General features: G+C 38.6%; 3 protein-coding genes, 1 long non-coding RNA gene and 2 pseudogenes across 14 annotated transcripts; 3 read left to right on the plus strand and 3 right to left on the minus strand.

The window, feature by feature from the left end:
* Positions 1-67,322: 67,322 nt before the first annotated feature.
* On the minus strand, positions 67,323-193,921 carry C1GalTA (Glycoprotein-N-acetylgalactosamine 3-beta-galactosyltransferase 1). 9 transcript variants are annotated; one of them, XM_067765646.1, is made up of 7 exons: positions 193,768-193,915; positions 185,517-185,791; positions 119,532-119,756; positions 84,510-85,020; positions 84,333-84,429; positions 68,008-68,292; positions 67,323-67,683 (listed from the first exon to the last, which is right to left on the minus strand). In XM_067765646.1, the coding sequence occupies exons 3-7, from the start codon at positions 119,575-119,577 to the stop codon at positions 67,465-67,467; spliced, it is 1,158 nt and encodes a 385-aa protein (XP_067621747.1). In that variant the 5' UTR covers positions 119,578-119,756; positions 185,517-185,791; positions 193,768-193,915; the 3' UTR covers positions 67,323-67,464. The 9 variants fall into 9 exon arrangements, with proteins under 9 accessions (XP_067621747.1, XP_067621751.1, XP_067621746.1 ...); XM_067765650.1 differs by having other exon boundaries at positions 185,517-185,663; positions 193,768-193,913; XM_067765645.1 differs by having other exon boundaries at positions 185,517-185,859; positions 193,768-193,910.
* On the minus strand, positions 88,648-89,885 carry LOC137239065 (jerky protein homolog-like; annotated as a pseudogene).
* Positions 193,922-207,864: 13,943 nt separating the features above from the next.
* On the plus strand, positions 207,865-209,916 carry LOC137241536 (uncharacterized). Its single transcript, XM_067769126.1, has 7 exons — positions 207,865-207,898; positions 207,950-208,106; positions 209,155-209,309; positions 209,369-209,496; positions 209,553-209,693; positions 209,745-209,845; positions 209,907-209,916. Exons 1-7 carry the CDS (start codon positions 207,865-207,867, stop codon positions 209,914-209,916), a joined length of 726 nt encoding a protein of 241 aa, XP_067625227.1.
* Positions 209,915-210,937, plus strand: LOC137242185 (uncharacterized). Its single transcript, XR_010950113.1, has 4 exons — positions 209,915-210,167; positions 210,226-210,395; positions 210,467-210,619; positions 210,688-210,937. It is a non-coding gene; the product is annotated as an uncharacterized lncRNA (long non-coding RNA).
* A 22,252-nt stretch (positions 210,938-233,189) lies between these two features.
* LOC137242186 (gamma-tubulin complex component 4 homolog) lies at positions 233,190-235,539 on the plus strand. 3 transcript variants are annotated; one of them, XM_067769554.1, is made up of 2 exons: positions 233,190-233,270; positions 233,338-235,539. In XM_067769554.1, exon 2 carries the CDS (start codon positions 233,360-233,362, stop codon positions 235,373-235,375), a length of 2,016 nt encoding a protein of 671 aa, XP_067625655.1. In that variant the 5' UTR covers positions 233,190-233,270; positions 233,338-233,359; the 3' UTR covers positions 235,376-235,539. The 3 variants fall into 3 exon arrangements, with proteins under 3 accessions (XP_067625655.1, XP_067625654.1, XP_067625656.1); XM_067769553.1 differs by having other exon boundaries at positions 233,196-233,270; positions 233,323-235,539; XM_067769555.1 differs by having other exon boundaries at positions 233,208-233,270; positions 233,352-235,539.
* A 20,980-nt stretch (positions 235,540-256,519) lies between these two features.
* On the minus strand, positions 256,520-257,089 carry LOC137242187 (uncharacterized; annotated as a pseudogene).
* Positions 257,090-266,020: the final 8,931 nt, after the last annotated feature.

A 266,020-nucleotide genomic window follows, 5' to 3' on the forward strand; every position in this document is an offset into this window, starting at 1 on the left:
TAATGTAGAAAACTGCTTTTATTATTCAATAAGCCGTCTGTGTGAAAACAGTATAACACAGCCCTCGTGGCACTTCACCTGTCAAAAGCTTTTGACACAGTGAAGCACGGCACAGATGTCCCAGACATAGAAACTTCACGCCTTCCCCTTTGTCTGAAAGGATGGACTAAAAAATAATCTGAATGGACGGCAAGCGTCGGTTCAATTTAGGAACCAAACTTTAAAACCTAGGAGAACTAAACACGAGGTGCCGCTGGGTGGTGTATCCCACTTTTGTTTGATTTCTACATATCAAAGCTCCCTTCAGTACCAAAACGAGTTACAGTCACATCCTGGGCTGACGACTACACGATAATAGCAACAGACCCCAGCCCAATAGACGAATTTGTTTCTAAATTAAAAGTTTTGTCCCGTCTTTGTGTTTTTATACTCAGCTGAGCAGAGCTTATAAGCATAACGGTACGCCGCAGCAGCATAAACTAATCGAGATAGATATAGGATTCTATATATCAAAATGATCTGGGCGAAAAACGAAATTCATTTAGCCCATGTACGTCCGTCCGTAAACACGATAAAAAAAAATAAATGTAAGGCGCGATAACCTCCGAAGAGATCTAAGGCCGAGCTTCTCGTCCAATTTGCGTCGTGCTCCTCTTGATTTTCCCTACAAATTGGCCGGACGGGACCTACATGTTTTATGCCGACTCCGAACGGCATCTGCAAGGCAGATGAGTTTTCACTGAGAGCTTTTCATGGCAGAAATACACCCGGAGCGCTTGCCAAACACTGCCGAGGGGCGACGCCGCTTAGAAAGATTTTCTTCTAATTAAAAAACTTTATTTCTAAAATTTTGATGTTACTTTGGCCGCGGTGCGAACCCAAGGCATACGGTGTGGTAGGCGGAGCACGCTACCATCACACCACAGTGACCGCCACGATAACTTGAGTAAATTTTGAGGTATCGTAATGAAATTTGGTACGTAAGTTCCTGGGCGGTCATTTCAGATCGCTATTTAAAATTAATGAAATCGGACTATAACCACGCCCACTTTTTCAATATCGAAAATTTCGAAAAACCTAGAAAGTGCGATAATTCTGCCCCTATTACGGTACACAACTCAACTTAGTTGGGTTGTAATTAAAACAACTCAACTTTCAGACAACTCAACTCCTGTTTGGTATTACGAATTACAACTTATTTCAGTTGAAGTTGAATTGGTGCTGCCAACCTAAGAAAGTGAAGATTTGACAGATAAATCTGATTAATTTGTGGCGAAAATTTAAGCATTTGCAAAAGTGATTTTGTTATTACAGATATTATATGATATGAAATCTATTTAGTAATGACAAAAATGTTGGTGATTAACATGTCGCGAATACGGAAAACATTCGCGTGATCATTCCAATCCCTTGGAACTACCAAGCACCAAGTAAGAAAATGTTTAAGTAACAAATGAAGTGCTTAAAATGAGGTTATTTTGCAGATTTGAAAGGAAGCATTTTACTCATTACTAAACAAAATTAAGGAAGGCTGTACCCCTATTTAAAATTATGCGCCATATTCAGATTCCTTGCTGATGCAGCTATCGAAAATGCTGTGGAAATGATTTTGGCGTTGGACTGGTTGTAGATATTATTGAGGAGCATATTTTTGCGAAGTGGATTAAAACCCAAACAGTAAAAATTGTATTTTACTCTAAAACAGGATTCCCAGGAGTAGTGATTAGTATCAATGGGACTGACGAATGGAACTGCGGCCAGCCTCGTCCAACTTCGGAATGTCGCTCCATAATCTCAAAAAGTTATTCAATGTAATCCTTCGTTTAAACGTTGTTTTTTCGATAAATGTGTACAAAATTGTTGATTATTGTTTAATTAAAAAAGGTTTAACTACCGGCTTTAAATTGTTTTTGTTTATTTTTTTGTAACGTTTTATGAGCCCGTGCACCATCTAACTCTTATCAAAGGTGGAATCAAAAGACGCGTTTCGATCTCCGTTTTTAGGATTTGAAAGTGGAAATTAAAAATTGTATTTCTGTCGCAAAATATTAAAAAAAAACACAAAATGGCCCGCGAGGGTCCGAAATAGGAGGCCAGATCCACAGTTTTTTTGCACAGAACATCTTTCCGTGTTTGCAGCCTTTGCTGGCGGTTGGTAAAACTAATCCTGGGTGGGTCCAACACCTTTCTGCATTAGTGTTTACAAAAAATCTGGCAAAATACAACAACCGCATGACAATTTGAACCGAAATGATATGACAGAAATAAAATTTTTAATTTTTGTTTTCGGATTCTAAAATTGGAGGTCGAAACGTGTCTTTTGATACCAACTTTGAAAATTTTTGTTAAAAATTAGGTGGTGAACCGCCTTCTAAAACGTTACATTTTTTTCAAAACAACTGCAAAATTGTATGAGACAACTGTTAGTAATCAGTTGTAAGATTTTGACGTCTTTGACAACTACACCAACACAAGGTTGTAAACGGTAATGCCGCAAAAAGTTGTTCAACTAGACAACTCAACCGACATTTTTTTTGACAGATTGAGTTGTAATCGGTAATACCAAATTGCGAAAATTCAACCCAACCAGAGTTGAATTGTAAACGGTAATAGGGGCATTCATTACCAAAGACGTATAAAGCGATGAAACTTGGTAGGTGGATTGAGCTTATGACGCAGAATAGAAAATTAGTAAAATTTTGGACAATGGGCGTTGCTTACCCCTGATCGAAATACTCGCAATCAGATCAATCACGTTGTGATAGATGGACGGCATGCCTCTAGTGTTTTAGACGTGTGCACGATCCGAGGACCTAACATCGACTCGGACCATTATCTCGTCGCAGCCAAAATACGCACCCGCCTCAGCGCGGTTAAAACCAAGGAACAAAAAACAAGAAAGCTAGACGTCGAAAGGCTGCAATCGCAACTCGACTCTTACACCTGCTTGCTGAGAGCACAAAACAACCCGCCGAGATACAGGAGCAGTGGCAGAATATCCCTAAAGCACATCGTACCACCGCCGAAAAAAAAATTGTTACCGGCTACCACGGAAAAACAAATGGCAACACCATCAGCTCAGTCAAAACTGGGAAGGACCTCTTAGAGCCGTTGGAAACTAAATGAGGTATCAGACAGGATGACCCCCTATCGTGCGATTTCTTTAGCTTGATGGTGGAAAAAATTATACTAGCTGCAGACTTTAGTCGCTCTGGAACAATATTCTATAAAGGCGTGAATTACTGGCGTATGCTGGTGGCATTGATATCATCGGCTTGATCATCGCGCCGTTCGTTCTGCTTACTCCAAACTGGAAAAAGAAGCAGAAAATATGGGTTTCATGCTGAATGAGGCCAAAACGAAATACCTGCTGTCATCGAGCAAAGAGTCACCGTACTCGCGCCTTGGAAACCATGCTACTGTTGGCAGCCATAATTTGGAAATAGTAAAAGACTTCGTTTATTTGGGAACCACCATTACCACAAGCAACAAAATCAGCTCTTAAATCCAGCGAAGAATCACTCTTGCCAATAAATGCTACTTTATTTATTTATTTATTTATTTATTACAGCGTAAGCCTAGTTTGAACAATATTTATTAAATCACATTGTAGAACTTATCTTATAGGTAAGGTTTTACAATGTTCATATATAGCCTGCTAAATACATAAATTTCTTCACAATTTTTTATTTATTAGGCAATTCATTAAGGTTTTTAAATCCTTTATGGAAAAGGTTTTGTTTGTCCACTTCAGTTCTATAGAGTGGCAGTTTAAAATCATTTTTTCTACGGGTATTAAAATTATGGGTTTCGTTAATATACATGAACCAATAAACAGATCCCGCATTAAAAAATGAGAGAGCAAAAAAATCATAGTTGGCTGGGAAATAAATTTCTCAGCGTGACGTCACGCTTTTGACAACATGTTTTATTGCTGACGTAGTGTTCAGACTTTATTCCAACCGGAGTATTTTGCTCCGCTCTTACCTCCTACTACATTTTTTATCTTAAAGGTTTATTTGGGTCGAGTTGAAAACTGAATAATATTACTACCTAATATCTTTTGGTTGAAGTTTTCAATGCATATGTACGTATGAAAAGCTGATTGTTTACAAGTGGCGATTGGACGAAATGATTGTTCGTGTCTTAAGACATGTTTGTTCACATTTTTCGTATGGAATCAGAATAGAAGGAGTAAAATGCAAGCAAAAAATGTGTCCGGACGCGATCTGTAAATCCTGCCTAAATTCAACATACTGCTCTTCTTGAAGTTTTAATGATAATGAAGTACGTTGAGTCAGTGAGGTCAGCTAACCCTGTTTTGCGATAAAAGTCGCCAATTGGGAGCACCAAGCGAGGTCAAAGCTTCTTTCAACTGTCTTTCCAAACTCAGTGAAGGTATTCTCTTTCCTATGTTTACAAACTGCCGCAGCGTATTCGTTCATCCGCATAACATGACCTAGGTAGCGAAGCTTTCTGTTTTTATTGGCTGCACTATCGTCATATCTTCGAAAAGCTCAAATAGCTCATCATTATACCTCCTCGATACTCGCCGTCGACATCACGAATAGGACTATAAATCCTCCGGAGAACTTTTCTCTCGAATACTCCAAGAGCCATCTCATCTTCTCTCGACACCTTTCATCATTCCGAGCCATACATCTAGGCCGACATTGTTTTTGCTTTTAATGCTGCTTCCCAAATAGACGAAATCCTTCACAGTCTCTAATTTTGAATCCGTTAACAGTGACGTGGCTACACAGGCCACGATGATAGCAAGTACTTCGTCTTGTCCACATTTACTGCAAGACCCACTTTTTTGGTTCTTTATCTTATACCAGATCATCGCCTCCATGTTTGAACAGCCCGGCGGGTATCCCGTCATTACTTGGCACCTTGTGATTTTTTAGCCGTAATATTGCTATTTTCACCGTCAAAGTTGGATGCCGGAGCGTGTTTTTCATCATCGGCAATCGGGGTATCGGGTTCGTCTTCCCCCACACTCTGTAGTCAGTTACTAGGCCGCCATTATCATTCCTACAGAAATCTGCCCCGTTCTTGAAACCTTCTGTCATTAAGAGAGTATGAAAAATGAATGATAAACCAAAAATAATAATATTTTTCGCGATATATAGCCGGGGAGATAGAGCCCACTTTTCTTCCAGAATGTTGTGTGCTAATGGGATCATTATGTGGTAATCCTACACGTTTTACGCCGACTCCATGTGCATCTGATAACGCAGATAACTTTTTTGCTGAGAAACTTTTCGTGACGAAAACACAATCGAAGGGATTACCAAGCCACCAAATCAATTTGATGTTAGTTGTTCGCCCGCTTTCAAAAAGGAAAAAAAATATACTCCAAAAATTTTATTTTTACTCCGCCGTAGTCGTTTACTCAGGTAACAGTTTTTGATACTCCGAACACTGGTAGCGAAATATGAGAGAAATGTAATAAATCGAAAAACTTCAAAAGCGCTACGTCATCAAACTTTTTTTTCAAATTCGATTACAAATGCAACAATTCCGGAATGCGAGATCTTTGCTGATTTGTTTATGGTTAATATATACAACATTTTTTGTTAAGTATTCAGGTACGAAAGGGAAATGTCGTATATTGAAGATCATTTTCATAGTATAATAAAAAATAATTTGTTTGACACTTAACCATTTTATTTTTATTAGCATGTCGCTTATCGAAGCATCTGACTTTTCCCGTAACACAAATCTCATACACCTATTTTGCAATATCTGAAGTCTATCTATTTTTGTATCTGGTATAATGAATAAGACTGATGGGCAATACTTAAAATGAGATTCAATCAATACAATACAATACAATACAATATCCTTAAACTCTCTATTTATAAATTTACAGGTTCTTTGCATAAAACCGACTTGTTTAGCTATCTTTCCTACAGTGTATCGAATATGTTCATCAAATTTGAGTTTGTTGTCAATTACAATCCCAAGATATTTTATTGATTTTATTTGCTCTAACATTTCATCTTTCACCCTGAGCTGAATACTCGCATCTTCGCTTTCGATTTTTCGGCTAATAACCATATATTTTGTTTTACTCACGTTAAGTTTAAGTCTGTTACCACATAGCCATTTATATAAACTATCTAAGTCACACTGCATTTTTGTCAATGCAGTTGTTAAATTACTTTCACTTATTCTAAGCAGAGCATCATCCGCAAACAGTTTTATGTTACAGTACTTTACAGCTTTAACAATATCATTAATATAAATCAAAAATCATAAAGGAGCTTTGGACTAGGTAGGCAATTGAAAAGTAAAGTCCTCTCTCGGCAAACGAAAATCATACTCTACAAGTCACTTATCGTACCCGTCCTGCTATATGGTGCAGAAGCACGGAACAGGACAACATCAGGTGAAGCGGCTCTGGGAGTGTTCGAGAGATAAGTTCTTCGAAAGATTTATGGACCTCTACGCGTTGGCGATGGCGAGTACCGAAGAATATTTAACTATGAGCTATACGAGCTATACGCAGACATCAACATAGTGCAGCGAATTAAAACGCAGCGGCCGTGCTGGCTACGCCATGTTATGCGAATGAAAGATGACGCTCCGGCCATGAAAGTGTTTCTATCGGAACCCGCCTATGGACGCAGAGGTAGAGGGCGGCCCACATTCCGTTGGAAGGACCAGGTGGAAAACGATTTAAACTCCCTTGGTGTGACCAATTGGCGCGGGTTGGCAGAGCGAAGGAGCGACTGGCGCGCCTTGTTGGACGGCCATAACCGTTTAAACGGTTAAGCGCCAGTTAAGTAAGTAAGTAATATAAATAAATTATGTCAACATTCAACTCCAACATTTGTCTCCAAAGCTCTCAGCTGAGTATGTAATGCTCGGTTACACCCAAACTTATCCTTCCACTCTTGCCTTGAAGACACATACCTCAAAGCCGCAAAACCTCATGTTGTTTACCGGTATCACAAAACGATTGGCCTCTTGCCCATTTGGTACGCATCGCTCATTTGGTCGCCTGGCAACACACACTGGAAAGGGCTGGAGGCCTGCCAAAATACTGCACTCATATCTGCCGCGGGATGTCTTCTTCTGACCTTTGAGCACCACCTACATAAACAAACAAAAGATCTCAATATAAAGGAGCATAATGAACTGCCGAGTGAACAGTTTTTGCTGAATTGTTACAAATCGCTGGCACATCCCAACAAAGAACTACTTGATATAGCCCAGCCTCTTAGAGATATAATGAACCACCTCCGTCAGTACTACGATGAGGTCACGAACTTACCGCTTCAGCCAATCGATCCAGTCGGTAAACACCGTCACAAGGTGGTGTCCTGTGAGCCCATTATCAATACTCATTATCCAGTTCTTGCAGAAATGAAATCAAATTATCCAGGGAGGCACGAGCGGCTCTGACTGAGATTTGCTCTGGGTATAACAACAGGTTAAACCAACCATCCTTTCAATTATGATGTGGAACGTGCGCCTCTAACAGCAGCATGCCTAGGGACCAACCTTGTTAAAACTGCTAGTTTCTTTGGACTCCCGTGAGAGGATTTTGATGATGTATTGAATGGGGTGAACCACTCTTTACACGAAAACGATAACAAAGCCCTGATTTGTTCCGAGTCAAAAGAGTGTTACTGCGTCCTTAACCATGTAAAGGCAACCTGGGAGACGCTGACCAGCGCATATTTTCCTTGCTTATGGTGTTCGTGCCCGCACGGAATTTAAAAGAGGAAATAGGTATACCTACCAAATCATTTTCGGGAAGGGTTTGTCGGTCGTACTTCTCCTGGCCAGCTCATCACCTTTACAGCTGCGTTTAATATATCTGTGTTCGGGAACCCATATAAGGCTAAGACTGAAGTGCTGGGTCATTTCATTGAGACATCTGCCGCATTAGTTGATCGACTTTGTGTAGTCGACACATGAGTCCAAGCAAGGCCGTAGAGAGAAAATCTGGGCCCAGGACTAAACAATTTACGGGCCCCTATAAAAAAACCACTAATACATTTGATTAATTTGAATTAATGAAGTCTCATTCAATAATCATTATTGATGGATTACATCAAATAAAATTTTTACCACATCAACTAAATGATTTTTGGACTAAGAGCTGAAAATAAAATTAATACAGAATATTTACTATTAATACTTTTTCATTGTAACGTAGAAATAAGATTCTCTTTTAACAGCCACATATTGTTTCAAATAATGTTTTCTAGTTATTTGGTATCATTTTATAACATTTCTGATAAATAGAATGATGATTATAAATTTGAATTATTCAATATAGAATGTTAGGATATTGTCACGGATATTAGCATCACTAAGCTATACCATCACTAAGGTGATGCTAAGGCCATACCAAGCAGTATTTACGTTAATAATCAAATCAAGTATACACATATATAAGGCAGCCCAGAGAGATGTCACACACAGATGCATTTACTTATACGCCTATGTGCGCGCGAGAGACTGTAAACTACAAACATTCACATCAATAATTCAATCTTTATGTATCTACATAAACGAATAAATAATTGCGTCTACACATATGTACCATGTACGAATACGAGCAGCGGAGAGTCAATGCGCAAACACATGCATATATCTGAGAAGTTTGAGAGCTACTGGACTAGTAGATTCTGGAAGCTCCTAAAAGATGTATAAAATTGTGCAATTTTAGTTATAGCTGAGAAGTTTGAGAGCTCATGGACAATGCTAGTACATTCTGGAAAAATGCGAACGAGGAAACCAAAGGGTATAAAAGGCAACAGATGAAGAGGCGCTGTAATTCAGTTTGAGTTGAGCTATCAATCAGTTTGCTTAAGCACGCGATCTGGCGGCCAATAGTAGAGTTTCATTTGATTTTTAGCCAGCGAGCCATTTGGTTATTAAGCCAGCGAGTAGCAAAGTATAAGTGTTATTGTGAAGTGCTTTAATAAAGGCCATTTTTCCATCATTCAATATTGGAGTTATTTATTCAACAGTTTAGTGATTCGAACTTAGCAGAGGATTGCAAATAAGAGAAATTGCAAGTAAAATTCGTTACAATTGGTGTCAGAAGAGGAATTGTTGAATAAATTCCAGAAGACAACAAGGATATGGCAAAGTTCAGTGAATTAAAGATCCAGCAACTGAAAAAGGAGTTGGAGAGCCGTGGATTGAATACAAGCGGCGTTAAACTCGAACTTCAGGCACGGCTACGAGAGGCAATGGAAGCAGAAGGAATTGATGTGGAAGAGTATGTCTTTCACCTTGATGGCGAGGAGACAACAAAAATTGAAGAAAAAACGAAACATCGCAGACGGTTACCAGCACAGATTTGAACATGATTTTGGCTGCAATATCTGCTCAAACATCGACAGTGGCTTCTCAACTGGAATCGCAAAAGACAGATATAACATCTCAACTGGCATCTCAACTAGAAGAACAGAAAACGTATATGTCATCTCCACTAGAAGAACAGAAAACGTATATGTTATCACAGATGGAATCCCAAGAGACACGAAAACATCGAAAATTGAAGCACAAGAAACGCGAATGTCAGAAATGTCGACATAGATTACATCCAAGATGGAAACGCAATTGGAAGAACAGAAGACATATATGTCATCCCAACTGGAATCGCAGGAGACACGCATAACATCAAAGATGGAAGAACAAGAGGAGCGCTTATCATTGCAGGTGGCACAAATGTCTTCACAGTTAGAAGCACAGGAAGCAAGGGTAACATCAAAGCTGGAAGCGCAGGATGCAAAAATCGCTCAATTTCAGGCAGAAGTCGATGATTTGAAGGGTCGTATGGAGCAGTTACAATTAAATCGTCCAGCAGTTTCAGCGAGTAATCCAAAGGTAAAAACACCATCCTTTGACGGTTCTGTTCCTTTCCAGGTCTTTAAGCTACAGTTTGAGAAGACCGCAGCAGTGAACAACTGGAATGTGGAAGATAAAGTTGCCGCACTCTTCGTAGCATTGAAAGGACCAGCTGCCGAAATCTTACAGACTATTCCAGAGTACGTACGGAACAGTTATGACGCATTGATGGCTGCTGTAGAACGGCGATACGGAAGCGAACACAGGAAACAGATATTTCAAATAGAATTGCAAAACCGCTACCAAAAAGCTAACGAGACCTTGCAGGAGTTTGCTTCTGACATTGAAAGATTGGCTCATCTTGCAAATGCGGATGCACCCGTGGAATACACGGAAAGAGTGAAGATTCAGAGCTTTATAAATGGCATACGAGATGTGGAAACGAAGCGGGCTACATATGCGAATCGAAAACTAACGTTTGCTGAAACGGTATCGCATGCACTGACTCAGGAAACAGCCTCACTTTTGAGTAATCCAGCGTACAAAGCACGCCGTGTGGAAGTAGAAAGGCCAGAGTGGGTAGAAACAATTTTGGAATCACTGAAGGGATCTCAACAGAAGAATGCCGGAGTTATTAAATGTTTCAGGTGCGGCAACCCAGGTCACATTGCACGTCATTGCGATCTTGGTCCTAATAGTTCCAACAATGTCGGTGGCCATAAACGCAAAGCTGGAGGAGATGAGCAAGAGCGAGTAAGAGATAGAGAGCTAGATCCAGCTATTGAATGCCCTGTGATATCTGTGTCGCAAATTGGTAGAAAATCGAGCAGTCTTACCGTCAGAGGGAATGTGGATGGCAAAGAACGAGTACTGACTGTAGATACGGGCGCATCTCATTCCTTGATCCGATCTGACTTGGTCAACAGGAGAGTAAAACCGTTACCTGGAGCAAAGTTGCGTACGGTCACTGGCGAGTATAACCAAGTTCAGGGGAAGTGATATGTGAAGTATTGATTGGGAAGGTCATGGTTCTACACAAATTTGTTGTGGCGGAGATTGTTGATGAAGTTATATTGGGAGTGGATTTCTTGGTTGACCATGACATCAAGATCGATTTGCAGAGAAGGGTGATGCGTTATGAGAACCAAGATGTGCCACTTAACTTTAGTTTGGAAAAAGGGTTCAGCAGTAATCGGGTACTGGTAGAGAATACTCGACGAAGGCCACGAAATTCAGAGGTAAAGGTTGATAGATCGAATGGGCCAAATAAATCAGAATCAAAAGTACCTGCGAGAGAAACACTGGCATTGACAAAACCTAAAAGACGCAGGAAAACGAAGCAACGAATTTCCGAGAAAGAATGCGAGGGTAGTTTCAAGCCGGAGCGCACTACTGTTGTAAAATGTGGGAACGATACCGATTATGCAAAGAAAATTCGTCCAGCGCAAGCTCTGCGAAGTGGTTCATTGACCAAACAACAGAGTGTGAAGGAACGGCCCAGGGTAATGAGTAGTAAGATGAAACACTGGCATGACAAGAACTTTAATTCGGAAGGTTTCCTGGTGGGAGATTTGGTACTGTTAAACAGCCCTCTCCGGCGGAAAGGTGTTCCAGCTAAATTTCGGTGCAGTTGGGAAGGCCCGTACAAAGTTGTGAAGAAGATCAGTGATACCATCTACCGCATACAAACCACTGGGAAACCACGGGTTAGAAGAGTGGTACATTTGGAGATGCTAGCGGCAGTTAGATCGGGAGATTTGTCTGATCGGGACGATCAGACTTAGGTGGAGGGCAGTGCCACGGATATTAGCATCACTAAGCTATACCATCACTAAGGCGATGCTAAGGCCATACCAAGCAGTATTTACGTTAATAATCAAATCAAGTATACACATATATAAGGCAGCCCAGAGAGATGTCACACACAGATGCATTTACTTATACGCCTATGTGCGCGCGAGAGACTGTAAACTACAAACATTCACATCAATAATTCAATCTTTATGTATCTACATAAACGAATAAATAATTGCGTCTACACATATGTACCATGTACGAATACGAGCAGCGGAGAGTCAATGCGCAAACACATGCATATATCTGAGAAGTTTGAGAGTTACTGGACTAGTATATTCTGGAAGCGCCTAAAAGATGTATAAAATTGTGAAATTTTAGTTATAGCTGAGAAGTTTGAGAGCTCATGGACAATGCTAGTACATTCTGGAAAAATGCGAACGAGGAAACCAAAGGGTATAAAAGGCAACAGATGAAGAGGCGCTGTAATTCAGTTTGAGTTGAACTATCAATCAGTTTGCTTAAGCACGCGATCTGGCGGCCAATAGTAGAGTTTCATTTGAGTTATTAATCAGTTTGGTTATTAAGCCAGCGAGTAGCAAAGTATAAGTGTTATTGTGAAGTACTTTAATAAAGGCCATTTTTCCATCATTCAATATTGGAGTTATTTATTCAACAGTTTAGTGATTCGAACTTAGCAGAGGATTGCAAATAAGAGGAATTGCAAGTAAAATTCGTTACAATATCAATGAGTGGATCTTCTTGCTTTTTTCCCTGCAAAATTTTCCATATAAAGTTTAAGCGTAAACGTCCATAGATGTAAAAAAAAAAACAGCTAACATCAAAATTTACCTGTCTTGCCAAAACGGATTCAACACAAAGCGTGGCAATTCCTGACACTCGCTCTTGAGATGAACACGATCTATGAAAGTTTTTGATTCTTACAAGGACACTGAAAGAACTTAGTGCAGAACAGTGACAGGTATAGTGCAAAAGATGCGTAAAGCAACACAAATGTTGGGGAAAATTGTATACAGATTTTGAACATATGTAGATGGCATTTAGCAATTCCAATGGTGACCTTTTCAAAATTTGCTTCGTAAATGAGCTTCAAGTGAACTATTTCGCATTCTAAGATTTGAGAAACGTCCGTCTTGTATTTTTCTGGAAATTTTGCTGCGCTCGCCCGAACCGTAATTTCATCCAGGTCTTCAAATTACCACAAAAAAGAAAACTTCTCGGTCAAATTTCTCATAGCTGCAAATCGGTCAGTAATCAGGGCCGCAGAGAGCCGAGCCGGGCCCCTGGGACAGTTCGCGTTTACGGGCCCCCCTAAAAAATAAACTCAATCCAATAAAAAAATAACATAACATTCATAAATTTTTCAATTCACATTGTCAGTTTTATTTCGTATAAAATAAGATTTACTGGAGCACTTACATAAATGGAATGTTAGATTTCATTGTTTGATTTGCTTATATTCACTTTTTCTAAATATGTACATTTTAAGAGCTTGAATCAGCCAAGGAAAATCTTCCGTGCTTTTTGGTCTGCGAATATGGAAATTACCGATTCAAAACTAATGCTGCATGCAAGGCTGGACTCCAACGCCAATGTTCCAAGGCTTGTCAAGCGATTTTGGCTCATAGTAGAATGTAAAAAATTTTTCACGCGAGACAATAGACTAAAAGAATGCTCCCCTTCAGCCACACTGGCTGGAAGTGTGCAAAATATTCTTCTATGCAGATGTTAGGAAATAATACTTCCATCTTCAAGTCATGAAATTTGTTCAGTAGTTGAAATGGTGGCAGCGAATCACATCCCAAATTTGCTAAGTGGATGGCTTTGAGATGAATGTTTTCATCTATTAGATCCGTAGAAATATCGATGCCACAAATCGTGCATAATGCCGCTGCCTTTTCTCTGAGCCCTTCTTCCGTCAGATCCTGATACTTTCACAAAAAACTAAATTTAATCGCAATGTCTTTTACGGCCTCGAAACGTCTTGTCATGTTACCAATCCAGCAGCCCAAAAGAACGCAAAAAACTTGCTATTTGAATTGAGTTTCGGAATCACACTCAGGTGATTCGCCAGGTAATTCATCGAACTGGCGCTTTCTTATCTTTCTTCTTTTCTCTGCGAAGGTATTCACAACTCCTATACTCCCTGTCAGAATTACAGTCAACACTTTGAGCCAAGTGGAGGCTAAGAGGATACACTCAAATTTCCCTATATATGCTTCAATACCTTTCAAATCCGTTACTGTTTCTGAACTCAGATTCAAAAGCTTGATTTGATTCAATATTTGGGGAATGCGAGTTGCTAAAGGTTTCACACTATCCACACGATCATACCATCATGTTTGTGACATGCTGTGCAAGGAGAAATGAGTTTTTTCCTTGAGAATTTCTCATCTCTGAGGGCCTGCGCTAAAGATATTATAAAATTTCTGCATAATACCAAAAAATGTGATGACTTCTGCCCAACATTCAGCAGCTTGCACTCCACATAAATTTAAACTATGACAAGCACAAAGTGCAAATATTGCCGTGGAGTTATCTCTCAGGATATGAATCTGCGCTCCGTTGTAATGACCGCTCATATTACTGCCATTATTACACCCTTGCCCACGGCAGTCATCCAGTGGAATATCGTGCTTTTTTAGAGTGCTGCAAATCAGCTCAGCGATAGCTTCTCCTGTTTCTGCGTTACAATCGACAAACTCTAAGAAGGGTTCTAGGATTTTCCATTTTCCGGAGTCCCTGTCTAATAAAACATAACGCAATATAAAAACAGTCTACTCAATATGCGCCGATTCAGGGGTTGCATCCACAATTACTGTGTAATACTTGACGGACTTTCTCTCGCTTTCTATCTTTCTAATTACTTGACTTGCACAGATTTCTAAGAACTCATTTTGTATTCCATCAGACAAATAATGTGCTTGGAGACGATTCTTTTTCGTTTGAGATTCCCTCACCTTCACCAAATGTTCATGCAATAGGGGGTCATAATTGCTGATCAGTTCCAAAATACCAAGAAAGTTTCCATTTTTTGGATTTCCGATCAATGAATTATCCCCTCTAAATGCCAATCCTCTTTGTCCAAGAAATAAAACAACATAAAGAATTCTGCGAAGTATCTCTCTCCAGCGAGCTGCTTCATTTTTAAGGGTTTCCGCTAAGAGAAAATCCACTGACCTTGCATTTCGAATTCTGATTTCATATTGGCGCCACTCTATACAGCAAGTTTTATGATTTTGACTATTTTCGTGTTCAGGAATTTTGTCGTGTAACCTCTTCCAGCCTATTTCTTTGGAATAACCTGAAGAGCAACAAAATATGTATGTATCTATGAAATCCTAGTTAGAGTACTTTCAATACTGCTTTGCCCTTGTCGGGCCCCCAAAAACCTTCCGGGCCCCAGGGTAATTGCCAATCAGTGTGACTGATCGACATTGTCGGTTCGTCAATATGACTGCCAAAATATTTACATTACACTATATCTATAATTAGGTCAAAGTAATAATATGCTGATTTGGCATACAGGCATTAGGAATGTAGATACTTTTAGTTTGTAAGTGGTAGTGTAACTACATATGTTTATGTAAGTTAAGAAATTTTGTATAAAAGGAAGTGCATTTCTCCAATAAAGTCAATAATGTTCAAACGCTAAACATCGGCGTTCAGTTATTTTATTTTAAACATTTCAGCGTAGTAAGTCCTAAAAATCCGGATGATTGAGTCAAAACTGCGTTAAGGCAGCAGTAAAGGATTCTCCGTATATAATGGTGAGGAACGCATAAAAACCGTGAGAGTCGCTTAGATTATGTTAATGGGGAGTAAAACTCACTCCGCCGCCTACATTGCAAGCATTCAAAACGGCATCTCACCAAGAATTGGGGGCTAATGGAGCACAGTAATCTGAACGCAGCTGCGAATCCATATTTTTTTATTTTTAGGGCTAACCACGCATTACAAAACTGAATTGAATTTATTTATTTTGCGTTATTCTGAGAATATGATTCATCGCCAGTCACTCCGAAGCCAGTTTCTTTTTTCGCAGAACCAGTTTAGTATGGGGAGAAGAATTTTTGTACTAAGAAGCTGGTTTTATTCTAGCCAGGGACCATTTAAGTATTGTACCTCAAGTGATGGCGGATCAACAATATTATAGTTTTCATGTTTATACTGTCCTTCAATTCCGTGAAAATTTCTGGAACAATTTTAAATGTATTCAGAGGGGCTATCCTGACGACATTCCTATTAATGCGTTCAGTGGCCTTTCGTGGTCGTCCACTTTGATAACGTTTGAATAAAGTCCCCTGTTCAATATATTTCGTCTAGAATCTCCTTATAGATAATTCATTATAATATTCTCCGCAGACGGTATCCATATTTTGCGTAATTTGTTCTTATTAGACAATTATATTATTTTTTTCTTCAAGGATAAAATTATTACTTATATAAAATATAGTTGATTTTACGAAAACTGCTAGGGTTTTTCTAATTTTCTCGCCTTAAAATACCACATAATGAGTTAAGGAATTGTCGATATTAGCCACAATAACTAAAACGTTTCGTTACGCAGCTGTAGTGACTGTAGAAACGCCGTAACAGGGAAAACAGTTTCCTCGGCTTTTTTACCGTAAGTGTATGTCTCAGGGTTGACTTTACTGACCAGAGCGCAGTAAAAAGTTAAACTTAAATTAAACCTGCAGAGTTGCGTTCAAATCTTTCAAACGGGCCGTTTAAATCTTTCTTTGGCATATAATCACCGCCTTTCTTAGTTAATCAAATAAGTATGTACTATTTCTTAATATTAAATAAAGTTAGTTTTTAATTTGGTATTTCTAGCTTAGAATGACTTAGAGATGAATATACCTATACCGCGTATATAAGGGTATACATATATATATGCATATGTTAAAATCTACTAGATTCTGACCACTTTTTTTTGCCTGCTGTTTAGTTCTAAGTTGAATCATAGTGAAATTGAAATATGAAATTCTTTTCGAAAAAATAGTTATCAAAAATCAGCGAGAATTTCGGGACACTTACACGGTCAAAAACTTTAGTTTATTTTTTTAAACCTAGTTAAGTTTGCTGCTGATTTTAAGCTTTTTTATACTACTTTTAAAACCACTAAATAGTTTTAACCAATTTCTAAAATATCTTGGTTTTAATTTTGGTCCAGGCACTTGAAAAATATAATTTTTGATGAAAAGTTTAAAATTAAAACCAATAAGTTTTACCCGTACCGCGTTTTTAAACTTTTTTGGTCTATGTTATAAACTACGAGGATAAACCCAATTTTAAATTTATTTGGCTTTAAATTTTAGTCCAGACATTTTCTGGAATTAAAATCAAACCAAAATATTTCACTTCAAAACCAGTCAGATGAGCTAATTTCGTTTTAAAATTTTCAAATGCAGGAAACCAAAAAAAGGTAGGTCATATATGTATGTATGTATGTAGACTAAAAAGTTTAAGATTTGAACCAAAATTTTTAATCTTGTAAGGTCCGTGCACATTCGACTTTTACGTAATTTGTTTTTGCTTGCCTCCCTTTAAAATATGCACGTTGAAAGTTGTTTGTCACAATGAACAAAAAAGAAAAACTGACTGGATTTTTTGTCATGCCAAATTAACTACAAATTTAAAATGATTGAGACCCTGCCAGTATTTGCTAACGTACAAGTCACTTATTCAATACGACATTTATAAGAAACGATCGCCGGATATTCTTGTCAGCTTTCGAGAAGAACAAAGCATAACGTCATTTGAATACGAAAGCGATTCAGTATTTAAGAACTATTTCGATAGGACTGCAAGTTACTTAAGCGATATGACGAAAAGTGGTGAGGAAGATAATATTTTTGTATCGAAAAATACTAATTTCATAGGATACATATATGTATAAGGCAATCTTTCGAAAGAAATGGACAGACACCAAGGACGGCATGTAATAGCCAGAGAGTGAAACCATCGCCAATATCTGGCTAAAGGGGGGTTAGCAGAAAGAGCTACAGTGGAGTAAAGTGTTCCAATAAAGCGTAGAACCTCGTGCCCCAATAATAACGGTGCGAAAGTGTGTTTCTGCGGAATAATATAATATAGTACAGAAGTATGCAAAACGCATCAAACTAGTTACTTTTTTGGCTGCATACGATAAAATTATCTGAAAAATGCTAGAAGGGAACAGAGCCTTTGAGACGTGTGTGTTCAAAGTTACCTGCTGACGCAACGTAAGCGCCAAAACGACGCAAGAACTGCATGTGTTCCGGCCTTTATAACTTGTACTTTGTTAAACTAAAATTCATCACAAAACTGCATAGGTATCTACTGAAAAAAATTGTGAAAATTCAAATTGAACTTGTTTCTATTGTTAACAAAAATAATGAGATAAGAAATAAGCTCTTAATAACAAAAGCAATTTTTTTTCTAGGTATAGCGCAGTGTCCACCTCATAAGAAAACGCTCAAAATATATGTACAGTGATACATATTTGTTTAAACGCACTCTTAATTTTAACTTTACCACTTTGGCTTTCTTTTGTTTATGCATAACAACAAATTCTAGCCCATATTCTTTTTTCATCTAACGGAAATTCGAATTGACTAAACAGCCTGTTTTCGTTGTTGTTGTTGTACTCTTATCATCACATATTCAAAAATACTACTACGAATAGGTGAGTTAACACGAGCTTTGTTAATTTTTACCCAACAATAGCTGACTTGACACTTGTACCGATTTTTGACTAAAGTCAATAATCGCCGCATCAGCAATAATAGCCAAAATCTAGTAAACAGGAAATAATTGCAAAACTCTTTAACTATTGCTTCTGCTACATGAAATATAAAACATTCTTAAGTAAACAATTTAATATTAAGCATTTTTGTTAAGTGAGCAATTTATAACTATAAAAACCAACTACTTGTAATCACTAGTTTAAGTTTATACTTGACTTCAATAAATGCGGGCATGCTGTCCTACTAAAAACATATATATTATTTTTTGTTACCTTAATCCGAGGTAACATAACTGGCGCCCGAGCCAAAAGTCGCGTAAAAATCCTGAAAGTAAAAAGTAATGATACGTGAATATATAAAACCCGAGTCAAAAGTCGCGTAAAAATCCTGAAAAGAACAAGTAAGGATTCGCGTCGAGCAAAAGGAAAAAGTCCTATATAAATAAGGACTCGCGGTAGTGGTACTCGCGATTAGAGTAACGGCCCCCCAGTAGTGGAACACGAACCGGTGGTACCACGTACCAGCCCGATCTATAAGAAACACACAAAAATATCGAAGTGTCAGTGATAGTGACTGATTTTTTAAAAATTAAATACCTCCCTAAAACCAGTGGAACAAATATTGTGGAATATTTTTACGATACCACCGCCAGTGAACTGCCAAACGCAAAGTTAACATATCCAGAGCGGCATAAAAGAAGTAGAATAAAACAACAATCCGTGCGCAAAACGGCAACACATTTGGATTGCTAACATTTTTCACAACAACAACAACATTTTCATACCTAAATCAGTTTCGTCATTTGCAACATTTACGCCAAATAAAAGGAGCGAAGGTGAGCAAGGAAAGCATAATTTTTTTATCATACCTAAACTTAGCATAAGCTTATACAGCTAGTTTAAAAAAGAAATATATATATATATAATAGGAAAGAAAAACATATTTAACTAGAAAGAAGGATTAATAAATAAAAAGTATTAGTAATCATTAATATCGAAATGGCAAACCCTAATAACTTAATTCGTCCTCAAGTCCTTTCCCAAAATCCTACCGCCCCTCAGGCATCAAATGATAGACAACAATTAAGCATAGATGACCTAAGGGACCTAATAACTAATATTGCAACAGATGTTTTGCAACAACAAGGACCAAGTGTAGTACAGGCCACTCTCAATCCCAAAGCATTTCTCAGTTCGGCAATAGACCACACAATTGAAGATAGGCATCGGGGTAACTTGGGAGATTTAGATAAGATTCCGGACGTGGTTAAGTGCCTAACAGATTTTTCCGGTCGCCCTGGTGAGTTCAATTCATGGAAAAAAGTGTAGATCGGATATTAAGTATTGACGAACCGCTAAAGGGAACTTCGAAGTATTACATGCGTGATTAGGAATAAAATAACGGGAAATGCTAATCCGCATTGGAATCGTATAATACGCCAGTGGATTGGTCAGCAATTACCAAATGCCTAGCAATGCATTATGCAGATAAAAGAGATATCTCCACTTTGGAATATCAATTAACCACTCTAGTGCAGGGTAACAGGAGCATTGCCGACTTCTACCAACAGGTTTACAAATACCTTTCGTTAATTCTCAATAAATTAGGATGTATGGAAATGAGTGACGAATCTCTGCGCATGATGACGCAATCATATAGAGATAAGGCACTTGACACTTCCATTAGGGGTCTAAATGGGGACACACCACGATTACTGGGCATCCGAGAACCCGCTGACCTTCCACAGGCCCTTCACCTATGTATGAAATTAGAAAATCAAAACTATTGAACAAATCATGCACAAAATGTTAAAAAAGGATATCCAAATTCTGGAAAGTATCCCTCCCAACAGCAAAGACTGCTGCCACAACTAGCTCACGAGCCACAAACCAATCAACCAAGATGGAGGGCCAACCCACAGTTCTCCAACCAAATTCAGCTTTTTATACTCAGTTGAGCAGAGCTCACAGAGTATATTAAGTTTGATTGGATAACGGTTGGTTGTACATATATAAAGGAATCGAGATAGATATAGACTTCCATATATCAAAATAATCAGGATCGAAAAAAAATTTGATTGAGCCATGTCCGTCCGTCCGTCCGTCCGTTAACACGATAACTTGAGTAACTTTTGAGGTATCTTGATGAAATTTGGTATGTAGGTTCCTGAGCACTCATCTCAGATCGCTATTTAAAATGAACGATATCGGACTATAACCACGCCCACTTTTTCGATATCGAAAATTTCGAAAAACAGAAAAAATGCGATAATTCATTACAAAAGACCGATAAAGCGACGAAACTTGGTAGATAAGTTGAACTTATGACGCAAAATAGAAAATTAGTAATATTTTGAACAATGGGCGTGGCGCCGCCCACTTTTAAAAGAAGGTAATTTAAAATTTTGCAAGCTGTAATTTGGCAGTCGTTGAAGATATCATGATGAAATTTGGCAGGAACGTTACTCTTATTACTATATGTGCGCTTAATAAAAATTAGCAAAATCGGAGAAGGACCACGCCCACTTTTAAAAAAAAAATTTTTTTCAAGTAAAATTTTAACAAAAAATTTAATATCTTTACAGTATATAAGTAAATTATGTCAAGATTCAACTCCTGTAATGATATGGTGCAACAAAGTAAAAAAATAAAAGAAAATTTAAAAAAGGGCGTGGCTCCGCCCTTTTTCATTTAATTTGTCTAGGATACTTTTAACGCCATAAGTCGAACAAAAATTAACCAATCCTTTTGAAATTTGGTAGGGCCATAGATTTTATGGCGTTAACTGTTTTCTGTGAAAATGGGCGAAATCGGTTGATGTCACGCCCAGTTTTTATACACAGTCGTCCGTCTGTCCTTCCGCATGGCCGTTAACACGATAACTTGCTCACGTACTCAGTTCACGTACTTATCTGAACTCACTTTATCTTGGTATGAAAAATGAACGAAATCCGACTATGACCACGCCCACTTTTTCGATATCGAAAATTACGAAAAATGAAAAAAGTGGCATAATTCTATACCAAATACGAAAAAAGGGATGAAATATGTTAAGGTAATTGGATTGTTTTATTGACGCGAAATATAACTTTAGAAAAAACTTTATAAAATGGTTGTGACACCTACCATATTAAGTAGAAGAAAATGAAAAAGTTCTGCAGGGCGAAATAAAAAACCCTTAAAATCTTGGCAGGTATTACATATATAAATAAATTAGCGGTATCCAACAGATGATGTTCTGGGTCACCCTGGTCCACATTTTGGTCGATATCTGGAAAACGCCTTCACATATACAACTACCACCATTCCCTTTTAAAACTCTCATTAATACCTTTAATTTGATACCCATATCGTACAAACTCATTCTAGAGTCACCCCTGGTCCACCTTTATGGCGATATTTCGAAAAGGCGAACACCTATAGAACGAAGGCCCACTCCCTTTTAAAAATACTCATTAACACCTTTCATTTGATACCCATATCGCACAAACAAAGTCTAGAGTCACCCCTGGTCCAGAAAGGCCCACTCCCTCTTAAAGTACTCATTAACTCCTTTCGTTTGATACCCATATTGCACAAACGAATTCTAGAGTCACCCCTGGCCCACCTTTATGGCGATATCTCGAAACGGCGTCCACCTATGGAACTAAGGATTACTCCCTTTTAAAATAATCATTAACACCTTTCATTTGATACCCATATCGTACAAACGCATTCTAGAGTCACACCTGGTCCATCTTTATGGCGATATCTTGAAAAGGCGTCCACCTATAGAAGTAAGGCCAACTCCCTCTTAAAATACTCATTAACTCCTTTCGTTTGATACCCATATTGCACAAACGAATTCTAGAGTCACCCCTGGTCCACCTTTATGGCGATATCTCGAAAAGGGGTCCACCTATAGAACTAAGCCCCACGCCCCTTTAAAATAATCATTAACACCTTTCATTTGATACCCATATCATAGTAACAAATTCTAAAATCACCCCTGGTCCACCGTTATGGCGATATATCGAAAAGGCGAACACCTATAAAACGAAGGCACACTCCCTTTTAAAAATACTCATTAACACCTTTCATTTGATACCCATATCGTACAAACAAAGTCTAGAGTCACCCCTGGTCCACCTTTATTGCGATACCTCGAAAATGCTTCCACCTATAGAACTAAGGCCAACTCCCTCTTAAAATACTCATTAACTCCTTTCGTTTGATACCCATATTGCACAAACGAATTCTAGAGTCACCCCTGGCCCACCTTTATGGCGATATCTCGAAACGGCGTCCACCTATAGAACTAAGGCACACTCCCTTTTAAAATACTCATTAACACCTTTCTTTTGATGCCCATATTGTGCAAACAAATTCTAGGGTCACCCCTGGTCCACCTTTATGGCGATATCTCGAAACGGCGTCCACCTATGGAACTAAGGATTACTCCCTTTTAAAATGCTCATTAACACCTTTCATTTGATACCCATATCGTACAAACGCATTCTAGAGTCACCCCTGGTCCATCTTTACGGCGATATTTCGAAAAGGGGAACACCTATAGAACGAAGGCCCACTCCCTTTTAAAAATACTCATTAACACCTTTCATTTGATACCCATATCGCACAAACAAAGTCTAGAGTCACCCCTGGTCCAGAAAGGCCCACTCCCTCTTAAAGTACTCATCAACTCCTTTCGTTTGATACCCATATTGCACAAACGAATTCTAGAGTCACCCCTGGCCCACCTTTATGGCGATATCTCGAAACGGCGTCCACCTATGGAACTAAGGATTACTCCCTTTTAAAATGCTCATTAACACCTTTCATTTGATACCCATATCGTACAAACGCATTCTAGAGTCACCCCTGGTCCATCTTTACGGCGATATCTCGAAAAGGCGTCCATCTATAGAACTTAGGTCCACGCCCTTTTAAAATACTCATTAATACCTTTCATTTGATACCCATATCGTACAAACGCATTCTAGAATCAACCCTGGTCCACCTTTATGGCTATATCCCTAAATGGCGTCCACCTATAGAACTATGGCCCACTCCCTCATAAAATATTCTTTAATGCCTTTCATTTGATACACATGTCATACAAACACATTCCAGGGTTTCCCTCGGTTCATTTTCCTACATGGTTATTTTCCCTTATGTTGTCACCATAGCTCTCAACTGAGTATGTAATGTTCGGTTACACCCGAACTTAACCTTCCTTACTTGTTTAGCTTAATTAGCTCTTCGCTCCCATACATTGAAGTAAAGACGGAGAGCGGAAGTATCCTAAAATTTCTGCTGGACACAGGGTCCAGCAAAAATTACGTAAAACCGAATTTAGCAAGGAAGCGAATTCAAAACAAAAAACCTTTTCATGCAAAATCAATTGTAGGAGATGTTAAGATAACGGAACACACTTATGTGAATCTCTTTGACATAGGAGGAAAAATTAAATTCTACCTAATGCCCTTATTAAAATCATTCCATGCCATTCTGGGAAACGACACACTTAGGGCACTAGGAGCAGTAATATATACCGCAGAAAACAAAATGGTTTTAAAAAATGGCCGTATGGTCAGACTTAAGCAGCAGGCTTCGCACAGCTTCAACGCAATAAATATAAAAGAGGAGGGCTTATCTCCCAAAAAAAAAATATTATGAAGGATATTGTGAATACATATCCCAATTTTTCTCCGAACCCGCGAAAAGCTTACTTACACTACAAAGATTATGGGACAGATCAGAACACAAACTGACTCTCCTGTATATTCAAAATTTTATCCGTACCCAGCATCGCTAAAAGGCGAGACAGAATCACAAGTAAAGAAATTACTAAATGATGGTATCATAAGGCCATCCCGATCCCCGTATAATTCACCCGTATGGGTCGTACCTAAAAAACCAGACTCAGAAGATAATAGAAAATATCGCATGGTCATAGACTATAGAAAATTGAATTCAGTTACAATGGCCGATAAATACCCTATAACCGAAATATCGGAAGTAATTTCAAACCTTGGAGAAAGTAAATTTTTCTCCGTTTTAGACTTGAAAATCGGATTTCACCAGATTCCTTTAAAGGAATCTGATATCGAAAAAACCGCATTCTCAATAAAAGGTGGCAAATACGAATTTACTCGTTTCCCGTTCGGCCTTAAAAACGCTCCCTCTATTTTCCAACGAGCTTTAGACGACATACTTCGCGAGCATATAGCAAAGTACTGTTACGTCTATATCGATGATATATTCATCTTCAGTAGAACTGAGGATGAACACCTCAATCACATTAGGAAAATATTTGCAACCCTAGAAGAGGCCAACATGAAAGTCCAGTTGGACAAGTGTAAATTTTTTAAGAAAGAAGTCGAGTTCCTGGGATATGTTATATCTCCAAATGGTATTAGAACAAATCCCGCGAAGGTCGAAGCAATTACAAATTTTCCGCAACCCACAACTTTAAAAGAGCTTCGTAGATTCATAAAAGACTGCACAAAGTTAGCAAAACCCCTAACATCTCTTCTAAGAGGGGAAGAAGGTAGAATATCCAAAAATAAATTTTCGAAAGTCAATATAATTTTGAATGAAGACGCCATAAGAGCCTTCAACAATATAAAACTTTCGCTTACTTCCGAGGATATCGTACTTGCATATCCCGATTGAAATAAAAGCTTTCAGCTAGTAACAGACGCCTCCAAATTTGCTCTCGGAGCCGTTCTGTCCCAAGATTCTAAGCCATTGGCTTTCATTTCAAGAACCTTAAGTAAGGCAGAGGAACATTATGCAGCTAACGAAAAAGAAATGTTAGCCATAATCTGGGCCTTAAACTCATTTAGAAATTTTTTGTATGGACCGGCCAAGGTTGACATTTTTACCGACCACCAGCCGCTCACATACGCACTTAGCAATAAAAATAACAACTCAAAAATGAGAAGATGGAAGGCAGCTCTCGGTGAATACTCTTACGAGGTGTTTTATAAGCCAGGCAAACAAAATGTAGTGGCCGACGCCCTATCAAGAATACCCCATAATGAAACACAGGTTCACACATTGTCTATGGCAACAAATTCAGATGACAGTTCATATCATAATCTAATATATAGTGTCGAAGTGCCTATTAACGCTTTCAAAAATCAAATATTTCTTAAAAACGACGAAGTTTCCTCTTACCAATTTAAAATAATATTTCCAACATACCATCAGCATATAATTAAAGAACCAGAATTCTCCCATCAAACGCTTATCTCAATCATCAAGAGATACCTCAACCCATCAGTAATAAACTGCATTAAAACGCAGGAACCCGGAATGGGAAAAATACAGGAATTATACCCAATACATTTCAGCAAATATCGCATCAGGTTTACACAGGTAGAGGTCCAGAACATTACAGATGAAAAAGAGCAAGAGGAAATTATTATTAGAACACATAATAGAGGAATAGTAAAGAAAATAAAACACAAATTTTGGAAAGGTATTACTTTCCTGGAATGACAAATAAAATTAAAAAAATTATCAAATCATGCGTTACATGCAAAGAAAATAAATACGAGCGTAGTCCGCCAAAACCTCAAATACAAGCTACACCTATTCCACAATTTCCAGGCCAAATAGTCCATATAGACATATTAATAATGGGTAAACAACTAATTCTAACAGCTGTGGATAAATTTTCCAAATATGCAGTAGCAAAGGTTAATCGCTCCAAAGCAACCGAAGACATAAGCTAACCAACAAGGGATATCCTCTTTGCTTTAGTACCAGAAGCAATAGTAACGGACAATGAGAGATCCTTCAACTCAAAATCTATAAACTTCATGATTAACAACGAATTCGGTACAGAAATATATCGAACACCTCCATATACTAGTTGTTCGAACGGGCAAGTCGAACGCTTTCACTCCCCCTACAGGAAATAATGCGCTGTCTACAAGTGGATAAAAGCCACCGATCCTTCAGCAAATTATTAGAAAAATTCGTTAAAGATTATAATTACTCGGTGCATTCTACGACAGGAAAAAACCAATTGAAATATTTTTTGGGAGAAGAATTAGTAGCGACCCCGACCTTCTAGAGAAAGATAGGCAGGAGAAACTACAGAAAAAACAATAGCAGGATCTTTGCTATCACAATAAAGATAGACAAACCCCGAAAACCTTTTCAGAAGGAGACGTTATATTCGTAAAAATAAATAAGAGATTAGGAAATAAGTTATCAGCAAGGTATGAGAAAGAAATTGTAGCAGAGAACCTTAACACAACCATTAAAACAAAGTCAGGCAGGATAGTTCACGAGAAAAACATTAGAAAATGCTAAACCAATTACCCTCACTTCCACAGGAAAATGCTATTAACGACAATCTTCCTCTGGACACTCGTGCTTGGTGTCAAAAGCCAAAAAATTAGTGTGCAGGACCTAACGAACAACAACGGATATGTACCAATCAAGACAGGAGAATTAAAGACGATTAACCATTACGACAAGGTACTACATTTTATCAACTTAACCACATACGAAAACACGATGTTACGTATTACGGACAACATAAAAATTCTAAAGACAACTTCCTTTGAAGACACGCAAGTTTTGGAGTCCATCAACGAAAATTTGCTCCTAAGAGCAAAAATAGATAGGTTGCGCCCACACACAAAAACCAAACGAGGACTAATTAACGTACTGGGTAAAGGCTTGAAATTCATAGCAGGTTCTATGGACAGTGACGACGAACGGGAAATCAAAAACGCACTAGATCAGGTACACAATAATGAACGAACAATCACGGACAATGCAATCAACTTAACGTGCTTTAATAGTTTCTTGACACAACAGACAGACAATATTACAACCCATATAAATAGGCTACAAGCTCTTATAAGCGACTACATAGGTACATTTCGACATTCCGCGTTAAACAAAATACAAACATTAGAAGACGAAGTTCAGTTCATCGAACATATGTACAGGATTAGCAATGACATAACACTCTTAAGAAATCACATAAACGATATGGAACAGATCATATTTTCTAGTAAACTAGCGACGTAGTGACTCAAACTGAACTAGATCTAACCAAGGACTACGACAGTTGTAGGAATATTAAGGTCGCCGTCATCTTTCAAGAGAATATTATTATACTCACCCTACTCATCCCACAATTTAACCACAAACATCCTATCCAAAATAAGATTCGAACCCCTTCCCAACGCCTCAAACAAGGCAATTGTACTAAGCGAGTATGAAGTACTCGTAGATGATAAAAATTATATATAAAGTTCAGACGTAAAAAATAACTTTGAGAAAAATTTGATGAAGAAAAATCACGAATGTCTTATTAACATTTTAGAATTCAGGGAAGCTCAATGTAAATTTAAATATTTAACGAAACCCGCACTTGTAGAAGTTGAACCAGGAATATTAATACTAAAACACTTTAATGGAAATATATCTCACGATTGCAGTAAACTAAAATTTATGCAAAAAGGCACATTCCTTATAAAATTTGAAAACTGTAAAATTTTAATATACAACACAACCTACAGCAATCTAAACCTAAGAAGTTACGATACATTTGTTCTACCGAACCTAATAACTAATATCAAAGATAGTAACGAAACAAGTCTAAATCTAAAACTTGAGACTTTATATGTAAGCCATCTAGAGCATAAGAGCGACATCCAGTTGCCAGTAAAAGATAATATAACAAAACATGTAATTAGCATAAGTACTAATATAATAATTATTACCATTATCGTTATAGCCACTCTAATTTTCTACAATAAAAATAAAAAAAGTTCCACGTAACTACGGAACGTGTAACAGACGTACCTAAAAACTCATATTTACAAGTTACTATATAATTTCTTTTTGTAAAATTTGTGCCGATTGAGGGCAATCGACTTAAAAGGGGAAGAGTTAACACGAGCTTTGTTAATTTTTACCCAACCATAGCTGACTTGACACTTGTACCGATTTTTGACTAAAGTCAATAATCGCCGCATCAGCAATAACAGGAAATTGCGTTCCAATTAGTTAACACGAGCTTTATTAATTTTTACGCAATTATAATAATTGCTGATTTAACACATGCACCGATTTTGACCAAAGTCAATAATCGTTGCATCAACAGTAATAGCCAAAATCTAGTAAATCTAATCTAATATATATTATAAATGGGAAAGTTTGGATGTTAAGATGTTTGGATGTTTGGATGTTTGGATGTTTGGATGTTTAGATGTTTGGATGTTTGGATGTTTGGATGTTTGGATGTTTGGATGTTTGGATGTTTGTCCAGACGTTTGTCTTTGTGACTCAATAACGCAAGAACGGCTGCACCGATTTGGATGAAATTTTGCACACATATAGCCAATAGTCTAGAAGGATCTACTAGCTATATATTTTTCAAAAGGGGCGTGGTCCCCGCCCCCTAGGAACAGTTATAATTTAATTATTATATTTTTTCGTCTTTGCGACTGAATCACGCCAGAATGGCTACACGGATTTTGATGAAATTTGGGACACAGACAGTAGTCTACTAGCGAAATTTTTTTCGAACATTGAAAGAGGGGTGGGGGTCCCACGACCCTTCGAGAAATTATTTTTCATAATTTTTACACATTATAACTTTACCAATATCACAGACTCAAGTGGTCAAATAAGTCGAGGGCTTACAAAGTAAGCAGTGACACCCTCCGACCGCCCCCCTTTATCTCCCCCTCTGGTGTAAAATCCATAAATTGTTATAACTCAATCTAAATTTTCTCCTAAATCAATAGTTTTTGGTATCTGGTACATACAGAACGAGATCTAGACAATTTTGGAGGAACGATCAGTGGTCCTCTCCTCTACTCCCGCCATCCGCCCTCCATCAATTGTTTTTATTAGCACGCTTTTATTAGCTTTACCTGTATGTTTCTATCTAAATTTTTATTCGCTCCAATGCGCCTGCTGCCTTATTAACATGGTTTTATAATTAGCTTCACCTTATTTGTAATCCCGTAAGGGTCATATCGAGACCCTTCCGGGATCATTTCTGGATGGTTTTCGGGATCGGTCCGAGATTACGCCGGGGTAATTTCGGGACTTTTTCGGGACTATTTCGGGATCATTTTGGGACCATTCCGGGTTAATTTCTGTATAGTTTACGGGATCCGTCCGGGATCCCGTCGGGGTTATTTTGGAACATTTTCGGGACTATTTCGCGATCATTTGGGGACCCTTCCGGCATCATTTCTGGATGGTTTTCGGGATCCGTGCGGGATCTCGTCGTGGTCATATGGGGACTTTTTCGGGATCATTTGAGGGCTCTTCCGACATCATTTCTGGATGGTTTTCGGGATCCGTCCGGGATATCGTCGGGGTCATTTGGGGACTTTTTCGGGATCATTTGGGGGCTCTTCCGGCATCATTTCTGGATGGATTTCGTGATCTGTCCGGGATCTCGTCGGGGTCATTTGGGGACTTTTTCGGGATCATTTTGGGGCTCATCCGGCATCATTTCTGGATGGTTTTCGGGATCCGTCCGGGATCCCGTCGGGGTCATTTCGGGACTTTTTCGCGACTAATACGGGATCATTTGGGAACTCTTTCGGCATCATTTCTGGATGGTTTTCGGGATCCGTCCGGGATCCCGTCGGGGTCATTTCGGGACTTTTTCGCGGCTAATACGGGATCATTTGGGAACCCTTTCGGCATCATTTCTGGATGGTTTTCGGGATCCGTCCGGGATCCCATTAGGGTAATTTCGGGACTATTAGGGGATCATTTGGGAACCTTTCCGGCATCATTTCTGGATAATTTTCGGGATCCGTCCGGGATGCCGACGATGTCATTTCGGGACTATTTCGGGATCATTTGGGATACCTACCGGCATCATTTCTGGATGGTTTTTGGGATTCGTCCGGGATCCCGTCGTGGTCCTTTCGGGACTCTTTTTCGACTAATACGGGATCATTTGCGGACCCTTTCGGCATCATTTCTGGATAGTTGTCGGGATCCCGTCACGGTCATTTCGGGACTATTAGGGGATCATTTGAGGACCTTTCCGGCATCATTTCTGTATTGTTTTCGGAATCCTTTCGGGATCCCGTCAGGGTCATTTTGGGACTTTTTTGGGCTAATACGGGATCATTTGGGGATACTCTAGGGGTCGTTTCGTGACTTTTTCTGTTTTATTTCGGGATCATTTGGGGACCCTTCCGGCTTAATTTCTTGATGGTTTGCCGGATCCATCAGGGTCATTTCGGGACCATTTTGGGATCATTTGGGGACCCTTCCGAGATCATTTCTGGATCCGTCCTGGATGCCGTAGGAGCCATTTCGGGATTTTTTGTTACTTTTCCGGGATAGTTTTTGGACCCTTCCGGGATCATTTCTGGATCTGTGCGGGATCCCATCTGGGTCATTTCCGGACTATTTCGGGATCATTTTGGGATCCTTCCGGAATCATTTCTGTATGGTTTTCGCGATCCGTCGTTGATTCCCTCGGAGCCATTTCGGAACCTTTTCTGGAGTATGTCGGGGTCATTTGGGGACTTTTTCGGGATCATTTGGGGCTCTTCCGGCATCATTTCTGGATGGTTTTCGGGATCCGTGCGGGATTTCGTCGGGGTCATTTGGGGACTTTTTCGGGATCATTTGGGGGCTCTTCCGGCATCATTTCTGGATGGTTTTCGGGATCCGTCCGGGATATCGTCGGGGTCATTTGGGGACTTTTTCGGGATCATTTGGGGGCTCTTCCGGCATCATTTCTGGATGGTTTTCGGGATCCGTCCGGGATCCCATCAGGGTAATTTCGGGACTATTAGGGGATCATTTGTGGACCTTTCCGGCATCATTTCTGGATAATTTACGGTATCCATCCGGTATGCCGACGAGGTCATTTCGGGATTATTTCGGGATCATTTGGGATACCTACCGGCATCATTTCTGGATGGTTTTTGGGATTCGTCCGGGATCCCGTCGGGGTAATTTCGGGACTTTTTCTCGACTAATACGGGATCATTTGCGGACCCTTTCGGCATAATTTCTGGATAGTTGTCGGGATCCGTTCGGGATCCCGTCACGGTCATTTCGGAACTATTAGGGGATCATTTGAGGACCTTTCCGGCATATTTTCTGGATAGTTTTTGGAATCCTTTCGGGATCCCGTCAGGGTCATTTCGGGGCTTTTTCGGGATCATTTAAGGATGGCTTTCAGGATTCGTCCGGGAACCCGTCAGGGTAATTTCTGGACTTTTCCGAAACTATTTCGGGATCATTTTGGGACCTTCCCAAGATCATTTCTGGATGGATTTCGGGATTTGTCCGGGATGCCCTCAGGTTCATTTTGGGAATATTAGGTGAACATTTGAGGACCGTTCCGGCATCACTTCTGGATGGTTTTCGGTATCCGTTCAGATTCCCGTCGGAATAATTGCGAGACTTTTTCGGGATCATTGGGGTCCCTTCCAAAATCATTTCTGGATGGTTTTTGGGATTCGTCCGGCATCCCGTCGGGGTCATTTCGGGACTTTTTCTCGACTAATACGGGATCATTTGCGGGCCTGTTCGGTATCATTTCTGGATAGTTGTCGGGATCCGTTCGGGATCCCGTCAGGGTCTTTTCGGAACTATTGGGAGATCATTTGAGGACCTTTCCGGCATCATTTCTGGTTAGTTTTCGGGATCCTTTCCGGGTCCCATCAGGGTCATTTCGGGACTTTTTTGGCATCATTTAAGATTGGTTTTCAGGATTCGTCCGGTATCCGTCAGGGTAATTTCTGGACTTTTCCCAGACTATTTCGGGATAATTTTGGGACCCTCCCAAGATCATTTCTGGATGGATTTCGGGATCTGTCCGGGATGCCGTCAGGGTCATTTTGGGACTATTAGGTGATCATTTGAGGACTTTTTCGGCATCACTTCTGGATGGTTTTCGGTATCCGCTCAGGATCCCGTCGGAATTATTGCGGGACTTTTTCGGGATCATTTGGTGTCCCTTCCGGCATCATTTCTGGCTGGTTTTTGGGATTCGTCCGGCATCCCGTCGGGTTCATTTCGGGACTTTTTCTCGACTAATACGGGATCATTTGCGGGCCCTTTCGGCATCATTTCTAGATAGTTGTCGGGATCCGTTCGGGACATTTCCGGCATCATTTCTGGATAGTTTTCGGGATCCTTTCGGGGTCCAGTCAGGGTCATTTCGGGACTTTTTCGGGATCATTTAGAGATGGCTTTCAGGATTCGTCCGGGAACCCGTCAGGGTAATTTCTGAACTTTTCCGAGACTATTTCGGGATAATGTTGGGACCTTCCCAAGATCATTTCTGGATGGATTTTGGGATCAGTCCGGGATGCCGTCAGGGTCATTTTGGTATTAGGTGATCATTTGAGGACCTTTCCGGCATCACTTCTGGATGGTTATCGGTATCCGATCAGGATTCCCTCGGAATCATTGCGGGACTTTTTCGGGATCATTTGGGGTCCCTCCCAAGATCATTTCTTGATGGATTTCGGGATCTGTCCGGGAACCCGTCAGGGTCATTTAGGGGTGCGTTCGAGATCCCGTCAGGGTCATTTCGGGACTTCTTCGGGAATATATCGGGATCATTTCTGGATGGTTTATGGGATCCGTCCATGACCCCTTAAGGGTCATTTCGGGACTATTAGGTGATCATTTGAGGACCTTTGCGGCATCACTTCTGGATGATTTTCGGTATCCGTTCGGGATCCCGTCGGAATCAATGCGGGAATTTTACGGACTCATTTGGGATTCCTTCCGGCATCATTTCTGGATGGTTTTCGGGATTTGTCCGGGATCCCGTCGGGGTTATTTCGGGACCTTTTCGGGGCTAATACGGGATCATTTGGGGATCCTCTAGGGGTCGTTTCGTGACTTTTTCTGTATTATTTCGGGATCGTTTTGGGACCCTTTCGGCATAATTTCTTGATGGTTTGCCGGATCCATCAGGGTCATTTCGGGACCATTTTGGGATCATTTGGGGACCCTTCCGAGATCATTTCTGGATCCGTCCGGGATGCCGTAGGAGCCATTTCGGGATTTTTTGTTACTTTTCCGGGATAGTTTTTGCACCCTTCCGGGATCATTTCTGGATCTGTGCGGGATCCCATCTGGGTCAATTCCGGACTATTTCGGGATCATTTTGGAATCCTTCCGGAATCATTTCTGTATGGTTTTCGCGATCCACCGTGGATCCCCTCGGAGCCATTTCGGAACTTTTTCTGGAGTTAGTCGGGATAATTTAGGGACCCTTCCTGGATATTTTCTGGATGGTTTCTGAGATCCGTCCGGGAGCCCGTCAGGGTAATTTCGGAACTTTTTCGGAACTATTCGGGATCAATTTGGTACCCTTCAGGCATCATTTCTGTGTGGTTATCTGGATAAGTCTAGAATCGTGTCGTTGTCATTTCGGGTTTTTTTGGGACTACTTCGGGAACTTTTGGAAACACTTCCGAGGCGTTTCTGGATGGTTTTCGGGATCCGTCCGCGATAGCGTCGGGGTCATTTCGTGGCTTTTTCTGGATAATTTCGTTATCATTTTGGGATTCTATCAGGTTATCAGCTCAAAAATTTCTTTTTTTTACTCAATTACAAAAATAAAATGCATTAGACAGAAAAAAAAATTTTAAACAGATAACTTTATAAGCAGGCTAACGTGAATAGCCCACATATTTCATTTTCTCCTTGCGGACGGGGCCGCGGGTAAAGGCTAGTAGGAAATAATTGCAAAGCACTTTAACTATTGCGTCTGCTATATGAAATAAAAACATTCTTAAGTAAACAATTTAATATTAAGCATTTTTGTTAAGTGAGCAATTTATAACTATAAAAACCAACTACTTGTAATCACTAGTTTAAGTTTATACTTGATTTCAATAAATGCGGGCATGCTGTCCTACTAAAAACATATATATTTTTTTTTTGTTACCTTAATCCGAGGTAACATAAGTGGTGCATATTCGTTTAAACGCAGCAACTTTATTTTTAAATATTTATTCATTTATTAATTTTTTACCAATTAATTGGTCTTCCATTTTTATTAATAACTTCATATATGATGAATTTCATATCAAAGGCTGAAAAAAACGTACATTTTGAACCCGACCCCCTCAGAATTTGATGAAATTTTGCATGGGGTTACATCTTACCCACCAAACACAACCTCATCTTTAGAAATTGCATTTTCGAAAAATTGTGGGCGTGGCAAGGTATCGAAATATCCGAAAATATTAGAAAAATGACGATAATAGGTACTTTTAAAGTGTGATTACTACGGAATGGCTTTACCGATTTCAAAGATCTTCATACCATTAGAAAGGTATTGAAATAAGCTTTCAAAAAAATACACTGTAAAAATTTTTAGTACACTGAAAAAAAATTTTTTTTTAAATAAGATTTAAAACTGAAAAAACACTTCAAAGATCAAGCGATTTTGAAAAATAAAATTTTATTTTAGAAAGGTCTATTTAATGTATATAACATATCTGAAAACTAAAATGGGTTTTTTTTTTTTAATTTTTTTAAGTAAATGCATCTCTTGGTTACTTTCTCATATTTGGATATCACGCGTAAATTAATCAACCAATTTGAAAAATTTTTATACCGTTAGAAAGGTATTAAAATCACCTTTGAAAACATATACTGTAAAGATTCTTTATTACACTGAAAGAAAAAAAATTTTTTTTTTTTCAAAATTTTTTTTTTTCAAACTGGGAAAACACTTCAAAGACCAAGCGATTAAAAAAAAAATTTTTTTTAGAAAGGTAGATTTAATATATATAACATATCTGAAAACTAGAAGGGTGTTTTTTTCTTTTTTTTTACATTTATTTAAGTAAATGCATCTCTTGGTTACTTTCTGATATTTTGATATCACGCGTAAACTAATCAAGGTATTAAAACCACCTTTGAAAAAATATACTGTAAAAAATTTTTATTCCAGTGGGGTGCACCCCAGCTAACATCAAAACAACGGCTCGAATACTTCACGTACAAGGAAAAGCTCGGCGGCTCAATGTACTTGAGAACATGGAGATATACAAGTTAAAAACATTTGACGACAGGATAATAAACGAACAAACCAACACTATCTCTGACGAAATATTTGAACCATTAAAACTAGTTCACAAAAAACAGCACAAGCCAGAAGGTACAGCAACCAAACACGTAACAATGAACAAGCAAAAACGAAAAATTTACCAAACGGCAAAAATCACCGATTTCTACCTACCTCAACCTACCGCTTAGCTAACAAGCGGTATGTCTAGATACCTACAAAAACAACCCTTGGAAAAGGTAACAATTCGGACGTATCAATACCGCGCACGCACACACGCATATTAACGTTACCTACCACGGACACATAGATTGACATTACCTGCCACAGCACCCATGGACTATAAAAAACAACACAACGGATAGACACAGACCAGAACGAAACTAGGCATTGATATGGAATCAACTTATAAATATAGATGTGTGCAGCTATCAAGAAAATGTTCCTCTCAACTTCGAAACATTAGCTTAAACGAAGCAGCGCTGATATCTGAGCATTTTCCAGCAGTCTCCGACATTCATCGTTGCCGTATTTGCGAAAGTTGTCGCTTTAAACTTAAGGATGCTATCAAGATTGCTGATAATCAGCGTTCTACTGAAACGGAAAGTGAAGAGGCACAAGAAATCTTGACTAGCGGTGGATTGTATCAAGAATATAAGGAAGTTCCAACATGCAGCAGCTATACTAAATCACTCGAACGCAACGAACTCGTCGACAATATAAATAAACATGTTATTCCTCATCTTGGAAGCCATCCATCGCCAATGAAGCGAAAATATTTAGAAAGGGATTCATACTGCAAAAAAAAACACAGCAAATTGCGCAAAGTATTTCGGATTCACTTGGAGGTGGTTCACTGCCAACTTTATCAGAAGACCTAAAGAAGATCAAAGCTTACTACGAACAAATTTTGGAGAACATGAAATATCAAATCGAAAACTGCTCAAATAATTTGGATAAGCAAAAAATATTATCTCTATTACCAAACATCATTTGGGGGCTCTTCCGGCATCATTTCTGGATGGTTTTCGGGATCCGTCCGGGATCCCATCAGGGTAATTTCGGGACTATTAGGGGATCATTTGTGGACCTTTCCGGCATCATTTCTGGATAATTTACGGTATCCATCCGGTATGCCGACGAGGTCATTTCGGGATTATTTCGGGATCATTTGGGATACCTACCGGCATCATTTCTGGATGGTTTTTGGGATTCGTCCGGGATCCCGTCGGGGTCATTTCGGGACTTTTTCTCGACTAATACGGGATCATTTGCGGACCCTTTCGGCATAATTTCTGGATAGTTGTCGGGATCCGTTCGGGATCCCGTCACGGTCATTTCGGAACTATTAGGGGATCATTTGAGGACCTTTCCGGCATATTTTCTGGATAGTTTTTGGAATCCTTTCGGGATCCCGTCAGGGTCATTTCGGGGCTTTTTCGGGATCATTTAAGGATGGCTTTCAGGATTCGTCCGGGAACCCGTCAGGGTAATTTCTGGACTTTTCCGAAACTATTTCGGGATCATTTTGGGACCTTCCCAAGATCATTTCTGGATGGATTTCGGGATTTGTCCGGGATGCCCTCAGGTTCATTTTGGGACTATTAGGTGAACATTTGAGGACCGTTCCGGCATCACTTCTGGATGGTTTTCGGTATCCGTTCAGATTCCCGTCGGAATAATTGCGAGACTTTTTCGGGATCATTGGGGTCCCTTCCAAAATCATTTCTGGATGGTTTTTGGGATTCGTCCGGCATCCCGTCGGGGTCATTTCGGGACTTTTTCTCGACTAATACGGGATCATTTGCGGGCCTGTTCGGTATCATTTCTGGATAGTTGTCGGGATCCGTTCGGGATCCCGTCAGGGTCTTTTCGGAACTATTGGGAGATCATTTGAGGACCTTTCCGGCATCATTTCTGGTTAGTTTTCGGGATCCTTTCCGGGTCCCATCAGGGTCATTTCGGGACTTTTTTGGCATCATTTAAGATTGGTTTTCAGGATTCGTCCGGTATCCGTCAGGGTAATTTCTGGACTTTTCCCAGACTATTTCGGGATAATTTTGGGACCCTCCCAAGATCATTTCTGGATGGATTTCGGGATCTGTCCGGGATGCCGTCAGGGTCATTTTGGGACTATTAGGTGATCATTTGAGGACTTTTTCGGCATCACTTCTGGATGGTTTTCGGTATCCGCTCAGGATCCCGTCGGAATTATTGCGGGACTTTTTCGGGATCATTTGGTGTCCCTTCCGGCATCATTTCTGGCTGGTTTTTGGGATTCGTCCGGCATCCCGTCGGGTTCATTTCGGGACTTTTTCTCGACTAATACGGGATCATTTGCGGGCCCTTTCGGCATCATTTCTAGATAGTTGTCGGGATCCGTTCGGGATCCCGTCAGGGTCTTTTCGGAACTATTAGGTGTTCATCTGAGGACATTTCCGGCATCATTTCTGGATAGTTTTCGGGATCCTTTCGGGGTCCAGTCAGGGTCATTTCGGGACTTTTTCGGGATCATTTAGAGATGGCTTTCAGGATTCGTCCGGGAACCCGTCAGGGTAATTTCTGAACTTTTCCGAGACTATTTCGGGATAATTTTGGGACCTTCCCAAGATCATTTCTGGATGGATTTTGGGATCAGTCCGGGATGCCGTCAGGGTCATTTTGGTATTAGGTGATCATTTGAGGACCTTTCCGGCATCACTTCTGGATGGTTATCGGTATCCGATCAGGATTCCCTCGGAATCATTGCGGGACTTTTTCGGGATCATTTGGGGTCCCTCCCAAGATCATTTCTTGATGGATTTCGGGATCTGTCCGGGAACCCGTCAGGGTCATTTAGGGGTGCGTTCGAGATCCCGTCAGGGTCATTTCGGGACTTCTTCGGGAATATATCGGGATCATTTCTGGATGGTTTATGGGATCCGTCCATGACCCCTTAAGGGTCATTTCGGGACTATTAGGTGATCATTTGAGGACCTTTGCGGCATCACTTCTGGATGATTTTCGGTATCCGTTCGGGATCCCGTCGGAATCAATGCGGGAATTTTACGGACTCATTTGGGATTCCTTCCGGCATCATTTCTGGATGGTTTTCGGGATTTGTCCGGGATCCCGTCGGGGTTATTTCGGGACCTTTTCGGGGCTAATACGGGATCATTTGGGGATCCTCTAGGGGTCGTTTCGTGACTTTTTCTGTATTATTTCGGGATCGTTTTGGGACCCTTTCGGCATAATTTCTTGATGGTTTGCCGGATCCATCAGGGTCATTTTGGGACCATTTTGGGATCATTTGGGGACCCTTCCGAGATCATTTCTGGATCCGTCCGGGATGCCGTAGGAGCCATTTCGGGATTTTTTGTTACTTTTCCGGGATAGTTTTTGCACCCTTCCGGGATCATTTCTGGATCTGTGCGGGATCCCATCTGGGTCAATTCCGGACTATTTCGGGATCATTTTGGAATCCTTCCGGAATCATTTCTGTATGGTTTTCGCGATCCACCGTGGATCCCCTCGGAGCCATTTCGGAACTTTTTCTGGAGTTAGTCGGGATAATTTAGGGACCCTTCCTGGATATTTTCTGGATGGTTTCTGAGATCCGTCCGGGAGCCCGTCAGGGTAATTTCGGAACTTTTTCGGAACTATTCGGGATCAATTTGGTACCCTTCAGGCATCATTTCTGTGTGGTTATCTGGATAAGTCTAGAATCGTGTCGTTGTCATTTCGGGTTTTTTTGGGACTACTTCGGGAACTTTTGGAAACACTTCCGAGGCGTTTCTGGATGGTTTTCGGGATCCGTCCGCGATAGCGTCGGGGTCATTTCGTGGCTTTTTCTGGATAATTTCGTTATCATTTTGGGATCCTATCAGGTTATCAGCTCAAAAATTTCTTTTTTTTACTCAATTACAAAAATAAAATGCATTAGACAGAAAAAAAAATTTTAAACAGATAACTTTATAAGCAGGCTAACGTGAATAGCCCACATATTTCATTTTCTCCTTGCGGACGGGGCCGCGGGTAAAGGCTAGTAGGAAATAATTGCAAAGCACTTTAACTATTGCGTCTGCTATATGAAATAAAAACATTCTTAAGTAAACAATTTAATATTAAGCATTTTTGTTAAGTGAGCAATTTATAACTATAAAAACCAACTACTTGTAATCACTAGTTTAAGTTTATACTTGATTTCAATAAATGCGGGCATGCTGTCCTACTAAAAACATATATATTTTTTTTTTGTTACCTTAATCCGAGGTAACATAAGTGGTGCATATTCGTTTAAACGCAGCAACTTTATTTTTAAATATTTATTCATTTATTAATTTTTTACCAATTAATTGGTCTTCCATTTTTATTAATAACTTCATATATGATGAATTTCATATCAAAGGCTGAAAAAAACGTACATTTTGAACCCGACCCCCTCAGAATTTGATGAAATTTTGCATGGGGTTACATCTTACCCACCAAACACAACCTCATCTTTAGAAATTGCATTTTCGAAAAATTGTGGGCGTGGCAAGGTATCGAAATATCCGAAAATATTAGAAAAATGACGATAATAGGTACTTTTAAAGTGTGATTACTACGGAATGGCTTTACCGATTTCAAAGATCTTCATACCATTAGAAAGGTATTGAAATAAGCTTTCAAAAAAATACACTGTAAAAATTTTTAGTACACTGAAAAAAAATTTTTTTTTAAATAAGATTTAAAACTGAAAAAACACTTCAAAGATCAAGCGATTTTGAAAAATAAAATTTTATTTTAGAAAGGTCTATTTAATGTATATAACATATCTGAAAACTAAAATGGGGTTTTTTTTTTTAATTTTTTTAAGTAAATGCATCTCTTGGTTACTTTCTCATATTTGGATATCACGCGTAAATTAATCAACCAATTTGAAAAATTTTTATACCGTTAGAAAGGTATTAAAATCACCTTTGAAAACATATACTGTAAAGATTCTTTATTACACTGAAAGAAAAAAAATTTTTTTTTTTTTCAAAATTTTTTTTTTTCAAACTGGGAAAACACTTCAAAGACCAAGCGATTAAAAAAAAAATTTTTTTTAGAAAGGTAGATTTAATATATATAACATATCTGAAAACTAGAAGGGTGTTTTTTTCTTTTTTTTTACATTTATTTAAGTAAATGCATCTCTTGGTTACTTTCTGATATTTTGATATCACGCGTAAACTAATCAAGGTATTAAAACCACCTTTGAAAAAATATACTGTAAAAAATTTTTATTCCAGTGGGGTGCACCCCAGCTAACATCAAAACAACGGCTCGAATACTTCACGTACAAGGAAAAGCTCGGCGGCTCAATGTACTTGAGAACATGGAGATATACAAGTTAAAAACATTTGACGACAGGATAATAAACGAACAAACCAACACTATCTCTGACGAAATATTTGAACCATTAAAACTAGTTCACAAAAAACAGCACAAGCCAGAAGGTACAGCAACCAAACACGTAACAATGAACAAGCAAAAACGAAAAATTTACCAAACGGCAAAAATCACCGATTTCTACCTACCTCAACCTACCGCTTAGCTAACAAGCGGTATGTCTAGATACCTACAAAAACAACCCTTGGAAAAGGTAACAATTCGGACGTATCAATACCGCGCACGCACACACGCATATTAACGTTACCTACCAGGGACACATAGATTGACATTACCTGCCACAGCACCCATGGACTATAAAAAACAACACAAGGGATAGACACAGACCAGAACGAAACTAGGCATTGATATGGAATCAACTTATAAATATAGATGTGTGCAGCTATCAAGAAAATGTTCCTCTCAACTTCGAAACATTAGCTTAAACGAAGCAGCGCTGATATCTGAGCATTTTCCAGCAGTCTCCGACATTCATCGTTGCCGTATTTGCGAAAGTTGTCGCTTTAAACTTAAGGATGCTATCAAGATTGCTGATAATCAGCGTTCTACTGAAACGGAAAGTGAAGAGGCACAAGAAATCTTGACTAGCGGTGGATTGTATCAAGAATATAAGGAAGTTCCAACATGCAGCAGCTATACTAAATCACTCGAACGCAACGAACTCGTCGACAATATAAATAAACATGTTATTCCTCATCTTGGAAGCCATCCATCGCCAATGAAGCGAAAATATTTAGAAAGGGATTCATACTGCAAAAAAAAACACAGCAAATTGCGCAAAGTATTTCGGATTCACTTGGAGGTGGTTCACTGCCAACTTTATCAGAAGACCTAAAGAAGATCAAAGCTTACTACGAACAAATTTTGGAGAACATGAAATATCAAATCGAAAACTGCTCAAATAATTTGGATAAGCAAAAAATATTATCTCTATTACCAAACACCATGACATCTAAGGGAATTGATAAAAATTAGCAAAGATAATAAAACAAAGTTTTCGGACGTCAAACGCTCTAGCATGGACAGGCGTAGTTTACCTGAACAAACTAGTAAGTAAGCAAATATTCCGAAAGTCAGCAGTATGAGCTGCGCAAAGTTGTATATTAAATCTAAATAAATAAAAATAAAAAATTAACTTATCAAGTGTATGTCTATTTATTGTGCGTGTCTGAAAAATTTGATAATACGATTCTTGTTCGAATCTATTAGAATACTTAGTCATAGTATCTGTATCTGTATAACTTCCAAAGTATAGCTAGGTACCAGTTTTGCCACACAATAATAGCAAAATAAAAAAAAAGTTAACAAGAGATGGTTTTACTTATAAATTTTTTTAAAAGAAAAAAAAACACCATTCTAGTTTTTATATTAAATCGACCCTTCTAAAAAAATTTTTTTAAATCGCTTGGTCTTTGAAGTGTTTTCCCAGTTTGAAAAAAATAATTTAGAAAAAAATTTTAAAAATTTTTTTCTTTCAGTGTAATATAGAATCTTTACAGTATATGTTTTCAAAGGTGATTTTAATACCTTTCTAACGGTATAAAATTTTTTCAAATTGGTTGATTAATTTACGCGTGATATCCAAATATGAGAAAGTAACCAAGAGATGCATTTACTTAAAAAAATTAAAAAAAAAAAACAAGTAAGGAAGGCTAAGTTCGGGTGTACCGAACATTACATACTAGTTGAGAGCTGTGGAGACAAAGTAAGGGAAAATCACCATGTTGTAAAAAGAACCTAGGGTAACCCTGGAATGTGTTTGTATGACATGTGTATCAAATGGAAGGTACTAAAGAGTATTTTAAGAAGAAATGGGCCATAGTTCTATAGATGGACGCCATTTAGGGATATCGCCATAAAGGTGGACCAGGGGTGACTCTAGAATTTATTTTGTACGATATGGGTATCAAATGAAAGGTATTAATGAGTATTTTAAAAGGGCGTGGGCCTAGGTTCTATAGATGGACGCCTTTTCGAGATATCTCCATAAAGATGGACCAGGGGTGACTCTAGAATTTGTTTGTACGATATGAGAATCAAATGAAAGGTGTTAATGAGTATTTTAAGAAGGAGTGGGCCTTAGTTCTATAGGTGGACGCCTTTTCGAGATATCCCCATAAAGGTGGACCAGGGGTGACTCTAAAATTTGTTTGTACTATATGGGTATCAAATGAAAGGTGTTAATGAGTATTTTAAAAGGGAGTGGGCCTTAGTTCTATAGGTGGACGCCTTTTCGGAATATCGTTATAAAAGTGGATCAGGATTGACTCTAGAATGCGTTTGTACAATATGGGTATCAAACGAAAGGTGTTAAGAAGTGTTTTAAAAGGGAGTGGGCCTTAGTTCTATGGGTGGACGCCTTTTCGGGATATCGCCATAAACGTGGACCAGGGGTGACTAGAATTCGTTTGTACAATATGGGTATCAGTTGGGAAGGCCCGTACAAAGTTGTGAAGAAGATCAGTGATACCATCTACCGCATACAAACCACGGGTTAGAAGAGTGGTACATTTGGAGATGCTAGCGGCAGTTAGATCGGGAGATTTGTCTGATCGGGACGATCAGACTTAGGTGGAGGGCAGTGTCACGGATATTAGCATCACTAAGCTATACCATCACTAAGGCGATGCTAAGGCCATACCAAGCAGTATTTACGTTAATAATCAAATCAAGTATACACATACAATAAGGCAGCCCAGAGAGATGTCACACACAGATGCATTTACTTATACGCCTATGTGCGCGCGAGAGACTGTAAACTACAAACATTCACATCAATAATTCAATCTTTATGTATCTACATAAACGAATAAATAATTGCGTCTACACATATGTACCATGTACGAATACGAGCAGCGGAGAGTCAATGCGCAAACACATGCATATATCTGAGAAGTTTGAGAGCTACTGGACTAGTAGATTCTGGAAGCGCCTAAAAGATGTATAAAATTGTGAAATTTTAGTTATAGCTGAGAAGTTTGAGAGCTCATGGACAATGCTAGTACATTCTGGAAAAATACGAACGAGGAAACCAAAGGGTATAAAAGGCAACAGATGAAGAGGCGCTGTAATTCAGTTTGAGTTGATCTATCAATCAGTTTGCTTAAGCACGCGATCTGGCGGCCAATAGTAGAGTTTCATTTGAGTTATTAATCAGTTTGGTTATTAAGCCAGCGAGTAGCAAAGTATAAGTGTTATTGTGAAGTACTTTAATAAAGGCCATTTTTCCATCATTCAATATTGGAGTTATTTATTCAACAGTTTTGTGATTCGAACTTAGCAGAGGATTGCAAATAAGAGGAATTGCAAGTAAAATTCGTTACAATATCAATGAGTGAATCTTCTTGCTTTTTTCCCTGCAAAATTTTCCATATAAAGTTTAAGCGTAAACGTCCATAGATGTAAAAAAAAACAGCTAATATCAAAATTTAACTGTCTTGCCAAAACGGATTCAACACAAAGCGTGGCAAGTCCTGACACTCGCTCTTGAGATGAACACGATCTATGAAAGTTTTTGATTCTTACAAGGACACTGAAAGAACTTAGTGCAGAACAGTGACAGGTATAGTGCAAAAGATGCGTAAAGCAACACAAATGTTGGGGAAAATTGTATACAGATTTTGAACATATGTAGATGGCATTTAGCAATTCCAATGGTGACCTTTTCAAAATTTGCTTCGTAAATGAGCTTCAAGTGAACTATTTCGCATTCTAAGATTTGAGAAACGTCCGTCTTGTATTTTTCTGGAAATTTTGCTGCGCTCGCCCGAACCGTAATTTCATCCAGGTCTTCAAATTACCACAAAAATGAAAACTTCTCGGTCAAATTTCTCATAGCTGCAAATCGGTCAGTAACCAGGGCCGCAGAGAGCCGAGCCGGGCCCCTGGGACAGTTCGCGTTTACGGGCCCCCCTAAAAAATAAACTCAATCCAATAAAAAAATAACATAACATTCATAAATTTTTCAATTCACATTGTCAGTTTTATTTCGTATAAAATAAGATTTACTGGAGCACTTACATAAATGGAATGTTAGATTTCATTGTTTGATTTGCTTACATTCACTTTTTCTAAATATGTACATTTTAAGAGCTTGAATCAGCCAAGGAAAATCTTCCGTGCTTTTTGGTCTGCGAATATGGAAATTACCGATTCAAAACTAATGCTGCGAGCAAGGCTGGACTCCAACGCCAATGTTCCAAGGCTTGTCAAGCGATTTTGGCTCATAGTAGAATGTAAAAAATTTTTCACGCGAGACAATAGACTAAAAGAATGCTCCCCTTCAGCCACACTGACTGGAAGTGTGCAAAATATTCTTCTATGCAGATGTTAGGAAATAATGCTTCCATCTTCAAGTCATGAAATTTGTTCAGAAGGTGAAATGGTGGCAGCGAATCACATCCCAAATTTGCTAAGTGGATGGCTTTGAGATGAATGTTTTCATCTATTAGATCCGTAGAAATATCGATGCCACAAATCGTGCATAATGCCGCTGCCTTTTCTCTGAGCCCTTCTTCCGTCAGATCCTGATACTTTCACAAAAAACTAAATTTAATCGCAATGTCTTTTACGGCCTCGAAACGTCTTGTCATGTTACCAATCCAGCAGCCCAAAAGAACGCAAAAAACTTGCTATTTGAATTGAGTTTCGGAATCACACTCAGGTGATTCGCCAGGTAATTCATCGAACTGGCGCTTTCTTATCTTTCTTCTTTTCTCTGCGAAGGTATTCACAACTCCTATACTCCCTGCCAGAATTACAGTCAACACTTTGAGCCAAATGGAGGCTAAGAGGATACACTCAAATTTCCCTATATATGCTTCAATACCTTTCAAATCCGTTACTGTTTCTGAACTCAGATTCAAAAGCTTGATTTGATTCAATATTTGGGGAATGCGAGTTGCTAAAGGTTTCACACTATCCACACGAGCATACCATCATGTTTGTGACATGCTGTGCAAGGAGAAATGAGTTTTTTCCTTGAGAATTTCTCATCTCTGAGGGCTTGCGCTAAAGATATTATAAAATTTCTGCATAATACCAAAAAATGTGATGACTTCTGCCCAACATTCAGCAGCTTGCACTCCACATAAATTTAAACTATGACAAGCACAAAGTGCAAATATTGCCGTGGAGTTATCTCTCAGGATATGAATCTGCGCTCCGTTGTAATGACCGCTCATATTACTGCCATTATCACACTCTTGCCCACGGCAGTCGTCCAGTGGAATATCGTGTTTTTTAGAGTGCTGCAAATCAGCTCAGCGATAGCTTCTCCTGTTTTTGCGTTACAATCGACAAACTCTAAGAAGGGTTCTAGGATTTTCCATTTTCCGGAGTCCCTGTCTAATAAAACATAACGCAATATAAAAACAGTCTACTCAATATGCGCCGAATCAGGGGTTGCATCCACAATTACTGTGTAATACTTGACGGACTTTCTCTCGCTTTCTATCTTTCTAATTACTTGACTTGCACAGATTTCTAAGAACTCATTTTGTATTCCATCAGACAAATAATGTGCTTGGAGGCGATTCTTTTTCATTTGAGATTCCCTCACCTTCACCAAATGTTCATGCAATAGGGGGTCATAATTGCTGATCAGTTCCAAAATACCAAGAAAGTTTCCATTTTTTGGATTTCCGATCAATGAATTATCCCCTATAAATGCCAATCCTCTTTGTCCAAGAAATAAAACAACATAAAGAATTCTGCGAAGTATCTCTCTCCAGCGAGCTGCTTCATTTTTAAGGGTTTCCGCTAAGAGAAAATCCACTGACCTTGCATTTCGAATTCTGATTTCATATTGGCGCCACTCTATACAGCAAGTTTTATGATTTTGACTATTTTCGTGTTCAGGAATTTTGTCGTGTAACCTCTTCCAGCCTATTTCTTTGGAATAACCTGAAGAGCAACAAAATATGTATGTATCTACGAAATCCTAGTTAGAGTACTTTCAATACTGCTTTGCCCTTGCCGGGCCCCCAAAAACCTTCCGGGCGCCAGGGCAATTGCCGTTCTTGAATTGTAAAATTTGTTGCTTTCGAATTGAAATGGAGGTAGCGCAAAATGAACGTAGTCTGTTCAACGTGACTAGCATCAGGCGTAGCATGAACGATAATAGCAAAATACTTGGCTTTCTTGCGTTGATCTAATATTGTTTTCCTTACTGTTTTCCACAAATTTACAAACAGCGTTTTGAGCCAACTGCCAAATGAAAGATTTATTCTTAAATTTTAAGGAAAAGGACTTTTCAGAATGCTTTTCGCACGTAACTGTAATATTAAAACTCGTTGGTTTTCATATTAGGCTTTAAAACTTGCAAATGGGACAAATAAAGATTCGGCTGAATTAAAAAAAATGTCTCTCTAAATCGCGAGTCCCCTCAGGAACCCCGGCCCGGGGGGAATCCCCCCCCCCCCCCCCCCCAATTCCACCTTACCTCTCGTCGGGCCTGAGTCCAAGACCTTTAGCAGGCGCGCCTTTCCGAGAAAATTATTAGCCTTTTCTCATCTTTAGTCACAGGTGCGAAATAATTTACAGTACCGCTACAATGGTTTGGAAGGATAAAGAGATATTTACTCCCAAACAAAGGTATTGCAAAAAAATTACTCTAGTCGATGTGCTTTAGCGCGGATAGGGTGTGGGAGGATGAAAAATTTTAACTTCATTTTCTTTTTGTGCGGTTCCGTCTATAGGTTTTTCAGGTTCAGGTAGAGACCACCGATTACCAGTACTGCCCCTTAATACGATAGTTCCACGCTAGTTAAAAAATAGTGGAATTCGCAGCAGGATATATTTTCAGAGAAGGTTTCAAAGGTAATTCTGCGCTTTTTTTATCAACTCTATTTTCTGTTAGCTGAAGTCCGCGCTAGTCTAGATTTGAGCGTATCATGACCTGATTGAGCTATCTCTACGCTTCTTGGTTTTTTGAGCTATAATGACTGCTGCAATGTCGTCTGCGTATCCGACCAAGAATGAATTGTCGGGCATTTCAAGATTGGAAATTTCATTGTAACTAACGTTCCACAGGTCCGGACGCAGAATTTATGCGGAAACTGTTTCACATGTGATTTTCGTGATCCGCAGGCCCTCTGTAGTTTTTCATATTGGATGCGTTGATTGAGATAGCTTCTGAGGACGCGCTTAAGATAGACGGCATATCATCTACCTATCTCACACTGATAAAAGGGTTTCTCACTCCAAAGGATGCAAGTATGACAACAAGATGTGCTAATACCTACGCAAGTAAGGTCATTTTCGCTTATGCAAGAATGCATTTTCCAGGCCTAAACCCATGTGACCTAGGTGATGGTCCCCCAGTAGCATCTGCATAACGTTTTAGAGTGAGCCAAAAAGTTTTGCATCTGTGTCAAGCATGCATAACGGCCGGAAGCTTGGCTTTATCTCTGCCATTTCTTTGTCCACCAGTAAACGAATTTTTAAAACCTTCATGTTTGAGTGTAATATAGTATTTATTTCTGTTCAGCTACTGTACTAAAAACATGAAACACATTTATTTATACATGCATTTTTTTATTCTTGATATTCATTTTATTTTTAATTTCGCTAAATAATTATGTACAACAGGTTTTTATATTTGTGTTCTAGGTATTGTGTACATATTTTGTGCTTGTCTTTCATGCTTATTTAATCCTTACCAAAAAAAGTAAAAATTGTTTACAATTGTTTTTTTTTTTTTTTTCAACTTAAATAAGTAATACGTATTGTTTTTTTAAAGTAATGACAGTATTAAATAGTCTTATTCAAAACTAAATTTTTATGTTAAACGAATAGTTCGCGAGCGGAAACTACAATTACGGTCATAAAAAAACCCGACGACAATGTGTTCCCTGCAACATCGTTTATACGGTCATTACAACTATGTAACGAAACTTTTTAGTTATTGTTATTAAAATCGACAATTCCTTAACTCATTAGGTGGTATCTTAAGGCGATAAAGCTAGAAAGTTCCTAGCAGTTTGCGTAAAATCAAAAATTTTTCATAAAAGTAAGAATTTTATCCTTGAAGAAGAAAATTAATATAATTGTTTACGAAGGACAAATCACGCAAAATATGGAAATAGTAGGCGGAGTACATTACAATAAATTATTCTTAAAAAGATTTTTGACGAAATATATTAAATAGGTGACTTTATCCTCTCATTTTCAAAGTGGACGACCACGAAAGACCAATGTAGGCGTTGATAGGAATATCGTCATAATGGCTCTTCTGAATACATTTAAAACTGCTCCAGAAACTTCCGTGGAATTGAAGGATAATATAAGCATGACAACTACGATAGCAACGGCACTGTTTCTCTTGAGAAAAACGAATTTGATGGCCCATGGCTAAACAAAAAACCAACTTTCCACCACAAAAAAGCGATCCGGCGTGCTAATAACTGGTATTATAGAAACATAAATTGGACCGGGAACGATTCGCCATGATTCATATTCTTATGAGTGCATAATAAGTTTTAATCAGTTAAGATTCGCGATGCGTTGTAGCATTACCAGAATACGCTTACATACAATGTATTTTTTATGCATATACAAGTATTGACCACACACTTAGCGACCGAAATAAATTATTTTGAACCCAGCTTGAATTCAACATCATACAAACATGCCGACACACAAGGCACATATCTCCATTATTGTTAGCGTGTCACATTGACTAACACACTTATCGATCAGTGTGACTGATCGACATTGTCGGTTCGTCAATATGACTGCCAAAATATTTAAATTACACTATATCTATAATTAGGTCAAAGTAATAATATGCTGATTTGGCATACAGGCATTAGGAATGTAGATACTTTTAGTTTGTAAGTGTTAGTGTAACTACATATGTTTATGTAAGTTAAGAAATTTTGTATAAAAGGAAGTGCATTTCTTCAATAAAGTCAATAATGTTCAAACGCTATACATCGGCGTTCAGTTATTTTATTTTAAACATTTCAGCGTAGTAAGTCCTAAAAATCCGGATGATTGAGTCAAAACTGCGTTAAGGCAGCAGTAAAGGATTCTCCGTATATAATGGTGAGGAACGCATAAAAACCGTGAGAGTCGCTTAGATTATGTTAATGGGAAGTAAAACTCACTCCGCCGCCTACATTGCAAGCATTCAAAACGGCATCTCACCAGGAATTGGGGGCTAATGGAGCACAGTAATCTGAACGCAGCTGCGAATCCATATTTTTGTATTTTTGGGGCTAACCACGCATTACAAAACTGAATTGAATTTATTTATTTTGCGTTATTCTGAGAATATGATTCATCGCCAGTCACTCCGAAGCCAGTTTCTTTTTTCGCAGAACCAGTTTAGTATGGGGAGAAGAATTTTTGTACTAAGAAGCTGGTTTTATTCTAGCCAGGGACCATTTAATTATTGTACCTCAAGTGACGGCAGACCAACAATATTATAGTTTTCATGTTTATACTGTCCTTCAATTCCGTGAAAAATTCTGGAACAATTTTAAATGTATTCAGAGGGGCTATCCTGACGACATTCCTATTAACGCGTTCAGTGGCCTTTCGTGGTCGTCCACTTTGATAACGTGTGAATAAAGTCCCCTGTTCAATATATTTCGTCTAGAATCTCCTTATAGATAATTCATTATAATATTCTCCGCAGACGCTTTCCATATTTTGCGTAATTTGTTCTTATTAGACAATTATATTATTTTTTTCTTCAAGGATAAAATTATTACTTATATAAAATATAGTTGATTTTACGAAAACTGCTAGGGTTTTTCTAATTTTCTCGCCTTAAAATACCACATAATGAGTTAAGGAATTGTCGATATTAGCCACAATAACTAAAACGTTTCGTTACGCAGCTGTAGTGACTGTAGAAACGCCGTAACAGGGAAAACAGTTTCCTCGGCTTTTTTACCGTAAGTGTATGTCTCAGGGTTGACTTTACTGACCAGAGCGCAGTAAAAAGTTAAACTTAAATTAAACCTGCAGAGTTGCGTTCAAATCTTTCAAACGCGCCGTTTAAATCTTTCTTTGGCATATAATCACCGCCTTTCTTAGTTAATCAAATAAGTATGTACTATTTCTTAATATTAAATAAAGTTAGTTTTTAATTTGGTATTTCTAGCTTAGAATGACTTAGAGATGAATATACCTATACCGCGTATATAAGGGTATACATATATATATGCATATGTTAAAATCTACTAGATTCTGACCACTTTTTTTTGCCTGCTGTTTAGTTCTAAGTTGAATCATAGTGAAATTGAAATATGAAATTCTTTTCGAAAAAATAGTTATCAAAAATCAGCGAGAATTTCGGGACACTTACACGGTCAAAAACTTTAGTTTATTTTTTTAAACCTAGTTAAGTTTGCTGCTGATTTTAAGCTTTTTTATACTACTTTTAAAACCACTAAATAGTTTTAACCAATTTCTAAAATATCTTGGTTTTAATTTTGGTCCAGGCACTTGAAAAATATAATTTTTGATGAAAAGTTTAAAATTAAAACCAATAAGTTTTACCCGTACCGCGTTTTTAAACTTTTTTGGTCTATGTTATAAACTACGAGGATAAACCCAATTTTAAATTTATTTGGCTTTAAATTTTAGTCCAGACATTTGAAAAATAGACATTTTCTGGAATTAAAATCAAACCAAAATATTTCACTTCAAAACCAGTCAGATGAGCTAATTTCGTTTTAAAATTTTCAAATGCAGGAAACCAAAAAAAGGTAGGTCATATATGTATGTATGTATGTAGACCAAAAAGTTTAAGATTTGAACCAAAATTTTTAATCTTGTAAGGTCCGTGCACATTCGACTTTTACGTAATTTGTTTTTGCTTGCCTCCCTTTAAAATATGCACGTTGAAAGTTGTTTGTCACAATGAACAAAAAAGAAAAACTGACTGGATTTTTTGTCATGCCAAATTAACTACAAATTTAAAATGATTGAGACCCTGCCAGTATTTGCTATCGTACAAGTCACTTATTCAATACGACATTTATAAGAAACGATCGCCGGATATTCTTGTCAGCTTTCGAGAAGAACAAAGCATAACGTCATTTGAATACGAAAGCGATTCAGTATTTAAGAACTATTTCGATAGGACTGCAAGTTACTTAAGCGATATGACGAAAAGTGGTGAGGAAGATAATATTTTTGTATCGAAAAATACTAATTTCATAGGATACATATATGTATAAGGCAATCTTTCGAAAGAAATGGACAGACACCAAGGACGGCATGTAATAGCCAGAGAGTGAAACCATCGCCAATATCTGGCTAAAGGGGGGTTAGCAGAAAGAGCTACAGTGGAGTAAAGTGTTCCAATAAAGCGTAGAACCTCGTGCCCCAATAATAACGGTGCGAAAGTGTGTTTCTGCGGAATAATATAATATAGTACAGAAGTATGCAAAACGCATCAAACTAGTTACTTTTTTGGCTGCAGACGATAAAATTATCTGAAAAATGCTAGAAGGGAACAGAGCCTTTGAGACGTGTGTGTTCAAAGTTACCTGCTGACGCAACGTAAGCGCCAAAACGACGCAAGAACTGCATGTGTTCCGGCCTTTATAACTTGTACTTTGTTAAACTAAAATTCATCACAAAACTGCATAGGTATCTACTGAAAAAAATTGTGAAAATTCAAATTGAACTTGTTTCTATTGTTAACAAAAATAATGAGATAAGAAATAAGCTCTTAATAACAAAAGCAATTTTTTTTCTAGGTATAGCGCAGTGTCCACCTCATAAGAAAACGCTCAAAATATATGTACAGTGATACATATTTGTTTAAACGCACTCTTAATTTTAACTTTACCACTTTGGCTTTCTTTTGTTTATGCATAACAACAAATTCTAGCCCATATTCTTTTTTCATCTAACGGAAATTCGAATTGACTAAACAGCCTGTTTTCGTTGTTGTTGTTGTACTCTTATCATCACATATTCAAAAATACTACTACGAATAGGTGAGTTAACACGAGCTTTGTTAATTTTTACCCAACAATAGCTGACTTGACACTTGTACCGATTTTTGACTAAAGTCAATAATCGCCGCATCAGCAATAATAGCCAAAATCTAGTAAACAGGAAATAATTGCAAAACTCTTTAACTATTGCTTCTGCTACATGAAATATAAAACATTCTTAAGTAAACAATTTAATATTAAGCATTTTTGTTAAGTGAGCAATTTATAACTATAAAAACCAACTACTTGTAATCACTAGTTTAAGTTTATACTTGACTTCAATAAATGCGGGCATGCTGTCCTACTAAAAACATATATATTATTTTTTGTTACCTTAATCCGAGGTAACATAACTGGCGCCCGAGCCAAAAGTCGCGTAAAAATCCTGAAAGTAAAAAGTAATGATACGTGAATATATAAAACCCGAGTCAAAAGTCGCGTAAAAATCCTGAAAAGAACAAGTAAGGATTCGCGTCGAGCAAAAGGAAAAAGTCCTATATAAATAAGGACTCGCGGTAGTGGTACTCGCGATTAGAGTAACGGCCCCCCAGTAGTGGAACACGAACCGGTGGTACCACGTACCAGCCCGATCTATAAGAAACCCACAAAAATATCGAAGTGTCAGTGATAGTGACTGATTTTTTAAAAATTAAATACCTCCCTAAAACCAGTGGAACAAATATTGTGGAATATTTTTACGATACCACCGCCAGTGAACTGCCAAACGCAAAGTTAACATATCCAGAGCGGCATAAAAGAAGTAGAATAAAACAACAATCCGTGCGCAAAACGGCAACACATTTGGATTGCTAACATTTTTCACAACAACAACAACATTTTCATACCTAAATCAGTTTCGTCATTTGCAACATTTACGCCAAATAAAAGGAGCGAAGGTGAGCAAGGAAAGCATAATTTTTTTATCATACCTAAACTTAGCATAAGCTTATATAGCTAGTTTAAAAAAGAAATATATATATATATAATAGGAAAGAAAAACATATTTAACTAGAAAGAAGGATTAATAAATAAAAAGTATTAGTAATCATTAATATCGAAATGGCAAACCCTAATAACTTAATTCGTCCTCAAGTCCTTTCCCAAAATCCTACCGCCCCTCAGGCATCAAATGATAGACAACAATTAAGCATAGATGACCTAAGGGACCTAATAACTAATATTGCAACAGATGTTTTGCAACAACAAGGACCAAGTGTAGTACAGGCCACTCTCAATCCCAAAGCATTTCTCAGTTCGGCAATAGACCACACAATTGAAGATAGGCATCGGGGTAACTTGGGAGATTTAGATAAGATTCCGGACGTGGTTAAGTGCCTAAAAGATTTTACCGGTCGCCCTGGTGAGTTCAATTCATGGAAAAAAGTGTAGATCGGATATTAAGTATTGACGAACCGCTAAAGGGAACTTCGAAGTATTACATGCGTGATTAGGAATAAAATAACGGGAAATGCTAATCCGCATTGGAATCGTATAATACGCCAGTGGATTGGTCAGCAATTACCAAATGCCTAGCATGCATTATGCAGATAAAAGAGATATCTCCACTTTGGAATATCAATTAACCACTCTAGTGCAGGGTAACAGGAGCATTGCCGACTTCTACCAACAGGTTTACAAATACCTTTCGTTAATTCTCAATAAATTAGGATGTATGGAAATGAGTGACGAATCTCTGCGCATGATGACGCAATCATATAGAGATAAGGCACTTGACACTTCCATTAGGGGTCTAAATGGGGACACACCACGATTACTGGGCATCCGAGAACCCGCTGACCTTCCACAGGCCCTTCACCTATGTATGAAATTAGAAAATCAAAACTATTGAACAAATCATGCACAAAATGTTAAAAAAGGATATCCAAATTCTGGAAAGTATCCCTCCCAACAGCAAAGACTGCTGCCACAACTAGCTCACGAGCCACAAACCAATCAACCAAGATGGAGGGCCAACCCAAAGTTCTCCAACCAAATTCAGCTTTTTTAGCTTAATTAGCTCTTCGCTCCCATACATTGAAGTAAAGACGGAGAGCGGAAGTATCCTAAAATTTCTGCTGGACACAGGGTCCAGCAAAAATTACGTAAAACCGAATTTAGCAAGGAAGCGAATTCAAAACAAAAAACCTTTTCATGCAAAATCAATTGTAGGAGATGTTAAGATAACGGAACACACTTATGTGAATCTCTTTGACATAGGAGGAAAAATTAAATTCTACCTAATGCCCTTATTAAAGTCATTCCATGCCATTCTGGGAAACGACACACTTAGGGCACTAGGAGCAGTAATATATACCGCAGAAAACAAAATGGTTTTAAAAAATGGCCGTATGGTCAGACTTAAGCAGCAGGCTTCGCACAGCTTCAACGCAATAAATATAAAAGAGGAGGGCTTATCTCCCAAAAAAAAATATTATGAAGGATATTGTGAATACATATCCCAATTTTTCTCCGAACCCGCGAAAAGCTTACTTACACTACAAAGATTATGGGACAGATCAGAACACAAACTGACTCTCCTGTATATTCAAAATTTTATCCGTACCCAGCATCGCTAAAAGGCGAGACAGAATTACATGTAAAGAAATTACTAAATGATGGTATCATAAGGCCATCCCGATCCCCGTATAATTCACCCGTATGGGTCGTACCTAAAAAACCAGACTCAGAAGATAATAGAAAATATCGCATGGTCATAGACTATAGAAAATTGAATTCAGTTACAATGGCCGATAAATACCCTATAACCGAAATATCGGAAGTAATTTCAAACCTTGGAAAAAGTAAATTTTTCTCCGTTTTCGACTTGAAAATCGGATTTCACCAGATTCCTTTAAAGGAATCTGATATCGAAAAAACCGCATTCTCAATAAAAGGTGGCAAATACGAATTTACTCGTTTCCCGTTCGGCCTTAAAAACGCTCCCTCTATTTTCCAACGAGCTTTAGACGACATACTTCGCGAGCATATAGCAAAGTACTGTTACGTCTATATCGATGATATATTCATCTTCAGTAGAACTGAGGATGAACACCTCAATCACATTAGGAAAATATTTGCAACCCTAGAAGAGGCCAACATGAAAGTCCAGTTGGACAAGTGTAAATTTTTTAAGAAAGAAGTCGAGTTCCTGGGATATGTTATATCTCCAAATGGTGTTAGAACAAATCCCGCGAAGGTCGAAGCAATTACAAATTTTCCGCAACCCACAACTTTAAAAGAGCTTCGAAGTTTCCTTGGCATGTCAGGATATTATCGTAGATTCATAAAAGACTGCACAAAGTTAGCAAAACCCCTAACATCTCTTCTAAGAGGGGAAGAAGGTAGAATATCCAAAAATAAATTTTCGAAAGTCAATATAATTTTGAATGAAGACGCCATAAGAGCCTTCAACAATATAAAACTTTCGCTTACTTCCGAGGATATCGTACTTGCATATCCCGATTGAAATAAAAGCTTTCAGCTAGTAACAGACGCCTCCAAATTTGCTCTCGGAGCCGTTCTGTCCCAAGATTCTAAGCCATTGGCTTTCATTTCAAGAACCTTAAGTAAGACAGAGGAACATTATGCAGCTAACGAAAAAGAAATGTTAGCCATAATCTGGGCCTTAAACTCATTTAGAAATTTTTTGTATGGACCGGCCAAGGTTGACATTTTTACCGACCACCAGCCGCTCACATACGCACTTAGCAATAAAAATAACAACTCAAAAATGAGAAGATGGAAGGCAGCTCTCGATGAATACTCTTACGAGGTGTTTTATAAGCCAGGCAAACAAAATGTAGTGGCCGACGCCCTATCAAGAATACCCCATAATGAAACACAGGTTCACACATTGTCTATGGCAACAAATTCAGATGACAGTTCATATCATAATCTAATATATAGTGTCGAAGTGCCTATTAACGCTTTCAAAAATCAAATATTTCTTAAAAACGACGAAGTTTCCTCTTACCAATTTAAAATAATATTTCCAACATACCATCAGCATATAATTAAAGAACCAGAATTCTCCCATCAAACGCTTATATCAATCATCAAGAGATACCTCAACCCATCAGTAATAAACTGCATTAAAACGCAGGAACCCGTAATGGGAAAAATACAGGAATTATACCCAATACATTTCAGCAAATATCGCATCAGGTTTACACAGGTACAGGTCCAGAACATTACAGATGAAAAAGAGCAAGAGGAAATTATTATTAGAACACATAATAGAGGAATAGTAAAGAAAATAAAACACAAATTTTGGAAAGGTATTACTTTCCTGGAATGACAAATAAAATTAAAAAAAATTATCAAATCATGCGTTACATGCAAAGAAAATAAATACGAGCGTAGTCCGCCAAAACCTCAAATGCAAGCTACACCTATTCCACAATTTCCAGGCCAAATAGTCCATATAGACATATTAATAATGGGTAAACAACTAATTCTAACAGCTGTGGATAAATTTTCCAAATATGCAGTAGCAAAGGTTAATCGCTCCAAAGCAACCGAAGACATAAGCTAACCAACAAGGGATATCCTCTTTGCCTTAGTACCAGAAGCAATAGTAACGGACAATGAGAGATCCTTCAACTCAAAATCTATAAACTTCATGATTAACAACGAATTCGGTACAGAAATATATCGAACACCTCCATATACTAGTTGTTCGAACGGGCAAGTCGAACGCTTTCACTCCCCCTACAGGAAATAATGCGCTGTCTACAAGTGGATAAAAGCCACCGATCCTTGAGCAAATTATTAGAAAAATTCGTTAAAGATTATAATTACTCGGTGCATTCTACGACAGGAAAAAACCAATTGAAATATTTTTTGGGAGAAGAATTAGTAGCGACCCCGACCTTCTAGAGAAAGATAGGCAGGAGAAACTACAGAAAAAACAATAGCAGGATCTTTGCTATCACAATAAAAATAGACAAACCCCGAAAACCTTTTCAGAAGGAGACGTTATATTCGTAAAAATAAATAAGAGATTAGGAAATAAGTTATCAGCAAGGTATGAGAAAGAAATTGTAGCAGAGAACCTTAACACAACCATTAAAACAAAGTCAGGCAGGATAGTTCACGAGAAAAACATTAGAAAATGCTAAACCAATTACCCTCACTTCCACAGGAAAATGCTATTAACGACAATCTTCCTCTGGACACTCGTGCTTGGTGTCAAAAGCCAAAAAATTAGTGTGCAGGACCTAACGAACAACAACGGATATGTACCAATCAAGACAGGAGAATTAAAGACGATTAACCATTACGACAAGGTACTACATTTTATCAACTTAACCACATACGAAAACACGATGTTACGTATTACGGACAACATAAAAATTCTAAAGACAACTTCCTTTGAAGACACGCAAGTTTTGGAGTCCATCAACGAAAATTTGCTCCTAAGAGCAAAAATAGATAGGTTGCGCCCACACACAAAAACCAAACGAGGACTAATTAACGTACTGGGTAAAGGCTTGAAATTCATAGCAGGTTCTATGGACAGTGACGACGAACGGGAAATCAAAAACGCACTAGATCAGGTACACAATAATGAACGAACAATCACGGACAATGCAATCAACTTAACGTGCTTTAACAGTTTCTTGACACAACAGACAGACAATATTACAACCCATATAAATAGGCTACAAGCTCTTATAAGCGACTACATAGGTACATTTCGACATTCCACGTTAAACAAAATACAAACATTAGAAGACGAAGTTCAGTTCATCGAACATATGTACAGGATTAGCAATGACATAACACTCTTAAGAAATCACATAAACGATATGGAACAGATCATATTTTCTAGTAAACTAGCGACGTAGTGACTCAAACTGAACTAGATCTAACCAAGGACTACGACAGTTGTAGGAATATTAAGGTCGCCGTCATCTTTCAAGAGAATATTATTATACTCACCCTACTCATCCCACAATTTAACCACAAACATCCTATCCAAAATAAGATTCGAACCCCTTCCCAACGCCTCAAACAAGGCAATTGTACTAAGCGATTATGAAGTACTCGTATATGATAAAAATTATATATAAAGTTCAGACGTAAAAAATAACTTTGAGAAAAATTTGATGAAGAAAAATGACGAATGTCTTATTAACATTTTAGAATTCAGGGAAGCTCAATGTAAATTTAAATATTTAACGAAACCCGCACTTGTAGAAGTTGAACCAGGAATATTAATACTAAAACACTTTAATGGAAATATATCTCACGATTGCAGTAAACTAAAATTTATGCAAAAAGGCACATTCCTTATAAAATTTGAAAACTGTAAAATTTTAATATACAACACAACCTACAGCAATCTAAACCTAAGAAGTTACGATACATTTGTTCTACCGAACCTAATAACTAATATCAAAGATAGTAACGAAACAAGTCTAAATCTAAAACTTGAGACTTTATATGTAAGCCATCTAGAGCATAAGAGCGACATCCAGTTGCCAGTAAAAGATAATATAACAAAACATGTAATTAGCATAAGTACTAATATAATAATTATTACCATTATCGTTATAGCCACTCTAATTTTCTACAATAAAAATAAAAAAAGTTCCACGTAACTACGGAACGTGTAACAGACGTACCTAAAAACTCATATTTACAAGTTACTATATAATTTCTTTTTGTAAAATTTGTGCCGATTGAGGGCAATCGACTTAAAAGGGGAAGAGTTAACACGAGCTTTGTTAATTTTTACCCAACCATAGCTGACTTGACACTTGTACCGATTTTTGACTAAAGTCAATAATCGCCGCATCAGCAATAACAGGAAATTGCGTTCCAATTAGTTAACACGAGCTTTATTAATTTTTACGCAATTATAATAATTGCTGATTTAACACATGCACCGATTTTGACCAAAGTCAATAATCGTTGCATCAACAGTAATAGCCAAAATCTAGTAAATAGGAAATAATTGCAAAGCACTTTAACTATTGCGTCTGCTATATGAAATAAAAACATTCTTAAGTAAACAATTTAATATTAAGCATTTTTGTTAAGTGAGCAATTTATAACTATAAAAACCAACTACTTGTAATCACTAGTTTAAGTTTATACTTGATTTCAATAAATGCGGGCATGCTGTCCTACTAAAAACATATATATTTTTTTTTGTTACCTTAATCCGAGGTAACATAACTGGTGCATATTCGTTTAAACGCAGCAACTTTATTTTTAAATATTTATTCATTTATTAATTTTTTACCAATTAATTGGTCTTCCATTTTTATTAATAACTTCATATATGATGAATTTCATATCAAAGGCTGAAAAAAACGTACATTTTGAACCCGACCCCCTCAGAATTTTATGAAATTTTGCATGGGGTTACATCTTACCCACCAAACACAACCTCATTTTTAGAAATTGCATTTTCGAAAAATTGTGGGCGTGGCAAGGTATCGAAATATCCGAAAATATTAGAAAAATGACGATAATAGGTACTTTTAAAGTGTGATTACTACGGAATGGCTTTACCGATTTCAAAGATCTTCATACCATTAGAAAGGTATTGAAATAAGCTTTCAAAAAAATACACTGTAAAAATTTTTAGTACACTGAAAAAAAATTTTTTTTTTAAATAAGATTTAAAACTGAAAAAACACTTCAAAGATCAAGCGATTTTGAAAAATAAAATTTTATTTTAGAAAGGTCTATTTAATGTATATAACATATCTGAAAACTAAAATGGGGTTTTTTTTTTTTAATTTTTTTAAGTAAATGCATCTCTTGGTTACTTTCTCATATTTGGATATCACGCGTAAATTAATCAACCAATTTGAAAAATTTTTATACCGTTAGAAAGGTATTAAAATCACCTTTGAAAACATATACTGTAAAGATTCTATATTACACTGAAAGAAAAAAAATTTTTATTTTTTTCAAAATTTTTTTTTTTCAAACTGGGAAAACACTTCAAAGACCAAGCGATTAAAAAAAAAATTTTTTTTAGAAAGGTAGATTTAATATATATAACATATCTGAAAACTAGAAGGGTGTTTTTTTCTTTTTTTTTACATTTATTTAAGTAAATGCATCTCTTGGTTACTTTCTGATATTTTGATATCACGCGTAAACTAATCAAGGTATTAAAACCACCTTTGAAAAAATATACTGTAAAAAATTTTTATTCCAGTGGGGTGCACCCCAGCTAACATCAAAACAACGGCTCGAATACTTCACGTACAAGGAAAAGCTCGGCGGCTCAATGTACTTGAGAACATGGAGATATACAAGTTAAAAACATTTGACGACAGGATAATAAACGAACAAACCAACACTATCTCTGACGAAATATTTGAACCCTTAAAACTAGTTTACAAAAAACAGCACAAGCCAGAAGGTACAGCAACCAAACACGTAACAATGAACAAGCAAAAACGAAAAATTTACCAAACGGCAAAAATCACCGATTTCTACCTACCTCAACCTACCGCTTAGCTAACAAGCGGTATGTCTAGATACCTACAAAAACAACCCTTGGAAAAGGTAACAATTCGGACGTATCAATACCGCGCACACACACACGCATATTAACGTTACCTACCAGGGACACATAGATTGACATTACCTGCCACAGCACCCATGGACTATAAAAAACAACACAACGGATAGACACAGACCAGAACGAAACTAGGCATTGATATGGAATCAACTTATAAATACAGATGTGTGCAGCTATCAAGAAAATGTTCCTCTCAACTTCGAAACATTAGCTTAAACGAAGCAGCGCTGATATCTGAGCATTTTCCAGCAGTCTCCGACATTCATCGTTGCCGTATTTGCGAAAGTTGTCGCTTTAAACTTAAGGATGCTATCAAGATTGCTGATAATCAGCGTTCTACTGAAACGGAAAGTGAAGAGGCACAAGAAATCTTGACTATCGGTGGATTGTATCAAGAATATAAGGAAGTTCAAACATGCAGCAGCTATACTAAATCACTCGAACGCAACGAAATCGTCGACAATATAAATAAGCATGTTATTCCTCATCTTGGAAACCATCCATCGCCAATGAAGCGAAAATATTTAGACAGGGATTCATACTGCAAAAAAAAACACAGCAAATTGCGCAAAGTATTTCGGATTCACTTGGAGGTGGTTCACTGTCAACTTTATCAGAAGACCTAAAGAAGATCAAAGCTTACTACGAACAAATTTTGGAGAACATGAAATATCAAATCGAAAACTGCTCAAATAATTTGGATAAGCAAAAAATATTATCTCTATTACCAAACACCATGACATCTAAGGAAATTAAAGACATTTTTGGGCATGATTTATCTTACGAATTGATAAAAATTAGCAAAGATAATAAAACAAAGTTTTCGGACGTCAAACGCTCTAGCATGGACACGCGTAGTTTACCTGAACAAACTAGTAAGTAAGGAAATATTCCGAAAGTCAGCAGTATGAGCTGCGCAAAGTTGTATATTAAATCTAAATAAATAAAAATAAAAAATTAACTTTATCAAGTGTATGTCTATTTATTGTGCGTGTCTGAAAAATTTGATAATACGATTCTTGTTCGAATCTATTAGAATACTTAGTCATAGTATCTGTATCTGTATAACTTCCAAAGTATAGCTAGGTACCATTTTTGCCACACAATAATAGCAAAATAAAAAAAAAGTTAACAAGAGATGGTTTTACTTATAAATTTTTTTAAAAGAAAAAAAAAACACCATTCTAGTTTTTATATTAAATCGACCCTTCTAAAAAAAATTTTTTTTAAATCGCTTGGTCTTTGAAGTGTTTTCCCAGTTTAAAAAAAATAATTTAGTAAATATAGAATCTTTACGGTATATGTTTTCAAAGGTGATTTTAATACCTTTCTAACGGTATAAAATTTTTTCAAATTGGTTGATTAATTTACGCGTGATATCCAAATATGAGAAAGTAACCAAGAGATGCATTTACTTAAAAAAATTAAAAAAAAAAACAAGTAAGGAAGGCTAAGTTCGGGTGTAACCGAACATTACATACTCAGTTGAGAGCTGTGGAGACAAAGTAAGGGAAAATCACCATGTTGTAAAAAGAACCTAGGGTAACCCTGGAATGTGTTTGTATGACATGTGTATCAAATGGAAGGTACTAAAGAGTATTTTAAGAGGAAGTGTGCCATAGTTCTATAGATGGACGCCATTTAGGGATATCGCCATAAAGGTGGACCAGGGGTGACTCTAGAATTTATTTTGTACGATATGGGTATCAAATGAAAGGTATTAATGAGTATTTTAAAAGGGCGTGGGCCTAGGTTCTATATGTGGAAGCCTTTTCGAGATATCGCCATAAACGTGGACCAAGGGTGACTCTAGAGTGTGTTTGTACGATATGGGTATCAAATTAAAGGTATTAATGAGGGTTTTAAAAGGGAGAGTAGTTGTATATGTGAAGGCGTTTTCGAGATATCGACCAAAATGTGGACCAGGGTGATCCAGAACATCATCTGTCGGGTACCGCTAATTTATTTATATATGTAATACCACGAACAGTATTCCTTCCAAGGTTCCAAGGGCTTTTGATTTCGCCCTGCAAAACTTTTTCATTTTCTTCTACTTAATATGGTAGGTGTCACACCCATTTTACCAAGTTTTTTTCTAAAGTTATATTTTGCGTCAATAGACCAATACAATTACCATGTTTCATCCCTTTTTTCGTATTTGGTATATAATTATGGCATTTTTTTCATTTTTCGTAATTTTCGATATCGAAAAAGTGGGTGTGGTCATAGTCGGATTTCGGCCATTTTTACACCAATACAAAGTGAGTTCAGATAAGTACGTGAACTGAGTTTAGTAAAGATATATCAATTTTTGCTCAAACTATCGTGTTAACGGCCGAGCGGAAGGACAGACGGTCGACTGTGTATAAAAACTGGGCGTGGCTTCAACCGATTTCGCCCTTTTTCACAGAAAACAGTTATCGTCCTAGAATCTAAGCCTCTACCAAATTGCACAAGGATTGGTAAATTTTTGTTCGACTTATGGCATTAAAAGTATCCTAGACAAATTAAATGAAAAAGGACGGAGCCACGCCCATTTTGATATTTTCTTTTATTTTTGTATTTTGTTGCAACATATCATTACTGGAGTTGAATGTTGACATAATTTACTTATATACTGTAAAGATATTAACTTTTCATTTAAAATTTGAATTAAAAAAAATTTTTTTTTAAAAAGTGGGCGTGGTCGTTCTCCGATTTTGCTAATTTTTATTAAGCAGACACATAGTAATAAGAGTAACGTCCCTGCCAAATTTCATCATGATATCTTCAACGACTGCCAAATTACAGCTTGCAAAACTTCTAAATTACCTTCTTTTAAAAGTGGGCGGTGCCACGCCCATTGTCCACAATTTTACTAGTTTTCTATTCTGCTTCATAAGTACAACTCACCTACCAAGGTGCATCGCTTAATCCGTATTTGTAATGAATTATCGCACTTTTTCGATTTTTCGAAATTTTCGATATCGAAAAAGGGGGCGTGGTTATTGTCCGATATTGTTCATTTTAAATAGCGATCTGAGATGAGTGCCCAGGAACCTACATACCAAATTTCATCAAGATACCTCAAAATTTACTCAAGTTATCGTGTTAACGGACAGACGGACGGACATGGCTCAATCGAATTTTTTTTCGATACTGATGATTTTGATATATGGAAGTCTATATCTATCTCGATTCCTTTATACCTGTACAACCAACCGTTATCCAATCAAAGTTAATATACTCTGTGAGCTCTGCTCAACTGAGTATAAAAAAAACCCCATTTTAGTTTTCAGATATGTTATATATATTAAATAGACCTTTCAAAAAAAAAAGTTTTTTTTTCAAAATCGCTGGATCTTTGAAGTGTTTTTTCAGTTTTAAATTTTATTTAAAAAAAATTTTTTTTCAGTGTACTAAAAATTTGTACAGTGTATTTTTTTGAAATCTTATTTCAATACCTTTCTAATGGTATGAAGATCTTTGAAATCGGTAAAGCCATTCCGTAGTAATCACACTTTAAAAGTACCTATTATCGTCATTTTTCTAACATTTTCGGATATTTCGATACCTTTCCACTCCCACAATTTTTCGAAAATGCATTTCTAAAAATGAGGTTGTGTTTGCGTGGGTAAGATGTAACCCCATGCAAAATTTCATCAAATTCTGAGGGCGTCGGGTTCAACGCATATTGGATTTGATATGAAATTCATCATATTCAACTGGGTATCAAATTGGCTAAATTTTGCAGCAGAATACTGCTTAAATCTTTCCAAGCTTCTTTAATAGCCAAATTCAACTCTAATTTACTTCTGTAAAGGTGTCCGTGGACTTTTTGTCCATAAATTTTGCTCTACAAACCGGCTTCGAATCGGTGCTGCATGCAGGTCACTTCATATGTGGAATGTTGTGTTCTGCAAGCCATTTGAAAGACCCCTTAGAAGCATGGATGTCAGCGTTATCCTGTTGAAGAATGTTGTCTTCATCCATTTTATCATCTGACAATCAAACGAGAGCATCGTCGAAGAACTCCTTATAAACTTTGGAGCTCATTTTAGGAGATGTGAGGCATTTTTTGCTTTTCCTCTCGATGAAAATGCCGCCTTAATGTATAACATATAGCTGAATCAGTTGCGAGAATAGTGGACACGCATAGAATTAGTGTAGAGGGGAAACATAGACACATATTTCAGTTACATCTGAGTATAATGCGTATTGAAATTTAGTAGTACCTACAAATTTTATGCGCAGCAATTTCAGAGGTATATTTAAAATTTGACGCTTAGCCGTCCATGTAAAGTTTAAGCGTAAACGTCCATAGATGTAAAATAACACAGCTATTGTGTGAAAAATAGTAGCAGCCAAGTAATTTTGACATTTTCCTTAACTCTCTGTTCTATATGAAGAGGCACCACCCCTGCAGGAAGACACGAAAGTCAGATTAAGAGATGTATTAAAAGAAATTTTGTTAAAATTGTCATATTCGAATTGAAAATGTACTTCAGTTAATGAGAATACGCTCAACAAGAGAAAAATATTACTTGTGCTCAAATATATTTGCAAATTCCATTCAAAAAAACTCATAAATACAGTCACTGTTCTCTGGTATTTAACCGACTGTGTTCTTACAGGGTCGTTGCTCAAGAAATAATGAGACGCACTTATATTTTTTAGCGAAACCAGGGCTCCCCTGTGCACGCTTGCTAAAAAAGACTTTGAATAAAGTAGCAGAAGGCGTACGAGTTTTCTTGAAAATTGGATAGTACTTGACAAACTAACTCAAGAGACTGAAAAAAATCGGAAGTGATTAGGGCCGAACTGGAACTCTAATGGGTCTGCCTTCATTTTTACATTTTGAGAGGCTAATGTCGTAAAACGGGGAACACACTTCTTTACACGATCGTTTACTAGTATTCTAAAGTATTCTGATGTGAATTTTACGATACTACTATTTCGACTAGCCGATAAGCAAGAGGTCTAATATTTGTGTATTTACTAATGTATTGAAAATGGTTAGTTGATTATAAATGGAACCTTTATACATATTTACGTATAATTCCAATCATTTTTGGCTTCCTAGTTTTTAAAATGGATATTTAGGAAGGGTATTACGTACATATATATATACAGTCAGCCCAATTCACAAAGGCCCTAACCTTATTATCACCATAATTCAATTACCAAAGTTTTGTTCTGTAATAAAAGCTTTGGCACTCCCAAATTTAAAAATCAGGACGGGTGGCTTTTAGGAAGTACGGGGAAAAATTCAATCCCCTTCAGCAAAACTTGTAGTAAAAAACAACCGTTAGTCCTGTATTAGTATTGATATCAATTTTGTAAATGCCAACGCGTTTTGGGGAAAAACATTCATTTTTTACTAAATATTTTGAGAAATGTTAAAATGTTATTTTGCTTTGGTCATTCTTTCAGAATTTGTTTGAAGAACGCCGATCTTCAGAATTTCATTCAAAAATACACTATATCAAAAGTTGTTTTAAAAACTCCCTGCATGAGCATAAATTCAATACATTTTGACATAACATAGGGCATTTATGAAAAAAAAAAACATTCTGAGATAAGGCGTTCTTCAACCTAATTCCTATATATTGCGATTTCGAACCGGCAGCCAATTTAGGATACTTCACTCAGCAGTCACAGTAGCACTAAGGAATTATGTAGTTTAGTTCGTATCGGGCAGTTGTAAATTGTTTGCCTCCTGTTTTTACTTACATTTGCGAAGAAACAACGCAGTTAATGGATGTCAATTCGATTTGGGGGCAAGATGACTGCAATTGTCAAAAGTTTTGTCAACCGAACAAACCTCTTGTGATTGAATCATGATTATCACTACGTTGTTACTCATAACAACAAAAAAAAAACACAAAATACTTATGTATCTTATACAACTTGGAATTATGAAGAATTTTCTTTGCTTTGTACAATTTTTACTTAGTACAATACTATTGCTAATACAGCTCTAATAAATTCAATGTAAACTTCATGAGCGGATTTGCATGGCAAACACTCGCGCAACTCTAAACTAAATTTATTTTAAAACAGAAGCTTCTTAAATAGGTAGGTAGGAAACGAAAATATTTACAAAACATATACAAATGCATACTTAAAAACTAATATACAACTAAGTTTTCTTTTGGGTTGGTTCCACCTTTGGTTGCTCGCTCGGTTTTTCAATTGGTGGGGGCATTGTTTCGCCAACTTTGAGTCGTTCTGGCAACGCTTCGGGAGCATTAACTACACCATATGGACGCAGGTGATAGATCAAATAATCCATGACATACATTTGATTTGGCGATATGTAGTGGAACGAAATAGCTGTATCCGCACAGCAATCTAAGCCCTTTTTAAAGAAAAGTTAAAAAGAATTGTTTTTATACTAATAGAGGGCACCTTTATGTATGTAAGTAGATTAGAAAGTAAATACAAAAAAACTAGTTGAGACCCAAGTATACATACATACGGATGTATGATTGTATTCTTGACCCGTTATTCATAAAAAATAAAACAGGCTTAGAGCCGTTTTTCTCAAGGTTTATCCGTGCGATTAACAATTTTTTTGTTTTTTTGTGAACAAAATTTGTGTTCATAGGCCAGATACATTTTAAAGTTCGAATTAGAAAGAGCTTGTATAATTAGAAATGTGTCTGTTTTCGGTTTTTCTTACCTCATCGGTTTCATAGTATATATATTTCCAATACCAAAAGCCCTTATCCGTATGAGATGGTATTAAATGATGTTCTGGTACGAATGGAAAGAAGCGCCCACGCGCGTGCTGATCCCGTGAATCGCCAGCCATAACTCCTACATTCGCCATGCATTTTCCCAATTCTGCATCTTCTGCCCCTGTGCCATCTTGCTTGCAGAGTTTTGCATCCGGTATTGCCTTTTCAACGAAACGGCGTACAGCTTCTTTGCTAAGTACATACCCCGCACCGCCAGACATATAACCCTAGAAAAGAAACGAAAAAAATAAGTGTAGGAATAGAAACAAACTGGTAAGCATTACAGATTAGGAATTGTACGAATATAATACGAAACGAAATCATGTAGCATGCATGCGCTTTGTGTTGCACTCGGTTATTTAAATAGAGAACAAGGGCCGTACTCGTCGTAATTACTTCACTATGACTACAGCAGAGACGCAAGTTTTCAGCAATGTATAAACGAAATAATAGACATTACTTGGCCTGATATACCTCTGCTGGGATTTGGGCCGAGCTCCTCTTCCAATTTACGTTGGGATACTTCTAAGTTTTTCCCACGAATTATCGGAACGGGACCTTCATATTTTATGACACCTGCGAACGGCATCTACAAGGCAAATAAATTTTCAGTGAGAGGAAGAATACACTAGCCGAGAGCTCCAAACTTTCGAAATGTTAGTGACAGCTGTAATGTGGTGAAATAAGTTCGGTTAGGTTGAACTGGCCGGTCAATAAAATAAATTTTTGTGGTATCAGAACTTTTTGACAACGGAATGAGAACCCCAATTACGTAACAGGACTTTTGTTATGAAATAACAGAATTTCTGCTGCTTTCTTTCCTGGTATCCTCTTGCATCCATGCATTGCAGCGTATGATTTCTTCGTCTTCTCTCCCACATGCAGTTTCCACTACAGTTTACTATTCATTATAACTACTGAAACTTATCGAAACCAGTATAATAACAGTATCATCAAATATTTTCCACCTACAAAGTAAATCAACTTTATGATGAGTTCACCATCTATGCTTTCAAAAAATCGTTTTTTGCCTGCCATGTAAAAATTTGTTTATGTCGATTAGCACGGCAATCTAGTTATCATCATCTTCAGTTAGTCATTTATCTATAAGTTATCGAAATTTTCGTTTTCTCCATGCTAACTGGAGCTTGGGGTCTCAGTTAAGTCCAAGCAAAAAGTGTAAACAAGAGTCAGCTGTTTGGCTAGTTTTCGTGTATACACAATCGATTTGTTCTACAAAATATTTACAACTATGCTGTTGTGTTTGTAGCAGTACTTCGCCCCATCCCGTAGGTGCGACCGATCACAAATTGTCATCAATATCCTCTAACGGGAGTCCAAGGAAACTTGCTGTTTCAACAGGGGTGGACCATAATGAGAGGGGTGTTAGAGGCGTTGGTTCCACATTACAATTGAAGAGATGTTTGGTGTCATGTGGGGACACATTGCCAACAGGGCATACATTTTGCATGTCGGGAGTGATTCTGTATAGGTATGTAAGAGTTTAACCTGTAACAGTATTCAGATCGAAGTTGAGCTAGAGTAACTCGCGTTTCCCTGGGGAGTGTGCGTTCCTCTTCTGCAAGTTTTGGGTATTGTTTTTTGAGTACTGGATTCACAGGGCAATTCCTGGCATAAAGGTCCGACGACTGTTTGCGGAGTTCACTGAGGACCTGCTTGGCTTCATACGGCTGAGTTCTCAGGTGCCGTATTTCCTCATAATGCTTACGGAGATGACTCCTTAAGCCCCTGGGGGGTGTTGGCTCATCAATCAGATGCCTGTTGGGATGCCCAGGTTTCTGGATATTCAACAGGAACTGTTTGGTTAGCATCTCATTTCTCTCCCTGATGGGGAGTATCCTCGCCTCATTTTTTAGATGGTGTTCTGGGGACATAAGAAGACAGCCCGTGGCGGTTCTGAGAGCAGTATTTTGGCAGGCCTGTAGCTTCTTCCAGTGAGTAGTTCTTAGGCTTGGCAACCATATTAGGGACGCGTAGCATGCAACCGGCTGGTCAATTGATTTGTAAGTGGTAATGAGCGTTTCTTTGCCTTTTCCCCAAGTACTGCCAGCAAGAGATTTGAGGATTTTATTACGGCTCTGGATCTTCGGTACAATTTCGGCTGCATGCTCACCAAAATGTAGATCCTGATCAAACGTCACACCCAAGATTTTGGGGTGTAGGACAGTCGGTAGCGTAGTGCCATCAACGTGGATGTTCAAAATGGTCGACACTTGCGACGTCAGGTTTCGCGAGGCTAAAAAACTGGAGAGATCAGGGAGGTAGCCGTTTATTCTGTGCAGTCATCGGCGTAGGAAACGATAGTAACTCCCTCTGGTAGCGAAGGTAGCTTTGATATGTAGAAGTTAAACAAAAGTGGGGATAGGACACCACCCTGTGGCACCACTTGTTTAATTCTCCTTGGTTTTGATGTTTCGTTTGTAAATTGCACCGATGCCTGCCGACCACCCAGATAATTTGCAGTCCACCTTTTAAGACATGGGGGAAGGATATACCCTTCCAGGTCTTGCAGTAACCGCCGATGGTTGACGGTATCAAAACCTTTTGATAGATCTAGCGCAACGAGTACTATTCTATGGTGGGGGTTTTGATTTAAACCGCAATTTGTCTGGGTGCCAATGGCATTTAGCGCGGTGGTGGGGCTACGAAGTTTTCTAAAGCCATGCTGATGACAGGCTAGCTGCAAATTTGCTTTGAAGTAGGCGAGCAAAATGGCTTCAAGCGTCTTGGCTACTGGCAATAGGAAAGATATTGGGCGATATGACTCTCCTATGTTAGCTGGTTTCCAAGGCTTTAGTAGCGGGACCACCTTGGCCATTTTTCATTTTTCGGGAATGACAAAGGAGGAAAGAGACAGGTTGAAAACATGTGCTAAATATTTGAAACCATCTTTCCCTAGGCTTTTAAGCATCGGCATGGCTATGCCGTATGGGCCCACCGCTTTGGATGGTTTAGCATGACCGATGGTATCCTCCACATCTTTGGCGGTGATGGTAATTGGAGACGCGCCAAATTTATATTTATGTGCGTGTCTGTTGGCCCTCCGTCTAACTTTATCGACCGTAGAATGCATTATATATTGTCGGCAAAAAGCGCTCACGCATTTTTTCGCATCCGACGGCACTTTATCGCCAAATGCGATGGAAATTTTGTCATTGTGCTTAGACGGATTCGATAGGGACTTTACGGTGGAACAAAGCTTACATACACCGGCATTTCGCCCGCTTGGGTTCATCCACAAGCAATCTGATGCGTTGGTTTGTATCCTTTATTTGGGAGTAGCCGGGCTCGACCTGTCTTATAAGGTCACGTTCTCTCGCTAAATTTGCGGCCTCCGCCGGAAAGTGAGGCCGAATTTCGGGAATTTTACCGGCGGGAATAAAGCGAGCCGAGGTGGATTCAATGACCTTACGTAAAGCACGCTCCCCTTGGCGATCATCAGTCGGGATAGGGAGGGCAGCAAAGCGGTTGTCTGTAAATGGTTTGTATTCATCCCACTTTCCTTTTTTAAAGTTTATAAAAGTGCGTTTTTTGTGAAGATGAAGCCAGCGGTACGCTCGAGTGAAATAACTATAGGCAGGTTGTCGGATGCCAATGTTACCATCGGCTGCCAGTTGACGCAGTTTACGAGTCCTGCGCTTACGATTGAATATTAATTGCGTAAGTGGTGCGTTGTTGTTGTTGTTGTTGTTGTTGTTGTAGCAGTGCTTCGCCCCATCCAATAGATACGACCGGTCACACATTGTCATCAATATCCTCTAAAGGGAGTCCAAGGAAACTTGCTGTTTCAACAGGGGTGGACCATAATGAGAGGGGTGTTGGAGGCGTTGGTTCCACATTACAATTGAAGAGATGGTTGGTGTCATGTGGGGACACATTGCAAGCAGGGCATACATTTTGTATGTCAGAGTTGATTCTGTATATGTAAGAGTGTAACCTGTTACAGTATCCAGATCGAAGTTGAGCTAAAGTGACTCGCGTTTCCCTGGGGAGTGTGCCTTCCTCTTCTGAAAGTTTTGGGTATTGTTTTTTGAGTACTGGCATAAATTGCGGCTGCATGCTCACCAAAATGCAGATCCTGATCAAACGTCACATCCAAGATTTTGGGGTGTAGGACACTCGGTATCGTAGTGTCATCGACGTGGATGTTCAAAATGGTCGATACTTGGGACGTCCATGTTGTAAATAAGGTTGCGGGGGATTTAGTCGATGATAATGCCAGGTTTCGCGAGGCGAAAAAACTGGAGAGATCAGGGAGGTAGCCGTTTATTCTGTTGCAAAGCTCATCGATCTGTGGGCCTGGGCCTGTGGCCATTATTGTGCAGTCATCGGCGTAGGAAACGATAGTAACTCCTTCTGGTGGCGAAGGTAGCTTTGATATGTAGAAGTTAAACAAAAGTGGGGATAGGACACCACAATGTGGCACCACATGTTTAATTCTTCTTGGTTTTGATGTTTCGTTTCTAAATTGCACCGATGCCTGCCGACCACCCAGATAATTTGCGGTCCACTTTTAAGACATGGGGGAAGGGTAGACCCTTCCAGGTCTTGCAGTAACATGCCGTGGTTGACCATATCAAAAGCGTTTGATAGGTCTAGCGCAACGAGTACTGTTCTATGGTGGGGGTTTTGATTTAAACCGCAATTATCTGAGTGCTAATGGCATTTAGCGCTTTGGTGGTGCTATGAAGTTTTCTAAAGCCATGCTGATGACACGCTACTGCAAATTTGCTTTGAAGTAGGGGAGCAAAATGGCTTCAAGCGTCTTGGCTACTGGCAATAGGAAAGATATTGGGCGATACGACTCTCCTATGTTAGCTGGTTTCCAAGGCTTTAGTAGCGGGACCACCTTGGCCATTTTCTATTTTTCGGGAATGACAAAGGTGGAAAGAGACAGGTTAAAGACATGTGATAAATATTTGAAACCATCTTTCCCTAGGCTTTTAATCATCGGCATGGCTATGCCATATGGGCCCACTGCTTTGGATGGTTTAGCATGACCGATGGCATCCTCAACATCTTTGGCGGTGATGGTAATTGGAGACGCGCTCAATTTATGTTTATGTGCGTGTCTGTTGGCTCTCCGTCTAACTTTTTCGACCGTAGAATGCATTATATATTGTCGGCAAAAAGCGCTCGCTCATTTTTTCGCATCCGACGACACTATTTACTAAATTTTGTCATTGTGCTTTGACGGATTCGATAGGGACTTTACAGTGGACCAAAGCTTACCTACACCGGCAGAGAGGTTGCAACCGCTTTTGCGATCCTCCCATTTCGCCCGCTTGTGTTCATCCACAAGCAATGTGATGCGTTGGTTTATATCCCTTATTTGGGGGTCGCCGGGATCGAGCTGTCTTATAAGGTCACGTTCTCTCGCTAAATTTGCGGCCTCCGCCGAAAAGTGAGGCTGAATTTCGGGAATTCTACCGGAATAAAGCGAGCCGAGGTGGTTTAATGACCTTGCGGAAAGCACGCTCCCCCTGGCGAGCATCAGTCGGGATAGGGAGGGCAGTAAAGCGGTTGTCTGTAAAGGATTTGTATTCATCCCACTTTCCTTTTTTAAAGTTTATGAAAGTGCGTTTTTTGTGATGATGAAGTCGGCGGTACGCTCGAGCGAAATAAGTGTAGGTAGGTGGTCGGATGCCAATGTTACCATCGGCTGCCAGTTGACGCAGTTTACGAGTCCTGCGCTCACGATTGTTATATCCGGCGAGCAATCTTCAAAAATGGTAAGAATAATGATGCTTCAAACTATAGTTCAATATCTAAGTTATCTATTATTTCGAAACTTTTCGAAGGGATTGTCAAAGAAAAAATGTATTTCGCAGTGAAACACTGTATTCTGCCTAATCAGCATGGTTTTGTTTGTTGTTTATCGGCATACAGTCCCGAATTTAGCAGTGTTCAGTGAATATTGCTTGGATGCGTTCTCATCTAGCCATCAAGTGGACTGTATCTACACGGATTTCTCCATGGCATTCGACAAGGTATCTCACAATTTGTTGCTACGAAAGTTAGCTTCGCTTAGATTTCACTCCACGTTCCTCAGTTGGTTGTGTTCCTAACTGATGAATAGATGCTGTAAGGTATCAATCGAAGGTAACCTCGAAGTTTTTTACTGCCACCTCTGGCGTACCCCAAGGGAGTATCCTAGGTCCTCTTCTCTTCATTTTGTTTATTAATGACATTGGCAAATGTTTCACCTCGTCAGAGTTCTTACTCTATGCTGATGACCTAAAAGTCTATTCTACAATTATAACGTCTGAAGATCCACTGTGTCAACAAGAAGACGTAAATAGATTAGCACTCTGGTGCCGTGACTCGCATCTATTTCTTGATCTTAACAAGTGCTATGATATGACGTTCGCTAAAATTCACAATGCTTTACGAACGGCATACAGTATATCAGGTGCTCCTCTTCAATTCCTACTCGAGATCAAGGACCTTGGGGTCATCTTCGAACCCTCGTTCTCATTCAATAACCATATTAATTACATTATCTCTAGTGCGTATGCCTCTCTCGGTTTCCTAAGGCGTAATAGCATACATTTTTCAGATCCATATACCCTGAAATTACTTTACTCATCGTTTGTACCCTCCAAACTTGAATATGCGGTCTTTATTTGGAGCCCGTACCATAAGTTTGTAATTGACAGAATTGAACGAATACAAAAGCTTTTTCTCAAATTTTGTCTTAGATCTTTACAATTCTCCGATCTATAGGATACGTATCCAATATTAATTATTGTAAATATTCTGAAATCTTAAATACAACTAACTTTATTTTTTCAATTTGAAATTACAAGCAAAAAGTAATTTGATCAAATTATAAAATTATTAAAAGAGAATAACAAGTTAAAAACCAACAGGTATCGCTACAGTATTCCCCCGCCAGACTTTCAATAAATAAAATGTTTGAAAGTCGAAATGTTTGATTAACTTTCTTGCAGACTTCTAAATTTTTCTACTGTAATGAAAGCAGGCTTCAATCTGTCAATAGAGATATTCAAACTTCGATCTCCAACCAATATAGTATAGAACTTGGGAAAACGTTTTTTAATTTCAAATGGTGGTGTGAGTGATGAGCGTATTTTATCCACAAGAATAAACGCATGCGTCACATCATTTAATTTTCCATTAACAAACGGTTTTGTAGTCGATTAAATCAATGAGAGGTTGTTGATGTTCAATAGCGCGAGGAATAAATCTTCTATAAAAGTTTATCATATTTAAAAATCTTTTTAGCTCCATAGCAACTGTAGGAAGTGGATAATTTTTGATTACATCATTTTTTTTTTGGACAGGGACGAATCCCTTCCGATGAGATGAGATGCCCTAAAAAAATGAGTTCACCTTTTCCAAACTCACACTTAGATGGATTAAGTGTTAACTGAAATTTTTGAAGTCGTTCAAAAACTTGTTGAAGATGGTTGGTATGTTCAGAAGGTGATTCAGATGCGATGCAGATATCATGAAGATATGAAAATGTGAAGTCTAAATCTCTCAAAACTTCGTTCATAAATCGCTGGAAAGTTTGAGCAGCATTACAGAGACCGAATGTCATATGCGTAAACTCAAAAAGACCAAACGGAGTAATTATCGCTGTCTTCGGAATATCTTGCTCACGGATGGGTATTTGATTATATGCTCTATTCAAATCTATTTTGCTAAAAATATACTTGCCGTACATTATGTTGCTGAAATCCTGGATATGGGGAAGTGGATACTAATCTGGAACAGTTTGTGCATTAAGTGCACGGTAATCTCCGCAAGGACGCCATGTACCATTAGATTTACGAACCATATGCAAGAGTGATGCATAAGAACTTTTTGATGGTCTGCAAATGCCAACATTTGCAACGCTTTGAGCTTTTCATACGTGAGTCTTCGAGGTTTGGCAGTTACAGGTGCTCCGCGAGTTTCAATCACATGCGTTGTTGAAAACTCAACTGGTAGCGCAGCAATCTTATTGAGTTGAGTAATATCAGAAAATTTCGATAAAAGAACGGAATACCAGCACGATGAATCAAATCATTTTATAGATATTGTTCCAATGCCACAAGCATGAAGACATCTTGTTTTTAATTCGGTGATATTGTCAATCAAAAGAGAATTTTTGACATCAATTAGTAAACCAAAATAATTGAGAAAGTCTGCACCAATGATGTTGTGATTGGTTTGTGCGATGACAAATTTCCACTGGAAAGACCGTCCCAAACCCAAGTCAATTGATAAATAAGCGGTTCCAAAAGTAGAAATAGCTGTGTTATTCGCTGCGTAAAGTTGAGATGAGGATGTTTTTGAATGTGAGATCTGAAACGAAGAGGCACTGACTACGGAAACGTCTGCTCCAGTAAATTAAAAACTTTCGTTCCGAGGATCGATCTTTAACGAAGAGGCGAATAGATGAAATGAGATGATTATTGTTGTTGACTAAATGTTGTGTTTTTTCATCTTTTGCGATGTTTGAGCTGAAAGAGCACGGTGCTTTGCATTGTGTTGCACTTTCCCCGAATTTGTTGTGATACCAGCAAACTTTAGATTCAGCTTCCTGAGAAAATGATTTGGATTGTCTTCGAGTGTTAGGCTGAGCATGATCGCTGTTGAACATCTTTTCCAAACGAGTTAACGAATTTTCAATTTTTGCCATGCGTTCGGATAAGGATCTGCAGTTGTCTCAAATGGCACTGATGTTCGAAGAGGAAGATGGAAAATCGATTTCCGCTTTTTCATTCTTCTTAATGTTGTCATTAATTTCGTCGGCTACAAGAGCAAAATGGACATCATTGGACTGCTCTTAGCAACGCCAGCGATGACCGCACGCGCAGCAGTTGGCAGACGCTACAACCAGAATACCTTGATTAATTGTTGGTCTCTTGTTACGTTTGTACGTTGCAGCTGGGTTAGCATGTGGCTGGGTTTGTTATCTCCGAGCTGAATACCTGATACCGATTGCTCATCATATGCTTGATCATATAACCGCTCATCCAAATTGATGATTGTCACGTGAAACGTTTCATCATCTTGGTGTGATGATGGCAAAGAATTGATTCCTTGAAGCATAAAAAATTATTCTAAGCAAAGAAACCATGATTCCACGTTATTGAGTTCATAGCCTTGTAATTTTGGAACGAGAACGCGAGTTGCGAATTTGCTTGCTTGATGTGAATCTGCATTCACAACGTTGTTTGTATCAGAAAATTCCTCTTCTGATAAATAAGCGGTTCCAAAAGTAGAAATAGCTGTGTTATTCGCTGCGTAAAGTTGAGATGAGGATGTTTTTGAATGTGAGATCTGAAACGAAGAGGCACTGACTACGGAAACGTCTGCTCCAGTAAATTAAAAACTTTCGTTCCGAGGATCGATCTTTAACGAAGAGGCGAATAGATGAAATGAGATGATTATTGTTGTTGACTAAATGTTGTGTTTTTTCATCTTTTGCGATGTTTGAGCTGAAAGAGCACGGTGCTTTGCATTGTGTTGCACTTTCCCCGAATTTGTTGTGATACCAGCAAACTTTAGATTCAGCTTCCTGAGAAAATGATTTGGATTGTCTTCGAGTGTTAGGCTGAGCATGATCGCTGTTGAACATCTTTTCCAAACGAGTTAACGAATTTTCAATTTTTGCCATGCGTTCGGATAAGGATCTGCAGTTGTCTCAAATGGCACTGATGTTCGAAGAGGAAGATGGAAAATCGATTTCCGCTTTTTCATTCTTCTTAATGTTGTCATTAATTTCGTCGGCTACAAGAGCAAAATGGACATCATTGGACTGCTCTTAGCAACGCCAGCGATGACCGCACGCGCAGCAGTTGGCAGACGCTACAACCAGAATACCTTGATTAATTGTTGGTCTCTTGTTACGTTTGTACGTTGCAGCTGGGTTAGCATGTGGCTGGGTTTGTTATCTCCGAGCTGAATACCTGATACTGATTGCTCATCATATGCTTGATCATATAACCGCTCATCCAAATTGATGATTGTCACGTGAAACGTTTCATCATCTTGGTGTGATGATGGCAAAGAATTGATTCCTTGAAGCATAAAAAATTATTCTAAGCAAAGAAACCATGATTCCACGTTATTGAGTTCATAGCCTTGTAATTTTGGAACGAGAACGCGAGTTGCGAATTTGCTTGCTTGATGTGAATCTGCATTCACAACGTTGTTTGTATCAGAAAATTCCTCTTCTGGATCTGCATTCTGATCTCTTGGAGCATTCAGTGTTCGTGCAACGCTGCGAGTCATTGGAGGAGATGTGAACATCACATTGAACAAAGGAAAACGGAGATTAAATAATTAAAAGTTGATGACAATTCTCTTAAGGATCTTTGAATTGCCCAATGTTCCATTTCGTGTGACATTAGCCACTTGATTTTTGCGGGGACCGTGACAATTTCATAAAAGTCTAGTTACCAGATTGAAAAATGTTAAAGTTTTTTGTGATTTTGATGGATTTGAATATTATATATTTTAGTTGTTTTTTTTTTTTCTAAATAAACGCGAAAAAATGAGCTGTGCGCATTGGAAATGCGCAAATACAAAATACCAATGCAAAAAAAAAGGTATTTCGTTTTTCAAGTTACCAAAAATTCCGTTTATAAAACAACAATGGCTCGAAGCATGCGAAGTAAGGGAAGAAACCCTTCCCAAATGTCCTTACGATTGCTTCGAACATTTTGCTCCCACGGACATAAGTAATAGTGGGAATAAAATTGTTCTTTTAAAAAGTGCAGTACCGCGAAATGAACGGTAAGGAAAACATTCCTTTATGGTTTGAAATGTTAAGTACTAAATACTCAAGACTCAAGACGTCAAGACTGTGGCGAAGTTTCGAACAGGAAGAATATTTAGATGAGTATATTGAATTTATGGAAGGGTGTCTTTGATCAGTTTCAATTATATACATATACATGTTTTAACCTTTGCATTATTATTTCAAAGCAAAACAAGACAACAACATGCGATGCAACAAATGGGATCTCATGGAAGGTTAAGCGGAAATATAATACCTCTATCAGCACACAAACAGGATATGATAACATTTTTATATACTACAAGTGCATTGCTTTGTCCGTTTTTTAGAAATCTCGTGTTATTTTGACCCTAGATATGATGTCACAGTCATAAGAGCCGCTTATTTTGAAAGTGGCATAATTAATTTCAGGTCGTTTAAGTTCAGGGGTAATTGATTGTATCTCTGCTCGCTTCCTGTTTGTTAGAGTCCAATACCCAAAAGATGCAATTCTTATTATTAGCTTATAATAGTAGAACGATCTATATATGCATTCTTTCAGAAATAACAATGCATTTAAGACCATGAGTTGGAAATGATTTATACTACTTTCAAAATAAACGGCTCATATATGAACTTGCCTCTAAAAATATGAAATGTATATATATATACTTATTTATAGCGAGCTCCGCAGCAAATGCAAGTCCACTATGAATGTAGAGAAAAGTCTTGAAAACAATTCAAAATGTCCGCGCTAAAACTTGGAGCAGATCTCATCAGCAATATGCATGCATTCTGCAGGTCCTCGCTGTTATCCACTTTTAAGAAAGAAAGAACTACATCAACTTTGCGCAGGTGGGCATCGAAGTTATGTGTAGAACTGGGGTTGCAACTGCAAATACTATCGCATATGAAGTTATGTGATATACCATCCGAAGAAAAGCTGTGTGTTTTGTCATTTGACGAGATGAAAGTCCGGGAAGAATGGGCTTTTGATCGAAAAAATGACGTAATTTTGCCCCCATCGCGAAAGGTTCAGGTCGCTATGGTGCGGTCTTTACGTGCAAGTGCATATTTTATAATTTTGATATGAACATGGCAGCAAGTACTCTTTTTAATCTAATTATACATGAGCTGCACGTAATTGTTAAACGTTTTTTTTTTAGGGAGAACCTTTTTTCGTCTTCGCCATTTAAATTTACATCTAAAAGAAACTAAAATTTACTATGGAAATAACAAAATGAGAAAAATCACAACTTGATGGTATCTTTGTCAAGTATTTAATTTATTGAATAAAAAGGTCATAAAGACGCACAAACGAGTACATAGATTTTTTTTTTTCAAATTTAGGGTCAGGCTGCCATGAAAGTAAGTATACAAAACATATTTATGATTCATTTTCCGTTTTTTTTTTCTAAGTAAAATTACATGTTTCACAGCATTTTCAATTTATATATATCCGGATAAATCGTGCTAAAGCATATTATTATTGTCTCAGATGACCATTGCGTTTTCATACTTAAGGAAATTTCCATCCCGAAAATCCACAATTTTGCCTTAAATAGTAACGGTATGACAACGCTTCTGGCAAAACAACAAGCATTATGAAACTTCAAAAGTCCCCAAATACGTCAAAAATTTTTGAGTGGAACTACCTTCTTTTTTGTATCATGGAATTGCCGAGGAAAGTTGTGTAGCAGGATAAAGCGTTCGGGGTCACCAATTATAGGATACGTATCCAATATTAATTATTGTAAATATTCTGAAATCTTAAATCCAACTAACTTTATTTTTTCAATTTGAAATTACAAGCAAAAAGTAATTTGATCAAATTATAAAATTATTAAAAGAGAATAACAAGTTAAAAACCAACAGGTATCGCTACAGATCCAATCCCTTCCTATACCTCCCGTCTGCTGCTTATTAATTTACACTCCCTAGAAATTAGAAGGACGACGCTTTCTTTGTCTCTGATTTATGGAATTATTACTGGTGACATTGACTGTCCATCCTTGCTGCGCTCTATTAATTTTCTTATACTAACTAGGTCTCTAAGGTTTTATTATCCATTTATCCAACTATGCGCGAAATGCTCCTATATTGCGTGCTCTGCGCGAGTTCAATGAGATATCTAATTCAATTACGCTTGGTTTTTCTTTTTCTAAATTTTTTTCTAATTTTCCTTAACTTACTTAACTCTGTTTTGTAGTAATATTGTTAATTTGTTTTAGTCAGTAAGAACCGCTGTTGTTTTTGACTTTTCGAAAATAAATAAATAAATAAATAAACTGTGACAGTTTCCTACCATACGTGTGGGGGCGTCTCCGTTTATTGAGCAGAACGTCGTTTCTCATTCTATTTGATCCGCCAACATCTCACCCCTACTGTCTGCCTGCAAATTTGAATGCCATAGATCGCGATGGGCATTGAAATCGCCTAAGAAAATGCGATTATTGCCAGTGAGTAAGGCGCTGATATTAGGGCGGTATCCACTGGGGCAACAGGTGGCAGGAGGGATGTAGATGTTGACGAATTCTAGGTTTGCATCGCCTGACCGGACAGATAAGCCTTAACGTTCTAAGACATTGTCCCTGCGGCCGATGTCGGGATCAAATATATGATATTGCACTAAGTGGTGTATGATAAACGCGAAACCGCCTCGATTTCCGCTCTCACGATCTTTTCTGTGGACATTATACCCATAACAGGTTTGCAGAGTAGATCTTGCTGTGAGTTGAGTTTCTTGAATCGCAGCAATGCGGATGTTGTGCCGCCTCATAAAATCGTCTATCTCCGTGATCTTCCCAGTTAATTCATTGCATTTTAACTGCAGAACTCTGAACTGCAACGGGGGAGACGTCGCCACTCTGAGAGTAAGTGACAGGTGACTACGCCTGGGTTGTCAAAGGCAAGGATGCAACTGCTGTTGTAGCCCTGATACTAGACGTCCTTGGGTAAGCATTGGGGTACCCAGTGTATTTGGGTTTGCAACCTGGCAACATGGCGCAATGAAACCCGTCAGGGGGTTGCCGTCGCGGAGACCAAAACATCTAGTAAAGTGGCACCGTCCAAGACAGGAGCTGTATTGGACGGATGTCTCAAACATATATATTCTGTGCTGGCAAACGGTGCAAAAGGTGGTAGGGACTAAGAGTCTGTTTCCCTAACCTACACGATTGCTCGGCATTGCTACCGACTCTACTACGAAGATTGTGGTTATGCGTGGGAGCGGCCGTATGAGTTGGTGGCGCCTTGGGGCGCGAGCAGCAGCGGGTACTTGTTGTGGCTTGCTGAGCAGGGGGGCTGCTGGAAGGTAGTGGGGGGCGCTAAGGCGTAGACTACGGAACGCCCTTGGGCGTGAACAGCAAGGAGCCACAAAATATTTATAAAAGTTACGAGGACGTCGGGTTTTGGGATCTAACCCAGAACAACCTGTTCGATGCAACCATCCCTTACACGAGACACACTCACAAGAGTATGAGCGTCCTAAAAAGATTATTTTCCGGCAGACGCAGCAAAGCCATTTCTCAGTACCGGGGTCAGGAGACGGACCCGGATTGGGTTCGATACCTTCCCGGAGAAAGAGAATATGGAGCAGTCCCGCTACAAGGAGCTGCTGGGAGGATGAAAATTTGTGGGAGGGACGCAACAAATTATTTGGGGTTACACTGAAATAACAGTCCTTGGTCTGGATAAATCCCGAGTCGCTCCGGTACATAGAACCGACTGCCTTGGGAAGAGATTTAACCGGTGGTTGTTGACCCTGAGTTGGTGAAAATGAAGATGTCAAATGAAGCTATCTGATAGATTGCTATCCTCCAGGTAAAGTCTATCTAACTGGAGATGGTAAAAACGGTCCTCAACCCTATGCAACCTCTACTTGTCCTATAGCCATCATCCCTAAGCTACACGCCCCTTTTTACCCAGCGTATACTTCTACACAAGTGTATTGTGACGAATATTAGCATCACTAAGCTGCTACTAAATAAATGCACAACAACAATAAAACAGCCACTCTTATGTAGAAGGCAACAAAGAGATATCTCACATACATACAAATATGTAGTCATCAGCAGAAGTAGTTCCTCACACATACACACGCATATGGCTATATACATGTACATATATAGCTGGTAACTAACCACGCATGAGATACAACTGTTCGCGAAATTACGAGACCTTAGGAGAAATGGGTGAACGGGGAAACCGAGAGTATAAAAGCACCGCAAGCTGAGTAATACCTAATCAGTTTGATTTAAAGACGCTATTGTGAAGTGAAGTATAATTGTACTACGCCCAAAGTAGTATATTGAAGACCAATTGCAATACTGAATATTGGAGTTATTTATTCGACAGTTCAGCGATACGAACGTTAGAAGAAGGTGCATAATAACCAGAAGAATAAGAAGGTCCCTAAATTCGTTACAGTGTTATAAGATCAATCATAAAACGTTAGCACGTGATGGCATAAAGGAAACGTGATAGAATATAGACTTCCTTATATCAAAATTATCACCATATAAAAAAATTTGGTATACCGGCTTATCTGAACCTGAAAATGCGATAATTCATTACCAAAGACCGATAAAGTGACACGAAATGGAAATTTTGAGAATAGGCGTGACACCGCCCCCTTCAGAAGAAGAAAATTTAAAAGTTGGTCAAGCCGCAAATCAGTATAGGCAAACTACTATTATTTTGATAATGAGATCTATAATTTTATAGCTAAATAAAAGTATTTGGGTCAGTCGTTATGTGCCTCACTTTACACCACGTACGTGCTCTGGAAAATGGCGTATGTTGTAACGGTGACGGATTGTATCTTGATATTTCTCTTAAATGTGTCCCTAAGAACATATCTATGTGAGAGCACACGGTGGGTATATACTGTTCTGTTTCGCCCGAATTTTACTTCCTCACTTCCTTTTTTTCATAACTCGTACCGGACGGTAGTGCAAAGTTAAGCAGAGGTTGTATATTACTGTCACATCGTAGGACAATAAAATTCGGTATGCAACGAAAAGTTGTCGGTCCCGTAGCACAGTACTTGTACACTCCACTAAAGAGTGGTAAAGCCACAAAAATAAGATTTTTTAGGAAGTATCTGAATGGCAAGCTAAAGATTATGTTGTCTACTATAAATAAAGCCAGTGCAATTACCATTGGATTTGGATCTTCACTTCACTGAAAAATACTTCCCCAGAAGGGTGGAGTATGGGAATGATTTTCGGAATAGATATGATGTTTTCATCAACTTAGTATATAAATTTTTTAATAATGAAGAAATTTTGCAAGTATAAAGCTATTATCGATCCCGCATCGTACACAACGGTACAGTTTTTTGGTTTTTCGAAAAATCTCATTTATTTAAGGAAGAATTTCTTTTGGCGAAACCTCATTACCGTTTTGAAAAAAGTTTATTAAGTGGTGATAGTTGGATCGGTTATTTGCTTAACTGGAACCGCACGCGCGATTCCAGGTGGCAATCTTTATTATTAGCTTGCTTACCTGTTTGACGAATGGTTTAAATTTGCAACCAAAGTATATAGGCGTCTCTGGCGAATAAGGGTATAACATGTATCGCATATTTTCCATAACAGCGTACCTATACACATATTTTTTAAATTATGCTTATGTTATTTAAGTAACGTTATGTTATGTTAGTCTATAACATGCTTAACTTACGTATCATCGTCCGCCTTATAAAACCAGTCCGCATCGTCCAAGTGATGTTCATAAATATATTTAAATGCTTCCTTTGTTTTTGCCCACAAATTGTTGCGGCCCTCTTGTACCGGCAAAGCTATTGTTCCCAGCTCTTCATCCAACTCCGAACTCATAAACAACAACTTATTACAACGCCTTCCCCAGGTACGCTTAACGTGACGCGCCTTCTTTTTATGATTACTTGGATTTGTCATGACCCAACATAGAACACGCACTTCATTGCTTAATCTTATAGCTACACTGTTGTTTTCGTATGCGTGATGATGACTTCCAACATCTGATTCTGGTCCCTCTTCGCCCAGCATATCGTGGCTATTGTGCGCATCGTTGGCATCGCCATGTACGTGGCCCGCATATGGTAAGTATTCAGGATGGGAAGGTGTCGATATCACAAAGAGCTCTGCAAGGCAAAATCCTACCACCAAACCCACTATGAGTGATACTAATGATCGTCGATTTGAACGTGGCCCTGTTGAAACCAGAAAGGAGGTAGAATCGTACGACATTAGAATGTGTGAAGAACTTTCTAATTTTTTCCTTAATAAGAATTATTTTCTTTAAATTCCTATGTAAAACTTGTGCTAAATATACGAATTGAGTTTTAAAATTACACAATGATATATGTATGTATTTAATAATGCTATTTGCTGCTTTAGAAAATTTAGCATTTGGCATTTTACGTCAACTGCCAAATTCACAATAAAACTTTTGGAAAGAATTCAACTGTTTTGAGGTGTAACATTTAGGAAATAATTGCGTAAATTCGAATGCGAGAATAACACTTGTATCTACATTAGATCACTCGACTGTGCAAAATAATAATTTTCGTGCTCCCCGTGTACTTACAAATTATAATCTGCTTCAACCCATTTAGTCTGGTATTCGTTTTAAAGTCTTAAGGTTTTATTTATTTCCATGGTTCCCAATACAATAAAATTTGATTAAAACATACTAGCTCATACGACGAGTTTGATTCGCCAATTAAGCAAGTAAGTCATATGACGTATAGTATACCTATATACTTGATTTTTTAAGCAAAATGTGACTTACTTCAGAAATTCGGGTCTGATTAAATGCTCACTTTGTATGCATGAGTGCCATTATTACACCAAGATCATCTAACCAGCAGTTAAGTACGGTTAAAAAAGCTGGTCTGTAAGGATCTCACATAGAGTGAATGTGACCAACTGTAATCTGTGAAACTCAAAACCCATAACAAGAAGTAGAATTTTTTTTAGAAACTGATGCCACTTGGCAATTAGCAGACCTTTCTTGGTTCTCCTTTTCTTGCTGCATTAGATATGAGAGGAACAGCAGTATTTGATGCAGTTTTAATCTGGCGAGCACATGACACAAAAACAGTGTTGACAGTCCCAAGGAAGTTCGTAATTTGGGTCGAAGACTAACCCAATTTAGTTTACCTAGAAGGCATTTCGTTGATCCGAAAACTCGACGGATCTGCTTAATACTGAATGAGCACAATATACAATATACAGCAAACCTTGGTTTGGAATCTTCGAAGTACACGTACATATATGTTATCAACCACTGGTTTCACACCACCCTTGTGTCAACCTGTGCCTCTTTAATCCTCAACACGTCATGGGGATAGGTAGTCTGACGGTGGATTTAAGACAGTTCACAAAAAGTTTTGTCTGCCAATTTTATGCTGGTATTATTCAGCAACACAAGCACAACTCATTCCTACTTAGCTATTCCCTATAATCCCTCGTTTGCTTCACCCAATTCGTACTTTTCCTAGTTTGCGGTTTCGCTTGAGCACTAGATGTCATCACAGAAGTTTTTCTATGAGAATCTCCGTATTCTGCTATTTTTACGTTTACAGGCGTTCAAAAGATCGCTATATTCGCATCGCCACATCTCGCATTCCACAAGCCTTGCTTACTTCAAATTATCCCTCATTTTATTTCTCCTCCTAAGAGGGCAATATTTAAACCCATTTATTAATGTCTTTGTTGCTATGTTGCCGGATGCGGAAAACTCGTATACAATGGTGGTCTCCAATTACCCAAGACTCGCATCAAAAATGACTAGAATTTGATCCAGACTTTTCCCTACTCCAATGTATTGAGGGTCATGCTAAAATGGGTATATGGGTAGTTTGAGAATGTTGTATCAAGGATAATCGCACAGTAGAAGGTTTATTAATGTAAAGTTTTTGCAGTTATAATTTGTTTCATCTGAAAAGAAAATTTACCCAGCAAGCCCAAGTATGTACTAGCTTTTAATAGGATGCTTTGATGATTTTGATTCTATAACCAACCAAAGTTTTTGATGAAATTAAACAAACTTTGAATCTCTATCTCATACAACCTTACAAGATCATCCAGGAGGGATTGGCCCAAGGAAGCTTAGGAGAATTTTAATATATCTGAGCATTTAGTTGACCTTACAACTACTTCTGTGGTTATAATGCGGAATACCCATATTTTAAGCATCCAAATGATATAATAAAGTTACGGGTGTCATCTATAGATATTGATGCAAATTCAAATATCCTCGCCTGTTTCGAAGATTTTGTCTATAAACTGTGAGAAGCCTTAAAGGCCGGAATGTTAAATTTTGTTTTGCAAGGAAACTCCTTACCAGAGTTTAAATTATTATATTGGTATTTGACTTCACGGCGAGATGAAGGTGACAGATATAGGGAAAGATAGATATCGGACATTACAGCTTTTCCTTTAAATTACTGTTTACGAAATATTTTGAAAATAACAGGTGTACTACATGTAGTACGCTCGGCATATCTGGGTTAAAGAATCATTTATTGATGCGAATACAGCGAGCGAACTTTATCACAAGCCCAATAGTAATTTTTGGCTATTCTTATATGTCTGCAGATTAAAATAACCAAAACTTTTGCTTCTATATCTTTTAAACATGTGTCCAGCTGTTTTAACAAAAACTCGTTTTTATTTATCTTTCATGAAAAGCAAACAGCAGGCATTATTCAAGGTAGAAAAGGTACATTCAAAACCTCTTTACGAATCATAGGACCAACTGTTCAAACTATCTGGTAGGAATGACCGATTCTTGCAAAAAGTGTATGCACATATATGTACACTAGGCCGGGTCCATTTGTGGGGAGGCAAAAAACTCGCCCATTGCTCTGTGAAAATCATATTCTAGGGATCAAAATAAGAAACTTTGCCGAAGGAACCATACCTCTAAAACGAATTCTGAAGTCCCCCCCTTTGGAAATTTATTTAGTCAGAACATATGTAAATGAAAAAATGAATAATAGAAAAGAAATTAAAAAAAATTATTAGAAATTAGCGTTTTTACAACCCCCTTTTAAAACCAGGGCATCACTGTGATGCATTTGCATGTCGTAAACATAGTTGTGTGGGTTTTTTATTCAACCGTTTTAAAAAATGAAGGTATCACTGTGGCACAATTGCAGATCGTAAAATTGCTTGTGTTGTTTTTTTTAAGCCACCACAAGACACAGCAGGTAGAATTGAAATTGCCCCTACCCAAAAGTTCGACCCAAAGGGGGGACATCAGAATTCTTTTAGAGGTATGTTTCCTTCGGCAAAGTTTCTTATTTTGATCCCTAGAACACGATTTTCACAGAGCAATGAGTGATTTTTAAATCGACCCGCCCTAATGTACACTTACGTTAAAAAAAAGCAGACGAAAATTTTTTCCTGTTACGGCATTTCTGCGGTCATTACAGCTATGTAGATAAACTTTTTAGTTTTTGTTGTAAACATTGATAACTCGCTTATTGGGACGGGCATTTGTCAAATGTCAATTTTCCTAAAAGTAACTACAGCGCACGCTCGATAACTTGAACTAATTCAAACCAAGGCAGTTCACGTTAACAAAAGTGTTCACGTTTTGGAATGCCCAAAAAGACTAAGTAAATATATTTTTTCACATTTGAATTCACATTTTATTCTTGGTTTCGTTACATATTAATTGAAAATTAAGTCATACGATGGTTTTATTTACAAAACTCAGTCATCTTTTTTTGTATCTTCTGTTTTTCTAAAACTTGAAGCACAGCTTTCTCCCTTAACCGTCTTAGCACACTCATATCATTTTGATCGACGTCTTCATGACCAGCCCATTACAACGCCTTGCTAAAAATTTCAACTGCTTCAGTCGGCTTAATTTCCTCCAGTTGGTCTGATACGCTGTCATCATCGGATTCGTCCTCTTGTTGATGATTGTCATCTGCATTGCCCTCCTCGATATCTTCGCTCCACTCATGTAATGTGAATTCAATCTGAAATTTTTAATAAAAAAAGTTTTTTGAATAAACCACATACATATCTTTGAGCATACAATCTGCGAACACGAACGAACCTCAGGATTTAAACTACTAAGGAGATCGACGGTGTTTCTCATCAAGGTGCGAAGTTCAGCTTCGCATTTTTCTTTTAAAACCGCCAGCCAACGGAACATTATCTTCGGGATCATCATTATTTACCGCAAAATTTAAAATACTGTTCCAGCACTTAGCTAATGTTGCTTCACCAACACGAAACCAAGCCGCATCCAAAAGATTTATAGCTGTTTTTAAGTTAATTTTTTTCAACGACTCGAGCAAATCAGATTTTGGCGCTGCTATTGAAGCTAGAAGGCTGTTTCTGTAATGCAATTTAGTGATTTTTATTGCATTCTGATCCATCGGTTGAATGAGGGGGGTAACGTTTGGTGGCATAAACATTGCCGAAATTTGCCCATTCTCCGTTGTCAGTTCAGCTTCATTTGGGTGAGAAGGAGCGTTGTCGATTAGGAAAAGAGCTTTAATTGGTAAGGCTTTCTCCTTTAAAAACGATGTAACATTAAAAACAACCAGTTAACCTTAAAAATCGGACAAAACTTAAAAGGAATATTCACCTGTGAAACAAATGACTCATGAAACCATTGCTTGAAAATAGCCGACGTCATCCAGGCGGATTTCGAGCTCTTACAGTCGGTGGGACACTGAAAGTTTTTAAATCAGTATGGATTTTTGGTCCTTTCCAATTACCAAAAGCTTGTGGGATCCAGTGGCTTTTGAACAGCATAAAAACGCGATTCGCTGCTTCTCGGACTTTACCCCTGGGACTCTCTTGACCAAACTTGACGCGTACGGTTTCTCTGGCAAAAGTCTCCAAAATAACCCCGACTCATCAGCATTATATAACTGATCGTTGCACATATCCAATTCGGCCATTTTAGCTTTAAGTTTTTCTTTAAACGGACCCACTAGCTGAGGTTGCGAAAACCGTTTTTCGCCTGATATTTTAAGAAGACGAATACCGTACCTCTTCTTGAATCCTTGGAGCCCTCAATCACTAGCGAAGAAGTTTGCTACATTTTATTTAAATTTTGCATGCAGTGTTTTTGCCTTTTCTTTCAACATTAGAGCACTTACTGACCAGTTTTTATCTCGCATTCGGATAAACCAACGATAAAGAGCTCTCTCCATTTTGGGCAACTCTGAAGAACGCAGTGTTTTTCTATTTCCAGGTCCACAATACGTGTTGTTTAGGCATTTTAAAATCATTTGCTTTTTCGCTTTAATGTTACAAATTGTTGATATAGCAACATTATGTTTCTTTGCTAAAATCGTCACTGATGAGCCTTTTTTAAAAAGCCGAGAATTTCAGCCTTTTGTTTTAATGTCAAGTACACGGGTTTTTTAGAACTCATTTTCACCAGAAAACATAAGACGAAACACTCTTTGCAAAACCAAAACAGCGACTGAAATATTTTACTCCTTACATGCAATTACGAATAAAATGCCTATTTTGTAATTAGGGGATTCCCCAATTTCAGAATTACTTGAGATCAATGTAAACTACATTCAAATAATTGTAACGTTATTATTGTTCATGTTATAGAGCTTTTTGGATTTGTTCACGTTTTAGAGTAGTCAATGCACAAAAATGTCTGTTCACGTTTTGGGGTGTTCACGCTTTAGAGCGTTCACGTTATCGAGCGTGCGCTGTATATTTCATAAAAGTAATAGTGTCATCCTTAAAGAAAAAATTTACATAATTGTCTACAAACGTACAATCGCGTGGAATATGGATAGCGTAGGCGGAGTACGTTTTGAATGCAAACCGAAACATTTGGTACGATGAATAATGCCGCGTTGCAACCGAGAGAAAAGACGTTGCCTACAGATCTACGTTAAAATCGAACGCAACAAGAAGAGTGTATGAGCACTGCCGCTAGTTGAAAACTGAACCGAGACCACTTTACAGCAAGAAAAATCAGAAGCAGCAAGGCGTGAGTGCGGGGAGCTTGAGCTACTAGCTCTATGAATGTATGTTAGATTATGAAGGACCACTTCTCTGCCCTTCTAAATGGACAGAGCCCACAATCGATGGTGACGGAATTATTGTCCCCAAATCCGAATTTGACGAAGTCAAATTAGCAATAACCAGATTGAAAAACAACAAAGCCGCGGTCGCGAATGGATTGTCCGCGGAGCTATTCAAATACGGCGACGAAGAGTCGGTAGAGCTCATGTATCAGCTTCATTGTAAAATATGGTAGCACGAGTTTATGCTTGACATTAAGAATCTAAGTGTTCTTTTTCCAGTTAAAGAGAAGAGTGATCCTACAAACTGCGCCAACTATCGCGGAATCAGCTTTCTTAGTAGCGCACATCAGGTCCTGTCAAGTATATTTTGCGATAGGTTGAAGCCATCCATGAATCGATTGATTGGAACTTATCAATGCGGCTTCAGACCTGTCTACCATCGACCCGATTTTCACAATGCGCCAAGTGTTGGAAAAATCCGCGGAAAAAGAAGTGACACACATTACCTCTTCGTCGATTTTGAAGCCGTGTTCGACTGCACTAGAAGGAGCTGTCCATACGCGCTTTGTCGGAATTGGGTTTCCCCGCAAAATGTCGTCGAGCAACATCTTCAGCTTATTAATTAAAAGAACCTCTCCGAGCCGTTGGAAAGTAAGGGGGTTTCAGACATGGTAGCCGCCTATCGTGTGATTTCTTTAATGTGATGCTGGAGAAGATAATACAAGCTGTATAATTTAACCGCTCTGGATGAAGTACCTACTGGCATCAAGCAAAGAGTCAGCGCATTTGCTCCTTGTCAACCACGCCACTGTTGGCAGCTACCATTTCAAAAGACTTTAATTATTTGAGAGCCAGCATTATCCCAAACAGCAACACAGCCTTAAAATCCAGCGACGAATCAATATTGCGAATAATGCTACTTTGCATAAGGTAGGAAATCGAAAAGCAAAGTCGTCTCTCGACAAGTCATTTACCCTACCCGTCCTGCTTGATTAATTATGAGCTGTACGAGCTGTACGCAGACATCAGCATAGTTCAGTGAATTAAAGCACAGGAACTACGCTGGCTGAGCCATGTTATGCTAATAAAGGATGATACTCGGACTAAGAAAGTAACTTTATCGGAGCCCACAGAGAAAGAGGACCTCTCTCCTGAAGAGGGACCAGGTGGAAGCGATTTAAATTCCCCTGGTGCTTCCAACTGGCACCAGTTAGGATATCGAAGAAGCGTTGAAACGGCTAAGCGCCAATAAAGTAAGTAAGTAAGTGCATGTTGCCATTAACCTCTTTAATAATGTTCTGTATTATTTTAGATAAATTGTTATTTGGCGCAAAGGGGTGGAAATGGTAGAAGATGTGCCGATGAGTTTACATTTAATGAATGCAGCCGTGCCAATCTTTTTGGGAGAAATAGAAGGGAACAGGAGTAGCAAACCATCACTCAAGCGAAACGAAAAGGTATTTTACAAAGAAATACATTGCCGTAAGCCGCCTACACTCGGAGTGTTTGCCCAGTCACTCCCGAGGAGTGAGCCCGATTAGAAACACTTTTTTCGAAATGTTTGATGTTTCTTTGTCCGGGAATCGAACCAAGGATCTTCGGTGTGGTGGCGAGCCGACTCGCGAAAAAAAGCAAAAAATTATTTCGGAAAACTTGCCAAAAATAGTGCGATTAATAGTCGATACACATTTTGACTCTTTCGAAAAGGTCACAGTCTGGAGGATCTCAGAGAACTTGCGGAAAACATTCCAAAATTTAAGGTATTAAATATTAGTCGATTCAGTTTGCGTTCCCAAAACGGCAATTGGATTTTAAAAAAATCAAGCATACCAAATATAGTAAATTTGTAAATCTTTCACATTTACACAGGGTCAAAAGGTTCGGATATCCTTGAACCATCGTTTCATGCCCCCGGTATGATTTAAAGCCAGTTTCTTCTGTAATCTGATATTCTTGCTCTGACTACCCATTTTATATACTAAGAATGATAAACGATTGCAATCTCCACGCCTTCTAAAGCGTTCCCGGAATGACTCACTACTTTAAACGGCATCCAGGTATAGCACTTAAGCCGATTTTATTATCCGTTAGTAAACAAATCACCGTAATTGAAATACGATCGATCACTGATACATATGCCAAAATATATTTCAGGGAGGCCTCCTAATGGAATTCGCGCCTTTAGTGTAAAAACTTTTGATATGTTTTTTCCGCTTTTCCGAAATCACATCTACACCACGTCGTTTCTATAAACATTTTGTTATAAGCTTATTATAAGAGCTTAATATATGTAGATAAGTTAACGGTAGTAGTTACTCAAATTTGATTTCTTTTGGCGTGTGTTTTTACGGTGCTTTTAAGTTCGTTGCCGAAATATTGTTTTAAGCATTTTTCTTAGGATAAAATTTGAAAAGAAATTAATTTAGTAAAATTCTTAAATTTGTTGTTGAATACCAGGTGTTTAAGTAGTAGCTGGCATACATTAAATAAAATAATTAAAAAAAAGTAAGTTAAACGGTTTTATTGAAAACAATACTTACACTAAGTAATAATAATACTAAAGCTACAAAATAATTAGGTAAGTCCTGGGTACTAGTCCTCACACTCCTAATCAATCTAGGGGGTTGATCATACAATTAAATAAAAGCCGTTTAATTTTGAATTTTTTTACAGCTGAGCAGAGCTCACAGAGTATATTAACTTTGTTCGCATAACGGTAATCCGTAACGGCATAAACTAATCGAGGTAGATATAGACTTCTATATATCAAAATGATCTGGGTGAAAAAAGAAATTCATTTGGCCATTTCCGTCCGTCTGTACGTCCGTCTGTAAACACGATAACTTGAGTAAATTTTGAGGTATCTTGATGAAATTTGGTACATAGGTTCCTGGGCGCTCATCTCGGATCGCTATTTAAAATGAACGAAATCTGACTACAACCACGCCCACTTTTTCGATATCGAATATGTCTAAAAACCGAAAAAGTGCGATAATTCATTACCAAAGACGGGTAAAGCGATGAAACTTGGTAGGTGCGTTGAACTTATGACGCAAAATAGAAAATTAGTAAATTTTTAGACAATGAGCGTGGCACCGCCCCCTTTTAAAAGAAGGTAATTTAAAAGTTTTGCAAGCTGTAATTTCGCAGTCGTTGAAGATATCATGATGAAATTTGGCAGGCACGTGCGCATATGTGCTCTAAATAAAAATTAGCAAAATCGGAAGACGAACACGCCCACTTTTAAAACAAAAATTTTTTAAAGTCAAATTTTAACAAAAAATTTAAAATCTTTACAGTATAAAAGTAAATTATGCCAACATTCAACTCCAGTAATGATATGGTGCAACCAAGTAAAAAATAAAACAAAATTTCAAAATGGGCGTGGCTCCTCCCTTTTTCATTTAATTCATCCAGAATACTTTTAAGGCCATAAGTCGAACTAAAATTTACCAATCCTTGTGAAATTTGGTGTGTGCATAGATTCTATGACGATAATTGTTTCCTGTGAAAATAGGCGAAATCGGTTGAAGCCACGCCCAGTTTTTATACACAGTCGACCGTCTGTCCTTCCGCTCGGCCGTTAACACGATAACTTCAGCAAAAATCTATATATCTTAACTAAACTTAGTTCACGTACTTATCTGAACTCACTTTATCTTGGTATAAAATATGGCCGAAATCCGACTATGACCACGCCTACTTTTGCGATATCGAAAATTACGAAAAATGAAAAAAATGCCATAATTATGTACCAAATATGAAAAAAGAGATGAAACATGGTAATTGGATTGGTTTATTGACGCAAAATATAACTTTAGAAAAAACTTTGTAAAATGGGTGTGACACCTGCCATATTAAGTAGAAGAAAATGAAAAAGTTCTGCAGGGCGAAATCAAAAGCTGCCTTTTAAATAATCATTAGCACCTTTCATTTGTAACCCATGTCGTATAACACACATTCTAGAGTCACCCCTGGTCCACCTTAATGGCGATATCCTGAAATTGCGTCCATATAAAACTATGGCGCACTCCCTTTTAAAATACTCTTTAATAACTTCCATTTGAAACCAATGTCATACAAACACATTCCAGGGTTACCCTAGGTTCATTTTGCTAAATGGTTATTTTCCCTTATTTTGTCTCCAAAGCTCTCAGCTGAGTATGTAATGTTCAGTTACACCCGAACTTAGCCTTCCTTACTTGTTTTATTATTTTTTGTTTTCAAGTTTTTAGTCTTTATTTTATTTCCTATTATTTCTCATTTTACTTAGTTCATTTAGTGGCTCATTGTAACAAGGATTATTTCCTGACAATTTGTTACCATCTAAGTCTTCAATACATAATCCTTCCAAAGACTTTACACGACTCGGCGCCACGTATGCTTGTCCCTCCTCGAACTCCATAATATTTTGATGTCACTTACCGGACTGTATGTAATATTTGTTCCAAATATGAGCCAAATCGGACCAGAAATACGATTTTTTGAAGTATTTCGATCCATGCGCCACCTATCGGAGTTTTTTTAATCTTATTATTGCATTGTCATCGGGCTCTGAACTATATTCCAAGTTTCAAGCTTGTAGCTTATCGGGAAGTTACTTAAATTTCAAGTTAATTCAATTGTGTAAAATATTAGCATTGCCGCTCAAAATTTTTAGACTCAGCGTGCTTTTCACACAGAGTATATTAACTTTGATTCGATAACGGTTGGTTGTACAACTATAAAGGAATCGAGATAGATATAGACTTCCATATATCAAAATCATCAGTGTTGAAAAAATATTTGATTGAGCCATGTCCGTCCGTCGACGATAACTTGAGTAAATATGGAGATATCTTCATCAAATTTGGTACACGAGCTCACCTGGACCCAGAATAGATTGGTATTGAAAATGAAATCGAAATCGGATGATAACCACGCCCACTTTTTATATATATAACATTTTGGAAAACACAAAAAACCTGCGTATTTAGTAAATAATACAGCTAGAAAGTTGAAATTTGACGTGTGGACTGATATTAAGACTCTTCATACAAATTTTAAGAAAATTTTTAAATGAGCGTGGTACAGCCCACTTGTGATAAAATCAATTTTAGAAATATTATTAATCATAAATCAAAAATGGTTAAACCTATCGTAACAAAATTCAGCACAGAGGTTGCCTTTACTATAAGGAATTCTGTGAAGAAAGATTAACGCAATTGGTTAAGGACCACGCCCACACAAAAGATTTGTTAGCGTGTTAACTTCTAGACTTCTAGCAAAAGGCGTGTATTCTTGGTTACAAGTTAAACGGAAGTGGTAAAACTTTATTCATAGTAATGTTGGCTGTGTTTACATGTGACATCTGACAAAAAATAGGTACATGTTGAGAAAGCGTATTTTACACATTCAATATTTAAGTTTTCTTTCAACACCTTCCCTAAATTAAATATTACATTTCATTCAAGCGCAATTCAAGTTTTAAACAATATATAATAAGTACGTTTTACCATACATCGAAATCAATTTAGGCAACGTTGTACAATCTAAAAAATATATAAAGGATTTTGCTTATGCTAAGATGAAAAATTACATTAATCCAAATTCATTTGAAAATTGTTTTAGTTTTGGAGCAAACAATGCTTTTGTAAATATATCGGCTAGCATTTTGTCCGTTCCAATGTATTGTAGAGTTATTTGCCCATCTTTAAGTTTTTCATGGATAAACTTTGATTTGATATCGACATGTTTTGTCCTGCTTGAATACGAGTTGTTTTCAGCTATGTGTATAGCGCTTTTGTTGTCGCAAAACAAGGTCATTGTTTTAGAAGCTCTGTGCACTAACTCCATTTCCAAACGCTTAAGCCAGATTGACTCTTGAACCGCAGCCACCATTGACATTAATTCAGCCTCAGTGGTTGACAAAGCTATCGTACGCTGCCTTTTGGTAGCCCAAGAAATTGCTGCATTCTGAAATATAAAAACATACCCAGTTGTTGAGCGGTGGTTACTTACGTCATTTGCCCAGTCGGCGTCGCAAAAACCAATTATGTTATCCGAACTCCTTTTGTATACTAAGCCCTTGTTGAGAGTTCCTTTGAGGTAGCGTAGTACCCTCTTTACTGCAGTCCAGTGAGCCTTCCCTGGATTTGTACTGTATCGACTAAGCAAGTTAACGGCGTAGCATATATCAGGTCGGGTGACTTGAGCTGCAAACAGCAGACATCCAATGGCTTGCATGTATGGCACACTAGCCATCTCCTTTTTGTCGTCGACATTAGTTGGCCACATCTCCTCGGATAGCTTTTGGTTGACGTCGAGGGGTGTGCTTACCGGATTACACTCGTCCATGCCGAAGCGTCGAATTACATCGGCAATATAGCGGGACTGGTCGATCTTCATTACTCCTTCTTTCACATTTTGAGTAATACGGATACCCATGAAGGTTTTAGAAAGCGTATCTCTAAGTTTGTTAAGCAGTTCTGTATCGTTAGCGAAGAGGATGGCATCATCCACGTAGACTGCAACAAACAGCATTTTGTTGTCAGAAATGAGAAAGTACACGCATTGGTCGCCATTACTGCGCTGCAAACCGAAATTTACTAGAGTTGAATTCAGCTTTATGTTCCAAACGCGACTGGACTGCTTCAGACCATATAGCGATTTTTGCAGCTTGCACACACGACCTGAACCATCATCAAAGCCAGTCGGCTGAGTCATGAATATCTCTTTCTCAAGATCGCCATTCAAAAAGGCAGTTACAGCATACATCTGATAGACAGTCAGACCATATTTGACTGCTAAGGCGAGTAAAAACCTAATCGAGGTATATCGCGCAACTGGCGCGAAAGTCTCGTCGTAATCAACGCCCTGCTTTTGGTTGAAACCTTTAACCACAAGCCTGGCTTTATGGCGCACAGGGTTTCCATCGTCATTTACTTTTGTCTTAAATACCCATTTTGATGGGATAGCTTTCTTACCAACAGGTAGCTCGGACAACTTCCAGGTGCCGTTGATCTTATGTGATTCCATTTCCTCACGCATTGCTGCTTGCCAAAGATCACGCTCTTGGCTTGCCATCGCTTCCTCCAGAGTGTTTGGATCTGATGTTACATACCCAGTAGCGCAGAAGTTAAAAATTTGGTCGTGGTACATTCTCTAATCGCTCGGAACGCCGGATTTGTTCATAGTCCTCAGCGGTAATATCAGTTGATAAAAATTCAACAGTGGAGCCGCCATCATTTTGTGATTGGTTGCTGTCGTCCATAGTTGCTCGGCTATCGTATTCTGTTGGCAATTCTTCTACATTTCCCATCCCTGAATTGGCAATCGGAGTTGTTTCAGGAAGCCATAAATTAACAATATTTGAGTTTCCAACTGCAGTATGTGGACTATTATTAGTGTAATTTTCAAGAAAGACCACATCACAACTGATTATAATTTTTTTGTTACAGGGTCGTACAGCCGGTATGCCTTTGACTCAGTACTGTAGCCACCCAAAATACATTATCGTGATTTAGCTTGTAACTTACTGCGCTTTTCTTTGGCTATGTGAGCCATTGCCTTACAGCCAAAAATCTTGACGTGCTTCAAGTTTGGTCTCTGACCGGACCACAATTCTACTGGACTAGCATCGTTGCCCCTGCACGGCGTACGGTTCAACAGATACGCTGCAGTTACGGCAGCCTCAGCCCAGAATCTGTCTTCCAAATTTGCATCGAGGAGCATGCATCTGACTCTTTCAGTGATAGTTCGATTGAGCCTTTCGGCAACGCCATTCTGTTCCGGTGTGTAGGGTGTTCTTTTTTGGTGGACAATGCCATTTTCTGTAAGGAATTTACTAAATTTTTCGTTAACATACTCAAGCCCGTTGTCTGTCCGAAGGACTTTTATAGTTTTCGAGCATTGATTTTCAGCTAAACTTTTGAACTTAACAAATTCTCTGAAAGCTTCGGCTTTCGACTTAATTGGGGTAGCAAACACTTTCCTGGAATAGTCATCTACAAACGTTAACAAATAGCGCGCACCAGAGAATGAAGACACGTTTAGTGGTCCCATTACGTTCCTGTGTATTAGCTCTAACAGCTGTGTAGCACGCCTCCCTTTTTCGTTGTGCGATGTTCGCGTCTGTTTGCCTTTTATGCAGACCACACATTTGCTGCCTTCACCCGACGAAATTTTGATACCATCAGAAGCATTTTGGATAGCTGTGACACTTTCGCGGCAAACATGTCCCAATCGCCTATGCCAAAGGTCGTAGTTTTTCACGGTCACTGCTATATTATTGCTTGGTGCGCAGTTCAGACGGTACAAACCATTTGTTTTGTTTGAACTTGCAATCAACTGTTTATTTTGGTCGAATATTTCACATCCATTACCTTTAAACCTAACCTCTTTCCCGTTGTCTGTCAACTGGCTCACTGATAAAAAATTTGCACACAGGCTAGGAACATATTCAGCATTATTTATGGTTGCCTTCGTATTCTGATTTTTAACAGGTAAAGAAATCTGCACATCGCCTGTGCATTCAACAGCAATTTTGCTATTATTCGCTACAACAACACTCTAGTTTTTTACACTTTTCTGATTTGTCATCAATTCTTTACTTTTTACCATATGTTGAGAACATCCGGAGTCTACTACCAGTCTTCATTATTGCGAATATTCGCATAAAGCGATGAAGCAAATAAAACTTAACTTTTTTGAGTGTTTTGTTTTGATCTTTCGTCCCTTGCTGTTTTCTTACGGCAGTTTCGGCTTATGTGTCCTAATTGTTTACACGAATGACAGCGAATTTTTGCAAATGTTTTCGATTTGGTGTACAAGGCATTTTCAACACCTTGCTTTGCATCAAATTTAGCATCTTGCAGAAGCAAATTTTTCACAGCGTCTACAGTCACCGTTTTCTTTGAGTTTTCAACGGCAAGTACTAGTGCTTGAAACTCATTAGGCAGGCCAGCTAGCATAAGTGATGCAGTTAGCTCGTCATCGATTTTCAGACCTGCGTTTCTAACCTTAAAAGCAGTCATAATCATTGAATTTACATACTCTTGCATAGATTCACAATCCGACAGCTTGAGTTGTACCAACTGTTTTAAGAGTGCAACCTTTCGCGTCAAACCTTTGTCTTCATAGGCTTCCATGAGTGCATCCCACGCGTCTTTTGCTGTATGTTTATCGGCAAAATGTCCAAAATTATTTGGTTCGACCAACATCGTGATTTCAGCCAATGCTTTTTCATTAGCATCACGATCGGCGTCTGTTGCACTCCCAGGCAAACCTTTTTCGACCATTTTCCAGTGGCCCTTGATCACCAAATATGATTTCGCCTGGCTTTTCCAGACGTCAAAGTTCTCACGACCTCGAAGTCGCTCTACGGACACAGAAAATACGTTCGACATCATTTTTTTCTCGAATTAAAATAACGCGCCAGAACTTTTTCAACCGAATAAATCGAAGGATGGCTTAGAATCAACTTGCGTAGCAAAGGCCCATAGCCTGTTAGCGTGGTAACTGCTCTGGCAGAGACTTCTAGCAAAAGGCGTGTATTCTTGGTTACAAGTTAACCGGAAGTGGTAAAACTTTATTCATAGTAATGTTGGCTGTGTTTACATGTGACATCTGACAAAAAATAGGTACATGTTGAGAAAGCGTATTTTACACGTTCAATATTTAAGTTTTCTTTCAACAAGATTTTTAAAAGGGTCGTGGACGAATAAAATAAGCTATATCTTAGCGGAAAAGAGCTTTATATCAATGGTATTTCATTTCCGAAGTGGATTTATAACAAAAAATAGGAAAAACTTCAAACCATAAAAAATGGTTGGGTGACTAAGCAGTTTTCTATGTTTCGGGAGCCATAACTCGAAGAAAAAGTAACGGATCATAACAAAATATTTTCTCTATTTTTGTTGTTATATCGGCCTACTGATTTTAAGATCGCGGGTTCGAATCGAGTTCAAGGCCTAACAATAATTTTTTATCATTATTATTGTTATGATAAATTTTTTCTTAATTGAAAATTTTTTTTTTTTTTTTTTTTTTTTAAATTAGAATAGAAGAAAGAAGAAATTTTAGGCAACTGCCAAAGCTCGTTGTATAGATCCATTTCGGGAACTGCTAAATTCCTTCATCGGCAACGTTTAGGCGCCGCTGCTATAACCATTCAGCCACCACAGCGATTTTTTCTTAATTGAAAATATGAAAAACATGAAGACAAACAAAAAACTTTATCATAACAATAATAATGATAAAAAATTATTGTTAGGCCTTGAGCTCGATTCGAACCCCCGATCTTAAAATCAGTAGGCCGATATAACAACAAAAATTGTTAATACATCCCAGAGCACGGGGATAAAAGTGTCAATAAAATATGACACTATGGCAGCATTGCCAACAAACAAGTCCAATTTTCACAGCTATTCTGCAACAGATGTCGCAGTGGTGTGAATATCAATTGGCACGAACCAGAATAGAAGTAGGATTAATGAAGACAAACAAAAAACCGCTGTGGTGGCTGAATGGTTATAGCAGCGGCGCCTAAACGTTGCCGATGAAGGAATTTAGCAGTTCCCGAAATGGATCTATACAACGAGCTTTGGCAGTTGTCTAAAATGTTTTCTTTCTTCTATTCTAATTTAAAAAAAAAAAAATTTTTTCAATTAAGAAAAAATTTATCATAACAATAATAATGATAAAAAATTATTGTTAGGCCTTGAGCTCGATTCGAACCCGCGATCTTAAAATATTTTCTCTATAGCAGGAAATATTTCTAGAAAAAAAGGACGAGATCGGTTAAAGACCACGCCCACTTTTATAAAAAAGATTTATAAAAGGATCGTAGACGAAAATTACAAGCTATATCTTAGCGAAAAAGAGCTTTGTATCAATAGAATTTTACTTTCTAAATTGAAATATAACATTAAATTGGAAAACACTAAAATTTGTATAAATGGGCGTGGCACCGCCCCTTTTATGACTAAGCAATTTACTATGTTTCGGGAGCCATAACTCGAAGAAAAAATAACGGATCATAACAAAATATATTCTCTATAGCAGGAAATATTTCTAGAAAAAATGGACGAGATCGGTTAAAGACCACGCCCACTTTTATATAAAAGATTTATAAAAGGGTCGTAGACGAAAATTACAAGCTATATCTTAGCGAAAAAGAGCTTTGTATCAATAGAATTTTACTTTCTAAATTGAATTATAACATTAAATTGGAAAACACTAAAATTTTTGAAAATGGGTAGGGCGCCGCCCCTTTTATGACTAAGCAATTTTCTATGTTTAGGGAGCCATAACTCGAAGAAAAAATAACGGATCATAACAAAATATATTCTCTATAGCAGGAAATATTTCTAGAAAAAATGGACGAGATCGGTTAAAGACCACGCCCACTTTTATAAAAAAGATTTATAAAAGGATCGTAGACGAAAATTACAAGCTATATCTTAGCGAAAAAGAGCTTTGTATCAATAGAATTTTACTTTCTAAATTGAAATATAACATTAAATTGGAAAACACTAAAATTTGTATAAATGGGCGTGGCACCGCCCCTTTTATGACTAAGCAATTTACTATGTTTCGGGAGCCATAACTCGAAGAAAAAATAACGGATCATAACAAAATATATTCTCTATAGCAGGAAATATTTCTAGAAAAAATGGACGAGATCGGTTAAAGACCACGCCCACTTTTATATAAAAGATTTATAAAAGGGTCGTAGACGAAAATTACAAGCTATATCTTAGCGAAAAAGAGCTTTGTATCAATAGAATTTTACTTTCTAAATTGAATTATAACATTAAATTGGAAAACACTAAAATTTTTGAAAATGGGTAGGGCGCCGCCCCTTTTATGACTAAGCAATTTTCTATGTTTAGGGAGCCATAACTCGAAGAAAAATTAGCATATCTTAATGAAATTGTGTACACATATTTTCCTTATAGCAGAAAATATTTCTAGTAAAAATGGACGGGATCGGTTAAAGACCACGGCAACTTAGATATAAAACAAGTTTAACAAGTAAGGAAGGTTAAGTTCGGGTGTAACCGAACATTACATACTCAGTTGAGAGCTATGGAGACAAAATAAGGGAAAATCACCATGTAGGAAAATGAACCTAGGGCCCTGGAATGTGTTTGTATGACATATGTATCAAATGAAAGGTATTAAAGAGTATTTTATGAGGGAGTGGGCCATAGTTCTATAGGTGGACGCCTTTTCGAGATATCGGCATACAGGTGGACCACGGGTGACTCTAGAATGTGTTTGTACAATATGGGTATCAAACGAAAGGTGTTAAAGAGTATTTTAAAAGGGAGTGGGCCCTAGTTCTTTAGGTGGACGCCTTTTCGAGATATCGCCATAAAGGTGGACCATGGGTGACTCTAGAATGTGCTTGTACAATATGGGTATCAAACGAAAGGTGTTAAAGAGTATTTTAAAAGGGAGTGGGCCCTAGTTCTTTAGGTGGACGCCTTTTCGAGATATCGCCATAAATGTGGACCAGGGGTGACTCTAGAATATGTTTGTACGATATGGGTATCAAATTAAAGGTATTAATGAGGATTTTAAAAGGGAGTGGTGGTAGTTGTATATGTGAAGGCGTTTTCCAGATATCGACCAAAATGTGGACCAGGGTGACCCATAACATCATCTGTTGGATACCACTAATTTATTTATATATATAATACCACGAACAGTATTCCTGCCAATATTTCAAGGGTTTTTTATTTCGCCCTGCAGAACTTTTTCATTTCATTCTACTTAATATGGTAGGTGTCACACCCATTTTACTAAGTTTTTTTCTAAAGTTATATTTTGCGTCAATAAACCAATCCAAATACCATGTTTCATCCCATTTTTCGTATTTGGTATAGAATTATGGCATTTTTTTCATTTTTCGTAATTTTCGATATCGAAAAAGTGGGCGTGGTCATAGTCGTATTTCGGCCATTTTTTATACCAATACAAAGTGAGTTCAGATAAGTACGTGAACTGAGTTCAGTAAAGATATATTGATTTTTGCTCAAGTTATCGTGTTAACGGCCGAGCGGAAGGACAGACGGTCGACTGTGTATAAAAACTGGGCGTGGCTTCAACCGATTTTGCCCTTTTTCACAGAAATAAGTTATTGTCCCAGAATCTAAGCACCTAGCAAATTTCACAAGAATTGGTGAATTTTTGTTCGACTTATGGCATTAAAACGATCCTAGACAAATTAAATGAAAAAGGGCGGAGCCACGCCCATTTTGAAATTTTCTTTTATTTTTGCATTTTGTTGCACCATATAATTACTGGAGTTTAATGTTGACATAATTTACTTATATACTGTAAATATATTAAATTTTTTGTTAAAATTTGACTTTAAAAAATTTTTTTTTTAAAAGTGGGCGTGGTCGTTCTCCGATTTTGCTAATTTTTATTAAGCATACATATAGTAATAGGAGTAACGTTCCTGCCAAATTTCATCATGATAGCTTCAACGACTGCCAAATTACAGCTTGCAAAATTTTCAAATTACCTTCTTTTAAAAGTGGGCGGTGCCACGCCCATTGTCCAAAATTTTACTAGTTATCAGTTCAACTCAACTACCAAGTTTCATCGCCTTATCCGTCTTTGGTAATGAATTATCGCACTTTTTCGGTTTTTCAAAATTTTCGATATCGAAAAAGTGGGCGTGGTTATAGTCCGATATTGTTCATTTTAAATAGCGATCTGAGATGAGTGCTCAGGAACCTACGTACCAAATTTCATCAAGATACCTCAAAATTTACTCAAGTTTTCGTGTTAACGGACAGACGTCATGGGTCAATTAAATTTTTTTTCGATCCAGGTGATTTTGATATATGGAAGTCTATATCTATCTCGATTCCTTTATACCTGTACAACCAACCGATATCCAATCAAAGTTAATATACTCTGTGAGCTCTGCTCAACTGAGTATAAAAAGGGTCATACACTAGAATAATAAGCTATATCTTAGCAAAAAATAGCTTTAAATCAATGATATTTCACTTATCAAGTTTTATTGTAAGAGGAAATGGGGAGTCATTTTTTTTTAAACGGGCGGTGCCACGTGTTATGTAGAAAAGTAATTTATCTGAAATGAAATGTGCAATTGAAGCTCACGATGAATATATAATGTTCGGTTGCACCCGAACTTAGACACCTTTACTTGTTTATTTTGTAGTGCAAATCACAAAATATGTACAAAATTGTGTACATATATACACTAAATTGTTCAAAAGGCTAAAAAGTTTCAATATATCAATTCTTAAAACATTTCTTCAATTGTTATATCATCACAATACTCAAGAGCAATTAAACTTAACTCTCAAAATCCAGCACAAAAACTTCACTGAGCACTGGTTGATATTTATTTCAATTGTTATTGTCATTAAACTGGCATTCAAATACTCTCCACCAATTTTTTTTTACGATACGTGAATTATTACCGGAGTTACAGGGCCAGAATCGTAGTGAATTTTTAAAATTTTGAATCGATGTTGCTGGCGACCAAAATCTTAGTTTAAATACAATATTTGAACGAGTTCGCTTCATTAATATCTGATCTAGGTCGAGACAAAAAAAATTCAGCAACTGCTCGAGTCTTAATTCAGAAAAGGTTGAGACCACGAAGAAGTACTTCAGGCTGGACCTGTGGAGAATTTCATGATGTTCAACTTCGAACTGAGCGCGAAACTCGAGCAAGATATGGGAAGTGAGATATTTGCGAAGTACTAAAATTTGGCGACACTGAGTCTCGAAAATTTCAAGACGCGCACAAGTGACTTATCATGACTTTCAATGCCATGAACATAATGTAAAAATAAGTAAGGACGGGACTGTTATGCCGAAGACTTCATACCTTTCATGAATGGGGCTGAACAATAATCTTATCCCATTCGTAATATCCAAATAATCGGTTGTACAAGATATAAAATATATAAAGAACAGATGTACATACCTAAGCGATTTTTAAGATAAATATAAAATAAATAAAAATAAAATTAAAAATTGTATCGCTTCCTTTATATAAATGGACAAAAATCAGCGAAAAATGCCTCCTTATATAAAGACATATTCTTGCTAAACTTTGATTTTTAAATTTTGACATAGAAATTGCAAAAATATTTATGAGAAGTAAAAGTATAAAAGTGGAGCGCACATTACTTGGATTGGAAAGTTGGTAGGAAAGGAGATATTATTAGTCAATCAATTGCGCTCCATCTTTATATGTTTACTTCTCATAAATATTTTTGCAATTTCTATATAAAAATTTAAAAATCAAAGTTTAGCAAGAATATGTCTATATATAAGGAGATATTTTTCGCTGATTTTGTCCACTTATATAAAGGATGTGCTTAAATTTTTTTTATTTTATTTTTAGTTTCTCCTTTTCTTACATTTTCTCGGTATCTTAGCCTGTCTGTTAAGTTTTACGCTTGTAGCTCAATGAGAACTTACATAAAAATCAATCCCAAAATTCCCTCCGTTCCGTTTGATTTTTTTAAATATCTCAGTCCGTGCGCCCCTAGCGAAACTTTTTTATTGTGTCATCGGCTGTCATCGACCTCTGAATTAAGCTCTAAATTTTCAGCCTCTAGAAGTTAAGTGACTTCAGTTTCAAATTTCCAAATTATTATATAATTTTTTCGATCCGTGCGCCACTAAGGGAATATTTTTCTCTTTTTGTTCCTTTGTCACGGTGTCTTAACCTCTTTTACTTAAAAAACGATCTCAAAACACAAAATTTCCAAATTCTTATCTAAATATTTCGATCCCTGCGCCACCTAACGGAATTTTGTCTCCTTTTCTTAAATATTCCCGGCGTCTTATCCTATCTGTGAAGTTTTACAGTTGTAGCTCAATGAGAACTTACATAAAAATCAATCCCAAATTCCCTCCGTTTCGTACGATTTTTCTAAATATATCATCCCGTGCACCACCTGGCGAATCTTTTTGTATCGTGTCATCGAGTTCTGAATTAAGTTTGAAATTTCAAGTCTCTAGCTCATCGAGAAGTTACTTAAAAGCTGGTTTGAAAATTTTCAAATTCTTATCTATTTATTTCGATCCGTGCGCCACCTAACGGATTGTTTTCCTTTTGTTGCATTGTCACGGTGTTCTAACCTATGTGTAAAATTTCACGTTTGTAGATCAATGAGAAGTTAATTAAATATCGATTGCAAGATTTGTATGAAAAGCGTAGGTACTTTGTGTGAAGATGCAAAGTTTCACGTTTTTATGGTCTGCATGTAAAAACTATGACTTATTTCAACAATATATGACGTAAGCGTAAGTATTTGATGCGTGCCCGTTGAACGAAATATTGACAATCTATTGATAATCGCTAGGAAATTAGCGACATTCCATCAACTTAGCAGCACTTTAGCAATACTACTGTTATTATTTGGCCGCTCAAACACACCCATATTAGTTGTGCATTAAATTTAAAATATACAACTCAAAAGCTGAACTACCAGCGCTACCGCCATCAGCTCAGTGTCATCATTGCCAGTAGCGCCAATAACACCAAACTCGTGCCTGGCACACAAAAGTCGTTTCACTCAATAGCGCAAGTGAAATGTACTACGCACTCACTACTAAGTAACGTCAAATATTCGATTGGAGTCATTTCGACAATGAGCTACCATTGAGCTGGCACCGCCATTGGCGCTGGCGCCATGCAATTTACATCACTAAAATTGCACGAATGTCCAGGCTCATGACTTTGTTAATCCAGATGGTGAAAACGAAGACTCAAAGGAATGCAACCTTGCAAACAACAGCCGTCATTTTCAAAGTGTAAAAATTCTGTGATACAACGAACGCAAACGCCGTTAGGCTGTTATCGGTAAGTGTTGCGTACTTTTCTGCGCACTTGATTTTGTTTTACAGATTTTTGGCGATAGAATTTTAGCTAAGCGAAAGTAGAATTTTATTTTAAAACAGATTTAACCCACAGATGAGAGATCTGCAATAAGTAGTTGTAAACTGAACGCGGCATAGGCAAAGTTAAGTTATTTAACACTGTTTGACATAATTTTATATGTGCTCTCTGTCAAAAATGCTTCAACTAACTTAGTCACATTTTATTTCGATTATGAATATGCCCCAATATATTCGGATTATGATATAATAAAATTAAAGAAAAAAATAAAATTAAAGAAAAAAAACTTTTTTAAAAATAAGCTTTTATTATTGGTTAATAAAATTAACTAAAAAGTAAGTTGATGCATTAAAAGAAATGGATAGAATGAGAAACGTTACAAATAACTAAGAAAAGATTACGTAACTAATTTAAACAAAATTTTACCCTACTAAAAATTTAAAAAAATTCATATTTAAATTAAATTTAAGAAAAAGGCTTTTCTAAGAACAAGATTCTATTACTTGTTAATAAAACGAACTAAAAAGTAAAAAATGAAATTAAAGAAAAAAAACTTTTTTAAAAATAAGCTTTTATTATTGGTTAATAAAATTAGCTAAAAAGTAAACAATAAATTGACTCTAAAGAAATTTAACACTTTATAAGTTCATTGTAAGCTTTAACGATAATTAAGCTTTTTCGTCTGCGACAAAAGAATTCTATATTGTACATAATTATATATTTTTAACATTAAAACTTTACACCTAAATTATTAAACCTTACAGTTTATATCACAGTCCTAATTGTTCTAATAAAAGCGTGTTACATTGCGATAGCAAGAAAAGGAGATCCTAAATGTTCTTAATTATACCATCAAAATTCAACACGTTTTTTATTAGAACAATTAGAACTGTGATATAAACTGTAAGGTTTAATAATTTAGGTGTAAAGTTTTAATGTTAAAAATATATAATTATGTACAATATAGAATTCTTTTTCGCAGACGAAAAAGCCTAATTATCGTTAAAGCTTACAATGAACTTATAAAGTGTTATATTTCTTTAGAGTCAATTTATTGTTTACTTTTTAGTTAATTTTATTAACCAATAATAAAAGCTTAATTTAAAAAAAGCTTTTTTTCTTTAATTTTATTAACACTCTTTTATTAATTGAACCTGTATGTAAGTTTGTACATATGTAACTCTCCTTATAAAATTCTCGTGGCCCAATTTTCGTTACCATACTCCTCCGAAACAGCTGGATCGATTCTCATGAAATTTTGTATACCTATTGGATATGACAATCGGCTAAAGTCTTTTTTATTATTATTGCCTATGGTGTCGAGACCCATATTAGGGACCCCGGAATTTTTTTATGTAATTGTACAAAATGGATATCAAATAAAGATGCTGATGACATAAAAGTAAACTATTTGGTTTATTTAAAGCCGTTTAACAGATATAATCAAAACTACGGATAAGAGGTACCCTGAAATTAATGTTTATCTTCTTCCTATATATAAAAATGACATAAAATTTGTATGCCCTTCTAACTTAAGAGCCGCAACGAGGGGAGTGCAGCCAGTTGCATTATCACGTATTATCAACCAGAGAATGAAATAGACATCGCTTCGAGCTCCTAGGCCTCTAGAGCCTGAAAAATTATCAACTGGGGGCAATTTTACATATGTAGATATTTAAAATTTTTTTTAACGAACGAATAACTATCAAACGCATATAAAAGCGTATCAATCATTATCAAACGATTAGCGTTTTAAAAAATTAAAAATTTTTAGTTGGGGGGGCTAACTTCACATAGATATTTTAAAAAATTTCGTTTTTCTAACAAACGAATAACTATCAAACGAATATCGAAGTGTATCAATCATTATCAAACGACTATCAAACGATTAGCGTTTTAAAACATTAAAAATTTTTAGTTGGGGGTGCTAACTTCACATAGATATTTTAAAAAATTTCGTTTTTCTAACAAACGAATAACTATCAAACGAATATCGAAGTGTATCAATCATTATCAAACGACTATCAAACGATTAGCGTTTTAAAAAATTAAAAATTTTTAGTTGGGGGGGGGGGAGGCTAACTTCACATAAATATTTTTAAAAATTTCGTTTTTCTAACAAACGAATAACTATCAAACGAATATCGAAGTGTATCAATCATTATCAAACGATTAGCGTTTTAAAAAATTAAAAATTTTTAGTTGGGGGGGCTAACTTCACATAGATATTTTAAAAAATTTCGTTTTTCTAACAAACGAATAACTATCAAACGAATATCGAAGTGTATCAATCTTTATCAAACGACTATCAAACGATTAGCGTTTTAAAAAATTAAAAATTTTTAGTTGGGGGGGGGGGGGGGCTAACTTCACATAGGTATTTTAAAAAAATTCGTTTTTCTGACAAACGAATAACTATCAAACGAATATCGAAGTTTATCAATCATTATCAAACGACTATCAAACGATTAGCGTTTTAAAAAATTAAAAATTTTTAGTTGGGGGGCTAACTTCACATAGATATTTTAAAAAATTTCGTTTTTCTAACAAACGAATAACTATCAAACGAATATTGAAGTGTATCAATCATAATCAAACGACTATCAAACGATTAGCGTTTTAAAAAATTTAAAATTTTTAGTTGGGGGGGCTAACTTCACATAGATATTTTAAAAAATTTCGTTTTTCTAACAAACGAATAACTATCAAACGAATATCGAAGTGTATCAATCATTATCAAACGACTATCAAACGATTAGCGTTTTAAAAAAATTTAAAATTTTTAGTTGGGGGTGCTAACTTCACATAGATATTTTAAAAAATTTCGTTTTTCTAACAAACGAATAACTATCAAACGAATATCGAAGTGTATCAATCATTATCAAACGACTATCAAACGATTAGCGTTTTAAAAAATTAAAAGATTTTAGTTGGGGGGGCTAACTTCACATAGATATTTTAAAAAATTTCGTTTTTCTAACAAACGAATAACTATCAAACGAATATCGAAGTGTATCAATCATTATCAAACGACTATCAAACGATTAGCGGTTCAAAAAATTAAAAATTTTTAGTTGGGGGGGCTAACTTCACATATGTAGATATTAAAAATTTTTTTTTTCTAACAAACGAATAACTATCAAACGAAAATATAAACGTATAAATCATTATCAAACGACTATCAAACGATTAGCATTTTAAAAAATTAAAAATTTTTAGTTGGGGGGGGGGGGCTAACTACACACCGCTCTCGATCTCTACCTCTTACTCGCTCTTGCTCATCTCCTCCAGCTTTGCGTTTACGGCCACCCACATTGTAGGAACTATTAGGACCAAGGTCGCATTGACGTGTAATGTGACCGGACTTCCCGCATTTGAAGCATTTGATAACTTTTTCACTCACCTTTTGCGATCCTTTCAGCGCCTCCAATATTGCGTCTACCCACTCTGGCCTTTCTACTTCCACACGGCGTGCTTTGAATGTGGGCTTACTCAAAAGTGACGCTGTTTCCTGAGTCAGCGCATGGGATACCGTTTCTGCGAATGTGGGTTTTGGGTTTGCATATGTCGCTCGCTTCGTTTCTACGTCCCGTATGCCGTTTATTAAACTCTGGATTTTTACCCTCTCGGTGTACTCCACGGGTGCGTCCGCATTTGCCAAATGAGCCAACTTTTCAACATCCGAAGCAAACTCTTGCAAAGTCTCATTAGCATTTTGGTAACGGTTTTGCAATTCTATTTGATACATCTGTTTCCTGTGTTCGCTTCCGTACCTTCGTTCTACAGCAGCCATCAATGCGTCATAACTGTTCCGTTCGTACTCTGGAATAGTCTGTAAGATTTCCGCGGCAGGCCCTTTCAGTGCCACGAATAGAGCTGCAACTTTATCTTCAGCATTCCAGTGGTTCACTGCTGCGGTATTCTCAAACTGTTGCTGAAAGACCTGAAAAGGAACAGAACCATCAAAGGATGGTGTTTTTACCTTTGGATTACCCGCTGAAATAGCTGGGCGATTTAATTGTAATTCCTGGATCCTATCTTTCAAAGCATCCATCTCTGCCTCTATTTTATCCTGTCGACCCCTGAAGCCTTCATGAAACTGGGTTAGTTTTTCTTCCATATGCGCTTCCAGTTTCGATGATATACGGACTTCCTGCTCTTCTAGTTGTGTCGAGATCTGAGATGATATCTGTGCTGAAATTTGTGCCGACATTTCGGAAATACGCGTTTCCTATGCTTCAATCTTAGATGTTATGCGTGTTTCTTGCGATTCCAGTTGAGATGACATTTGTGACGACATTTATGAAATGCGTGCCTCCTGTGCTTCCATCTTGGATGTTAAACGTTTCTCCTGCGATTCCAGCTGAGATGCCACTGTCGATGTTTGAGCAGTTATTGCAGCCAATATCATGTTCAAGTCTGTGCTCGTAACTGTCTGCGATGTTTCGTTTTTCTCTTCAATTTTTGTTGTTGTTTCGTCCCCATCAGGATAAAAGACAAACTCGTCGACATCAATTCCTTGCGACTCCATTACCTCTCGTAGCCGTGCTTGAAGTTCGATCTTATTGCCAGTTGTATTTAATCCACGGTTCTCCAACTCCTTTTTCAGTTGCTGGATTTTCAATTCACTGAAATTTGCCATGTCCTTGTTGTCTTCTGGAATTTATTCAACAATTCCTCTTCTGACACCAATTGTAACGAATTTACTTGCAAATCCTCTTATTTGCAACCCTCTGCTAAGTTCAAATCACTAAACTGTTGAATAAATAACTCCTATATTTAATAACGCAAAATGGCCTTTATTAAAGTACTTCACAATAACACTCAAACTTTGCAACGAATAGCTTGCTTAGTAACCAAACTGATTGATAGCTCAAATGAAACTCCTCTTCGCCTCTACTGTCGCGCCTTTTATACTTTTTGATTTCTCATTGCATACTTCCAGGCTTTTCTATTCCAGAACTTACTAGTTAGTTTCAGTTACAAAATCGCCAGCCACAACTACGTTTATAACTTCTCATTTGAGTAATACTTGCACAAATTATTGCCCTCTCTTGTGACAACTCAGATAAGATATATGCATGCGTTTGTGCATTGGTTCTCCGCTGCTCGTATACGTACATATGTGTAGACGCAATTATTGATTCGTTTATGTAGATACATAATGATTGAATTATTGATGTGAATTCACGTCACTGCTTAGCATCGATCTGGAGATGGCAGCACACCTTAGTTTTGCTAATATTCGTAACACTGCTCTCCACCTAAGTCTGATCGTCCCGATCTAAACGCTGCTAGCATCGCCAAATGTACCACTCTTGAAGAGTCCATCAGAGTTTTAACTGAAGAAAAAACCCTAATCAGCCCTTCATTATCATTATCGGCAAGGATATAAAGAATGTGAATGAGATATTTATCTATTTCGACGGTATAAAATTTACTTTTAAAAGTGTAGTAAGAGCTACTGACATATGTTTTAAAATATTTCATGTTTTTAATTTCGAATACCCAAAATCATGCGAAACATTTTGGACCTTCATAGAAATGTGTTATTTTGAAATGCCTGTAAAGTCAAATTTTCCGAAAGTAAACATTTTATGTAATGCAATTATGGGTGATGGTGGTGTGATGGTAGCGTGCTCCGCCTATCACACCGTATGCCCTGGGTTCAACTCCCGGGCAAAGCAACATCAAAATTTTAGAAATAAGATTTTTCAATTAGAAGAAAATTTTTCTAAGCGGGGTCGCCCCTCGGCAGTGTCTGGCAAGCGCTCCGATTGTATTTCTGCCATGAAAAGCTCTCAGTGAAAACTCATCTGCCTTGCAGATGCCGTTCGGAGTCGGAATAAAACATGTAGGTCCCGTCCGGCCAATTTGTAGGGAAAAATCAAGAGGAGCACGACGCAAATTGGAAGAGAAGCTCGGCCTTAGATCTCTTCGGAGGTTATCGCGCCTTACATTTATTTATTTTTTTTAATTAAAATTAATAAATAATGTAATAAAAATAAATACACATACAAATAATAACATAGTCGAAAACGCAGTTTTTTTATTTATATTCTACAAAAAATATTAATAATAATTAATAAAAAATTAATTGAATTCAATATATACAAATACAAATAATAACATAGTTGAAAACGCAGCCTTTTTATTTATATTCTACAAAAAATATTAATAATAATTAATAAAAAATTTATTGAATTCAATAAAATATTAATAGGCGTATCGAACTTTTTATTAAAAATTTATTAAATTTAATAACAGAAATGAATTAAATTCAATAAAATATTAATAGGTGTAGCGAACTTTTTATTAAACATTTATTAAATTTAATAAAAAAAATTATTAAATTCAATAAAATATTAATAGGTGTAGCGAACTTTTTATTGAATAAATTGTACGTCCTGCCAATAAATACGTAATAGAATTCAAAAAATAAATTTAATAAATAGTTTTATTAAATTTAATCATCGATGTGTATTGTGACAATTAAATAAGTTATTAGCCCATTTTTAATAAAATTTTAATGCTGATGCTCGGCATTGCTACCGACTCTACTACGGAGATTGTAGTTATGAGTAGAATCGGCCGTATTAGCTGGTGGCGCCACGAGGCCCGAGTAGCAGCGGGTACTTGCTGTGGCTTACTGAGCAGCGGGGCAGCTAGAAGGTAGTGGGGGCGCTAAGGCGCATACTACGTGACGCCCTTGGGCGTAAACAGCAAGGAGCCACAAAAGATTTCTAAAAGTTACGAGGACTTCGGGTTTTGGGGTATAGAACAGAACTTCCTGTCCGCTGCAACCATCCCTTGCAGGTAACACACTGACAAGACCGTCCTAAAAGATTATTTTCCGGTAAACGCAGCAAAACCATTTCTCTAGACCGGGGCAGGTACAGGTCTCGGATTGGGTTCGATACCCTCCCGAAGCAGGAGAACATTGCGCAGTCCCGCTGCAAGGATCTGCTGGGAGGAAGACAATTTGTGGAAGGTACGCAACAAATTAAATGGGGTTACATTGAAATTACAGCCCTTGGTCGGGAAAATCTTGAGTCGCTCCAGTTCATAGAACCGGCTGCCTTGGGAAGCGAGATGGTTTGTAATTATTTTTTACATTGAAATGAAAGCACTTTCGCCAGCGATTAAAAAAAAAATATAAGGAAGTAAGTAAGCACATAACTGTTTTCGATCACTTCTAAACCAAAAGAGATATAAAAAACGGCATATGCAGAAATGTATAGAGCCCACATTAGTGATAATAAAATATGCAATAAAAAAAATTAAAAAAAAAAAACACATAACTGTTTTCGTTAGCGCAGCAACTAAATGTATTTTGAATGGCAAAAAATAAAAATTTGAGTTTTCCGTTTGCGTTCGTTGTGTGCTCGGGCCTTAAGGGTTATCCAACTTGAATGAAATTTTGCAAAGCTCATTTTTAGATCATAATTTATCATATTCCGCCCAGCAAACTCAATATTTACATAAAAAAGTATATATAGCGAACGTCTTAATGCTCAACTGAGCAGAGTGATTAATATTCATACTAAGGCCCGGTTTTTCAATACGTGTTTTAACTACAGTCAAAGTTGTCTATTGAGTAACCCGGCCACTTTGGCCGCAAAGTGGCAACTCTGGTCAAGTTTAACTGGAGTTTGAAATCGCACTGAAAAACCAGCAAAAGCTATAAAAATGTACGTATAAAATATGTATTTGTATATTGAAAACTATAATGACAGCGCGCGATTTCCATTTTTATACTCAGCTGAGCAGAGCTCACAGACTATATTAACTTTGTTCGCATAACGTTAATCCGTAACGGCATAAACTAATCGAGATAGATATAGACTTATATATATCAAAATGATCTGGGCGAAAAAAGAAATTCATTTCTACATGTCCGTCCGTCTGTCCGTCCGTCCGTAAACACGATAACTTGAGCAAATTTTGAGGTATCTTGATGAAATTTGGTATGTGGGTTCCTGGGCGCTTATATCAGACCGCTATTTAAAATGAACGAAATCGGACTATAACCACGCCCACTTTTTCGATATCAAAAAATTTCGAAAAACCGAAAAAGTGCGATAATTCATTACCAAAGACGGGTAAAGCGATGAAACTTGGTAGGTGGGTTGACCTTATAACGTAGAATAGAAAATTAGTAAAATTTTGGACAACGGGCGTGGCGTTAAAAGAAGGTAATTTAAAAGTTTTGCAAGCTGTAATTTGGCAGACGTTGAAAATATCATGATGAAATTTGGCAGGAAGGTTACTACCATTACTATATATGTGCTCAATAAAAATTAACAAAATCGGATGACGAATACGCCCACTTTTAAATAAAAAATTTAAGTCAAATTTTAACAAAAAATTGAATATTTTTACAGTGTATAAGTAAATTATGTCAACATTCAACCCCAGTAATGATATGGTGCAACAAAATTGTTTTCTGTGAAAATGGGCGAAATCGGATGAAGCCACTCCCAGTTTTTATACACAGTCAACCGTCTGTCCTTCCGCTCGGCCGTTAACACGATAACTTGAGCAGAAATCGATATATCTTTACTAAACTTAGTTCACGTACTTATCTGAACTCACTTTATCTTGGTATAAAAAATGGCCGAAATCCGACTATGACCACGCCCACTTTTTCGATCTCGTAAATTACGAAAAATAAAAAAATGCCATAATTCTATACCAAATATGAAAAAAGAGAGAAACATGATAATTGGATTGGTTTATTGACGCAAAATATAACTTAAGAAAGAACTTTGTAAAACGGGTGTGACACCTACCATATTAAGTAGAAGAAAATGAAAAAGTTCTGCAGGGCGAAATAAAAAGCCCTTGGAATCTTGGCAGGAATACTGTTCGTGATACGACATATATTAATAAATTAGCGGTACCCGACAGATGTTTTTCTGGGTCACCGTAGTCCACATTTTGGTCGATATCTCGAAAATGCCTGCACATATACAACTAAGGGCCACTCCCTTTTAAAACCCTCATTAATACCTTTAATTTGATACCCATATCATACAAACGCATTGTAGTCACCCCTGGTCCACCTTTTTGGCGATATCTCAAAAAGGCGTCCACCTATAGAACTAAGGCCCACTCCCTTTTAAAATACTCATTAACGTCTTTCATTTGATACCCATATCGTACAAACAAATTCTAGAGTCACCCCTGGTCCACCTTAATGGCGATATCTCGAAAAGGCGTCCACCTAAAGAATTAAGGCCCACTCCCTTTCAAAATACTCATTAACACCTTTCATTTTATACCCATATCGTACAAACAAATTCTAGAGTCACCCCTGGTCCACCTTTATGGCGATATCTCGAAAAGGCGTCCACCTATAGAACTAAGGCCCACTCTCTTTTAAAATACTCATTAACACCTTTCATTTGATACCCATATCGTACAAACAAATTCTAGAGTCACCCCTGGTCCACCTTTATGGCGATATCTCGAAAACGCGTCCACCTATAAAACTAAGGCCCACTCCCTTTTAAATAATCATTAACACCTTTCATTTGATGCCCATATCGTACAAACAAATTCTAGAGTCACCCCTGGTCCACCTTTATTGCGATATCTCGAAAAGGCGTCCACCTATAGAACTAAGGCCCACTCCCTTTTAAAATACTCATTAACACCTTTCATTTGATACCCATATCGTACAAACACATTCTAGAGTCACCCCTGGTCCACCTTTATGGCGATATCTCGAAAAGGCGTCCACCTATAGAACTAAGGCCCACCCTTTTAAATAATCATTAACACCTTTCATTTGATGCCCATATCGTACAAACAAATTCTAGAGTCACCCCTGGTCCACCCTTATGGCGATATCTCGAAAAGGCGTCCACCTATAGAACTAAGGCCCACTCCCTTTTAGATAATCATTAACACCTTTCATTTGATACCCATATCGTACAAACAAATTCTAGAGTCACCCCTGGTCCACCTTTATGGCGATATCTCGAAAAGGCGTCCACCTATAGAACTAAGGCCCACTCCCTTTTAAAATACTCATTAACACCTTTCATTTGATACCCATATCGTACAAACACATTCTAGAGTCACCCCTGGTCCACCTTTATGGCGATATCTCGAAAAGGCGTCCACCTATAGAACTAAGGCCCACTCCCTTTTAAAATACCCATTAACACCTTTCATTTGATGCCCATATCGTACAAACAAATTCTAGAGTCACCCCTGGTCCACCTTTATGGCGATATCCTGAAATGGCGTCCACCTATAGAACTACGGCCCACTCCCTTTTAATATGCTCTTTAATACCTTCCATTTGATACACATGTCATACAAACACATTCCAGGGTTACCCTAGGTTCATTTTGCTAAATGATGATTTTCCCTTATTTTGTCTCCAAAGCTCTCAGCTGAGTATGTAATGTTCGGTTACACCCGAACTTAGCCTTCTTTACTTGTTTTAAATACATTTGTTAATGAATTGCACGAGGTAAGAAAACACACAAACATGTATGTCAATATTGATTGATTTCGCAAGATATTTGCAATATTGATTGAAAAAGGTATATTTGTTTTTGTTGTACTCGAACTGTACTCTTTAAGAATAGCTTCAAAAGTGAGGTTATGTTATTAATTGGTTTTTGTAGTTTTGAAATAATTTTAGTGTCTTTAGCTTGTGTTCTTTTTTGTTATTTAAAATATTTGAATTTCAGCTAAAGTTTTAGCTGGGTTCACACCGATCCTACCGTTGGAACTAATATCTTATTATTAGTCAAAGTTTTAAGATTCTAAAGTGTTAATATCAGCTGCCACTTTCTGCCTGTAAGACAGCAAGACCCTGCGACCCTCAAACCCGTGCATCAGGCAGCTGGCAGAAAAACACGAGCGGGAAAAATGGGAGGAACTTCTAAAGAATTTTAACCTCTCTGCCGGTGTAGGTAAAATTTGGTCAACCGTAAGGCTCCTCGCAAACCCGACAAAGCACAATGACAAAATATCCATCGCTTTCGGCAAGAATGTGCTATCGGGCGCGAAGAAAACACCAGCGCTTCCTGACGGCAGTATGTAAAGCATTCTTTGCTCAACACATCTACATAGACGGCAGGATATAAGGCATACACATGAGCAGAATCAGAAACAACCCCGATATTCGTAACGTATATCCTGCATGCGATGTGTCCCGTCATGACAACAACCACATTTTTAATTGCAATGTGGAACCAACGCCTCTAACACCCCTATCTCTTTTGTCCAACACTGTTGAAACAGCAAGTTTCCTCGGACTCCCGTAAGAGGATATTGATAACAATTTGTACGTGGTCGCCCTAATGGATGGGGCGATGCATGCTACAACAAGAGACAAAACAACGCCAGATCGGATCTCTGAACTTATAAAAGACACAAAAATTATCTAGAATGTGGTAAGGGAGGCAGCCTCGCATTCATGAAAAATCAATTTGTGAAGTACAATTTATTTAATTCCACCATCAGACGCAGGGACAACACTTGAAATGTCAAGACATGGTTGTCTGGTCAGGTGATATTGACATATACATCGCCCTTCCAAACGAACTAGCAAAACATATATGTAGATGATACAACACTCAGCACAGTAAACGTTTACTGGCATCTTAAGTTGTTATTGAATTTTTAAAATTCATACGAAAACGATAAAGATATTAGCTTATTAAGATTTAGTTTAGCTGCCGACACTAATATATAGTTTTGATGTTTTTATAGATCCGATACCAGGCGTGTGCTTCTTTATATCTAATATTGTAAATTATTGTTTAAATATTAAACTTACCATCAGTCAATACTGAACGTCCAAGTAGTAGGCCATTTACAGTCATTTTTGTACGTTGTATGTCCTAAGCTAAAGTACTTAAATTATTACTGATGCATCCACTTAACCTAAACATCTAGCTCCTAGATTTATCACGATGAGCTGTACTAATTATGGACTTGTAGATTCTTTGGTTGATTTGAAGATGATGTGAAGAAATCGTTATTTCCAACGGGCTTACATTTTCTGTAAATTACACAACAAAAAGTATATGTACAAAAAAAAATATGTATATTGATGCATATATTTATAAATAACTTATGTAACATTTAAACTCAAGAATACCACTAAAATTATTTTCTTGAGTGTAAATCGCCGGGAAAACACAGAAGTTTGTCAGCCTTATATAGCACGAATTACCTTTATGCAATTGTTTTGTCGTAAAGTCTTGAATGAAGTAAAGGAAAGAGAAGATGAAGATACAGCAGACGGAAATACATAGTAAGGAAGGAAGAAGAAAAAGCAGTTGAAGACTTTGCCCTGCCCAATAATTAGGAGCCTGGCTTCCCCTCGTCTACTTTATCCATCTTTCTTCTTAGTTCTTGTCCATCCCTGAATACATTTATCTCTCTGCCACTACTAACTCTCGCTCCCAAAACGGTTCGCACTCCCACACGAACTCTCACTCCGACTACCACCCGCACCCGTTTCCTATTCCCACTCCAACTCTCAATCCGACCCCCCCCCCCCCTCCCACCCTTAAAGGGCCATCTTATCTTCTCTCGACATCGTCCATAACTCTGAGCCATACATCAGGAGAGGTATAGCGAGAGACATATAGAACGTGTGTTTTGTTTGTCAAAAAAAGGACTTGAATTTTCAGTTGCCTTGTGAGTCCAAAGTAACACCAGCTGTCAAGAGTTATTCTCATTTTGGTTTCGAATCTGGCATTTTCTTAGCTGTTAATGTTGGCCCTCAGATAATTTTTTATTATATCAATATAATCAGCACAGTTACGCCAGCAATTCTACGCTTTTATAATAGATTGTACCAAAGTGGTTTAGATCTGCTGCTAGATATTATTTTACAAATCAAATATGTGTACATATTTCAGTTTTTTTGTTATCTGTGACTTGTCTGTGGAGATGCCCATATTCATATGAACACAAATAACACAGATCAACAAAAAAAATTTTATATATTCGGATTCTATGTTCAATTCTATAAAAAAAATGCAATTACGAATCAAAAATATTTGGTTTTGTAGAAGTCATAGCGAATTGAAAATTTTGCATTTTTGCACCAGGCTAATGTAGGTCCTTTCGCGCTATTTCGGTCAGTAAGAGGACGGCGGGTAGCTACCTGATGCAGCGATGCATCGAAAAAAGATCTACTTAAAGCACAACATACTCATCTTAAAAAAAAAAAAAATGTACACATGATTTTAGGTAGATTTGGCAATTCGTTAAGTACATATTAAGAAACTCATCGAAACTTTTCCTGACGGATTGGCAGGCCTAGATTTTGTAAGTAAAATTTTTTTAAGAAGCTGTAGTTTCTTGGGTCACTCGTTGTGGGCGACACTATGTTTTTGCATATCACAGAGGAATGATGTCTTCGAGAAGTTGTAAACGAGCGGCTAATTCGTTTTGCTATATATGTGGCGAATGTATTAAAAGAAGACAAAAAAGTTTGATTTAACTAAAAACCCAAGGATTTGCGAGACCTACCTAGCCTACTGTTAAAAACCAGGACAAAAAATGGGCTCCACATGTTTCATGTAACTCTTGCAGAAGCATTCTGGAGCGTAAGTTTATTTATATATATTATTTATAGTTTGGTACCAGGGTGAGAAAAGATCCATGAAGTTCGCAGTGCCGAGGATTTGGAGGGAACCGAGTAATCATGACACTGATTGCTATTTTTGTGTAGTGAAACCACTGAAAAGGAAACGTTTAAGGAAAACAATATATCCGGAACTACCATCGACATCCGATCCAGTACCACATTCGGAACAAAATCCTGTACCTGATCCACCTGTGTTGGAAAAGCAACTATTCCCTCAAGGCAGCTTTCAAACACCGAGTTCATCTGCATCCATACATTCCGAATTTGTACCTCAATTTGAACCAGGAATACCACATCTCATCAACTCTGAAGATCTCAATGACTTAGTAAGAGACTTAAATCTATCAAAAGACAAGCATGAAGAATTTTCTTGTTTCTACAGTAAGGAAGATGGACTCTGTTTTTGCTATGACGTGAAAGGTTTATTTGAAGCAATTGGTATTCCTTGTAATACAAATGAATGGCGCCTCTTTATCGACAGCTCAACAAAAGGTCTAAAAGCAGTTCTACCAAAGACTCTCTAAATATAAGATGGTACATTGTAGAGTTCTAAAGCTTTGTGGAAATTGTGGGACGGCTGTACGAGGAATTCACCATACCTTTTGCTATGCTGTCCGCCTCAACATAGCTGAATTTTTAAGGCTGTATAACTCTGTAATTTATTTTGCCTTTGGAAAAATTACCTATTTGAAAATAAGCTGGCTGAAAAATATTGGCATAACAGCTTAGGTTAAATCAACAAATGAAAATCTCAGCCAAGCGATTTGTAAAAAAAAGCTAAGTTGTCTATTTGTTACTTTCTCGATATAGGGTGTGTTCGAGCTGCAGCAGTGTTACTTTTTATGACAGCGTATAACGTTCTTCAGCGACATTTGAGCAGATGTGGCAATTTCGCGCGTTCGTTGAACAAAATGTTGACAATCTATTGATCATCTCTAGGAAATTAGCGACATTCCATCAACTAAGCAGCACTTTAGCAATACTACTGTTATTATTTGGCTGCTCAAACACACCCATATTAATTGTCCATTAAATCTAAAATATAAAACTCAAAAATGACTCTGCTTGTTTTGTCCGAAACATTTATTTAGTTCAAAGTCACAGCCAATAATAGCCAAAGCTATAATAATTTACACGGGTCATCAATTCTTTCTCCGATTCAAAAGCTGAACATCCAGCGCTACCGTCATCAGCTCAGTGTCATCATTGCCAGTAGCGCCAATAACACCAAACTCGTGCCTGACACACAAAAGACGTTTCACTCAATAGCGCAAGTGAAATGTATTACGCACTCACTACTAAGTAGCGTCAAAAATTCGCTTTGAGTTATTGCGTCAATGAGTTACCATTGAGCTGGCACCGCATTGGCGCTGGCGGCATGCAATTTACATCACTAAAATTGCGCGAATGCCCAGGCTCATGACTTTTTTAATCCAGATGGTGAAAACGAAGCAGGAGCAAAACGTATGGTGTATTCCTGGTGCAGCCGTCCCACTTTGTGGAGAATGAACGACTCTACAATGCTCCCTCTTATTAATCTACTCTCTTTGGTTCTACTACACAATGGGAACAAATTTCCATCTATTCCACTGACACATTTCATACATCTCAAAGAAAAGTATGACAGTATTAAAATGCTATTAACTGCAATCAAATATACGGCATACAAGTGGGAAGTTATTGGAGACTTCAAGATGGTTTGTTTTTTTACTCGAATGCAAGGTGGATATACCAAACACTCCTGTTATCTTTGACTATGGGATAGCAGAAATGATGCCGCCCACTATCGCCAAAAATATTGGCCTGAACGTACTGAGTATGGAGTGGGAAGATTTAATATTAAACATGAAGCAATTGTCGATCCTAAAAATATATTGATGCCGCCATTGCATATTAAATTGGGCCTTATTAAACAATTTGTGAAGGCTCTTAATATTGAGTCTAAAGCTTTCAAATATTTGCAGACTTTTTTCCAAAGCTGTCAGAGGCGAAAATTAAAGCTGGAGTCTTTGTTGGCCCTCAAATAAAAAAAATTATGAACTGCGATATTTTCCCGGACCTACTTAGCAATGAGCAGAAACTAGCGTGGAACAGTTTTAAGGCAGTAGTTCATGGCTTTCTTGGAAATCATAGGGATGAAAATTATGATGAGCTAATAACTGGCATGATTACGAATTCGAATCGGATGTAGATGCACATGTTACATTCACATCTGGATAAATTCAAAGATAATATGGGAGCTTATTCAGAAGAACACGGGGAGCGATTGGTTTGAGAAACGCTACCAAAGCCAGTATACGGAAAGCATGATGGGGGACTATATTTGGACGTTAATAAGAGAAAATGTTACCGAATATGGCAGGAAAAGCAGGAAAAAGCATTTTTAAACATTTAAACTGTATTCTAGAACTAAATTTATAAGAATAAATCTTAAATTGATTTTTACTCTACTAGAATAAATCAAATCTATGTCAAATTTTGATGAATTTTCATGTTTTTCGCGTTTCTCATTTTTTTCGAGCAAAACCAAATCAAAAACTTTTTTATGTTCATATTCTTATTTCTGGATGCAAAAGAAATAAAAAAATATACGCACGACCCATGTACAAAAATGTTGTTGACCAGTGTAATTAAACCAAGCACGTCTTTTTCCCTTATTTTATAAATAATAATTAAACTCATGTGTCTTTGTTTTGAAACAAGAAACTGCTTAGAGTGACACAAATGCAATGCTGACACATTTAAATCTGTTTTGGTTTGTATGGTCGAGTGGGGCGTCTTCAGCAAAATATTTGAGACTTATCTAAGGCTTATTTCATTTGGCTAAAAGGCTTATGTCATCAGGCCTTAATTTTGCAATGAATATTAGTCGTATGGCGCATTCCTTATAATTATTTTTCTGTAGTTATGTCATCAGGCATTCGGTTTATCGAAAGATGACGGTATGTATTAGCCTTATAGCCTATATAAAATAAGGATAACTTAAGAAATTATTATAAGTGATGTATATTTGAACGATTTTGCGTCATCCCTTGTCAAATTTGGTTTCGAGACAAACCGGTTTCGGCGTTGTGCCATCATCGACACAATGATGGCACACTGACACTGATGATGGCACAACGCCGAAGCCGGTTTGTCTCGAAACCAAATTTGACAAGGGATGATGGAAAATCGTTCCAATATACATCATTTATCTACCCTGTCGGAAAGTCAACAAAACAAAATAAGTCAAATATTATAAGCCATTAGGTAAAATAAAACAACCTTATTATAACACTTATGTACCAAATAAATAAAGCCTAGATAGGGCCTTATTATAAGACTGCACCTTTAAGATTTTTAACCAACTTAAAACCATGCTTATATAAGGCGTTATAATAAGACAATAAATGAAAATATGGTCAGAGTCAGGCAGAATTACCTAATTAGAAGTCTAATTGCACTTATAAATTACGCCTGTGTAGGGTTTAATCAAAAGATAACCACGCTCACTTTGTCGATATGGAAAATTTCGAAAAAATGGGCAATGTCTTTTCGAACACTGCCAAAGTGATGCATTTAGCGAGGGCATTAACTTTAGTAATATAACGCAAAATAGAAATATAGTATAACTTTGGAAAATAGGAGGGGCACCGCCCACATTTAGTAGAAGAGAAAGAAAAGAAAAGGTTTTGCGTCGTAAATCAAAAGCACTTAGTATTACTTTGCAATTTGGCAGAAGTATGGTTGTTGAGAGTGTACGTCTATAGGTCACAACAAAATTCGTAAACGACCACGCCCACTTAAAAAATAAATTTCTTAAAGGGTTAGCCTTATAAATATGTTTTAACTTTATTACCATTATATCGTTACTTTGCACTAGTACGAAACTAAGAAACAAGATTCTATATGGTCCTGGGACACTCCGAAGAAAATTTCTGGAATTTGAGCGTGATGTATAGGTGACTACACACAGCTGGGTATATAAGGCTCGGTTTCTACCGAACTTTGAGTTCCTTATTTATTTTTAATTATTTTCGGTTTAGGTACTTTGAGTGAGGAAACTATGGAGGCAGGAGAAGGGAGGAATTTCATTCGCATGAATGCTAGGAAGCTCGTTACTTTCAGATCCTTACCTCCAAATATATTTTAGGTATCGTTGAACTTGTGCTTGGTGATGAGCTTTAGTGAGAATCGTAATCGATTTAAGAACTCTCTGAGGTATATATGTATAGCGAGTTGAGGAAAACTAAGAGGTTGCAAGGTCTTGAAAATTACAATTAATAATTTGTAATGTTAAAAATTAAAAAAAATTATTATTATATCATAACTTGACTAATTCCTGAACAGAGAAGTAAAATCCCCTCTAAGCGAACGAAAATTAAGCACTATACTTGTCGCCCTCTTCATGCCATAAGGCGTATACGCCTAGACACTGACCATATCAGATGATACGGTTCTTGCAATATTAGAGAACTTCTCTTCCAAAAATTTGTGAACCTCTACGCTAAAGCAACGGCGAGTACCGGAGAACATTTAATGATGAGCTGTGTGAGCTTTGTCAGACATCGGAATAAGGATACTCCAGCCCAGAAGCGAAGGAAGAGAAAGAACGAGGCACCCACACCTTTTGAAAACCAAGTGGAAAACTATTTGAGTGCTCTTGGTGTCCCATAGACGACTGGTAGCGCTACGAAGAAAGTGGTGTGATTTTTCTAAGAGCATCAAAAGCATGCCTTACTTTATTTAGGGTGCGGTAAAAAAGTAACTTTACAAAAACTTGGTGCCATTTTATCACCGAAGAGATTTCGGCCGAGCTTCTCTTCCAAATTTCGTAGTGCTCCTTTTAATTTTTCCTACAAATTGGCAGGACCTACATGTTTTATGCTGACATTGACCGGCATCTGCAAGATGCATTTTTACTGGACCCAAAACCTTCGGTGCGGTAGGCAGAGCACGTTACCAAAATTTATCTTCGTAAGAAAAATCGCCAACAGGGTAAGATTGGAGAAAATGAAATTCCATTAGCAAACAAACAAAAAATTGGTGAGTGCATTTGACCAGAGCAATATTTATATCCATATGTTGAATCTCAATCTAAGGTGCGTTTGGCTCGAACACTTCCAAAATAGCATGTGAGGAGTCCCCACACTATACGAACCTCCACTGCAATTAACCCCTTCAATGAAGTCATCGTACACCTCTCTTCTTGTGGGGTTCTTGCAGGACAACGAGTTTGCCGGTACTTTCTTTACATGACCCTACTGCAAACTCGGTGGTTATAAGGTTTATGGTTCTATGCGATTTATTTGTTTAGGTAGAGGTCTATGTACATACATACATATATAATTTGTGTGTTTTCAGTGATTCGATTTTGAAATTTCAGATAGAAATACTCATACGTCATCCCATCCTCTAGCTTCATTTTGCTGATTAGATAGTAGGTTCCCAGCTTGAAATAAATTTGGCAAAGTTTTTTTTGCAAAACATGTGCCTTTTTGCATAGATACTTATCTTTTATGTATTGCTGGGTGTTATCAATATTAATTGGGAGCGGAAATTTCATTTGTTCGCTATTTTGAGCGCGAAAATAAACGCCTAGTTAATTAGAAAATGCATCAATTCTAGTGATAGAAATTTTTAAAACAAAGTATCGATACCGGTACTCGACCGAGCTTCACTTCTAATTTGCATCGTGTTCCTTTGATTTTTCCTACAAATTTGCGGTAGAGATATACGCCGCCGCCGATTTTGGTCGTTTTTCGCACGCCGCCGCCGAATGTCAAAAATATCGGCGCGGCGGCGCGGCGTCCGGCGCGTTACTATATTTTCTACTCGTTTAAGACTGTTTAGGCCATTTATTGTTTATGTCGAAAATTGGTCGGATATGGTCGAAAGTGGTATCAACGGATTATATTAACTCTTTATAACTATTCAAAAGTTATTTAAAATAACATGCGCTTTCGATGTCAGCTTAACATGGACTTTGCATCACCCAATTCAGCAAGTTAATAAAACAAAACACTAAAAGAAATGTTATATAATAAATTTATATGCTCATTTTGCATTTTTGAAAAAATTAATAATGAACAATTAATTCAAATAAAATGACCCAAGGCGAACATGTTTTTAAATTGTCCTCAAGAATAAGCGAAATCAGTGATGCAAAATCCTTTAGTACGTTCTAGGGGCATAAACACTCCTTTGAAATTACTCTTACCTCATACTTAAGTTGAGGATATATGTACTTATGAGAACGGTTTGAAAAATCACTAAGTCTTGCATTCAAACATTTGTTGTTTATTTGCGAAACTATAAAATAGCGTCTGAAATGTTAATTTTGATTTTCAAACTTCATCCTTCAACACCCAAGTCTCCCGGTTTGATATTTCCTAAGTTGGCGGCCCTATCCAAAACTAGTCCTTTGGAGTGAATCACATTGATTATAGCCTATCAAGCAAGTTTAAATATCACCTACACGTTACGGCTCCTTTTACAAATGTGAATACGTAGGCACATATATCTACCAGGTGAGGCTTTGTCCTTCGCAAGAAAACTTAAAGTGCTGAAGCAAAAGCTTTCCCAAGACAGTGGAACTAATGACCGTGTGTGATACTACCCTAACGTAGTGGACAGTCGAACTTGTCTGAAAACTGAAGCTACGCGGTTATCCATAATGAGCTCCTATATCGTAAGACCGGAAAACAGTAGTTAACAACTTTCAACTTAAAATCCGTCGACTTTCATCCTAAATTTGATTTAACGAAGACTATTGAAATCAATGTTGTGAACACAAACGTGTGCAATATTTGGTCTACATTTTAAAAATTTTATCCAGGGTCCTTGTAAAATTTTAATTATGGAGATGCGCCGAGGATTATACGATTTTCACCCGTGACGCAATGACATCCACTTAGACTGCTTATGATTTCGAGGGTGGCATCCTTGGCCGAATAGTCACTCCCTAACGTTTCAAGGTGTTTCTCTTGTGTAGCTCGGCAGCATAGCGCGACAAAAGCATCCGTTGGAAAGTCTTCGGAGCCACACCTAGAGCTTCTAGGAAAGTGACGACGACGAAGGTATGAGTGCGAAGTCGCAGACCTATAGCTTCTGTACTGGCATATGGTGTGAGGCGCAGGAGGCGTGGTAGCGACTGGTGGTAGGGAGTCCTACTGTTCGCACATCGGGAATCGTAGCTCTTAAAAACAGCCGAAAAACTGGAGGCGCCCTGTGCCACGAGAGTCATGAGTATTAATAGACCATTAATAGCAACCCTAAGTCCCTTTATGATTTAAAGAAATTGTGTTCGCGACGATTATTAGGAGTTAACTCTAGGTGAAACTACGCTTTGCACGAGATATATAAGCAAAAGTGTGACTATTTTATGTATCTTTATTTCTTTTCAGCAGACGTAGCAGTACCAATTCCAAAGACCGGGGTTAGGTTCGAAGCCTCTCTGGAGCAAGCGAACCAGGGACAATCCCTTTGCAAGGAGCTACTCCTGAAAATTTTTGAACGGTCTGCGAGAGTTTGATGCAAAAACCCCGGATCTTTCCGAATTGTCCAACACGTTGATTTCCTTAAATACATATAAACAAAACCTTTCCTAAATATTATTTTTTTAAATAGAAAAATCAAGCTTTTAAAGTAAAAACACCGGCGTACGCCGGCGCGCCGCCTACGCCGCCGCCGCCGGTATATAATAGAGCCTACGCCGCCGCCGCCGATAAAGTGATCGGCGTAAACCTCTAATTTGCGGGACCTACATGTTTTATGCAAACTCCGAACGGCATCTGCAAGTTTTACTTAGAAACTTTTCAAGGCGGAAATACACTCAGAGTGTTTGCCAAATCATTGTCAAGAAAAACGTGTTCCTTCGGTGGTAGACGGAGCACGCTACCACCACACCACGGCAGATGCACTCATTAAAATACTCAATCAAAATATCGATGCTCACACTAACTGAGTATTTCGTAACTTTTAGCCTAGGATACAGTGGTAAATCCTTCAGGTGGCGAAGACAGTTTCGATTTATAGAAGTTAAGTCAAAGCGGGGCTTGGACACCACCCTGTGGAATCTATTTATCCTTCTGCGTTAAGATGTTAGATTCCTGAATTGCACCGATGCTTGCCGACCAGACAGATAATTTGAGACTAGGAGGAAGGGGAGACCCTTCCAAATCTTGCTGTAAAGTGCCGTGATTTATTGTATCAAAAGCGTTTGATAAGTCTAGTGCCACGAGTACTGTTCTGTGCTGGGGTTCTTGATTCAATACGCAATTTAACTGTGTATTGATGGAGTTTAGCGCTATGCAGTTTTCGTAGGCCATGCTGATGATTGGAAAGTCGCAGGTTTGCGCTGAACAAAATGGCTTCGAATGGCTTGGCTACTGGAGATATATCGGATGATTATCCCACATTTCAGGCTTTAGTAGCGGTACCACCTTAGCCATTTTCCATTTTTCGGGGATGACGAAGGTGGACAAAGACAGGTCGAAGACATGCCCTAGATATTTGAATCCCTAATTGCCAAGGTTTTTAAGCATCGGCATAGCTGCACCGTCTGGGTCTACTGCTTTAGATGGTTTAGCACGATCAATGGCATCTTCAACCTCGTTGGCGGCGATGGTAATGGGCGCCGCGCTGTGTTTAAGCGCTCGCGCATTCCTCCACATCCGAAAGCACGTCATCGCCAATGGTGATGGATATTTTGTCGTTGTGCTTAGTCTGTTTTGATAGGGACTTACGGTAGACCATAATTCATATACATCGCTCCCCACGGCATCCAGTTCTATATACCGAAGCGACTCGGGATTTTACTCAACCATTTAATTTGTTGCGTCCCTTAGTTGTTCAAAAACCATAGTTAGCCTCCCGAGTAGCATTTTATGGACTTTAAGTTTCTCCTCACAGTTCCTTCAATCTCAACCAAATGTCTGAGTCAACACGAAACTCTCAAAACTCCTCTAAAAGTTAACATTTGCATTGAGTAATTTGAAAGTGAACTAAAACGCGTCCTTGTGATAATCCATATAAATTAATTGGTTCCAAATGAGACACCTTTTATAATAAAAGTGCACGATAAGAACTCATTGCAATATAATTATTGTTTTTAGTATTGCAAAATTAGATAAGATACTTATTTTGATGATTCGGGCCTGTCAAATGAGCGATAAAAATCTATTTGCGTTTTACATTACTATCGGACTCTTTTTCTTTAATCAAACAAAATGTTTTTGTTGTATTTTCGGACTTTGGTCAAAACATTTTGGAGAATTTCCGAAACTTTGATATTTACGCGCATATACATCTGCAATTAAACTTTTCAAGTAGGGCTAATGAGATCGTGGATTATTGAAAATTCCTGCAATATCTGAGGAGACACCTAAGGCGTTAAAGGTTGAAGTTATATATTTATGTTAGGGCTCTCCGGTTTAGACTTTTCGTCGCTGTGTAGCCGTCCATTGTTACATTACCCGGTTTCTTTTCTGAGTGCCGACTTAAATCAATTTAAACAAAATTTCCAAAATTCCCTACCGGTTAGTGAAGTATATCGAATACAAGCAATATTATATAACAAAGTTCCATATAGGGTGCCTTTTCTATCTAGGAGCAGCTGACTTGTTTTACTTGTTTGTTTTTCACATCCAGCAAAATTTGCTGAGAAGCTATTCAAGGTAGTAGTACACTCGAAGGGCTTCCAAATCAGCACCGAGAGAAAAATACATCTGCAATTAAACTTTTCAAGTAGGGCTAATGAGATCGTGGATTATTGAAAATTCCTGCAATATCTGAGAAGACACCTAAGGCGTTAAAGGTTGAAGTTATATATTTATGTTAGGGCTCTCCGGTTTAGACTTTTCGTCGCTGTGTAGCCGTCCATTGTTACATTACCCGGTTTCTTTTCTGAGTGCCGACTTAAATCAATTTAAACAAAATTTCCAAAATTCCCTACCGGTTAGTGAAGTATATCGAATACAAGCAATATTATATAACAAAGTTCCATATAGGGTGTTTTTTTTCTTGTTTTTTTTTTCACATCCACAAAATTTGCTGAGAAGCTATTCAAGGTAGTAGTACACTCGAAGGGCTTCCAAATCAGCACCGAGAGAAAAATGTTCTAAAATATTTTGATGTTAGTTTTCGCGTAGCTTGAGTCCGCTAAAATTGGTTGGTTGGGCTCGCACACTTCCACCACACGACGGCAGCCTTCGGTGTTCGTTTTGTTCTAATTTGGTTTCATGACATACGATTGGAAAGAATACAAATTAGCGCCGCATTTCCAACAAAACTTACTAAATACGGAATGAAAGCACGAGTTATATTTTTCTGCAAACAGAACATGGCGAAACTATACAGGTGACGGCCGGAAATCAGTTTATTGGCACTCTTTTGATATGATTTGACACTTCAACTTTCGACGCAGTACAATTTTGACATTAGTCAATCAAATTACAAAAACAAAGTACATGGAATTTTTATTTATGTTTTTTTTTTTAGCATATATGGTTCCGGCATGAAACACAAGTAACGAACTGCACAAAGCCAAAACTTTTGTTCTATAATCCTGAGTTCAGAGAGATTTTAGAGCGGTGGCAATCAACAATTTTTATACTCAGTTGAGCAGAGCTCACAGAGTATATTAAGTTTGATTGGATAACGGTTGGTTGTACATATATAAAGGAATCGAGATAGATATAGACTTCTATATATCAAAATAATCAGGATCGAAAAAAAATTTGATTGAGCCATGTCCGTCCGTCCGTCCGTCCGTCCGTTAACACGATAATTTGAGTACATTTTGAGGTATCTTGATGAAATTTGGTATGCAGGTTCCTGAGTACACATCTCAGATCGCTATTTAAAATGAACGATATCGGACTATAACCACGCACACTTTTTCGATATCGAAAATTTCGAAAAACCGAAAAAGTGCGATAATTCATTACAAAAGACAGCTAAAGCGACGAAACTTGGTAGATGAGTTGAACTTATGACGCAGAATAGAAAATTAGTAAAATTTTGGACAATGGGCGTGGCACCGCCCACTTTTAAAAGAAGGTAATTTAAAAGTTTTGCAAGCTGTAATTTGGCAATCGTTGAAGATATCTTGATGAAATTTGGCAGGAACGTTACTTCTATTACTATATGTACGCCTAATAAAAATTAGCAAAATCGGAGAAGGACCACGCCCACTTTTAAAAAAAATTTTTTTTAAAGTAAAATTTTAACAAAAAATTTAATATCTTTACAGTATATAAGTAAATTATGTCAACATTCAACTCCAGTAATGATATGGTGCAACAAAATACAAAAATAAAAGAAAATTTCAAAATGGGCGTGGCTCCGCCCTTTTTCATTTAATTTGTCTAGGATACTTTTAACGCCATAAGTCGAACAAAAATTAACCAATCCTTTTGAAATTTGGTAGGGGCATAGATTTTATGACATTAACTGTTTTCTGTGAAAATGGGCGAAATCGGTTGATGCCACGCCCAGTTTTTATACACAGGCGTCCGTCTGTCCTTCCGCATGGCCGTTAACACGATAATTTGGGCAAAAATCGACATATCTTTAATGAACTTAGTTCACGTGCTTACTTGAACTCACTTTATCTTGGTATGAAAAATGAACGAAATCCGACTATGACCACGCCCACTTTTTCGATATCGAAAATTACGAAAAATGAAAAAATGCCATAATTCTATACCAAATACGAAAAAAAGCATGAAACATGGTAAGGTAATTGGATTGTTTTATTGACGCGAAATATAACTTTAGAAAAAACTTTATAAAATGGTTGTGACACCTACCATATTAAGTAGAAGAAAATGAAAAAGTTCTACAGGGCGAAATAAAAAACCCTTAAAATCTTGGCAGGTATTACATATATAAATAAATTAGCTGTATCCAACAGATGATGTTCTGGGTCACCCTGGTCCACATTTTGGTCGATATCTGGAAAACGCCTTCACACCACTCCCTTTTAAAACTCTCATTAATACCTTTAATTTGATACCCATATCGTACAAACTCATTCTAGAGTCACCCCTGGTCCACCTTTATGGCGATATCTCGAAAAGGCATCCACCTATAGAACTAAGCCCCACGCCCTTTTAAAATACTCATTAACACCTTTCATTTGATACCCATATCGTAAAAACATATTCTAAAGTCACCCCTGGTCCACCTTTATGGCGATATCTCGAAAAGGCGAACACCTATAGAACGAAGGCCCACTCCCTTTTAAAATACTCATTAACACCTTTCTTTTGATACCCATATTGTACAAACAAATTCTAGGGTCACCCCTGCTCCACCTTTATGGCGATATCTCGAAACGGCGTCCACATATGGAACTAAGGATTACTCCCTTTTAAAATACTCATAAACACCTTTCTTTTGATACCCATATTGTACAAACAAATTCTAGGGTTACCCCTGGTCCACCTTTATGGCGATATATCGAAACCGCGTCCACCTATGGAACTAAGGATTACTCCCTTTTAAAATACTCATTAGCACCTTTCATTTGATACCTATATCGTGCAAACGCGTTCTATAGTCACCCCTGGTCCACCTTTATGGCGATATCTCGAAAAGGCGACCACCTATACAACAACCACCACTCCCTTTTAAAACCCTTATTAATACCTTTAATTTGATACCCATATCGTACAAACATATTCTAGAGTCACCCCTGGTCCACCTTTAGTGCGATATTTCGAAACGGCGTCCACCTATAGAACTAAAGCCCACTCCCTTTTAAAATACTCATTAACACCTTTCGTTTGATGCCCATATTGTACAAACAAATTCTAGGGTCACCCCTGGTCCACCTTATGGCGATATCTCGAAACGGCGTCCACCTATGGAACTAAGGATTACTCCCTTTTAAAATACTCATTAACACCTTTTTTTGATACCCATATTGTACAAACAAATTCTAGGGTCACCCCTGGTCCACCTTTGTGGCGATATCTCGAAATGGCGTCCACCTATGGAACTAAGGATTACTCCCTTTTAAAATACTCATTAACACCTTTCATTTGAAACCCATATCGTACAAACGCATTCTAGAGTCAACCCTGATCCACCTTTATGGCTATATCCCTAAATGGCATCCACCTATAGATCTATGGCTCACTCCCTCATAAAATACTCTTTAACGCCTTTCATTTGATACACATTCCAGGGTTTCCCTCGGTTCATTTTCCTACATGGTTATTTTCCATTATGTTGTCACCATAGCTCTCAACTGAGTATGTAATGTTCGGTTACACCCGAACTTAACCTTCCTTACTTGTTTATTTTACAAACACCGGCTAACTGCAGTTCGATGCTGTTAGACACCAACCGACCTCTTGGTTTTGGGTAAATCTGCTAAAGAAATTGTCCTACTGCGAATCCAGCTGAAAGAGCCACATGAATGCTCCATGAAAAATGCAAATTTTTGCCATAGTCGGGCACAATGCACTAAATTTTCAGTGAAGTGAAAAAATTTTTTTTATTCCACTACCACTAAAAAAATAGTTGAAAAATTTTTAATGGTAGTTGAACGTTAATTTCAAAAAAACATTTTTTTTCATAAAAATTTCTTTGAGCCTATGGCAAGTGTAGAAATAAGCACTCCCATTGCCACTACTTTTTTGTATACCTGCGCTTCGAAGGTGCTCTTAGAACCACAATAGAGGTGTATAGCTGGCGTAAGGTTGCCCAAATTTCAGACGAAGCGAAACACGCGTACACCAATGGTTTCAAAGTAATGGGAGGGCTAAGGTCTGCGGTGTACTGTACTGTTCAAGAAATAAACAGATCGCACAAGCTGCCAGATTTTTGAAGCGTTTTTCAGGTGAAAATAGTAGCCGTAACCGAAGCATTGGAACACTGAAAGAAAATAGCTTAAACTGCTGCCGTGTCAATGTTTATATTGACTGTCACGCAGCAATTAAGTCAACAATCTCGCATAGTACAATATCTAAATGTGTGCTAGAGTGTAAAAAATCCCTGAAACGAACTGGAGAAGGGAGAAGCATACATCTATATTAGGTTCCAGGGCATGTGGCAATGGATGGGAATGTAAAATCGGTCGTTTAGCAAAAAATAGCGCATCCCTCGACGCTTGTACCACATGCTTACATTAGCTTCACTTGTATGTATATAGGTATGTATATATTTTTGTTTGTGACTCTCTAGGATAGGCGCGAAAGGTAGAGTTGCAAACAAATAACCACAAACTAAAAAACACGCCTTTAAATATATCGAAAAAAGCATCAGGCGCTCGATATATGTAAATATGGCACAAAGCGCCCACGCTTTTTTAACCCTAGTTCGGCCGACGAGTCACTGGGGTGACTTTTTTATATTCTCCCCTCAAAAAAACACATTTTTAATAAATTTTGTTAACTCATTTTCCGTAACATCGTAACTTAATGAATTTTAAGTAGAAAAAATACAAAATAAGGTTTTATAACTTTAGTCATAGATAACTGTAACGGGTTGAACACTTTTATTCTTTTTCTGGCAGTCACCGGGGTTACTGCGTCGGCCAAAAATAGGTGTAACAAGTAAGGAAGGCTAAGTTCGGGTGTAATCGAACATTAAATACTCAGCTGAGAGCTTTGGAGACAAAATAAGGGAAAATCACCATTTAGCAAAATTAACCTAGGCTAACCCTGGAATGTGTTTGTATGACATGGGTTTCAAATGGAAGGTATTAAAGAGAATTTTAAAAGGGAGTGGGCCATAGTTCTATAGGTGGACGCCATTTCAGGATATCGCCATAAAGGTGGACCAGAGGGGACTCTAGAATATCTGTTGTACGATATGGGTATCAAATGAAAGGTGTTAATGAGTATTTTAAAAGGGAGTGGGCCTTAGTTCTATAGCTGGACGCCTTTTCGAGATATCGCAATAAAGGTGGACCAGAGGTGACACTAGAATGTGTTTGTATGATATGGGTACAAATTAAAGGTATTAATGAGGGTTTTAAAAGGGAGTGGTGGTAGTTGTATATGTGAAGGCGTTTTCGAGATATCGACCAAAATGTGGACCAGGGTGACCCAGAACATCATCTGTCGGGTATCGCTAATTTATTTTCATATGTAATACCAGGAACAGTATTCCTGCCAAGATTCCAAGGGCGTTTGATTTCCAATCCAATTACCATGTTTCATCTCTTTTTTCATATTTGGTATAGAATTATGGCATTTTTCATTTTTCGTAATTTTCGATATCGAAAAGGCGGGCGTGGCCATAGTCGGATTTCGGCTATTTTTTATACCGAGATAAAGTGAGTTCAGATGAGTACGTGAACTAAGTTTAGTAAAGATATGTCGATTTTTGCTCAAGTTATCGTGTTAACGGCCGAGCGGAAGGACAGACGAACGACTTTGTATAAAAACTGGGCGTGCCTTCAACCGATTTCGCCCAAAAAACAGTTAACGTCATAAAATCTATGCCCCTACTAAATTTCAAAAGGATTGGTATATTTTTGTTCGATTTATGGTATTAAAAGTATTCTAGACGAATTAAATGAAAAAGGGCGGAGCCACACCCATTTTGAAATTGTGTGTTAGTTTTATATTTTGTTGCACCATATCATTGCTGGAGTTGAATATTGACATATTTTACTTATATACTGTAAAGTTTACTTTCAAAAAAAAATTTTTTTAAAAGTGGGCGTGTTCGTAATCCGATTTTGCTAATTTTTCCTTAGCACACATATAGTAATAGGAGTAACGTTCCTGCCAAATTTCATCATGATACTTGGCTAAATGAATTTCTTTTTTCGCCCAGATCATTTTGATATATAGAAGTCTATATCTATCTCGATTAGTTTATGCCGTTACGGATTACCGTTATACGAACAAAGTTAATATAGTATATTATATATTAAATATACTATGTGAGCTCTGCTCAGCTAAGTATAAAAATCGTAGGCCGAACTAGGGTTAAACGGTTTTCTTTAGCTTGACTCTGTGTAGCGGGCGTTGTTCACGAATTTTGTAATTGAAATTTAAGTAACTTCCCGATAAGCTACGAGCTTGAAACTTTGCATATAGTTCAGAACCCGATGACAATGCAATAAAAAGAAGAAAAAACTAGGTGGCGCATGAATCGATATATTATAAAAAAATCGTATTTCTGGTCCAATTTGGCTCATATTTGAAAGACATATTACATACAGAAATAGAAATCGTTTTATAAAAAAATATTCCCGCTGGGTGCCGCAAGAATCGAGATATTCAAAAAATCGTATTTGTGGTCCGATTTGGCTCATATTTGGAACACGTACTTATTACAACAGAAATAGAAATCGCTTAATGAAAAAAATTCCCGCTAGGTGCCGCAAGGATCGAGATATTCAAAAGACTCGTATTTTTGCTACGACTTGGCTCATATTTGTAACAAATATTACATACAGTCCGGTAGAAGTGACATCAAAATATTTTGGAGTTGGAGGAGGGACAAGCATACGTAGCGCAGAGTCGAGTAAAGTCTTTGGAAGGATTATGTATTGAGGACTTAGATTCTAACAAATTGTGAGGAAAGAGTCGTTGTAATAATTTGTCACTAATTGAACTAAATAGAATGAGAAATAATAGGCAATTAAATAAAAACCAGAGACTTGAAAATAAAATAATCAAAAAAATAATTTTAGTTGAACGGTTTTATGGAAAAGAATACTTACATTAAGTAATAATAATACTAAAAGCAAGAAAATAATTAGGTAGGTCCTGGGTACTAGTCATAACACTCCTCATCAATCTAGGGCGTTGGCCAGAAAAATAAATAAAATCGTTGGGCGCGTGGAAAATGGTTTCTTTTTTTTTCAATCAAGAATATTTGGTTGAATATTTCTCACAATATTAACATGTACGAATTGGCTCAGTGAACAAGATGTATCGCCACAACAACAACATTCAAGAGTTTTTTTGAGTGTGGCGCTATTCAATCTATGTGATGTCCTCACGGACCAGTCAGTTCCACTTTAAATAACCTGCCAAGAGGAATTTAAAATTTAGTACATTGTGCCCAACTATGATCTTAGCACATTACGATAAATCAATTCCTGCAGAAACTCCTGCTTTGAGAGGCGGTGCTAATTCTTAATCTGTCCCCACGCAATGATTTCAACTGACACTTCAAACTTTCTGATGTCCAACAAAGCAGTATCTTCTATAGAGCACAAAGCTTTCGAACACGTTCTAAGCATGTTCAGTAGTAGCTGATTCCAAGATGATCCTTGCGACTAAATAGTTTAAGTACATATAGCCTAGGCTATAGCGCTCTTTGCTGCAGTTTTGGCTTCCGTTCGGAGTATGTAGTTGTAAAACCTGTAGTACGGCACTTTGCGTGAATGTTTCCAATTATTTTCTTCAGCGTAACTAACTACTACCTACATACTTTCATTTCAAGGAAAACACCAAATTAAATCTCTTTTTATGCACTGGCACTATACAAAATAATTTCTTTTATATATTTTATTACCATTATATATTTTAATTATTACATTCTTACTTCTGTTTTCATAGAAACACTTGCTTAAATTTGCAAAGTGGAAATTTGATTTATATCTTGCGCGTTTTATTTTTTTTTCTGAACATACACACAATTTATAGAATCGTTGTTACCGTCAACGTTCGATCACTTCGCGGTATGCGATATTGTTGACAACCCGGAGAGTTTATATTGAATGAAGCAGAGGCACAGAAGTAAGCACCCACGATAGAGCGTTCCAGTAAAACTATAATGACTTTATTTACTTAATGTTCTCAATATTTTAAAACCAAAACGATAAATAAAATTTAGTTAAAGACTATTGCATTATATGTTGGTATGTAGCTCCCTATTATTACTATTTTGTTTAATATACATACATACAAACGTACATACATATTTATGTAACATTTGTTGTTATGCGTTTATTTTATTCTCTTTGCAGAGGAAACGTGCTCGACAGTAAAAATGTCGAGTTCAATAAATCTTCAGCGACCAAACATTTTTATTTTAATGAACATGTTAAGTGTAATTCTAGAGTAATTAATATACAAATATCCAAACATTATCGTGCTTTATATATAAACAAAAAAATTCGTACAGATATTTGTATATACATTTGTATGTAGATATATATGTATGCAATATGTAATTATTTTGGTGCTTGAGTTCCAATATTCACACAATAATTCTTACCAGGGATGATAAATAAGATATTTTATTAAGTACTAAAATATAAAATAAAATGTACTGATCAGCCGAAAAGCAATTATCGTGACATGTTTTTTTACTTCCTTTATAGGAATAAAGTCCGAGTTATGTGTGTCCGCAAATTCCGTATAAAATTTGCGAATCTTGCAATGGATTTTTGAGTAAATTCCTGTGGGGCTAGAGCTCTGCAGCTTGAAACATAAATTAAACCCGATGAAAATGCAATATGAAGGAGTCAAATGAATCACGGCTAAGGAGTTTAGCTGCTCCCGAAATGGGTCTATACTAGAGATGCACGCCGCCGATTTTCGTGGTTTTTCGCACGCCGCCGCCGAATGTCAAAAATATCGGCGCGGCGGCGGCGTCCGGCGCGTTACTATATTTTCTACTCGTTTAAGACTGTTTAGGCCAGTTATTGTTCATGTCGCAAATTGGTCGGAGATGGTCGAAAGTGGTATCAACGGATGCGCATCACTGCCAGTTATAAGAAACTCATTTTGCATATTTTTTTCAAAAAATTAATAATAACAGCGAATAAGCGAAATCAGTGATGCAAAATCCTTTATTAGGTTCCAGTAGTTTAAACATTCCGTTCAAATGATTCTCACCTCATACTTAAGTTGAAGATATATGTACGTATGAGAAGGGTGTGAAAAATAACTTGGGCTTACATTCTAACATCTGTTGTTTATTTACGAAACTATAAAATAGCGTCTGAAATTTCAATTTCGATTTTCACATTTCCTCCTTCAAGACCCAAGTCTCCCGGTTTGACATTTCCTAAAGTTGGCGGCCCTATCCAAATCCCTAGTCTCTAGTGAATCAAATTAATTATAGCCATCAACCAAGTTTAAATATCACCCACACTATATTTACCAGGTGTGCTTTGTCCTTCGCACACTCAAAGTGGTGAAGCAAAAGCTTTCCCAAGAATGACCGTGTGTGCTACTACCCTAACGTAGTGGACAGTCGAACTAGTATGAAAACTGAAGCTACGCGGCCATCCATAATGAGCTCTCATATCATAAGGCCGGAAAACAGCAGTTAACATCTTTCTACTTAAAATCGGTCGACTTTCATTCTAAAATATCGTTTTGATTTAATGAAGGCTATTGAAATCGATGTTTTGAACACAAACGTCTGCAAACTTTGGTCTATATTTTAAAAATTTTATCCAGGATCCTTGTAAAATTTTAATTATGTAGATGCGCCGAGGATTATACGATTTTCACCCATGAGTTACGCAATGACATCCACTTAGACTACTTAAGATTTTTCGAGGCAGCATGTAGGCCCATTATGTTTTATGGTGCGCAAGTCTGTTATTTAATTTTTTTACCAGCTAATACACTAAACTATATGTTACACCTTGAATCAGGTTTATTTTCGCTATTCAGTCACACCGTACGCATTCACATGCTTTATATTGCGCGCTGTTTAAATTGGCAGCAAATAGACTGTCCCGAGTTGTAGCAGAGGAGACAGTGAGACAAGGGTCGTACTGGGTCAAAAAGTGTAGAAGTGTTTATGAAAGTGTCGACATGGTGCCACTGTCTGACTTTAGTTCCGCATCGCTTAATATGAGCGTACCAATTTTACTAGAGAAATTGATTCAAAAAGAGTTTGCAGACTATTGCGATAGTTCTTTTCAGACGTCACATGATCTTTACTCCGACTTGCTCCCTATGTACACTACCTATTTTAACGATGAGTATTCTGCGTACGCCATAAGTCTGATTTTCCGAGCAAGGGGCGGCTTGCTAAATCTTAATGCTCGATGCTTTAAAAATGTTTTTTGCAAAAACTGTTTTATGTGCAATTTATGTGTAGCTGAAGACACCTATCACTTCATTGGGATTTGTCATATATATAAAGACATATGGTTTAATTGTTTTGGTGAGAAAGTTTTAAGGGTTATAACTATAATTCACTCTATGTTTATATAAGAAATTGCCTTAAGTATAGAGAACTTATTGACGTCGAATTTTCCTAAATGAGTTGTTTAGCTATAAGTGATATTAAGACACACAACATTTATTGTTATTGTCTGGTATTTTTATTTATTTTATATATTTATAGTTTTAGTTTATTTGGCTTTACTTTTGTAATTACTAGTTGAAAGAAAATAAATAAATCACTACTTCTTCTTCTTCCTTGGTCGAATAGTCACTCCCTAATGTTTCAAGGTGTTTCTATGGTGCAGCTCTCCAGCATAGCGCGACAAAAACATCCGTTAGAAAGTCTTCGGAACTACACCTAGATCTTCTAGGAAAGTGACGTCGACGAAGGTACATATGAGTTCGAAGTCGTAGTCCTATAGTTTCTGTGCAGGCATATGGTGTGAGGGGTGAGGAGGCATAGATTTCGGATCTTTCCGAAATGGCCAAAACGTGGATTTCCTTAAATACCTACAAACAAAACCTTTCCTAAATATGATTTTTTTAAATACAAAAATTTAGCTTTTTAAAGTAAGAACATCGGCGTAAATCTCTACTGTAAGCAGCGTCTTTTCTTTCTGTTGCAACGCGGCATTCTTCATCGTACCAGTTGTTTTTCCGTGTCCGCCGGTAACCAATTTTTTCCTCGGCGGCAGTACGAAGTGCTTTGGAGATATGCTCCCATTGCTCCTGTATTCCTTCAGGCTGAGTTGTGCTCTCAAAGAGCAGATGTGAGAGTCGAGTTGCAAAATCATTGGCAGTCTGTTGCGATTGCAGCTTTTCGACATCTAGCTTCCCTTGTGTTTTTTGTGCCTTGCGACGAGATAATGGTCCGAGTCGATGTTAGGTCCTCGGGTTGTGCGCACATCTAAAACACTGGAGGCATGCCGTCCGTCTATCACAACGTGATCGATCTGATTGCGAGTATTTTGATCGGGGGACAGCCATGTAGCTTGATGTATCTTTTTATGCATGAACCTCATGCTGGGTATGACCATGTTTCGAGCACCGGCAAAGTCAATCGGCCTCAGTCCGTTAGGAGAAGTTTCATTGTGTAGGCTAAACTTTCCGACTGTAGGGCCAAAAACACCTTCTTTGCCCACCCTGGCGTTAAAGTCGCCAAGCACGACTTTTATATCATGACGGGGAAGCGCTCGTATGTGCGTTCTAATTGTTCATAAAAAGTGTCTTTCACCTCATCGTCTTTCTCCTCTGTCGGCGCATGGGCGCAGATGAATGATATATTAAAAAATTTTGCTTTTATTCGGATAGCGGCGAGACGCTCGTCCACGGGCGTGAACACCAATACTTGGCGACAAAGTCCCTCTCCCACCACGAATCCGACGCCGAGACTGCGCTTATTTGTATGGCCACTCCAATAGATGTCACAATTTTTAATCTTCTTTCTTCCTTGCTTCGTCCAGCGCATTTCTTGGATGGCGGTGATGTCAGATTACGAGGACATTAACCAGCCGGGCATCTGCACCAATCCCATTCAGGGAGCGGATGTTCCAGGTGCATGCCCTCAATTCATTGTCCTTCAAACGTTTGCCATGGTCGTCATCAATAGAGAGTGTTCTTTTTAGCCGAGGCTTGTTGTTGCTTTTCAGTGGAGTATGGTTTGACGTGGCGGGTCCCAAGCCCAGCGCGCAACCTGCTCAGCGGGGGTGAAAATTTACGTGCACGTTTATATAGCGAGCCGCTTGCTCCAAGACAGACGCCCGCTTGCAGCCGCACCTAGTGATGAACAGACGCTGCCGATGGGAGATCCCCCGACCATGTCATAATGCAACAAAATTGGGGAAAATGTCACTAGGTGGCGCACGAAGCGAAATAATTACAAAATTCAGAACTTTGAATCTTATTAGAGGTTTCTAAGTAGCTTCCCTATAAGCTAGAGCAATCAAATTTTAAAGCTATCTCAGAGGGCAAAAGGAGTACAATCAATGTCATAAAAAGTTATTCTAGTAGGCGCACAGATCAATGTATCAAGAAAACTCGTACGGTAGGCGGCCGCCGTAAAGTTGTAGTAGAGTGCCAGCCTAGCACACCAAACACTATTGCTTTTACCTCCCATTTTCTTTTTGAACATGATTGGGGTATGCTTCCCAAGACTACTCTGATAACTCATAAAATCGAAGAGTGGTAATTTTTTTAAATGCATGTGATGGCAAGCCGATGAATTTTCGCTGCGAAGCTTTACAGGACAAAAATACACTATGAGTGTTTGCCAAGCAACTGCGAATAAAAAAGACTCCGCTTATGAAAAATTGCAAATTGTCTAAGTATTTTATGTTGGCCTTGGACCCTTTACCTTTGGTGCGGTAGGTAAGCACGCTACCACACCACCCCGCATTTGCAGGGATATTATTTATAAACTCTCAAAACTTTAATGTATAAGCATTTCTTGGATGTTGTCTTAGCCAATACCGTTGGAGTTGGAAAAAAATGTCTAGCTCGCTGAAACCGGCTCCTATCATTTTCAGATCAATTTAATAGTTTCGGTTTCAGTTTTAAAAACTGCGGTCCAATGTCTTAAAATAAGGCTTTATTTCCAGCTCAGGCATCTGATGACACAAGTAAATTACCTATAAGGAATGTCGCATACAAGTGAAACTCTTCACAAATTTGAGGCATCATCAACTATTCACTACTATTAATAAAGCCAACCTAATGTACATAAATTTCAAGCTTTTTTGGTGAGTACATTTATCTGTAGATGGTATATACACTCAAAAAAAATTTTTTAATTTCTAAAGATGGAGAAAAAATGAGATTGATTTTGGGTCACAGGAACGCTTCCCTTAATCTATACGAGTAAAAAAATTGAATGGTGTAACTTGTCACGGCCGTGGATTTCTAGTCGAGATCCATAACTTTACTGTCGAGTAGGTTAGGTTGAACTGGCCGGTCCATGAGGACCTCACATAGACTGAATAAGTCCATAGTGTTACCAGAAGTTTGTTTTAACGACCAAACTGAAAACCCCTATCAAAAACCAGGACCTATGTTATAAAATAACTCCGTCCTCTTGGTAAATACTAGAAGCTTCCTAGGATTGAAGCCACTTGCTGCTACTAGATCAGACAGCTTTATCACTCCTAATAGCTGGAATCTTAGCCTGGCAAGCGCAGGGCAAGAGCACAGAACGTGCTCGATCGTTTCCTCCTCCAACCCGCACTTCCTACATCTGCTATCACTGACCAATCCTAATTTAAAGACTTGTGACGCCAGAAGGCAGTGTCCAGTTAGAATACCTGTCATGAGTCTACAGTCCTCTCTTTTTAATGATAGAAGCTACTTTGTTAGTCTAAGGTTGTAAGACCTGCACATAATCTTCGACACTTTACAGTGCCGCGCTTGAACCCACGCCTTTCCTGTTTGGTCGGTCATGTGCACCTCTCGCCTTCGCTTAATTTCGCCCAGTCTAATTGGGGCGTCTACGGAGCAAGCTTCAAGGGATGCGCCCTTTTTAGCTAGTTCACCCTCATTTTCATTCCCATCTATTCCCATATGCCCTGGGACCCAATATAGATGTATGGTTCTCCCTGTCCCGATTCTCTCCAGGGACTGCTTACACTCTAACACGCATTTAGATGCTGTGGTATGCGAGATTATTGCCTTAATTGCTGCTTGACTGTCAATATAAAACTTAACACGATTGCAGCTTGGGCTATTTACTTCCAGAGTTTCTACTGCTTTGATTACGGCTACTATTTCCGCTTGGAAAACGCTACAGTAATCCGGCAGCCTGTAGGATCTGTTTATTTCCGGATCAGCACAGTATACCGCAGCCCCTACTCCTTCCACTACTTTGGAACCATCTGTGTACATATGTATCGCCCCGTCCGCCTTTTGAGCACCCTTGCCCAGCCGTCCACCTCTATTGTGGCCTTAAGATCACCCTCGAAGCGCAGATAGGGAATCAGGTAGTCTGTTCGTCTTATGATTGATGACGCTATACTACTATGGCCGTATGGTCGGCGCTCAAGCTGCCCCGAGGCACCGAGCCTGGTTGCAGTTGTTAACGCTATATTCTTTGCTACCAGGTCTACAGGTGGAATATGCAGAATGGCATACAGTGCAGCTGTCGGGGTTACTGTCGAGTACTCTTATTCAATGAGCTAAGTCGCACATATAAATATTGAACTCCAGATTGAACAAAAATGAAGAAAAGCTACTCAAATTAATGAAAAGTTTTATACAAAAATAATAAATTCTTACTCATTACATTGAAATTTTCCTCAATTTAAAAAAAATTTTTTCGGAAATATTTTCCCTCATTTAAGGTATGTATGTATTTTTTATGAGTGTACCCTCGGGCCCAGCAAAAATTGCTGACCTGAAAAACCGACCTTCGAACTATTAGGCTTGTTCTCTACCTAAAATTATTTCTATAATATAGGAGTTGGTTTTTTAAATAAGCGAACTTTGGTTAATACCCTCGTACATGCGTCCCTCCTTTTGGTGCGATAAACAATGCTAATCTACATAAATATATATAAATGTCCATACATATGTAAGTTCGTTTTTTTAAATTTATCAAAGAAATGGGGCGTTCGTTTCATTTGTTCAACTTTACGAGCAATGGTGTTTCTTTATCAATATCATATAATACATACATATGTACATATTATGTACTTACATATTGATGTGCTGTAACAACTTTTGGGTGCGCAAATTTTGGATAGTACCGACTTCAAATTTTGGCAACACTCAATTGCTGATAAACTATTATCTCATTACCCAGTAAACATATTTTGTATATTAAGAGTTTTTTGAAGATCTTTATATTTATAACTTAATATTTGTTATGTTGGGAGATATAGACCGGGGACTTGAAAAGATAGAGAACTGGGAATGGCCATATAGTAGTGAAGAGTCCTTTGCTGCGCTTCTTTGCACACATTTCCTATCGAGCGCTGATGCAAAAGTCCCAGTCCCACATACACTTCGATCTTCTGTTCTCTCCCCCAATTGTCGCTCCGAACTCAATGGAGGCCTCCCCCTTCCTCACATTTCAAATACGGGTGCTTTTCAGGTGACATCTTAACAGGTATGATGAGAAATTTATAGAGCGTGATTTTTGGCCATCGAAAGGTATCTTTCTTGTTTGTTGAGCGGCAATGTACCGTTAAGCGAATATATTATGTAGCTAAACGCAACTGAATATAAACAAAGTGTAATCAAAAATTGCCGGTTGAGTAGCAATGAGTATTGCCTTGATATTAACTAAGTACACTATGTGATACGAGTGTGTCAAAGCAAATGAGAAAACAATTGAATTATGATTATGATAAAGCAATATGGATTGTGGTTATTGTCTTATCGGTATGAGTTTTTCAAATCAGTAAAGCGATTTCACAATCATTACACATGTTTGTACATTAGGGCGGTATATCAAATAAAGCAAATTTTAATATCGGTTAGAGTATTAAGAGTAGTCGCACCTTAATTTTAAGTTTGGATTTTTCTCACTATGGTACCTATACCTATGCAACACGCCTTCACCTTCTGCAAACGAAACAAATATTATAAGCGAAATTTTCCATTATCGATTTTCGGTATTAGATAAATAATTAATTTTAATTTTCTGAGTTCATAGAAAAATATTGAATTGAGACAAAAGTTTCTTAATTACACTTATCTTGGGCCGTTCATCGAATTTTAAGGGCCACCCTGTAATACATTCATATATACATACCTGCTTATGTACTGCATTTTTGATAATATAACAGAAAAAATCGATTCGCTCAGCACTAGCGTAGAGCTAGATCATTTGACGACAGTAAAACGTGACTCGAGTTGAATACCCAACCGATGATTTCAACAAACCACTTTTGCATGGCGGTGCCATTGGATGAGGAAATTGTCGCCCAGTGCATTACTTTGTTTCTCAACCAGTTCCCCGCACCGTGATTTTGGATGAGCGGTTATCGATAAACGATATTTGCATTATCCTCGGTATAGACCGGACGGTAGTTCTCGGACTGTAATATTTTCGGACTGGTCACTGTACTACAGAGGAGGTTAATAATAAGAATACTTATACTGATAACAATACCAATTTAAATTTGATACTGAAAGCTAACAAAATCATCGATCGAACTTAGTTGGAGCCAAAGTAAAAAATTTGCTTTAAATAATAAACTTACTTTTTATTGCTGTGAGTTAGATTGTTTCATACACATGTACATATGTATGTACATACCTAGCAATGCCAAACATAATCAGCCCAATTCTAAACGAAAATTCCGTGCGAGTTTTCTCCCTTCTCCCATTCCTCGTATTCTAAATAAAAATTCCTTGTGAGTTTTTTCACTTCTCCCTTTCCTCCTATTCTGAACAATGTTCGAAAAAGCGGAAACCGGTTATCGGAGAAAAGTAGGTATTATGAATGTGAGGGAGAGGGAGATTTCTCTGCCATTTCATAGGAGTTTTTTCACATGTTAAATTAAAGGGAATGCATCAAAATAGTTAAAGGAAATTGGTTATTTTAAGAAAGAACACTTATTTGTACAAATTTATGCTAAAAGATGTATTTATATTCTACCACAATATTCTCACTGTTAATAAAACAACAACTACAACCACAATATTCTTTATTTTAAGTCGAAAAGTATATCATAAGCAACGGTAGAGCTCTTGGTATACACATTTGATGCAGCCATTCAGAAATTGCGCAAGGATTTTTTAATAAGGCTTAAATAGATTTTGGCATATGATGAAGGACGAATTCAACTCAACTTGGCCGCCAGAAAATTGCTTTGCTGAATGAAAGCAGGCAACTCCGGCATATTTGTGTTATGCGGCCGTCTTCTTCTTATGTTCCGCTGTTGATGTTGCTGTGGCACCAATTCATTACTCATTTCAGTGAATACCACATGAAATGCAATAAATACTGTGCAATGTTTATATTTTATTTCTTAATTTCCAACAAATTTGCAACAATAATTAAACTTTTCAATTTTTTAAACAAAATAAGAAATGTGCAACGAAATTTAAATTGACAAAACAGCTGACTTCGAAAATTCGAAATTCCTATTCCCCAATTATTGTTCTCCCTAGGAGAACAGAATTGGAGGAATTTTTCCGCGGGAATAAAAAAAATTCGCGAGAACAAAATTCCGCGAGAATATTTAGAATTGGTCTGAATAACTTACTGCCAAATGTAATGAACAATCGTCCTACTTGAAAATTGTATTTCGGCAACGTTTTTAAAATTCAACCTAAAGTAAGACAGTTGGGGCCTTCTTCTTCTTTTCTTTTTCTTTTCCCTTTTCTTCTTATTTTTCTTTTTCTGCGTCTCTTTCGACCTTTCCGTTTTTTTCCTCACTTCTTTTCTGCACCATCTATCAACATCTCTCTATCTTCGTCTAACTATATCTCGTTCTCCTTCCCTCTTTTCTCTTCTCTCTAGTTCTGCTTGTTCTTCTCTATCCCATTTTCCCAAGCCCAGTCGCAGTCTTAGTACGCACCCAGTCCCAGTCGGTCCCTGCTCAATTTCCCGAAAACAGTGTCATAAATACTAATCTAAGCAAAGATCTACCTGTGCCCAATTTCAGGTAAATCAAACAAAGAACAGATTTGGTTCGAAAAGATAGGTCCCTGGTCCTCTTCCCGGCAAAAAAAGTATCGTAAATACTAATCTAGGCAAAGGGCTACCTATATACCAACAACTAACTATACCAAGGAACGCTATCCTATCTTTAAAGCTGTATAAAAAGTGTACAAGGTGTGTAAATTTTATTGAAATCGGTTAAGTAACTTAAGAGTTCATCGCGGACAAACAACGTGACACGAGTTTACATATATTAAGATTACACTTTCACTTTCAATTAAGCCTTTATTTTTTAACTACGGAAAGTGGACCAAGGGATTTGCTGGCTAGATCACGTTATGCGATTAGATGAAGATGCTCCGGCTTAGAAAGAGTTCATATCGACATCAATATTTGGGAGAGGCAGTTGGAGGAGACTTGACCACCTAATTCATTTAGCGGTGCGGTTTAAATTGCGAACACAGAAGGGAATTAATTTTGGCCGATCCCGTGATTTTTGGCGAACAACGTTATGTGTGATTGTGACCTTTCAGTCACAGCGGTTTTTACTCGTGACTGTGACTGAAACAAAACAAAAACAACGAAGGAAAATGAATTTATATTTTCCCTACGGATTGTGTTGCGAATAAGTAGATGTCGCAGAAAAACTCTTAGTAACAGCCTCTACTAACGCACTCACTAGTAGCATATATGTACATATATACATTAAGCTGGGTCGATTAATTAATCGCGCCATCGAATTTCCGATAGGTTTTGGGCTCAGGAAAAAAAGTTCCGCTAAGCATACCCAAAAAAATAATTTTCGAGCCTGCAAAAGTTGAGTTTTTTGACTTTTTTTTCTTTGATTTTTAAGGTTTTTTTCATGACCTACTTAAAAAACTTTCATTTGATTTTAAAATTTTCATGTATACCCTGTCCGACTCAAAATTTTCCGCTAAAAACTTTGGCGATAACAGTTTTTTGAAAAAAATATTTTTTGGGTTTTGAGGAGTGTTTTGGTGAAAAAATTTATTTTTTCGCCATTTTTTTTTAAGGGTTTCCTCAGAAACGTGCAAAAGTGTTGCCGATGAATACGAATTTGTCTCATAGTTCCTATCCCACTTAGAAGTATGCGATAAAAACGTTGGCATTAACAGTTTTTAAAACAAATTTTTTTTTTTTGGTTTTTGGGACCTGTTTTGGTCGAAATCGATTTTTTTCATTTTCAAGGCTCCAAAACATTTTTTATGTATAAGTTTCCATTAGACCCACCAATAAGTATACCAAAATGATCAGGGGACGAGCTAAGTTGATTTAGCTAGTCGGACAGGGTATACATGAAAATTTTAAAATCAAATGAAAATTTTTTAAGTAGGTCATGAAAAAAACCTTAAAAATCAAAGAAAAAAGTCAAAAAACTCAAATTTTGCAGGCTCGAAAATTATTTGTTTGGGTATGCTTAGTGGAACTTTTTTTCCTGAGCCCAAAAACTATCGAAAAATCGATGGCGCGATATGGGTTAACTTTCTTCCATGCAAATCAACCCAGCTTAATATACATACATAACATTACTATTACTGCGACCATCGAATTAACAGTGGATATATTCTGTTATAGAGGGTGTTTCTTTAGCCGCCTCTATATCATTTTCAGGGACATGTACTGTTATTCAGTCGCAGCTTAAATAATACGCTCATTGTATTGGTTCATAGTGTAACGAATTTAGTGCAATTCCTCTTATTGGCAACCTTCTACTAATGTTCGAATCACTAAACTGTTGAATAAATAACTCCACTATTCAATAATGCAAAATGGCCTTTATTAAAGTACCTCACAATAACACTTCTACCGCTCGACAGATAGCGTGCTTGAATCAAACTGATTCGTGGCGCCTCAGTTGCTGCTGCTTTTATACTCTTTGGTTTGCTCGTTGACATATTTCTAGGCGTTTCTATTTCTAGATTTTGCTACCAGCTATAACATAACTACAGATGTACGTTATAGCTTCTCATATGCGCGTGTATATGTGAGTGATACTTCCACAGATAATTGCCTACTTTTGGGAGCATCTCAGATAAGATATATGCATGTGTTTGTGCGTCTATCTCCGCTGCGTGTACGTACATATGTGTAGACATAATGATTTATTCGTTTATGTAGATACAAGTGACTGCCTGCTTTATTGTTGTTGTGGCTTCATTTACTTAGCATCAGACTAGTGATGTGAGTATCACTTAGTGTCACTTAGTGTGATCATAGCTTTATTTAATACCATGTACAAACACACATCAAATTGGCAATTTATATCATTTGGGCAATTTATTACGCAATTTATCATATAATAAAAATAAAAAATAAAAATAAATAAAAATGATAAATTGCCAATTTAAAAAAAAAATGAGTAATAAATTGTTTCTAACTGCAAATGCAACCTTGTAAAGTGTGTTAATTGAGTAGATTTAAACGTCAGTTACGCTTGGCTCAACTATATGGTTGGCTCATCTCATCAGCTGATTTTATTTTCTTCATTTCACTGGAGTAGGGATTGTCAAAAGAAGATGGCAAACTCAAAATGAAACCAAAACATTGAACACATTTTCTTACAACACACAAAAATTCCAAAGTTTTATGTTTTCATTCCATTGCATTCGTCTAATACCAACACGCACATTTTGACAGTCTGAACAAAGGTATGTTGTTGCTGTAGAGATGTGCCAACCAGCTATCAAATTACTATTGCCTATTGCGTAAGCTACATTTAGTTGTATGAACACCACTCAATTTAAATTGAAATTGCCGCAATTTATTTTTCTGTTTGAACATAGTATTAGTGTATGATTGAGTTTATTGGTAAGCGTGATTGGTAACGGAAAATAAATGCTGTCACAGGCAATCTGTCACGGTTATTCCTTCTAAGCTGTCGCTGAAATGTACTGTTATAATTAAATAGCTGTGACAAAATCACAGGTACACGGATATTTGCCAACTCTATAGTGAATGTGAAGGTCTGTTAGATGTGCTTCTAACGGACAATTACAATCAGGATTCTGCAATGGGATTTGAAAATTTCAACAAATTCATCGAAATGGTTACGTCTACAGCAAGTAAAATTCCATGAATTTCCCATCTAAAGTGCACAAGCCGTAAGAACTAGTAAGAGTATTGTTAAATATATAAATTTACGAAATTTTCCTAAGTCTTAGCGTAAATTTTCCAGCTTTGCGTAAATTTTGTTTCATAAATATTTGACATGTTTCCAAATTTAACATATTTATTATTGCGCTCCGTTAAAATGAGACCAACATATCATTTAGAGATTGGATAAACACTACGAGCACAGAAAAAACACGCGGACAGCATGACCTCTATTAAATATTGTATTTGTGCAAATATTTGCACAGCCGTAATTGTTTGGATTAAAACTTTTGATTGTGAGCAAATAAGAATGAAGTTCTAAGCATTGGATTACAAAAAAAATTACATTAGTGAAAGAGCACGTGACTAGTGATAGAACTTTTAGAAAAATTATCGATACCGGTACTCATAAAAAATACTCAGATAAAAGAACAGATGCTAGTACTCATACCTACTCAGTAAAAGGTATCGAGTATACTCGATCCAAGTGAGTACTTCAGAATTTTCGCCCAAATTGAAGAAACTTTTTTCAATAAGATCGTATGTTTTGAATTTAATAGAAAACAAGTAAGGAAGTTTAGGTTTGGATGAAACTGGACATCAGCTACCCATTTATGTGCTCTTGCATATATTTTAAGGATACATTTTAAGAGAAACGTCACCAACATTAAATGATTAAAAGATTTTTGATGGACTTATGGCGTATAAAGAAAAAAGGTTATTCAGTTCGAAAGACGTTTTTCTAAACGGGGTACCCTCGACAGGACCGACAAGAGGGGGAGGGAATGGGGGAATTCCCCCCGGCCAGGGGTTTCTCAGGGGGCCCGCGATTTAGAGGTACTAAGACATTTTTTTTATTCAGGAGAGTCTTTAGTTGTTCCATATGCAAATTTTAAGCCAAATTTCAAAAGCAACGAATATTGATAATGAATTTTTGCCTGGGCTTTCGAACAGTGAGGAGACAATAAAAACATCAAACAAAAATGTATGCTTACATGAATCCGAAATCGCAAAGTTTTCGTGGTGACACTGATCCTCTTCCAACAATACCACCAACTCTGTATCAAAGTGCAGGTTATTTAAACGACTTTGATATCGGTACCGTGAATAATGAGTTTTTGAGATCTGAAGAAGTCAACGAAATAATTCGTCGAGGTCATCAAAAGTGTCCTGGTATTTTTCCACGTGATTGTCATGACGATGCATTTCCTACCTCGTTGTTAAACAGAATCTTGCCAAATGGAGAGAAAGTGGAGCGCGACTGGTTAGTGTGGAGTGCCAGATGCAATGCTTTTTATTGCCTACCATGTCGTCTGTTACGCACCAATACCTTAAATCGACCTAAAATTGGTTGTCCTGGCGGATATTCGAAATTCCAGGTAAGAAGCTATACGATAAACTGCCATCACACGAAAATACTCAAGATCACATTAAATGTTATATTAAATGGCGATCTTTACAGAATCTAATTTAAAAGGAGGCTGCAGTTGATACACTTATCACAGGAGGCGAATAAGAGAGAGCTTGAAGTCATATATAACATTGCTGCAAACAACGGATATAAAAAAGCACTAGTAGATAAGCTCAGCGGCCACCGTGGTGTGATGGTAGCGTTCTCCGCCTACCACACCGTATGCCCTGGGTTCACACCCCGGGCAAAGCAACATCAAAATTTTAGAAATAAGGTTTTTCAATTAGAAGAAAATTTTTCTAAGCGGGGTCGCCCGTCGGCAGTGTTTGGCAAGCGCTCCGGATGTATTTCTGCCATGAAAAGCACTCAATGAAAACTCATCTGCCATGCAGATGCCTTTCGGCGTCGGCATAAAACATGTAGGTCCCATCCGGCCAATTTGTAGGGAAAATCAAGAGGAGCACGACGTAAATTGGAAGAGAATCTTGGCCTTAGATCTCTTCGGAGGTTATCGTGCCTTACATTTTTTTTTTTTTAGATAAGCTCAGAAGGGCGCATGGAGAGAACTAACACTAACTCAAAGGATCCGTTTAGCAGCCACGGCGTATACAAGCTTACATGCGGATGCCAACAAAAATTACATAGGACAAACAGGACGGCAAATAAGAACGAGGTTCAGGGAACACGTTAGAAATTACAACAAAAACACACGGAATCCAAACATTACACCAGAGTCTTACTTCGCTAATCACATGGTCGAAAATGAATATTCCCCAGCAAACATCAATAAAACAGTTAGGGTTCTTCATATACAAGCAAAAGGCCGATGCCTCAACGTACTCGAAAACATGGAAATCTAAAAACAGAAAACATTCGACGGTAGAATAATAAACGAACAGATAAACACAATTTCTGACACAATATTCGAGCCTTTAAAACTTGTTTGCAAGGAAATCTACAAACAGAAAACATTCGACGGTAGAATAATAAACGAACAGATAAACACAGTTTCTGACACAAATTCGAGCCTTTAAAACTTGTTTGCAAGGCACAAAGTAATCACACAGGTACAACAGACAAACACACAACAACAAATAAACACAAAACAATTAACGCACCAAAACGACAAACCCACAACGAAGGTGAAAGACTTAAATTATGGACTCTTACTGCCGCAGTTAGCCACACAAATCGATCAGTAAAAACCATCCTCGGTCCTGAATGAACACACAGCACATACACATAACTAAATATACACAAGCATCGATTTTGACAATACCTTCTCATGTACCTACGAACTATAAATACCGGACAAACGACAACAACAGGTGAGAACGAAAGTCGACATTGATGATGGAACAATGCCCAAACCGGTTTGTCTCGAAACCAAATTTGACAAGGGATTACGGAAAATCGTTCCAATATACATATTTTATCCACCCTGTCGGAAAATCAACAAAACAAAATAAGTCAATTATATGTGCAATATACGAAAGCATTTTGTGAAGTTTGCAGTCTCAATCTGGTAAATTGAGGAATATATGGCAAAAATCCTCTTTTCTGAAAAATCGGTTTTAGGGGGATATATGCTGTAGTGGTCTGATCCGGCCGGTTCCAACAAATGTCTAATCGGACACCTAAATATACCCACTCACCAAATTTTATGAAGATATCTCAAACATTGAGGGAATAGTTTGCATACAAACATACAGACAGACATGGTTAAATCAACTCAGCTCTTCATCCTGATAATTTCGGCATACTTAATGGTCTATCTATTTTCCTTTAAGGAATTACAATTTTGAGGGTCGTGACGAAGTTTATATACCATTTCAGTTTCATGAAAGGAATACAAAGATTTAGTGAAGTTGGCAGAAATTCTGATAACTATTTACGTTTTTTTACTAATTAGAACAATGTTAAATCAAATCCCAATATACAATCCATTTATATTAACTCCTCGATAAAATAAAACTTGTTTAGAAATGTTTGAAATCGTCAAAAAACTCGAACTCTGTAAATTGATCCCTGCATATCATTGTGGATATGACAAGTGTGATAACTTCGGCACAGACGTCAAAATTACAAATAGAAACGATCACCCGATTTTTAATTGACTATCGTAGAACCGCTGAAGATGGCCGGCCCTATGCACCGCCATATTGAATATCCTGTCAAAACGCTGCCAAACCGCTAAAAAGTAGCCATCATGAACATCCTGTCAGGCAGTTGACAAGATATCACACTTGTTTTATACAAAGTTACTAATTTTAAATAAAATTACTTGTTAAAAAAGTTTTATAATAGCTAACAAAACAAAAACTCAACATTACCAACAATAAAGTGAAAGCGAAACAAGTAAGGAAGGCTAAGTCCGGGTGTAACCGAACATTACATACTCAGTTGAGAGCTGTGGAGACAAAGTAAGGGAAAATCACCATGTTGTAAAAAGAACCTAGGGAACCCTGGAATGTGTTTGTATGACATGTGTATCAAATGGAAGGTATTAAAGAGTATTTTAAGAGGAAGTGGGCCATAGTTCTATAGATGGACGCCATTTAGGGACCAGGCCTGACTCTAGAATTTGTTTGTACGATATGGGTATCAAATGAAATGTGTTAATGATAATTTTAAAAGGGAGTGGGCCTAAGTTCTATAGGTGGACGCCTTTTCGAGATATCGCCATAAAGATGGACCAGGGGTTACTCTAGAATTTGTTTGTACGATATGAGTATCAAATGAAAGGTGTTAATGAGTATTTTAAGAGGGCGTGGGCCTTAGTTCTATATGTGGACGCCTTTTCGAGATATCGCCATAAAGGTGGACGAGGGGTGACTCTAGAATGCATTTGTACGATATGGGTATCAAATGAAAGGTGTTAATGAGTACTTTAAAAGGGAGTGCGTCTTAGTTCTATAGGTGGACGCCTTTTCGAGATATCGCCATAAAGGTGGGTCAGGGGTGACTCTAGAATTTTTTTGTACGATATGGGTATCAAATGAAAGGTGTTAATGAGTATTTTAAAAGGACGTGGGCCTTAGTTCTATAGGCGGACGCCTTTTCGAGATATCGCCATAAAGGTGGACCAGGGGTGACTCTAGAATTTGTTTGTACGATATGGGTATCAAATGAAAGGTGTTAGTGAGTATTTTAAAAGGGTGTGGGCCTTAGTTCTATAGGTGGACGCCTTTTCAAGATATCGCCATAAAGGCGATATGGGTATCAAATGAAAGGTGTCAGTGAGTATTTTAAAAGGGCGTGGGACTTAGTTCTATAGGCGGACGCCTTTTCGAGATATCGCCATAAAGGTGGGCCAGGGGTGACTCTAGAATTTTTTTGTACGATATGGGTATCAAATGAAAGGTGTTAATGGGTATTTTAAAAAGGGGTGGGCCTTAGTTATATATGTGGACGCCTTTTCGAGATATCGCCATAAGCGTGGACCAGGGGTGACTCTAGAATGTGTTTGTATCAAATTAAAGGTATTAATGGAATATGTGAAGGCGTTTTCGAGATATCGACCAAAATGTGGACCAGGGTGATCCAGAACATCATCTGTCGGGTACCGCTAATTTATTTATATATGTAATACCACGAACAGTATTCCTTCCAAGATTCCAAGGGCTTTTGATTTCGCCCTGCAAAACTTTTTCATTTTCTTCTACTTAATATGGTAGGTGTCACACCCATTTTTCCAAGTTTTTTTCTAAAGTTATATTTTGCGTCAATAGACCAATACAATTACCATGTTTCATCCCTTTTTTCGTATTTGGTATATAATTATGGCATTTTTTTCATTTTTCGTAATTTTCGATATCGAAAAAGTGGGCGTGGTCATAGTCGGATTTCGGCCATTTTTTACACCAATACAAAGTGAGTTCAGATAAGTACGTGAACTGAGTGAACAGCTAATCACTGAAACTCAAAAGTGGAAAGAAATTATATACAGAATTTTGGACACTATTTTATTTTTGGGTGAAAGAGGCCTAGCTTTCAAAGGAGAAAGTATATATCTTGGTCAACGAAACAATGGTCATTTTTGGGCATCTAAGATCTCATAAGACAGTATGATCCGATACTTAGAGATCATTTGGAGGAAGTTAGGATTTCAAAACAGCAGCACAAACGTTTGCAAGTTCACTATCTTTCCCCAGACATTTAGAACGAGTTTATAGAAATTTGTGCAAAGCACGTGAGGGAAACTATAATAGATCAAGGAAAGAAAGCCAAGTATTTTGTTATTATCGTTGATGCTATGCCTGATGCTAGTCACGTTGACTAAGTTCATTTTGCGCTAACTCCATTTCAATTCGAAAGCAACAAATTTTACAATTAAAGAACGGTTTTTGGCTTTCGTGAATTGTAACCACAAAACTGATCAGAAAATCGCTGATCTAAATGTTTTACTATTTCCAGCAGCACTCCGCAACGATGTGACATCCTCAAAAAAAAATGTACCGAGCTCCCTTCATAGTCTTTCAGACAAGAGCCAAATTTGACTGCGCAAGCATACGGAGATGTTACCGGCATTCTCAAGTACATCAACAAGTTCGAATGTATCTTGCTGTCCTCAATTTGGTTGAAAATACAATTAATGAAAGAAACGTTGTCCTCCAAGCTAGAAACGCCACCATAGATATTCAGGTCCGACATCTAGATGCCTTATTAGCTGATTTGAAGTTGATCAGGAACCAATTGGAAACAATTTGAACGAATGCAAAACAGTTGCTATTCAATTGAACATCTCGCCAAAGTTTCCGGACATTCCAAACAGAAAACCCAAAAGACGGTCTGAAGATAATTTAAATGAGATGATTATGGATGATTCAGAGTCTGATTTTAAAAACAATACATTGCGGGTGATTGTGATTCGGTAATCACTGGCATTACTGAACGATTTGCAGCTATGAGAAATTTGAGCGAGACGTTTTCCTTTTTGTGGCAATTTGAAGACATGGATGAAACTACGGTTCGGGCCAGCGCAGCAAAATTTGTCGAAAAATACAAGTCGGATATTTCTCAACGCTTAGAATGCGAAATAATTCACTTGAAACACATTTACGAAGCAAATTTTGATAAAGGTCTGCCACCGTTGGAATTGCTAAATGCCATCTACATATGTTCAAAATGTGTATACAATTTTCCTCAACATTTGTGTTGCTTTACGTATCTTTTGCACTATACCTGTCACTGTAGCTAGTACAGAACGTTCCTTCGGCGTCCTTGCAAGAACCAAAAACTTTCATAGATCGTGTTCATCTCAAGAGCGAGTTTCAGGACTTGCCACGCCTTGTGCTTAATCCGTTTTGGCAAGACATTTAAATTTTGATATTATTATAAAAATTTTGCAGCGAAAAAGCAAGAAAAGCCAGTCTTTGATATCCGAACTTTCTATGTTGAATATTTAAAATTTATAGTCATCATTAAATTTATCAGAAATGTATTGAAATGTTACCAAATAACTAGAAAAGATTATTTGAAACAATATGTGGCTGTTAAAAGAGAATTTTATTTCTACGTTACAATAAAATAGTATAAATAGTAAATATCCTGTGTTAATTTTATAACAGCTCTTAGTCTAAAAATCATTTAGATGATGTGGTAACAATTTTTTTTTTGATGTAATCCATCAATAATGAATGAGACGTCATTAATTCAACTTAATCAAATGTATTAGTGGTTTTCTATAGGGGGCCCGTAAATTGTTTAGTGCCGGGCCCGGTATTTCTCTCTACGGCCCTGTCCCTCGGCAATGGTTTGGCAAGCACTTCGAGTGTATTTCTCCCACGAAAAGCTTCCCAATGAAAACTCATATGCCTTGTTATTTTAGTCGACTCTTACAACAGGTATACCTACCGCGGGGTATATTCTAACCCCCTAACCCGCAGGGGCTTATGAGATATGTCGTGCCAAGTTACTAAAACCTAACAGAACGCAACATGACATAAAATTACAGATATATCGTAAAGTATAATAACATATACTAACATCAAAAACCCTAGCGTAAAAAAACTTATACATATGTATATCACAAAACACATAGCACTGACGGTGACCACAGTGGTATACTTAAAGGTAATGTGTGCTGGACTTTCGGTATGGTTCCGGGGAAAGTAATATCGAAAATACAACACGCAAATTCAAAGAGAATCTCGTCTTCAGTATCGTCGGTGATGTATCGCTCCAAATCATTATTATTATTATAATTATTATTATTATTATTATTATTATTATTATTATTATTATATTATAACCTTTATACAGTCGCTCAGGCTGAGCTACGCTTAACTACTTAACCACTAACTGGTATAAAGCAGTTCATACAATTAACATACCATCACAGTAAAGAGATGATGATTAAGCTCCCATGTGGGGTCTTGATAACATAATGGAATTAAATGGAAGCACATAATTAAAGACAATTTAATTTCGCAACAACAATAAGTACAACAACTATGTTTGTTTGACAACGGAGACGGTAACAATAAAATGTTCCTTACTGTTAAGAGTTTGATTTAATTCAGCTTGATCTTCCAGACCACTTCATTACAACAGTGTGTCTGACTTAAATGTATGTATGTATCGAATCGTATATGCACATTAGAGTGTTTGACATTTCAGTACTAAAATATATTGTCGGCTATAGCTAAATTTTGCGCATATAGCATTCTGGAAGGGCATAGAGTTTACCTCAAATAAAGTTTTAAGTTTGATAAGTATAACATATCGTAAAAATTAGTATGCAGGGACCCATTTTCATAGTTTTTAAACGGTTTTATTTAGCTTGACTTGACAGGCAGGCCGCACGGCCGCATGCACGGCCGTTGTGAACGAATTTTGTAATTGAAATTTATGTAACTTCCCGATAAGCGACAAGCTGGAACTTGGAATATAGTTCAGAAACCGATGACAATGCAATAATAGAAAAAAATTGCCGCTAGGTGGCGCAAGGATCAAGATATTCACAAAAATCGTATTTGTGGTTCGATTTGGCTCATATTTGGACACATAATACCAGGCATGCTTAACCAATGGACCGATATTATTTCGTTACGATATTTAACGTTAATAAACGAAACAAAGTCATTTCGTTTCGTTTATTAACGTTAAGAACGTCAAATTAACGAAATGATTTTGTTTCGTTTTCTGCCATATCAAAACGAAATCAAATGGTTTATGTTGATTATTATTCAAACTATGCTGGCAAAGCTGATTGGTGGCGGAGTTATTAAAGGTGAAAGCATTAGCCAAGCTGATTGCAATTTTTCTCATGAATTTTGACAGTACGAACATTTCTCAGAGTATTTTTGACATTACCACCAACGAATTACGTAAACAAATTACATGGTGTTTGTGTGTATGTCCGCTCGCTGTTACCACCTTACGGCTTCACCAAGGTTATAGCATTGCCAGCACAATTCAAACATAAAGTATCACGTTTTTGTTAACGTTTTTAACGTTAACGAATGCTTTTCTTTTGTTTAAACACGAGATACAATTTATCTTGATAATTACTTTATCGATAATATTTCGAAGTGTTTCAACGGAAACGGTGGAAAATTGTTGATAAACGATTAGGTTAACGTTAAGGTGCATCTCTGCATAATACATACAATAATAAGAAACGACCTGTGAAAAAAATCGCAGCTAGGTGGCGCAAGCATCGAGATATGCACAAAAATCGTATTTGTGGTCCAATTTGGCTCATATTTGGAACACATAATACATACAAGAATAGAAAGCGACCTATGATGTCCGATTTGGCTCATATTTCGAACAAATATTACATACAGTCCCGTAGAAGTCGCATCAAAATATTTTGGAGTTGGAGGGGGGACAGGCATACGTGGCGCAGAGTCGAGTACAGTCTTTAGAAGGATTATGTATTAAGGACTTAGATTGTAACAAATTGTCAGGAAGGAGTCCTTGTAATAATGAGTCACTAAATGAACTTAATAGAATGAGAAATAATAGGCAATTAAATAAAGACTAAAAAACTTGAAAATAAAATAATTAACAAAAAATGTTTAAGCTAAACGGTTTTATTGAAAACAATACTTACATGAAATAATACTAATACTAGAAGCTAGAAAATAATTAGGTAGGTCCTAGCAATTTCAGAAGAGTATATAAAGTGTAACGCTTAGCAGGCCATATAAAGTTTAAGCGTAAATGTATATAGATGTAAAAAACACAGCTAATGAGTCACTAAATTAAATAAATAGAATGAGAAATAATAGGAGATTGAATAAAGACTAAAAACTTGAAAATAAAATAATAAAAAAAATTTTAGTTAAACGGTTTTATTGACAACAATACTTACATTAAGTAGTAATAATACTAAAAGCTAGAAAATAATTAGGTAGGTCCTAGGTACTAGTCACCACACTCCTCATCAATCTAGGACGTTGATCACACAATGAAATAAAAGCAATGGGCGCGTGAAATTTCTAAAAATGTGAGGCTTTCATAACCTGATTAAGTTTCAGTTGGTCTTATATATGACTATCAATAGAAATTTGACGCGTCTAAAGCTTTTATTTAATTGTCTGATCAACGCCCTAGATTGATGAGGAGTGTGATGAGTAGTACCTCGGACCTACCTAATTATTTTCTAGCTTTTAGTCTTATTATTACTTAATGTAAGTATTTTTTTGAATAAAACCGTTTAGCTTAAAACTTATTTTTTAATTATTGTATTATTTAGAATCCGTCCTTTGCCAACAATAAGCGGTGAAGAAAATTTCAATGTAATATCTATATTGGAATGAAATATATAAATAGGGCCATTCTCTCAGTCTAGGAAGCGTGGTAAACGTAGAAAACATTCTACGCCTTCTAGACGCAATATACAACACTCAGAGAACGCAGCACTTACGAAATTAATATTTATTTGGCTGTCAACTTGCATTTAAAGTCAAAAGTTTTAGGCATTCAAAAAGCTTACAAAACTGCCGCAAACAAAAATGTTTTGTTTTTTTTTAACTAAAATTTCAGTTTCAAAATTTTTTTCATATTTATAAATTTTCTATTCAAATATACAAATATACAAGTTTGAGTATAGAAAATGTAGAAACCGTAGAAAATTTTCCACAAATGTGTTTTATTGTTGCATGTAGAAAACTTTTGACAGTAAAATAGAAAACCTTTTATATTTTGTATGAATTCTAGATAGAGAGAATACCCCTAATGAATTATACAATCGAAATTTACCAAAAATGTAGAGATGGAAAGATTTTCTTTTGCTTGAATAGCCTCCAAGTTTATTTCTAGCATCACAGAATACATCACAGATAACAGATGCTGCACAGTGGTTAAGGTTGTACTGGCAAGCATTATCGGTCTTTGGTAATGAATCATCGAATTTTTTACACATTTCGAAATTTTCTCTATCGAAAAAGTGGGCGTAGTTGTCTTTCAATCACGTCCATTTTGATTACCAGTCTATTCTGGGGACAGTATACCAAATTTCGTAAAGATATCTCAACTTTTGCTCAAGTTATCGTGTTAGTCAAAATCTGTTTTAATTCTGATATTTTCAACTGTCATCGATAAACTCTAAACCAGGTTTTAGAAAAAATCGATTAATAGAACTACCTAATGTCTACGTACAAAGAATGCCCACATGCAAACATTTTTATGTATGTAAATATGTACATATGTACTTTTATAAAGTAGCATCTCCCTCATCAAAAAGCTGCTGATAAAGTAATGAAGCGATCTATTGTCCGTCAGCTATGGCAGATTAGTACAGGAAATGAGTCGTATACAAATCACGACGAGAGTGAATAATGCCATGAGCGTAAAGTGAAATATCGATGGGATTGTCAACGGGCCCATCACAAACTGGCAGCCTCACATTTCTCGTACGAATATTGGGGCGGTCATTATAAATGAATTTTTTAATCTACTACTTGGTCTCGGTTGGAGAAGGTTAAAGGGTGTTGCACAGAGATAAAAGTTAAGATTTTGTATGGAGACTCCAAAAATTTAAAATATTGGGTGCAGAACGATACATTGAGCCTAGCTAGGGTAATTTGAGCTTGGTTTCTGTACGACACGCCTTAAACGTTTCCAATACGAACCAAAATTTATATGAGATATCCCCTATTATATTTTTATCGATTTTGAGTATTAGATCCAAAAAAAAAAATATTTTCTTAGTCCTTAAGCGGGACTGAAAGTTCCGTGTGATACACATTTTTTATTTTGCTGTTACCGTTTGTGTCGATCCAGAAACGTGTAGTTCCTACAGGCTATCAGATCACTGTAATGTATCTCAGGCGGATATTGTAGCCCTGAAGAAAGTAGCAAAAGTTCTATAGGAAAGGTGCCCAAGATGCAGTGGCGTCAATATATGTATGTATATACCCAGCGGGCCAAGTTTCATTAAGAGATTTTCGTAAAATGCTCAGAAGAGAGCTCATATGTATGTGAACAAAAGAAGATAGAAACTTTATTTTTTATCGCAGAAAGCCTGTAAACAGGCTCCTACGCGAACAATGAGCGATAGAAAATGTATATAATGCATATCACTCGCTTAATGTTTGCAGGAATTCTCGCAAGTGAGCAAAGAACGATGCTCAGTTTTGTGACGCCAAGCACTCTCTTATGAGCTTTGCAACATGTGTTTTGTGACAAAAAACAAAAAGCAGACAAAATAACGGCTCATAATTTCGTACATAGCGTTATTTCTGTAATAAGTATGGTAATGGGAGTTAAATAAAACAATCTTTAGTTCTAATTTAACTTGATAGTGTGTTTTATTTTCTAATGTTTTTTCGTGTATATACAGGTTGACGTCCAACTGGAGGAACTCGTTCTCAGCTGTCAAATACATTGATGTGCGTTCAGTACTAAGTGACATCTAGTGGCAATAATCGTATTACACTAGTGGGTAACAATATTATTACATGCTTTCTTTTTTATGGTGAGTGTTCAATGTAGAGAGCATAAAGTATGCGAGTTTCTTAAATTAATTCCAACCACCTCTGAGGTGGATGACTAACACGACCACCACGCGTCCTCTTAACTGCTGGATCATACCCGTTCACCACTTCGGGTGTCTCTGGATCCCTTACCGACTCTACTTCTGACTCTGAACTACCAGCGGTTTGATATTCTCCGATGAGGCATTGCTATCGTTCAGCACTGGTAGAACTTGTTCATCCACATTACACTCAATTGGTTCATTGCCATTGTTAACATTGAGTTCCGCCCCGGTGCCGGAATTATTTCAATTGGTTTCAAATTATCTGACTTGCTTCTATGACATCTCACATTTTCCTCAAACATTACTTCTCCCCATTCACCTCGTTATTCTTTGTTTTAGCTATGAACCTTCGGTTACGTCTAAAATGATTCTCAAAATTATCCTTATCCATAATTCCATTCCTTTCCATTTTTCTTAAAGATAACGAGATCACCCAAATTTAACTCTGGCAGAGCTTTTGCATTCCGGTCATAATAATACTTTTGCTTTTCTTTTTTCTTTTTAATTTTTTCTTGATCAGTTTCCTCACTTAAATTGCTTCGAGTCAACAACGAATCTGCAATTGGCATTCTCGTCTTGACCTGCCGCCCAAAAACAACTGAACTGGTGGCAATCGCATGCTTGCTACAGGAGTTGTATTATATTGTAATGGGATTGATAATTTTCTGTATCCCGCTCTTCAACGCAACGCTTCAAAATATTTTTCGCAATCGCAACCCCTTTTTCAGCTAATTCATTACTTTGTGGATATCGAGGGCTAGAAAATTTCATTATATTATACTCATTTGCAAATTCTTCAAATTCACGCGAATTAAATGGTACATTATCCGATTTAATTACAGTTGGATACCCTAACTTATCAAAGTTACAGTTTAACTTCTCGATGATATGCCGCGACATTTTGTTCTTTAAGTGTTCCACAATTATATAAACCAAATATGCATCTATCACTGACAAAAAATTTTGTCCTGTATACTCAAACAAATCCCCAGCGGATCAGCTTGAGGCAGTTTTTGATGTCCAACATTTTGACTTAATGAAAACCAAGCATTATAATTTTGGCGAAAACTGCGAGAGGGGTTCTTTTAACTCGAAATAGGTTTATGTACATTGTTTCAGGAAAAGAGGTTTAAAATGTCGATATGACCCAGATGGAACATTAAATTTAAAAATTAATCATTTAGTAATTTCATCCTACAAATGATTCCAAGCATTCCTCTACGACCGACTAGGGTGGGAAGATCAATAAGTTTGAAGCCATTGGTGTAAGGGAGTAAATTATACAAGACGTCCCACTGAAAATCCCTCAAGGCAAAAAGTCTTTTGAGCATCACCTTACTAGAGCTAAAACACCTCTAGCCCTTTTGGCACTTTAAAGGCTCGCAACTGAATATTCAAAAAAAAAAGCATATCTGTAAATTACTAGCTTTTTCTATACTCAGCGTGCTTTGCGCACAGAGTATGTTAACTTTGATTGGATAACGGTTGGTTGTACAGGTATAAAGGAATCGAGATAGATATAGACTTCCATAAATAAAAATCATCAATATCGAAAAAAAATTTGATTGAGCCATGTCCGTCCGTCGGTCCGTTAGCACGATAACTTGAGTAGATATTGAGATATCTTCACCAAAATTGGTATACTGGCTTATCTGGACACAGAATAGATTGGTATTGAAAATGAGCGAAATCGGATGATTACCACGCACACTCTTTATATACATATATAAAATTTTGGAAAACACAAAAAACCTGATAATTTAGTAAATAATACACCTAGAATGTTCGAATTTGACGTGTGGGCTGATATTCAGACTCTTGAGAAAAATTTTTTAAAATGGGCGTGGCACCGCCCACTTGTGATAAATTCAATTTTACAAATATTATTAATCATAAATCAAAAATCGTTAAACCTATCGTAATAAAATTCGGCAGAGGGGTTGCCTTTACTATAAGGAATGCCTTGAAGAAAAATTAACGAAATCGGTTGAAGACCACGCCCACTTTTATATAAAAGATTTTTAAAAGGGTCGCGGACGAATAAAATAAGCTATATCTTTGCAAATAAGAGCTTTATATCAATGGTATTTCATTCCCCAAGTGGATTTATAACAATAGATAGGAAAAACTTCAAATTTAAAAAAATGGGCGTGGCACCGCCACTTTTATGACTAAGCAATTTTCGGGAGCCATAACTGGAAGAAAAATTAACGGATCGTAATAAAATAGGGTACACAGATTTTCCCTAGAGCAGGAAATATTTCTAGGAAAAATGGACGAGATCGGTTAAAGACTACGGCAACTTAGATATAAAACAAGTTTAAAAAGGATCGTAGACTAGAATAATAAGCTATATCTTAGCAAAAAATAGTTTTGAATCATGATATTTCACTTATAAAGTTTTATTGTATGAGGAAATGGGGAGACATTTTTTAAACGGGCGGTGCCACGTGTTATGTAGAAAAGTAATTTATCTGAAATGATATGTACAATTAAAGTTGACGCTGAGTATATAATGTTCGGTTACTCTCGAACTTAGACACCTTTGCTTGTTTTTTTTTTTAATTGGAGTACAAATTAATTCTAACTTTTTACTAGGCGTTTGAGATATTTATACTTGGGCTATTCACAAGAGTGTCGTATTCATGTAAAATTTTAATATTTGAGTTGTTTCCATGGTTGTTTTTTTTACAAAAAAAAGCGTTAAACTGTTAAAAAATAGCCTCAAACTGTTATCCTTTTAAGCCATACACATTTTTATTAAGATGTTTTTATTGCTTTTTTTTTTTTGGTATTTTGGCTTTATTTCTGAAAATTAGTTCTGGCAACACTCTGTTTTACTCTGCATATGTTTTAAAATTTTATTTATTTGCATAGGGTTTGTATTTCATGTCTATCAACAATCACTGAGCCGTATCATTTCATTCTTTTATTCAATGCACTCATATACAAAAAAAAAGTCGTAAAGCGATTGAAAAGAAATTCGATATGGAAAAGAGGTATCTCGAACAAAATGTTTATAAGGATGATTATGCGCAATTTAGATACAGTTGGCTTACTGTTTTCACCATAGATGAATGGATTTGCAACTCTTTGTTTCGAGAGAGCGCTGTCAAAATGCACATTTTTTATAACATTTATCAATGATGCCACTCCAAACAAAAATGAATAGATCTGAAAATGGGGTTTTTTGACATACATTTCGGCGATTATAGTTTCAATAATTTAATAAAACGATAGTCGTAAAATATTTATTTCCTTAAAGTTATTTTACAATAATACGACTAGTTAGAGTTAAATATAAACAAATCTAAGTAAAATTTACGTTTCGATTAAATTAATTAGTCAAATATTGTAACGCATTTAACTCGCAGTTAAAACCATATGTTCTTTTGAAATTGCAGTAAATCGGACCTATGATATAATAGTTAACATTATTTAATGGATAGGGCTTATCCTATATGTCTGGCGTTCCAGGTTATGTGATCAAAATGGACTGGTTGCATCGGAAGTTCATATTTACAAAACCTATTTTTAGTGATAACTTTTGAATGGAAAATAATATTTACCCTCCGCATTCGAACTAATAATACTTACACTAAAACAAGTATTTTAATCTTTTTTTCCATAATTTCTGAACGCTATTCTATAGTTGTAGGTCAAACTAAAGTTTACCAAAATTTTTGGCACGTTTTTCGTTTTGGTTGGCACATTTTTTGTTCTGGCACCCGCTTCAGCTGGCGCGAGGGATTTATCTGTGATTGTTGCCAGCAACAACTAGAAGATAAATCCCTCGTGAGAGCGAAAATATGAGAGCGTAAGCAAAAGATTCGTATCAATCTAATCTATGGTTTTCACGGAAGGCACGACGGATGGATGGATTTTTGAATAATTACAGCTGACAACAAATTTTAAGTTAAACTATGCTAATTAATATATATACATACATATCGTTAGCTTAATGTGAAAATGTGCTAACTCACTTTTACAAATTTTACAGGAGACGAAAAAAACTGAATAATTTTTGAAATAACCTTTTTTTCAAAACTGTGAATGAGGATACCTTAGTTGCAATACTTTTGAGTGTAGAAGCTTTGAAAAAGATAAATAAAAATCATGCATGCTAACCCAGCAGCTATTTTATGACTTAGCACAATTTCCTCACTCAAAACAAATTTTTTCTCCTGACTTAGCACTATTTACTCAATATGTTTCCCCATCACTCCTCCCTTTAAATAATTGAAATATAACACTAAAACTATATATTTCACAAAAAAAAACTATTTATTTCTCAAACTATTTCTAACTATTGGCGGTCACCGTGGAGTAATGGTAGCGTGCTCCGCCTACCACACCGAATGCCCTGGGTTCACACCTCAGGCAAACCAACATCAAAATTTTAGAAATAAGGTTTTTCAATTAGAAGAATGTTTTTCTAAGCGGGGTCGCCCCTCGGCAGTATTTGGCAAGCACTCCGAGTGTATTTCTGCCATAAAAAGCTCTCAGTGAAAAGTCATCTGCCTCGCAGATGCCGTTCGGAGTCCACGTAAAACAAGTAGGTCCCGTCCCGCCAATTTATAGGAAAAATTAAAAAAAAAAAAGAGCACAACGTAAATTGGAAGAGAAGCTCGGCCTAACATCTCTTCGGAGGTTATCGCTCCTTACATTTATTTATTTATTTTATTTCTAACGGTTCTGATCTGGACTCTTTTGTCGGATGGTGCGCAGAAAATAACTTATTTTTAAATTCAAACAAAGGTTGTGTTGTGTCTTATTCCATAAAGACAACTGCCACATACTTTATCTACAAACTAAATGCTAAATCTCTTAATCGTTGTCACGACAGCAAAGACTTGGGTGTAATTTTTGACGCCAAACTCTCTTTTTCTAGTCACATTGATTTCGTTGTTTCAAAATTTATTGCAATGGCTGGGTTCAGTAGACGAAATACCAGTGACTTTAAGGACCCTATGACGTTGAAGGCACTTTATACATCCCTGGTCAGAAGTGTTATTGAATATTGCTCAATAACATGGAATCCTTTCTATTAATCTAACTCCTATAAAATTGAGAAAGTTCCAAAAATGTTTACAAAATCCCTTTACGTATGCTTCCTGGCCAGACGGCCTCCCATCATATACCAGCAGTCACAAATTGCTTGGTCTTCAGGCTTTGCATGACAGAAGAACTTTTATCTCACTCATGCTTGCCTATGATGTAATACACTTTAGCACGAATTGTTCTGATTTATCTATTTTATTCATTCCAATATATTCCACTGCGTGATCTTCGGCATAATAGATTATTTATCGAAATAACTCATAAAACGAATTATGCTATGAATGAACCTATAACTAGGACTATACATCTAGCAAATCGATTTAGTAGTGTTATTAATTTTAATAACAGCTTATATAAGTTTAAGCTTGAATTGTTTTCTATTTTTAACTAGTCTGTAAGAAAGCATGTAGTTATCGACATGTAAGAATTTAAGTAGATTATGGTCAGCGCAAAGCATTTATTATACACCAAAGACATGTCTCAATTGGGTAAATCCAATCTCAAGGGTTTGCCAGCACAATATACACATATTTTCCTTATAGCAAAAAATATTTGTAGTAAACGGACGGGATCGGTTAAAGACCACGGGAACTTAGATATAAAACAAGACTAGAATAATAAGCTATAAATTAGCAAAAAATAGTTTTTAATCAATGATATTTCACTTATCAAGTTTTATTGTAAGAAGAAATGGGAGACATTTTTTTTATCGGGTGGTGCCACGTGTTATGTAGAAACGTAATTTATCTGAAATGAAATGTAGAACTGAAGCTCACGCTGAGTATATAATGGTCGGTTACACCCGAACTTAGACACCTTTACTTGTTTTTGTTGGCAATGATTTTTTCCCGCTGCGTCTTTATTCGTTACTCTGTTTTTATTCGTTAGACTGTTTTTATTCGTTACACTATGTTCATATCTGCATAAAACTCGTACAGCTTTTCATTATATTTCCTCGGTTACTCGTCGTTGGGTTTACTGAAAATATCGTAAACTTCCCTATCGAATTTCCCGAGCTGCATCCCACTTAGCGACGGCCGTCGTGATATGGTGATTACATGATCGCCTACCGCACCGAAAGGCATACATACAAATCCCCGCAATCAAGATCTAATTAGCTTAGTGGTGATCCGCCAATTTGTAGGAAAAAAGCACGACGTAAGTTGGAGAAAAGCTTGGCGCCGAATCTCCTCGGAGTATGTACATCGCGCCTTATATTTATTTTGTTTTGTGCACGTATCGGAACGAGTGATTTGATGCCATGTCTAATAAAACTTTGCATTTCCAATCGCGACCAAAATTTATATGTGATATTTTCGACCCGTAACCGTCTGAAGAGGCGAGGCTGCAAAAAATCGTTAATTTTATTTGTTTGAACCACCTTAAAAAATATACTTTATGGTGGATCAATTTTAAGGAGCACTTTTTTGCAGAATGACATGCAATGCTGCTGTCGATATAGTTTACAAAACTAGCTTTTTGAGTGCCTGTAGCTACAAGTGCAAAGATTCAGACCAAAGCTTTTCAAACATACTTGTTCAAATTTACTTTAGAACTCAAGGCCTATGAACTTTTATTCATATAATTTTATGTACAAGTTAAATTTACTACCCTTCAAGCCAACGCTAGCCGGTTTTGCAAAAATACCAACTCAATTGCATAGTTTTGACACTGCACGTCGAACTCAAGCCATGCCTGTGGAAGTTGGGAAAAATTTACTTTAACCACTACAAATTTATTTGGTTAGTCCCCTATCATTTTGAAATTGACATTAAACAACTTTTTTAACATTGCTTCGCCCCAAATTGTCATCAAATTCCTCCAACGGGAGTCCACATCGCATGTAGGACATGCATTAAGTATGTATATCAGGGTTGATTATGGACAAGTAAGAGTTTAACCTGTTACAGTATTCAGAACGACGTCGGGCCAAAGTGGGCGAAGTAACTCGTTTCTCCCGTGGCAGTGTGCTTTCTTCTCCTGCAAGAGTAGGGTATTGTATGTTGATAACAGGGTTCAGCGGGCGCGTCCTGGCAAAGGCGTTTACAAACGGCTGTGTTGGTAGGTGCCGGATCTCATCGTAGTGCTTTTGGAGATGTTCCCTTAACCCCCATGGAGGCGGGGCTAGACCAAGCATTGGTTTGCTGGGGTATCCTGGTTTGTGACAGTTTAGCAAAAACTGCTTGTTGAGCATTTCGTTGTGCTCTTTAATCTTAATCATAGAGAAAAATATTTGAGTAAACCATAGTCCTCTTGTTACCTCCCTTCAGCTTATCATATCTTGGTATACTCTTTCATAGCTGCTTTGCATCTTTATAACTCGGGCTCTCAAATCTACTTTGACCTGCTTCCACCGCCTTACGGAGCCATTGCAGGCGCTCGATCTTCCTGCCAGTTATGTCGCCCAAGAGCTGCACAATGCTTAGCGCTGCAGGGTACGGCGATTGGACTATATTTCTCTCTCGATGGCGTTCCTTTTTTCACTCACCTCCTTATTGGGGCCAGGCAGCAACCCTCGCTTACGCACTTATCACCGACCACCTTCTTGACGTGGCGGCTCATGTGGATATAAAATGTTTCGCTCGCAACAGCGACCTTGCTGCCTTTAGTTCATAAAAGGTTACTTGAACCCTATAAAAAACACTCAGGATATGTATTTATGTATATCCTTCTCGACAAAAGCAGTATTGTCAAAAATGTACCATCCTAATATGGAGAACTGCTCGTGTAGCTTTCCTACCAAAGGCGGGAAAGATCGGTCACGTGTATGCCAAAGATTATAGACCCATTAGCTTAACATCATTTCTGCTCAAAACCTTTGAGAGGCTGGTAGATGTGTACATAAAGTCCAACGTGGATGAAAAGCTGCTCTCCACAACGCAACATGCGTACACCAAAAGCAAGTAGGTAGACACCGCATTGCATAAGATAGATAGATAGATAATGAATTGAGGATCGCACTGCGACCATTGGTCTATTGTGCCCTCATCTGCTTCACAACACCTCATCCAAGCCGACATCACTGATGAACCCTAGCAGTTCACCTGGCTTGAGGGATTTGATGTGAGAATGCTCTGGCCATGGTGAGCCCATAAACTTAGCTCTACGTCTTGAGATTGCATCACACTCCAGGAGGATATGGTCCGCCGTCTCCGCTGATCGATCACAAAATCGACATGTGTTGTCCGATATTATACCCAGCTTTTGCATGTGGCTGTTCAGTCTACAGTGTCCTGTAAGAATAGCTGTTAGAATTCTTAGGTTATTTTTCGAGAGGCCTATAAATGCCCTGTATCGAGTTGTGCAGTAACCCCCTAACAGTAGCTTAGATTGTCTCAGGCCTGGCATATTACGCCAGTGTTCTTCCCTCTTTTCCTTTTCTTCTGCTAAAAGATGCCCCCTAATTTCCTGTGGGCCTACTGGCAGGAATGGCGCAGGACCAATAGGTCGTATCGTTGCTGCTTCTCTGGCCAGGCTGTCCGCCTGCTCGTTTCCCTCGACTCCCCTGTGGCCAGGAACCCAGGCCAGCAGTAGTTCATTGTGTGCTCCTAGTTGATTCAGCTTTTCCACGCACTCAAGGACTAGTGCTGATTTTATTTCAAATGCCGAGATGGCCTTGAGGGCGGCCTGGCTGTCACTGAGTATGGCAATTTTCTTATTGGAGTATTTCCGCTGAAGGTTCAGGTCCGCGTACTGGCTTATGGCGAATACCTCCGCTTGAAAAATGCTCGGGTATGCTCCCAGGGGTATTGATATCCTGGCTCTGGGTCCAACGACTCCAGATCCAATCCCCTCTGGGGTCTTCGAGCCATCGGTATACCATACTATACTGTTTAGCTGCTGAATGCTCTCAATTCTGTTTTCTTCCCACGTACCCTTGTCTCCCAGTTCTACTTTATATCTTTTCTCATATACTATCTGCCTGAGGATGTCATCCCTTGGGAGTTGAGAGATTGGGATCTTCTCTCTCAATTCCTCCATGTTCTGGGACGATATGACTTTACCTTTGCCCGAGCCCTCCTTGACGATATTAAGGAGGGCTCGCTTGGCTGACTGCTCTATCGATATATGCAGCGGGGTTAGATCGAGGATAGCTTCCAGCGCTGTTGTGGGGCATGTGCGCATGGCTCCCGTGATGCACACACATGCCAGTCGCTGAAGTTTTGACAGCGCTTGCCTCGTCGTCGCCCGAGTTGAGCCATATGTTATCATAGGTTTTACTATCATGGTATACATCCATCTTAGCACGTGTGGGCTGCAGCCCCATGATTTGTCTGCTAGACGTTTGCATACCATGATGGACCTCGTGGCCCTAGTCTTCATGGAGTCGAAGTGTTGTTTCCATAAGAGCTTGGTGTCAAAAGTGATCCCCAAGTACTTCACTGCGGTTCCATATTCTAGTTCCAAGCCATCTATTGTTATTGCTCTCAGGGCTGGTAGGACCCTTCTTCTGGTGAAGGGGATGATGGTTGTCTTAGATGGGTTGATGTTAAGACCCACATTGGCGCACCATTCCCTTGTAATGTTCAATGCTCTTTGTATTATGTCACAGAGCGTACTCTCGAATTTACCCCTTGCAATTATGACGATGTCGTCAGCATATCCTTGGCATCTTATGCCACTGTCTGATAGCTTTTGCAGGAGTTCATCCACTACTAGGCTCCACAAAAGGGGTGACAGGACACCTCCCTGGGGGCAACCTCTCGTTGTAATAACCTTAACTGCGCTGCTGCCTACTTGAGCTTCAGCGATTCTTGTGCGGAGTAGATTGTCAATCCATTTCTGGATTGGCACCTGAACTCCTCTTCTCTGCAGTGCTATGTTTACGCTTTCGTGAGATGTGTTGTCAAAGGCACCCTCAATATCAAGGAAAGAGCAAAGCACTGTTTCCCCTGTTTCGAACGCCCTCTGTATTTCAGATGTTAACTGGTACAGAGCTGTGTCCGTGGACCTACCCGCTCTGTAGGCATGCTGGCTATAATGTAGGGGCCAGCTCTTGAGGGCGTTCGACCTGATTTCTTGGTCTATTATCTTTTCCATTGCCTTCAAGACAAAGGAGGTTAGACTTATTGGTCTGAAGGACTTTGCTTGTGAATAGTCCTTTTTACCTACTTTTGGTATGAATACTACTCTTGCTCTTCCCCACATCGTGGGTATATATCCCAGTGCCAGGCTATCTCTCATGATCCTGGCGAGATGTGGGATGATCTGTGTCCCTTGCTGCATTAGCGCCGGGTAGATGCCATCCACCCCCGGAGATTTGTATTTCTCAAAAGATTCCACTGCCCATCTGACTCTGGCCTCACAAAAGAGGGAGTTGGCTATCTGCCAGTCCGATGGGGTTGGTCTAACTCTGGGAAATACAGGTTCCGGTACTTGCGGGGAGGCCTCAGGAAAATGCGCTTGTAGCAAGGCCTTTGCTCGCTCTTCCACCGTTTCGGTATAGGTACCGTCTGGGAGCTTAATTGCTAGGTTTGTCTGTCTCTGCTCTTTGGCTAGGGCCTTGTGTAGCCTTGCCGCTGCAGGCGTGCTGGAAATTCCTTCACAGAAATTTCTAAAACTTTCCCTTTTTGCTTTTCTTATCTCCTTATTGTACTTAGTTAGATTCTGGGTGTATTCCTCCCAGTTTCCGGTTCTCCTTGCCTCGTTAAAGAGTTTCCTGATTTTCCTCCTTAGCAACGTCAGGTCATAAGACCACCAGGGGGTTGCCTTCTTACCCTTAATCAAGGAGACACGGCAACTGGAGTTATAGGCATCTATCATTATTTGATTGGCCTTTCCACCCTGCTCTCTAACTCGGTACAATTGGTACCTCTGCCTTTACTCTTAAGGCTATCTATGTTAGCTTCTATAATACTTTTGTAGCTGTCCCAGTCTGTTTTCCTGGGATTTCTTCTAGGGTTGGTTTGCCCCGATACAGCGCCCAGCTCAAACCTTATGATTCTGTGGTCCGAAAGAGAGGGTTCTTCTGAGACCCTCCATTTCGCGATCATATTCTCAGTTAGGTTGTTGCCGAGCGTTATATCAAGGACTTCTGCCCTAGCTCTCGTAACAAACGTCGGTTTACCCCCGACATTGTATATACTTAAATCATTGCTGGCTATATATTTTAACGAATGTTAGCAGCACTGAGCGATGCTATCGTCTCTAAGCCGATGCTAACCAGCGACGTGAATGCACATCAATAATTCAATCATTATGTATGTACATAAACGAATAAATAATTGCGTCTACACATATGTACGTATACGAACATCTGAGCAGCAATGCACAAATACATGCATATATCTTATCTGAGTTGTCACAAGAGAGAGCAATAATTTGTGCACGTAGTTGTGGCTGGCGATTTTGTAGCCGAACTAACTAGTAACTTCTGGAAATCGAAGAGCCTAGAAGTATGCAGCGTAAGCTATAAAAGCGGGGCAGGCGAGTAAGAAGGATTCAGTTTGATTTGAGTTGTCAAGCAGTTGCGATTAAGACGATATCTAGCAAGCAATAGCAGTATTATTTTGAATAGTAGAGTTTCATTGAGCTATCAATCAGTGTGGTTATTAAGCAAGCTATTCGTTGCACAGTTTGAGTGTATTGTGAAGTACTTTAATAAAGGCCATTTTGCATTATTCCAAATTGGAGTTACTTATTCAACAGTTTAGTGATTCGAACTTAGCAGAGGATTGCAAATAAGAGGATTTGCAAGCAAATTCGTTACAATTGGTGTCAGAAGAGGAATTGCTGAATAAATTCTAGAGGACAACAAGGACATGGCAAAGTTAAGTGAATTGAAGATCCCGCAACTGAAGAAGGAGTTGGAGAGCCGTGGATTGAATACAAGCGGCGTTAAACTCGAACTTCAGGCACGGCTACGAGAAGCAATGGAAGCAGAAGGAATTGATGTGGAAGAGCATGTCTTTTATCTTGATGGCGAGGAGACAACAAAAATTGAAGAGAAAAATGAAACACCGCAGACAATGGCGAACACAGACCTGAACATGATATTGGCTGCAATATCGGCACAAATGTCCGAAATGTCATCACAAATATCTACCAACATGTCATCACAATTGGAAGAACAGAAAACACGTATAACAGAAATGTCATCACAAATATCCACAAATATGTCATCACAGCTGGAAGAACAAAAGACATATATGGCAACCCAACTGAAAGAACAAGAGACACGCATAACAGTACAACTAGAAGCACAAGAGGCGCGTATATCATCAAAACTCGAAGCGCGCATGGACGACAAAATAATGCAGTTTGAGGAAAAATTCGAGGCAGAGGTGGATGCGTTGAGAGGTCGTATACAGGAATTGCAACTTAATCGGCCGACTGCTTCAGCGAGTAATACAAAGGTACAAAATTCCATCTTTTGACGGTTCTGTTCCTTTCCAGGTCTTCAAGCTTCAGTTTGAGAAGACCGCGGCAGTGAACAACTGGAATGCGGAAGATAAAGTTGCTGCATTGTTCGTGGCATTGAAGGGGCCAGCAGGGGAAATCCTACAGACGATTCCCGACGGAGAGCGGAACAATTATGAAGCATTGATGGCTGCTGTCGAGAGACGTTATGGAAGCGAGCATAGGAAACAGATATTCCAAATTGAGTTGCAAAACCGTCACCAAAGAGCGAATGAGACTTTGCAGGAGTTTGCCTCGGATGTTGAAAGGTTGGCTCATCTCGCGAATGCGGATGCACCCGTGGAATACACTGAAAGGGTAAAAATTCAGAGCTTTATAAATGGCATACGGGACGCCGAAACAAAGCGAGCTACATACACAAACCCAAAGCCAACATTCGCAGAAACGGTGTCACAAGCTCTGATTCAGGAAACAGCGTCGCTTCTGTGTAAGCCAGTTTTCAAAGCACGCCGTGTGGAAGTAGAAAGGCCAGAGTGGGTAGACACAATTTTAGAAGCACTGAAGGGATCTCAACAGAAGAATGCCGGAGTTATTAAATGTTTCAACTGCGGCAACCCAGGTCACATTGCACATCATTGCGATCTTGGTCCTAATAGTTCCAACAAGGTGGGTGGCCGTAAACGCAAAGCTGGCAGAAATGAGCAAGAGCGTGTCGAATGTAAAGAACGAAAACTTGCCCCGGCTATTGAATGTCCTGTGATATCTGTGTCGCAAATTGGAAGTAAATCAAGCAGTCTTACCGTCAGAGGGAATGTGGATGGTAAAGAGCGTGTACTGACTGTAGATACGGGGGCATCTAATTCCTTGATTCGAGCTGATTTGGTCTACAGGAGAGTAAAGTCATTACCTGGAGGAAGGTTGCGTACGGTCACAGGCGAATATAATCAAGTCCAAGGCGAAGTGGTATGCGAGGTATTAATTGGGAAAGTCATGGTTCTACACAAATTCGTTGTGGCGGAGATCGTTGATAATAATTGATAATAATAATTAATATTGGGAGTGGACTTCTTGGTTGACCATGACGTCAGGATCGATATGCGGAGAAAAATTATGCGCTATAAGAACCAGGACATACCACTTAACTTTAGTTTGGAAAAAGGGTTCAGCAGTAATCGGGTACTGGTGGAAAAGACTCGACAAAGACCACGAAAGTCAAAGGCAAAAGTTGATAGATCGAATGGGCCAAATAAATCAAAATCAAAAGTACCTGCGAGAGAAACACTGGCATTGACAAAACCTAAAAGACGCAGAAAAACGAAGCAACGAATTTCCGAGAAAGAATGCGAGGGTAGTTTCAAGCCGGAGCGCACTACTGTTGTGAAATGTGGGAACGATACTGATTATGCAAAGCAAATCCGTCCAGCGCAAGCTCTACGAAGTGGTTCATTGACCAAACAACAGAGTGTGAAGGAACGGCCGAGGATAATGAGTAGTAAGATGAAACACAGGTACGACAAGGAAAATAATTCGCAAGGTTTCCGGGAGGGAAATTTGGTACTGTTATACAACCCTCACCGGCGGAAAGGTGTTCCATCCAAATTTCGGTGCAGTTGGGAAGGCCCGTACAAGGTTGTGAAGAAGATAAGTGATATCATCTACCGCATACAAGCAATTGGGAAATCACGAAATAGAAGAGTGGTAAATTTGGCGATGCTAGCAGCGTTTAGATTGAGAGATTTGTCTGATCGGGACGATCAGACTTAGGTGGAGGGCAGTGTAACGAATGTTAGCAGCACTGAGCGATGCTATCGTCTCTAAGCCGATGCTAACCAGCGACGTGAATGCACATCAATAATTCAATCATCAAACGAATAAATAATTGCGTCTACACATATGTACGTATACGAACATCTGAGCGGCAATGCACAACTACATGCATATATCTTATCTGAGTTGTCACAAGAGAGAGCAATAATTTGTGCACGTAGTTGTGGCTGGCGATTTTGTAGCCGAACTAACTAGTAACTTCTGGAAATCGAAGAGCCTAGAAGTATGCAGCGTAATCTATAAAAGCGGGGCAGGCGAGTAAGAAGGATTCAGTTTGATTTGAGTTGTCAAGCAGTTGCGATTAAGACGATATCTAGCGAGCAATAGCAGTATTATTTTGAATAGTAGAGTTTCATTGAGCTATCAATCAGTGTGGTTATTAAGCAAGCTATTCGTTGCACAGTTTGAGTGTATTGTGAAGTACTTTAATAAAGGCCATTTTGCATTATTCCAAATTGGAGTTATTTATTCAACAGTTTAGTGATTCGAACTTAGCAGAGGATTGCAAATAAGAGGATTTGCAAGCAAATTCGTTACAATATTCTAGCAAACACACACCCCTTTGGTTGGTATCACTGCTACCCCATTCCGTATTGTGGGAGTTAGCATCGCTTCCTATGATTAGAGGAAGTTACGCTCTTCTGCAGTGAGCTACCAGCTTCTGTACGTTATCTGGGGGGACCATGTTGTCGTCCCCCGGGAAATAGGCTGCGGCTAGCACAATGCTGGAGTCGTCCCCATTGATCCTTGCATCGATTTGCACCGCTGTTTTAAGCATTACACATGCTCTAGGTCTCTCCTGGGAGAGATCCCAAATTACTTTACTATTACTCACATTGAGGCCCCTCACCTGTCCCTTGTATACCCAAGGTTCCTGTATGAGGGCAATGCCCAGATCATCCGAGGCAAACTTCCTCGCCAGTACAGCCGAGGCTGCAATGGCGTGATGGAGATTGATCTGGGCTACCTGGATACTTATGCCGGTCATTTTGGCCCGGCCGACCTCATCGGATCGTCGTAATCCGACAACCCGCTCTCGCTGTCGTCCTGCTTGTTTAATGCCAGCTCCTGGAGGTTAAAGCCCTCGATGAGCTCCTGTGTGGTAGGGATTTCATCATCCCTTGGCTGTGTGATTGCATCGCTTCCGCCTGCTGCGGTGGGAGGGTTTGTGGACTCACACGCTCGGATGGTGTCGGTGCTTGCGTCCGACATGTCCTCGTCCGACGTCTCGTGTTTGTCGACGCCCTCTGCCTCCCCCTTTCTTCCGGCCGCTCACTGTTGCCTGGTTGCCTCCAAGGTCTCACATGGATCAAGCCGTACCTGTAATGCAGCTTGAAACCATTCCTACGAGTGAGCTAGTAAGATTCCTCGTCAATGCCCACGTCGAGACGTAGGCCCGTTTATTCCGCGCTGCAGTTTATGATGCGCCACCTTTGCGTTTTGAGGCCCTCGTTTTGGTTCGCGAGGAGTCGGATCACAAATTCTTTGGGGCGTTCCGCACTCCTGGGGAGGAACATTGTCACATTATGTGTGGGCGGTATATCATCCCCGCGCCTCGTACATAATGGTGGCCCTGTCCACCCCTCGAGTGTTGGTACTACCCTTGTGTTCTGCGGAGCATGGGCCCGTTGCCTTTTTGAGCTGGGAGTTTCTTCCGGTGTGATCTGCCCGATCCTACGCTTTCCAGCGGGACCGGGTGTATGCTGGCCAGCTACCGCTGGCTGTGCTCTACTTTCGCCTCTATTCCTCCGTTCGGCGGTCGCTGATCTCTGCTCGTTGGCTGTTTTATGCCTGTGCTCGTCTGCCCTGGCTCTTGCCTCCCTGGGCGACAGGCCCTCCTCAAGGTATCGGAGATACCATTTTATACCTGATCCACTTAGTCCCAGGCGCCATTTGTCCGTAAGCGATCCTGGTCTGCCGGGTGGTGGTAGTGCAGGTTGCCTGCCTCTGTTATGCCTTCTGTTGGGCCACCACTCTTCCCGGTTTCGTCTGCTGTCGTTCCCTTTCTGGGTCCTATCGCAGCTGCCTTGTGAGCTGCTTCCATAATCATGCTTCGACGGTGATCGCCCATGCTTACTCGGCTCTCTAGAGGGCCTGCTAGGATGGTTGTTGCCACATTCTCTCGTAGGTGTAGAGGTACCGTCGGAGCTACGTTTGGTTGCTGTACCTCTTTCCTCGGGAGGCCCGCGATGCTCTATGGTGGTACTGGGCCCTCCATGGTTCGCGGGTTTATTGCTCGACGACTGTCCCTCCTACTCCCCTTCCTTGATTTGCCCGCGCTGCTCACCAGTGGCCGAGATGCCTCTGGGGATCGCGGGTTTCGTCGCCTTTTGCTTATTATGCTCTTCTGGTCCGCGTTGCTTTCCTTGGGTATCTGTGTTGCCCTTTGGGTTCGCGGGTTTAAGAGCCGGTTCTCTGCGCACTCCAGCGCTGGTGGAGGGAGATTCGTCATCCCTCATATGCTCTAAGAAGAGCATTGCCTCCTCTCTCGAGAGGCTCTCCAGGAATTGCCTGGAGTACTTGCGTGGCCTGCTACTGCTTTGCCCGCTGCTCTTCTTGGAGCCAGTTTTCTTTGTTTCGTTGCTGTTGTTGTTTGGTTTTTTGTTGTTGTTTTGGTTTTGGTTTTTGTTTTTCTTCATTTTTGTCGTACGACAACATGCTTGACGTGGCAAGCGTAGTTGTCAAATTATTTATTTGAGGAACTGGGTTGGTCCGCCGCGGCAGAGCCCCTTGACGCGGTAAAGCCGTGATTACTCCCCAAGGTGGCCCGGTGTTGGGGAGGCGCCGTTATAATACAGCCGGTGTTGTGGACCTCCTGGCTGCAAACCAGTCCAATGGGCACGGTGACGCATGACACCCTGGTTACCGATAGCGTTCGACCACATCTGTCAGGTGAGCGCGGTTGCGCCGCTCCAATCTGACCAATTAGTATCGAATGCGATCGGCATAAGGTGGTAATAAGCGTAGAGAAAGCCCTGGAATATAAGGAATATGCTCTAGGAGTCTTCTTAGAGATTGCCGGGGTTTTCAATAATGTCTCTAAATGGGCGATTATGGATGGTCTTAATTACATTAAAGTGCATCCAGCCTTAACCAGATCGATCGGCTGCATGTTAAATTGCCCGAATATTACATCACAATGGAGATTGTACGAGGCCACGGAATCAGTGGACAGGGGAACGCCGCAGGGAGGGGTGCTATCACCTCTGCTGTGGACGCTGGTCATCAACCAACTGCTCAGGCGATTTGATGAGGGACCCGTAAAACTTACGGATGACGTTGCAATTGTCATAAGTGGAAAGTGCCTTCCAACGATTAGCTCTTTGATGAAAGTCAACGCGGATATGACGGATACAAAGAGGTGCAAGGTCTCAAATTGGATCAGGCCTAAGTTAGGAGGGGTGACTCTACAGGAGAAACCTTGCACAAAGTATCTAGGAGTCATCCTAGACAGTAAGCTGTCATGGAAGCTTCAACGGCACTTTATGCATGTACAAGAATGCTGGGATGTACATGGGGCTTATCGCCCTCTCTTTCTCATTGGGTTTTTACAGCGATTGTAAGCCCTATCCTATACTATGGAGTTCTTGTTTGGGGGAAAGCCACACAAAAAGCAACCTACCTAAAAAATTAGAGGGGTATGCAGACTATCAATGCTTAGCATTACGGGAGCCCTGAAAACAACCCCGACAGCTGCACTGTATGCCATTCTGCACATTCCACCTGTAGACCTGGTAGCAAAGAACATAGCGTTAACAACTGCAACCAGGCTCGGTGCCTTGGGGTAGCTTGAGCGCCGACCATACGGCCATAGTAGTATAGCGTCTTCAATCACAAGACGAACAGACTACCTGATTCCCTATCTGCGCTTCGAGGGCGATCTTAAGGCCACAATAGAGTTGGACGGTTGGCGCAATGGTGCTCAAATGTCGGACGAGGCGATACATGTGTACATAGATAGTTCCAAAGTAGTGGAAGGAGTAGGGTCTGCGGTATACTGTGCTGATCCGCAAATAAACAGATCCTACAGGCTGACGGATGACTGTAGCGTTTTCCAAGCGGAAATAGTAGCCGTAACCAAAGCAGTAGAAACCCTGGAAGAAAATAGCCCATGCTGCAATCGTGTTAACTTTTATATTGACAGTCAAGCAGCAATTAAGGCAATAATCTCGCATACCACAGCATTTAAATGAAGGGGAAGCATACATTGGGTCTCAGGACATATGGGAATAGATGGGAATGAAAAGGCGGATGAATTAGCTAAAAAGGGCGCATCCCTTGTAGCTTCCTCCGTAGACGTGCCAATTAGACTGGGCGAAATTAAGCGAAACGAGAGGTGCACATGATCGACCAAGCAGGAAAGGCGTGGGTTCAAGCGCGGGGCTGAAAGTGTCGAAGATTATGTGCAGGTCTTACAACCTTAGACTAACAAAGTTGCTCTATCATTAAAAAGAGAGGAATGTAGACTCATGACGGGTATTCTGACTGGACACTGCCTTCTGGCGTCACATGCCTTTAAATTAGGATTGGTCAGTGATAGCAGATGTAGGAAGTGCGGGCTGGAGGAGGAAACGATCGAGCACGTTCTGTGCTCTTGCCCTGCGCTCGCCAGGCTAAGACAGCTGTCAGATCTGGAAGCAGCAAGTGGCTTAAATCCTAGGAAGCTTCTAGTATTTGCCAAGAGGACGGAATTATTTTATAACATAGGTTGTGGTTTTTGATAGGGTTTTTCAGTTTGGTCGTTAAAACACACTTCTGGTAACACTACAGACTTATTCAGTCTATGTGAGGTCCTCATGGACCGGCCAGTTCAACCTAACCTAACCTTCTCGACAAAAGCCGTATTGTCAAAAATTTACCATCCTAATATACGGATTTGTATGTACTTATGTAGATATTGGTACAATAAATATCATGGCTCAATTATATGGTTGGCTCATCTCATCAGCTGATTTTATTTTTTTTATTTCGCTGGTATACGGATTATCAAAAGGAGATTGCAAAACCAAAATGTAACCAACACATTGACAATAATTTACTGTCGTGGTGGTCAATTTTTCATAAAAAGAATAGTTTCACATCTCTTCAAGCAATTTTTTTAATAAATGCATCTATTTTAGCCCATTATTTTCCCACAACACACAACAATTGCAAAGTTTTATATTTTCTCCCCATTCCATTCGCTGAACACCAAAACGATTTTGACAATCTGAATAAAGATATGCTGCTGCTGTAGAGATGAGCCAACCATATACATACATAGTGGAACCATGATAAATATGAAAGAAATATAACCATTGTAAATTTTACCAAGTAGCGCAACTAACAGCTGATCGGTGAAAATTCGCACATTCACACGCACAGTTCTCGACTCAGTTTCAAAAAAAACTTTAGATTATTTAATTCAAAATTTAAAGTGAGATAATCCTTAAAAATGTATGTATACAGAATATATATGGCGTTTTTGTTGTTACTAAAATAATAGTTTTAAGCTGGAGACATTGGTGCTTTATCGGTAACCGTATCGGTAACCTTTTAACGGCTGATTCGACCAACCTTATGAGAATCAATGCAATCGATTATTGGTGCCGCTAAGATCGTAACCGTATCGTAGCCAACCAATTGGGTTTTGGTTTACCGTCGTAGCGATAAACAGCTGATTACGTTAGGGATACGGATACAGCGATACGACATACGGCACCAATGACTCCGGCTTTATTTATATTAAATCTTTTATCATTTTTTTAACTTTGAAAAAACTCCGAACACCATTCCTTCATTATATGACATTCGACTGCCTAGTCCACTGCCTTCCACTCTATTCGCAACATAACCTCTACTTAAGCTGCCAAACTATATAGTAAACAATGAATATAACTGTTCCGACAGCGCTACTCATATCTTAACAAGGAAAGAGCGAAAAGTGATTCATAAGCCCCCATTACTGATACTTAGCATAGACTTGACTTGACTAGGCGTAAACTTGGCAACTTAGCCACGATAATACTCCACTTGGCGCATAAAATCTGGCATCATAATCAGCGTTGAAATTTATTTTTAAATAAATGTCAATTTGTATGACAAAATGTCAAAATGAAATGGAAACAAACAAATGGCATCTCAAAATGTTAACGTCACTTAGAACTTACATAGAAAATCAAAATTCAACAGACTTCTAAGTCAAGTTAAGTTTTGAGTAATCAGTAACATGCAATGTTCATTTAACAGAACTGTAAGTGACAGTTCGCAAGCCAAGTCAAGTCTATGCTAAGTATCAGTAATGGAGCCTATATTTCCATTTATCCCTCGTTTATTTATTTAAACCCGAGAGGAAAACGGTGAAATGTTTGACAGCAATGCCAGCACGTGCGAAGAACAAAAGTTGCGCATATGTAAACATTGCGAAAAATATCAAAAGAGAACAAGCAAAACCGACTAACCCTCTAGCACAGGCAAATGGGTCAACTCCCATAATTTCCTGCAAATGGAAGCGGCATAATTTAGGAAGGGTGCAATACTAAACTTTGGAAATACAGATACATATAAACAGAAGAATACAGAAATCTAGCGGCGCGCTGTTCTATCTGGTCCGGTCATAATTTTAGTCATCGAGTTCATATATTTTATTCATTAGTGTAGTATGATGTTAAAATTTTAATAGGAAGATTTTTACTGACGGCTTTGAAAGCTTTATTGTACTTACTTTTCTTTGCTCTATTACTTTTGATTCCGTTTTCATTTTAAGAGTTTTCAATTTGCGTCTGTAATTGTCACATTTTACAAATGGATATAACGTACGGTGGTCAATCCCACAGCTGCCGATTCTACCTGTTTTTCCTTCAAATGCCGACTACGCAGGACGAATCATTTTATGTTACAACCACTGGAACGTACAATGGCTGCTCTGTTACAACAACCACTTATAATTTTGAAATTTGTAGATGACTTGCGATGCCGATTACTAATCCTAAACGTACGCTAAATTGTAACGATAGATTGCTTCTTCGATAAATCGAAGGGACTTTAACCACAAAACTGATTTTGCTCTATTAAAATATGTATATTGGCTTTAATACTGTCATTTAGGCAAAGCTGCTCCCATGGCGGAGTAAAACAGGTGGTGACAGCTCCACATACATACGTATGTACACACCGGTCCCATAGTGTACCTATACAAGTGTGTTCACTAAGCGATAAACGTCAAAACTACAAACAGCCTCGCTCACCTGATGGAAATCTCAGGTCTAGAGTCGCATTTTTGGTCTCAACGACAACATTTTTGACTACCAATCGTATCGACTTTTTCAATTTTTCAATCATTCGGCGCATTCGGTAATGGTATCCATTTTGAATTCGCTGTCATTCCGAATCCAGCGAGTGCCTGTCAGAATGCTTGACAGATAAGTCAACACACTTGTACTTGTACACTATGACCGGGCCCAAAGAACGATGTAGGCAATTGCTGAACATTAGCCGTGTTTTTTTTACAAGCGTATACATTTATGTTTGCGCGTAAAAAAACGCTTATCCTCGCTTAGGTAATGCTTAGGAGACCCATCTAGCGGCAGTGGTTAAATAACTAGCTACAAGGGTGTACCTAAAATCGGAGACACAAACCTCTCGTGACCATAATGTATAACATATAGCAGAATCAGTAGCGATTAATAGTGCACACCCATCATTTTAAGAGGTGATACATAGAATTAGTGTAGAGGTGAAACATAGACACATATTTCAGTTACATCTGCGTATTGAAATTTAGTAGTACAAATATTTTGCGCAGCAATTTCAGAGGTGTATCTAAAGTTTGACGCTTAGAAGTCCGTATAAAGTTAAAGCGTGAATATGTGTCTATGTTTCACCTCAACATTAATTCTATGTATCACCTCTAAAAATGGTGTATATCCATTATTCATTGCAACCGATTCAGCTATATGTTATACACTATGGCCACCAGAAGTTTTTTTACGCGCAGGCGTAGGTATGCCTGTCGTAAGAGGCGACTAAAATCCAGATTTCAGGTTGCCAGCGCAATATATAGCTTCTCCAAACCCAATTGTCAACCTCACCTATCCGTTGCGAATCCTGTTTCATTAACAGATGAGGCTATTGTGACTCCGAACTCCACATGCCTCATGGATCTAGGGGCTGGGAGGGCGGGATGGCCTAGAAGGTCACATGTGGTCATAACAAATCTTTCCCGAGATGGTCGGGCTTGGTACCGGAACATACCGGATCCGCATCCGGCAAAGGACCAACAAAATTGATAACACTCTCCAAGGCCTTTAGGGAGTGTCCTTATCGCTACAACAACATGGAGAATGATGACAAAACGTCATCAAGCAAAGTATCAGCGCACTTGCGCCTCGGCAGCCGGGCCACTGTTGGCAGCTATTTAGCCTAACCTAATAAAAACGCCCTACGTTTTTTTCAACACACGAACATAAACGACTTATTTTGCATTAACCGAAATAAGCATGCGTTCCGACAGTGTAAAACAGGTGTGCAAACATCAAACCGAAATGTCAGGCAGAACAAAAATTGGAAATCCAGTTAGGTTTTAGGCGTTTTTGTAAGGTTGGCCTGATAGTTACGAAAGACTTCGGAAACCAATGCATACATCAGCTTTGCCAATAAATGCTACTATGTATGGACTTAGTAGGCAATTGAAAAGTAAAGTTCTCTCTCGGCCTGCTATAAAGTGCAGAAGCGTGGAGCGTGGCAACATCAGATGAAGCAGCTCGGGGAGTGTTCGAGAGAAAAGTTCTTGGATAGATTTACGGACCTCTAGATTCTGGAGAGGACGAGTTCTGACTTATAATTGTGAGCTTTACGCAGACATCAACATATTCCATCCAATTAAAACAGAGCGGTTGGGTTAACTGGCGCCAATTAAACAACTAAGCACCAATTAAGAAGTAAGAATGGCTTAGTCCTGTCTATTACAGCTCATAAAGATTATTACATAGATTTGAGAACGTGAAGTAAATCCCATCAATATCTCAAACAAAAAATTTGGCATGCGTTCTGGAATGGAGCTGCTCAAACATATTTACAGCCTCATATGCAGAGCTGGGTAGTAATGATTACTTTAGGTAACCAATTACAGTCAATTCCCCATTACATGTACTTCAGGAAAGTCATCAATTCCTTTCCTCAACAGCAAAGGAATTGATTACATTTCAATTCCTCAAAAAAAAATACCAAAAGGAATTTCGTTTTTTGAGGCTCAAGTAGGAAAAAGTTTTTTGTTTGTAATTGAAAAAAAAAATACTTTTCTCAAATGTAATTTCTTCCCCAGTACTTTCGAAAGGAATTGCAAATGTAATTGAAAAATTCTTAGTGTAAAAAATATTTCTGCGATTCAAGCGGTGATTTTCCGAGGCCATAGTAACTCCTTGTACCATAAGAAAATGTTTGTAAAACACAAGCACAGTCTTCAATGACTGGCAATTGATTTGTCCTCGCCATATATGAGGAAGGGTATGGGTATAGGCGAATTAATGGTGACTTATAACCAAAAAGCCATAACCAGATAAAACAGCTGATCGAACCTACCTTATGGAAATCAATGTAATCGAGTTAGCGTTATGGTATGGCACCATTAATCGATTACATTGATTTCCATAAGGTAGGTTCGATCAGCTGTTTTATCTGCTTATGGCTTTACGGTTATAAGTCACCATTAATTCGCCCTTAAGATTGTATCATCGCAGTTTTGTACGAGGCTAGCAACGTTTCTTCATCTTTCCCCCAAGTGCTACTGGCAAGCGACTTCAGGATTTTGATACGGCTTTGTACTTTAGATAAAACTTCGATGGCATACGCCTTGAAGGTGGGAGTGTGACCGAATGTTACTCCTAAGATTTTTGAATGACTGAAAATCGGTAGCGCAACACCATCGACGTGAATGTCCAATATTCCACGTCGCAAAACAGAGTGGCCGTGTATTTGGTCGGCTAGGTTCAGATAATTTGCAGTATATCTTTTTGTACAAAGGGGAAAGGGTGAACCTTCTATATCTTAGAGTAGAATACCATGGTCAAAAGCTTTTGAGAATGCTGGTAGTGCTATGTGTTTTGCGGAAACCATGCTGATGAGTGGCTAGGTGAAGATTCGCAGTAAACTGAGGGAGCAGGAAGGTTTCCAATATCTTCGCTACTGGCGAAGGGAGTGATACCGTGCGTTATGACTCACCTTCGTTAGCCGGTTTCCCAGGCTTGAAAAAGTACGTCAGGTAGCTTTTTCCCTCAGCACCATGATGTTTTAGCATTGGCATAGCTACTCCATCTGGACCTATTGATTTAGAAGGTTGGGTTTTTTTCATGGCATCTTCAACGTCTGTGGGGTGATAGTAACGGTTCACACGTCGTGTTTGTGTCTATGTTCCCCCCGTATTACTGGCAAAAACCGCTCACGGTTGTCTTAGAGTCCGCAGAGTTGTATCACCAGAGGCGATGTATATATTATCATTGTGTTTTTTCGGGTTAGATATAGATTTGACGATTGACCACGGCTTATCGACACCCAATAGAGGTTGCAGTTATTTCGATGCTCTTCCCAATTGCACGTTTGTGTTAATTTACCAGCCGCGTAGTATTCAAGTTGAGATTCATAATATGAGTCAAGTTATCTCTAGGTCATGATAGCACCTGACGGAATTTCTTTAGATAATATTTTGATTAATTTTTGAACATATATCAGGTGAGCTAGAATGATAGCGCTGAGACTGGAGATAATGCAACACAATGGAAATCAATGTGTAGATCCTTAGGTCCAATCCTATGTCGGTATATTCGGATTCTGATTCTACAGAATTCCCAGTGTATTCTTCGACTTGATCACGCATGGTATCCATACTTTAACTTTTGTTACCGTTGAGTTTTGCGCTTATCCACATATCAAACAGCGTGTTCGTTCCTTGCCTATGGAGGTTTGAAACCACTTCCTCCAGCCACCGCAAGCTCACGATGTTGTCGCACGCTATCATCTTCACACCATGGAACATGCTGAATACAACCTCAGGATCGGGATCCTTTGAAAATAATGCAAAATCTATTCAAATATTTGTTTTCCTTTTTGTACCTTTAATGAAAATGAAATGGCATTTAAGTTCGGTCTGGTTCGCGGAAATTGTAAGTCCTTAAAGGAGAAGAGAAAAACAAACAAATAAGCATACCGAAATGATCAGGATGACGAACTGTTGTCTATCGGTCTGTATGTTTGAATGCAAACTAGTGTCTCAATTTTTGAGATATCTTGAAATTAAGATAGCGCGTATATTTTAGTGTCCGATTAGACATTTGTCGGAACGACCCTATCGAACCCCCATGACATATATCTCCCATACAACCGATATTTCAGAAAAAGGATTTTCGCCATTTGTTTATAGTTTTAACAATGTGGCAAGCATTGATGTCTGAAAAAATCGTCAACAAGGTCGGTCAGTGGTCCGCTTCCCGGAAAGAAGAGTTTCTCAAATAATAACCTGGTCAAAGAAATACCCCCGTACCAAATTACAAGGAAATCGCACCATAAGTTAATTTTGCTTAAAATATGTCGGCCCCTGGTTAATTTCCCCGCAAATAAGAAAGAAAACGGACCAAGATGTGAATCTAAAGCATCCACACTTCTCCTTGAACATATACACAAATATTCATTAAATTTGGTCCAGTTTTTTAGGAGGAGTTCAGTCACAAATACACGTGCATATGATATACATATATATTTTAACGAAGGTATGATAAGAATAATGGGGATACCTTAAAACTCACAAATTTTACGAAACGCCTTATTGCCAAAAGTGAGGGAGATGATGAACTGTCTAACATAGTCATGGTACAAGGATAAACATCGTAATGTGAGGAGGCGAAAATGCAAATATCCCAACTTAAAAACAATGAGGCACAGAAGAACATCTGACCACTAAACTTTTCAAACAAGGGGGCGAAACGATGTATCATTTCTACGCAAACTTTCAAATATAAAGAAGCGTTTGGCATTGACAAATGTAGAAGCACCTGGTGCCGCTATAACTTATAGCGTTTTCTTTTCTGAAATAAATGTTTGCCTAAGTAAATGGTAAAGCCTTAATAGAGTTACTCCTACCCCAGAAAATTTTGAACATGAACGGCTACCCCGTGTATTAGCGCTGTCAATGATAAAAAAAATTCATTAGCAATTATTTTCTTCGCCTAAAAATATGTGAAGTTACGAAAATAAATTGTCACGATCAGCTAGTTTAGCAGAGTTGCACTGCCACACCGCCATTTTATGCAGGGTAAAAGTGTAACGCTTTTGCGTTGCGAGCAGGCAACAATTTTCACAAAAGAACGAAATACCCCGTAAAGACGTTACCTGCTTTTTAGAACCGAACAAAATATATTTACAATCTTTGCGCGGCATACAAAAAGCGTCATACTTTGCCAGAAAAGAAAACGCTATAATAGCAAGCAAGTTACACTTCACTTCAAACGCTTTTGAGGTTTTATACGGACGACTCTTTCCATTGTCTGCTCTAATATTATTTATTACAATATGGTTCAGAGGAGGCAACTATGGATGGATCAAAAGATCAAGAATACGAGAAAAGTTTTCCGGAACATTAATGGTATTTACGTTATGCCAGCTGAATGTATCAAAGAAAATTAAAAACTATGCTGCTTTCCTATAGCCACCACCCTTTGATAGCGGAGGAAAGAAGCTGGGAACTTTAAGAGGATAATAATTTGATATTCATTGGTGTTTCCAAATGCTTTCAGTTGCCACTCACAAGAAAAATCTGATGAAATAATGAAAACTGTGACCCGAAATGTCACCCACATCAACCGGAGTAAGTTCCTATACACAGACTAACTTGTAGTTTTTCAATTACTTTCGCAATTCCTTTGAGGAATGGAATGGGAAATTCGAAAGTACTTTTCCATTCCTTGTAATGTAATTGAAAGAAATTTCGATTACATATCCCATTCCTTTCGAAAGTACTGGGAAAGAAATTACAATTGCGCAAAGTACTTTTGTTTTTCAATTACAAATATATAAAATGTTTTCTACTCGAGACTCAAAAAAACGAATTACTTTTGGTATATTTTTTTATGAATTGAAATGTAATCAATTCCTTTGCTGTGGAGGAATTACTGAGGAATGTAATGGGTAATGTAATGGAATTGAATTTACCCAGCTCTACTCATATGTTTGCGAACGAGACTCTTAACGAACGATACCTGCATTGGCGATATTGTTTGCTAATGGTGCTCTGAACTTTTCGTTTATCGTCTAGCTTTACGTTATTCGCAAGGCGAATTCAATACAGGTGGTGTTATCCCAATAGCCTTATTGCTTTTTCTTGATTATTTTCCATACAACGCATTGTACAATAAAATGTCAGTTAATCGAAATCAATGAAAATTGTCTTTTGACTTGACATTCATCTGCACGGCGAATTGCTTGAATTCCCTTTGCCACCACCTGGTATAGATTCGCCTTGGTTATCCGTTAACTTCTGCTCAAGGCGAGTCCATACCAGTAGGTGTTATCTCAACAGCTGATTGCTTCTTCTTTATTATTTTCCATACAACGACTTGGTTCAACAAGATGTCAGTTAATCGGAATTAAAACAAATTTGCTTTTAACTTGACACTCTTCTGTACAGCGAATTGGATGTAATTCGTTTAGCGACCACCTGGTATAGATTCTCCTTGAGCTGTTCGTGAAAGAGAATGCCGAGATAACGCAAGAATCGACTTTTATCGTTTTGTCTGTTGTAACTCTAATTGTGCTACAAACAGAGGAACGACGATAGTTTTGAACACGATTACCTTCTAAGGTAAGAAGGCTGTTAATTTTTACGAAATTTTAATGTAATAATTTACAAACAGGGGTTAACTGCTAATACACTTCCAAAAAAGTCGGGAGAGGTGTCAAAAGAACTGATGAATTTTTTTCAGTTATCTCAGGGGTTTCGATGTGTATTGACAAATCTATCTAAAAATTCAAAATCAGCCGAAATACATATGTAGAAGTATGTACATGGATCTTGTTAATTGTACAGGCGCCTTTTTTGTTTCTGTGTCCCCACACAACCCATCTTTTCAGCTGCTCGTCTTCTCGAATCTGTTGAAACTGAAAGGTTTCCTTGGACTTTCCATAGAGAACTTATATGGCAATTCCTGTATGGTCGGGCTCAAAATTACGAAGTACTGATTCAACAGCAAAACAAGAAAGCAACTCCGCCAAGGTACTACCTACTGTAATATGTCATTGTGCCTTTGGGAGGATATAATTAAGAGAACGGTTAATACAACACATACATATGTACATATGTAAATACATAGGTAAATATGTATTAATGAAGGTTTCTAGGTACCTATGTAGGTATGTAAATTAATTTATTTCTTTAGATTTTTAGGCAGCGCAATCTATTTTTTAAACTTTGGCACTTTATAAAATCTGTATTTAAAATTTTAAAAACATGTTTTCTAATAACACCAGCCCTTTGCGTTTCAAGACACTTTTTTTAGTTTCTGGTTAACGTTGTTTCGTGTTTTTTTTTTTTTTTTTGATATTGCCATATAGGTACACTTCAATCACAAAAATCTTGCTTGCTTGAATTTTTTTCGCAATTTACCTACTACTCAGCAAATCTTGGTGGTTTTAAAAATTTTCACTTTAAGCAGCATTAAAATATTTAGCACTTTTAAAATATATTCGCGTATATACAAAAACATACACATGTATCTACAACAACTACGTAAGCATGTATGTATGTAGACTATTTTTATTTTCAATATGTACTCTTTAATATATGGTTATGCTTCTGAATTCCCTTTAGTTGACATTCTCAACATAAAAATAGCCAGAATATTAACGGCAAATGTACGTATCATCACTTTCTGTGCCGCCTTGGGTAAGCAAATTAAAAAAAACTGCCCATAGCGTTTAAAAAATGCACTCACACTGTAATTTTTGTTTTTTTTTTTCACTAAGGTACGCCTTCTTTCGCGTTGGTCGCCACTAGAAAGACCGAACCTAACCGGCAACAGCAGCACAGCGTAGTCGTACGTGCTAACCTAAGACTGCTTTTACATCCAGCGTCAGCGAAAGGAGCGAACGAACTAGTTGAACGCCCTCACGAGTTCTTGGTTGTGGCTTTGTATTTGCTTGTCATGTCAGCCTGTCCCCCACAAATTCGATGAGCACATTTTATTTTTATATATGTTGGCATCTCATTAGAGAGAACTGAGAGAGAATTGCAATCCACAGCAATTTAAGGGTTTGTTTACTATGTATGTTCTTAGGGGATGTGAATATAGGTGGTTGGGGTTATTAAATAAAAATGTTTTATTGACGGGAGGTTGCGAAACTTCTAACTATATGTACATATAATTAGTAAAGCTGTGTACATATAAACAATATTATTCTCACTGATATTCAAGTATATTTATTATTTCATGAAATCACGATTGCTATCATTTTAAACAAAAAACATACCTACCCTCCTACCTACTTAGCTGTAAATTAAGTGTCTATCAAAACGGAATACGAAACAAATCCAGCAGCTGTCAGTTGCAGAAAGTTCTCTCTCAAATAGATTAACATTAATGCACGTACAATGCACGTTGTAGATACATTCTTGCATACATATACATATGTATATTAGGATGGTCCTTATGTTTTTAAATAAAAATTTTGAATGCACACTCAACCTTTTACACTGTAAGACATTGAAAGTATACTCTTTGCGAGACATACCTACAACTTATTTCAAGTTGCCGAGAATATAAAAACAGCATGCTTAGAAATCCGAATATACCCTCAAAATATGGTGGGAGGCGTCAAGCAGTGGCGTGTCTTCATATAAGCCGAAAAGCCCGGTTTTCCTGGTGGAATACTCTATTTTCGAAAATAAAATTGATGGCATAAATCTTTCCTTTAAGATTTGCATACAATCATGTGCAAAGCCACTTCCGGTTCATTATACAGGATTTCGTGTCCTCTGTTGGTGAGAAGCATATTCTGTTTCATGGCAATATTGCATATTTTATAGGACCTCAACATTGTGTCTGTTAGATGCACTGGTAACCGGTGATTTCAAAATAAGCACAATCAATGCTTATAAGCGGAATTTTGATATAAAAAAATGTATGTAAAGCGCGATAACCTCCGAAGAGATTTTAGGCCGAGCATATCTTCCAATTTGCGTCGTGCTCCTTTTAATTTTTCCCACAAATTGCGGAGACGGGACCACTTGTCTTATGCCGACTCCGAACGGCGTCTGCAAGTCAGATGAATTTTCACTGAGAGCTTTTCATGGCAGAGATACCCTCGGAGTGCTTGCCAAACACTGCCGAGGGGCGACTCCGCTTAAAAAATTGTTCGTCTAATTGAAAAAACTTGTTTCTAAAACAGAGCCGGTCACACAAATACTAAAACAATTGCATAAGTGTGTGTAAAAATTGAGTGAAAACTCCCCACAGTGTGCTAAAAGAAAATGTGGACTGTGAAGTTTGAAATTAAAAACGACTTTGGTTATTTGATTTCAAGCTAATCCTGACTATATTTACTTATATTCGTATAACTAAGAACGCGGAGGTCGAGCTGGTCAGATAAAACTTTTTTATAAAAGAAGGTATGGTGTTGTGTTTATTCAATGCAAAATTTACTTAAAAAAAATCACTTTTTCATTAGGAAAAAACTATAAAACAAAGTAAATGTAAAGATAGAAATATATATTTTCAAAACATAAAGTTATTCAATAAAAAACATTTATGAAAATTAATAAAACTAAGTAGAACGTATAAAAATATATTTATATTAAATTGTCAATATTTATTAATAATTAATTAATTATTACTAATTATTAATAATTAATATTTAAATTGTCAATATTAATATGTATGTTCAAAGGAACTTAATAATACTAACTAAAGCGTATTAAAAGTCACTTTAACATTGCAGCATATTGTTTTTATTATGTGCCCGAAAAGTAGCACGGACTTTTCCTTTTGCATTCATTGTTGATTTTAGTGAGTGACAAGCGAAAGCAAACGATCGTGATCACACATCGTTAGTGTCGGTGTGAAAATACGAACTCAAATTGCACAATGTGCAACTTTTGGCCGGCTTTGTTCTAAAATTTTGATGTTGCTTTGCCCGGGGCGTAAACCCAGGATCTTCGGTGTGGTTACCCCCGGAACCGGGGTTTCTGAGGGCGCCCGCGATTTAGAAATACTAAGACATTTTTTTTAATTCAGGAGAGTCTTTAGTTGTTCCATATGCAATTTTTAAGCCGAATTTCAAAAGCAATGAATATCTGCATTTCGTTTTAATATTATAGTGAAGTGTGAAAAATAAATATATATATATATAAAAGGAAAGGCTCAAATGTGTGTTAGTTGGTCGCCGGTGTTTGAAGAGATGCGTCAGTCGATTTTGTTCAAACGTGGACCAGGGTACCCCTAGAATGTGTTTATAGAATATGGATAACAAATGAAAGCTGTTGATGAGTGCTTTAGTACAGAGTAATATATTATACGGCTGGATGACTAGGGTCTCGAGATATAGGCCAAAACGTGGACCCCGATATCCATATAATGTGTGGGTAATATGGATATCAAATGAAAGCTGTTGCTGAGAGCTCTAAAGTAATTTTCATTGTGATATTCGATTTAGTCGCACCAACCTGGTAAAACTGATAAATATGCATGCGAAGCCGAAATAGAGACATGAATTAATAATACCCACATACCTATTTACATACGTCATATTCGCCCTATTCGTCCTATTTGCCTGAAACTTGGTATATAAATTTGCCTATATTAGTGTTTACGATCCTTTTTTCCGACCAGAGACGGACTGGGACTGGGATTAGGACTAGGACTGGGACTGAGACTCGGAGTGGGACTGGGAATTGGACTGGAACAAAAGAGATAGAATGAGACGAAGATGGAGACAGATGAAGCGAAAAAGACGGAGGGAGGAGCGAATAAAAGGATTAGGAAAAAGTAAAGAGGGGAGGGCAGAATTAGACGGAAAAAGCTTTTTAAAATGTATGCAGGTAGGCCAAATTTAGGGCAGAACAACGTCTGCCGGGTCTGCTAGTATACATTAAAACATTTTCTTTTTAAATGTCGTCAAAGTTTATGCCAGAAATTCTAAAGAGTTCTCGATTATATAAATTGCACCTAAAGCGATGGCATACACTTTCTTTGCACTTTTCGTGAAAACTATTGTTTAAATATATTGTAACGAATTTGCTTGCAAATCCTCTTATTTGCCTTTTTGCAAAGTTCGTATCACTAAACTGTTGAATAAATAACCCCAATATTGAATAATGGAAAAATGGCCTTTATTAAAGTACTTCACAATAACACTTATACTTTGCAATTAGCTGGCTTAATAACCAAACTGATAGCTTAAATGAGACTGACTTTCAAAATAATCCTGCTATTGCTCGCTAGATATCGTCTTAATCGAAACTCAAATCAAACTGAATTCCAGCGCCTCTAAAATTGCCGCCTTTTATACTCTTTGATTTCAACCTTCGCATCTTCTAGGCGCTTCCAGAATCTACTAGTCCAGCAGCTCTCAAACTTCTCAGCTGTAACTACAATTGCACAATTTTATAGTTTTTCTCATTGCATACTTATAGGAGTATATCAGATATATGCATGTGTTTGTGCATTGACTCTCCATTGCTCGTATACGTACATGGTACATATGTGTAGACGCAATTATTGTTTCGTTTATGTAGATACATAATGATTGATCTATGGATGTGAATTCACGTCAATGCTTAGCATCGGCTTAGAGACGACAGCATCGCTCAGTGCTGCTAACATTCGTTACGCTGCCCTCCACCTAAGTCTGATCGTCCCGATCCGACAAATCTCTCGATCTATACGCTGCCAGCCTTTCCAAATGAACCACTCTTCTAATCCGTGGTTTCCCAGTGGTTTGTATGCGATAGATGGTATCACTGATCTTCTTCACAACTTTGTACGGCCTTCCCAACTGCACCGAATCTTGGAGGGAACACCTTTCCGCCGGTGAGGGTTGTATAACAGTACCAAATCTCCCTCCAAGAAACCTTCTGAATTTTTGTTCTCATTGTACCTGCGTTTCATCTTACTACTGATTAGTCTTGATCGTTCTCTCGCACTCTGTTGTTTGGCCAATGAACTTCTTCGCAGAGCTTGCACTTGACGGATTGACTTTGCATCATCATTATCGTCTGGACGTTTAACAACAGTAGTGCGCGCTGGCTTGAAACCACCCTTGCATTCCATCTGAAAAATTCTTTCAGTCATTTTAGTGCGTCCATTAGGTTTTGTCGATGCCGGTCTTTTTCTCGCAGGTACTTTTAATTTGGGTTTATTTGGCACAAGCGATCCATCAACCTTTTCTTTTGACTTTCGTGGCCTTTGTCGAGTCTTCTCCACCATTACTCGATTACTACTGAACCCTTTCTCCAACTTGAAGTTAAGTGGTATATCCTGGTTCTCATAACGCATCACCCTTCTCTGCATATCGATCTTGATGTCGTGGTCAACCATGAAGTCCACTCCCAATATGACTTCTTCAACGATCTTCGCCACAACGAATTTGTGTAGAACCGTGACCTTTCCAATCAAGACTTCACATATCACTTCTCCATGAACTTGGTTATACTCGCCAGTGACCGTATGCAACCTTGCTCCAGGTAACGGTTTTACTCTCCTGTTGATTAAGTCAGATCGGATCAAGGAATGAGATGCGCCCGTATCTACAGTCAGTACACGCTCCTTGCCATCCACATTCCCTCTGACGGTAAGACTGCTTGATTTCCTTCCAATATGCGACACAGATATCACAGGACATTCAATAGCCGGGGCAAGTTTTCGTTCTTTACATCCGACACGCTCTTGCAAATTTCCTCCAGCTTTGCGTTTACGGCCACCCACATTGTTGGAACTGTTAGGACCAAGATCGCAATGACGTGCAATGTTACCGGACTTCCCGAATTTGAAGCATTTGATAACTTTTTCACTCCGCTTTTGCGATCCTTTCAGCGCCTCCAATATTGCGTCTACCCACTCTGGCCTTTCTACTTCCACACGGCGTGCTTTGAAAACTGGCTTACACAGAAGCGACGCTGTTTCCTGAATCAGAGCTTGTGACACCGTTTCTGCGAATATTGGCTTTGGGTTTGCGTATGTAGCTCGCTTTGTTTCGACGTCCCGTATGCCATTTATAAAGCTCTGAATCTTTACCCGTTCAGTGTATTCCACGGGTTCGTCCGCATTCGCTAAATGTGCTAGCCTTTCAATATTTCACCAGGCCTCTGGAAGCGGTTCAGCAACTCCATTTGGTATATCTGTCTCCTATACTCAGTTCCGTATCGTCTCTCTAGAGCGCCCATCAATGCTTCATAACATTTCCGTTCGCCCTCTGGAATGGTTTGTAAAATCTCAGCTGCAGGCCCTTTCAACGCCATGAATAGTGCAGCAACTTTATCTTCCGCATTCCAGTTGTTCACTGCTGCGGTCTTCTCAAACTGTAGCTTGAAGACCTGGATAGGAACAGAACCGTCAAAAGATGGAGTTTTTACCTTCGTATTACTCGCTGAAGCAGCCGGCCGATTAAGTTGCAATTCCTGTATACGACCTCTCAACGCATCCACCTCTGCCTCGAATTTTTCTTCAAACTGCGTTATTTTCTCGTCCATACGCTCTTAGAGTTTTGATGATATACGCGCCTCTTGCTCTTTCAGTTGTGTTTCCATCTTTGATGTAATCTGTGTCGACATTTCTGAAATACGTGTCTCTGCTCTTCCAGTTGAGATGACATTTGCGATGACATTTCTGAAATACGTGCCTCCTGTGCTTCCAGCTGAGTTTCCATCTTGGATGTTATGCGTGTCTCTTGCGATTCCAGTTGGGATGCCATATTTTTGGATATTTGTGATGACATTTCTGTTATACGTGCCTCTTGTGCTTCCATCTTGGATGTTATTGTCGATGTTTGAGCAGTTATTGCAGCCAATATCATGTTCAAGTTTGTGCTGGTAATTGTCTGCGATGTTTCGTTTTTCTCTTCAATTTTTGTTATCTCCTCGCCATCAAGATGAAAGACATACTCTTCCACATCAATTCCCTCTAATTCCATTGCCTCTCGTAGTCGTGCCTGAAGTTCGAGTTTAGTGCCGGTTGTATTCAGTCCACCGGTTCTCCAACTCCTTCTTCAGTTGCGGGATCTTCAATTCACTTAACTTTGCCATGTCCTTGTTGTCCTCTGGAATTTATTCAACAATTCCTCTTCTGACACCAATTGTAACGAATTTGCTTGCAAATCCTCTTATTTGCCTTTTTGCTAAGTTCGTATCACTAAGCTGTTGAATAAATAACTCCAATATTGAATAATGGACAAATGGCCTTTATTAAAGTACTTCACAATAACACTTATACTTTGCAATTAGCTGGCTTAATAACCAAACTAATAGCTTAAATTAAACTGACTTTCAAAATAATACTGCTATTGCTCGCTAGATATCGTCTTAATCGAAACTCAAATCAAACTGAATTCCAGCGCCTCTACAATTGCCGCCTTTTGTATTCTTTGATTTCAACATTCGCATCTTCTAGGTGCTTCCAGAATCTACTAGTCCAGCAGCTCTCAAACTTCTCAGCTGTAACTACAATTGCACAATTTTATAGTTTTTCTCATTGCATACTTAAGCGCCAAATACACGACACGAACATTTCCGCGAACATTCCCGTTATGTCATGTTTCTGCGACCTTTTCTGTCGTGTATGGTGGTGTTTGCCTTGCTCATAATCGTAGTAATTTCTGAACGGAACAGACGTGCGCGGAAAAGTAAAATGGACAATAAAAATTGTGGCAAGTAAAAAGCAAAGATTATTGTAATAGAATTAAAAAGAATAATGATTATGCGACTTTAATCGAAAAATCGTTTGGGGCGCAATTGCTGTCAAAAATTTTAAGTCTTCAAAGCTATTGCCACTAGCTAGAAAGCGCAAAGTTAAAGCAAGGCGGTGATGAGGGGAATCGCTTCTCTCATTATTGTATCCCGTTTCGTTATGAGTGGCAAAATTTTTTGTAAAAGTTGGTCAAATGTTACCTTGCTCATACGAACGTAATTATACTCAGTTGAGCAGAGCTCACAGAGTATATTAACTTTGATTGGATAACGGTTGGTTGTACAGGTATAAAGGAATCGAGATAGATATAGACTTCCATATATCAAAATCATCAGTATCGAAAAAAAATTCGATTGAGCCATGTCCGTCCGTCTGTCCGTTAACACGATAACTTGAGTAAATTATGAGGTATCTTGATGAAATTTGGTATGTAGGTTCCTGGGCACTCATCTCAGATCGCTATTTAAAATGAACGATATCGGACAATAACCACGCCCACTTTTTTGATATCGAAAATTTCGAAAAATCGAAAAAGTGCGATAATTCCTTAACAAATACGGATAAAGCGATGAAACTTGGTAGGTGAGTTGAACTTATGACGCAGAATAGAAAGCTTGTAAAATTTTGGACAATGGGCGTGGTACCGCCCACTTTTAAAAGAAGGTAATTTAGAAGTTTTGCAAGCTGTAATTTGGCAGTCGTTGAAGATATCATGGTGAAATTTGGCAGGAACGTTACACTTATTACTATATGCCTGCTTAATAAAAATTAGCAAAATCGGAGAACGAGCACGCCCACTTTTTAAAAAAAAATTTTTTTTAATTCAAATTTTAAAAGAAAAGTTAATATCTTTACAGTATATAAGTAAATTAAGTCAACATTCAACTCCAGTAATGATATGGTGCAACAAAATACAAAAATAAAAGAACATTTCAAAATGGGCGTGGCTCCGCCCTTTTTCATTCAATTTGTCTAGGATACTTTTAATGCCATAAGTCGAACAAAAATTTACCAATCCTTGTTAAATTTGGTAGAGGCTTAGATTCTAGGACGATAACTGTTTTCTGTGAAAAAGGGCGAAATCGGTTGAAGCCACGCCCAGTTTTTATACACAGTCGACCGTCTGTCCTTCCGCTCGGCCGTTAACAGGATAACTTGAGCAAAAATTGATATATCTTTACTAAACTCAGTTGACGTACTTATCTGAACTCACTTTGTATTGGTGTAAAAAATGGCCGAAATCCGACTATGACCACGCCCACTTTTTCGATATCGAAAATAACGAAAAATGAAAAAAATGCCATAATTATATACCAAATACGAAAAAAGGGATGAAACATGGTAATTGTATTGGTCTATTGACGCAAAATATAACTTTAGAAAAAAACTTGGTAAAATGGGTGTGACACCTACCATATTAAGTAAAAGAAAATGAAAAAGTTTTGCAGGGCGAAATCAAAAGCCCTTGGAATCTTGGAAGGAATAGTGTTCGTGGTATTACATATATAAATAAATTAGCGGTACCCGACAGATGATGTTCTGGATCACCCTGGTCCACAATTTGGTCGATATCTCGAAAACGCCTTCACATATACAACTAAGGGCCACTCCCTTTTAAAACCCTCATTAACACCTTTAATTTGATACCCATATCGTACAAACACATTCTAGAGTCACCCCTGGTCCACGTTTATGGCGATATCTCGAAAAGGCGTCCACATATAGAACAAAGGCCCACTCCTTTTTAAAATACTCATTAACACCTTTCATTTGATACCCATATCGTACAAACAAATTCTAGAGTCGCCCCTGGTCCACCTTTATGGCGATATTTCGAAAAGGCGTCCACCTTAAGAACTAAGGCCCACGCCCTTTTAAAATACTCATTAACACCTTTCATTTGATACCCATATCGTACAAACAAATTCTAGAGTCACCCCTGGTCCACGTTTATGGCTATATCTCGAAAAGGCATTCACCTATAGAACTAAGGCCCACGCCCTTTTAAAATACTCATTAACACCTTTCATTTGATACCCATATAGTACAAACAAATTCTAGAGTCACCTCTGGTCCACGTTTATGGCGATATCTCGAAAAGGCGTCCACATATAGAACTAAGGCCCACTCCTTTTTAAAATACTCATTAACACCTTTCATTTGATACCCATATCATACAAAAACAAATTCTAGAGTCACCCCTGGTCCACCTTTATGGCGATATTTCGAAAAGGCGTCCACCTATAGAACTAAGGCGCACGCCCTTTTAAAATACTCATTAACACCTTTCATTTGATACGCATATCGTACAAACAAATTCTAGAGTCACCCCTGGTCCACCTTTATGGCGATATCTCGAAAAGGTGTCCACCTATAGAACTAAGGCCCACGCCCTTTTAAAATACTCATTAACACCTTTCATTTGATACCCATATTATACAAACGCATTCTAGAGTCACCCCTGGTCCACTTTTATACCGATATTCCGAAAAGGCGTCCACCTATAGAACTAAGGCCCACTCCCTTTCAAAATACTCATTAACACCTTTCATTTGATACCCATATAGAACAAACAAATTCTAGAGTCACCCCTGGTCCACCTTTATGGCGATATTTCGAAAAGGCGTTCACCTATAGAACTAAGGACCACGCCCTTTTAAAATACTCATTAACACCTTTCATTTGATACCCATATCGTACAAACAAATTCTAGAGACACCCCTGGTCCACCTTTATGGCGATATCTCGAAAAGGCGTCCACCTATAGAACTAAGGCCACGCCCTTTTAAAATACACATTAACACCTTTCATTTGATACCCATATTGTACAAACGCATTCTAGATTCACCCCTGGTCCACTTTTATAACGATATTCCGAAAAGGCGTCCACCTATAGAACTAAGGCCCACTCCGTTTTAAAACACTTATTAACACCTTTCATTTGATACCCATATTGTACAAGCGCATTCTAAAGTCAACCCTGGTCCACTTTTATAACGATATTCCGAAAAGGCGTCCACCTATAGAACTAAGGCCTACTCCCTTTCAAAATACTCATTAACACCTTTCATATGATACCCATATAGTACAAACAAATTCTAGAGTCACCTCTGGTCCACGTTTATGGCGATATCTCGAAAAGGCGTCCACATATAGAACTAAGGCCCACTCCCTTTCAAAATACTCATTAACACCTTTCATTTCATACCCATATAGTACAAACAAATTCTAGAGTCACCCCTGGTCCACCTTTATGGCGATATTTCGAAAAGGCGTCCACCTATAGAACTAAGGACCACGCCCTTTTAAAATACTCATTAACACCTTTCATTTGATACCCATATCGTACAAACAAATTCTAGAGTCACCCCTGGTCCACCTTTATGGCGATATCTCGAAAAGGCGTCCACCTATAGAACTAAGGCCCACGCCCTTTTAAAATACACATTAACACCTTTCATTTGATACCCATATTGTACAAACGTATTCTAGAGTCACCCCTGGTCCACTTTTATAACGATATTCCGAAAAGGCGTCCACCTATAGAACTAAGGCCCACTCCGTTTTAAAACACTTATTAACACCTTTCGTTTGATACCCATATTGTACAAACGCATTCTAAAGTCAACCCTGGTCCACTTTTATAACGATATTCCGAAAAGGCGTCCACCTATAGAACTAAGGCCTACTCCCTTTCAAAATACTCATTAACACCTTTCATATGATACCCGTATAGTACAAACAAATTCTAGAGTCACCCCTGGTCCACCTTTATGGCGATATCTCGAAAAGGCGTCCACATATAGAACTAAGCCCCACGCCCTCTTAAAATACTCATTAGCACCTTTCATTTGATACTCATATCGTACAAACAAATTTTAGAGTCACCCCTGATCCATCTTTATGGCGATATCTCGAAACGGCGTCCATCTATAGAACTTAGGCCCACGCTCTTTTAAAATACTCATTAATACCTTTCATTTGATACCCATATCGCACAAAATAAATTCTAGAGTCACCCCTGGTCCACCTTTATGGCGATATCTCGAAACGGCGTCCATCTATAGAACTTAGGCCCACGCCCTTTTAAAATACTCATTAATACCTTTCATTTGATACCCATATCGTACAGAATAAATTCTAGAGTCACCCCTGGTCCACCTTTATGGCGATATCTCGAAAAGGCGTCCACCTATAGAACTTAGGCCCACTCCCTTTTAAAATTAGCATTAACACATTTCATTTGATACCCATATCGTACAAAATAAATTCTAGAGTCACCCCTGGTCCACCTTTATGGCGATATCTCGAAACGGCGTCCATCTATAGAACTTAGGCCCACGCCCTTTTAAAATACTCATTAATACCTTTCATTTGATACCCATATCGTACAGAATAAATTCTAGAGTCACCCCTGGTCCACCTTTATGGCGATATCTCGAAAAGGCGTCCACCTATAGAACTTAGGCCCACTCCCTTTTAAAATTAGCATTAACACATTTCATTTGATACCCATATCGTACAAACAAATTCTAGAGTCAGGCCTGGTCCACCTTTATGGCGATATCCCTAAATGGCGTCCATCTATAGAACTATGGTCCACTTCCTCTTAAAATACTCTTTAATACCTTCCATTTGATACACATGTCATACAAACACATTCCAGGGTTACCCTAGGTTCTTTTTACAATATGGTGATTTTCCCTTACTTTGTCTCCACAGCTCTCAACTGAGTATGTAATGTTCGGTTACACCCGAACTTAGCCTTCCTTACTTGTTTTTAAAATCATTTTGTGACGTGAATTCCCGTTCTTTAATAAGCTCACTTTGTCCAAGAACTGCTCGTTTTTTAAACTATTCTTTGCACCAAATTCTTTTTTTGCGATCTTCTCTCTTTTTTTACGCTTAATTGCCACAGCGAGCAATATTGCTGCAGCACAATTGTTGTCCGTATTCATCGCTGTCTGAAAGAGAACTAATGTTCGGCCAAAAGTTCGTATGGTGTATGGCCAAAGCTGCGAACAAGATTGCGGAATGTTCGCGGAAATGTTCGTGTCGTGTATTTGGCGCTTTATAGGAGTATATCAGATATATGCATGTGTTTGTGCATTGACTCTCCGCTGCTCGTATACGTACATGGTACATATGTGTAGACTCTTATTGTTTCGTTTATGTATATACATAATGATTGATCTATGGATGTGAATTCACGTCACTGCTTAGCATCGGCTTAAGCGGCAAATACACGACACGAACATTTCCGCGAACATTCTGCAATCTTGTTCGCAGCTTTGGCCATACACCATACGAACTTTTGGCCGAACATTAGTTCTCTTTCAGACAGCGATGAATACGGACAACAATTGTGCTGCAGCAATATTGCTCGCTGTGGCAATTAAGCGTAAAAAAAAGAGAGAAAAAGAGAGAACATTTCAATAATATTTTGATATTTTGATTTTTGGCGAACATTTGCGCGAACTGGCAAACACCACCATACACGACAGAAAAGGTCGCAGAAACATGACATAACGGGAATGTTCGCGGAAATGTTCGTGTCGTGTATTTGGCGCTTTAGAGACGATAGCATCGCTCAGTGCTGCTAACATTCGTTACAATATTTTTTTTAATTTTCGAGTTCTGCATGTCAAAATTGAGGTCGCCGATTTTAAATCTGCCTCAAATTTCTTCTAGCAGCATATTAACATAGTAGATGTAGTAACTGCTGTAGTCCATAGACCAAGTGAAACAAGCTTATATTCGGTTCCCCATATGAGACTAATAACAAGCCATGGTTTCCAAGTCTCGCATGTTAAAGTTGTGTTCAGTCATTACGTTTATGGGCAAATAAAAAAGTCCTCATTTCAAGTACCAAACTCCTGTGATTTTTAGGAAACAGGAAGCTACCTAACTTTTCTGAGCATATAAACCGACTGAGGCTACACTTTCAACATCTGGGTGTAAGAGTATAAAGATGCACTTTCTCTTTGGCGACCCGACAGTTTTCCTGAAAATTACGGCGATCTCAGTGAAGAGCAGGGCGAGCGTTTTCACCAGGACCTCCGCTCTATGGAAGAGAGATATCACGGCCAATGTAGAATTGCTCCTGAATCAACTCTTAAAAGAAAACATATAATAATGTTTTTCATATTTATTTTCATTTCATTTGTTTATTAACAAGATATTAGTACATAGTAAGATATTTCATATTACAACCAAAATGAATAACGTTTATATTAATAAAGTAAGTCGAACTAATCTAAGTCAAATTTAAGAACAAACTCAAATACATATATAAATAAAAATGAAAAAGGAAAATGGTATTTAAAACTAGCTCCTATAGTTAATATATAAATAAATTATTTAATTATTACATTACATACCACAGTGGGAAGGCTCTGAGTTTACCTGACATGAGGGATTAACATCATGCATCTTACACAATTTTTTTTCTATTTTTATTCTCTTTTTAGCTATAGGCGGTACATACGATTTATCACTCTTTAGACATAATTCATTTTTCATCGCAAATTCAGAGATTGATGTTAGGCTCCTATTCAACATCGAGCATATATAACCTGTGTCCTCATGATTCCCGGATAGATGTAGCTGGATATCATTAGTATATGCATGCATGTGTACATGCTGACACACATAATAAATATAGTTAATAAAAATATTGAGTAGTAGTGGACCCAAAATAGATCCTTGCGGTACCACAGTAGGTAACGGTTTTATACCAGAAGTTTCGGAGCCCATTTTGACACGCTGAGATCTACCCGTCAGATAGCTCCACATAACAAGGGTTGCGGAATCCTAAAAACCAAAATAATTGTTTAGCTTCATACAAAGCAAGTCATAATTAACCGAGTCAAAAGCTTTCGAAATTTTTTAGATTGCCGTGGAACAATTGTGCCTGGCTCTGAAGCCCGATTGAGTAAACTTGTTAATATGGTCATAAATTTGTTCGGACAGCCGTATCTCGTAGACAATTGAGAGACAGGCAAGATGCTTATAGGCACTGGGACAACACACGGACTTAGTTTTGGTGATGGGTCGAACCTGGGAAATTTCCACCCAACAGGGGAGCATGAATTTGTGATGCTGTGATTCAGGATATGGATAAGAGTGAGAAAAATGTATGGTGCAAATAATTTCACAAACTTGATGGGTATGTTTTCTTATCCAATTGCGTTAGATTTTATCTTGTAAATGCATCTAGCCACATCACATTCAAACACAGTTTTAAACTCAAAAACTGGACAGACAGGCACGACAGAGGAAGAACAGGTTGAGGAACTAGTACTAACAGAAGACGGGGAAACACGGCAACAAATGCATCATTTAGGAAGTCAGGACAGAGGGAACAATCAGAACTTGTACTTACATGTACGCGAAGATTTTTTAAATTACCCCACAAAACATAGCTTGTATTCACGCAAATTGGTTTCATTGCGGTTCCTTCTCCAAATAGGGTATCTCTTATTACGCTTGATGATCATTGTTTGAACTGATCTGTTGAACCACGGGCAAGATGGTTTACCACGATAGACACGTTCAGGAACATGAGTCGTTGTTGTTGTATACTTCGGATGGTATTCGGTATTAGGTGACCGCTTTACATATCGGCGTAATCGCTTTCCACAATACATGGGAATAATCTTCCATTCGTGCGACCATGAAATATTGCGCCATTTGGCCAAAGGCCAATTCAAATGTTCTTTGGCAAATCGAAGTCTCTTTTGTACATAAATTTTAGTCAACATACACAGAAAGAAAAAAGATAGGTTAATCTAACCGAAAAAGGTTGTTAATAAACTATTTTTCTACTTTGCATTGAAAACACAAACAACAAGTACAATTCAGGTGGTTAATCTAATCGAAAAAAAATTGTTAAACGAATTTGGAGATTTTTAACCATAAAAATAGTTTAAGTAACCGTCAGAATTGTAAATGTACTATTTTGGTTGGTTAAACTAACTGTTAGAATTGTAGCATATAATTTTAACTACAAAAAATGGTATGTCTAAACTCTAAAATGGTAAAATTACAATTCTTAACAGCCAAAATAGTAAAACTAACCAAATAAAATTGTAACTGCACTATTTTGGTTGGTTAAACTAACCGTTAGATTTGTAGCATATAAATTTAACTACAAAAAATGGTATGGCTAAACTCTAAAATGGTAAAATTACAATTCTTAACAGCCAAAATAGTAAAACTAACCAAATAAAACTGTAACTGTACTATTTTGGTTGATTAAACAAACCGAAAAGATTGTTTATTCGATGAGAATAACGGCAAATTTTGATGCTTTGTGCAAAATAAAGCAACTCATTGTTGATATTCAATTGTAAAATTTTCGTGGACAGTGTTTGTTGCGTGGGCGTTGTTTAAAGTGTGATTTAATTTAATTAAAATTAATAGAATAACAACGAGTCTTAACAATAGTGAATTGTTTTCGTTAAATATATTGAGTGCTCTTGAGGCCGATGGTATGAATAATCGTGATCCAGCAGACACGGAATTTTCTCAATTGATTTTGGAGTGGGGTTTTCCTCAAAAAATCGCAGAACTCAAAGGTGATTTGTAAATACATATATCATTGTTTTATTTTTTATTTTATATTCTGCAATTTCAGCGCAAGCAATAACGCTAACCAATTTGAAATATCTGACGGAGTCTGACCTTGCAGATTTGTTCAAGAACGACACGATTGGTGCTAGAGCAGAATTCCGCCAAAAGCTCATAAATTGGAGGAAAGCAAACGTAAGTATTTTAAAGTCTCGGTGAATGTTTCAGCTAATTTTTCGCAAAATATTTAGGGTTATAGCAACGTGTCAACGTGTGATACAGCTTCAGTCAATTCTGACATTGTTGATTTTATGCAGCAGTGGCGACAGCGGAACATTGGCATTGAATCTCCTTCATGTTCACAGCCATCCAGTTCTTCGTCACATGATTTTGTAAGTGTATATAGTGTGCAAAATAAATCAAAAATAATTATAATTGTTTAGGATTTACAACAAGTGTTGAATGCTCATCCAAATGGTGAGTATGTTCTGCGGTTGGGCAAGCTAGAGGACGCTGGAAGGAAGATCTTAATTGATGCGACTGTGTCTTGGTTTATTAAAGAAAAATCAAGATATGCCGAAATACATTCCAATCTAGTGCGCAAGATATTGCTAACAGATTTAAAGACGACAAGGTTTTACAAATTATACATTCCTTCAAAAATTATTTCTAAATTTTCATAAATTCTCAGTCGATTTACTATCACAAAGATCCGATTACCTTGAGGCCAGCAGGCCGTTTGTACGATAAATATTACAACACATTGAAAAGATTGAAGAAATCTGGTGAATTAGTGGACCCAGAAAGTCCAAATCCTGAGACATCACCGACAGAAGAACATACATTTACTTTCGATGATAAAAAATGTAACTAATGACATGCCAATATCTTTTGCTTATAGTGATTTCACGTTTCTTTATGCAGCTGCCTATGACTAGCTCAAACTATTTGATTCGCCGTGGAGCACAGTTGAAGCTAATTGTAGGAAAACATTCAAAACCAGACGACAACAATTTTTGAACTCAAGTGGTAACACATCAGCGAACACTTTACGGAACTGGAAACTTTTTTCCCATTCGTGTGGTTACAATCTGGTAGGTGGATTTTACATTTTAATGTACAATGTTGAAATGAAAATCATGCTTCATACTTTCATTTGTTCCAGATTGATATTGACTTTAATGCTCTGCATCAGAATTCCTCAAGGCTAACAGAAAATTGGCAAGGTTTTAAAACAAAAATTATACCAATTCTGAACAAGAGGGTAAAAACACTCAAAATCTGCAGCACTTGAAAAAAGTAAACGAGACTGAGCAATGTTTGTTAATATAAGTAATAATCAGATTGAATGATTATTAACTGTTTATAAATATATTTGTATTAAAGGTTCAGATCAACTTATAGCATTGTTACTGCACGCTGTACTACGATCTAATATAAAACGGAAATCAGATGACAAAACGGTTTTTAGAAGCACTTTAAGAATTCTCAGCTCTCGTTTTTACTACAGGTTAATACTGTGAACGATGTTGAAAATAAATTGGATAACCTGAAAACCTCACTTTATGCACGCGGCGAGACATTACAACCACTAATTAGCGCAATTGGCAGTGATTTGAGCGATTGCAAATTTTATGTTTACTACGACATCAAGTATGAGCTTCCTTCATTTTTAAGTGCTTTAGACATATGCTTTAAGTCTTTTCATGTTTTACATTTAAAATATCCACAGGATAGCGTTGAGTTTTGGACGTTTGTCCAAAGATATTTTTATTCCATTGAATTGACTGAAGATAAACCTTCTCCAAATGTACTTTGCTTGTTGAGCGACTTAATGTAATGTAATTACATAATAGTAAACTTAAAAATTTTTTATATATTTTTAATAATTTTACGTTATATATATTTTTTTTTTTTCGAAAATTGTCTTGTGCTTTGTATGCAACGAAAGTTTTGAAGATGTTGATGTTCATCTAAAAAATTGCCACAGTATAACATCATCTAGTACTTTTTACTGTCTGCATTGTTGCCATTACCAGTGCTTACGAACTTTTAAAAGCAACTTTAAGAAAGCGAATTCATGCATTTCTAATTTAAGTTCAATATTTCAAAGGCCGGCCACCGTGGTGTGATGGTAGCGTGCTCCGCCTACCACACCGGATGCCTTGGGTTCAAACCCCGGGCAAAGCAACATCAAAAATATTAGAAATAAGGTTTTTCAATTAGAAGAAAATTCTTCTAAGCGGGGTCGCCCCTCGGCAGTGTTTGGCAAGCGCTCCGGGTATATTTCTGCCATGAAAAGCTCTCAGTGAAAACTCATCTGCCTTACAGATGCCGTTCGGAGTCGGCATAAAATCATGGAGGTCCCGTTCGGCCAATTTGTAGGAAAATCAAGAGGAGCACGACGCAAATTGGAAGAGAAGCTCGGCCTTAGATCTCTTCGCAGGTTATCGTGCATTACATTTATTTTTTTTTTATTTATTTCAAAGGCTTACTGGATCTGAAAATATAAATTTTCCGTTACAATTCAATAAACAGCAATGTAATCAAGAAAGTCAAGAAATTTTCGAAATTCCTCGTGCTGAGTTCGAAAATATTGCGCTGCTATTTTTAAGTTAATTACACAGCCAATCAAATTTCGCTCGATCTGATGCAGAACAACTTATTGATGACATAACAAATGATTTGCTTTTGCCAATAGCTGACTATTTAGAAAATTATATATTGGATTTTCCAGAACAAAAAAGGTTCAGCTCAGAAACTTTGTTTCTTTTTTAAGAGACCCATTTTCCAAGTGTAAAACATTTAAGAAATTTTTAAAGGAATTCAAAAGGAAACAGTTTTGAAGATCCACAAGAATTCGACATTGACAATAGAATTGCACCTGTAGTTCATCACCATGATATTTCTTTAACAGAAAAGCATAGTAAGGGTGTACTAATGCCATTACGATTTCAAATTAAACATTTTCCCGAACTTCCCAATGTCTTAAAAGACACCTTGGAAAATACACAGACATTTCTTTCACATGAAAACAAAATAAAAAATATTGGCAATGGAAAATTATGGAAATCTAAAATTAGTTTATTTAGCGATAAAACTGCAATTCCTTACATTATCTTCTTCGAAGATTTTGAAATCAACAATCCTTTAGGTTCCCATAGATGAACACAATCAATAGCTGCTTTTTATTACAGTTTCCCCACTTTTCCACAGCACTACCAATCGCGACTAGAAAATATATTCCCAGCTCTTTTCTTCAGAAGTAAATATAAACAGTTTGGAAATGACGCATCATTGAAACTACTAGTCGAAGAAATTAAAAATCTTGAAGAAGAGGGTATTGACATTAGCTTTAATAATACAAGAAACAAAAATTTATTTTGTACTAGCACTAGTTGTGGGTGATAACTTAGGTTTAAATAGTATTCTAGGCTACACTAAAAGTTTTTCATCTAATTACTTTTGTCGATTTATATAATATTGTATTTATGTAATAAAGAAGAAACTTCGTTTATTGTCGAGGAAATAGAAAGTAAACTTTGGAATGAGTTAAACTATGCAGAAAACCTTGCTACAGATGATATACCAGAAAAACGAATACAGTTAACTGGTATATCTGAGAATTCCATTTTGAATGATATAAATTCATTTCATGTTGTAAATAATTTTACCGGAGATATTATGCACGATATTTTTGAAGGTGTTTGCAGATATAACGTTTCAAAAATATTACTTAATTTGATTGAAACGGAAAAATTATTTACAATTGAAGTTTTAAATGATCGAAAAAATCAATTTCAATACGTTGAAATTGAGTTAAGTAATAGATCATCAGAAATTAAAATATCACATTTGAAATGTCAAAAACTTAATATATCAGCACGAGAAATGTGGACATTTTGCCATTTTCTTCCAATAATAATTGGAGATTTAATACCACTACGCAATAAATATTGGAAACTTGTGTGCACATTAATTGAAATTATAGACGAAATTTTAAAAACTGAATTCGACGATGAGTCTTTAGATAAATTGAAGGTAAAAATTAAGAACCATCATACGATTTTGGTACAGCTGTTTGGGCCGACGTTAAAGCCGAAGTTTCACTTTCTCCTTCATTACGCTACAATCATAAGAAATGTAGGACCACTTAAGCATGTATGGTGTTTCAGGTTCGAGTTCAAGCATAGAGAAATAAAATCGTATACCAATTGTATTACCTCTAGACGAAATGCACCTTTGTCAGTCGATATTAAATGTATGCTAAAATTTTCAAATCGTTTGCTTTTAAATAAAGGATTAGATGGCAACTACATTTTCGAAAAGCAATCAAAAGAAAAATTTAAAAACAAATTTTATAGTAAACAAGTAAGGAAGGTTAAGTTCGGGTGTAACCGAACATTACATACTCAGTTGAGAGCTATAGTGACAGCATAGGGGAAAATAACCATGTAGGAAAATGAACCGAGGGTAATCCTGGAATGTGTTTGTATGATATGGGTATCAAATGAAAGGTATTAAAGTGTATTTTATGAGGGAGTGGGCCAAAGTTCCATAGGTGGACGCCGTTTCGAGATATCGCCATAAAGGTGCACCAGGGGTGACCCTAGAATATGTTTGTACGATAAGGGTATCAAACGAAAGGTGTTAATGAGTATTTTAAAAGGGAGTGGTGGTAGTTGTATAGGTGGTCGCCTTTTCTAGATATCGGCATAAAGGTGGACCAGGGGTGACTCTAGAATGTGTTTGTACGATATGGGTATCAAATTAAAGGTATTAATGAGGGTTTTAAAAGGGAGTGGTGGTAGTTGTATAGGTGGTCGCCTTTTCGAGATATCGCCATAAAGGTGGACCAGGGGTGACTCTAGAATGTGTTTGTACGATATGGGTATCAAATTAAAGGTATTAATGAGGGTTTTAAAAGGGAGTGGTGGTAGTTGTATAGGTGGTCGCCTTTTCGAGACATCGGAATAAATGTGGACCAGGGGTGACTCTAGAATTTGTTTGTACGATATGGGTATCAAATGAAAGGTGTTAATGAGTATTTTAAAAGGGAGTGATCCCTAGTTCCATAGGTCGACGCCGTTTCGAGATATCGCCATAAAGGTGGACCAGGCGTGACTAGAATGCGTTTGTACAATATGGGTATCAAACGAAAGGTGTTAATGAGTTTTTCAAAAGGGCGTGGTGGTAGTTGTACAGGTGGTCGCCTTTTCGAGATATCGCCATAAAGGTGGGCTCTAGTGGACCCAGGGGTGACTCTAGAATGTGTTTGTACGATATGGGTATCAAATTAAAGGTATAAATGAGGGTTTTAAAAGGGAGTGGCCCTTAGTTGTATATGTGAAGGCGTTTTCGAGATATCGACCAAAATGTGGACCAAGATTCCAAGGGCTTTTGATTTCGCCTTGCAAAACTTTTTCATTTTCTTCTACTTAATATGGTAGGAGTCACACCTATTTTACCAAGTTTTTTCTAAAGTTATATTTTGCGTCAATAGACCAATACAACAACAACATCCCTTTTTCGTATTTGGTATATAATTATGGCATTTTTTTCATTTTTCGTAATTTTCGATATCGAAAAAGTGGGCGTGGTCATAGTCGGATTTCGGCCATTTTTTACATCAATACAAAGTGAGTTCAGATAAGTACGTGAACTGAGTTTAGTAAAGATATATCGATTTTTGCTCAAGTTATCGTGTTAACGGCCGAGCGGAAGGACAGACGGTCGACTGTGTATAAAAACTGGGCGTGGCTTCAACCGATTTCGCCCTTTTCCACAGAAAACAGTTATCGTCCTAGAATCTAAGCCTCTACCAAATTTCACAAGGATTGGCAAATTTTTGTTCGACTTATGGCCTTAAAAGTATCCTAGACAAATTAAATGAAAAAGGGCGGAGCCACGCCCATTTTGAAATTTTCTTTTATTTTTGTATTTTGTTGCAACATATCATTACTGGCGGCCACCGTGGTGTGATGGTAGCGTGCTCCGCCTATCACACCGTATGCCCTGGGTTCAACTCCCGGGCAAAGCAACATCAAAATTTTAGAAATAAGATTTTTCAATTAGAAGAAAATTTTTCTAAGCGGGGTCGCCCCTCGGCAGTGTCTGGCGAGCGCTCCGATTGTATTTCTGCCATGAAAAGCTCTCAGTGAAAACTCATCTGCCTTGCAGATGCCGTTCGGAGTCGGCATAAAACATGTAGGTCCCGTCTGGCCAATTTGTAGGGAAAAATCAAGAGGAGCACGACGCAAATTGGAAGAGAAGCTCGGCCTTAGATCTCTTCGGAGGTTATCGCGCCTTACATTTATTTTTTTTTTTTTATATCATTACTGGAGTTGAATGTTGACATAATTTACTTATATACTGTAAAGATATTAACTTTTCTTTAAAAATTTTAGAATTTAAAAAAAAAAAATTTTAAAAGTAGGCGTGGTCGTTCTCCGATTTTGCTAATTTTTATTAAGCAGACATATAGTAATAAGAGTAACGATCCAGCCAAATTTCATCATGATATCTTCAACAACTGCCAAATTACAGCTTGCAAAACTTCTAAATTACCTTCTTTTAAAAGTGGGCGTTGCCACACCCATTGTCCAAAATTTTACTAGTTTTCTATTCTGCGTCATAAGTTCAACTCGCATACCAAGTTTCATCGCTCAATCCGTATTTGGTAATGAATTATTGCACTTTTTCGATTTTTCGAAATTTTCGATATCGAAAAAGTGGGCGTGGTTATTGTCCGATATCGTTCATTTTAAATAGCGATCTGAGATGAGTGCCCAGGAACCTACATACCAAATTTCATCAAGATACCTCAAAATTTACTCAAGTTATCGTGTTAACGGACAGACGGACGGACATGGCTCAATCGAATTTTTTTTCGATACTGATGATTTTGATATATGGAAGTCTATATCTATCTCGATTCCTTTATACCTGTACAACCAACCGTTATCCAATCAAAGTTAATATACTCTGTGAGCTCTGCTCAACTGAGTATAAAAAGTAAATAAAGGTTCTTTTGAATGCGAAATATTAATGAATGAAAGCTACAATTTTGTAACACTTATTGAAATAAAAGGGACTGCTTATAAAGTTGGATATTTCCTAATGTCAAAATCTTTGAAATTATTTGAAATAAATTACATTATTATACTTGAAAACAACAAAGTAATTTTTGTATGCGTTGAACACTCAATTTCGTTGTTTTCAGAACATTTTCAATCATTTCACGTTATAGAAAGTACAGACCAATTTTATCTATTGGACCTTTCTGAATTATATTATTCCCCACTTAATATAACTCTTTCCCCAAATGGAATTACATATATTCGTCCAAAATTTTTTTAAAACTAAATATCATTTACCTAATCTAGAAATGTAAAACATATAAAAATATGTACGTATTTAATTAAAGTTATAAATAATAATGTATTTATTTAAAAAATAATGTTTTCTTAGTTATTTTTGAAAGTTTTTTCTTTTGGTTATTAATGGTAAAAAAACTATTTTACATGGATAAAAAAATATTTTTCATGGTAAAAAAAAACTATTTTCGGTGGTAAAAAAACTGTTTTTCATGGTAAACTAACTATTTTTCATGGTAAACTAACTATTTTTCATGATAAAATAACTATTTTTCATGGCAAAATAACTATTTTTCATGGTAAATAAACTATTTTAATGGTACACGAACTATTTTCCATGGTAAATTAACTATTTTAATTATATCCGAACTATTTTTGGTGGTTCTCGTACAATTTTTGATGGTACTCGAACTATTTTGACGAACTATTATAATAACAATTTTTAGTCGGTTAGATTTACAACGTTTTTCGGTGACTGCAATTTTAACCGTCCTTTTCGGTTAGATTTACCTCTCTTTTTCTTTGTGTGTACTGTAACAGGTTAAAGTATTATTTGTCCAGAATCAATCCCGGCATACGCAATATATGTCTTGCATGCGATGTGTCCCCACATGACGCCAACCATGTAATTGGAACCTACGCCTCTAACACCAATCTCCCTATAGACCGCCCCTGTTGAAACTGCCAGTTTCCTTGGACCCCCGTTAGAGGACTTTGATCACAATTTGTGAGTGGTTGTGCCCATTGAATGGGGCGAAGTACTGTTAACACAACAACAACAACTCTTTCGACAGTGAAGGATATTGATTATTTTCAACTCGCAATTGATGAACTAGAAAAAAAAATAGATTCTGAATTTATATATGATGAGTTTTTATTACCCCTGTTATTATTTGCAAAAATTTATCTTAAAACATTGAATTAAAAAAAATTAAATTTTGCTCAAATTGTTGAAATTCTATTTCATGTGGCAACTCTGTTTTTCATTTGCAACTTGTAATCGCATTTTTGCTTTGCGAAGTCATTCTTTATAATCGCCATTTTAACTTACGAATAATTCTTTTTCTATCTCTGTGTATCTAACCGACGTTGAAGTAAGTCGAAATATACATTCTTTATTGTTCAGAAGAGCGGCTGTATTTATTTTAAATTAGAGGACCTCCAACAGGTTATGGGCCCAGCCCCTACATAAAGTGCTAAGAAAAATGAACAATTCCTCGTTTTTTTATGTTGAGAAGTTGGATGAGTCCAACTATGACACATGGTGCGTTCAAGTAAAATGTATACTTGTATACAAGGAGCTCTGGGATGTGGTGTCAGGTGCACTTATGCAGCCAGCTACAGAAGCCGAAGACGCTGAACAAAAAGCATGGAAATCGAATGATGAGAAGGCCATGGCAACAATTGTGTTAAGCCTAACGCCAATACAAATTGCCTACGTGAAAAAATGCAAAACAGCAAAAGAAGCATGGAGTGTGTTGCAGGATATACATCGGCCAAAAGGCCCTGCGCGAAAGCTGTCTTTATTTAAGCAGCTACTGGATATGCGCATGGCAGAAAGTGATCAGGTACAACAATATCTAAGCAATTTTTCGAGTATAGTTGAGAAGCTAGCAGAATTGGTATAGATCTGCAGGAGGAGTTATTTGTAATAATGCTCCTAGCTTCCGAAGTCTTTCGAAAATTTAGTTGTCGCGTTAGAGTCACGCGATGAGCTTCCAAAGCTGAGTTTGTTAAAAATTAAATTGCTTGAGGAAGAGCAACGTCGAAAAATGAGTGTGTCGCCTATTGCAGAAAGTAGCGTGCAAGTTTTCATGGCACATGAAAAGGGTTACAGCAGTGGCAGCAAGTCGTCGCAGCGAAGTAAATGTTCTAGAAATCGATCGAACTTAAAATGTTTTAGTTGTGGACGAAAGGGTCATTTTGCTGCACAATGCAACAAAAGCAACAAAAACCAGGAACAGACAGATAAAACAAACGAGAAACCAAAAGCATTTACTCTGTTCTCGGCGTTTGAGTCAAACAACTTGCAGTCGAACGTGTGGTGTATAGATAGCGGAGCCACGTCGCATATGTGTTGTGACAGAAACATGTTCGATGAGTTGAATGAATACAATGAAAACATCTTGTTAGCTGGTAACAAATGTCTAGAAGCAATGGGAAAGGGAACAGTTTGGCTAAAAGCAGAAGGGAAAGAAATCCAGCTGATTGATGTACTTTATGTTCCTGTATTGCAATGCAATTTTATTTCAGTATCGAAAGCAGTGAAAAATAACCTTTGTGTTAAATTTGCAAAAGATTTTGTCACGGTATATGGAAACAACGGCAGCGTAATATTGCGTGGAAACAAAGTTGGTGGTATATTTTTGTTCACAGAAAATAAGAAAATGTTATTCTTTGCAGGCCAGCAGAATGAAGCAATGAAGTGGCATGCACGGTATGGTCATTTGAACTATGACAGCATGCGTATGCTTGTAAGCAAAAATTTAGTGAACGGGCTTCAAGTAAATGTGCCAAAATCTATTCCGTGTGTTGTATGTATGCAGAGTAAATGTGTAACAAAACCATTTACATCAAGTTCAAATCGAGCAAGCGAATTACTTGAACTAGTACATACAGATGTATTTGGGCCAGTAAAAACATCGGCTGGTGGTTCGAAATACGTATTGACATTTGTAGATGACAAATCAAGATATGGTTTTGTTTATTTAATGAAGCACAAAAGCGAAGTTTTCAGTAAATGTAAAGAATTCAAGGTTTCCGCTGAACGTCAAACTGGGTGTCTACTTAAAGCCATTAGAAGTGACAATGGCACTGAATACACAAATAATTTGTTTCAGAAGTATGTAAAAGATTGTGGCATTTTGCATCAGTTCACGGTACCCTACACTCGGCAGCAGAATGGTGTAGCTGAACGCTATAACCGGACATTGGTAGAGATGGCACGGAGCATGCTAATTGGTGCGAACTTGAGTGATACATTATAGGCAGAAGCTGTAAATACTGCAGCCTACTTGCGAAATAGGTCACCAACAAAAGCAGTTGATGAAATGACGCCTTATGAGGCATGGTATAAAAGAAAACCAGTTGTGTCACATCTAAGAACATTTGGATCAGTGGCTTACGCCTTAGATAAAAAACCTAAAAGTAAATTCAATGCTAAGGGAAAAGCGTATGTAATGGTTGGTTACGGTAGTGCTACCAAGGGCTATCGCTTGTATGATTCTGCCACAAGAGGAATTATTTTAAGACGTGATGTATCATTTATAGAACCAACTATTCCGAAAGAAAATCTAAACGTTGATTTATATATTTTAAAGTCAAATCAAGACAAGCCAGAAGGTGAATGTGTAAGCACTGAAGACAAGCTATAGAGTGAGTGTGTTAGCACTGTAGACAAGCTAGATAATGAACGTGTTAGTGCTGAAGACGACCCAGAGAGTGATTATAAATCTGCAAAAGAAGAAAGTGATGAAGAGCCTGCTACTAAACAAGTAGGACCTGGTCGGCCTAAGTTGGTGCGGTCAGGGAAACCAGGAAGGCCAAAGAAAGAATACCATTATGCAAATTTTCTCAATGATGTTGATATTCCGAATACAGTGGGTGAAGCCATGTCTAGTGACCATGCAAGTGAGTGGCGTAAAGCAATGTGTTCTGAATATCAAGCTCTTTTAGACAACGATACATGGGAGCTAGTAGATTTACCAAAAAATCAGAAAGCTATAAAGTGCAAATGGGTATTCTCGATCAAGAAAAACAAGAACGGTGAAATTGATCGATTTAAGGCAAGGCTAGTAGCCAAAGGGTGCAGCCAAGTATATGGGGTGAACTATACCGATACGTTTTCACCTGTGGTGCGGTATTCTACGATCCGTACAATTTTCGCGTTAGCTGCAGAGTACCAGCTATACCTACACCATGTTGACGTTTCATCTGCGTTTTTAAATGGTATCATAGATGACGAAATATATATGGTGCAGCCTGAAACATTTACAAACAGCGAGTATCCCAATAAAGTCTTAAAGTTAAAGAAAGCTTTATATGGTTTGAAACAGGCAGGACGTCAATGGAATATGAGGTTGCATGACATTTTAATTAATATTGGTTTTAAACAATGTGTAACAGAGCCTTGCGTATATACGAAGCATCACGTCGGGCACATCAATTTGTTAGCAGTGTATGTAGATGACTTGCTAATAGCCAGCTCAAACAAGAAAGAGATGAGCTCTATTAAACACGAAATTTCGAAAAGACTGCAAGTGGTAGATAAGGGTCCTGTTCAATTATTTCTTAGTATGGAAGTCGAAAGAGAAGGTGAAAGGGGCGCAATAGCTATACGACAAAAAGGGCAAATCAAAGAATTGCTGCAACAACATGACATGTTAGACTGTCGTCCTATAGCAACACCACTCGATCCTAAGCAACAAATATTATGCGCTGATTCTAGTTGCAAGCGCGTTGGCAAACAAGAGTACTAGTCGCTGATAGGCTCGTTGTTGTATCTGGCGTTGTGCACAAGGCCAGATATTATACATACAGTGTGCAAGCTTGCGCAGCATAATAATGAGCCACATAGAGAACACTTGGCAGCGGCAAAAAGGGTGTTAAGATATTTATGTTCTACGATTGATTTATCGCTCACGTACAGTAAGAAGGGAACGCCGATACAATGCTATGCTGATGCTGATTGGGGTGAAGAGTCACTCGAGCGCAAATCGTTCACTGGCTATGTATTTCTTTTAGCCGGTGGTGAGGTGTCTTGGGAGTCGAAGAAGCAATCAACAGTGGCCTTGAGCAGCACCGAAGCGGAACACATATCGTTGTCAACTGCCGCAAAAGAGGTTATGTTCATAAAACAATTTTTGGACGAAATAAATGTACATAGGCCTGACAAAATTGTTGTAAATGGTGATAATTTAAGCTCATTACATCTTATCAAAAATGCTGTATACCATACAAGATGTAAGCATATAGAAATTAAATATCATCATATAAGAGATATGTATCAGAAAAATTTAATTGAATTACAATATTGTTCAAGCTCAGATAATATTGCAGATGTATTTACGAAAAATCTAAGCAAGTTAAATCATAACAAGTTTGCAAAATTGTTAGGTTTAATCTAGTACATGTAAAATATCTTCAAAGTTTTTTTGAGTTAAATTATTATAAGATTGTGACTGCAAATGAATACCAGATTTGAGGAGGAGTGTTGAAATTCTATTTCATGTGGCAACTCTGTTTTTCATTTGTAACTTGTAATCGCATTTTTGCTTTGCGAAGTTATTTATATTCGCCATTTTAACTTACGAATAATTCTTTTTCTATCTCTGTGTATCTAACCGACGTTGAAGTAAGTCGAAATATACATTCTTTATTGTTCAGAAGAGCGGCTGTTTTTATTTTAAATTAGAGGACCTCCAACACAAATATTCCCAATTTAAGCCCGAGTTAAATTTGACGTAGTCATAACGCCATAGTCATAACCATATTTTTATTTATCAATATCAAATTGGTATCAGTTATTGGTACCTTAACCTAAAAGTCGTCAAAATTTTATAAAAATGAAGAAAACGCACAAAATTACAACCATATACCACAAAAATTAATCTCTTTGTCAAAGCGTATAAAAAACAATAAATAAAATCTACAAAAAGTTAATAAATTCTCCAACTCAAATATTTTTAGGTTATGGATATGTCGAAAAACCAAATACCAATTGGTTGGATGTGATATGGTTATGGCTTTAGCGTTATGGTATGGCACCATTAATCGATTACACTAATTTCCATAAAGTTGGTTCGATCAGCTGTTTTGTCTGGTTATGGTTAAGTCTCCATTAACTGGCCCATTTAGCTGTGCCAAACAAAATTTGAAATTTTGACGTTAAGCTAACCAGCACGCGTACTGATAGAACTTTTAGAAAAAGTATCGATACCGGTACTCGTATAAAATAGTCGGATCAAAGTTGCTAGTCCTCGTACTCAGTAAAAGGTATCAAGTATACTCGATCCAAGTGAGTACTTTGGAATTTTTACCAAAAATGAAGAACAATTTTTTTTAAATGAGATCGTATGTTTTGAACTGAATAGAAAACAAATAAGGCAATTTAATTTTGGATGAAACCAAACATATAACCATTTGTGTGCTCTAACATATATTTTAAGGATATATTTAAATAGAAACGTCCGAACATTATATGATTTGAAAGATTTTTGATCGACTTATAGCGTTTAAAAAGAAATGTTCAGTTAGAAAAAAGTTTTTCTAAAAAGGGTCGCCCCTCGGTAGTGGTTTGGCAAGCGCTCCAAGTGTATTTCTCCCATGAAAAGCTTCCCAGTGAAAATTCAGATTCCGTTCGGAATCGTCATGAAATATATAGCACGAAGCAAATTGGAAGAGAAACTGGGTCTAAATCTTCTCGGAGTTAAAACTCGTCAAATAGTTTTTTATGGCATTAAACGTTTAATGGAGAAATTAACCAAATTAAACTTTAAATAGAACTTATGGACTTTGCACTGCCATATCTCTACTGGTTTTTGTTGTTGTAACAGTGCTTCGCCCCATCCACTAGGTGCGACCACTCACAAATTTTCATCAATATCCTCTAACGGGAGTCCAAAGAAACCTGCAGGCTTAACAGGGGAAGACTACAGAGAAAGGGGTGTTGAAGGCGTTCATTCCACATCGCAAATGAAAAGATGGTTGGTGTCGTTTGGTTGATTCTGGATAGGCAAGAGTTTAGCCTGTTACAGTATCGTGATCAATGTTGAGCTAGAGTGATGCGCATCTCCCTAGGGTGATCCCTTTCCTCTTCTGCGAGCTCACGGTATTTAACTTCAAGAATGGGGTTCGCCGGGCAATTCCTGGCATAGAGGTCCGCCGCCTTTTTGTGGATATCACTGTATTGCTGTATTTCCTCATAATGCTTGCGGAGATGACTTTCTAAGACCCTGCGGGCGGGGTCCTTTAATTAGATATCTGTTGGGATGCCCGGGTTTCTATATATTCAACGGAAACTGTTTGTTCAGCATTTCATTTCTCGCCCTAATAGGGAGTACTCTCGCTTCCCTATGTAGGTGGTGCTCTGGGGACATATGAAGACAGCCCGTATCGGTTCTGAGAGCGGTGTTTTGACAGGTCTGCCAATTGCTTTCCAAATGGTAATGAGCGTCTCTTTTTCTTTACCCCAAGTGTTGCCAGCAAGAGATTTGAGGATTTTGTTACGGCTCTGTATTCTAGGTACAATCGCGGATGTATGCTCGCCAAAATGTAGATCCTGATCGAACGTCACACCCAGTATTTTTGGTAGTCGGTAGCGTAATGCCATCGACGTGGACGTCGAATATGGTCAACATTTGTTTTGTGTATGTTGTAAATAAGGCCGCCTATGATTTGGCCGGTGACAATGTTAAGTTTCGCGAGGCGAAAAAACTGGAGAAATTGGGGAGATAGTTGTTTATTTTATTACGAAAGTCATCGATGGGTTGGCCAGCACCTGTAGCCATTACCATGGAGTCAGCGGCTCAGGAAACAATCCTTAACTCACTCTTTGTGGTGGTTAAGAGAGCTTCGATATGTAGACGTTGAACAAAAGCTGCGATAGAATACCACCGTGCTTAATTCTTCTGGGTTTAGATGTTACGTTCCTGAATTGCCGATGCCTGCCGACCAGACAGATAATTTATGTTTTTGCTGTATTTCCTCATAATGCTTGCGGAGATGACTTTCTAAGACTCTGCGGTGCGGGGTCCTTTAATTAGATGTCTGTTGGGATGCCCAGGTTTCTATATATTCAACGGAAACTGTTTGTTCAGCATTTCATTTCTCGCCCTAATGGGAAGTACTCTCGCTTCACTATGCAGGTGGTGCTCTGGGGACATACATATGAAGACAGCCCGTATCGGTTCTGAGAGCGGTGTTTTGACAGGTCTGCCAATTGCTTTCTAAATGGTAATGAGCGTCTCTTTTTCTTTGCCCCAAGTGCTGCCAGCAAGATATTTGAGGATTTTGTTACGGCTCTGGATTCTAGGTACAATCGCGGATGTATGCTCGCAAAAATGTAGATCCTGATCGAACGTCACACCCAGTATTTTCGGTAGTCGGTAGCGTAATGCCAATAAGGCCGCCTATGATTTGACCGGTGACAATTTTAAGTTTCACGAGGCGAAAAAACTGGAGAAATCTGGGAGATAGTTGTTTATTTTATTACGAAAGTCATCGATGGGTGGGCCCGCACCGCAGTCAGCGGTTCAGGAAACAATCCTTTACTCACTCCTTGTGGTGGTTAAGAGTGATTCGATATGTAGACGTTAAACAAAAGCGGCGATAGAACACCACCGTGCTTAATTCTTCTGGGTTTAGATGTTACGTTCCTGAATTGCCGATGCCTGCCGACCAGACAGATAATTTGCAGTCCATCTTTTTATACTAGGAGGAAGAGGGGACCCTTACAAGTCTTGCACTAACGTTCCGTGGTTAACTGTATCAAAAAAGTTTGATACGTCTATCTCTTCTGGTAGTATGGCTACGTACTACATGTATGTGACCCGGTGTATGGAAAGGTGGCTTATGACTCAAAAAAAAAAAAAAAAACAGCTGTTAACAGCTGTTTCTCGCAATTTCTTTTTTGACAATAAGCCACCTTTTCATAGACCGGGTCACATATATTGAAAATTTTGTTAAGATCAAAACAGTACCCCCTTTTCTTAAAGTAGGCGAGGCCCTTATCCGCTTTTGATCGGATCAGGACCATATTTCCGCCATATTGCAAAGGGATATCAACCGCAAAACTTTAAAGTTTTCTTTTGCTTAATGTGGGCGGTACCACGCCAATTTTACAAAATTTATATTGTACATCAAAAGTTTTTTTTATCAAGTTTCACCACTTCATCAGTATTTGTTAAAACATTGTTCTTTTTCCCATTTTTAAAAGTATACTTGGGTATAATCTGATGTCGACCATTTTCAATACCAATGTATCGTCCACGAAGCTGTAAAAGCTGCTAACTCCATTTACCAAAATTTCACAGTAGAGCGAAAAAGCTCTATGCATGACAAGTTAAAATGTATTGAAATTTTAAAGAGTTAGCAGCTTCTATTAATTTTGTTGGAGTTAGTGATTCTGGACATACTTTTCTTTTACCACCATATGCAGAAATCGTCTCCTATTCCACCACTATCAAAAAGGCAGTTCAAGTTAAGCGCGGAGCTTTTACCACATCGTGGACAATCTCAATCACAACACTACAAAAATCGCATGCATGGAGTACTCGCTATAGACCAACCGAGTGCTCCAAAATCAACCACAATTCATACAAAAAATATGGTCCAATTAACATTGCGATGTCCTAGGACTGGACCATATACTCCAGCTCCGCAATACATCAGAGTAATCCATGGAGTACCCCCAGTCCAATAAACATCGTGTAGTGATTACAATCGTTAAAAACGAGCAATGATCAGCTTACAACCCTGCAAAAATCGCGAGTACTCCATGCATGCATGTATGGAGTACTCGCTATGGACCACCCGAGTGCTCCAAAGTTAACCACAATTCATACACAAAATATGGTCCAATTAACATTGCGATGTCCTAGGACTGGACCATATACTCCAGCTCCGCATTACATTAGAGTAATCCATGGAGTACCCACAGTTCAATAAACATCGTGTAGTGATCACAATCGTTAAAAACGAGCAATGGTCGGCTTACAATATGTTCGAGTAGAAACATGAGTTGGTCCATTGCTGCATTACAGTGGAGTATAATGGTAAGTACTCCAGTGGACCACATGATCCAACGATTTTTGCAGGGCACTTGTAATTGACAATGCTGATCCTGAGATGACGTAAACATTGATACTCAAATTTATGTATGTTCCTTTGTTCGCTCACGCATGTCCGCATGTTCCCAACGACAGCCTATAATCATGAAAAAGAACTCAAACTGGGAAAGCTTCGGACACCTGGTACAGAACAAAAGAACGTACAGCAGACACCATTATGCATGTGAGACAGATACATACTTCTCAACGGAATTTTATGTATGCGAGAACAGTTTATCCGATTTAATCATGTTGTCACTACTGACTGTCATATGACAATCAAATGATTATCACGGTTGTTTTGTTATTTTTTAAATTCCGCCATTTTCAACCGAAGAAAACCATATAAAAAATAAGTTTAAAAAATGAAAAAGAGAGCATTTCAAAGCTCCATGCTAAAAGAAAAAAATCGAAAATAATATTAAACAAGTAAGGAAGGCTAAGTTCGGGTGTAACCGAACATTAAATACTCAGTTGAGAGCTATGGAGACAAAATAAGGAAAATCACCATGTAAGAAAATGAACCTAGGGTAACCCTGGAATGTGGTTGTATGACATGTGTATCAAATGGAAGGTATTAAAGAGTATTTTAAGAGTGAGTAGGCCATAGTTCTATGGATGGACGCCATTTAGGGATATCGCCATAAAGGTGGACCAGGGCTGACTCTAGAATTTGTTTGTACGATATGGGTATCAAATGAAAGGTGTTACTGGGCATTTTAAGAGGGAGTGGGCCTTAGGTCTATCGGTGGACGCCTTTTCGAGATATCGCCATTAAGGTGGGCCAGGGGTGACTCTAGAATGTGTTTGTACGATATGGGTATCAAATGAAAGGTGGTAATGAGTATTTTAAAAGGGAATGGGCTTTAGTTCTATAGTTGAACGCCTTTTCGAGAAATCGCCATAAAAGTGGACCAGGGGAGACTCTAGAATGTGTTTGTACGATATGGGAATCAAATGAAAGGTGTTACTGAGCATTTTAAGAGGGAGTGGGCATTAGGTCTATAGGTGGACGCCTTTTCGAGATATCGCCATTAGGGTGGGCCAGGGGTGACTCTAGAATGTTTGTACGATATGGGAATTAGGTCTATAGGTGGACGCCTTTTCGAGAATTATGGCATTTTTTTCATTTTTCGTAATTTTCGATATCGATAAAGTGGGCGTGGTTATAGTCGGATTTCGGCCATTTTTTATACCAAGATAAAGTGAGTTCAGGTAAGTACGTAGACTAAGTTTAATAAAGATATATCGGTTTTTGCTCAAGTTATCGTGTTAACGGCCGAGCGGAAGGACAGACGGTGGACTGTGTATAAAAACTGGGCGTGGCTTCCAGCGATTTCGCCCATTTTCACAGAAAACAGTTATCGTCATAGAATCTATGCCCCTACCAAATTTAAGAAGGATTGGGAAATTTTTGTTCGACTTATGGTATTAAAAGTATTCTAGACAAACTAAATGAAAATGGGCGGAGCCATGCCCATTTTGAAATTTTCTTTTATTTTTGTATTTTGTTGCATCATATCATTACTGGAATTGAATTTTGACTTAATGTACTTATATACAGTAAAGATATTAAATTTTTTGTTAAAATTTGACTTAAAAAAAATTTTTTTTTAAAAAGTGGGCGTGTTCTTCATCCGATTTTGCTAATTTTTATTTAGCACATATATACTAATAGTAGTAACGTTCCTGCCAAATTTCATCATGATATCTTCAACAACTGCCAAATTACAGCTTGCAAAACTTTTAAATTACCTTCTTGTAAAAGTGGGCGGTGCCAAGCACATTGTCCAAAATCTTACAAATTTTCTATTCTGCGTCATAACGTCAATCCATCTACCAAGTTTTATCGCTTTATCCACCTTTGGCAATGAATTATCGCATTTTTTCGATTTTTCGAAATTTTCGATATCGAAAAAGTGGGCGTGGTTATAGTCCGATATCGTTCATTTTAAATAGCGATCTGAGATGAGTGCCCAGGAATCTACATACCAAATTTCATTAAGATACCTCAAAAATTTACTCAAGTTATCGTGTTAACGGACAGACGGACGGACGGACGGACATGGCTCAATCAAATTTTTTTTCGATCCTGATGATTTTGATATATGGAAGTCTATATCTATCTCGATTCCTTTATACCTGTACAACCAACCGTTATCCAATCAAAGTTAATATACTCTGTGAGCTCTGCTCAACTGAGTATAAAAACACCAAAAGCTGTCCGAATGTATGGGGCGCACTCAAAAATTTGATAGCCGAAAAATAATAGTGGTTAGTGGTAATTCATTTTTAAATGTGTTTCCGCATGAATTTCTGAATTTAAATTGAACATTCTGAACTCGAATTCTTATAAAACTATTTATTTTCAACAAATAAAAAACACGTGTGCTTTTATCACGTACAAAATTAAAAACGTAATGAAATAAAGTAAATAAAAAGCAAAAAGCATTGTTTCACTTTTGGCAGAATATAACAATGGTCAGTTATGATAGTATAACAGTCAAACCAGATATCTACAGTAAACTATCATTTATGACACTTTTTGATAGTTAGAGTGTCAGCACTGATCCAGGAAAAGGAATGAGAGTGAGCAGTACGGCTATATACTTAATCAGTAGGCCATGTTGGTGTACAAGAAGGAGACAAAAGCTCACACTTACACGGTTGTTTACATCACATTTGCGCAAGTCCCCTTAAGTTCGTGATAGAAAGTTTGTATGAGGCGCTGATCGTTAGGTCGACATTTCTGACAATCAGATGATAGTCATATGATAGTCAGTATTCTTGTAGGGGTGTTAATGAACTTTGTTCATCTTACACCTAGTTTTTCAATGCGAGTTTAAACTACAGTTAAAGTCGACTAGCTCAAGCTGAGATGAGCAGCAAAATTTTATGTTATAGGACAAAGTGGCAAGGTTAAACTCTAGTCAACTTTAACTGTAGTTTAAAGTCACACTGAAAAACCGGGCATTTAAAACGTAGACCATCGCACGAAATACTCAAGTATGTTTTGGGAAAGTCTCGATATATATACTACTCACTCAGTACTCGTATCGTTCTATCACTAAGCATGCGTAAAGGCTGTAATATACCCAATGTGTGTTCGTACACAAGGGTAGATATTATAAATTTGATTGGATAATGGTAGATGTACTACAATGGCATAAAGAAATCAAGATGAATATATGTTTTCTATGTATAAGAATTGTCAGCATCGAAACAAATTTTAATTTAGACATGTCGATCCGTCCGTTAACACGATAACTTGACTCCAAAATGAAGAAATCTTTACGAAATTTGGTATAATATAGAAACTTTACTTTTTACTTTTTTACTTTTAGAAGAAAATTTTAAAGTCTTCTAAGCCATAAATCTGTTGAAGATACCAGGTTGAAATTTGGGAGGGTGGTTGTACTTACAAAATAGGTTAGCAATCACGCGAAATCACGAGAAAAAGTGACATTTCGGAAGGCGAACAAACAAACAAAGTTAAGCATTTATTAAAACGAGCCTGACACCTGCGCATCTTGCGCAACCAATAAAAAAATCTCTTATCAAATATCAACAGAAATCAGCGGTTCTATTAAGTTACAGTTTGCGCTGTCATCTAGCGTATAATAACAACTGCCGGTAATGCAATGCAAATACTCTCAATAGTGCCATAATACAAATAGATTTCTTTGTATGCTCAAAATCGTTTATTTTTAAAAAATTATTTTAATAAAATATAGCTAAACAAAAGCACTACGACTTCATAAATAAATAAAATCAATTAAAATTTAATATTCTTTGTGTATTGTGTCGTCAAACATCAAAAATTCTTTAGAACTGCATAAACCACTTAGAATAAGAGCGAATGCATTATGGTTTCATTAGCTGTGTTTTTTTACATCTATAGACGTTTACGCTTAAACTTTATATTGACATGGATAAGCGTCAAACTTTAAATACACCTCTGAAATTGCTGCGCATAAAATATGTACTTCTAAAATTCAGTACGCATTATACTCAGATGTAACTGAAATAAGTGTCTATGTTTCACCTATACACTAAGTCTATGTATCACCTCTTAAAATGGTGCGTGTCCACAATTCATCGCAACTTATTCAGCTATATGTTATACACAGATATACAACAGAGGGTTGTGTCCACGATTTTCGGTACACCCTCTGCTGTAGTTGTTTAACCACTGCCGCTAGATGGGCCTCCTAAGCATTATCTAACCGAGGATAAGCGTTTTTTTACGCGCAAACGTAAACGTATACGCGTGTAAAAAAACGGCTATTTTATATATATTCCGATTGGTGTTTCTTTAATATTAAATATATATGTAAGTAGGCTTTCCAATCTATATTTTATGTGCGAATACAACTAAATTATTTCACTGTTATCCCAACGTTTTGCTAATATTTTTAGCATCATCAGGGGAAGATTTATTAATTTATCTGTTACAAACAATATAAAAATTATCAATTATTTACCAAAACAGACATGAAAACAACAAAGAAAAAACAGTTTCGTGAATAGGTGAACATTTAACATGATAAACTTTCGCTATTTTGTCATTAAAACAATAAAAACTTTTGTAAAAGAACATTAAAGACATAAATCATCCCAATATAATCATTACTATCTAACTATCATGGTAGCTTTGTCAATACTAAAAATGTTTAATTTTGTAAACAAGCAATGTAAGCGGCCGCTATGTTTTCCGTATCTTCGCATTTATTGATCGTCTTTTCTCGTCTTGCCATGATTCTCAGGCTCTCAAGTGTATATCTTGTTGCTTCTCTCTTTTCTTTATCAATAATTTTCGTGTTGGTAAAGTCAGCTGAGTGTCCACTTGCTAATAAATGTTGTGCTAGTGCTGTACTTTTTTTTTATTTCCTGGTATCCGCTTCATGCTCGCCTAGCTTAACCGAAAGAGGTCGCTTCGTAGTACCAATATATATTCTTCCAAATCCGTCTTTTTCATCGCCTTTACATGTTACCTCGTATATAACATTATTTTGTTGTTGGTGTTCTGAGGGATGCTTTGTTCTTGTATATATAGTGGACATGGTGTGGTTTGACCTGTAAGCTAGTACTGTGTTAGGTGTTTTTGCTATGCTGTGGTAAACATTTTCGGTAAGTCGTGGTATGTATGTTGCGCGAAGAACTTTTGTGTTTGTGGTTCCGAATTTGTTATTATTTGGTTGTGGCAGTTTCTTTTCATGATCTCCTGGTCTATTAATTCGCGTATTAAACTTTTCTGAAAATTATTTTTGCTTACAATGTTGTTTAGTTTTTCTAAGTTTGTTTTGTGAAATTTATTATGGCTTATGGCCAATACTTTACTTATAACGTTCTTAGCTGTGTTGTTTTTATACTTTGTTGGTTGCGATGAAAGGTAGTTGATTAGACGCCCGGATGAAGTGGACTTCGCATAGCAGTCAAGTAAACGAATATGATTTTCCCTGTGTATGCAAAAAAATTTTGGAATTCACTTCCATTTCCATCGTAAATTATAATTTACTGCCGTGCTTATTTAAAATTTCTAAAATTGTGTTCGCATCATTTCGTTTGATTACCGCGAAAATGTCATCCACGTATTTGCATATAAATTTGATGTTTACGTTGGATTGTTGCTTAAGCTCCGAAATTGTATTGTCCAGTAGGTCGTCCATGACGATGTCCGCAATCGTTGGAGAAATGGGATTGCCCATGGGCATTCCGAAGGTTAGTGTGTATAAATCACCGTCAAACATAAAATAATTGTTTTCTTTCAAACAAAAATCTAAAATTTCGTGAAACTTCTTTATCTTTTATTTTGTCCCATTTAATTGTAATTATTTTTGAAGCTAGCATTGTTGGTATATTTGTAAACAATGAGAAGACACTAGAACTTCTTCTTCACACACTTGTATGTTTGATAGCTTGTCTTTTAGAATAAATGAGTTTTTAATACTATATCTATTTGTCTGAAATTACCGTTTTCAGAATTTCGCCAATGTGTTTGGATAGTATATAGCAGGGATCATAACTGAAGAGGTAATCGGACGTAAAGGAATTTGTGGTTGGTGTATTTTCGGTAATCCGTAAATTCTTGGTGCAGAGGCTGCAGAACATACAGCTGTTGTTTTCCCTAAAAGTGATGTGTTTACTTTTGTACAGATCGTCGACTATTTAGTTGTTTTTCCTTAGGAGATAGTTTGTTGGGTCAATCCTTGTTTTTTTCTATGTGTTTTTGTCTGAGACGAGTTAGTACATTTTTTCTGTGTACTCACTCACGGCTATTATTATTTATATATATATTAAGCTAAATTAATCAAAGATTTACAGTAGCTGCATTTCTTTAAAAGATAAGTGAAATAAAACAGTAGGTACATTAGAGAATTGTATAGAAAGCAAAAACACAAGTTCGTTAGTTGAGTTGGCTAAACGGCTTGAGATGAAATCGCTTAAACAACATAAAACCAAAAAAAGGGCACTATTGTGAACGAGCACATGAAATGTACACACGAATATGCATATAGTAACAAGGTGGCGTCTGTGTGACATATGTATATTCAACAAATACCTTAATTGCATGTGAGTATTTTGAATCCTACAAGAAAATATTTTGAGTACATTGTACTTACCGTTTAGCGCACCAAACAAAAAAAAAAAAAAAACGATGGCAACGTTACCTTGTTTGACGTTTATCGATCAGCTGTTCGTATTTGTTGATTTGTTGGCGCCAGTTTGTTTATTGGGCTTTGAAAATTAATTAAAACAATAATTGGTGAGCATTTTGAAGTATTTAGTTGTAACGATTAAATAATATACGTTCATAGGTTTCCCCATTACAGTTTATCTCCTTCAGGTGCGAACATGATTCATGAGGTTTTATTATCCTGTCTAAACTTACAATCAAAGCGTCTGTCACTGGAAGATTTCACCGCAGCAGATGCTACAACTTTTCTACACCCTTGTGAGAAATCTGTACTGCAGGATATTATAGCCATCATAAATATATTACGTGATATCGAAAAATTTGCAAAAATATGTGGCTGCAATAATAGCTGTAATCGAAACGTTCTTATTTTCGACACAGATGAACCACTACAAAAGGGCCTATATTTGAAAGCATTTGCTAATGGTATCGATACTGTTCTAAAAGATTACTTTAACGATATTACAACTTTGGAGAGGAGTTATTTACAAAACCCAACAAGTTTTTCATTGCTATTCATATATCGACAACTGAAATCGTATGAACCATTGGCACTCTATTTGCGAAAGCTGATACGGGCCATACGGATGCAAAAACTTCATGGATGTGAAATTATGCAATATTTACACCAAAATGCGGAACATGGTGATAGAAAAATACGGGCAGCTGTGAAAGCGTTACAATTGGCTGTTAATGTAGTGTTCTTTAAACAGCTAACACATTGGATATTGTACGCTAAAATAATTGATACTTTTGGCGAATTCTTCATTCAGTGCTCAGAAGGTCATAGTAACAGTGCGGCGGAAAGCGATACCAGCAAATGTGCGAGCACTGAAAGTGGCAAACATGCCAGTACAATAACTACACTTTCAAAAGTGGCGAGCAATTATGCAGATATTTGGCGTTATGAAATTTGTTATGATCTTTTACCACATTACCTGCCAGCTGGTTGGGCCGAAAAGGTACTATTCATTGGGCAGACAATACTTATATTTAAAGCTGATGCTAATAAGCACAAGAATCTCACACAAAATTGGAGCAAAACAGAGCACACTGATTTGGAGGATGAAAGTTCGTTGAGCAATGAAAAGGAGCATATCTATTTTGGTAAAATACAAATGCTGCAAAATGACGAGGAATTAAATGTACAGCATTATGAAAGTATTGTGAACGAAATAAAAACGTATGTAACAACACGTTTGTCTGAAATTGCTATAAACCAGGCTGATTTGGTGCAACAATTAAAATTGATGAAAGAATTTTTTCTCCTCGGTCGTGGCGAATTATATTTGGAGTTTTTGCGCCTGACCTACATTATTAGCAAAGATAAATATAATGAAAATAAAGTACATGACTTTGTTAAAGCTTTCGAGTCAGCAGCACATGGTGTTGGGGTGTCGGATGATTTGGAACGTTTCTCATTGAGTATCGCTAAACCGCTTATGCAAGGTACTAACCCCAAAGAATTGGAACATAACTACTTGCAGTATATGCAATTAAGTTATAAAATCAATTGGCCACTCCATTTATTATTTTCGCCCAAGGTGATAGAGCACTATAACATATTATTTCGATTTTTGCTCTTGATAAAAAAGATTCAATTTGAATTGCATATGCTATGGAGCAATAATATACGTCGTTCAAAGATGAATACACCTGAAAGCATGAAACTTACAAATCTCTTAAATCAACTAATGTTTTTCATTGACAACTTGCAGTATTATATACAAGTCGATGTATTAGAAAGTCAATTTAGTATACTATTGAATACAATACTCAATAAAGCAGATTTTGAGGAAATACAGAAGGCACATAGCATATTTTTGGCCAATATACTTTCACTTTGTTTTCTACTAACAAACGAAGAAACTATGAAGCTGAATATAAATCAGTTTATTATCTCGCAGTCGAATAATCCAATTTATAATATTTTAATTGATGTTTTCAATTTATGCGATAACCTTGGCATGATTTTGGGGCAGGAATTACCTGTATCTAAAATAAGGGATAGCATTGATAAGCTGGATGAACGCTTTGGTGTGTTAATGGATCAATTAATAAATTACTTGATTGCTTTAAAAACAAATCCCACAACAACCCCATTATCACAGTTGCTGCTGCGTTTGGATTTCAATCATTGGTTCAGTACTAAGAGAAAACAGACGTTTGAGTAAAAATTAAATTCTTTGTTTTTGGATAATTTGTTTACTTTAAATTATTATTACATATGCATTATTCTTAGTCATCATACTATAATTAATAACATTTTTGTTATAAATAAAAAGAAAACCTGTACTTCGACATGTCAGCATACATGTTATCATGGCATTTGTTTGAATCGAGGTCTAACTTGTCTTGAAGAAATTTAATAGCAATCAAAAGTAGGCTAGTAAAGTCCTCTCGGCAAATGAAGATCCAGCTAAAGTATAGCACATATATACGTTGACATAATCAGATGAGACGGCTCTGAGAGTTTTCGTGGCGATTATCAAAATAAAATTTAAAGATGTTAATTGTGCTAAGCCCTTTTCAAGAGATGCAATCATTCATGTCATCAGCCATCTTACGGGTGTCCAATGAAACTTATGATTTCAACTGGATTGGCCCATAGGGACAATTGAAAATATGGGGTGTGCCATATACGGACATATACTTAATTGGCGCTTAACCGTCTAAACGGTTATGGCCGTCCAACAAAGTGCGCCAGTCGCTCCGCCAACCGGCGCCAATTGGTCACACCAAGGGAGTTTAAATCGTTTTCCACCTGGTCCTTCCAACGGAGTGGGGCCGCCCTCTGCCTCTGCTTCCATAGGCGGGTTCCGATAGAAACACTTTCTTGGCCGGAGCATCATCTTTCATTCGCATAACATGGCCCAGCCAGCGCAGCCGCTGCGTTTTAATTCGCTGGACTATGTGGATGTCTGCGTGTAGCTCGTACATAATTAAATATTATTCGGTACTCGCGCTTCCCAAGGCAGGCAGTTCTATGTACCGGAGCGACTCGGGATTTTTCCCGACCAAGGACTGTCATTTCAGTGTGACCCCATTTAATTTGTTTCGTCCCTCCCACAAGTTGTCATCCTCCCAGCAGCTCCTTGCAGCAGGACTGCTCCATAATCTCTTACTACGGGAAGGAATCGAATCCAATCCGGGTCCGTCTCCTGACCCCGGTCCTGAGAAATGGTTTTGCTGCATCTGCATCTTTTTAGGACGGTCATACTCTGTTCAGTGTGTCTCGTGCAAGGGATGGTTGCATCGGACAGGTTGTTCTGGACTTGATCCCAAAACCCGAAGTCCACGTACCTTTTATAAATCTTTTGTGGCTCCTTGCTGTTCACGCCCAAGTGCGTCCCGTAGTCTCCGCCTAAGCCCCCCCCCCCCCCCCCCCCACTACTTTCCAGCAGCCCCGTTGCTCAGAAAGCCACAACAAGTACCCGCTGCTGCTCGCGCGCGTAGAGTTGGTAGCAATGCTGAGCATCACCCCCTGCCCCCGTCTTCTCGCCCCCCCCCCCCCTCTTTTCAGGCAGCAATCGTGCAGGTCAGGGAAACAAACTCTTAGTCCCTACCTCCGTTTGCACCGTCTGCCAGCACAGAATATATAAGTTTGCAACATCTGCCCAATGCAGCTCCTGCCTTGGGTGGTGCCACTTTCCTAGATGTTTTGGTCTCCGCGACGGCAACCCCCCGACGGGTTTCATCGCGCCATGTTGCCAGGTCGCAAACCCAAATCATCCGGGTACCCCAATGCTTGCCCAAGGACGCCCAGTCCCAGGGCCACAATAGCAATTGCGTCCCGGCCTTCCCCAACCCAGGCGTAGTCACCCGTCACTTACCCCCAGAGTGGCGGCGTCTCCCCTTATGTACTTCAGAATTCTGCAGTTAAACTGTAATGGACTAACTAGGAAGATTACGGAGATAGTCGATTTCATGACGCGGCACAACATCCGCATTGCTGCGATTCAAGAGACTAAACTCACAGCAAGATCTGCATTGCAGACCTGCTCTGGGTATAATGTCCACAGGAAAGACCGCGAGAGCGGAAATGGAGGCGGCCTCGCGTTTATCATACATCACTCTGTGCAATATTATATATTTGATCCTGGCATCGACCGCAGGGACAATGTCTTAGAACGTCAAGGCCTATCTGTCCGGTCAGGCGATGCAAACCTAGAAATCATCAACATCTACATCCCTCCTGTCACCTGTTGCCCCAGTGGATACCGCCCTAATATCAGGGCCTTACTCACTGGCAACAATCGCATTATCTTAGGCGATTTCAATGCCCATCATGATCTATGGCATTCAAACTTGCGGGCGGACAGTAGGGGTGAGATGTTGGCGGATCAAATAGAAGCAACGACGTTCTGCACAATAAACGGAGACGCCCCCACACGTATGGTAGGAAGCTGTCACAGCTCGCCAGATATCTCAATCGTGAGCGCAGAACTCGTAAACTGCGTCAACTGGCAGCCGATGGTAACATTGGCATCCGACCACCTGGCTATACTTATTTCGCTCGAGCGTCCCGTCGACTTCATCGTCGCAGAAAAACGCACTTTCATTAACTTTAAAAAAGGAAAGTGGGACGAATACAAATCCTTTACAGACAACCGCTTTGCTGCCCTCCCTATCCCAACTGATGCCCGCCAAGGGGAGCGTGCTTTCTGCAAGGTCATTGAATCCGTCTAGGCTCGTTTCATTCCCGCCGGTAGAATTCTCGAAATTCGGCCCCACTTCCCGGCAGAGGCCGCAAACTTAGCGAGAGAACGTGACCTTATAAGACAGCTTGATCCAGGCGACCCCCAAATAAGGGACATAAACCAACTCATCAGATTGCTGGATGAACACAAGCGGGCGAAATGGGAGGAGCACCTAAGAGGATGTAACCTCTCTACCGGTGTGGGTAAACTTTGGTCCACCGCAAAGTCCCTATCGAATCCGACTAAGCACAAAGACAAAGTTTCCATCGCCTTTGGCGACAAAGTGCTGACGGATGCGAAAAAATGCGCGAGCGCTTTCTGCCGACAATATATAATGCATCCTACGGTCGACAAAGATAGACGGAGGCCAATAGACACGCACATAAAAACAAATTCAGCGCGTCACCAATCACCATCACCGGTAAAGAGATTGAGGACGCCATTGGTCGTGCTAAATCATCCAAAGCAGTGGGCCCAGACGGCATAGCCATGCCGATGCTTAAAAGCATAGGGAAAGAGGGTTTCAAATATTTAGCGCATGTCTTCAACCTGTCTCTTTCCACCTTTGTCATACCCGAGAAATGGAAAATGGCCAAGGTGGTCCCGCTACTAAAGCCTGGGAAACCAGCTAACATAGGTGAGTCGTATCGTCCGATATCTCTCCTATCGCCAGTGGCAAAGACGCTTGAAGCCATTTTGCTCCCTTATTTCCAAGCAAATTTGCAGCTAGCCCCTCATCAGCATGGCTTCAGAAAACTCCATAGCACTGCCACCGCGCTAAATGCCATTAGCACCCAGATAAATTGCGGTTTAAATCAATACCCCCACCACAGAACAGTACTCGTAGCGCTAGACCTATCAAAAGCTTTTGATACGGTAAACCATAGCTCGTTACTGCAAGACCTGGAAGGGTCTACCCTTCCCCCATGTCTTAAAAGGTGGACCGCAAATTATCTGGGTGGTCGGCAGGCATCGGTGCAATTTAGAAACGAAACATCAAAACCAAGGAGAATTAAACAAGGGGTGCCACAAGGTGGTGTCCTATCCCTACTTTTGCTTAATTTCTACATATCTAAGCTACCTTCATCACCGGAAGGAGTCACAATCGTTTCCTACGCCGATGACTGCACAATAATGGCCACAGGCCCAGGCCCAAAGATCGATGCGCTATGCAATAAAATAAACGGCTACCTCCCTGATCTCTCCAGTTTTTTCGCCTTGCGAAACCTGGCATTATCACCGACTAAATCTTCCGCGACCTTATTTACAACATGGACGTCCCAAATGTCGACCATTTTGAACATGCACGTCGATGGCACTACGCTACCGACTGTCCTACACCCCAAAATCTTGGGTGTGACGTTTGATCAGGATCTACATTTTGGTGAGCACGCAGCCGCAATTGTTCCGAGAATTCAGAGCCGTAACAAAATCCTCAAATCCCTCGCTGGCAGTACCTGGGGAAAAGATAAAGAAACGCTCATGACTACATACAAAGCAATTAGCCAGCCGATTACTTGCTACGCGACACCCATATGGTCGCCAAGCCTAAAAATTACCCACTGGAAGAAACTACAGGCCTGCCAAAATACTGCTCTCAGAATCGCCACGGGCTGTCTTCTTATGTCCCCAGAACACCATCTGCATAATGAGGCGAGAATACTCCCCATTAGGGAGATAAATGAGATGCTGACCAAACAGTTCCTGTTGAATACCCAGAAGCCTGGGCATCCCAACAGACATCTGATTGATGAACCAGCACCGCCTAGGGGCTTAAGGAGTCATCTCCGTAAGCATTTTGAGGAAATATGGCACCTGAGAACCCAGCCGTATGAAGTGAAAAAACACAAGCAGGTCCTTGGTGAACTCCATAAACAGGCCGGGAATTGCCCGGTGAATCCAGTACTTAAAGAAAATTATCCAAAACTCGCGGAAGAGGCACGCATACTCCCCAGGGAAACGCATGTCACTCTTGCTCAACTTCGTTCTGGATACTGTAACAGGTTAAACTCTTACCTATCCAGAATCAACCCCGACATACAAAATGTATGCCCCGCTTGCAATGTGTACCCACATGACACCAACCATCTCTTTAATTGTAATGTGGAACCCAGGCCTTCCATGAGGAGCTTGGTGTCGTCAGAGCCTCGTCTGTTAGTGAAACAGGATTCGCCACGGATAGGTGAGGTTGACAATTGGGTTTGGCGAAGCTATATATTGCGTTGGCAACCTGAAAGGTTGTCCTACACAGCCCCTTGAATCTGGTATTTTAGTCGCCTATTACGACAGGCATACCTACCGCGGGTATATTCTGATCCCCTAACCCGCTGGGGTATGGAAACTTTGTCTTTGTGCTTAGTCGGATTCGATAGGGACTTTGCGGTGGAACAAAGTTTACCCACACCGGTAGAGAGGTTACAACCTCTTAGGTGCTCCTCCCATTTCGCCCGCTTGTGTTCATCCACAAGCAATATGATGCGTTGGTTTATATCCCTTTTTTGGGGGTCGCCTGGATCAAGCTGTCTTATAAGGTCACGTTCTCTCGCTAAGTTTGCGGCCTCCGCCGGGAAGTGGGCCGGATTTCGGGAATTCTCCCGGCGGGAATGAAACGTGCCGAGGCGGATTCAATGACCTTACGGAAGGCACGCTCCCCTTGGCGGGCATCAGTCGGGATAGGGAGTGCAGCAAAGCGGTTGTATGTAAAGGATTTATATTCTTCCCACTTTCCTTTTTTGAAGTTTATGAAAGTGCGTTTTTCAGTGACGATGAAGTCGGCGGTACGCTCGAGCGAAATAAGTATGGGCAGGTGGTCGGATGCCAATGTTACCATCGGCTGCCAGTTGACGCAGTTTACGAGCTCTGCGCTCACGATTGAGATATCTGGCGAACTGTGACAGCTTCCTACCATACGTGGGTGGGGAGTCTCCGTTTATTTTGCAGAACGTCGTTTCTTCTATTTGATCCGCCCATATCTCACCCCTACTGTCCGCCCGCAAGTTTGAATGCCATAGATCATGATGGGCATTGAAATCGCCTAAGATAATGCGATTGTTGCCAGTGAGTAAGGCCCTGATATTAGGGCGGTATCCACTGGGGCAACAGGTGGCAGGAGGGATGTAGATGTTGATGATTTCTAGGTTTGCATCGCCTGACCGGACATATAGGCCTTGACGTTCTAAGACATTGTCCCTGCGGTCGATGCCAGGATTAAATATATAATACTAGCCTTTACCCGCGGCCCCGTCCGCAAGGAGAAAATGAAATATATGGGCTATTCACGTTAGCCTGCTTATCAAGTTATCTGTTTACAATTTTGTTTCTGTGTAATGCATTTTATATTTGTAATTGAGTAAAAAAAGAAATAAATGAGCTGATAACCTGATAGGATCCCCAAATTATCCCGAAATTATCCATAAAAAACCACGAAATGACCCCGAAGCTATCGCGGACGCATCCCTAACACCATACAGAAATGCCTCCACAGGGTCTTCAAAAGTTCCCGGAATAGACCCAAAAAAACCCGAAATGGCAACGACACGATTCTAGACTTATCCAGAGAACCACACAGAAATGATCCCTGAAGGGTACCAAATGATCCCGAAATAGTCCCGAAAAAGTTGCGAAATGACCCTGACGAGCTCCCGGACGGATCTCAAAAACCATCCAGAATATATCCAGGAAGGGTTCCTATATTATCCCGACATAGTCCAGAAAAAGTTCCGAAATGACCCCGAGGGGATCCACGACGTATTGCGAAAACCATACAGAAATGAATCCGGAAGGGTCCCAAAATGATCCCGAAATAGTCCGGAAATGACCCAGATGGGATCCCGCACGGATCCAGAAATGATTCCGGAAGCGTCCCAAACCTATCCCGAAAAAGTAACAAAATAATCTCGAAATTACTCCTACGGCTTCCCGGACAGATCCAGAAATGACCTCGGAAGGGTCCCCAAATTACCCTGATGGATCCGGCAAACCATCAAGAATTGATGCCGGAAGGGTCTTCCAAATGATCCCGAAATAATACAGAAAAAGTCATGAAATGACTCCTAAAGGGTCTCCAAATGATACCGAAATAGTCCCGAGAAAGTCCTGAAATTACCCTGATGGGTTCACGTACAGATCCCGAAATCCCTCCGGAAGTAATGCCGGAAGGGTCCCCAAATGATCCCGTATTAGTCCTAAAAAATTTCCGAAATGACCCAGATGGGCTTCCGGACGGATACCGAAAACCATCCAAAAATGATCCCGAAATAGTCCCGAAGAAGTCCCGAAATGACCCTGATGGGATCTCGGACGGATCCTGAAAACCATGCTTAAATGATCCCGAAAAAGTCCCGAAATGAACCTGACGGGATCCCGTACGGATCCCGAAAACAATCCAGAAATGATGCCGGTAGGTACCCCAAATGATCCCGAAATAGTCCCGAAATGACCACCAAAAAATTATCCCGAAATAGTCCCGAAGAAGTCCCGAAATGACCCTGACGGGTTCTCGAACGGATTCCTAAATGACTCTAACGGGATCACGGACAGATCCCGAAATCCATCCAGGAATGATCTTGGAAGGGTCCCAAAATGATCCTGAAATAGTCTCAGAAAAGTCCAGAAATTACCCTGATCCCGAAAAAGTCCCGAAATCAACCTGACGGGGTCCCGAACGGATCCCGAAAACCATCCAGAAATGATGCCGGTAGGTACCCCAAATGATCCCGAAATAGTCCCGAAATGACCCCGACGGAAAGGTGTTCCATCCAAATTTCGGTGCAGTTGGGAAGGCCCGTACAAGGTTGTGAAGAAGATCAGTGATACCATCTACCGCATACAAAGCATTGAGAAACCACGGAGTAGAAGAGTGGTACAGTTGGCGATGCTAGCAGCGTTTAGATCGAGAGATTTGTCTGATCGGGACGATCAGAGTTAGGTTAAGGGCAGTGTCACGAATATTAGCAAAATTAAGAAGTGCTGCCGTCTCTAAGCCGATGCTAAGTAGTGACTTGAATGCACATCAATAATTCAATCATTATGTATCTACATAAACGAAACAATAACTGCGTCTACATATATGTACCATGTACGTATACGAGCAGCGGAGAGTGAATGCACTAACACATGCACATATCTGAGATACTCCTATAAGTATGCAATGAGAAAAACTATAAAATTGTGCAATTGCAGTTACAGCTGAGAAGTTTGAGAGCTCATGGACAATGCTAGTTGATTCTAGAAAATGCGAATGTTAAAATCAAAGAGTATAAAAGGCGACAGATGTAAAGGCGCTGTAATTCAGTTTGAGTTGAGCTATCAATCAGTTTGATTAAGCACGCGATCTGGCGGCCAATAGTAGAGTTTCATTTGAGTTATCAATCAGTTTGGTTATTAAGCCAGCGAGTAGCAAAGTATAAGTGTTATTGTGAAGTACTTTAATAAAGGCCATTTTCCATTGTTCAATATTGGAGTTATTTATTCAACAGTTTAGAGATTCGAACTTAGCAGAGGATTGCAAATAATAGGATTTGCAAGTAAATTCGTTACAATATCGAAAAAGTCCTGAAATGACCCCGAGGGGATCCCGGACGAATCCCGAAAGCCATCCAGAAATGATGCCAAAAGAACCCCAAATGATCCAGAAATGACTCCGCCAGGATGCCGGACGGATCCTTAAAACTATTCAGAAATGATGCCGGAAAGGTTCCCAAATTATCCCCTTATATTCCCGAAAGGGTCCCCAAATGATCCCGTATTAGTCCCGAAATGACCCCGATCTCAAACTGATACCGAAAACTATCCAGATATGATGCCGGAAAGGTCCTCAAAAGATCACCTAGTAGTCTCGGAATGACGCCGACGGGATCCCGGACGGATCGCGTAAACCATGCAGAAATGATGCCGAAAGGGACCCCAAATGGTCCCCAAAAAGTCCCGAAATAACCCCGACGGGATCCCGGACGCATACCCAAAACCATCTGGAAATGATGCCGGGAGGTACCCCAAATAATATCGAAAAAGTCCTGAAATTACTCCGAGGGGATCCCGGACGAATCCCGTAAACCATGCATAAATGATGCCGAAAAGAACCCCAAATGATCCAGAAATAGTCCCGAAATGACCCCGATCCCGAACGGATACCGAAAACCATCCACAAGTGATGCCGGAAAGGTCCTCAAAAGATCACCTAATAGTCTCGAAATGACGGCGACGGGATCCCGGACGGATCCCGTAAACCATCCAGAAATGATGCCGAAAGGGTCCCAAAATGACCTTGTATTAGTCGAGAAAAAGTTCCGAAACGACCCCTACGGGATCCCGGATGGATCCTGAAAACCATCCAGAAATGATGCTGGAAGGGACCCCAAATGGTTCCGAAAAAGTCCCGAAATGACCCCGACGGGATCCCGGATGGATACCGAAAATCATCCAGAAATGATGCCGGTAGGTACCCCAAAGTATCCCGAAATAGTCCCGAAATGACCCTGGCGGGATCCCGAAAACCATCCAGAAATGATGCCGGAAGAGACCCCAAATGATCCCGCAAAAGTCCCGAAATGACCCCGCCAGGAGCCCGGACGGATCCCGAAAACCATCCAGAAATGATGCTGGAAGGGACCCCAAATGGTTCCTAAAAAATCCCGAAATGACCCCGACGGGATCCCGGACGGATACCTAAAACCATCCAGAAATGATGCCGGCAGGGACCCCAAATGGTTCCGAAAAAGTCCCGAAATGATCCCGCCAGGATCCCGGACGGATACCTAAAACCATCCAGAAATTATGCCGGTAGGTACCCCAAATTATCCCGAAATAGTCCCGAAATGACCCTGACGGCATCCCGAAAACCATCCAGAAATGATGCCGAAAGGGTCCCCAAGTGATCCCATATTAGTCGAGAAAAAGTCCCAAAATGACCCCGGCAGGATCCCGGACGGATCCAGAAAACCATCCAGAAATGATGCCGGAAGGGACCCAAAATGACCCCGAAAAAGTCCCGTAATGATCCCGGAAACCTTCAAGAATTTATCTCTCAAAGGTACGCAAATAATCCCGAAAATACCCCGACGGGATGCCGAAGGGATCCCGAAACGTATCCAGAAATGATGCCGGAAAGGTCCCTAAATGAGCGCGAAATAGTCCAGAAATGATCCCGGAATAGTCCCGAATATATCCCAAAATAACCCCGACGGGATGCCGAACGGATCCCGAAACCCATCCAGAAATGATGCCGGAAAGGTCCCTAAATGAGCGCGAAATAGTCCAGAAATGATCCCGGAATAGTCCCGAAAATATCCCAAAATAACCCCGACGGGATCCCGGACGGATCCCGAAAACTATACAGAAATGATCCCGGAGGCCGGAGGGGCCCCAAAATGATCCCGAAATAGTCCCGAAATTACCCCGGCGGGATCCCGGACCGATCCCGAAAACCATCCAGAAATGATCCCGGAAGGGTCTCGATATGACCCTTACGGGATTACAAATAAGGTGAAGCTAATTATAAAACCATGTTAATAAGGCAGCAGGCGCATTGGAGCGAATGAAAAGTTACATAGAAACATACAGGTAAAGCTAATAAAAACAAGTAAGGAAGGTTAAGTTCGGGTGTAACCGAACATTACATACTCAGTTGAGAGCTATGGTGACAACATAAGGGAAAATAACCATGTAGGAAAATGAACCGAGGGAAACCCTGGAATGTGTTTGTATGACATGTGTATCAAATGAAAGGCATTAAAGAGTATTTTATGAGGGAGTGGGCCATAGTTCTATAGGTGGACGCCATTTAGGGATATAGCCATAAAGGTGGATCAGGGTTGACTCTAGAATGCGTTTGTACGATATGGGTATCAAATGAAAGGTATTAATGAGTATTTTAAAAGGGCGTGGACCTAAGTTCTATAGACGGACGCCTTTTCGAGGTATCGCCGTAAAGATGGACCAGGGGTGACTCTAGAATGCGTTTGTACGATATGGGTATCAAATGAAAGGTGTTAGTGAGCATTTTAAAAGGGAGTAATCCTTAGTTCCATAGGTGGACGCCGTTTCGAGATATCGCCATAAAGGTGGACCAGGGGTGACCCTACAATTTGTTTGCACAATATGAGCATCAAACGAAAGGTGTTAATGAGTATTTTAAAAGGGAGTGGGCCTTAGTTCTATAGGTGGACGCCGTTTCGAGATATCACCATAAAGGTGGGCCAGGGGTGACTCTAGAATTCGTTTGTGCAATATGGGTATCAAACGAAAGGAGTTAATGAGTATTTTAAGAGGGAGTGGGCCTTAGTTCTATAGGTGGATGCATTTTCGAGGTATCGCAATAAAGATGGACCAGGGGTGACCCTAGAATGCGTTTGTACGATATGGGTATCAAATGAAAGGTGTTAATGAGTATTTTAAAAGGGAGTAATCCTTAGTTCCATGGGTATCAAACGAAAGGAGTTAATGAGTATTTTAAGAGGGAGTGGGCCTTTCTGGACCAGGGGTGACTCTAGACTTTGTTTGTACGATATGGGTATCAAATGAAAGGTGTTAATGAGTATTTTTAAAAGGGAGTGGGCCTTCGTTCTATAGGTGTTCGCCTTTTCGAAATATCGCCATAAAGGTGGACTAGGGGTGACTCTGGAATGAGTTTGTACGATATGGGTATTAAATTAAAGGTATTAATGAGAGTTTTAAAAGGGAGTGGTAGTAGTTGTATATGTGAATGCGTTTTCCAGATATCGACCAAAATGTGGACTAGGGTGACCCAGAACATCATCTGTTGGATACCGCTAATTTATTTATATATGTAATACCTGCCAAGATTTTAAGGGTTTTTTATTTCGCCCTGCAGAACTTTTTCATTTTCTTCTACTTAATATGGTAGGTGTCACAACCATTTTATAAAGTTTTTTCTAAAGTTATATTTCGCGTCAATAAAACAATCCAATTACCTTACCATGTTTCATCCCTTTTTTCGTATTTGGTATAGAATTATGGCATTTTTTTCATTTTTCGCAATTTTCGATATCGAAAAAGTGGTCGTGGTCCTTCTTCGATTTTGCAAATTTTTATTAGGCGTACATATAGTAATAGGAGTAACGTCCCTGCCAAATTTCATCATGATATCTTCAACGACTGACAAATTACAGCTTGCGAAAGTTTTAAATTAAAAAAAAAAAAAAAATAAATGTAAGGCGCGATAACCTCCGAAGAGATCTAAGGCCGAGCTCTCTTCCAATTTGCGTCGTGCTCCTCTTGATTTTTCCCTACAAATTGGCCGGACGGGACCTACATGTTTTATGCCGACTCCGAACGGCATCTGCAAGGCAGATGAGTTTTCACTGAGAGCTTTTCATGGCAGAAATACAATCGGAGCGCTTGCCAGACACTGCCGAGGGGCGACCCCGCTTAGAAAAATTTTCTTCTAATTGAAAAATCTTATTTCTAAAATTTTGATGTTGCTTTGCCCGGGAGTTGAACCCAGGGCATACGGTGTGATAGACGGAGCACGCTACCATCACACCACGGTGGCCGCTAAAGTTTTAAATTACCTTCTTTTAAAAGTGGGCGGTGCCCATTGTCCAAAATTTTACTAATTTTCTATTCTGCGTCATAAATTCAACTCATCTACCAAGTTTCGTCGCTTTATCTGCCTTTGGTAATGAATTATCGCACTTTTTCGGTTTTTCGAAATTTTCGATATCGAAAAAGTGGGCGTGGTCATTGTCGGATTTCGTTCATTTTTCATACCAAGATAAAGTGAGTTCAAGTAAGTATGTGAACAAAGTTCATTAAAGATATGTCGATTTTTGCTCATGTTATCGTGTTAACGGCCATGCGGAAGGACAGACGAACGGCTGTGTATAAAAACTGGGCGTGGCATCAACCGATTTCGCCCGTTTTCACAGAAAACAATTATCATCATAAAATCTATGCCCCTACCAAATTTCAAAAGGATTGGTTAATTTTTGTTCGACTTATGGCGTTAAAAGTATCCTAGACAAATTAAATGAAAAAGGGCGGAGCCACGCCCATTTTTAAATTTTCTTTTATTTTTGTATTTTGTTGCACTATATCATTACTGGAGTTGAATGTTGACATAATTTACTTATATACTGTAAAGATATTCAATTTTTTGTTAAAATTTAACTTAAAAATTTTTTTTTTTTTTAAAATGGGCGTGGTCCTTCTCCGTTGTTGCTAATTTTTATTAAGCGTACATATAGTAATAGGAGTAACGTCCGTGCCAAATTTCATCATGATAGCTTCAACGACTGCCAAATTACAGCTTGCAAAATTTTAAATTACCTTCCTTTAAAAGTGGGCGGTGCCACGCCCATTGTCCAAAATTTTACTAACTTTCTATTTTGCGTCAGAAGTTCAACTCATCTACCAAGTTTCGTTGCTTTATAGGTCTTTTGTCATGAATTATCGCACTTTTTCGGTTTTTCGAAATTTTCGATATCGAAAAAGTGGGCGTGGTTATAGTCCGATATCGTTCATTTTAAATAGCGATCTGAGATGAGTGCTCAGAAACCTACATACCAAATTTCATCAAGATACCTCAAAATTTACTCAAGTTATCGTGTTAACGGACGGACGGACGGACGGACATGGCTCAATCAAATTTTTTTTCGATCCTGATTATTTTGATATATGGAAGTCTATATCTATCTCGATTCCTTTATATATGTACAACCAACCGTTATCCAATCAAACTTAATATACTCTGTGAGCTCTGCTCAACTGAGTATAACAATTGAAGGAGGGCGGATGGCGGGAGTAGAAGGAGAGGACCACCACTGATCGTTCCTCCAAAATTGTCTAGATCTCGATCTGTATGTGCCAGATACCAATTATTACCAAAATTTATATTGAGTTATAACAATTTATAGATTTTACACCAGAGGGGGAGATAAAGGGGGCGGAAGTTGTCACTGCTTACTTTGTACGCCCTCGACTTATTTGACCCCTTGAGTCTGTGATATTGGTGAAGGCCAGTATACTTAAAGTTATAATGTGTAAAAATTATTAAAAAGTAATTGCTCGAAGGGGTCGTGGGACCCCCACCCCTCTTTCCATGTTCAAAAAAAATTTCGCTAGTAGACTATTGTCTGTGTCCCAAATTTCATCAAAATCCGTGTAGCCATTCTGGCGTGATTCAGTCGCAAAGACGAAAAAATATAATAATTAAATTATAGCTGTTCCTAGGGGGCGGGGACCAACCCTCTTTTGAAAAATATATAGCTAGTAGATCCTTCTAGACTATTGGCTATATGTTTGCAAAATTTCATCCAAATCGGTCCAGCCGTTCTTGCGTGATTGAGTCACAAAGACAAACGTCTGGACAAACATCCAAACATCCAAACATCTAAACATCCAAACATCCAAACATCTTAACATCCAAACTTTGCCATTTATAATATACTAGCCTTTACCCGCGGCCCCGTCCGCAAGGAAAATTTTAAATATATGGGCTATTCGCGTTAGCCTGCTTTTTAAAATTTTGTTTTCTGTCTAATGCATTTTATTTTTGTAATTGAGTAAAAAAAAGAACTAAATGAGCTGATAACCTGATAGGATCCCAAATGATCCCGAAATTATCCAGAAAAAGCTACGAAATGACCCAAACGCTATCGCGGACGGATCCCGAAAACCATCCAGAAATGCCCCGAAAGGGTCTCCAAAAGTTCCCCGAATAGTCCCAAAAAAACCCGAAATGAGAGCGACACGATTCTAGACGTATGTAGAGAACCACACAGAAATGATCCCTGAAGGTATTCCAAAATGATCCCGAAAAGGTTCCGAAATGACCCTGACGGGCTCCCGGGCGGATCTCAAAAACCATCCAGAAAATATCCAGGAAGGGTCCCTAAATTATCCCGACTAACTCCAGAAAAAGTTCCGAAATGGCTCCGAGGGGATCCACGACGGATCGCGAAAACCATACAGAAATGATTCCGGAAGGATTCCAAAATGATCCCGAAATAGTCCGGAATTGACCCAGATGGGATCCCGCACAGATCCAGAAATGATCCCGGAAGGGTGCAAAAACTATCCCGGAAAAGTAACAAAAAATCCCGAAATGGCTCCTACGGCATCCCGGACGGATCCAGAAATGATCTCGGAAGGGTCCCTAAATGATCCCAAAATGGTCCCGAAATGACCCTGATGGATCCGGCAAACCATCAAGAAATTATGCCGAAAGGGTCCCAAAATGATCCCGAAATAATACAGAAAAAGTCACGAAACGACCCCTAGAGGATCCCCAAATGATCCCGTATTAGCCCCGAAAAGGTCCCGAAATAACCCCGACGGGATCCCGGACAAATCCCGAAAACCATCCAGAAATGATGCCGGAAGGAATCCCAAATGATTCCGTAAAAGTCCCGCATTGATTCCGACGGGATCCCGAACGGATACCGAAAATCATCCAGAAGTGATGCCGGAAAGATCCTCAAATGATCACCTAATAGTCCCGAAATGACCCTTAAGGGGTCATGGACGGATCCCATAAACCATCCAGAAATGATCCCGATATAGTCCCGAAGAAGTCCCGAAATGACCCTGACGGGATCTCGAACGCACCCCTAAATGACCCTGACGGGATCCCGCACAGATCCCGAAATCCATCCAGAAATGATCTTGGGAGGGATCCCAAATGATCCCGAAAAAGTCCCGCAATGATTCCGAGGGGATCCTAATCGTATACCGAAAACCATCCAGAAGGATGCCGGAAAGGTCCTCAAATGATCACCTAATACCAAAATGACCCTGACGGCATCCCGGACTGATCCCAAAATCCATCCAGAAATGATCTTGGGAAGGTCCCAAAATTATCCCGAAATAGTCTCGGAAAAGTTCAGAAATTACCCTGACGGGTTCCCGGACGAATCCTGAAGGCCATCTCTAAATGATCCCGAAAAAGTTCCGAAATGACCCTGACTGGACCCCGAAAGGATCCCGAAAACTATCCAGAAATGATGCCGGAAATGTCCTCAAATGATCACCTAATAGTTCCGAAAAGACCCTGACGGGATCCCGAACGGATCCCGACAACTATCTAGAAATGATGCCGAAAGGGCCCGCAAATGATCACGTATTAGTCGAGAAAAAGTCCCGAAATTAACCCGACGGGATGCCGGACGAATCCCAAAAACCATCCAGAAATGATGCCGGAAGGGACACCAAATGATCCCGAAAAAGTCCCGCAATAATTCCGACGGGATCCTGAGCGGATACCGAAAACCATCCAGAAATGATGCCGAAAAGGTCCTCAAATGACCCTGATGGGACCCGGAAAGGATCCCGAAAACTAACCAGAAATGATGCCGGAAAGGTCCTCAAATGATCTCCCAATAGTTCCGAAAAGACCCTGACGGGATCCCGAACGGATCCCGACAACTATCCAGAAATTATACCGAAAGGGCCCGCAAATGATCCCGTATTAGTCGAGAAAAAGTCCCGAAATGACCCCGACGGGATGCCGGACGAATCCCAAAAACCATCCAGAAATGATGTCGGAAGGGACCCCAATGATCCCGAAAAAGTCCCGCAATAATTCCGACGGGAATCTGAACGGATACCGAAAGCCATCCAGAAGTGATGCCGGAACGGTCCTCAAATGCTCACCTAATAGTCTCAAAATGACCCTGAGGGCATCCCGGACAAATCCCGAAATCCATCCAGAAATGATCTTGGGAAGGTCCCAAAATGATCCCGAAATAGTCTCGGAAAAGTCCAGAAATTACCCTGACGGGTTCCCGGACGAATCCTGAAAGCCATCCTTAAATGATCCCGAAAAAGTCCCAAAATGACCCTGACGGGATCCCGAAAGGATTCCGAAAACAATACAGAAATGATGCCGGAAAGCTCCTCAAATGATCCCCCAATAGTCCCGAAATGACCGTGACGGGATTCCGACAACTATCCAGAAATGATGCCGAAAGGGTCCGCAAATGATCCCGTATTAGTCGAAAAAAAGTCCCGAAAGGACCACGACGGGATCCCGGACGAATCCCAAAAACCATCCAGAAATGATGACGGTAGGTATCCCAAATGATCCCGAAATAGTCCCGAAATGACCTCGTCGGCATCCAGGACGGATCCCGAAAATTATCCAGAAATGATGCCGGAAAGGTTCCCAAATGATCCCCTAATAGTCCCGAAATTACCCTAATGGGATCCCGAACGGATCCCGAAAACCATCCAGAAATGATGCCGAAAGGGTTCCCAAATGATCCCGTATTAGTCGCGAAAAAGTCCCGAAATGACCCCGACGGGATCCCGGACGGATCCCGAAAACCATCCAGAAATGATGCCGAAAGGGTTCCCAAATGATCCCGTATTAGTCGCGAAAAAGTCCCGAAATGACCCCGACGGGATCCCGGACGGATCCCGAAAACCATCCAGAAATGATGCCGGATGAGCCCCAAAATGATCCCGAAAAAGTCCCCAAATGACCGCGACGAGATCCCGGACGGATCCCGAAAATCATCCAGAAATGATGCCGGAAGAGCCCCCAAATGATCCCGAAAAAGTCCCCATATGACCCCGACGAGATCCCGCACGGATCCCGAAAACCATCCAGAAATGATGCCGGAAGGGTCCCCAAATGATCGCGAAATAGTCCCGAAATGATTCCGGAATAGTCCCGAAAATGTTCCAAAATAACCCCGACGGGATCCCGGACGGATCCCGTAAACTATACAGAAATGATCCCGGAAGGGTCCCAAAATGATCCCGAAATAGTCCCGAAAAAGTCCCGAAATTACCCCGGCGTAATCCCGGACCGATCCCGAAAACCATCCAGAAATGATCCCGGAAGGGTCTCGATATGACCCTTACGGGATTACTAATAAGGTGAAGCTAATTATAAAACCATGTTAATAAGGCAGCAGGCGCATTGGAGCGAATAAAAAGTTAGATAGAAACATACAGGTAAAGCTAATAAAAGCGTGCTAATAAAAACAATTGATGGAGGGCGGATGGCGGGAGTAGAGGAGAGGACCACTGATCATTCCTCCAAAATTGTTTAGATCTCGTTCTGTATGTACCAGATACCAAAAACTATTGATTTAGGAGAAAAGTTAGATTGAGTTATAACAATTTATGGATTTTACACCAGAGAGGGAGATAAAGGGGGCGGGCGGAGGGTGTCACTGCTTACTTTGTAAGCCCTCGACTTATTTGACCCTTTGAGTCTGTGATATTGGTGAAGGCCAGTATACGTAAAGTTATAATGTGTAAAAATTATGAAAAATAATTTCTCGAAGGGGTCGTGGGACCCCCACCCCTCTTTCCATGTTCGAAAAAAATTTCGCTAGTAGACTACTGTCTGTGTCCCAAATTTCATCAAAATCCGTGTAGCCATTCTGGCGTGATTCAGTCGCAAAGACGAAAAAATATAATAATTAAGGTATAACTGTTCCTAGGGGGCGGGGACCACACCCCTTTTGAAAAATATATAGCTAGTAGATCCTTCTAGACTATTGGCTATACGTGTGCAAAATTTCATACAAATCGGTTCAGCCGTTCTTGCGTTATTGAGTCACAAAGACAAACGTCTGGACAAACATGCAAACATCCAAACATCCAAACATCCAAACATCCAAACATCTTAACATCCAAACTTTGCCATTTATAATATATATTAGATATTAGAATTAGAATATTAGAATTAGATTAGATTGCACAGAGTGGTGTATGATAAACGCGTGGCCGCCTCCATTTCTGCTCTCGCGGTCTTTCCTGTGGACATTATACCCAGAGCAGGTCTGCAATGCAGATCTTGCTGTGAGTTTAGTCTCTTGAATCGCAGCAATGCGGATGTTGTGCCGCTTCATGAAATCGACTATCTCCGTAATCTTCCCAGTTAGTCCATTACAGTTTAACTGCAGAATTCTGAAGTGCATAAGGGGAGACGCCGTCACTCTGGGGGTAAGTGACGGGTGACTACGCCTGGGCTGTGGAAGGCCAGGACGCAATTGCTGTTGTGGCCCTGGGACTGGGCGTCCTTGGGCAAGCATTGGAGTACCCGGATGATTTGGGTTTGCGACATGCAACATGGCGCAATGAAACCCGTCGGGGGGTTGCCGTCGCGGAGACCAGAACATCTAGGAAAGTGGCACCACCCAAGGCAGGAGCTGCATTGGGCAGATGTCGCAAACCTATATATTTTGTGCTGGCAGACGGTGCAAACGGAGGTAGGGACTAAGAGTCTGTTTCCCTGACCTGCACGATTGCTGCCGGAAAAGAGGGGGGGGGGGGGGGAGAAGACGGGGGCAGGGGCTGATGCTCAGCATTGCTACCAACTCTACTACGAAGGTAGTAGTTATGAGTGGTATCAGCTGTTTGAGTTGTTGGCGCCGTGGGGCGCGAGCAGCAGCGGGTACTTTTTGTAGCTTGCTGAGCAGCGGGGCTACTGGAAGGTAGTGGGGGGCGCTTAGGCGTAGACTACAGGACGCCCTTGGGCATGAACAGCAAGGAGCCACAAAAGATTTATAAAAGTTACGTGGACGTCGGCTTTTGGGATCAAGCCCAGAACAACCTGTCCGATGCAACCATCCCTTGCACGAGACACACTGAACAGAGTATGACCGTCCTAAAAAGATTCTTTTCCGGCAGATGCAGCAAAACCATTTCTCAGGACCGTGGTCAGGAGACGGACCCGGATTGGATTCGATGCCTTCCCGGAGTAAGAGAGTATGGAGCAGTCCTGCTGCAAGGAGCTGCTGGGAGGATGAAAATTTGTGGGAGGGACGAAACAAATTAAATGGAGTAACTTGTAGAGTGTGATTTTTATTCGCCGAGAGAGGACTTTACTTTTCAATTGCCTACCTAGTCCAAAATAGCATTTATTGGCAAAGTTGATTCCAAAGTAACATTTATTGGCTGGATTACAGTGCTGATGTTGTTGTTAGTGTTGATGCTGATTCCCAAATAAACGAAGTCTTTTACTATTTCGAAATTATGGCTGCCAACAGTAGCGTGGTTGCCAAGGCGCATATGCGCTGACTCTTTGCTCGATGACAGCAGGTACTTCGTTTTGTCCTCATTCACCATCAAACCCATCTTTACCGCCTCTTTTTCCAGTTTGGAGTAAGCAGAACTAACGGCGTGGGTGTTTAGGCCGATTATATCAATGTCATCAGCATAGGCAAGTAATTGCACGCTTTTATAGAATATTGTTCCAGTGCGGTTAAGTTCTGCAGCTAGTATAATTTTCTCCAGCATCAAATTAAAGAAATCGCACGATAGCGGGTCACCCTGTCTGAAACCTCAACGTCATTTTGCATAGGCAGCTCCTTTTCGTGCTGTCGAAGGCGGCTTTAAAATATACGAAGAGGTGATGTGTGTTGATTCTCTTTTCACGGGTTTTTTCCAAGATTTGGCGCATTGTGAAAATCTGGTCGATCGTAGATTTACCAGGTCTGAAGCCGCACTGATAAGGTCCAATCAGCCGGTTCACGGTGGGCTTCAATAATTCGCACAATACACTTGAAATGACCTTATATGCGATATTGAGAAGGCTGATTCCACGATAGTTGGTGCATTTTGCAGTATCCCCCTTCTTGTGAGCTGGGCAAAGAACACTTAGATTCCAATCGTCGGGCATGCACTTGTCCTCCCATATTTCGCAAAGAAGCTGCTGCATGCGCCTTACCAACTCCTCGCCCCCGAACTTGAATAGCGCCGCAGGCAATCCATCAGCGCCCGCGGCCTTGTTGTTTTTCAATCTGGTTATTGCTATTCTAACTTCGTGTCTTCCCTCCGTAATCTAAGCACTCTCTGGACATCACTTACAAGGTCGCCGTTTTCGTTCCTACAGGGGTTTGCCCCGATTTTAAAACCTTCCGTCTGTCGCCGTATTTTTTGGTAAAATTTTCGGGCGTTATTCCTGGTGGCTAGCAGCTCAAGCTCCTCGCACTCACGCCTTTCTGCTTCTGCTTTTTTCTTCCTGAAAAGGCGTCTCGCTTCCCTTTTCAACTCACGATAGCGTTCACACACTCCTCTTGTTGCGCTCGCTTTTAACGTAGCCCTGTAGGCAGCGTCTTTTTTTCGGTTGCAAAGCGGCATTCTTCATGTTGTTGTTGTTGTTGTAGCAGTGCTTCGCCCCACCTAACAGCCGCGACCGATCACAAATTGTCATCAATATCCAAGGAAACTTGCTGTTTCAACAGGGGTGGACCATAGGGAAAGGGGTGTTAGAGGCGTTGGTTCCACATTACAATTAAAGAGATGGTTGGTGTCATGTGGGAACACATTGCAAGCGGGGCATACATTTTGTATGTCGGGGTTGATTCTGAATAGGTAAGAGTTTAACCTGTTACAGTATCCAGAACGAAGTTGAGCAAGAGTGACACGCGTTTCCCTGCGGAGTATGCGTTCCTCTTCCGCGAGTTTTGGATACTTTTCTTTGAGTACTGGATTCACCTGGCAATTCCCGGCATAAAGGTCCGACGCCTGTTTGTGGAGTTTACCAAGGACCTGCTTGTGTTTTTTCGCTTCATACGGCTGGGTTCTCAGGTGCCGTATTTCCGCAAAATGCTTACGGAGATGACTCCTTAAGCCCCTAGGCGGTGCTGGCTCATCAATCAGATGTCTGTTGGGATGCTCAGGTTTCTGGGTATTCAACAGGAGCTGTTTGGTCAGCATCTCATTTCCCTCCCTGATGGGGAGTATTCTCGCCTCATTATGCAGATGGTGTTCTGGGGACATAAGAAGACATCCTGTGGCGATTCTGAGAGCAGTATTTTGGCAGGCCTATAGCTTCTTCCAGTGGGTAATATTTAGGCTTGGTGACCATATGGGTGACGCGTAGCAAGTAATCGGCTGGCTAATTGCTTTGTATGTAGTCATGAGCGTTTCTTTATCTTTTCCCCAAGTACTGCCATCGAGGGATTAGAGGATTTTGTTACGACTCTAAATTCTCGTAACAGTTGCGGCTGCGTTCTCATCAACATGTAGATCCTGACCAAACGTCACATCCAAGATTTTGGGGTGTAGGACAGTTGGTAGCGTAGTGCCATCGACGTGGATGTTCAAAATGGTCGACATTTGGGACGTCCATGTTGTAAATAAGGTCGCGGAAGATTTAGTCGGTGATAATGCCAGGTTTCGCGAATCGAAAAAACTGGAGAGATCAGGGAGGTAGCCGTTTATTCTATTGCATAGCTCACCAATCTGTGGGCCTGTGCCTGTGGCCATTATTGTGCAGTCATCGGCGTAGGAAACGATTGTGACTCCTTCCGGTGGTGAACGTAGCTTAGATATGTAAAAATTTAACAAAAGTTGGGACAGGACACCACCCTGTGGCACCCCTCGTTTAATTCTTCTTGGTTTTGATGTTTCCTTTCTGAATTACACCGATGCCTGCCGACCACCCAGATAATTTGCGGTCCACCTTTTAAGACATGGCGGAGGGGTAGACCCTTCCAGGTCTTGCAGTAACGAGCCATGGTTGACCGTATCAAAAGCTTTTGATAGGTCTAGCGCTACGAGTACTGTTCTATGGTGGGGGTTTTGATTTAAACCGCACTTTATCTGGGTGCTAATGACATTTAGCGCGGTAGTAGTGCTATGGAGTTTTCTGAAGCCATGCTGATGACAGCCTAGCTGCAAATTTGCTTGGAAATAGGGGAGCAAAATGGCTTCAAGCGTCTTTGCTACTGGCGATAGGAGAGATATCGGACGATACGACTCTACTATGTTAGCTGGTTTCCCAGGCTTTAGTAGCGGGACCACCTTGGCCATTTTCCATTTTTCGGGTATGACAAAGGTGGAAAGAGACAGGTTGAAAACATGCGCTAAATATTTGAAACCCTCTTTCCCTAGGCTGTTAAGCATCGGCATGGCTATGGCGTCTGGGCCCACTGCTTTGGATGGTTTAGCGTAACCAATGGCGTCCTCAACCTCTTTAGCGGTGATGATGATTGGTGACGTGCTGAATTTTTGTTTATGTGTGTCTGTTGGCCCTCCGTCTATCTTTGTCGACCCTAGAATGCATTATATATTGTCGGCAGAAAGCGCTCGCGCATTTTGTCGCATCCGACAGCACTTTATCGCCAAAGGCGATGGAAGCTTTGTCTTTGTGCTTAGACGGATTCGATAGGGACTTTACGGTGGACCAAAGTTTACCCACACCGGTAGAGAGGTTACAACCTCTTAGGTGCTCCTCCCATTTCGCCCGCTTGTGTTCATCCACAAGCAATATGATGCGTTGGTTTATATACCTTATTTGGGGATCGCCAGGATCAAGCTTTCTTATAAGGTCACGTTCTCTCGCTAAGTTTGCGGCCTCCGCCGGGAAGTGGGACCGAGTTTGGGGAATTCTCCCGGCGGGAATGAAACGTGCCGAGGCGGATTCAATAACCTTGCGGAAGGCATGCTCCCCTTGTCGGGCATCAGTCGGGATAGGGAGGGCAGCAAAGAGGTTGTCTGTAAAAGATCTATATTCGTCCCACTTTCTTTTTTGAAGTTTATGAAAGTGCGTTTTTCTGTGACGATGAAGTCGGCGGTACGCTCGAGCGAAATAAGTATAGGCAGGTGGTCGGATGCCAATGTTACCATCGGCTGCCAGTTGACGCAGTTTACGAGTTCTGCGTTCAAGATTGAGATATCTGGCGAACTGTGACAGCTTCCTACCATAAGTGTGGGGGCGTATCCGTTTATTGTGCAGAACGTCGTTTCTTCTATTTGATGCGCCAACATCTCACCCCTACTGTCCGCCCGCAAATTTGAATGCCATAGATCGTGATGGGCATTGAAATCGCCTAAGATAATGCGATTGTTGCCAGTAAGGCGCTGATATTAGGGCGGTATCCACTGGGGCAACAGGTGGCAGGAGGGATGTAGATGTTGATGATTTCTAGGTTTGCATCGCCTGACCGGACAGATAGGCCTTGACGTTCTAAGGCATTGTCCCTGCGGTCGATGCCATGATCAAATATATAATATTGCCCAGAGTGCGCGCTCGCGATCTTTTCTGTGGACATTATACCCAGAGCAGGTCTGCAATGCAGATCTCGCTGTGAGTTTAGTCTCTTTAATCGCAGCAATGCGGATGTTATGCCGCTTCATGAAATCGACTATCTCCGTAATCTTCCCAGTTAGTCCATCACAGTTTAACTGCAGAGTTCACACCACACATCCACTCTTAAGTGACGGGTGACTACGCCTGGTTTGATGAAGGCTAGGACGCAATTGCTGTTGTGGCCGTGGGACTTGGCGTACTTGGGCAAGCATTCGGGTACCCGGATGATTTGGGTTTGCGACCTGGCAACATGGCGCGATGAAACCCGTCGGGGGGTTGCCGTCGCGGAGACCACAACATCTAGGACAGTGGCACTACCCGAGGCAGGAGCTGCATTGTGCGGATGTCGCAAACATATATATTCTGTCCTGGCAAACGGTGCGAACGGAGGTAGGGACTAAGAGTCTGTTTCCCTGACTTACACGATTTCTGCCAGAAAAGAGGGGGAGAACACGGGGGAAGGGGCTGATGCTCAGCATTGCTACCGACTCTACTACGAAGATAGTAGTTATCAGTGGTAGCAGCTGTTTGAGTTGTTGTCGCCGTGGGGCGCGAGCAGCAGCGGGTACTTGCTGTGGCTTGCTGAACTGCGGGGTGCTGGCAGGTAGTGGGGGGGGGGCGCTTAGGCGTAGACTACGGGACGCCCTTGGGCGTGAACAGCAAGGAGCCACAAAAGATTTATAAAAGTTACGTGGACGTCGGGTTTTGGGGTCAAGCCCAGAACAACCTGTCCGATGCAACCATCCCTTACACGAGACACACTGAACAGAGTATGACCGTCTTAAAAAGATTCTTTTCCGATAGATGCAGCAAAACCATTTCTCAGGACAGGGGTCAGGAGACGGACCCGGCATTCTTCATCGTACCAGTTATTTTTTCGTGGCCGCCGGTAACCAATTTTTTCCTCGGCGGCAGTACGAAGTGCTTTGGAGATATGCTCCAATTGGTCCTGTATTCCTTCGGGCTGAGTTGTGCTCTCAGAGAGCAGGTGTGAGAGTCGAGTTGCAAAATCATTGGCAGGCTGTTGTGATTGAAGCTTTTCGACGTCTAGCTTTCCTTGTCTTTTTTTGTTCCTTGGCTTTAGCCGCGCTAAGGCGGGTGCGTATTTTAGCTGCAACGAAATAATCGGATCGTGCGCACATCTAAAACACTGGAGGCATGCCGTCCGTCTATCACAACATGATCGATCTGATTGAGAGTATTTCGATCAGGAGACAGCCATGTAGCTTGATGTATCTTTTTATGCATGAACCTCGTGCTGTATATGACCATGTTTCGAGCACCGGCAAAGTCAATCAGCCTCAGTCCATTAGGAGAAGTTTCATTGTGTAGGCTGAACTTTCCGACTGTAGGGCCAAAACCCCTTCTTGGCCCACCCTGGCGTTAAAGTCGCCAAGCACGACTTTTATATCATGACGGGGGCAGCGCTCATATGTGCGTTCTTATTGTTCACAAAAAGTGTCTTTCACCTTATCGGCTTTCTTCTCTGTCGGCGTATGGGCGCAGATGAATGATATATTAAAAATTTTTGCTTTTATTCGGATAGCGGCGAGACGCTCGTCCACAGGCGTGAACGCCAGAATTTGGCGACAAAGTCTCTCTCCCACCACGAATCCGACGCCGAAACTGTGCTTATTCGTATGTCCACTCCAATAGATGCCACAATTTTTGATCTTCTTTCTCTTTGCTTCGTCCAACGCATTTGCTGTGCATACAGACCGAATCGACTAGTAAGTTTTTCCGCGTTTATTGAATTTCTTCAATCGTTACTAATAGACTATGACAATATTATCATCGCTATAGATTTTAATAGTAACCTACTGGTGGATGCCACTTTAAAACAAAGCATGGAATCTCTGGGACTTTTTCCCACAAACTGTGCTATACCAACGCATTTCACAAATACTAACTCTTCTCTATTAGATTTATTTTTTGTCAATGATCTTCATAAAATGATTCATTACACGCAACTATCCGCCTCCTGCTTCTCAAAACACGACCTGATATTCCTAAACTACAACTTCCAAACATCATGTAGGCCAAGTTCGTTCGCGTATCGCGATTATAGTAGTATAGATTATTATTCTCTTGCTGAGTCCGTTGAGTCGGTTGAATGGAGCTTGATTCGTACGTTAACATCGGTTGATGACCAGACAAAGTTTCTGCAGGATAACATAAATAAGTTATTCGATGATCACGTTTCACTAAAAATAAAAACACCTAAATACAAGAATAGCCCTTGGTTCAATGCTACATTAAAACACCTTATCCACCTTCGTAACCAAGCCTACTCACGGTGGAAAAGGTACAAAACAGTCGAAGCGCATAGCTGCTTTAAAACAGCTCGGCTTACTGCACACAAAGTCATAAGGCTGGCCAAGGCAAATTATTTTAAGTTTAAGTTTAGTTCTGCTTTGAATACAAAAGAAAAGTGGAACAAAATCAAACAAATAGGAATTGGTAAGCCCAAAAGTGACCTGTCTCATCCCCCTGATGTCCACATCAACGAAATAAATAATACTTTTGTAAGACTACCAAACTCAGCTGACAATGTGTGTATAGATAACTACTCCGTGCGTGTTAACGTTGACTCTAGCCCTTTCGAGTTTGCTTGTGTCGATAATTGTGATGTTGTCCAAGCCATACTTTCTGTGAATTCTAACGCGATGGGGCTTGATGGTATATGTTCAAAGTTTTTAAAAGCCATTCTTCCCAAAATCCTTCCCCACATTACTTACTTGGTCAACTCAATTTTGACGACCGGTGTCTTCCCAATATACTGGAAAGCTGCAAAAGTTATTCCAATCCGTAAACAAAATAATGAATATAATGACCAATAGCCATACTCCCTTTCCTCTCTAAGGTCGTTGAACGTATTCGACATGGGCAAATCGTATCATATGTACATGAATACAAGTTCCTGTCAGACAGTCAGTCCGGTTTCCGGTCAAAGCGGAGCTGTACAACGGCACTATTATCTGTGACAGAAGAAATTCGTGATCGAGTGGGTGAAAGTTACATTGCCTTCTTAACACTTCTTGACCACTCTAAAGCTTTTGATTCTGTAGACCACACTCTGCTCTGTAGGAAGCTGGAAAACTTATTTAACTTCTCTGGTCATACAGTTGCCCTTATAAGATCATATCTTGGCGATAGGACTCAAGCAGTATGTACAGATGGTGAAAAGTCTGACTTCCTACATGTCCTAAGAGGCGTCCCTCAAGGCTCTATCCTGGATTCTCTGTTATTTGTTCTGTATATCAATGACTTACCCGATGTCCTTAAGTATTGTAATGTTCATATCTACGCTGATGATGTGCTGTTGTTTACGTGTTGTCCTCGTGATCAAGCTAGCTTGTGCATAAGTAACTTAAACCACGATTTGAATCAAATATTTTCACGGGCTACCATGAAAGGCTTATGTTTAAACCCAAATAAGTCAAAATGTATTGTTATTCATAGAAGGTCTTTTCCCTATAATGATTTAGAGAATGTAGTGTTCGACAATTCCGTTATAGAATACGTAGATACGACGAAAAACTTAGGTGTAATTTTTAACAAAACATTGACATGAAAGACCATATTTTTAGAACAGTTGGAAAAGTGTATGGAATGCTTCGTACACTATGGTTAACACAGTATTTCACGCCTTTGCACATAAGACTACTTCTGGCTAAAGCGTACTTAATACCTACGCTACTCCATGGTTGTGTGATTTACTCAAACTGTGACTATCTGTGCAAGAACAAACTAAATGTTGTTTACAAGAATATTCCTAGATATGTTTATGGGTTGAGAAGACTTGACCACGTATCACAACATGCTGAAAGGTTGCTAAACATTTCTTTCGAAAATCTTCTAAAAGTCAAAACACTGTCCTTCCTGCATAAATGGATACACACGAAGGAACCTGACTATCTATATCGTAAGCTTATTTTTCTGCAATCATCAAGATCGGTGCTTCTTCTTAAGCACATTAGATACCGCACGCTAACCTCTTAGCGCCAATTCTTTGTTACTACAATACGTCTTTGGAACTCCCTACCTACAAGTCTTCGACTCTTAAGTAATGCTCTGCACTTCAAAAAAGAGCTAACATCATTTTTTAACGACTCTTAAACTGGATAACAAATTGTTGTTGTTAAAATGTTCATTTCTATGTGCTTTTCCTTTCTCTGTGTCTTCTTTCTTTATTTGTTAAATACTATTCGATCTATAACCAGCCAAAGGTTATCATCACTACTGCTGTCTTTTAATATTTATTAATTACTTTTCTTTAGTTTTAAGATTTACATTTACATTGTTATGGATGACGCATTTTCTAGGGTAGCAGCAAGGAAGGCAGTCGGCATGATGTAGTGGTGCACAGTGGCTAGCTATGTCGGCTGGGTTGGGTTCTTGCAAACCTTGCTGTCCTGCGCCATAACAGGAAAAAAAGTTCCTATCATGTCTTTAAAAGAAAACTGACAAAAAAGCGCAGACACGACTCAAAACGCTAGAAATTAAAATTAAAACGACATCCGGTCGAACAGGATGCCACGGACAGACCGTTAAAACATTCAAAAAATTTAAAATTCAAAAAAAAAGAAACTTCCAAAAAACTAAACGCAAAAAAAATTACCGAACCGGACATGACCGGTTACTATCTGCTGAAAATCCAAAATACAAAAAAAAAACGTTGAAAATTAAAATAACAGAGAAAAGGGCAATAAACAAAAAGGGCCGAATATACACAGGGGGCGCCTCGAGTCTTGGTGCGACGCCCGGTGCTTTATCCCACCCTCAAGACCATGTCCACCGAAGCACCTACATTTTCGGTGGCCCCTTACCTGTATACCCTATGCCTTCTAAATGAATGGAACCATCAGCATTCCCATTCTAAATTATAAATTTTATTTAAAATTCATGGTAATACAAAAACTTAGTCAAAATATATATACTTAACTAGTATTAGGTAAAAGGCTAAATATCAATACTAGCGAATGGTCAATCTTCTGAAATCAACATCAAAAAAAAGCTGCTCATCCTTGACAGTTAATTTGATTCTGAATCATAAAAGGCTTGATCAAAAAAAAAGTTGTAACCTGAGACATTAACTTAGTCTATTTTGATATTGATTTTGTCAGACCAACGTTCTAATATAATCCTAATTGATTGCCACATATGTGTGTAGGCATGGCAATAATGCAACTAAGCCTATACTAAGGCTTATTTACAATGTTTGTAAGGAAATCCTAAGCAAAATCAAGGAAGAAAAATTAATCAATTGCGGGTGTATTGACAGCTACATACACCTTTTAACGCTATTACAACCCAAAAGGTGACTTTGAGAAAAAAAAAATACTATACTAAATGTATTCAGACTTAAAGTCTTTAGCTATGTATTTTATTTCCTTATTTATTTATTCAACGTATTTACTTATTTTAATTGTATTTAATTTTATCTGATTTTGATTAATTTTAATTATCTTATTTGTATAACCGGTATTTGTTACTCTCTATTATTTTATTAAATTTGATTTTATTACAGTTTATTTTATTTTTGGTATGTTTGAGCTAATTATGTTGTACTTTATTCTGTAATTCTATCATTGTTATTTCTAATCTTTATTACCTTTTTAAATCTTGTTTTATTATAGGTAATATAAAAAAAATTGATAATTTTTCTTTTTGGGTGCATTTAATTTGCTATATGATCTTACTCGTTGAACCTACTGCTCAACGCCTAAAAGTAGATAAGCAAATCAGTTGCATAGAACTCAATTTACAAAAAAAAAACCCCAGCTTCAATCCCATAGTTTATGTTTTCAAATTATCAAATTTTTATCGACCTATTATGCAACCCCGTTTTAAATGCGGATACACGCTTAGGTATATATTCGGTCTTATTTATACATAATATGTAACTTGTATGCGGCGGCCACCGTGGTGTGATGGTAGCGTGCTCCGCCTATCACGCCGTATGCCCTGGGTTCAACTCCCGGGCAAAGCAACATCAAAATTTTAGAAATAAGATTTTTCAATTAGAAGAAAATTTTTCTAAGCGGGGTCGCCCCTCGGCAGTGTCTGGCAAGCGCTCCGATTGTATTTCTGCCATGAAAAGCTCTCAGTGAAAACTCATCTGCCTTGCAGATGCCGTTCGGAGTCGGCATAAAACATGTAGGTCCCGTCCGGCCAATTTGTAGGGAAAAATCAAGAGGAGCACGACGCAAATTGGAAGAGAAGCTCGGCCTTAGATCTCTTCGGAGGTTATCGCGCCTTACATTTATTTTATTTTTTTTTTATGTAACTTTTTGTTTTATTCAGTTTACTAAATTAAATAAACGCTAAATACTAATGTGTGTGTGGATGTAAACCGAGATGCATCTGAGGCTAAACAGAACAAATTTATGCATAAAATTTGCTTTGCTAAAACCGACATGAAGCTACATTGGCAACCTCACCCGAATGAAAATCAAGGTCAGCAATGTTCATACGCCCTTTCGCCTATTTGCATGAAGAGAAGGTGACATACTAGTTTCTACCAGCCGCCAGCTTCAAATTTAGTACGATGACTTAGAAAAATGGGCGCTGCAACGCCTGCTTATAAAAAAACTTCTACTTTCGCTAGCAGTATCTCCACCAGAACGTTTAAAGGTAGCGTTACAAAATTTGATTGGAAGAATCCGTATTTAAGGTTGATCTGCTTGCGCCAACAATCGGGCAATGAAAGTGACACGCCTTGGTATACAAACATACAAATATGTACATACGTATTAATATAGAAAGGACATTTGCTTTGGATACCCACAAAAAAAATGCGTACCTTATGCAAGGATTGTACCATTAAAATAGTTCAGTCTAATACAACATGAGACTGCGCTGATGCTAACAGACATAAGTAAGGTTTAATTTTCGTTCAAACACAACCTTATGCATAATGCACATAAGTGATACAAAATGAGTCTTACATAACGTCCAATTAATCGACATTAAACGAGGCCATCATAAGGTTTACCGGTTATCAGTACTCCTTGTAATCGCTAAAATGATTTTTTGGTGGGTATTCACGCACAAATGTAGGCAATTTCAACTTAATCGGTTCTTGCACCAAGAATATTTTAATA

The sequence above is a fragment of the Eurosta solidaginis genome, chromosome 2 (assembly GCF_040869045.1).
Source record: "Eurosta solidaginis isolate ZX-2024a chromosome 2, ASM4086904v1, whole genome shotgun sequence".
Lineage (NCBI taxonomy): Eukaryota > Metazoa > Arthropoda > Insecta > Diptera > Tephritidae > Eurosta > Eurosta solidaginis.

Coding starts and splice junctions, on each gene's coding strand:
- C1GalTA (XM_067765651.1), bottom strand. CDS start 119,577: ATGACTGTAAATGGCCTACTACTTGGACGTTCAGTATTGACTGATG. Junction 84,430..84,509: donor TATAAGGCGGACGATGATAC/GTAAGTTAAGCA, acceptor ATATGTGTATAG/GTACGCTGTTATGGAAAATA. Junction 67,684..68,007: donor TATACTATGAAACCGATGAG/GTAAGAAAAACC, acceptor TTCTTTAAAAAG/GGCTTAGATTGCTGTGCGGA.
- LOC137241536 (XM_067769126.1), top strand. CDS start 207,865: ATGTATGGTGCAAATAATTTCACAAACTTGATGG. Junction 209,497..209,552: donor TAAATTGGAGGAAAGCAAAC/GTAAGTATTTTA, acceptor CAAAATATTTAG/GGTTATAGCAACGTGTCAAC. Junction 209,694..209,744: donor GTTCTTCGTCACATGATTTT/GTAAGTGTATAT, acceptor ATAATTGTTTAG/GATTTACAACAAGTGTTGAA.
- LOC137242186 (XM_067769554.1), top strand. CDS start 233,360: ATGATTCATGAGGTTTTATTATCCTGTCTAAACTTACAATCAAAGCGT.